At 43.6% G+C, this 269,261-nt stretch overlaps 8 protein-coding genes across 17 annotated transcripts; 4 read left to right on the forward strand and 4 right to left on the reverse strand.

The window, feature by feature from the left end:
- Nucleotides 1-45,962: 45,962 nt before the first annotated feature.
- Nucleotides 45,963-64,851, forward strand: TOM1L1 (target of myb1 like 1 membrane trafficking protein). Of its 3 annotated transcripts, none has more exons than XM_072351868.1 (15): nucleotides 45,963-46,712; nucleotides 46,791-46,875; nucleotides 48,748-48,826; nucleotides 53,898-54,047; nucleotides 54,310-54,429; nucleotides 54,987-55,091; nucleotides 55,760-55,876; nucleotides 58,565-58,698; nucleotides 59,934-59,994; nucleotides 60,942-61,062; nucleotides 61,623-61,719; nucleotides 62,199-62,259; nucleotides 62,538-62,625; nucleotides 62,894-62,966; nucleotides 63,620-64,851. In XM_072351868.1, the coding sequence occupies exons 1-15, from the start codon at nucleotides 46,655-46,657 to the stop codon at nucleotides 63,684-63,686; spliced, it is 1,416 nt and encodes a 471-aa protein (XP_072207969.1). In that variant the 5' UTR covers nucleotides 45,963-46,654; the 3' UTR covers nucleotides 63,687-64,851. The 3 variants fall into 3 exon arrangements, with proteins under 3 accessions (XP_072207969.1, XP_072207971.1, XP_072207972.1); XM_072351870.1 differs by having other exon boundaries at nucleotides 54,990-55,091; XM_072351871.1 differs by lacking the exon at nucleotides 46,791-46,875 and having other exon boundaries at nucleotides 46,610-46,712.
- A 700-nt stretch (nucleotides 64,852-65,551) lies between these two features.
- COX11 (cytochrome c oxidase copper chaperone COX11) lies at nucleotides 65,552-68,580 on the reverse strand. Its single transcript, XM_072351849.1, has 4 exons — nucleotides 68,146-68,580; nucleotides 67,919-68,074; nucleotides 67,527-67,652; nucleotides 65,552-67,151 (listed from the first exon to the last, which is right to left on the reverse strand). Exons 1-4 carry the CDS (start codon nucleotides 68,554-68,556, stop codon nucleotides 66,969-66,971), a joined length of 876 nt encoding a protein of 291 aa, XP_072207950.1. The 5' UTR covers nucleotides 68,557-68,580; the 3' UTR covers nucleotides 65,552-66,968.
- Nucleotides 68,449-114,646, forward strand: STXBP4 (syntaxin binding protein 4). Of its 6 annotated transcripts, XM_072351845.1 has the most exons (24): nucleotides 68,449-68,586; nucleotides 68,964-69,076; nucleotides 75,084-75,157; nucleotides 75,335-75,430; nucleotides 75,669-75,738; nucleotides 76,546-76,620; nucleotides 77,699-77,784; nucleotides 78,405-78,534; nucleotides 78,932-79,064; nucleotides 80,805-80,911; nucleotides 81,306-81,489; nucleotides 82,388-82,466; nucleotides 83,444-83,538; nucleotides 84,014-84,110; nucleotides 85,319-85,431; nucleotides 86,113-86,199; nucleotides 86,788-86,853; nucleotides 89,293-89,469; nucleotides 90,965-91,081; nucleotides 92,112-92,161; nucleotides 92,483-92,616; nucleotides 105,026-105,083; nucleotides 112,121-112,254; nucleotides 112,796-114,646. In XM_072351845.1, the coding sequence occupies exons 2-23, from the start codon at nucleotides 69,039-69,041 to the stop codon at nucleotides 112,233-112,235; spliced, it is 2,181 nt and encodes a 726-aa protein (XP_072207946.1). In that variant the 5' UTR covers nucleotides 68,449-68,586; nucleotides 68,964-69,038; the 3' UTR covers nucleotides 112,236-112,254; nucleotides 112,796-114,646. The 6 variants fall into 6 exon arrangements, with proteins under 6 accessions (XP_072207946.1, XP_072207945.1, XP_072207947.1 ...); XM_072351844.1 differs by having other exon boundaries at nucleotides 112,121-114,646; XM_072351843.1 differs by lacking the exons at nucleotides 68,449-68,586; nucleotides 68,964-69,076 and adding an exon at nucleotides 72,714-72,894 and having other exon boundaries at nucleotides 112,796-112,925.
- A 9,897-nt stretch (nucleotides 114,647-124,543) lies between these two features.
- Nucleotides 124,544-153,989, forward strand: HLF (HLF transcription factor, PAR bZIP family member). Its single transcript, XM_072351732.1, has 4 exons — nucleotides 124,544-124,889; nucleotides 125,811-126,146; nucleotides 149,974-150,194; nucleotides 153,251-153,989. Exons 1-4 carry the CDS (start codon nucleotides 124,574-124,576, stop codon nucleotides 153,464-153,466), a joined length of 1,089 nt encoding a protein of 362 aa, XP_072207833.1. The 5' UTR covers nucleotides 124,544-124,573; the 3' UTR covers nucleotides 153,467-153,989.
- Nucleotides 153,990-158,675: 4,686 nt separating this feature from the next.
- Nucleotides 158,676-171,882, reverse strand: MMD (monocyte to macrophage differentiation associated). 3 transcript variants are annotated; one of them, XM_072351920.1, is made up of 8 exons: nucleotides 171,711-171,882; nucleotides 169,994-170,145; nucleotides 166,559-166,640; nucleotides 162,933-163,093; nucleotides 162,369-162,443; nucleotides 162,068-162,169; nucleotides 161,261-161,330; nucleotides 158,676-160,928 (listed from the first exon to the last, which is right to left on the reverse strand). In XM_072351920.1, the coding sequence occupies exons 3-8, from the start codon at nucleotides 166,634-166,636 to the stop codon at nucleotides 160,728-160,730; spliced, it is 687 nt and encodes a 228-aa protein (XP_072208021.1). In that variant the 5' UTR covers nucleotides 166,637-166,640; nucleotides 169,994-170,145; nucleotides 171,711-171,882; the 3' UTR covers nucleotides 158,676-160,727. The 3 variants fall into 3 exon arrangements, with proteins under 3 accessions (XP_072208021.1, XP_072208022.1, XP_072208023.1); XM_072351921.1 differs by lacking the exon at nucleotides 171,711-171,882 and having other exon boundaries at nucleotides 169,994-170,232; XM_072351922.1 differs by lacking the exons at nucleotides 169,994-170,145; nucleotides 171,711-171,882 and adding an exon at nucleotides 169,579-169,786.
- An 11,108-nt stretch (nucleotides 171,883-182,990) lies between these two features.
- On the reverse strand, nucleotides 182,991-183,320 carry SMIM36 (small integral membrane protein 36). The gene has a single exon (XM_072351923.1). It carries the CDS (start codon nucleotides 183,318-183,320, stop codon nucleotides 182,991-182,993), a length of 330 nt encoding a protein of 109 aa, XP_072208024.1.
- Nucleotides 183,321-213,977: 30,657 nt separating this feature from the next.
- On the reverse strand, nucleotides 213,978-217,339 carry TMEM100 (transmembrane protein 100). The gene is made up of 2 exons (XM_072351971.1): nucleotides 217,199-217,339; nucleotides 213,978-215,226 (listed from the first exon to the last, which is right to left on the reverse strand). The coding sequence occupies exon 2, from the start codon at nucleotides 215,162-215,164 to the stop codon at nucleotides 214,760-214,762; it is 405 nt and encodes a 134-aa protein (XP_072208072.1). The 5' UTR covers nucleotides 215,165-215,226; nucleotides 217,199-217,339; the 3' UTR covers nucleotides 213,978-214,759.
- Nucleotides 217,340-226,317: 8,978 nt separating this feature from the next.
- On the forward strand, nucleotides 226,318-233,785 carry PCTP (phosphatidylcholine transfer protein). The gene is made up of 6 exons (XM_072351817.1): nucleotides 226,318-226,505; nucleotides 228,226-228,343; nucleotides 230,080-230,159; nucleotides 230,484-230,655; nucleotides 231,249-231,316; nucleotides 231,498-233,785. Exons 1-6 carry the CDS (start codon nucleotides 226,365-226,367, stop codon nucleotides 231,561-231,563), a joined length of 645 nt encoding a protein of 214 aa, XP_072207918.1. The 5' UTR covers nucleotides 226,318-226,364; the 3' UTR covers nucleotides 231,564-233,785.
- The last annotated feature ends 35,476 nt before the right edge of the window (nucleotides 233,786-269,261 follow it).

Below are 269,261 nucleotides of genomic sequence, written 5' to 3' on the forward strand. Positions count from 1 at the left end.
TTTCACACCAGTGGCTTCCTTAACAATTCAGCAGTATTAATTTCAATTAAGCCCACTGTGAATAAATGTACTTAAATAAAGGTTTTGTAGCATGTGTTTCAGAGCCTCAGATATGCTTCCATCTGCTTTTTCTAGATTCTGAAATGGCCCCAATCAAGTGATACCGTAAAAAAAACCTGTTTCGTCCATATGCCTTTAAATCAACAGAGAAGTTTGGACCAAGATTTCCATGGCAATATGGAGCAATGTCATTTTCTCATTATTTCAAACACAGCCTGCACTTCAGGTGTGTGCTCTGGTTCTAGTTCAGCAACAGCCCCAGCACTCAGGACACTGCTGCTCGTACCTAAGGGCTCGAGAGGGTAAAAGCAACACAGACTGCAAAGGGGCGCTATCTACTGAGGCATCTGTAGGGCTTCAGCAGGTTTTGAGTGCTGGAGTTTAAGGATATCTTCTCCAAACCAATGTGGAATTAAGTGGATTTCTTCCTACAACAGTAGCTACACCACTGTGACTGCCAGCCGGGCTCAGTTTACAAAAGCCTGGACAAGGCGTTGCTGTTTTTAACAGCCATTAATTTCAGTGTAACCCAAACCTGACTTGATGCTGAAAATAGCTCTGTTTCTCCAAGCTGCCAGCATGCCTCTGGAGTCTGCAGAGACTCTGTAGAGTTAAAAATAATGAACTGAGGTATCCAGACAATTATTTATTTTCAAATTGGTGAAGTGCCATTTTCTTCTCAGTTCAGGAAATTAACCTCCCCAAAAGCCAGCTTGCTCTACACAAAATTAATAAAGCTGAGCATGCTGGCAATAACTCGCACATGTTTATTTATGTGTGATGTCTCCAGTTAGAAAGGCTAAGATGAAAAATTGACTCGAAAGGCTGTACTCTGAGGGGATTTACTCCTGGGTTGGGCCCGTTTTCATGTTGTTTAAACTCAGAATTGATGGAACACGAATCTCCTCTGAAGCACAGAAAAATTAAGCTCTTTTATTATCACCTTTTTTTCTTTTTTTTTAATCATGCCTAACATTTTCTTTTAGAAGGTAAGGTAAAGGGATTGGCCATCCAGTGCTGAAGGGGAACAACAAGGGGAAAAGGTGCTGAATCGTATCATTTAGCATCAGGCATCGACAGGAAGGACAGCCTGTACAGAAAGTGTATTTCAGGGTGAAAACAGACAACACCACATAAGCATTCAGAGTGCCACTGTCCTTTCATCCTGCCTGCCCTGATTACCTCAAAGACTCGTTTTCCATCCAAAAGAGTCCCACCTGACCATCCTCTTCTAATGAATCCAGTTCATCCAAAATGGCCATCCTGATAAAGTTCCTGTGTGTCATAAAACTGTAAGGAATTCATAACCTCGGGAAGAGGGAGTACTGCGTGTTGTAGGTCTGACACATTTTGCCTTTGAAATGTGTTATTTTTAAAGCCTAATACATGTCACTGTAATTGTGTCAGAAGGATAGCTTCTGTGAAAATTCCTTCATCTGCTCTCATACAATCTAAATAGAAAGAAGCCATTTCTACCCCTTTTCCCAAAACAACGGACTGATGCATGGAGAGGGAGTTTTACCCAGGGTTATGTAAAAGCTGAGAGCTTCATGTTGGCAAGTCTGAGAGCAAAGCCATGTCAGGGGATAGTTTAGCTCAGAATAGAAGCCTATGGCTACTTAGTCATTAATGGTGTTTCCTTGACACCTCTGAATCCTGGATATGCAAAAACTACATGCTTATATGAGGATTTTCTTTTAATTAGTTTTATGCCAGAAATTCAGAGTACCTTTTGGGCAGGTGCTTTGATTTTGAATTGAATTCATGCTATTGCTAGGAAAGGCGATTCAGTTTCATTTTCATTGAAGTCAACAGAACTCCTGACTTCAAAAGCAAAAGCAGGCCCCACATTAACAGAAGTCATGCAGCTCATTTGCTACATCCCTGACCAAAATTACCATTGTTAATGTACCTCCATCGAGGGCTTGGACCACCATTATTGCTTAATTTCCAGGGTTCAGTCAAGTTAGGTGGATAACTTAACACCAATTACCTGATGGCAAGTGAAATAAAAGTCTAATTTTCAAAAATCATGACTAATTCCTGACACAGTTTTCAACTCTTCCCTCATTAGAAATACCGTCTTTCATGTAGTTTCCTTTAAATTTCTCTTCAGATTAAATCATTTTAATGTATTCTTTTTGATAACCCCCCCTGCAAGACTGTCAGAATGCTCTCACAAGCAAACTCAGACTTTAAAGTGTCAAAGACGCATTTCTTGCTTTGATACAGGTTACGGATCATTGACTTGTGACCTTCATGAGGTGTGCTTTATTTATTTATTTCTAATTTAAGTCATTACTGTTCTTGCGGTTCTAGTCCCAGAGTTCAAGTATTGCGGAGTCTTGAGGCCCCAGGGTTAAAGGAGTTACAGGGATTTTTGTTCTCTGAAGAGATGTGAACAGAAAGCTAGACTGAAATCAGAGGGGGCAGCACCATCTGAAAGGATGGCAAAGGAGACCCTGCATCTCTTACAGGGTGTGCAGATAGTTCCCTGTTAAAGCAGTGCATTTCACTCATGACTGATGCAAAACAATTTCAAGTCATGGAGAGGACAGTGGGGGAGGTGCTGATTCTCTCTTGTACTCCAGAGTCTGCTTTTCCCATAGGTGTTCTGGTTGATTCCCAGCAAGTGCTGAGAAGATAGTTGTAGGGTGTATTATTGGAGTGGATAAACTTTGGCAGTATTGTTTATGTGAGTGCTTCCTGATAGTTTACAAGGGATATTTTGGCAATTGCTGGAAGAATGTCAAGAAAAATATGTGAAAAACAACGTGTGATGGAAGAGCATCCAAGAAAGACTTCTGGTAGAAAATCTCAGTGGAGACACTGGAAATCCATATCCAGATTTGGCAGCTGTTACTGGTTTACATGTCCAGATAGAGGATCAGTAATTCCTCCAAGACCTAAGGAGATAGCATCTGATCGTTACACACATATGTAGCCTTAGAAATGCTTCTGTCATTCAAAATTTCAGATAGAAAGTATAATTTGTGGTTATTCGTGCACTGCACAGACAGATGGGAGCACAGCAGGTAGATAAATACTGACATTCTCTACTCTGAATGCTTTCAAGGGAAAGGTCAAAGGTAAGGCAGTGAGGAAAGTGAATGCAGATTAGGCAGAACATCTGTCAAAGGGGGATCATAGGGAAAATATTCATTGTTTTTCAAGCAGAAGTTCTGCTTTAAAAATGTTGATGGACATCTGCTTAATTATAAAGTCTCTGCCATCCTTAAAATCAGTCTTTCAATAAAGTTAAAAATAATAATAATAATAATAAAGAATAATACTATTAACCCCAGAGGATGATGAATTCCTGTTGACACTCTGTAATAGCTGAATTTGCTTGGACTAGAAATGTAAGAGCTCCTCGTACAACTGCTCTGATTTCTGCTTCTGATTCTGGAATATAGGCTTCTCTCCATAACTTTCTATGAACAAAAAATCCCACTAACTGAACTGAGCATGTATATGAAATACAATTTATCACTGCTCCCTCTTGAACTCTTCTTTGCTATGATAGGTCTCAGAATTGATTAAATATGGTCAAAATAATCATTTCACATTCTTTGCTTTGATGGTCCATTTTTCACTTGTCTCAGCTATTGATTTAGCATGTTCTCCATTCGGTATTTTTATTGGACCAATTGCTTGTAATGGGTGAGTAAACAGATGTCAACGCAATTTAAAGAGAATGGGAAGAGGCATGACTGGCACTTGAAAATCAATAGGAGAGAGGCAGAAAATAGCTATTTGTGTCAAGGAAATCCTCCCACAAGTCACTGCTGCAACGAGATCAGTTTGCTCCATCAGGAACATGGTTAGAACTAATGTCACCTTGGTCAAAAATGACCCGTGAATGAGAAGTATGTAAACTCCTTCAAAAATACATTTGTTACAGCAAGTTATTGAGGTGAATGAGTAACTCTGGTCCCCCAGTGAACTCGAGAGACAGAAAGGGAAACCCAAGTGAACTTTTAGGTAGATTGAACTCCAGGGAGTTGTTTGCTTATAATTTCACATGTGTATTTTGCACATGTTAAGCAGCATATAAAATCTTGAAAGAGGCTTCTAAGGTGTATCACTCACTTTTGTTGCTGCATACACATGCTCATGGCAGAGTAAGGCTGCCTTTGAATTGCTGTCTGTGCAAAGCTAATACAGGATTTCCTTACAGTGCTGATAATCAGCTTCAAGTCTGACCAGAGAAATGCAACCCTTTTCCTCCTGACCTTTTGGCCATAAAAATCCTGTTCAATATCAGTAAGAAAATGACTGTTAATATTATAATGACATACATTAATAAGGCGCCTGTCAACTTAGAGCAACCTTTATATCACTCCATGTTCAACTGCAGCTGTCTGAAGTTTAACAATAGCAAAGAGACTATCGTATGTTAAGAAGTAGGCAGATATCTTATTCTGTAACAGTGATGTCTTGCATTCTTTGCTCTTCTTCCTGAGCTGGAAAACTGAGAATGAAACAGAAAGGATTGTCCCTGCAAACACAGTGCTTTTTTAGTTTGGTTCTGAACTATGACCATTGCTTTCTGTGGTTTGTTGATTGAGACCCTCTTGATGATGCTGGACATTTATCTCCTATTTTCTTCACGTTACTAACCTACTAGCAAAGATTTCCCCAAACACTTAGGATTCTTAACACTACCTTTTTTGGGGTGGGGGAAGATGTACTTGGTTTTCCATGTGTCCTGCAATTGGTCATTTCGATCCAGGCCAGCAGCCAGGGATGTGGTGGGTCAGGGTCTGTCTGATGGTGTGCACTGCTCCCCTGGAACATGGAAAGCGATATCCAGGAAAATAAGCAAAACAAAGGCACTGACTGCAGAGAATCAATAATGTCCTCTTCCTTTTAGCTGCAGTTAATGCTTCAGCAGGGTTAGGTAGCTTTTACATAGCTTCCCTGCTTCATTTTCTACCTGCTTTTACTTTCAGACACATTCTCCCTTTTCCCCCAAAGATAAAATATCTAAGGCTTCTCCAAATTAAAGAGTTCTCTTTTCTGAATTACTGTCTCATATCAAGGACCTGATACCACTGGGGAAAAACCTTTACTCTTAAACACTTCACGTAGCTAAGCGTTCCTTGTTCAAAGAATTTCCACCAAGTGCCTTCCCTTTTAAAGGTCTTGGCTTTGCTGGAGGTGGTGTCCAGCTTCAAAGTCTCTGGTTCCTGTCCCAGGCAGGGGCTCTGCCTTCAAAGGGCTCCACTGGCTACGGCCAAAGGAATTTAATGCAGTAAATGGGGAGAAGTGCTTAGAAAACTGCTTTAAAATTTGATGCTGAGCTCACAGATTTTTTTCTTCTTCTTCTTTTAATCAAAGCTTCTCTCTGATAAACATGTCTAAAGAAAATCTGCTTCCAGACTATGCTAAAGAAAGTACACAGCAAGTTATTTTTATTTCTTTCACTCTAAATAATCCATTTCAAAACCCATGAGACACCTCTATTTGCCAGATCATGTGTACAAATATTTAACACTAACCATATGTTTCTGTGTTTTCTTGAAGGCTGAAATTATTCCTTAAATCATCCTTCCTTTTCAGCTTCTATGTTCAAGTGCCTTTTTGGCAGCCTAAATTGCTCGACGTTTAAGTGAAATTTCTTTCCTGAGAGAGACTTTCTATATATTTGCTGTTCATGCATTTGAGTTCATTACAAAATAGTGCAACATGCAGTGTGATGACTGAGAGAGTCTGGGAGCTTCTTTGCCATCCAAAAAGGCTCCGATTCAGCCAAGTATACTGGGTCAGCCAGGTATATCTCTTTAACTTCAGCTCAGGAGCATAAAAGGATGAACTATAAACTATAAATAAAGTTAGAGAGGGATGCTGGATTCTGTAGGAAGAAGAAAAAAAACCAAACGATGGAGGAGCAGCCTGCTGAAGGAGCAGGCAGGTTCACTTTATAGTTGTCATAAAAGTTGCTAGTAAAGAACCCCTTAGGGCAAAATCCAGGCAATAACCCATTGTGTAATGAGTGGGGTCAGGGCCTCACCTTTTAGCAATTACCTGCAAAGAGCACAGCCTTCTTGCCTTGAATAACATTCATAAATTCTGGCAGTCTCAAGCTGCGCTGGTAAGGAGCCAGGAGCTGTAGGGCTGAACCTGTTCTGCATAAACATTCGGCATTCGGAGATGAACCTGTACACCCAGAGGTGCACGGCCTTGTTTTGAAGCCATTTGGTAGCTTTGTTTTCAGGCAAATTGAGAAAGCTGCAAGACATGAAATGAGGACAAATTCTTGGAGAATTTTCTCCCCATCTTCTATTCACGTTGGTTTTATACTCCTGTTCTAGTTCTTATTTGCCTGGATTATTTTTTCTTCACTTTGAGCTTGACTGTGCAAAGATGATTCTTGTCTGAAGATATCAAATTTAGATACAGCCTTCCTGACATTATCAGCTCATGGGAGAATCCAAACTCTAAGCTTGCATGACTGTTGTAGCACCTTGCAAAATTTTCTTTCAGGCAATCACATTAGGATGCATAATGGGAGCCACAATGATATAAATATTTAATTCTTATAACTAGATTCTAAACAGTATAGAAATGCTGGCATAATTAATTTTCAGCTACTATCTTTTTTCTTTCCCTTTCTAATTAGTAGAGTACAGCTGAGATGGTAGTGCATAACTGATGAAAAGGGATGTTTCTAATTGTGTATATATGATCATTCTTACACAGTTACATCAAATGAATTAAATGTCATTGGTTCTTTAATGCAGCTCAAGGGTTGGGGAGGGTACAGCAGGAACTTTGTGCTGGCAATAGAGTTATATTAATGCTCACTGCACTTTATCTGAAGGCATCAAAGACCTTTGCAAAGCAAAATAGATTGTTCTCCTTCCATAGATTGGTAAAATGCAGACAGAAAGTTTAGAACATACTTTTTTAATCAAGAGATCAAAATAAGTGAATGATTTTAAAGTCCTCAAAGATTTGCATATAGGGAGCAAGTGGAGCCCTGAACTAAGCCCTGTACGATGTACATTAGAAAGTGGTTATTCACTGATCATGGAGGGTGTCTGAGCAGGTTACATAAATGACAGACTTGATGTTTACATAAATGTGGATAATAGCTTTGCTTTCTGGGGTTGCTCCTTGCCCAGCCAGGCCTCCCCTGCTCTTTGAAGCTGGGGTAGTCGCAGGCACCTTCAGCTGAACTGGAAAAGCAATCATGGCAACAGTGGGTGGGCATTGATCCAAATATACCAAAGAAGAAAATATTTTGAGAATTAGAAAACGTCATCGTTAGTCTTTTGGAGTCAAGAATTTCAGAATCCACTACAGCTTTTCTAACATGACTCGGAACACAAAAATAATAACTCCTTAATTTACCCACCAAGTTGAGATATCAATTCCTGCCCTTCTCAGCTCTGGTGAACGCTTTGTTCCTTAATGTAACAACAATTGTATTCCAAGCAAATTAAGTCCGGCACTACTGAAAATAAAATATTCATTAGAAAGGTTATTAGAAAAATAGATCAAATTATATTGAGGCAGTTTATCCTCCGTGTTCCTGCAAGGTGGTTGTAATACTGTGTTGTCTAATTTGGGGTAATGTCAGGGCCATCTTTTGCTGTTCTAGGGTAGAACGTTTCCTATCTCGTTTCTGGAGAGTGCTGTACTGAAGATGGAAGCATGCACAGCATCATTTATTCTGGGTGACTTTTGTTTCTGTAGAGTCCAAGGATTTAAGTGGGGCAGCGTAGCACCTGTGCCTGGGCTGTGTGTCATGAAGAGAGGACTGAACGTTGGGTTTGGTTCCTCCAAGCCGATCCTGCCCAAAAAGCAACACAGCTTGGTGCCCACATCTTTGTTTAGGTACTCCTGAAGGAGAATGTACGTGTGCTAAAATTCTGGGATCTTTTCCCATCTCTTTCTGAACGTGTGCTTGCCTTTAAATCTACATGGAAATCAAACCAGACTCATCATCTGAAAGTCAAGCCACAGTGAATCTCAGCTATAACCTCTTCGACTCAGAAATCAACTTTTTATTCACAGCACACTCCCAGACAATTTTCACTCATCCAAATAATCCTTTAGATTAATTTTAAAGCAGCGGTAGAGAGAAAATTCTTGGAAGTAAAACTGGACTCATTTGACAGACTTTAAAAAATAGCTATAATTATTCACTGTGATGTCTCTTAAAGTGCAGGTAGAAATAGAGGGAAAAAAACCAATTACCTTTATTTGTGTGCATGCTGATATACTGTGACTTCTTTCCTTCTTTACACGTGGGAATCTCTAATGCGGCTGACAGTGATTTAGGGTATTTTAAGTGTTGGAACTAATCTCTGCTTTCTTGGGAATTGTATGATATATATTGCCCTTGTGTTCACTGACCTAGCTAGCTAATGATAAAGAAAATATATTTTCTTTATTATTTTGAGTAATAATGGGCAGTGTCTGAACAACTTTTAATTACAGCGGAGAAGCTTAGTTCTTATGATGAATGTAAACATTGTCTTTGAATGTGAAATTGCATTTATCACAAAGCAGAGGGCCTGGATCTGACTCGATAATAAACATTTTTAGGTTAATTAGTGACCTACTTGCAGACACCCTGAGCAATTAGCCAGCTTTTAATTCTATTTGTAAGAGGTATTTTTAAGTGTGCTCCAATCCAGCAGCAGATCCTGCTGCAGTTTTGCTTTCTGATAGGAGAGAAAGGTACTAATTTGGGCTTTGGATAAACAGAACAGGTGGAACAAATTCTTTCTGGAGATTAGACAGCCCTTGATGTTAATGAAGTAGGCAGAATGGCTGTCTTTTGGTAATCTGGGACACATCCAAAGCCCCTCTCTGTGCAGGGTAGTATTAACAATAGGGTTATCCACTCCTGGCACCACTGGCAATAACCATCTTCACTTATGAGCTCCTTTTAGATGTGGTGAAGAGGCACGGAAGGGGCTGTAGCTCAACACTCCGTTCAGGGAAGCAGCCCTGTTAGGAAGGGTGCTTGAATGCATGCTAAAGTTTAAACACGTCTTTAAATGCTTTTCAGAGTGGTTTATAGTGCACAGTAACTGCTTTCCTGCCTCAGGGCCTTAATTGGGAAATAAGAGTGAGCATCTGTGCTTCCTGGCTGGTGGAGGAGACCAGAGAGAGGGTAGCAAAGCATCCTGCAATAACCTGACGTAGTTTGGCAGGTTGGTGCCTGCTCATTGGAAAGGGCTGAGAACTTCATCCCGCAAACGTGCCTCTGTCTCTTATTATGTAGCAATGTGCTGAGAATTTGTAAGCTTTCTGCTGAAAGCTTTCTGGTCTTAAATCCGAATTAAAGAAGCACTCACAGAAGGGAGGATGCTGCCAAGGGCCAGTGGCTTCACCAATCAGACAAGACAAAGCCTGGTTTGTGACTCCTGAAGGTGGCTGGGCCAACACGTAAGGTGGAGACAGGTCTGGTTTGTGTGGAAGCAGAACTGTTGTTTCCTGCCAGCGTGTGATTCTTTCCTAGTCTCCAAGCTCAAGCGTTTGAGATTGCACCCATACAAATTAAAATACTTCATGCATTTCTGCTTAAACTTGCATGGCATCTTTTTTCACATCATTGATAGACATGGATATTGCCCAGGCTGGGTGAACATCAGTGGTAAATGATATCGGTGACATTCTGATAGATCAGTCTGCAGCCTGTTTGCAAGAATAAGTGCTGTTCAGCAGAGAGGTGAAAGGAGCCGTGCTGCAAGCTCTATATCAAAAGAACTTTACCAACCTGGAATTACGAAAGAAGTCATTTCCCTACTTACGTAGTACATGGAGAGGTCTCCAAAAGAAATGGTCTAATATTTTCTTATTGACAGCATAAGCTCGTTTGTGCCCTCTTCAACAGGGTACAATGATGTGTCATTCTTCTTTCTTTCCTCCAGTCAATAAGGAGGAAAAAAGTTCAATACAATCAGTGCTGCAAAAATCTTCAGAGTCTAAATGTTGGATGTTTCTCCCCTGCACCCCCTAATATCAATTTGCTTTGTGTTGTTGCTCAGGATTCAAACAATGCTATTTGTGCTCCTGTGTTCTCAGCGGCAGCTTCGCCCTTCGCACCCCCAGTGTCAGGAGCAAGGCAAGGGAGGAATGCAGGAAATGTAGCTCTCTTCATCTGTCCTTTAGTTCTCACCCTTAGAAGAACAGTCTTAGAAACAAGGCTGAATGCTGGGCATAAGCTCCATGTTCTTCCATTCTTGGTATGATTTAGTACTGATAACACTGTAATGGTACGAACATTAAATCCTAAATGTTTGGAGAACTGTGAGGTTGTGGCCCATTGTTTGAGGCATTAAAAGGCAGTCTGTGTTGTAGAGAGTTTACAAGACTGCATGTCTGTCAAGTTTAAAACGTCTAAAGAGGTGTCATTTTTACAAAGAAGGAGAAAAGGGATTTATTAACAGAGATCAGTTTTGTACACTCAGAGCACTTTGATGGAGGAGTAATGGCAAGAGCTCCTGTAGAGCAGTGCAGAGAGCTGAATGCTGCCAGGGCTGGGCTGAATCCATCCTGAGCTACCTGGGCTCATACAGCCATGGGGAGGCAGGGACACAGCACAAAGCCACTGTGCAGTGGGCTTCATCAGCTAGATAGCTCGTGAATTTGCATTTACCTTTTTTACCCTGTTCCAGCAGCCACATCTGAAGCTACTGTTCCCTATTACTTTCCCTTATGAATCCGCTTACAATTCTCAGCTGACCAAATTATGTGTGACCTTACAGTTTTCTCTCTCCTCCTGTCTAACATGAAACATTTGGCCTTTTGTTCTGGACTGTTTCTCGTCTTCATTACTTCCTGCCATTAATCTATTTCAGTACTGTATTTCTGTCCCTTAAGTGCAATACTTTCACTTTCTTGAATGATTGGCTAGACCTTTGTTTTTAATGAATTGGTTTTTACAACATTGTGACTTTTCTGTTGTTTTCAGGGAACTCCCAAATCAGAAAAATGAGAATTTGGGGGAGTAAAAGAGCAAGCATCAGCCACCTCTGGGTTAAATGAGACTAAGGATGGGTGAAATAGTGCTGTGTGGGACTCGTAGCCCACATAGCTTTTGTTCAAAACAGACAGTGAAAGCAATGCTTAAAGGGAGGATTTCTCTTCTTGCTGGTTTCTCTCTTCAAGTTCCCTGTTCTGCTTTGTTTTCTGTCGCCTGCCGATTTGGAATGAAAGCATGATTGTGCACTGAACGATTTGTGTTCAGAATGGGGTGTTTAGCAGCAATGCTTTTCCTCTCACCTCACTGTAACAGTGAAAAGTTTCTTTCCATGACATCCCAAGTTTCTCCCATGGCATCCCAGATATTCTGCTTAAACAGAACTTAGTCCAGAGGTTGCAGTGTTCTGCACCGCAGTGTCTGCTCTGTTGAGCTCATCACCCATTTTTCAGGTGAGCCTTGGTTCAGACCCTGTCTTTTAATTGCGTCCCACCTACTTAGTTAAGCCTAAGAGATGTCCTTGGAGCCTTAGAAAAGAGGTGGATGTCAACATCTTGGCTCGACCCAGCAAAACAGAAGCCCTTGAGTTTCTAAAAGCCTGCCTGGAACGTATCATCTCTTAGAAGCAGCTGTTGCCAGTAGCTGTTACTGAAGATGTTGCTGAGGTTGCTTATGGCTTTATCAAGTAATTCCATCTGTAAATGCAGTGGCTACAAACTCTTCCCATCCTCCAGATGTGTTTGTACGAGGTTGTGCCAGATCTGTTGTGGAGGAGGGGGTCAGGTGAGGTTGGAGTGTGAAATCCCCCAAGATAGTTTGCCCACCCAGACAGGATCTGTGTGTTCCTGGAGGCAGGCAATGGGCATCTGCTCTGTGAGCTCTCTGCCTGCACGAAGAGCAGCCACTGCAACCTGTGGTATAATTGCCTTTTTGCAGGCAAGATTGATCCTAAAGAGTTATTATTGTTCTGGCTGAACGAGGAAATATAATAGCAGATCTGGGCTTTAACTTATTTGATTCTCCTGCTTCCTCAACCAAATTCTCAATGTTGTTTTTGTTACTTAATTGTCTATTCTTATTAGTACTAATGCCCATATGACTCTTGAAAGCTTCGTTGAGGTTGTTTGGTTTCAGCAGGATGGTAATGGCTTTCTGGAAGTAAATTTGTGCGCATGAAAGACATGTAGTTATATATCAGTAGGCTCCGCTCTGCTTCCAGCTCCCTGCAGCAGGAAGGCTGTTTGGGGCAGGCTGTTGGGGCTGAAGCATGCTGTGTTGCTTTTTCCATTCCCAGAGACCCTCAGGGGGAGGAGAAGAAGCACAGCATGAGCCAAGCCCAGGGAAATCAGGTAAGCTGCAAATGCCTGAAGCGCAGAGTTGTGAAGGAGCTTAATGCTTCCTTCCCTGCTCTTTCCTTATCACTCTCCCTAAGGGCAGTAACAGAAAAAAATTGGAATCAAGATTAACAACTTTAAAGGGCATACTTGGTGTGTGTGCCAGCTGGTGGAGTGAAATGAAAGTTGCTTTTAAGGTGCTCAACAAAGCAACTGTTTGAAACCTTAATAAGACAAATGAGTTCATGGAATAAGTTATCTACTGAGTAGGTGGGAGGTAGCTACCACCCCCAGAACTTTATGGCTCATACATCCATATGTTGGCATCCCCTGCAGTATGTGGGTTATCAGCTAAAGCTGATAAAAGGGAAAGGTGAAAACCTTTCCCTTACCTTGGTCAGTGTTTGGTATAGGTTGGACATGTTTAAATCTTTGTTGTGATTGATTTGTGTTCTAGTACTTCCACTCTCTTCTGAAATGCATGGGGTGATCCATGCCTGCCAATGCTGCGTGTAGTAGACTTGCCAGATATTTCTTTCCTTTCCTAGTGGTTATGTTCTATCCTTCTCAGCCTGCACTCCTTTTTGACATCTCAGTGATCATAAAAAAGCATATTCTTTATTCATCATTCAACAAAACAAATAAAGGGTGCCTTACCCAGAAAAACACACTAACTTTGAATAATAGAATTAACAGCAGATAGCTAATACTGAGTTTATTGCAGTCTCCCTTCCTCCACAGGGTTTGAATTCCTTTATCTGAGTCATTATTTTTATTCTTCCTGATCAGCTGCATGACTGACAGAACAGAATGTATATTCTAAATAGTTAAAAGCTGTTGTCATCTCATATATCCACAACACATTAATAATGGATGTCCAGAGCCATACCAGGCAGGATTGGGGCTTCCCTGTCTTGGAGCACTTGCCATGTTGGTGACAAAAGAGGGTAATGATGGCTGAAGTCTGCTGGCTGCTGTAGCCCAGCCCTGCATGCCACGTACTGCCCTATGTGGCACATGGAACATGGAGGGCTCCAATCCATCTGTCACCGCAGGTATTGCATCAATAAGGGTAAAGCACAAGATCACCTAGAGGGAAGAAAGAGGGCTGGGAACAAACAAGCAAAGACATGAAGGTTTAGAAGCCCTGTGGGTAAATGAATCGCCGTTTCTGAGGTGTGATTAGCAATCAAAAGAAGACACTCTGAGCAGTGGAATAGTCGTCCCTAACCGCATGGACTGTCACATCATTTACCTTGCTTCTTGCTAGCAGCAGGCACTCTGTCAGAGACTGCAGCCCAAAGAAACGAGAAAAGGGATAGAAATAGCAGATATCTGACAACTGAATGCTGTATTGCCATTGTCCCGATTTTGAAAGGCCAGCATCAAAATACTGCGACTCCTAAAATGTCATAATTAGAGTATCTCAACTCACACTTGTCTTCACTCTGTGCTTCAGACCTTGTTTAATCTCTTTAATGTACTCTAATTATGTTTTCAGCGTAGACCAATTATCTCAGAATAGGGAAACAAATTACCATCATTACCTCCCCTTATTCTTTACATTTACTTTTATCCTTTTTTGTTTTCTTTACTAGTGACAAAACCACAGTTCACATCCGTATTCCTTTGTTGTTTTGTGCCTAAACATATATTTGGCAGTAAATCAGTTGTCAGGTGGGGAGCTGGCCTTCGCTTTGCTGTTATTCCCCAGCTCACCTTGTTGAGTAACTCAGTACTTCCTGCATATTCAAATAGGTTTATTAGAAGTACAGCTCTCAAATAAGACAAAAGATCAGGAGCAGATTAGACTATAATTTCTTAGGTTCCTCACTAAAGTACTTACTTCAAATTAACATGCATTATTTCCACAAGAGTAACATTGGTATCTGCAGGAGTTGAGTTTATTGTGACGGTAATTCACAGGTCAAAGCTCACTTCATCTGCACTGATGTGACAGCTAATGGTTCCTATTACACCAGTGATCCATGAATTATAGAGTAACTTGTTACCATCCCACTACAACCATAAATAAATCTAATGAAATTAGCGCTTCGAAGAAGCACATTAAGCTACAATTGGAGTTAGAGTAGAATCCACTAACACTGAGAAACTGCTTTTGATTCTCAGCAGCGTGTTGTGATTTGATCATTGGAGAAAAGTCACTGGGATGCACGTACAGTGCTGCTGTGTTCTGCACTCCCAAAAGGAAAAACAGTTCCTAAAGCTCGATCATGGGAGCCCCTGTCACCCAAGTTATTGGCTTTGGTCTCCAGAGAAGTTCTCTGAATTAGATGAACTAGATTACATATGCTGTTTGGGGTACTGCAGAATGATTCTGTGTGTGATGCTGGTATTACTTGCTCGGGTCTCAGCTGGAAACTGCAGGTGAAGCCAAGGCCTCCCAGCCTTGCACAATTCTACATTAGGATTTTATGACTTTGCTGCAGGGATTATGTCTTATTTTCTTCTGAAATCAGCCAAGCTTGTTTCTGAAATGCTGGAAAGTCAGGATTCCTACAAAAGGAATTTCCACTTAGAAAGACTTATAGTGGTAACTCTCTTGTAAAGCAAATCTTATCTTCCTGCCCTCCTCTCCATTTTATGAGGTACCTTTTCTCCTCCAAGTGCTCTCCCTTCTGTTTGCCCACTGTCTCCTCTGCACACCAAGGCCACAGGCAGCTGAGCTGCGTAAGAAGGAGGCAAGCGCTTTGTTCCGAACTGCATCCCAACCTGGCAGCTGCCTGGAAGGAGTCATTGCTATCACCTGTATTTCAAATTACAGTGCTAAAACACTGAGAATCGGGGCGTGGAAATGCTTTGTTTGAGAGCAAATTGTACTGCTGGGTTGAGAAAAGGATGTCTTTTCAAAATGGCTCCCAGTGTTCAATGCTTACCTGTTTTAATTACCCAGGTGTGAGAAATAAAAACCTGGGCTTTGTTGGGAACATTTCAAGGACTGCTGATGTCAACAAACAGCGAGGCAGCAGTGAAAGCCCAGATGGTTAGCGGGAGGCTTTTCCTAGCAACTAACAGATTGACTCGCGCCCCTTACAGATCCAAAATTCAATACCAGGTTTACAGCTGTGCTTTCTCGTGCAGCCCTCTCTTAGCTCGTGTCACAAGGCATGTTTTTAAAGCTGAGGCAAAGGGGAAGATTTGGGGAAATTATTAACAGTGTTTCTGTTGTTCCTCTTTGCTGATCCGAGCTCCTCTGGGTAACATGGCTGAGAATTTGATATGCAAAATGACAACCAAGTGAAGATGAGCACACTGCCTGGGCTCAGACTGTAACATGGGTATCAAAAGCCACAGCAACGGGTCAGCTCTTCCCTTAGACAGTTTGCTCACCACTGCTGGCTTGACCTGCAGCAGAAGCCAAAGTCCGACCCAGAACCGGCACCACTGCAGCTGCACAGGAAAAGAAGGATGTCTTTCTCTTTTATAAAACTTCTAATCTATGGTGTAGAAAGTCCTTTAGTGAGTTATTTATTATGACAGGCAGAAACCTGACAGATCAGTGATTCTCTCTAATGTCCTCTCGTGCTGTTTTTCTGCCTGGGCACTTGGCTCTGCCTGCAGGGATTTGGCCATTCTGCGGTGTGTGCAGAGAAGATGCAATCACTGCACCTGGCTCAATGGGCAGCCACAGTGCTCCAGGGAATGAGGTTAGTTTGAGGATTGTCTGTGGGATGGGGAGTTGATTATCTGGGAGACTCAGGCTCCTCAGGTCTGGCCCCCACCTTAGCAGAGGCTCTGCAGGAGCTCAGCCAGCTCCCAGAAGCCTGTTCTCACCCAGCCCTGCTCCCAGCTGGAGGAAAGCACCCATAGGTGACACCCAGCCAACAACAGGGGTTTATACTGGGTGGTCACTGAGGTCACTTCCAATCCAGGCCATTCTGTCATCAGATGCTGTTTTTCCATTTCTTTCTCTTTGCACACAGGGATTCTTCTCTAATGCAAGTGCTGTACTGTGTGGTGGACTTTGGCTGTGTCGCCTGATTTCAGGGTGGTGTTACCGTGTCTTTACTGGTTGCTGCCATAACCAATCTTGAACACAATAGCGTGCTTATTGCAGTCTGTGTGACAGCTAAAAGAGATGAAATTCTGAGGCTTTCCTGGTATTTCCTGAAGATTTTGCCCTCACACAGCTGCAGTTGAGGTCACAGAAGCCTGAGATCAGTTTTGAGATGAGTAAGCAGCTCTTGCAGTGACCCCTATTGAAATGGGCAGCTCCAAGGGCTCTCCACCAGACATTGCTGGTGTGCCAGAAAGGAAATTGCTGGGATTGGATCTAAGGAACAGGAGCTGCTTCATGGCTCCAGAATCAGGGTTGAGCGGTGATGTTGTTTAATGTCTTTGGCATGCATAACACTTGCCAGTTGGAAGGGTGGTTACCAGCACTGGAAACCATGGTTGTGTATCAGGGCTAGGAGGAGCAATCACACAGAGAGAGAAACTGATGAAACCCAGGCTTCATCTGAGAAATCTCTCTGTCATTCAGGGGTTAATCTAGACATACACACTGATGTTAACGCAGGTTTTCACTAATAGCAAGTAAAATATGATCCAGAGATTATTACTATTAAATGCATACCTTAATGCATTGGAAGTGCCTTTGTTTTCTGGAGCCGTGCAGCAGGACTGCCAGCCGTTCTGAGCAGGCTGAGGGTTAAGTGTTTGTCTCAGGGAACTTTCCTGAGAGTAGTTTTCTAATAAACACTCTCTGCTGGAGGGGAAAACAAGTGATATACGTTGCAGTACAGCAATATAATGAATTAGTTAAAAGCAAACAATCCCCAAAACAGTAGATTGCCAGGGCAGGGCTGTGTCTGCCAAACAATATTTCTGTGCCAACCTCCCAAATGAAGCACAGCCAAAAATAGGAGTGCAATAACTCATTGTGAAGGGAGAAAGCTATTACAAGGGGGATGAAGCAGCAGCAGTCTCTTACCAGTGACCCCAGATTATGGGTCTGATTCTTTGTCCTGATGCTTGTGCAGTGACCTACCCCAGTCCTGCACACTGTCCAAGATGCTGTTGAGTCAGGGCAGTGTTGTGCCTCTCTGTGTAAGTAAAAGGTTGAGACAAGTGGTCAAGGAAGAGTTGAATGTGGTACTTGCTTGGCAGGCAGTACTGCTGCCATCAGTGGAGCCAGCAGAAGTAATGGGAATATCTCCCGTGTGCTCACAGGTTCAGTGCCTGTGCTCAGGGGTGATGCAGCACTGGCACTGCTCAGGTGGCAGAAGGAATACCTCATGGTTTTACACCAAGAAAGATAAAGTTGTCTGAGGCAAAATAGGGCAGCTGTAAAGGGTGGTGTCTGCAGCTTGTTTTCCTGTTATGTCTATAGTCACAGCTGGATCTAGCGTCAGCAAATTAAGGTGAATCAAGAGAAACACTGGCCAAACACAGCTCATTTTAGTCACCCTGCCAAAGCCAGATGTCTCCATTCACTTTTTAAAGCAGAAATGTCTGTCATGCCAAACAACTAAAATAAGGTTCATCAGCAAGATGAAGTTCAACTTATTACACGCCTGAGCAACCATTAGAAGAAGAGAAGGTGATGCATGATTGCTGCTTTCAGTGTGTGGTTAGTGAGGAAGAAACACTGGCACCTTGGTAGACGGCAATAACAGCAAACATCTGCTTCATTAGCCATTTCAGGGATGTGCAGGATCTGTCCTCTGACCTCTGCACTCAGAACCAGGTCATTCTTCTCATCAGACTCATCTGCGCCATCCAGATTTGCTGAGAAATGATTTTGCAAGAAACAAATGAGGGGAGGATTATTATTCAGCTGTGTGTGGTGTATATATACACCTGTATGTACACACTGAAGAGGCACAGGGGTGCAGTATCAGAGGCTTGATGCAACATGGTGCACGCAGCCAGGCTGCTTGGTCCTTGCCTGGAGTTTCATGGTTCTTGCTTACAATTTCTTACTGAAATTGAAATAGAAGTTACCTTGGGAATTTTAACTAATAATGGTATACTGAGGTTAAAACGAACTTTGAATGCATTTCCTTTCCCTTCCACTCTTTCCCTTTTTCATTGCCTTGCTCTCTCCTAGTCACCAAGCCACTGCTGCTGAGCAGTCTGCAGTTGTCCTCTCCTTCAGGAGTGAACTGCAAACACAGTGATCTCTCCTGTAGAGGAAGAAAGTCCTTAGCAGAGACAAAGAGGCATTCCTTAATTTGGGAAGCACTTGTAATGGTCTACAGAAAGTATGTCTCATGACCACAGATCCCTTAACAAGACCAAGAAGCACAGGACGGGAATATTAAGAGTCCATGTTTTACTCTGCAGCCATCCAAGAGAGGATGTACTTCTCTAAGCATCTCTCTGTGCTTTGGCTGCGTGGATGGGAGCTGTTCCCAGGACTTGGGCTCTTCCCCACTGCCCCATGGGTTTATTGACAGCAGCCGCGCAATTACAGGATGCGGAAAATCATACCCCTGAGCTGCCAGACTGCCAGGAAAAGTCAAACCACTGTGAGAGTAAAAGCCAATAGTAAGCAGCTTAGCCAAAACCACAGCAATTGGCATAGTGTGCTGTCACTCCAGAGCTTTACTGCTATTTCATTTTGAGGGGGGAGAAGACCAAGAGAAAAAGTAACAAGCTGCCATTTTTTCCCCATATTTCCTCAGGGAAAACTGCATTTCTAGAATAAGGTCTGCTCTCTGTACCCAGCAGCGTAGGAGGCACAGTAGGAACTGTGCTTTTTGCAGTAGCAAACTGGGATCTGTTCTGCTTGTGTTCACAAAGGGCAGCCCCAGCAAGTGCCAGTCTAGCCCCTGAGAATCCGTTCCATTGTATTTAATTGGAACACAGGACAGCTTGACTGGTTTTTTAATTTTGTTCCACGTCTGAGCACAGCAGGGAGAAAGGAGGGTAATCCATAAATTGCTAATAACTTATTAATAACTCTGGAGGAAAGCTCTCCAGATCTCTCCATGTGCTCATTGTGGCTTTCGCCTCCAGCGGGGAGCAGAGCAGAGCCTCACCGGGCAGGCAGGGCTCTGCTGCTGGGTCCCCTGTTACAAGGCTCATCCCTGCCCTGCATGGCCCTGACTCTGACTGCAGCCATTCATAGGGATGCTGCAAGTCTCATGGTTTGCAAAGTGAGCCAGGACACTTACATGTGAAAGATGTTTTAGCTGCTGTGATTTTCTTACACATTTTGCCTCGCAAACAGTAAGTTGTTTCCAAATAAATGGGAGAAACATGAGCAGAGTTAAAATCACATAAGAGATGGAACAAAAGTTGAGGTAAAGTCACTGCACTGGAGGAGAGGGGTTGTGTCATTGCCAGTCCCAAGGGACTTGGCTGCTGAATGGTGAGAAATCTTAAGGGCTTTCTAGATGGGCATTTTCTTCAGGATTACAGTCAGCTGACATGCCTGGCATTTACATCCGTGACATCTTTAACAGAACCTTTGTGAAGCCTTCATGCAAACGTATGTCCAGTGTGAGTTTATGCAGCAATGAGACATATTCAGCAGTCCAAACCAGGTGTCTTCAAATTATTCCTTTTGGCCTGGGCTTCTGTTGCTTAGCAAGAAACGCTTTCACCCCCATGAAATTACATCTGCTCTCACTTAGCAGTCTCGGAGATGCAGTATCCTTAGCTGTCTCTGAGATTCACCCAAGGTACTATGTAAACACTGCAAATGAGATGTAAATGGAATCAGAGAAACAGCTGTCACCTCTTTGCAAGCCGATTAATTTTTTTCCGCATCATAATAATTATATTTCATCATGCTGCCCCATCAGGCTCTTCAATCCCAACCGCAGCAGCTGCCACTCTGCCTGCTGAGGGCTGGGCCGATCCTTTGCAGGAACTCCCGCTGATGTCCAAGCCGTTCTGCAGCACACCCTCTCTTCAACATTGCTCTCCCCAAGCTTCCCCACTTGCATTCCTGTTCTGCACTGACGCCTGGAAGTGCGGGCGCTGAGTTTTCTGGAGCTGCTCTGCAGCCCCCGGACCGCTTCCAGCACCACCCTCGCCAGGCGTTTCTTAGCTTCCACTGTCCTCTAGTGGTGCTCCGTTTCCAGCCCTTCTGCCGGCTGTTGCTCGGGCTCCAGCCCCACCGGGCCGGGCTGCTGCACGAGGCTGTGCTCCGCCGTGCAACTGCTGCTCTGCAAGCAGTGGTTTGAAGCGTGATTTCCCAGCTTGAGGGAACGCGTGCGTCCTTAATGCAGATTCTACCAACACCCCAGTCTTCTTGGTTAACATTCATTCCAGTGAATATGGGCCTTTGGGGCCCAGGCTGCAGTGAGTAGATTGGCATGGATGTGAGCAGTGGCATGGAGGTGAAACCTTATGGATTCATTCTTTGCTGCTGGGCTGGGAGCTTTGAGGCTGGGATGCAGGAGAGGGGCTGCACTCAGGCTGCTGCCAGCAGGGGCCTTGCTGAGTACTCTGGGACTCTATGGGAAAGGAGTTTGCAAATATATAATAGTATCTTACCTTGGTTTTTAATTAACTTAATTTCGTTAGGGGAATGAATAATGTTTGTTGTAACTAAGTTTCTCCTATTTCCCAAATGCATTGTATCAATACCTGCCTTATCCCTCACCTGCGTAAGACAAACTGAGTATTTTATAAAATCACCATTTCAGCAGAATTCAAATTATTTGATCAGTATTCCTACAGATGATGCCATATATAACAAAATGAATAATTCTCTGACAGCTGTTTCTTCAACAAACCTAAGCCCAAATTCCACAGAGATTTGGGTGTACGCTCAACACGTCTCAGGGGAGTAATCCTACTGGATTCAGTGTCAATATTTGGCTGGGTGAATGTTAACACATTTAGGGCTGCCTCCTTTCCTAATACCCTGTCTACTTACAGAATAACTCAGCCTTGAATTAATTAGATGACTGATTCCTTGGCTTTCTTTTTTTTAACTTCCCTCCTCCATTGAGGGGATGTCAAGCCAAGCAGCAGCATGGCTTGGCTGCCCATGGAGCTCATGTATTGCCGTCATCTCTCTGTACATCCAGTGCTAAGTGAAGACTTTTGTTTTCTCAATTACTTATACTGACAGCGCTGCATTTCAAGGGGAGTTAAACATAAAATATATCTAATATATCTTATTATTTAGGCAACACCTTTGTTTGCCAGTTTTAACAACAAAATGTGGCTCAGGAAAGTGCTTGTCTGTCTGTGTGTACTTCTGCCCAACCTGTACAGTTGTTGAGACAGTTTAAGAGAAATAACAGTAATTTCCCTCATGGTTTCATTCTGTTTGTTTATGTCTCCAAGCGATGCCATAAGCTTCTTCAGGGGAATCTGAAGAGCTGGATTTATAAAGGGAATGGTTAATTTCATTGCAAAAAAAAAAACCAAAACAAAACTAGCATTATGCATGTTAAGTTAAGGGTAAACAAATCTCATGCTTCAGGGCACAAAATGATTTCCTATTGGGCTCAGGAAAGATGTTTTTCTCCATGTAAAGCATTGTATGGTTGGCTAGCCGTATTACTAAGGGCTTGTTTATACTTTTGCTGCCCTCTGAAGTATCAGTGTAGGAAGTTTCATCTTAGGTTATGCTGGAGGCAGGATGACAGGCATTGTTATAGTTGTACTTAGCATCGAGAGCATGCACTATAAACTTCCTGCTCCAGCAGACCTGTGATGCCTGCAGATGAATAATGAAGGAGTCCCTCAAAGCAGGCCAGACTCCAACGCTGTAATCCAGTATTGATGAGTCTGTGCTAGAATGGAGGTGCTAATCCCTTGTACTGGGGAAGAAAAATATATAGAATTGATCTAGCCCATTTTCATGGTGCAATACCAACTCTTACCTCCTGTTTCCAGGGTGCAAGCAGCTGGAGTGGCTGCAGATGGATAAGATTTGAAAGCTTTGAAAATTCCCACCAGAAATACCTTTGAGTTTGATGACCAGAGTCAGTTTCATTTAAAGGAAATAGAGAGGAAGAACCCTTAACAGCCTAGTTTTTGTTTGTGGTTGGACAGACTATAACTTGCTAGAAACAGAAGGAATCAGAATCTGTGAATGCAGTGAAAGCCACACGAATTAAAGTGGAAAACTGTGGGTAAAATGTTGGGAAATTCAGTGACGGGACAGGGAAGGCATTCTGTGAAAACATTCCCATGCAGCATCTGAGCTCTCATTCACTTCTGATGGTTGTCAGGCTCATTCTCTAGAAGTCATCTCTTCTCTCCGTGCCTGTATTTTGCATCTGAGAACTGAGGGTGACGCCACCGCCCCTGCCCAGTATAGGCTGCAAGCTGCTTAACACAGTATTGAGTACCAATTGCTTTCCAGGCAGGAATGATCTTAATGAGAAAAAGACTGAAACATTCTCTCCCTATCTAAAAAAATGTCATGTTTTTGTTATGATCTATCATCTCTCGCTAGCTGGGCTGTTACATATTTGAATCCTCTGACAGTTCCAAGAGTGATCACAACCATCAGCCTGGGTGCTGCTCTTTTGCAGTGATCAGTATTAATCTGCTGGGGGGAGGTCTGTGTGCGGATCCACGAGTGTTTTGTTTGGGTGACGGATGACGAATTTGACAGCTTTGTAACTCAGGTCTGTCATGGTGAGGATCAATTGTGTTGAGCTGTAATTGCAGCCTTTAAGATAAAAGCACCTTTCACAGCGGGGCTGGAGACGTGTCCATTACTGCAGTCTTGCCGGTGAGCTCAGGCTGCGCTCTGACAACTGGGGTGGGGAATGCAGCTCTTGGCTGAGCTCAAGGCTGAGCTTCTTCTGGTAAAATACATTTTGTGACAACTCAAGCTGCCAGTTTTCAGAGTTTGTGCAGGAATTGGAGTACTGAGGGAACATCAGCCCTTGTGGACGTGTTTGATGTGGCCAGGGGTGAAGAGGAAAGACACCGCTCTGGACCTTTAGCAGACAAGAGGATGTTTGAGGATGGTGTCCTTTGGCGTGAGGATGTGGGATGGTGAGGAAGATGCCTCCTCATGCAGATGGTGTCCGGGGGAGATAAGACTGCCCTGTGTTTGCCTTATAGTTATCTCTGTGCTCCACTTGCTGCACAGCAGCATTGGGATAAGCTGGACTTGGCTTGAGAATGGGAAATTCAGTTGTGTTGTAGCAGGATTAGCGTGTTGAGAAGGGAGGTGGCCATGAAATAAATCAACAGCTGTTTGATTGTGAGGCTGCTAGTGAGGAAAAGAAATGCCTTGTCTGAAAGTTAAGTGGGCAACTTCTTTGATTTGAAATACACATATTCTCTACTTTAGGCACTTGTTTTTATCATAAAACTACATCTGTTTGTTTTGTAGGGAAGGAAGAAAGCTATAATTTCCTGAAATTTAAAACTTCTGAGGAGCAGCAGATTGCAATTGCAGGGGCACCTTGTCCTTAATAGATATAAATGTTGTGTCTCCATTGGGAATTGCTCTTCAAATTAGCAATTCAACCCTTAGTCTTTCAATCAAACAGCTAAATAAAAACAGCATTACATTTTTGCTGTCACACTTGCTTGAAATAGAAGATAAAAAGGAGAAGCTGCTGCTGGAGCCTACTCCAGAAATTTCACATTCCTTTGTCAAAACCTTTTAATGTCCTAACCAGAGTTTCTGAACTGCAGATACCTGGGTGTAGAAGTAACCTACACCACTTCTGCCAAGGACCTCAATGCTGTGTACAAAAGGTACTTTAAAACAAGCTGCCAAAATAAAGAGGAAACTGAGGAACAGAAGCATGGGGTCGTCCTGGGGGGAGCTGTGTGAAGATGTGCAATGCAGGTCAGCACAGACCCCACTGAGCCTGATGCACCTGGAGCAGAAGGGGAATGAGTTCTGGCCTGGAGCTGCTTAATGCCACAGGGGAGAACCCGGCCAGACACGGAGGCAGGATTCACCGTGAGCCTCTCTGTGTTCAGCACAGTTTGGGCAGAGGAGAAAACTGCCTGAATACATTATTTATCATATCATGTCGAGCTGGATTTTTCCACGGCACTAGTTCAGAATAAAAGGAAAAAAGAGCTCTGATATTCAAACGTCTCCCAGTGTAAGGGTTTACCCAAAGGGGGAGGGAAGACATTCGGTCAGGAACAACAACTGTCTTTTTCCTCTGCCAAATCTTAATGATAAAGGATTCTTGCAGGAGATGTCAAACCAAATTTGTATTCAACCTCATTTGCAAACATATGGAGAATGCTTCGTGTGAGACAGGGGCTGACCAGGAGGAGCAGGAGGTGGTGAGCAGAGCTGCAGGCAGCACGTCCTGAGGTCAGCGATCCCTGGAGGAGCCCACCCTGGCAGGCAGCTGCTGCAGGCTGCAGTCCAGCACAGGGCTCTGTGTAGAGCTTGGGTTTGCAGGTGGTGTTTCCCTGTGTTTCCATCCTGTTAAAATGACTGAATAAACCGAGTGGTGTTGAAATTCCTGCCATGGGATCAGCTTTGTAAGAAGCAGTACAGGCAGCTTGTTACTAGTAGAGTGAGCAGAGCGTGTCTGGCACAGGTAAAGACTTGCTCCCAGAGTTCCCATCAAGGACAGTGTGAGCTCCCCAAACCCACACATGCAGTCAAAACAGCAAGCACTCAATTCTGATTTGTTTTTTAGGGTGCTGGAGGACTGAGATAAGCAAGAGGTGTCTGTGTCAAGCTCTCTGCAGACCTCAGTGCCTTTCTGCAGTCTGAATCCTTGGGCCTTGACCAGAGCCCACCTTAAAGCCCCCAGGGACAGGGCTGCTGTCAGCAGGGCCATCTCTTCTGACCTCCTGCTCCAGTTAGTGCATTTATTGACTTCTCCTTAGCATGATTCTTAAGACCCTTCAGAGAAACAGAGAATTCTCCCCAACTGAAGGAGCTCTTTCTTCTTGTTTCTAAACACCCACAGTAATAGCTCTTTCTTCTCAGCACCAAAAGAGTTTGAATTAGTGTGCTCTGGGTCCTTTTGGGGCTTGCACATCCTCAAAAACATTTCTTCCGTGCTCTAATTTTTTCTCTTTCAGTATCGGTACCAATAAGAGTCGGTGTAGCTGGGGGCCATGTAATGGGCTCTGTGGGCAGATATGTAACATCTTTCGTTTTGTTATTGGCAAGGAGAATCACATTGAGATTTGATTTCTGAAGTGGAAAAGTTGTTAGCTTGTCTGAAGATTTATGAAGCAAAATACCCCAAAGAAAAAATTAGACGGCTCCTTTGCTCTCTTCTGCCTGACTGCTCCTCCAGTTCACTCTCAGTGTCACAGTCCCCTTGGCAGCTGTCTGTCATCCCCATCAACATCTGCAGAGGGTCCTGGTGCTGCTCAATGGGACTCTGACAAACATCCCAAAAGGAATTTGCAAGATCAGGAGAAATCCTTTGTCCATCGGTGGTGATACATTCAGGAAAAACAGCCCCCCAAAGATCCTCTTTTCCAACCTTCCTCTTTCTTTGCTGGCTGGGGGAAACCAGAGCCTGGATGTTCTGACTGGAGGTGTGGAAATTGATTACATCTGCCATGCACTGGGAGGGCAATTTTCTGGGAGTCTGCTGCATGCTGAAAACAGCTCCATCTTGGTTTTGCTCCAAATGTATTGAAAGAAACCCACTGTGCTTTGTCATCGTACTTACTTCTGCATCTCACCATTTAAAAATAATTCAGGCTGAAAGGATATGAATGTTGTGTGTGCACAGAAAAAACATAATGGTTTCAACCAGTGATTTTAGCGGGGAAAAAAATATGACAATGACTTGCAAAGTCAAAATGTAACCCAGTCTGCCTGTGTTCTCTGTGGATTGAAGAAGCGTTTAAAGCAAGGAAATTCAAAGCCATTTTTCCCTTCCTTTGCACCTAAACAAGTTAAGTCAAAAGAGTTATAAATCAGTGCAGAATTGTTTGTAAGTAATGAAAGTACTGAAAGTAGTGCCTCCTGTTTATTTCCATGGAGACTACAGGAGATACAAGGAGCACAATAACACTATTTGATAGAGCAAATTCTGAGCTAGAAAAGACTATTTTTCCAATGGTCACCACCATTAGCTGTGCATTTACACAAGCCATGAACAAGAGCTGCATGACATGCTCCTAACAGTCTGTACCAGCCGAGGTGACCCATAGTTGCCACTGCTGAAACGCATCACCTGCCCCTTGCTGTGCTCACATCCACTGCTTGTCCTCCATCAACGTTTAGCAAGCAGCACTGAGTGTCAATGGGTGCCATTTCTTCAGTGTGGAGGATTTCAGTTCCAGCCCTTTGCTCCATCTGCACTCCCACACCAGCCATTCCATCAGCCTTCCCCTTTGCTACCATCACAACAAAATGGAACGGGATATTGGTGGGAAGGTTGAACCTCTGCTGCCACTGTGGGCCAACACAGTATAATATAGGACACAGGCCTTGTACCAAAGACAGTAGCTGAAGAAAACAGAAGAGACTGGCATTTGTCTCAGAAAGAAAATGGCTTTAGATTTAAATTCAGTAACAGCAGTGGATAGGAGTCATGGTGGAAAGTCTGTAGTTTTGTTTTATATCTCCATGGTTTTTTTCCTTTTTCTCTACCACTGTAGCAACTCCTTAGAAACCAATATATACTGTAGATGAAGCTTGCTTAACTGGAGAACAGAGTATTTCCCTGGTGTCTCTGAAACACTGTGGAACAAATTGGACTGGGTATGACAAGCTGCACAGTGTTATTTTAGTTGCTGTAGATAACTGAATTTCCGCTCCTAGGCATGAAGTGTCACCAGTTCATGTACTGAGCATTGGAACGTGGCCCCAGCAGTGCGTGGAGCAGTGGCTGCTGCTGGGGTTGGACCTGTGTGCACATGGGGCAGCTTGCAGCCAAGTATAAGCTTCATTTACCCTTCAGGACTGTGTGAATGCTCATCTGCTTGATGCAGAATAATTTATTTGAACAGGTCCGGCAAGGCAATTGAGTCACAGGAGCAGATTTGATGTTGTCCTGGACCAGAGCGGGCTGTTGGTGAAGTCTTCCTCTTGGGATCTGACTTCGTGTCTGCTGTACTTCCTCTGCATGTGTTAAGAGTTGTGCAGCTTCTCTAATACTTCATGTACTGGAAGAAGGATGTTGTGCTTGGGAATGAGAGGGCCCAGTGACTGAGCCAAGACTGATATTAAATACATTGGGGCTCTTCTCTTGTTGCTGCCATTGATTTCTGGCATGACCTTGAGCAAGTAATTCTGCACACTGGTCTGAGCAAGTGATCTGGTTCAAGCAACCCTATGGGGATGCTACAAGCCAGCTCCTGAATCAGCAGCAAGATCACCATGTGAGGGTGACAGTGCTAGTTAGCCCTGCTTTTTGGACTTGCTTGACATGGTGCTATGCAGCAGGCAGAAGTGCTTGTGGCAGCTATTAGACACAAGTGCAAATTCCCTAGTGCTTTTTTCAGTGTGATCCATTGCACAGCACAGACATGTCCTTAATCTCCTTGTAGCTCAGTCCCAGGTTGTTCTGCTCATCTTCTGGTTTGGTATGAGGGGGCAGTAAACATGTAGTTAAATGTCTCAGAAACAAAGGCGAGGTAATAGCAATACAGAGTGAGACAAAAGGCTCAGGGGCCATACAGGAAGCAAGTTGGGACATACGTGAGCAGTACATTGAAAATGAATGAAAGCAATTTACAAAAAGCCCCTTGCCCACATCTATAATCATGTCATTGATCTGTTGGAGCAGTGGCAGTGTTGAAGAGACAACACATGGTTACTTGTGTTTAATGGCTGCCTCCAGCAATTTACGTCGACTAATGCAAAAATGAATAAATTTGTCTCAAAGATACTGGTGACAAAAGCTGGCATCTTCTTTAGCACATAAACACATACAAGATATTGTGAATTGAGGGCAGTGTGTGCCTCTTCCAGACACAGGCTGCAGTAAGACTGCAGCCAAGTGTTTTCTTTATTGCACCTTGAAGTACTATTTCACTGGTGAAGAAAAGAACAAATTTGCTTTTGCTTTTTTATCTCTTTCCTCTGAATTAAATCATGTACTCTTAAATTATAGGCCTGAAATTACAAACACTTTGGACTTGTACAGCTTCCCATAAAATCTGCTAATACTGGTTGGCGTGGTTGGTATTGTTTCAGGTGGATTGAAATATCAAATCTGTATTCATTTGGTATCTGGGAGATTTATGTATTTTATGTGAAGTGTTGAGATGGCAACATTTTTTTGTTCTTTCACATACATTTGTATTGCTCAGAACCAGGCAGGTCAATAGAATTTACCCCCAGATCTCCCACTGTATAACAACAAAGTGCAAAAATAACTATTTGCTTCCAGAACTGCCACAGAACCCCATTCCATGCTCGGGGTGAGGATGGTTTTGCTCTGCTCCTGGATTTGTTTTAAAGTCGGGCTGCACTGATTGTTTTTGTCCAGTGGATTATGAGAGTTTGAGTTCCTGGTGAATAAGAGCACTTGTTCTCTACTGTTCAGGCTGGTTTTGCTTTTTGGGTTTTCCCAAACAACCCCCAGTATATGGGATGTTAATGCCAGAATCTGGGGAGCAACAAAACAGGAATAAGTTTTGCAGAGGTTTATACTTGGTTTGTCTTTATGAACTGCTGCTGTTAACACTTTTAACAGCTGCTTTGGAAGTTGGGTGGACAACAGGGAAAAGCAGCAAGGATCATAATCTTCTGAAGGACGCCATAAAAATGAAACTAAAACTCCCACTGAATTACCTTCCTCATATATGCACACATTATAATAGAATTAGTAATTCTCATGATTCACCAAAATGACAGTTTCTTGTCCGGTGTGATTTAATGGGGTGGTTGCTTTCTGCCAAGGGCTGCCAGCTGAAACACTGAATTTATGAGCTTAGCTCAGCAGCTAAAGCTCTGCACGTTGCATTTTTTTTTATCCAAGATCCTTGAATCATCGAGGCTGGCTCTCTCACATTTGGGAGGAGTGGCTGAGAGGTGAAAAAAGTTGGATGAAGTAGAGCTGCAGAAATGTTTCTGATGTGAATATTCTGATAAGCGGGACAGCCGTCGCTGCGGTGAAGCTGTGGTCTTTTCAGTAATGTCTTCATTTTCATTTTGCAGCAAATAATATTTCCTAGAAATTGCTCCAACTTTAAAGCAACGTTCTTTTATATTCCACATATCCACAGCTAGCATAAAACCTAATTGTGCTAACTCTGCGCCTCTTACGACCCAATAAATCCCTTATACTATCAGTTGCACTGGGATTTGTACGTGGCACGTGGCTGAACTCGGGGTTCAGTGAAATCATTGGCCATCAGAGAGAGGAAAAGGAGTGGAAGGTGTAGGCAGGATGGCAGGATGTTCCCAGCCCACTTCTCTGCACCATGGCATCCCCTTCAGGGAAACGTTGACATGAAGGCAGAACTTAGCAATAGTGTTGTCTGCAAGAGAGACTGTGGGTCCCTTGGGGTTTGGCCTCGAGCACTGTGATTTGTAGCTTACCATGTCTTATTGATGCTTTTGCCATTGATGAGTAGAATGAGACTGCAATGCATGGGGAAGCTGCATCTGTGTATTTCTTATAGGTTAAGTGGGATGACAAAATAATGCGTGTCCTGGTGCTCATGCTTTTGAGTGATGTCCCTCTTCTTAATGTAGAGAAACACACTTTGTTTGCAGTGTCTCCCAACTGAATCTGATACAAAGAGCGAGACCCATCCTGTCAGCAGGATGAGGTACATGGAAATCCCCCTTCTCCAGGATGAATTCAGTATAGCCACCTGAGATGTTACCACACACATGGTTCCATATGTGGAAAGCCACAGGTTTAAGGAACTTCAAAGCAAGGGTCTCACCTGTCAGTAACTCATATGAATCTGGAGATCCAGGACATCACTGTAGACTTTCTTCTCTCTCTGTAAGTATTGAATTATTTCCTAACATAATGTAACCAGATAAGGTAACGAAGAAATAGATCTTTCAGACTTTTGCCCTTATTCACTCTTACTGACTTTTATGCATTCTGTTCGTGTTGCTTCAAGGACGAGATTCATAATGCAGCTGATTTCAGTCCAGAGCTGTCTGCAAGTGATTGCGGATGTGCACAGTTGTAAGGAGCTTCAGTTCAACACTGCAGTTTTCAGGTCTCTTTGTTAGTTTGTGGCTTCATTTTGCTCTTCCTAAAGTGAACTGAGAATGTTTCGTATTCAAATTTCTCCCGTTTTTTTTCCTTCAAGATGATATTAACAGGGGGGAAAAAGGGCATGCAACCCAAATGGGTTCCATGTGGCATAAATTAAACTCCATTCCTCCCTCTGGTCATCTTCCAGACAGCTGCTGTCTGAAGTGCTCAGGGATGTGTCTCTAAACCAGGGAGCTGGAGCTGTGCAGGGAGCTGCGGGTAGATGAGATGTCCTGCTGCTGTTCTCTGGCTGAGTGTGTGGTGGCAGCCTGGTGCTGTTGGCATCAACATCCTGTGCACAGATGGCACCAGCAGGAGCAAGAGTGTGAAATCTTGGCATTACAGAAAAGGAACGGGGCTGCTGGGTGCTCTGTGGCAGAGCTGAAGTCGTTGGGACTGGGAACTCCAGCATCCAACTCTTCCTTGTGCTCCTTCAGCCCCTGTGCAGCTCTGCCCAGTCGCTGCATCTAGAGGGCACACACTGAGGGCACGCAGTGTCATGAATAGTAACAGCTGCCTTATTTCAGTATTCTGCTCTGTAGAGTGCCGCCTTCCTCCTTACTTACAGGTGTTGCAAGTCATTATTGATATTTATACATGTCTCTGTTGTTTTCTGATGGGGAGACCAAATTCCAGTGCCACAGCCACCTGCAGCTGCCTTCCCCCTGTGCTCCATATAACCAGCATTGCTGTGCTATTCCCCAGCCCTCCCCAGTGCCATGGCAACACTGCTTAATTGCAGTCAGCCAGTCTCTGCTTACAGACACCTCTGTGCTCCGTGCTGCAGTTCAGCTGCTGGGCTGATTCCGGTCTCCGTGCTATCAGGGCTAATTTCATGTTCTGTTCCAAGAATGGGAGAATCATAATTTCACATTAGCACACAGAAAGTACAGGGAAAGGAAAACAAGAATAAGTTACTTCTCATCAATGTCAGGGCTTTAAAGTGGGCTTTCAAATAGTAAGCAGTGGATTGCGATTCCTGGTGCCTTAAGAGATGTCACAGAGAGGTGCAACTCTAAGGAGACATACGTGCGAGAGGCCCTGGTGGGTTACTGCAGAAGTCCCATTCATTTCAACAGGAGAAAGAAAAAGCTGTCAGAATATTGCTAAATTAAAATTAAATGGTGTTAGAATGTTCCTTGTGTGTAGTGCTGACACTGGCTGGAGGTAAGGAGTTCTGCATTAGCATCAGGTCGTTTTCTCACCCTTCACACAGCTAGTTTTCTTCTTCTGGCAGGAGGGATGCCACAGTGAATATTGTAATGCTATTCTTCCTTGCCGGTGTTATGAAGTTGTTGGAGCAATTATTTTATAAGCTGCTTTTTCTTCCTCTGGATTAGAATCCACCATCCCAATCAGTCGTAAGTGTGCCTGCATGGATACGTGGCGGACAAACTCAACCTAAGACTTAGGTCAGAAAGGGCAATTTCAACCCAGCACTTTAAGTCTGCCAGTGTTATTAACAACAGAAAACAAGGTCTGCTAATGGGAAGTGTCAGGCAGTCTCACTCATAGATGCTGCTCCCTCACTGCCTGAAGGGGTATTTTACGTAACCAAATAAAAGCCACTGCTTTTCTTTTTACTCCCATTTATCAGTGCGCTGTTTCAGATCTGTAATGTGAATTGGCAGGATGTTTTTTCCTCAGCCTGCTCCAGATCTTCTGAAATGCCATTAACTCTCCAAAGGGATGAAAAGAGAAAGCTTTCCCCCCAGAATCTGTGGTATATTTAAAGGGTTATTTTCCTTTCTTCGGGTCTGTCTTGTATCCAGCTCTTCTGCCTCTCCTGATCTTCTGCCCAGAACACGCTGTTATTTCAGACAGACTGGGAGCCCTCCTAATTAAAATAGCTGTTTCATTGTAGCCTGCATCCGATTTGATCCCAAGTAATTTGGTCAGAGAAACTGGCATTGAAGGAAAGCACCCACGTTTCAGTTTTGAATGCCCCTCCCTTCCTTTCCGTAATATTTTAATCTGACCCTGATTTGACCCAGTGTAATTCAGCAGGAACATATGCAGCACCTTGTTCTGCGGTTCCCCATATGGCACAGTGAGGGAAGGAAAGCCTGAGCCAATTGCAGATCCAATTATAGCCAAGCAAGGTTCCTCCATTATTGCATTCGAAGCCATAATTAAATTTGCTAACTGTGAAGAGGTGCCAAACCTGCCATTTCTTTGGAATGTGGGACATCTGTTTAGCTCTAATGCTAACATGGGGTTTGAGAGGGAACATCAAAACTTCCATCAGGTTCTGCTGTTTCATTTCTTCATTAAAGAAAATCTTCCCTTTAGTAGCTCTTTGGTTTCGGTTTTACATTTCTGGAGGCATTTTTAAATTGATGGTTGTGAAAGCTCTGGCTCCTGCGTCAGCCAAATCCCTTCTGGACTCATGCAAAGCTGCACAAAGCGGTGCTGCTCTGGAGCTGGTGCAGCCCACAGCGCTTTGTGTGCATGCCCTGAGCTGATGCAGCTCAATAGCTCTTCTGCCAGCCCTGCACACAAGACTCAAGGGCTCTGCCTGTACTCACACTCCAGATCCTTCCTAATTGTGGGCCCTTAACAGCTTTTCTAAGTGCTTTTCTTCTGGGTAATAATGCCTTTAACCCCAAGCAAGGCCTGCACTCAGCACAGCCTCACACAGTTTGCTTTCCCATGCTCTGCAGCATTGCAAGGCTATGCACTCCTCTGCACACCTGCACTCTTAAAATGATGATACAATTTATAAATGCGATGTCAGAATATAGGGGGTGTTAAATGGATTCTGTCTGTTTTTCCACCAATGAGTTGATGTTTTTTATGAGTTAATGTCCTTATTTTTAATACACATCTGGGTAATAGAAAATGAAAATGTAGCAGTTCCATGTAGGAGTCTGAAGAAAGCAGCAGGGTTCAGGTAAGGAGCCTCTGGAGATTCAGCTGTAGACAGCATGATGGATTCAGCCATATGTAATGACTATAAGAACAGGCACTGAAATATTAGAAATTAAAACATGGATTTCCATTATTGCCTTCAAATGGCAGTTGAGAAATGCCTGAGGTTTAGGGGTGAGAGCGTGTATGTTATGATGTAGCCCACAAGAATTCCATTCGCTGCTGACATATCAAAACGCAAAGTAATTACACTTCTAATCAGACATGCGCATTTCATAATCATGTAACACTTTGAAATGCATTTTTCCTCTCGGAGTTTTGTAGTCAGCAATACAACTCCAGACCCAAGGGACTGCAGCTCAGGTGTATTTGTAAGTACTTCTAAGCATGCGTTTGGCTGGTAGCCTCAGGCCTGGAAGAAGCAGTGTCTTTTGGTTTGCAGCATCTGTCTGGGAAGCAAGATTCCTTGATTCTCTTCTGCTCTCCCTGCTGAACATTCAGGACTGCAGACAGACCTGAAAGATTTTGTGTATCAGATTCCTTCATGATCCCAAATGGTTTTATAGCATCTCATTTCTTAGAATACCTCGGGGCATTTTCCAAATCATCCGTGCCTCTTCAACATCTGCATACAAGCCCACCTTTCTGCAGCTCTTTGCACAGCCTCTGTGCAGTTGGGCATTGCACTGTCTAGCTCTTGCCTTTAGGTATTCCATACCCACTCTCCAGTATCCACTCTGAAAGACATTATGGTTCTTTCATGCGGATTAATAAGGCACTACTCAAACACAGTAAAATATCTATGGCCAATTCATTTCTAGAATATCAAAGGAATAAAAATAATGGTACAATAGCGGTATTTATATTATAATCCTTTGCAACTCAATTACTTCTCCTCACAGTGTGGCCTGCTGTGAGAATAGGAACTAATGGCACCATCTGTTACTTTTAGGGAGCTCCTTTCACTCCCATGTGCTTCAGCTGCCATGCACACAGCCCTGAGTGTCACTCCCAGAGACATGAAGCAACATTTTCAAGTTCAGAGTGCACTACAGAGCAGCAGGGCGGGCACTGAGGGCACTGAAGCTTGGATGAAACAGGCTGCCTGCAATGTTTATTTGTGTTAATGACCCTGCAGAGAAGATGACAACACATGGACATGCATGTCTTGTCTATAAGTTCAAGCTTTGAGCTCATCAGGCATTTGTGATCAGAATGTTTGTTTTATGAAACCTCACAAAGGCTGTGCCAGTGCCAGGGCAGAGCACTGTTAATGCTTTGGGGTTGTTTTATAGCATAGATTTACAGCATAAGATGAGCTTTTGGAGCCTTTTGTTTGCTCTGACAGCTTTCATGTTGTTTTGGGATGCTCAGGGGTTTGTAACTCCAGGGGTACACAGCTGAATGAAGTTAAGTTCCTGTGTATCTCCAGTTTTGGTATCTTTTATGGGATTTCCTACGGTTGCAGGCAAGTGGCTCTGTGACCTAAGGGATCCTTTCCTGTCACTAAGATGAATGCTTCTGTATCGAATCTATAATGTTCCAATTTCATGTAATGAATCACAGCTACTAGCTTGGCATAAAACAATATGAAAATATGCAAGATGACAAACTGGAAAATGATAAACCAAATAGGAGTTTTTCATATGCAGTTTTTTGTTTCCAGGACATTTGGGGGTTTCAGTCGTGTTCTTGTTTCAGCATAGGTCAGTACGTGTTTAGAAATAGTTTGCAGAACAGAAGTTCTGAGGTTTGACAAGCTCTGCAAAGTAGATAAAGGAGGTTTTAAACATGCATAATTTTCTGTGGTGAGATGGAGCCCAAGCAAGGTTTGGTGTGCGGGCCTAGTAAGAGAGATGAGGTATTTCATGTCTAATGTTCCAGCCCTCAGATCATTCATTCCAACAGACCCGTTTCTCTGATGAGGACTAAGTGAAAGCAGCAAATGATTACGCAGCTTCTTAGCAGGGCTAAGCTCCCTGTCACTGGGAATAAATCTGTTTTTCGTTAGTGTTAACTTATGAAATATCCGACATCACCTTTTCAAAAGGGTTTTTTGGTAAGCCCCATTCCTCATGTAATCTGTCCATAAGCTTGAGGCTGCTGTCACTGTACAGCTCTGCAACCACCGGAGGAGCCATGTGCAGTGCTGGGTCAACTTTCCCCTCTGAGCCGTGGTACAGCTTCAGACAAACAGCAAGGTCAGTAACACAGCTCATCACAGGGAATTTATTACATGAGAAGTAATATTGCAAATATGCTGGCTTCTTGCTGGTCTCCTGCCCATGGCATATTGTTTCTGAAAGTCATTTCTAGGAGACTCTTAGGGGCACTGAGGCATTAACCCACAAAGCTGATGAGTGTTCCCTGAGCAGTGTGGGCTGATACACCCAGGCTGGGCTGCCAGGGGTAGAGACCCATGGGGCATGGGTGGCATTATTGTTTCCACATCACTCTTCCACATTGCCTTGTTGTCTGCAGGTCCAGTCATAGCTGTGAGCGAGGGAATTCTAAGTGCTAACATTTCCAGAAAGTAGCTGCCTTCTCATCGTTTTATCTTCTTCATTTCTTTACGCTTTTCAAACAGACTGGCCTTAAAGCAGTGTCCAGGTCAGCAGATTAAAAGGGATTTTTGTCAACAGAATTTAGTGGGAGGAACTTCTCTGAAGTGAGCTGATCTGGGAGGAAGCCAAGTTAACAGCTTTTATCAGTGCTGTATAAGAAGGCAGTAGGAGTACTCTAATTACCTGTGCTTAATGAGCGTCCCAGCACTAAAGCAGGGATGATACCCTGGATCTTCTGGCCGTTAAAGATGTGATTTTAAAAAAAGGAAAAGGCTTTTGGCTTCCTGATGCCTCTCGCTTCCTGCCAAGCCAGCCCTGCCATAAAGCACCGCCTTCATTAGCACTGCAGCTCCCAGGCTAGAAGAAGAAATCCCTAAGAATGAAACCTCGGTGCTTCAAAAATAAACCACACACACACACAAAAAAAGGTATTTTTTAGTTAAAAAATAGCCTAAGTGGACCTGGAGATGGTTCAACCTGATCTTCAGCTGGTATGAAAAGACAGAGACTGTGGATGTGTGCGGTTGGAAAAAATCATCTGAAGCTTCATCCAAACAGGTTTCAAATAAATACGTAAGTCTTAAACAACAAAACCCAATATTTCCAGAATGCCAAACACCTTTCTCCTAAGGAGGATCTTTAATTTATTTCTGACTTTATATTAGGATTTTAGTGATGACGTCAACATTCACTGATGATGTAGTATTCAGTGAAGGAGCAGGAGGCTGGCAGAGCTCATCAGCTTCATTTCTGCACTCCTTGGGCTGTGGTTCATGCTTCAGGCAGACAGCCGTGTCTCTGGCATATGGGTTCTTGCAGGTTGCAGGTCGATGTATGGCCATGCTTCCCCAGAAATGGCTGCATCAGATTTGTGTAGCTGTTTTCTCTTGGAAGGCAGGGAATAGAAATACATTGATTTAGTGGACAGAGCTGCATGAGAAACAGAGAAATGTAGGGGGTTTTTAGCTTATATTTTCTGGATAGTGATAGGTATTGGGTAATATTATTGTTTCATCTATGAAACTTCACAAAATGGATCATCCAAGCTTTAGTTCAATTGCCTGACTTTGGAAAAAAAAATAATTCCTGAGAGCAAGTAATATCTCGTTATGTCAAGTCAGCTGTCATTAAATTGAAATGGATGTGATGAACAAAATCAAGAATCAATTATTACGTTTGAAATTCATTTGCTGAATAGGGAACCACTGAACATTGCTGTAATTAGCACATTCCTCAGAAGGCTATTTGCTCAGAGATGTGATTTAGAGGAGGGTTGTTAGTTAGGGTGGTACGGTTGGGTTGTGGTTGGACTTGATGATCTTTGAGGTCTTTTCCAAGTGATTCTGTTCTATTAATAATCTTTTTTCAAGGCTCAATTCCCCGGGTGGTTCATAGTTTCTGATAGTTCATCATCATCAGCCAGAATGTCAGGAGCACAGCTTTAGCACTGGTGCCAAGAATGGGGCCAGCGCATTTCTAGATCTACAAAGAAGCTCACTTAGTTACATTTCCAACTGATCCCCACTTCATTAAACTAAAGTGAGGTTACCTGTGGGTTGTTTTCTGGGCTTGTTGGGCTTCCCAGGACAGTAAACTAAGGTCTGAGACTAACGGGCTCAATCCTATCTGCAGAAATGGGAAAACCATGCATTTTCTCACAGGGAATTTAAGCGAGCTGCTCAAAGTGGACCATTGATTGTACATTCTGCCCCCATGCTGTCTTTGTCCGCAGGAGAGTTAGCATTCGTCGTGTCACTCAAAGTGAACTTTTACTGCCCACAACAACCTATTTCTGTAGCAAAGGTCAGATTTGTTATCTATCAGGATGTAGCAGCACAGTGGAGTAATGAGTTGCCTCAATGAACTGGCCTTTTTGCCTTCTGAATGGGCTTCTAAATCAAGCACAGGGAGCATTGACTGAAAATCATTGGGTCTGTCTACTCGAAAGGTCATAGTCTGAAATACTGCGAGATAATTTCACCCTGGTTTATACAGTGAAGCAGTCTCCAGTATAGAACCCACCACCCACACCAGGTGTTCAGCTTGCTAGCCTTCCTGGGATTTGAGATGGTGATGGAAACAAAGGAAGGCTGCCCAGGTCTTTTATCTTTTTCTTTCCTTTTCTTTTCCTCTACCTGAACGTGGCTTTGTTCAGGCAGAACACAGCTCCAGTCCACAGCTCTTCCTAAGGATACCCAAACCCTCCTGCCTTCTCTGCCAAGGTCCCAGCAGCTGCCCCGGGCTCTGCTGGATGCAGCACAGCACTGTGCCTGACTGCTCTGAGCTGGGTTTTGCATTGCACGCAGCCTGCTGTTATCTTCCATCACCTGGGGAGATTACAATATTTAACATAGCACAACATTAGGAGGAATAAAATATTAAACTGAATGTAATAAAGAGATAAAGGAACACGCACTGGGTAGAATGCAAACTTTAAATATTAAAAAAAAAAAAAAAAAAAAAAAAAAAAAAGAGGGAACTTTCGGTTCTCTGGTCTCAAGATCCATTTCACATTATTGTATTAACTTCAGGATTTAAATTTGGCTTTTGTTCCAAGTAAACTCCTAAGGGGTTGGGACTAATTTTCAACATATTTAAGAGTGTACTCTGAGCCCTCCCAGAAGAGTAATTTCATTAATTGCTTGGTACTGCTCCTACTTGGATGTATAATCCTTTTTTTAAATTGCAAAGTGTATTCAAGACAAGGCATCTTCCCTACATGCAGCACCATAAAAGATTACCTTCTGTGATTCTGCTGCTGGTCCTCTTCATGGTATTTCTGAAGAGAGATCTGTTTGTAACGATAGGAATGTACAGATGATTTCTACAGACCTTCACTTTAACCTCAAGTTAAATAGACCTTAAGTTAAATAGACAAGTTATTAAATAGTAATTCCTGGTGCTGGAAAGACATTGTCATCCCAAGAGACAAAACAGGAACAGGAAATATTTAAGCCGTTGGCATTCTAAAGCCAACCTAAGGAGGATTTACCACAATTAGAAAAAGACATAATGAAGGATGTGTGCAAATTTCTGGCTAGTGGACTGCATTCTACTCACCCCACCATGCTGGAGCACAAGCAGGAGTTTTTGTGCAGAAGGGGAGTGCTCCTTACATCTTACATCAGTACATCATTACATTTTTTCGGATGAAAAACTACAGCGTAGCATAGTAAGTGACTTTCTGTGTTCCCACCTGTGCAACCAGGTATAGATTTGCTAAGCAGTTAAATTAGGGGTAGGAAAGGATGTAGAAAAGAAGTTACGTGTCAGGAGCTGCTGCGTGAGAGGTTTTGCCTGTCTGGTTTTAAAGAAGAAAAACACCCAAACTAATTGGTGGTAAGTGCACGATGTCCTGCTGTCTGTGGGTGGTTGGAGCATTCCAAGTTGGAAGAGGCAAAGGTTATTTTTGCCTGATGGATGAAATGCTGACTGTATTTCAGTGTGTTTGTGTACAGCAATGCAAAGCAGTTTATCTGGGGTGTCATGAATGACATTGCTTTTCATTAACTTTAGATAATGATACGTGACTTGGCTTTATTACTGTGTAGGTATATGTACTTTTAGTTTCTGTGCATATATAGATATGCAATTAAGACCGTTGGGAATTTCCCAAACCTTGCTAGGAAAAGCTTTTCAAGAGTTCATAGCAGGTATTTATTTTTTGTTTTAAAAATCCAATGGACTGTTGTCAATCTGCCTTCTGTTAATCCACAGAGCGGTGAGTGAGCCAGACACTTAGCTGGCGTAATGTAGTGAAACTCTTCTGAAAACAACCATTAGGCTGCTGCTCTAAGAGGCTTAGGCTCAATTTCCTGATTTACTGCTGATCTCTTGCATAACCTTAAGCAAATTCCTTATTTCTAGATCCAATAAAAGGTTTACAGGCATCAAACAAAATTTGAGCCCTGACAACACACAGGTTTCCTGCACAGCGTGTAAGAACAGGGCCCATGAAGTGCAATGCAAAAACAGCAGCTGTCTGTCACTCAGCATCCTCATGTAACTTCTCCATGGCTTTAGGCAGCCGGTGGGATCACAGACAGGCACAACCCTGATGTGTTTCGGTGGGGATCCTTTGGTGCTGCGTATATTGACAGAAGGGAAGTGTGTTAGGGAATGTAAAGCGCTCAGCTTCTGTAGCCATGAGAACCACGTAAGCAGCGAAAATTAATAGGGAATGTTATAATTGTTTGAGCATGGCAGTGTTTTTTCATGGTAGAAACAGCAGTTTGTGGAGGCTGCTCCTCATGGCTGTGTTCACAACCAACAGTTCAATGAACATTCCAAGACTGCACAAAATATTTCAGGAAAGAATCCTGTGTTGGTGCCTTGTTACTCAGGGACAGCTGCAGTGACATTCCAGAAATGAGCTGGAATGTCCCATTTGCATGCAGGACACGTAGTGTCCATTAGGATGAGCATGCACTACATCCCGAATGTTCTGTGCTTTTGGAGGTACCGCCGGGATTCCTGCAGTGTGTGAAATGGCACCTCTTAGTCTTAACAAGAGTTGTCCCCCACAGCATTAAATAGCAGGTAGCTGCGTGGTCCTGCAGCACACTGGTGCTCCTGCTCCTTGGGTGAAATGCACTGCAGGTGAATGTGTGCTAAAAACATCCCTGTGGAGATGCAGCCAAGGCAGGAAGAATATGTTGAGATTTACAGCTGTTCTGAGCAGGCTTTGAGAGATCTTTACTGCAGAGTTCAGAAAAGCAAGCAGCAATAATTCCCTGTGCCCAGCACAGGGCCCATGGCTGCTCACTGTGCTACTGCTCAGTTACACGCAGTACAGAAAGCAGTGGGCTGTGATGCAGAGTATGGGTGTGAGCTCGGGGAGCAGCACGCGTGATCCCTCTGCTCCAAAGTACCCTGGGCTCAGCCTGACACACGTGGCAATGCCATAAATCTCCATTAATGCATTACTCTGCTAGCAGCAGCCATGCAGAAGCCCACGGGCCACAGGCACCAGGCTGCAGTTGCTAACAAGGCAGGAGGGAGGTGGAAGGAATTAAGTGTGAACGTGCTTCTCTTTAGAAGAGCGCCCAGCAGACAGCGTTTCTGTGTTCATGTTCTGAAACTGGTTGAAATGCTGCTTCTTGTAGCAACAGGGAAAGCTATTTTTGAGGCACGGCATTAAAGTCTGCATTTATTGGTTTCTTCTGTTATCTGGCAGAGGTACAGGTGGCTACAGCAGCCAGCTGTGCCAGTGGGCTACAGAGAGATGGTTTGGATAGAGCTTCCCAAGTAACGCATTTGGATGCGTCTTGTGGTAATAAAGCAAACTGGGTGAGTTTTGGTAGGCGATGGGAAGGAGGCACTGCTGGTTAACTCCCTCACAGCTCCAAGACATCTGCTACACGGCGTGACCTACAGCTGTGGGGAATTTTTCTGCCATCTGATCAAAGAATGCTGATTTTGACTAATGGAAACTGCTCCTACAGATCTATTAGCATGCAATTCTAGCTCTGAAGTTGTCCAAATATCTGGTTCTGCATTCTCCAAATCGAATCTAGTGATTTTTTGTCTTTGAGTAATCTTTGGATTGACTTGAACCAGAGGTGTAGTTTGAGCTGTACTTTAATACAAGGGTGGGGGGGAAACTATTCAGAAATTAGAATATTGGCAAAGCAATTGTCATTTTTATGATTCTAATGTGTGAAAAATACAACATGCCTCATTCAGAAGAGGATTGTACCATACACTGTGTACATGTGTTCAGTCAGACAAATAACACCATCACCAAGCCCTGAAACTCCTCCTTCACCTTCCCTTGCAGAAACACACCCGAGGAGATGCACTTAAAACCAGCCGATGTTTTTTAATAACCAGCCATCTTCTGAAAGGCAGTTTCTGCTCGTTTCGGCTGAGGCTGCGTGTGCCATCATGACAAATGGGGCCTGCTGAGACCTGACGGAACGGCTCTGTGAAGCAGCACGGGTGATGGAGAGCTGCAGCCCATGGCACTGCTGCTTCCTGCTTTCCTTTAACAGTACTGACCTTGGTAGCCTTTCGGGCTGTGTTTCCTGTAATGCGTTTGATTTGCACTAACGCTTCCATAAGCTTTGCCAAGCCCTTGAAGTTAGCAGCAGGATTACAGCAACTGCTGTTGTGCCCTGTAAGAGATGGAAAATAGTCCTCAACTTCATGTTGCATAGGCATGTTATAAATAGAGTAACGTGCGGCATATTGCTTAGTAATAACTGAAGAGGAACCAGATAGTTCCTTTTCTTCCCTTGGCATCGTCCAAACTCTTTTCTAAACTAAGCATCTGAGAAAATAGCAGGATTCCCTTTCTAAAGGGAAGGAGAGCAAAGCGAACCAAGAAAGAAACCTGCGAACCAAATGAAGAGCACACGTTTGAAAGCTTCCTTACATTTAGAAGTGAGATCGTGAAATCTGTTGCAGTTATTTTTATCCTGAGAAGTCACCCTGCCCTGCAGAACGCCGAGCAGTGCAGTGTGCGCTGTTTGCTGTGGAACAGCTGAACGTCCATGAGTCATTTGTTTAATCATTTCTGACTCTCGGTGCCAGGCACCTGCCTTTTAATTTGCTACGACCAACCTGAAACATCTGTCAGTTTTTTCCCCATGAATTAATAACTCTGTAATTAAAATCCAGCAGAGAGTTCAGCTGAGCCTGGTGGTTAATTAGGACAGGAGATAGCCCCGCAAGCAGCATGGCATTATGTTAGCTGGGGATGGTGGACTCAAACCAGGGCTGGGGGACACGGGGCTACCAGCAGGTGTGTGTTTTGGTAGCAGTACTTTTGTTGTGGGCAATTGGACAGTGCTGCAATTAGTAATTCAGGACTCTTGATTGAAAATCATTTGCTTTACATGCAGTTTTTTACAAAGGGTCTGGTTTTAGATACCGCTGTTGTTGAAGTACTAAGAAAACGAGAAGAAGCAGTGGAGGTGTATTTAATAGTTAATCTCATCCAGGAAAGTTGAGTCAAAACTTGCAAAATTGTGCTATGCAATAGTGATTTTTACCTTAGACATATAGAATCCATTGCAAGGGAATGCACTTAGGAGAGATGCTGGGGGAGCTGGGTAAGATGACCTTGAGTAAAGGGGAGCTCCCAACAGCACAGCAGGGTGTTTGTCTCCACCTCTGACCCAGAGAGAAAGGAGAGGGAAGGAAGTTTTGTATCAGTACCCCATCTTTACAGTGGAGTCCCCAAGGGAGCTAATGTGTAATAACTAACAAAGGGAATCACGCCATTCTGAAAGAATTGGTGTTCAGCCTTACACTAAACAAGGTAAAGTTTCATTTTAAAGTAATGTGTAGTTCTTAGAGCGTGTTACTGAAGTGGGATGGCTTCTGCTTGGAACTCTTGAGTGTTCTGGGAGCAGGAATGGGGCCGTACAGATTTGCCCAGCTTTGCCATGGTGGTGTGGTCTGGGAAACAGCACGGAGCTGGTGGGAAAAACCTGAGTGGTGCAATCCTCAGACCCCAAAATGAAAGTGGCTTCATCCCTGGATGTGCTTAAAAACCATTTGGATGTGGTGCTCAGGGCCATGATTTAGCAGAAGGTTGTTAGTTAGGGTAGTGTGGTTAGGTTGTGGTTGGACTCCATGATCTTTAACATCTATTCCAACCTGAGGGGTTCTGTGATTCAGAGAGCTTTGCATTACATGTACAGAGACAGTCTTTTCCCTAACGACAAGATAGCTCACACAGCTAAGAAGCTGTATTTTAAGCCACAGTGTGAGTAAGCTCCCCGTGGCCCATCCAGAAGTGCCTTTTCAGTGAAGCACCTTCACTGTGTGTACAGGGAGATTGGCTGGCCAAGCTTGCCCTCTGCAGGCTGCACACACCTCAGTCATTTGTTGCAATATTCTTTCCCTGTTCCTACATGGGCAAATTAAATGTGCTGCTAGCACAACCGAGGTTGTTTTTTTTACAGTAAAATAGTAATTACTTCAACGGATATTTGGGGACAGCTCTGCATTCTTAGTGAGGCTCGGTCCCAAATAAGACAAGCATTAATTTAATTTGCCCAAATGGCTCTTGATTAGGTTTGCTGTTATCTGAAGGCAGTGAGCTAATGGAGATTATGCAGAAGGGATTTGATGCAGCCCTCGAGCTGTTTGTTCAAGTTCAGCTCCCAGCACAGGCCAGAACCAGCATCTGGTCTAATGAGCTGCAGTGAGAATCCCGCTGATTGCAGCTCTGTTGTATGGGATAACAAGGAGGAATCAGCCTCAAACAGCTCGTCGGAAAGGCTGGGGAGGAAACACGGCTCTTGGGAGGCACGCAGGTACTGTGCGACTCCTCAGCAAACCTCTGCAGAAATAATGCTTTCCTAAAAATCTCTGTTCTTAAACCGTACCAAAAGTCATCACTGTAGTGTATACAGATACAACACATCACAGCAGGTACAAGTCAATATCATGGATCCGTTTATGAGTAGGAGAGCTGTTGAAGTGAGATACTCTGTTGTACGCGTACACAAATCCTTACAAATAAGACTCAAGTTTAAATAAGGTAGAGTCTGACTTTACAACTTGATGATATATAAAATATAAACTGTAAACCCAGCAAAACTAGAGGGGAAGAAATCTCTGGGTAGCTCTGACAATTAAAGACTTGTTTTTTGTCACAGCATCTGCAGTATCAGTAGTGCAAATCAATTTGCATTGAGAAGCCTGCTTCTGCTGGTATAAGACGTGCTGCCTGAAGGGGGAGGTGTAAGTGGTGCCACTGGACATGATTTTTTCCCCCAAAAAACGTTTTGCAAAGAGAAATTCTCTGTTATTGCCGGTGGGTTCACTGAGCAGTGCCTGCATCTCCCAAAGTCTGCAGATCTCCGCTACCAGAAAAAGGCCTCGGAAATCTAAAGTGCCTTCTTGGGATTTATTGAGATTTCTTTTTTAAAATGGCATAAAAAGTGAAGCCCCGCTTTGGTTCATAATTCCAACCTGGAGACGTTTGATGCATCTATTAAGGCAAAGCAGAACCTGAATTTACAGGGTCTTCAAAGAAGCTGAAAGTCATTTTTCATCACTTTCTCAGTGAGGCTGGATATGCCTGTGTGTGCTTGGGATTCTCTCCTGGTTTTGTTTAAGGCTTGTTTTCCTTTCTTTTTATAACACTCTTCTGCATACCACGTCCCTTAATAACAGTCATTAAGTGTAATACTACAGCCACAACAGCAGTGAGAGTGCCTGGGGTGCAGCGGGGCTCCCAAGGCTTTGTGATTGTTGGGCAGCTCACACTGAGAGCAGAGGGCTGTGTGCTCCTCCTGCAGGGCTGTGCCCCAAACCCAGGCTTCAGTCAGTGCCAGCAGCTGATCTCATTGAGTAACTGTAAGCAGTAAATTCCAATGGAAAAAAAAAAAAAAGGCTTCATTAATTTTTTTCCCCTGAGTAGCTCAATAAAATAATGCTCTCTGAAACAAGAGCTGACTCTCACACATTGCAGGTTTAACAAGGGCTCGTTTCAATGGGCCCTTATTGGAGTTCAGGCAGTAAAGAGTGAATGAGTTTAGAGGTTGTCTTTCAGTGCTCTGCAACCGAGGACAAGCAGTGCAAGGAAGCAGTTTGGTTTGTGAATACGCCGTAGACGTGACTGTAACTCAGAGGCAAGCTGCTCAGTGACTTGCACTGTAGGGATGTGTGGAGATGCTCCCCTCCGTCGTGCTGTGCTGTTCCTGCCCTGCAGGTGGGGCCGTGAGTGTACGCAAATGAGTGCGTTCCTGCTGGGAAGGGCTCTCATCAGTGCAAAGACAGCTTCGTTCGTTCATGATATTCTAATGCCACGCAAATGACTTATTTGGTTATACCGTGTTTTGACTGTGGCTGATTAAGCTGTACTCAGGTGAAGGTTAATGTGATTCCGTGTTTGTTTGACACTGCAATAATTACAACTCACAGTCAACAAAAACTGCAGTTGAGTTTTTAATTTTCATTCATGCCGCGTTTTGTTCCCCAGCATTGTCTGGGTCTGAGATAAAGTCAAACTTGCAATAGAGCGGCACAATGGGAGGAACCGCAGCAAGAAAGCCCCAGTGTGGGTTGCACAGGTGGCTCCAGCACAGCATGGATCCACTCCAGGTGACAGCAGGAACGGGATCTGTGTCAGCTCCTTTTCCACCTGTGTGCGTGCAAACGTGCGAGCGCTGCAGGAGTGTCAGCCCTGGTGCTCCAGCAGTGGTTGTACAGCATGCAGGCTGCAGCTCCTCGGCCTCACTGCTTACAGCACTCCTTTAGCACAAATGAACGCCGCCATCAACGCAGTCCAGGAATAGCTTCAGACACCAGTTTGAGAGCGTGTGTTCTATTTTGCTGCGTTTTGAAAATCCCGGTTTTCTGCGGGCTCCTACCTCCGGTCCTAACGCCTGGCTCCTACAGGAGAGCTTTACAGCGTTCAGCACAAACTTCTTTCTTCCTCAGAGCCGATCCGTGTGAGCGCTCCGAGGCAGCTCGTGGCGTTTCTTCCGTGGAAGTTCTCCTCCGAGTGCCGGCCGCCAACAGGCAGCTCCGGGCGGCTCCGAGCCGCGACTCCTTGCGCCGTGCCGGGCTTCCCGTGCTCCGCGCTGCTCGGTGCCGTTTAAGAGGTGGCCGAGGAGACCCGCGGCGGCGGGCGGGTCTCGTTCCGCAGCCAGACGGGCAGCTCCCCGGGCCGGGGCGGCGCTGAGGTTCTGCCCCGCGGGGCGGTGCTGCTCGGCCCGGCCCGCACGTGATCGCGGCCGCCCCGCTGCTGTACCTGCGGGCGGCTCCGCCCCGGCCCGGGAAGAGAAGGAGCGCCCGGCGGGACGGGGCCGCTCGGGAGGGGGCTGCCCCGTGGAGGCAGCGGCCATGGCCTTCGGGAAGGCGCCCAAGGACCCGTTCGGCACCGCCGTGGGGAGCCTGGTGGGTGAGTAGTAGGGAGGGGGAGCGGGGAGCGCGGTCCGGTCGAGTGCCGCCGGTGACCGCGGTGCCCCTGGACTTACAGACCGGGCGACGTTCGGATCACTGCAGACGGAGGAGTGGGGGCAATTCATGCACATCTGCGACGTGATCAACGCCACGGAGGAGGGGTGAGCGGGGCCGGGGTGTGTGTGTGTGTGTGTGTGTGTGTGTGTGTGTGTGTGTGTACCGACAGCCGAAGGGCAGCCCTGCTCGGGCGGAGTTCTGCCCATCTGCTGGGACTGCGGCTCAGAGCTGTTGGCTAAAGGTGGTAGTGTGGGTTCCGTGCCCGTTCCATACAGTCCATGCTGCTCGGCGGGCAGAGAAGCTCCATGCCCTGCTGAGCCTCACCTGGGAAAAGTCCGGGGGCCTCTGGCCGCTCAGGTTAAAGGTTAAAGCACATCTGCTGATGGAACCTGAGGCTGCCCAGCCCCAGCGGCAGTGTTAGCAGCATGGGCATGGGCAGGGACCCACTGGTACACGTTGCCAGCACTCGCAGGCAGTGGCACGTTTTAACGCTGCTGGAGAGCTTCCTCCAGGACAACAAGGTATGCCTCAGTATCTTCTTTTATAGCAAGTTTTGCCTCCTTTCGTTTTTCCTGCTGGCATCTCTCACCTGTGACTCCGAGAGCTCAGGGGATCAGTAGTAACTCCTTCCCATTCCCTGCCATGAGCTACAGCACATTCTGACCCCCTGTGGTAGTTCTATCTGGAGTTTCTATGCAACAGAGCTTTTTTTAATGAACTAGTTCCTCTTGTGCACAGCTTATGCTTACAGAGCAGCTCCTTAAAGCTTCCTCCTAGGCAACTACTGCTAGTCCCAGTCTGTAGCAGGATATTAGGAACAGCAGAACTGCTGTATCTAATTAGGCAAATCATTATTTTAATGTAATACCCAACTCCTGAGCAGAGCATTTCCAGATGCTTCAGACAGAAGCAGCAGTGGGGTAGCAGCATCGCTTTCTGCAGGGGGAGGTTGTCCTCTCCACTCCCATCCATCACTGACTCTGTGTTCTGCTGATCTAACTGAGCACGGCCATAGGATTGAAGCAACAAGAGAAAAGTTGCTGCTCTTTTTTTTTTGCATAAGGTAAAGCAGACCTTTCAAAATGAAAAACAAAAGAAGAAATGTGGTAATGGTAAATAGCCATTTAAGTTAATCAACTTGGTAATATTTCCAGCAAGGATTTCTTTAATTGACATGTTCAGTTTATGCATGTGAGTTCCATCTTAGATTCCACAGAGATCCTAAACAGACTGGAGGACGTCTTGTTTTTGTTGATGACGAGCACTGAGCTGGCCCTAATAGCTGTAATTTCTGGGTACACTATACATAGCCCGTATTAATCAGTCAGAATTGTTTCCCACATGTGATAAGCTTTGATACCATCTTCCACCCTTTTCCTCCTACATAGATAGTTAACAGATAGGGGGTGTATATATAGAAATGAGAAAGACTGTAGTGGAAGTGCCACTCTCTTGGGTGGAATGGGTTGTCTGCCTGTACATGGTAATTACTCAGATAAGTTAAAAACATCCAGCAATTAAAAGATTGGGGGTTAGCCAAGACACCCCAACTTCTTGCAGCACTCCCAGGAGAATATTTTTTGATCACATCATGTTTGGAAAAATAGGTGCGAGTCAAGTCTCGATACATTTGTCTGTTCCTGTTCCCTTTCATAGCAATGGATGCTGTCCATGCTAGATGAGAAAATCTACTGTACGACAGTGAAACGATACAGTTCTGAAGCAGGCCCTGCAAAGAATAACTTTATTGCTCTGCATAATCTCAGGAGGGATGCTCCTCATTCACTGCTTTGTTACTCTCATTGCTGAAGAAATATTACCAAAATCTGTGGGGAAATGACTCTGTTTATGAGTGGGTGTAAGTGCAGGGATGGCCCCAGAGTCAGGCCGGTATTTTGGGATTTTGGATGTAGTTATGAAGTGGAAAAACCATTTAGTTTCTCTGGTAACCTTTTCTATTTGATGTCTTGTCACAGGCCTAAGGATGCAGTCAAAGCGTTAAAGAAAAAGCTTTCAAAAAACTGTAACCATAAGGAGATCAGGCTCACCCTGTCTGTAAGTACAGCTCGAGTTATGTTAATTGGACACTAAGGCAGAAGGCATTTCAGATGATAAGGTGACGTGCAAATTGGCACTGATAGGACTCTCTGGGGCGTTTTTCATCTTTGTTGCTTGTGTGAATAACTCTACCAGTGTAGATGCGATGGCCCACTGGTGTTCAGTTTTCCTAAATGCATTGCTGCTTTGTTTTTTATTTAAGCCTGCAGCCTGTAGAAGCAGTTTGGTTCTTCTTTACTGCAATGCCTGTCGCTCTGTGAGCACCCCACCTGTCTCTGAAGGGCACAGAGATGAGGACATGACATAAAAGCTGCTTTGGCCCTTTTGTTACTCACCTCGTGGTGACCTTGGTTGAACTGAGTGCTTGAGGTTGCGTTGTAGAATGTGTGTTACATGTTTTGTAAATAAACAAGACTGGAATGAAGGGTTAACAGTGGTGAATTAAGAAAGGCAGAGGATAAGCCTTGCAGGATTCAGATGCTGTGACTGAAGGTTGGGGTGACCTGGAGTGTCCCCACTGGAGGAGATTACCTGGCCTTCAGAACACGATGCTGCTTTTGAGCTCTCCCAGAGTTTGGGGAAGAGTTACGATTCCAGTCGGTTTAAGACTTACAGGAGCATGCTGGTGCTCTCTGATCCCCACTGCGCTTGTAGGGTGAGCAGCAGCAAGAAGTTCCTGATGCTGTCATCAATCCAGAGGCCCCCACCTGAGTTTCTCTTGGCTGACAGCGGTGAAGCTGTGAGAAGCAGCAGTTTGTGTTATAAGCTGCTGCTGAGCTGCATTTAACAATTGACTTTTTTCAGGGTGCAGAGAGGTTCGTCTGCATTGCACCCTGAGTGCTATTAATCACAGGTTTGGTATTTGTTGTGCAAAATCATTATCTGTATCAATATATGAGAGGTGATTAAGGAAGATAGGTGATTGATAGCGTTGAATTGTAGGTCAGTTAGCAATTGCTTAAGTGTCACTTGACAAGTTCGAGAGGCAGATAAATGTGCTGAACATACCACTGTATACCTTCAGCTCATTCCACTTCCGCACTTCTTTCTCAGTTTCCTCCTCCACTGTCTCATGAGTCACCTTTTAGTGTGTTCCATGTGTTTGCCTAACAGAAACACTTGGTTTCCACTGTAACTGCAATCCCTATATCAGATCTGCTTGCTTTCTTCTGCAGTCCTTGTGCATCTCAGTCAGCTGGAGTTTGGAGGGCCCAGTACTTGTGTTTTGGAGTCCTTACCAGGATGTTTACCCTGCAGACATAGCCAAGGAGCTCTTATTTCAGTTGTGTCCAAGGAAAGGCTTTATCATGTTTGCTTGGAAGCTTATTCTATTTGCTTGCAGGTGGAATGCGTACCAGGTTTCAGTGGTACTTCTGGTTCACTGCTTTCTCACAGCCTCTTCACAGTTTCAGCCTCCTAATCCATGTGTGTCCTCACCCACTCACATTTAACCCTCTTCCTACCTTTGTTCCTATGTAAGATTTTCTGTCCTCACCTCTTCCTCTGCTCCAGGCTCCCTTACTTTTTCTCCTTTTCTGCCCTCAATACTATCAGTTCAGTGTGTGAAGCCTTCCCTTTGATGCCCTCACTGCTGACCATGGATGGCTTTTAACTCCTTTGCTCCCAGGCTGGTCCTTCTGTGGGCTCTTTTTCTATTTTATGATCTTGATAGCAATAATGGCATTGTTCCTGTTTCCTGTTTTGAAATACTTGGATCGATAAGTCATTGCAAATGGAAAGCAAGTAATTTTCACTTCCTAATAAACAAACCAGCTGAGGCCCCACCCTCAACCATTACCTTTTAAAAGTTCCTTGATTTCTCCCAGATTTCTACAGAAACAAGAGCACTTTCTTTTGACAAGCTATGCCTTATTGCCTGCCTTTCTTACAGTAGATGCTGTCTTCCTGCTTTTGGGACTCTCTCCAGCCTACATTTCTCCTGTATCTATCTGGATGTGGCTCTGGTTTACCCATGGCTGGGGAATTGAAACTAGGTGATCTTTGAGGTCCTTTTCAACCCAGGCCATTTTATGATTCTATCTAAGAAGACAACGAAGTCTTGAAACTACTTTTCCTTTGAAATGTACTTTGATCCACATTTGTGGAACCTTGAAATTCTGGAATTGTCTTCTTAATCAAACTACTTCTCGAGCTGATCCTCCCCAGAGGATGCACACAGACTGAAACGTGAAAGTCTGTCTGAAGTAACACCGCTGCATGGGTCAGCCCTGATTCTGTCATTGAGACATGCAAAATCTCAGCAGTGCTGTCTTCCTCCTCTGTCTTAGACATGTGTTTATTTGCTTGCAGGAGGAAGGGTGAGTGCCAGCTGTGTCATGTGTTGGCTGTGGCCTAACTGCTTGTACTCTGATCTAGGGAAGTTACCTGGTGGCTGTGAAGTCACATGGATCGAGGTGTGTGCATGCCAGGCCTTGAAGCCGCTTTGTGCTCTCCTTGATAAAGCCCAGAGATCAGGCTTGGCAGCACTGATTGCACAATCACAGAACGAAGAGGATTAGAACTTTCAGGCAGGAATCCAGCAGAGTCTGCGTGTGTTATCTGACTTGTTATTAATAAGCTTTGGTTGTGTAAAATGTGTTTATGTAGTGAATGCTGAGACACCTGTTCAGCGTCTCTGTAGACATCCCTTGTTGGGTTTTTTTAAGCATTTACTGCAGTGCCCCAGTTCTGGTAGTTTATTAAATGTGTCCCTCTGTGCACCTGCATTAACGCACATACATGCACTTAGAGCAGAAGTGCAAGGTCACGTTGCACTTTATGGTATATATGAACAGAGAGGAAAATAAAAAGATGCTGAGTGGGAGCAAAAGGAATACGTATTTCAGTGGCTGCCTGAGGTGAGCAGTTAGTCCTACAGAATTCTGAGCAAGGTCTCTGTTGGTAAGGAATGTAGCTGGGTTTTCTTTTATTATGCCCCGTAACTTCTCCCCTGTTTATTTCTGCCTTTCAGTTTTTAACAGTTTGCCCTCATGTCTGCTCAGGTGCTTCCTGTCACCTCAGTTTTGTGTTGGTGCTCCATGAACCCCAGGGCTCTGATTGTGCAATGCTCCCCCTTTCCCACTCAGTGCAGATCTCTTCTCTGTGGTTGTCTGGTATCAGCCTGCTTGGAACATTGCAGCGTGGTCTGTTCCAACAGTCCTCAGGTTCTGCCCCTCATTGAGAGAAAGGTTAATGGGTTGATTCAAGTTAATTTGCCAGTTCTGTTATTAGAACACATGCGTACTGAGATTCCATTGTGCTCTATGCTGCAGCACTTGGCTTGGCTGCCTTGGGGTCCATTCACTCCAGTGGATCTCAGGAAAATGAAGTCCTATTTACAGTGGTAAATAACCATATTGACATTCTAAGTGAAGGTGCTATTAGTATAAAAGTGCTTTGTTCATGAATGGGCTGGTCAGAAATCAAGTCAAATTCTTGATGTTTTTTTGCACCAGCTTGGTTTCATGAGAAGTAAGTGGGCTGAACTGGCCTAATTGAATGGAGGCTCTAATCCATTAGCTTCAGTACTTTCATTCAGAGGGCAAATACTCAGTCCCGTATACAAAAAACTAATGATAGAGAATAGCATACCAAATTTCTCATGCTCTGGGTTGGAAATGTTTTACGCCAGCCATCTTTGAAGTGCTGCACAGGCAGATGAGTTGGCTTATTAGCATTTGTTTCATGTGCTCATGAAAAATAATGATTCGAGCCAAGATTTTTTTTGTAATTATCTCTGTTTTTTGCACAGCAGTTTGCCAGCGTCTCTTTGTTCTACTCTCTTTTTATTTCAACAGTGTATTTTCTTTTGGTCTTACGCCACTTCTCCCGTAAGTTCTTGATAACGCTGGGAGAGAAATCCCCAGGTCCTGAGGCTGGAAAACTAGTTACTAAAATGACTTCAATGTAGCCAGATACAGTCTGCCCTGGGTAGGAGCGCTACTTACCTACTTTAATCGTGGTTATAGTAGCAGCCTTAGATTTGTTGTATCCTTTTGTGAATGGGTTCTGCCTGTTGCATGATTCTGGGGAGGTTTTGTGATTCTAAAACCACAAAACTCTGCAAACTTCTGTGAATTCTGCCCCTTTGCTTTCACCTTTCCATCTTCACTCTTAAACTGAGAGATTAAGTAAAGACAAGGTTCAAGAGTGAGAAGTGCAAGTGAGTGTTCTTTCTTTGTATGGAGCATCGTAGCACCTTAGTTGATCTCCAGTTATATGCCAGGCAAGATGAGTTCTGATTGTGATCAGCCCCAGCTCCCTAACAAAACCTGTACTGGCTTGACTCCGGGTGGTTGGGATGTACTGACAGCCTTTGATATCTCTTCTGTAAGAAGGGAATTGCAGCCAGCCATCTCCAGGTACAGGAAGGAGAGGTGTAATGTCACAATGACATACGCTGTGTTTGATAGGGCAGATGTGCTGCTTGCAGAGATCCCATTCTGAGCGTTCCAGGCAGTTTTGGAAGTAGACAGCTTTAGTGGAGATGAATCTGACAACTGGAACAATTCACCTGCTCTGTTTCAAAGCAGCGTGACCTTTAAAACACGTGGAGAAATTGTTCTCCGAGTTGTTGAATTTGTTCTTTTCTATTTTTTCATTAGTCTCTCACTTTAGAGGGCAGATTAGAAGAGAGGCACTTCGTAAGCTTGTTTTCTTCTCCTGCAGAGCTCTTCAGAATCTGTCAGGCCAGGGGACCTGTTTGCTAGGCATTGAATTAATTGTTTTAGCGAGTCTGTACGAGTCATTTTTTTTCAGGCTGTGGACAGGCTTCACACTGTTTAGGTATGGCATGTTCAGTAACTGCTGTGACATGGAAACAAGCTTGGCTGTGCTTCACTGTCAAAAGTAGTTTAATTCTGAGTAACCCGTTTCATTTTGTACATGCATAGGAATAGAAGTGCATGCAGTGAACTTCTGTTTCCTACCAGACAATACCATGAGACTACTGGCAACGATCTGTTCATATCCATTAGTACTTTTTCCCTGCAACACCTTGGAATAAATTAAAGGGGTAAAGGTTTTCTTTTCCTTGCATCTGTGTAACAGAAGCTTCTTGTGGTTGCAGCTGCTTGACATGTGTATGCAGAATTGTGGTCCAAGGTTCCAGTCTTTAATTGTGAAGAAGGACTTCTGCAAGGACAGGCTGGTGAAACTGCTGAATCCCAGATACAACCTGCCCATTGACTTGCAGGAGAAAATCCTGACCTTTATCATGGTGAGCCTAGAGTAAACACTGGCTGTTTGTCTCTCTGCTTTATATGCGTCTCGTTTCTCTCCTGCATTGCATTCATGGAAACCTTTTACGTGGGCTTTATTATTCTGCTTCGTGCTGGAGCAGCACAGGGTGGAAGAAGCTGGAGCAGATAGAGGCAGAAAATGTGCTGTTCACGTAGAGAAAATGCCTTTAGGATTGTGTGTCCTAGAGTTTGTCTGTTCACACTGACTGTCCATTTCTGTTACTGTTGTTTCAAAACCAGATCTGGGCCCGAGGGTTCCAGGGAATGGTGGATGTGACCGAAGTAAAAGAAGTTTATATTGAGTTGCTGAAGAAAGGAGTGGAGTTTCCATCATCTGATACCAGCAAAGGAAGGCCTAAGGTGGGGATACACAGGGATGCCTCGTTAATCCATTGTAAATCAGAAGCAGGATGTGTTAATTGTATGAGCTCTGTAGGCACAGAAGGTGTGTATGTTTTTGTTTTGTTTTCTAACTGCTCCAGGGCAGAGTATGACCAATCTACTTAAGCATGTGAGCAGAAATCGACTTCAATTATAGCAGCTAAGATAACAACAAAGACACCTGTCCTATATAGTAGTGTCTTTTATTTCAAACCACACAACAGTGGATATGTTCTCCAAGGGGAAGTTTCTGTCTCTTGAGACTTCCAAAGCATTTAAAAAAATTGGGCATCCAGTTTGCCTCAAAATGAATGAGAGCTGAGAGCTTGAAACTTGTCAGCTTTTGAAAGCCTTAGCTAAAGTGAGTAAGATTTGCATGAAAACACACATACCATTCAGGATATGAGCATTCCAAGAATTACAGAACGGTATGGGTTAGGAAGGGACCTTAAACATCTAATTCTATCCCCTCGCCATGGGTAGGGACACCCTACAGTTCTTCTGTTAAATGCAAGCTCTGCTCTTTTGTCTTCTAGCAGTCCTCATCTCCTGCAAAGTCATCACCATCTTCTGCTAATCCCCCAAAACGTTCTTTGCTGCCTCTTCCCACGGGCCCAACGTTACTGCTGACACCTGAACAGGTACAGTACCACCAGTACCACAGGTTTGGAGCGGAGGGACGTTCCTCTTGAAATATGTTGGTAACATGCAATTTCAGCACTGTAGGTCATAGATGGAACCATCATTTCAAGTCGTGTAGTTCTTTATTGGTGGTTTTACATTTGTTCTCATAAAGGTGTTTTATTACGGTGATTTGCCAAAGCAGAGCATGCAGAAATCACATGGGTAAATGCCAGGCTGTACCCAGCCAGGAAGTGGAATCGTTCACTTGAGCATAAGAATTTCTGCTGATCTGTTATGAGAGTGTTGTGCAAGTTGATAAAAGATACTTCAGAGATAAGAAGCCAAACTTATTTTGGGATAAGATTCATGTGAAGAGATTGTACTTAAAAGAGAAAGGAAGGGACAGTTTGCTTCTGATCCCACTTGGCCTGTAGTTAACTAATAAGTCTTCTCAGTATTAAGAGGGGCACTAAATGTATGGGAAACCAATAGTATTATTGGGCTTAGGTCTTAGTGTGATTGGATGTATAAAAACTGAGTTAATTTCCATAGAGTGTCATTGGAATAAAATAATGCTAATTAGACCCATATCATGCCTAATGGGGAAGAAAGTACATATTAGAGAGAAGAATTACTTTGCTCCCTCTTTTCACCTGCACAATCTTCTGTCTGTTGAACTGAACAGATTGGGAAACTGTACAGTGAACTAGATATGGCGAAAATGAATGTGAGAGTCATGTCATCGATATTAAGAGAAAATGTTCCTGGCTCTGAGAATCCGGATGATATGAATCTTTTACAGGTAGGAGGTAATTCACTGATGGGGCGTTTAATTTGAACAAAGTTGATTTTAGGATCTGTTGCATCCTTTCTTGTAACATCTGAGTTTAGATTGCAAAATCAAACCAACATCAAGTTTCTGCTTCACATTTTGCTCAACTTCTCATCTCCTTCACCTTCCCCAACGTCTAGATAGTCATGAAAGGACAATGCAGCTTGCAATGTAAATTTAAGCTCTAGGGACTTCCAAGGACAAAGGAATTTCATAATGGAGCATTCTCTGTTAACCATGTTCTCTCAAACAGCCCTGAGAAACATTCCAGGTGAACGCAGTTGCCTCCTGGGAAAACAGGTGATGACACAAAATCTCATATCCGTCCTGGAGTTTTCAGAGCTCTCTTTATTATTGCCGATACCTTAAAGGCAAACTGAAGGACAGCGAAGAAAATGAAGCATTTTGGGTTTGTGTACATGACCTCAAAGCCTGGGAGCTCGCTGTGCAATGGATGAAGCCACGTTCTCTTGAAGTGTAGCCTGAAGTCGTGCACTGCGATAGTCAAGTTTAGATTTGATAGCGAAGTTGCGTACGATCTATTTGCTCGTACTTCTTCTGTTTGAGAAACTTACAATGTAAGCACCTCCAGCACTGTCTGTGGCAGAGATCTGTAGAGCTGCAGGTCCAAGGAGGAAGGGCCGGTGAACCAGGGATATTTCAGCTGTAAAACAGGAAAGGTACCTTTCATTTCCTGGCTCCTACAGAGCAGCCCTTCTGCATGCAGGCGCACATACTAGGTTGTCCACAGTAAACCAGTGGATTCTTATTGACACTCCCAGCAATAAAATTGTTGGCAAAAGTTTGAGGACAGGGTGTGGAGTTCCCATTTGTGGGGGAGTGACTAAAAACTCATTCCTTCTATGTTAATTTCATTGTTGTTCTTTCTGTTCTTTTCCTCCATGCACCGAGTGGTACAGAACACTGAGCGTGGCCAGCCTGTTTCTTTAACCATGTTTAACATGCATGTTTGCTTGTGGCTTTACCTGGATTTCTTGTATTAGGCTTTTGTTGCTGGAGAACAAAGTCCTTTGTTACAAGAGCTCTTAGTTTAGGCTTTGAGTGAGTGGGAGAGATGAGTACCAGCCCTTCTGATTATCCAGGGTCTCTGAATAAAAACCTTTAAGGGGGTAAACTTCATTAGTGCAACCTACTTATGGTTCTGTAGTTTGGTGAGTGACTGCTTCCACCCTTTCCCCACCCTGTTCTAGACAAGGTTGATAGCAAATCCCACGTGAAATATTGTGCTTAGCAGTAACAGTTTTTGAAGAATACCAAAAGCCCAATATAAGCTGAAAGAGCCACAACTATTTGTGCTGGGTAGAGAACAGACGTGTCTGATGGATGTGCAGGAATTAAGGCCCAGGTTGCCAGGTGCTGAGCATTGGCACAAGTTAATTGGGATCACTGATGGCTTCATATCACAGCATTGCTGGGAATTCCAGTTTTCAGAACACTGGGCTTCATGGTGAGTCAGAGCAAAACCTACAAATTCATCCTGTAAATGAGCATCACGATTTACTGCTTCGTGGCTTATTCAGTTCTACAAAGAAAAAAGGCTGCCAGTAAAATGGATACATAAGAAATAGACATTTCTGAGGTGGGGATAAAGCTATAAGAGATGGAGCTGAAGAGGTTTAAAATTTAATTGTATGCATTGAACTGCATACATTTTTGTGCGTTCTGTCCTGGGCTGTGGAGGTACAACAGGGAGCAATAAGGTAACATGTCATCCACATGCAGATTTGGGAAGGGGGCAGAACATTTCTTTTTACATAATAAATTAAAGAATTACACACAGCTCATGTTTCTTGAGAAAAATGAGAACACTTTGAAAACAATCCCAGAGCCCTTCTGAATAGCTGTGTGCAAACAAGAGTTTTGCCCTCCCTTTTTTTTTTTGCCCTTAAGCAGAGCCAGCCGGAGTTTGCAAAAATACAGTGTGGGAAAAAGAATCTTGGCTGAGATGAAGCTCCTGATGCTAAAGAATTTGTTTCTTTGAACAGGCAAAACCTGCAGGAGGGAGAAATGTGAATAAGATAGCCAGCATTTCAGCTGGCAGTGATGCAGCGTTCTGCTCAGAAGGATCTCATAAATAGCACACCGGCTGGGTTTGTGCTGCTGCGTGGGGAAGTGCATCCAGACTTCCCCACTGAGAGGAGGAGTTGGAGCTACACATTGGTGGCACAGAGCACTTCATCCTTTAGACAACCATTGTCTTTCCTTCTAGCAGATGTTGAACCAGGATCACGTTCATTACATTCATGTGAAGTATCCTACTGAGTTTAATCAGCTTCAATCAGGCTCAAATCAAATTTACTCTACATCACCCAGAGGGGTCTTCTTTATTTTGCAATTTGTAATTTAGACTTTAGAGACAGCTGTATCCTCAGAAATGAAGGTAGGTCATGGGTAGGGGCTGGTAGGGGTAGGAGTGCTGGTTTGATGATAGGAGTTGTCAGCCTGGACTTGCAGAGATCAAAGACATGAAAATCAGACTATTTGCAATGCTCGGTATGTGTGTGGTTTGTATAAATGAAGGGACGTGACCTGCGAGTCTCCTGTGCTCAACTGTCTTATCATTCTTCTCCAAAACTGAAATGAGGAGAACGTGGTTGTGGCTTCTGATTTTATTTTGTCTTCCCCTTCTTTGGGCAGAAGCTGTACAAGACGTGTCGGATGATGCAGGAGCGGATCATGGAGCTGCTGGTGACGGTGGAGAATGAAGATGTGATAGTTGAATTAATACAAGTAAACGAAGATCTGAATAATGTTCTCCTGGGACATGAAAGGTAAGTGTTTGGTGTCCTACCTGGATAAGCACACCTGGTGGGTACAGTCAGCCTGTGAGATCAGTGCTGAATCTTCCCAAGGAGGTGGATTATTCCATACATCCAGAAAAGAGGTGTGATAACAACAGGAGCCGATCATCTGTTTGCCTTCCCCTGAGCTCATCAGGAGCAGCTAATAATGGTAGTTACAAAACCACCAGAATGTGGTAAAACAAGTTAACAGCACAGGCAGGAAGTGAGATGGAGGCACACCAGAATCATTTTGGAATCTGGTGTTCCTTTCTCGTCAAGCACACTGGATTTGCCATCAGCCTGCTACAAACCTTTTGGCTCTGATGATGGTCACTAGGTTTATATATACACGCTTCCAGGAAGGAATATTCACTGTCCTATCTGAACGACTTTGACAGCTTTACTGTAGAAACTGGCCATGGAATAGTGTTCTGCTTTATCATGTGCTGAAGGGAGTCACTTGCTTTTCTCAACTGAATCAAAACAAGCTGTTCTACCTGCCTTACAGCAGGAAATGTTTCTTCACACATGGAAGCGCTGCAGTGCTCGTGTTGACATCTCGTGTGTCTGCCTGTTATGGCAGCAGCAGCGTGATGAGGTGCTGGCAAAAATGAAATGAAACATAAACTCAAGATTCCACTGTTTTCCTCCAAAATAACATCGTGAGTGAATGTACTTGTGGAGAATGTTCTTGTTGAATGGGAACGAGCCTTTCATGTTTAGTAGCTTATGTCCTAAATCCACTTCAGTCAGAGATGGGCTTGCATATTTTGTGAAGCAAGCTGTCCTCATGGATGTAGTGATGGCTCCCTCTGGTGGCCGTAGCAACTGTTCTGTTCTTAATGTGTTTCAGACAAATACTTGTTCTGCTGATGGGAATTTCTTTCCTCCTGCTCCTCCTTGCATTGCTGTCACCCTTATGGGCCCCACCAGCGTGGTAGGCCTGAACACCAAGTGCAAATGTGTGCCAGTCTCATATCCAGGCCAGTTCAGACCTTTGCTTCTGTAGCAGATCAGCCTTAAGGTGCTGACATTCATTAACTCCTCCGGTCCCCCTGTAGCACCATTTTGGCTCTCAGTACATCAACATATTTTGCAGGGATTTGATTTCAAAGTCTACATTTTTTTCCCTCAATTAAAATGCCTTAAATAATGAAGGCAGCTTTGGTTAGAACTGCCAACAGACATGTCAGAACGAACATTTAGCTCTGCCATTTCAACAGGTTCTCTCGAAACAGAGTTCGATTTTTGGAGAACCAGAGAATACAGCGCGACCGTGAAGAGGTGAGTAGCGATGGATGAACTTGTGAGCTGCAGGACTGCAAACAGCCCATGTCCTCTTCATTGCAAAAAATACATCTCCTTATGTTCAGTGTTTCTCTCTCGAACCGAGAGATACAGCCTGCTGTCTCCAGCAGATGATGCTGTTCCCACCAATTCCAGGTTATAAATTGGAAGGGGTTTTTTTTCCCCCTCTGTAGTCGAATCCTTCTCTGAGTTCCGAAAATGGATTGTAGCAAATCTGACTGTCCGTTCTTGATTGATAATTATGGTTGCTAATTATATTGCCCAAAGTAGTTTTGCACATCTCAGTTTCTCTTCATCCACAATTGCAGTCATCCAGGACTCAGCAGGAAAATGACTGCTTTGTGAAAGCTGAAATACAGCTGATAGTTATTAAAGACAGGCAGAAGACAATGTTGTTTTCTTTGGAGAATCTGCTGTTGCTGCAGGCTGGTTACGCAGGGTGATGGTTTTGCTCAATAGATGCACTGTAGGATCACAGGATGGTCTGAACGGTGCACTGTGTGCATTTTGATTTGATCCAGGAATTTCCATGTTTAAAATGGAATTGTTTTGCTCAATCTGCTGCGGCCAAACCCATACACAATTCAGGCGTGTGATTTTGATTAAAAGCTTTGGCTACGTTTTCAGTTCTGTTTCCTACGTGGGGCTGTTTTCCTTCATCTTTGAAATGAGAACCTTGCTGCAATGTGTGTTATCTGGAAATCTTCTCTGGTCCATTAGCCAGCACTTCCACACCCCCCCACCCACTCCATAAAGAAATAAGTGTGATATTGCTGGCACTTATAGTAGCATTTAGTTAGTGACTGAGGGACAAATCCCATTTCAAACATTCACGTTCTGTACAAATGACAGTTAGCTTATTTAAAACTACCCGTTCCTTTCTTCCTGCTCTCTTCTTAATAGCTTTCTTTTTGAATGTTAAGCTGTACAGGAAACAGCCGTCTGCTCCCTCCAGTGATCTCCTTGACCTCTCTACAGATTCTCCATCTCCTATGGCTGCAGTGCTGGGGACTGACCCTGCAGCATCTCGGTTTCCAAGCCCCAGTAAGTGGTGGATGCACGTTTCCTTGGCAGTCTGATTTCCTAAAACAAAGCAATGTGAGATTAGTGGAAGGATCAAGAAGTTCCTTGAAAGAAAGGTGCTCCGTAAGCTGAAAAAACACCAGGATTGGGGTGTGCATGTTTAAAAAAACAAATACAAGATAAGGTTCTTTCTATATATTTTTTTAGAGTGAGAACAGTGATCTCAGTCTTGCATTTAAATGTGAATGAAAGATCATTCTTTATGAAACAGAGCGATGGTTGCTTGTTCTGTGGGTTGGAAGGAAGAAATGGAGATGTTCTTTTTCAAGGAGGCATTTGATGCTAACAGCAGTTCGTTTGAGAAGGACACTTCACCTCCTCTGAGTTCAGACTTCTGTCATACCACGTGGAGAGACTAAATCTCCTAACTTTGCTTATAATTTTGTCTTCGTCGCAATAAACGCCATTGGTTCTGTATTCCTTATGTGCCTTCCAAACAAAGCTTCATTGATCGCGGTACAAGTAAGGAACATTTGCTATATAACAATTAAGGGATCATTAAATATCGCTTTGAATTTCAGATTCCGTATCTGCACACCCTGAAGATACGACAAGGCCCCATCCATCCATTTATCCCCAGCTGGATTTAGCAGCTGCTGGGAAAGCTCAGCAATTCCCGTGAGTAATCTATCAAGACATGGTGGCAGACAGCAGCTAATCAGAGCGATGAGTCCACTGTAACCGACAAGGAAAGCTCAGAAGAAAAAGTTATTTAATGCTTCTGCAGATTAGTCCAGTAGAAAAGTGAAAGCTCCATGTGCGAGACATTGCTTAACATGCTTAAAATGTGCTAACCCTGAAGCACCTTCTAAATAGTCATAACCATGAACTTACCTCGAGATACTTGAGATATATATTGACTTTATGCTTGAGTCTTGTCTGTGCTGTAGTTAAATGGAGAAACAGATGAATTGTACAAAGAACAGTTTAAAAACAGGAAAAGAAATCCTTGCAGTTTTCCACCTATTACATAAATGGAACACTTGCTCACGCTGCTCTCAGTTGTGACTTAAGGTAAAGACAGCACAGCAGATAAAATAATGCAGTTACTTAGTTGTAATAATTTCTCAGCTACTTTCCATGTATTACTCTTCTAGATTTGCAACTGAAGCACAAAACAGTAGTGTAAGCACCCCAGCTGGACATACGTATAGCAACGTGAGTAGCGCTCCTCTTCAGAGTTACTGTTCTTTGCTGTCAAGAGTCAGAAGGGTTTACCCTGACTGCTGTCCACATGGGATACAGAGCTCTGTTCTGCATCAGTCATCAGGGAATGCTCTGTATTTTGTGGCCATGCCAACTTAATTCTTTGGGGAAGGGAGATTAATTAGAATTATGAATGTTGGTCTACCTTTAGAATGTACCTGTTTTAGTCTGAGAGTCTGAAGTCAGCAGTTTCTCATGGATTTATGCATTGTTTTGCTTGATTTCCTCAGCTGGCAACTCTTTTAAGCCCAGTGCCTCTGAGTCCAGTAAATCTGCAGGCTGGACATACTACATCATCAAATGGAACATCACCAGCAGGTAATATTACTGCAGACCACTTAACTTTTATGGAGATTTATTTCCTTGTTAGCACTTAATGCTTTATATAAGGCCTGTTAAAGACTGGAGCAGCACCAGACACTGACAAAAACTCATTTAGCTCATGGTTTCTCTGCCCAATTTTTGTATTTAAAGCAACTAGAAAATGTGCTTGTTTGTTTCAGAAGGAAATAAAAAAGTAACATTCATAAAACGTGCTTTTAGTTATGTTTAAATGTGGATTTATCTGTCTGTATTTACCCTTCAGCTGCATCGAAGAACAAATTTCAGTCACCTCATTACTACGAGATAATGGAATTTGATCCTTTGGCTCCTACAGAGTAAGTAGTTTTTAAAGTAATTTACAGTTCTCTTAGGTGCCAAAGGCAAAAATGTTTCTGAGATGGCTTTCTTCTGAGTGAGGAAACAGACCGTACTGTTTAGGTGGAGTTGAATGAACGATTGGATTGGAGCTTTTATTACTCCTTGCTTTGCTGATTAAGGAATAGACTCCTGTAGTGTGTTCAGTAATCAGCATCTGCAAAAATGGCCAAGTAGTGCTATGTCAAAAACTATTTAATAATGTCCTATTAAGTGATAGAAAAAGGTGAATACAACATGGTTGGGCTGTAGTGGAGGAAGCCAGTTGATGTTTCAACACAAGCAGTTCTGGAGCAAAGTAACTTGCGTGTGTAGAGGGCCATGAAAATGATCAGAGGGCTGGAACACCACTGCTATAAAGGCTGAGGGATGGGGTGGTTCAGCCTGAAGAAGAGGCTTTGGGGACTCTATGTTGTGGCATTTTAGTATATAAAGGGTCTCATAAGGAAAGTGGATGAGTTTTTACCAGGGCCTCTATTTGTGTGTGGAAATCTGAGCATCCTGTAACTGATGCTGTATTAAGTAAGCAACATAAACTTCCAGGCAGGATTTAATTGGTGCGTTTTAACAAAACAAAACTGACGTGACAGTTGCCCTGTTCCTCTTCTATCAGAGCCATTTATGAAGAAATTGATGCCGCTCTGCTGAAGCCAGAAGCTGAAAAGCATTCGGAATGCTGATGGTGAAGGTCTGAATACACAAGTTACTCTGGTGCTGCTCCCAGGCACTGCTTCGTGTAACGTACACGTGAACGACAGCAATGAGAAGTGGAGAAGTACTTGGATCCACACCTGGAGAATTTGTTTTACATGCTCAGCTGAATATTATTCAAGGTGACTTAACCTGGTTACTATTTTTGCACTGTGGCCTTCAAAATATGATTTCCAAAGTCACCTGTGTATGAAGTAGCACTTGACATTGGAAACAAGTAAATTTAGAGCACTCTCACAGCTATAGAAGAAAGCTTTTCTTCAGTCTTAATCAGTTCTTTCGTACTACATAACCCTATTTCTTATTTTGGCCATGTTGATGTCTTTGAAATTCTCTCCCTATAAACATATATATGTTTATTTTTGAAATGTAGGACTTACCGAAAATTGAGCCTCTTGAGAGATATAAAAGATACACAGTTACCACTTCTTTCTATTTGGAATATGGATTTTGTTTGCTTTGTAAAACCCCACAAATTAATAGGATTTTTGTCTTGCTAAGCACCTGAGCAGGGACATCCGGTGCTGTCATCTGTGATCGACAGAGCAGAGCAAAGCTGTGTGTTGCCACGTTGTGGTTACTAGTAAATAGCAGAAGAGGATCACTATTTTTTCCAATGTTCCTGCCCTGCAGAGCTTGTTCTGGTGAAGGAAAAATATCCATCTACAGTGCAAATAAGCATTAGTTATCCATTGATTTTAATCAAATAATTTAAAGCTGGTTTTAGTCTCTCAGTAGCTTAAGTGCCTTGTCTATTTTAATGCTGAATGTAAAATCTGCACTTTACAGATCTAGTTCTCTGAAGTTATAACTGCTAAAAAAAAAACTGAGGACATGGTTCATGTTCGTAGCTGATAAGCTAACTTCATCTTTAAGTGCTGCATTTTAAGTGTTCATTCTTACCTGTTTAAGTGACACAAACACTTAAAGCCTTAAGGAATTTCTGTAGCATAGAATCCCAAATAAAAGCAAATACTGAATAGTTAACCTCCATCACTTCTGAGTTTCTGTAGCTGACATGCATGTTCTAAATGCAGACAGTACTGGAAGAAGCTGAATGAATCCATGGGGTTTCAAGTATCTGGTTCTCAAGTTTGCAGCTGGCTATAGGACCAGTAGAATCTCTTGAGGAAGGTGGGGGGGGCTTGTAAGTAAAGGTGAAAAGGTAAGTCTCTTTGCTGTTATTTTTCTTGCATTATTTGCAGAATCTGGAAAGCAGCTCAAGAAGACTGTTAGAGTTTGAGATAGATGACTTTTCCAACAGCTTAGTTATGTTAAGACCATAGTGTAACAGAGCACAACAGGTCTAAACAGCCTATTTCAATAGGGCTTGTAATGAAATGGTTGCTAACTGAACTTGTCAATTTTTAAGGAAGGAAAATGATTACAGATAGATGAAGACTGTGAAGGGAACTGGCTAATTACGGAGGTGACAGAGCTTATTTCGTTGTTGGGATGTGTTCAGTATCTATGCAGGGTTGGGCTGCAAACTCAGGGGAAGGCAGACTTTTATGGAACTAGCATTTGTCGAGAGGATATTCATATTCTTCTAAACTACATGGCCAGAACAAAGGAAGGTGTAGAGAGAACTTCCAGGATCAGCTCACTTTCCTGAAAGACAGTGGAGTAAAGACAACCAAGGTAAGATTTTACTGTTCTTTTTCCTTGGCCTGGATTCTAAGATTTGTCTCAATGATGGTTTTTTTCCCCTGAAGCACAATTGGAATTATAGATTTATTATAAAGCTTGTTGGTCTGTTCATACAGAACACATTTCACTTGTGTGGGATCCACATTCTGCTGGATAAAACATATTAGAGATGCAACAGCTCTAATAGTAGTTTTAAGATTTAATAAATAGACAGTGAAAGCATGACATCATGTCATCCAGAATCTCATTGAACACATGAGGTATTTCGTACAAAAGTGCATCTTCAAGGTAACACCCATGTATTTTCAAAGGGCACCATTCTTATCATTACATGCAAACACAGCTGAGATTAAGGCAAGTTCCAGTATGCTCAGTACCTTTTTAGAGTCTGAAGAAACCAACATCAGTCTTACCTTTCTAGGTATCATCTGCTGAAAGAGGTAGAAAGAACTGGCCTAGTAGATGAGATACTCAACTGAGATTAATTTCCATCTGAAAATGACTACATCACTTAAACTTGCTCTGCAACTCAGTCCTTGTTTGCAGGGTTATGATAAAGTGTGATTATCCCTTCCCTCCCCCCAGATGGTGACAATAAGTCAGATAAGTACAGGGTTACATGTGCTGGTGGTAAGCAGTGGATACTCAGATGTCCTGCAATCACCTGGTGCATTTCTGGGCAGACTTTGTCAGACTTTAACTCTGAACGTGGCTGACATCCTTTTGGTTTTTGAGTTTTTGCCCCTGCTGGTACTTTAGCCTGTGATTCAGAGCAGTTGCTGTCTACTGTCCTTCCCTTCAGAACTTTCCTTACCCAAGTCTAGCTTCTCTCAGTGTAGAGGTACCCGCTGTATGGCCCTCACAGGAGTCAAAGAGGAATATGTAAAAGTGCTGATAATTTAAATGAGTTTCGTGCATGGAAGCTATGCAGGAAATCTATGTACACAAAAATAGAATTGCTTCCCTTCCAAGTCAGTCAGCAGTCCACCAATATGAAATGCTTATGCTTAAATTATTGTTCCTCGCTCAAACAATGATTCTAGAGCAGTCTGCTCCTACCAGATGAGCTACTGATTCAGTAATAATTCCAGCAGGAGCATCATCTTCAAATCATCCCATCTTCCTGTGCTGTGGGAAGGCTACGAAGCAACACAGTCAAGTTTTGAGAGTCCATGAACTGATTAAATTGCTCTATTGAGAAGTAAAAACCTTTCATGGAATAAAGGTTTTTTTTCAGAGAGAGCAATGCAATGTCAGGTTATTTAATAAACTGATTTGTTCCTTTAAATTTAAATAACTCAATTTACACTTAGATTTTAAAATTTGCCTCATGGAATTCATTGAGTATTTATCACCTGATACAAGGATGGCTTTGAGACAACCTTCTACTCCACAGAGATCCCTTCTGTTTTCTGCTCCTAAGAGGTGATGTTCCAGCTGTACAAGCTTAAACACATGCTTCCATAACACCAGCACGTGCCCACAGTAGTTTAATAACTTTATCGTGTCTCACGGTGCTCCTGCAGCTTTTCTTTCTGTAGAAGAGTGGTTTCACAAGCAGCAGTCAGGGAGCTGAAGTCAAAGTGGGTAGAGATCGCCCATTACTGATACCCAGGGAGCGGTAAGTGCTGTCCCTCCTTTGCTTCAAAAAAGGTGTATGAGAGGGTAATGGAATCAACTTTAGCCATTTTGGGGTCCTCTGCAAACTCTGGGTCAATGTAGAAGAAGACGGGCATATCCACTTCCTCGTGAGGGTTCAGCCACTGTTCTTCAAAACAAAAACACTGCAGGGGGAAGGAAAAAAAAGAGACAAAAGCTGTGAACTTTCTCTGCAAAAAAGAAAGAGAGAATGCTTCATCTTTGAGATAACTCTCATTCACTGTACAGCCCGACAGCCTGGGGAAGGATCAGCTGTACAAGCGAGAGGACAGCAGTTCTTGTTACAGAAAACCAGCTTTCATAAACGGCACAGAAGAGCCACAGCCAGGCCAGTGCCAGCCATAACTGCCTGCTGTCAGCTGTACCAAATGCCGGGGAACTGGGAACCGCTTTATGAAGAGGGTAAGAATAAAAGTGAGGAATTAAGGTATGAAAAACATCCAGGATTGAAATGAGGAGAAAGAATTCAGAAACAACGATTCATCTCTGCATTCACTTACTTGTATCTTGTTGAAGTACTGCCCTGCTTCGAAGGGCACCACGTTGTAAGTAGAGATCCCAATGATGGGTTTGTCTGTAGGGTTCTTTGCTTTATAGAAGGCCAGCGCCGTCTCTCCGGGTACCACCTGCAGGAGAACCACACGGTGCTGCTGCAGCGCTCCCTTCTGTGCCCCGTTGGGGTCAGCTGGAAGTTTCTCTGTGATTATGCCTTTGTTTTGCTTTGGGGCAGCTCACCCCCACAGCGAATTAAGACAGCCTATGTGTGGCTCTGCTGTCTCTCCCCGAGCTGTGCGTTAGCACACGGCGGTTAGCACAGAGCTCTGCAATCCCTACTATTGGCCCAAACCCGAGCCGGGTCAGCCCCGAGCGGGACGATCCCGGTCCAACTCACGTAGATTTCGCTCTGCTGGGGCCGGAAGTTCCATTGCAGCCCGGCGTGCACGTCCGCGTTGAACGTCACCTTGAGCACGCGTTCCCGCACGGGCCGCATCTCCTCCAGCCGCTCCGCGCCGCGCCCCGCGCCCGTGGTTCCGCCCAGCCCGGTCGCCTGCGGACACAGAGGCGGTAAGGCCGAGCTCGGCACCGCCCGGAGCGCCGCCGGGGAGGGCCGGGATCTACCTGGCAGTACAGGCGGTACAGCGGCACGGCCGCGTACGACATCCCCACCATGCCCACGGCGGCCGCCGCGATGTAGGCCAGCACCGTCCGGTTTCGCCGCCGCCACTCCTCCTCCTGCCGGCGGGTGAACGGGTTGGAGCTCCGCAGCCAGCGAACCTGCGGCCTCAGGGCCGCCCAGCCGCCGCTGTACGGTTGGGACGCGGCCCTGCACAGCGCCACGGCCCGCAGCGCCATGACGGCGGCACGCGGCAACGCGCGGCTCTCGCGAGAGGAGGCGGGAACGGCGCGGGACACGGCCCGCCTCAGCGCCGCCTTCCCCGGCCGGTCCCGCCGCGGGGTGCGATGCGGTGGGCGCCGCCCCGCTGAGGCGTGCGGGACTCTCGGCGGACTTCGCCGTTGTTTCCCGGCCATCCGACGCTCCGGCGGCGTCTGCGAAGCGAGGTAAGTATCGCAGCCCTTCGGGTCCATACTCTTTGTGTCCGGGGGCCGCGCGCCCGGTGGGCTTTGTCCGCGGTCTTTCAGCTGAGCCCGTTTAGCACCGCGTTGTTCGCAGCTGTTTTAATCCCGATGAGTTCATTCGCTTTTTGGAAGGTTTTAAGTCTCATATTCACTTCTTTTTGCTGTAAGGTAGATGATAGCACGGTGTGCGCTCAGCTCCAAAGCTGTTCTCGGCTTTTTTTTGACGCTTGGTTTGGTTTATCGCCGTTTCTTTCCCCCCCCCCGTGTTCCCGGTTGGGTCAGTGATGGAATGGTTGGCATGCAAGAAAAAAGACGTGGCCAGGTGCATTTTAAGAGCTTTTCTTCCCCTTGTCCCACAGCTGTGACTGTCTCCGTGATGAACCAACGTCTCCTGGCCCACAGTTCTTCAGTTTGAGCTTTTACTGAAAGAGGAGATGCCCGAAACAGAGCCGCTAACAGCTTGCAATGGAACGTGAGTACCTTGATATTGAAACAACCTGAAGCGGCTTCTTACAGAAGGTGACAGCAGCACCAGAGTCTGTGCAGATAAAACCCCATGGAAAAATTCCTTACTGCTCCCAAAGCCCTGGCAGCACATTTATGAGCTGTATGGCAAACAGGTTCCTTGTGCATATACAGGAACGACAGCAGCACAGCCAATTGGAGCTGATGTAATTATGATATCTTCAGAGTAATAAGAATTACTTTAATGTCATAAACTGCTCAGTAACCACGGCAACAGCATCGTCGGATCTGTAATTAAAAGCAGGTGCAAACAGCTCTTGCTGGACTGTATCATGTTCGCTGTGTTTGTGCAATAGGATCCAGCTTGTGGTACTGAGAAGCTTCGTTAAGTGATTTAGCATAGCTTCATTATGGCGCTTGGTGAATAACTTGGTTAAGTCGTGCAAGCAGGGAAAAAAAAGAACATAAAGCATTTAAAAAGTTAACTTTTTTACCGGGGTCTGAAGAGACAAATGGAAATCAAGGGTGGAAGGGTGTGCAATGCAAAAATACGCCTTTAAGTAGTTATGTTTGGCTTGGTGCGTGTGAAGTGTTTCAGATGAATGGTTAATGGGCCGCTGTCTTCCAAAGGCAGTTGTTGAGATAAGGAATAGATACGAAGTTTGTGCCTCTAAACCTGAGGCACGTCGTGGTGCCAGACTGTCGTTTCCTGGACTTGCTTTAAATTCTGGTAGGCAGCGTCAGTGCAGGGAGCTTCAAGAATGCCCATGGTTAGATGTTAATGGAGGTTTATCTAAGCTTAAATAACACATTCCTGCTGTATGCAGGGGTTGCCCTCAAACCATTCCTGCTTCTCCACAATTACGCTGTTTGTTGCTCCAAGCTTTTTTTCTCTCTGTGTTTGCTGATGGGCACGTAATTATATGTTTTCTTTGAATGTCTGTGATCTAATCAACAACATTTTTGAATAATTAATGCTTTGAGATAGATGAGAAGATAGAGCTCGTCTGCACTGTGTCATAAAGCGTTCTCTTGGCTGGGTCCTTGGGGTCACAATGAATTTTCACCTTTTAGTGTTAGGGAACCTAAAAAGGTTCTGTTGGCATCGTTTGCTTAAATGTGTTTTTTGTAAAAGTCCTTTTTAATTTGTGAAGATCTTGTGATTCTTGCTATCAGAGATGGAATGGGTCTTCTTATCATCTGCTGAATTATCCTGCAATCAGCTGTGGCTGCTAAAGCATTACTGAATTTCTTTGGGGAAAGCTGAGTCACAATTTAAATCATGACCACATGAGGATAGTTTGACTGTGAAAATGGAGCCTGTCTGCCTGCTGCACAGCTGTGCCTCGTCTCCCAGCCTGCCCTGCCCTTAGCAGGTGTAGCTTTTTAGGTGTCACGGTGTCCCTCACAGTTCCTGGAAGTAAAAGGGGATTTGTATTCTGCAGAGTACCTGCTTGAAAGGCAGAGAGCTGGCACCAGAAGTGATCCCAGCTTTGTGTTTGACTCTTTGGGAACAGCAGGAGCAGCACAGCAGGAGGATTTTAAGGTAAAGAGGGGCGGCAGCCTTGGGGAGGAGCTCAGGAAGCTGAACTGCAGGGTTTTCTCTTGAAGAAAGAATGGAAATACAAGTTTTTGAACAAGGAATGTATTTTTGATAACCAAACTAATAAGAATAGGTTGGAGCGATGAGGAGGTGATGCTGCTTTGCATCTGCAGATGTTGGGAAGTTTACTGTGCCTGGTTTAGTAAGGATCACTCTTTGCTTTTGTAACAATGGAAATGCGTAGCTTTGAAAGGTATTTGTGTGTGTGTGTTTCTGCTGCAGAAGGCACGATGCTGTGAGCACATTGTGTTGGTCTGACTGGTTTGTTTTGACAAATGCTCCGGGTAGTGATAGCACAAATTGAGCTGCACTGTGAAGAACACTGGAAAGATGGCTGTAGGAAGGCAGTGGGTATTTTATTTGCTATCATCTGTAACCTTGCCTGGAGCAAATCCAATTGATACAGTGCTGAAAATAACAGTGATTATTCCTCTTTTGGACTCACACCACTAACAGTAGCAGAGTTGAACTGATTAGAAAGGACTACAGAGCACACGTGTTCATCGCTGAATGTGTGTGAGCAATCTGGATGAGACTGATGGGAGTCCTTTGCTTTGTGACAATTGGGAAGGCTGCGTTCATATTTCTGCTTCCATCCTTGGACTCGTCTGTCTGCTGTGGGTCACTTTGGCTTTTAGCCTTCAGCTTTCAGCCTTGTGTGCTGGGTGTGCAGCCTGAGTGCTGATCTCAAAATCACCATGTAATAACTGCATGGCTTGTAAGCAAAAGGGCTGTTTTCCTGGAATGCCCCCGTGCTCATTAAGCACGGTTACTGTAACTTTAAGAGAAAAGAAAGCATATGGGTTCCTTGCATAGCCAAGCTGTCCCAATGTGCGGCTCCAGACGCTGACAGATGCTGTCTCATGGCAAGGTGACACCCTGCTGCAGGGATGATTCCTTGTAAAGCCTTCAGCCAACACATCTTTGCTTTTCATTTTACCTCCCAATTCTGTCAAGGTATTTTAAGAAGTGGAGGATTATAGGAGTGCATTGTGATGCAAATGTGGACAACGGTTGGTAAGCAAACTGATCTGAGAAGCTCAGAACTTCTGAAACTCAAGTGCAAGGACCAAGCCTTGGAGCAGGAGCGAGTCTAAGCTCTGCAAACTGTGGTGTGCTTTTACTGAACGAGATTATTCTCCACGTAGCAACAGAAAATGGTTCTGTTGGGTTTGTTGGGCCAAGCAGGTGCTGCAGAGCTGTGTGGCTCTTCTGGTAGCTCTGTGATAAAGCATTCCTGGAAGTGGGCATGGAAATGGAGGGGGGGGCAATTTTTGAGGCTCGTTTGGATTAAGAAGGGCAGTTCTGAGCATTCAGTGATAAGATGAAAGTCTTGGTTATTGTTTGAAGTCTCAGGAACAGAAGGGCCACAAATTGTTCACAGATTGTTTTGGTAGAATCTTACCTGCTTTGCACCACCTCGTGCTATAAAAGCCGTCAGGATATATTAACAAAATGAGATCATCTCTTTCACCAGTTCTGCTTGCCTTTAACTAAAACACATCAGCGTCCGTTCCTACTGAACACACGTAATCGAGTTCTGCTTAACTTGTGACTGCTGGATACTGAAAGGCTAAAAATCAGTTACAGCATGATGCGGATCAATGCTGTGATCGAGAATGCAGAGTAATAGCATAATGGCCTTTGTTTAATGCTTCCGTCTGTCTGCTCTGTGGGCTTTCCCTTTTGTGTGGGGTGGAAGCGACCCAGTTTGCTGGGCAGGCTGCATTACGGAGGTCAGGAGTTATTGCTGTGACCTTGTTTGTATGGAGCACGTAAATAAAGAACTGGAAGAACACGAGTGAAGAAGTTTAATTATTTCCCTTGGTTGCTGCTGCTAAATATAGATCTCATAATCGCAGCTTAAGTGAACGCCAGTGACTTTTCCCTCCCTTGCGTTTATCAGTCTCTTTAAAGTTGCTACAAATGCTTGTTTCAAAGGAGAAAAAGTAAACATTACCTCCATAGCTGAATTAGTCCATGTGACGCAGAGGGTTTCAAGCAGATTAAGCAGGCAGAGACACCACTCGTCTGGGGCTCTGTCTGAGTGGTTTTTTTTTGGTTAGTAGCAGAAATTGCCCTGCACGTAACCTCAGTCCAGTTGCACTGGGAAGCTGTGCTGTGCGTTGGGTGTTCGCTGCGCTGTGCTGCAGGATGTCCTTGCTCTCACCTGGGGACGAAGATGAACCGGAGCGCTTTGATGGTCTCTCCCTGCTGTATTGGTATGCTCAGCCGGTCGGGTCTGCTGGCGCTTCCTGCCTGCAGTCGGGGAAGCACCCTTCAGTCCTTTACAAGAGCTGTAGCTGCTTCCAGCTGCTGCTTTCTTTTTATAAGCAGTCAGAGGCGAACGTTTAGGTTTTGTTAAGTGCCGAGTGGTGGCTAATTGTGAGCGGTGCTGTTGTCCTTCAGTAAGTCCAGCCGGGTACTTGGTAGTTGGAAGTGACTGGTGATTCCTGAGGAATTCAGAGCTGTGTTTATTTCATCTCTTGCCCCTCATCCATCTCCCTCTGCCTGCTAGAATCTTGCTCACAGGTGTTTTTGAGTGAGCTCTACAGGAGGGAGCAGCATTAAATTGACTATTTAATTTGCATCTTTTCCTACAAAGAGTGCTGGGATAGTTTTCTGTTCTTGCTGCCAATTGATTCTTGTTCTTTGTATCCTCCCATAATGAATTTCATGCGAGTTGGATCCCTCCTTTTATATGATATACTATGTGCCCAAAGTTTATAATGCATTGTGAGCCTATAGCACGTATACTGCGAGCTCCATAGAAACAGTGAGGACTTAAAAGCTGGGATCTGATATTTTCAATCTTCACAAAAATAAAGAGCATGAAGTTGAAGCTCAACATTTGCTCATTTTTAGATTCTCTTTTGAAAGCTCTGGTTAAAGTTTGATATTTGTGCACGTGTTGAGAGGGCTTTGTTTGCTGCTATTCGCTCTTCACTAATGCTTGAGAAGATAAGGAGAAAGTGCGGTATTTTGGATGGACCAACACAGCAAACACAGCAATGGTGTGATGGAATGTAGGAATTGCGGTGTGACTGAGATCTCTGTTACTGGAACAAATATGTACTGAATAATGAATGCCAGTCTGCGGGTCTTTGCAGAGCGCCTGCGAGAGTCCAAGTGTGTGAGAAACAGAACGGCGGTAACAGAAGGCAAGATAGAAGGATGGGAAGGATGATTATGGGGCTGCTCCTTTCTGAAGCAAAGGCTGATGTGCAAATGCTTGGGAATCTGGGGTTCTGGAGCAGGCTGTTGTGTTTTTAAGTGCTTACCCATTGATAAAAGACTCACCTCGTTTTCTTGTGCGAAAATGAAAGAAGTTGGCACGTCCTTTAGGACATGAATTCCTCACCTGGTGCTGGAATTTAGCAACTTTTGGACCTTCTGCATTTTTTGGCACGTTTTAAGGACACGTTCTGCAGCTTTCACAGAAATGTGGGGTTTCAGGCTTGGAGCTGAAGCCCTGTGCTGGGTTTGGTTGCATGGGCGGCGGATTTGGGTCACTGTGTCCTCCACTTTGATCTTCTTTTCCCCGTTAATGAATTCTAGTTGTTCCATTTCACTTCAACATCATGCTCTAGAAAACACTGCCCATTATCTAATGCAGAACAAAATGTAGGTCAGGGCAGCAAAACCTGAGCAGTGCTTGTGCTTTCTTCTAGGAGGCATCTGGTGAGTCTGTTCCCAAAGTGGTACATGGGGAGACCAGAGCATCTGCAATGCACTGGGTTTATAGTTCTTACCCCTTCACATTCCCACGGCCCTGTGTTTCTGATGAGATTGTGAATGTAGGTTTCAGGGATCTAATTTTACGTCGTGTACTTCTTTCATTCTTTACCATGATCAGGAGCCCATTGAACACTCATTGCATGTGCCATCCTGCAGTGCTGGTCTGGGTGGGAGGTGTGCAGGGGAGCAGGCTGGGTTTGCCTTTTTAAATGGAACGGTGTTGAAGAAAAGATGAGAGACTGCAAGAAAAAGTTTACGTTAATGGATAACCACATTTAAATGGGAGATATCCTAGGAAATACTTTTGTATGTGCTGTTGTGGTTCTGTTCTAATATTCATTCCCTGAGCTGAGATGTTACGGTGTGTTCTTCTTGCCGAATGGGTAAGCTGGGTCTGGCTGTGGGATTTTCTGTCCTTTTCTTATAAGCAAAGTGGGATTCAGAATTTGGCCTGAAATGTTTTGGAGAAAAGGAAACAAAGTGTTCTTTATTTTACTGTTACCATCTCAGATTTTGATGAACAGATTGATTTCCTTTGGAGGGTTCAAATAATGTGAGATTGCAAAGAAGCTGCTTTGGGTTTGTGTTAGAGGTACAGACACCTTCACCATACTCCCTTCTGTATAATCCGTTGATTTACGAGGGATTTAATGATTCTTATTTTATTTCCTAGGACAATTATGGGCCCTCATGGAATCAATCGAGCTGTTCACCGCATTTCTTTTTCTGACTGTCAGAATGGATTAGGTAAGTAGATGGCACATCCTGTTCATTCAGAGGAAACCAGATCTAAAAGCACTTTGTGAGCTTTCCCAGCTCACACTGCAGTCAGTGGAAGTTTAATTTGTCTGCCTTTTAGGGACTGTAGATCAGTTTGGCGCAGTAGGTGGAATAGCCTTTTTCTTGCCTGTTTTTCTTGTGCAGGAGTTAAAATAATTGGGGGTTACCGGGCACAAACAGCAGAAGATTATGGGATTTTCATAAAGAGAATCCTGCCTGGAGGGGTTGCTGCTTCAGATAGTAAGTAACTTTTTAATGGCTGTTGTTATTGTTGCAGATTTGCTGTAAAGAAAAAGCTGTTGAAACAGTTCTTTGTTTTCCTGTGTGAATGGCATATCTGACATAGCGTGGGGCAGTCAGGGTTCCTGATATTGCAGCTTACTTTAAATTGAAAGAAGGTATCCTGTTTTATTACCATGATATAACATGTTCAGCGCTCTCCTGCTGATTGATGAATTGCTGTGGGTTTCTTTGCAAGGCCGTTTGCTCGCGGGAGATCTCATTTTGGATGTCAATGGAGAAAACTTAACTGGAGTAACCAATGAAAGGTATGTGTGTAGTGTTCATTAGATGCTTATTAGAGCTTGGGATTATTTGGACCATATTGACCGCTGATGAAAGACGGCTCCGCTGAGATGACTGGAATTGAACTAGCAATGAATTTATCCTATAAGCCTTATTACGCAAAACCATTGTAGAAAAGTGCCAGGCATTTCAATGCTTTTGTAGAGACAGAATAAGTCTGTTTTATAATGTTGTTGTTTATTGAATGTATGGGTAAATAGCATTATAGGACATTAAGCTGTTATGGTATTTTTATAACTGTGTATTGATTGAGTACTGGTGAGAGTAAATGATACGGCTAACAAGTGTCATTGTAATGGGACAATTAAAGAGATGTTGCTACAAAAAATAACAGAGAATGGTTTCTGTAGCTGGATCAGCAGAGATGGATGTGGAGCCTAATTTTGGAGTAAGGTGTAGATTTAAAATTCAAAGTAAAATTACAGTATATGTTGCTGAGTGAAATCCTGAGCAATGGAGCGTGTCTGAGCAGTGCTCTGCTGCTGATGTGGGCTGTCAGTTCTGAAGGAGATCCAGGAAGGCAGTAGGATGGACCAAGGAGAGATGGGGACAAAAGGGTTGGGAAAGAGAGAGCAATCCCAGGTTATTGCCATCACCTGGCACCAACTCATCACTCAGTTTTGGGTTATGGTACTGACAAGCTTTTTTTCCCTCCATATCTGGATGTTTAAAGTGATTAACTACATTAAGAATGTGTTTATTTTCCCACTACTTCAGCATCACCTACCTTGATTGAAGCTTCGATGTATTTAGTTGTTTTTCCCTCCTAGGGCTGTTGACATCTTGCGAACAGCTTCTGCATCTAATCACATGTCTCTGCTGGTTGCCAGAGATGAAGAAGCAAAGTAAGAGAAAAAGAAATCCTCAGTTTCAGCTCTGAAAAAAGGCAAATTTGGGTATCGATTCCCCTCAATTTCATTTCTCCCCTCTCTGGGGCAAATGGCTGTTACACAGCTGTATTTGACAGTCATAGGGAGGGAAACTGCTGTTATTTACTGTTTGTAGGATATTTCACTTAATCTCTCTAAAGGAATTTTCTCTAAATTCCTTTAATGTTTCGTCTGCCTCACCCTTCCTCTTTCTGCTCCTTTATCTTTCTGTTTGACAGACCTATAAATGACTTTCTGTTGCAGCCTCTGATCTCTCCTTTTTTCAGGCTGCCCAGATACATGAGGTGTACTCTTAATCTGCTTTTATCTAAAGCATACTGACCTAGTTCCTCTGAACTACCTCAATCATTAAAATCCATCGGTCCCTTTACCATTCTGGTGGTGTGCTCAGTGTCCTGATGCTGTACCACTCTGTGTAGTCCCCCACTCAGACACCTCTGAGTAAATGAATTGTGACGTTACATCCCTGTGATGACGTGTTCAATTTACATCTGCCTGGGTTCAACGTTAGTTCAATAAATGCTCTTTTTTTTTCTTTTAAGTAATACATCCAACAGATTTCAATAACTCTGCAGCTACTGCAGTGACAGGAACTGCGCTTACTGGGATCAGTTAATTTTGTCCTCTACCTTTAACTGCATAATATTAATTTGATGATGTTTCCAGCTTTCATCAGTCTCAATTTTTGTACGTTTATGTTTTCTATTACTGAGGTGCTCAGAGCTCAGATTATTAAAAGAATGTGCTTTTCTATTAGACTGCGTTCAGTATTTGATGAATAAGGAGTTGTTTTCTTTAATGCATGTACTTTATTCTCCATCTCTGCTGCTTCTTTGCTGGCTTGTTTTAGTAGGTTTGCAGAGAACACCATTTCTATTTTACTGATCATTATTTTTCAGTCATATACCTGACTGCGTTATCCTTTCTGGAGCAAAGTAACTGACCATGCAGCAGAGATGTTAGCAGAGTTCAGAGGGTGCGTTTAGCACTAATACCAAGTCCTGACCAAGGGGATCTTCCTTTATTTCCACAGGAAGGAATTCCTTGACCTGATGGATAAGTACGGCTCTCATGGTGACGCCCATTCTGCAAGAAGTTCTCCAACACAGCTATTAGCTGGTAAGAGATTGCTTCCTGCCCTGCCGTAATCCTCTGGGACAGAGTTTATACTTGTGTGCACTGGAAGCCAGCACTGAAAGGCTTTGTGGAAGGGTGCACTGGAGCAAGAGGAAGTCAGACAAACACGTTTACTCAGGACTTCAACTTTTCCTTTGTAGTGCGAACACATGAATTTACAGGTTTAAATGTCAGCTTCCCCAACTCTAACTTACATATCCTGCTGTCTGCTTTCATCAGTTTTAATTAGTTGTGTGAACGGTGTTTGACATTTGTAGATGAAAAGTACTACAAGATTATGAAGTACTAATGAAAATTTCAGCTAGAATAGCATATAGAATGTCTACACACAGCAATTACTGCACCGTTCTCTTTTGGAAAGTCAGTTGTGATGTCTTTTTGCACCAAATTTGGAAGTCATCCCTTGCTGTGTTGTAAAGAAATGTTCCTGGAATGCTGGCTGCAATTCTTAGCTGTGTAAACTTCAGCTTTATTCCAGTTGTCCAACTGCCTGTAGTTTTCTGCTTCCTAACATGGGGGCAATCCCACCAAACCACTTACGTGAGCTGACACTTTGTGCTTTTTCCCAAAGGTGTGTTTTACTTTTTTCATTGTTCTCTAAGGAAAACCTGTGGACAGCCTTTCTTCTGGATCATCCTCAAGGTCACAGAGTCCTCAGTTGCCTCCAGAGGACGTTATCACCACTGTCAGCAGAAAGAATTCTGTACCAGCAGCATCGCCAAAGATTGCAAAGTATAAGAAGTTATTTTACTCCTTTATTTCTTCTTCTTTTTTTATTTTATAGTTCAATTGGTAAAATTAGGTTAATCAGGTGACTGTTCTTCTTAGCATCTTGTAGTGAGTTCTTCTGGTTCGTGTGTACCTGGATGGTCCATTGGAGATATATATGTATATACACACACATTTATATTAGCAAAGCTTAGTGTTGCAAAACTATATAGTAGTTCCTTTTGTAATTCCCTGAAGTAACACCCAAAGTTATGCATTTTGTAGTAAGCAAGCTGTATAGACTCCATCCCCTGGTTATGTTTGTTACTGTGATGCTCATCTGTGAAATCAACAAGCTAGACGCTATCATTTGTGAGATGTAGACCTGTGAGCTGATTGTACATTTTCTTTCTCTTCTCAGGGATAGTGCATTTCAGATCATCTCTGTTTGCAAAGGAGCGAGCCTTGGTTTGGAAATCGTTGGAGGAATTGACAGAAATGAAGGGCCTTTGGTATACATCCAAGAAATTATCCCTGGTGGTGATTGTCATAAGGTAGATAAAGACCTTTCCTTCTCACACTGTTCAGTGCCCTGTATTTTTGCCTGCATTTTGTACTAATATACTTCATACACATGTACTGTCATTATGGAATTGGTTTTTGTTTCTCCCTGGACAGAAGTATCTCATTGCACCACAGTATGGTTACCTGGTAATGAACATTATTTGAGTTTGTGTGATGTAAATGAAGATCTTATTCCTTGTTCCACTTAGGAGAAACTTAAGAAAGTGATTTTTTTTTTTGTCAGAGGTTTTATGATGCAAGGAGGGGACAGACCTGCATTTTTCCATGCAGTTGAGAAGCATCATATGGGCAAACAGTAATTCCAACAAATAGTGCAGGCTTGTGAAATGTATGCATCAGTACTGCTTACTGTTTTTGTTTATGACAAGTGCAATATGTAAATCAGGAGAGCTTGGAAGCTGAGAAGAATAAACAACAGAACGGTCTGGTTCAGATACACAGAACTGTTTATCCAAGAGTCTCTTTGTCATCCCTGTGTTATTCCGATTATTTTGATGTGTAGATAAACCAGTGTTTGCCATCTGCCAAGCAAGAGGGTACAAGTTAATTTCACAGGCAGTGAGTTTTGCTTCAAAACAGTCTTAAATTCTGATTGAATATCTGTAGATTGAGGTTAATCCTAAAAAGCAGAGATTGACAGGAACAAAAGGCCATCTCTCTCCAAGACTTCTTTTAATAGGCAGATGGTAATCCTTCTTTTCTTTGGCTGTTTTGTTTTGGCTTTTGAAACGTTTTTTCTCATTTTAAGTGTGTCATTTAAAGTGCTTACAGTCAGTCGTGCTTGTAATTGATGGAGTGAGAGTGGGCCATGAGTGTGCAGTAGGTTCTCATGTTAGCAGTGCTAGAGGGAATTTCCTTCTTTTCCTTACCTTGTTTGAGAGACCTAAATGAGGAGTGCGCTTCAAATCTCTGCCACGGGAGGGCAGCATTGAAATTGCTATCTTTTAACAGGTTGCTTGCAGGAGAAATGGAAGACCTGAGCTTTTAGTGACGGAAAATGTAACAAAGTGCAATCGCATGCTGGAAGAGCATAACTAAATTTTAATGTGTGAGAGTATAATGTCAAATTATACTAGTCTTAAAAAAGCATTTTGCTTCCTATGAATCTTCTCTGCAGTTTGGTTTACGGGGTCAGATTGCTTCTGTGAGACGTGTCTTAAAATGAAGAACACAGACGTATTATTTTATGTGTATTACCTTGCACAATTGTCTTAACTAAGTCTGTAACCCTAACACGTGATGTGCAGTGTGTAGGTGAATGCCACGAGTTTTCAGTTAAATTGCTAAGGCTTGTATAAAAAATGAGTAAAGAAAGTTTGATATTAGTGAGAAATCTACACAAGCATATTGAAAGTGTTACTGTATTGACTGTATCACTTCTAGGATTATTTCTATGGTAATTCTGCCTGGCCAGTTCCTAGCAGGCAGGTCTGTTTGTGTTGTGAAGGTCCTTGACAAGTCCTGCTTATAGCCAAGCATATCTGTTTCTTGACATACAAATTAATCCAAGTCTTAACTGAGTTAATTAGTAGGAAGTTTCCTCTGGTCTTTTGGGTTGTTTCTTCTTGGTGCAGGAAATATCCGTGGCTTATCCTTTTCTAACAAAAATGTGTCCCACGGTCCAAATTTCTTTATACAACTTCACCCAAATCCAGTGTCAGTGGTTAATGCACAATCTGTGGTTTTGTTTTTATTTTGTTGTGGATTAGGATGGACGACTGCAGCCTGGAGATCAGCTTGTCTCCATCAACAAGGAGTCCATGATTGGCGTGTCCCATGAAGAGGCAAGAAGTATCATCGACAGAGCCAGGACGAGGTATCTGCTGCTGCCAGACAGCTAACTCCAAAATGAGCTACTAGACCACATTAAACAGTGGGTTACTGTGAAGTGCTGTGTGTGCTTAGAGGAAACACAAGGGATGTTCATGGTTTGAAATATGCAGCTGAAATACTGGGATCACAGAAGGAGACTCAATGTACCCCTAAGCTATTTTAAAACTCTGTTTTCATTCCTTCTAAAGGAGAAAAAGAAAACCAAAAAGCACTGCTTACCTAATGGTTCTGGTGGTAGAGAATAAAACATCTTTTTAGAAGAACAGAAGAGGAAATAATGTAGTGCTGGGGAAAACATGGTTTTTGCACTAGTAATACGTACTTGTATGAATGGGATAGTATCTGGTATGCTGAAAGCTTTTTGATTTTAATTTTAGGTTTGAAGGTTTTTGCGAGATAGCTTTTATAAGACAAAGAAGTGTTCCCAGTTACTCAGAGAATCTGCAGCGTCCCTCCAGTCTCGTACCACCTTCTGCAGTCTTTGTTGGACAGCAGGCTGCAGGCCCCAGGTCTGTGGCATCTCCTAGCACAAAGCTTGTTTCAGCTCTTCTTCCCAACATTGTGAGTATCCTTACTGCTCCTGGAAGAAGCAAATGGTTCTTTTCTGGATTTTATTGGATTTTCAGTGTAGGATCCTTTAAAGACTTGTGTTACAGCAAGGTAAACACTGATGAGAGCAATGAGGGTATTATTTGACTTGTAATATGAAAATAAATCTATTCAAATTAGCCCTATCTGCATTCATAGTTCCGAAGTTCTTTCTGTTGCTGTGGCAGTGAAGCTTCAGAACTTGATAACTGCAAATTATTCAGTTTTGTATCACAGAGTTGAAGTACTGAGTGGTTTCTGTGTGAGGACAGGACAATCCTACAGGTTGCACTTTTTCCACGATGAAAAAATTTTTGCTTAAAAATGGGCAAGCCAGGAAAATAGGAAGTTTTTTTTATTTTGGCTGAGTAAGAAGGATTTAGTTAGTGCAGCTCACCCTTAATGTAAAGAAGCAATGCTGAATGCAGGAAGTAACATTTTTTTTAGCTAGTGTATGATTTCTATTTAAAACAAACAATCTTTTGAAACAAAATGAAGCGTTTCCTTCGAATGAGGAAGAATAAAAGGTTCCCCATCCAACAGAGTCAGAATGTGATTCAGTTGTTTTCATGTTCATACTCCATTCTTGCCCACTTTTCTTTCCCATCATAGATGTAAGCATCGAAGCAAGTTGCATGAAAGCTGTGTGATTTTCATCTGTGAAAATACTCAAAACCCACGGAAGGTTTTGATAAGGCCCTGGTCTAAGTTCTGGTTATTGTACCTTCTCACTGTGCTTTGTGTTTTCTGCTGGAGTTGTCTTAGTCTGCTCAGGCCTATTTTTCCCTCTCTTGGTTTAACGTGTGCTTCTGGTCTGGCTTGTGACCTACTTACAAAATGGTGTTTCATGACTTTTGATTTCCTTTCACAGATGGAAACTAGAGTCAGAATGGAAGAGCAGTCTCCAATTACTTCTGCAGAGAGCAGTCCTGCTGATGGATCTGTTCATGGTAAATGCTGATTTAATTCCCTGTCACTCATTTTTTCTTTAGTATTTCACTTAACAGAAAATAATACGTGGTGAGATTCTGTATGCTTCTAAAAAAAAACAAAAGAGACTGTTGTTTTATAGTACAAAATGAACAAAGATCAATGGATTGTGCAGTAACTTCTGTCAGATATAACAACAAACATCTGAAACCAAACAAAAATGAGTGATCACAATGTTTGCTATATAGCAGTAATGATAACCGACTCAGTAGAAACCAGATAATGAGGACTCACATATAGATCAAGATTACGTTGCCATAGAAACTGTGCTTTCTTGCTTTAATGAAATCCTGTGGATGTATATTGCTTGCATGTTTTTTGAATCAAGGCTTTGGAAGTACAGAAATAACATGCAGACCTCTTTAGCACTATTTCAGTTGACAACAAATAGGATGCGTGTGTATATTTGAGAGCCAGGACGTTGCAAACTAAGACAGGTTTGTTTTCTTCCCTGAAGGGTGAGCTGACGGGATACGAACTTTTGCTACTGGAAGGGCTGTGGTGTTGAATACACCTGGAGTTTAATAATCACAGCTCCATCACACTAGTGATTAAAAACACTGTGATTAAATCAAAGGCACAAGACAAGCAGCTGGATATGTTCGGAACATGAGGCTCATTTAATACAATGCAATACACAGGAGCTTCGTGTTGCCTAAAGAGGACAAGAAGGCTGTATTTTGTGAGCCTCTCTGAAGAGCTCAGAGTAGCTCTTTAGAGTAGAAAGCAGAAAAGCTTGCAGCTCCAGCTTGAAGTTTATTGCAAAAATAAGCTGTGTGCTTCATGAATCACTTTGCGTTATTCTGCTTTCTCTCTACTAATTCACTGAATGTAATTTCTTGTAAAAGAAAAATTCAGATTAAAGTGTCGATACTTCAGTTTTTCAAAGCAAGAAGAGTTACAACTGAATCGTGGCTTTTCCTTTTTGTCTTCCTAGTCATTGCCCCCAGCCAGAGCAATGGTTACAGGCTGCCAGGAAGGAAGGCTTTCTTGAACTCTACTATTCGTCTCAAAGCAGAAAAGCTGGAGAAGGTAAAAAAGAATCTTGTGAATTCTCCTTCCTCCCTCCTTATAATGTAAAGCACTTGGAGGATGTTCCTAAGTTGACAGAACAGGAGGTGTGAGTTGAAGACATTAAAGTTCCTGTTTGAGTAGCTTCTTCCAGGTTGCGGGATGATGTTTCATTTTATATATTGGGCAAATTACTGTTTTTGTTAATCTAATTACTGATGAACTCTTCTGAGAATCTGAACGTCCCTCAGGATTTTTAAGAAAGTTATTAAGGACAAAAGGGTTTTGCTTATTATGCTCATCTGTATTCAAGGTTAAACAATATCTGAACATCTCGCAATTAGAATGAGGAGTCACAAAGAGTGTCTGGAATAAAAGTGTAGTCAGTGAGGGGGTACTCTGATACAGAAGCTCTTTGAAGTGTAGCTCTGTCCCTGCACTCATTATCCTTGGTCCTTTTGGTGTTTTTTCTCCAAAATAAGTTTTCCCCTTCCAGGCATTGAATTATCTCGGGATTCAGCCCTCAGCTGAACAGCAGCAAGCCCTAAGGCAGCAACTTCAGAAAGATTCTAAAGGAACAGTGTCTTTTGGAGGTAATCATTTCTTAATTACCCTGGAAAATAGAGAAATGTACGAATACAGAAATAGTGGATAATAACTGTTAATGTCTTTTCTGTCAGTGTCGGATTGCTACCACAAATAAAGCAGTAGTTTAGGGCAAAACCCTTCTATTTAATAAAAATAAGCTTAGAATTCTGAAACGAAGTGATTGTAAATGAGAAGAAGAGAAAAGAAACTAACCTGACAGATGGCTTCACTCGGTCAGTTGGTGATGAGCAAGAGCAGCCATTACATGGAGAGAGTCGTTTGTGTGGGGACCATCACAGTTCTTTTTCTAGGCTTTTTTCCTGTTGGCTGTGGCCGTGTTGGTTGGTGACACCAACAGTTCCAGAGTATTTATCTTAAACTGAGATACTGTATTTCCAATGCTAAAACTGATGGAAGTTTCCTGAAATTTATGAAAAACAGCATCAAGCTCTGGTATAAAAATGTTATATTATGTAGTTTTCACACTGTTACAAAAATACTTGTACTAAACCATCTAAAAATGACACCAGCTTTTCCAGTATTCTATCAGTAACGGTGGTGGATCTTCCGTCAGATTTTATGTGGTGTACACAAACTGACCTTCACATTTCCTCTCCTGTTATAGCGACATATTTTCTTTAATACATTCAAAATGAATAGCAAGTTCAGGCCACGCTGATGGAGATTGTTGCAGCGTTAGTAACATTTCCTTGCTCATCATCACATTTCCCAGGTCTCTATAAGAACTTTTAAAGGGTGGCAAAGATGTGGGTTTGCCTTGAGCTAGCACAGGATTGTCTCTCTTTCCTGCATACCATCCTCTAGGAAAATCAATCCACAGGGAAGGGCTGGGTGTAAAACAGATGTGCAGATCTCAGTTTTTCACAGGGGTCTGCCAAATGTACAGCATCTGTAAGCAGGTACTTGGAGGATGAACTCTGGGTTTCCTTTCTTCTCCACAACTTAAGAAGCATTTCATGCCAGGACCTGTTCTTATTTTGCCAGCTTGGCCAAATGGTTCTGTTCAGAGGGATGTGTCTGACAGAACTGTAAGATTTATACTTTCCTTGAAGAACATTGTGGAGAGCAGATGCTTCATTCTGAGAGCAGCCTTTTAATTGTGCTATGAGCAGTTGTCTTGCACCTATTGATATTGCTGCTAACATCAACCCGCAGACTACAGCAGCAAAACCTGAACCGTTTTATTTTGTAGATTTCATTGAAGTTTCAAGGAATCTGTTCTCTGTGCAGTCAGATGCAACAGATGGTGGCCAAAAACCTGTGATGTTTGGGATTGACGGCATTGCCAGTTTGTTAGATTCACAGGTACAGTGTGTGTGTGTGTGTGTGTGTGTGTGTGTGCGTGTGTGTGTGCGCAGTGTTTGGCTGTTGGGGGGTATTACTGGGGAGCTTAATGGGTGAGGCTATTCCAAATCTTGGGCAGGTTTTTCATGCAGCTCCGTATCACGCTGTGCTTTAAGATAACCCAGTTTCTGTGAAGCTTTTTAAAGCAACCTACTTTGCGGAAAGCAGTTCACATAATGATGATGTTGTGGGTACAGACAGTGGTGATTTGCCAAGGTTTCTTACATGGAATGCACACTGCTACCGCCTGGGTGAATAATAAACAGTTAAGGGGTCCAGCGATTCTGGAGGTATCTTAAGAGTGGATGCCAATGCAGCGTGTTTGTAGCATAGGAATATTTAAATCCAATAATGTATTATTTAAAACATTGAAGAAAATGGTGGCTGGTAGTGTAGCATCCTTGGCATTTTGTGATGGTTTTGTTAGTCCTTTGAAACAGGAAAAAAATCTCATTCCTTGATAAGTTGGTCAGAATTTTCTTAAGAATTCTTTGTATTTTCAGTAATATTTTCCAGAGCTTTAAATCATTCTAGAATTATTCACTCATTTTATTAATAAGACTTTTTAGGGTAGGCTGTTAAGAACTGTGGGAGATGCATGTAGGGCTGGTTTCTAATGGGGACTGTTTAAAATGTGCACAGTTGGTAACCTGGGATTCTCTGGAGGATGATGTGGAAAAGCTGAAGAAGGAAAGAAATGAAGCTTTAAAAGAAATGAGCAAATTAAAGGTAATAGTTAATTTTGATTTGTATTAATTTAATCAAAAGTTGAATTTTGGTGTACTTCACCACTTTCCTTTTGAATCCTACGTTCAATTTGTGATGAATAAATAAAAAGGCAAAGCAAGCTGCGTACTGCTGAAAGATGGTGTGCTCACAGCATGGAGAATGCGAGCTTCAGTACAAGGACCACAAAGACACTTTTAAATCTGATTCATAGGGAGAGGAGATGAAGAAGCCATTTCTCTGGTGTGTCTTTGAGAAGTGACTGATCTGCATAGCAGTTTTGCTTGGAAATGTGCGATCCTCATAGTGACAGCGTCTGAACAGATGCTGATGGTTTTGAAAGAAGCTGACTGGGAGATAAACGAATCCATTTGCAAAACGATTGCCAATGTGCAGTTTGGTTCTGTCCCAGATTTTATGAAAATGTTCTGATTTTATTATTTTTTTTTTCCACCAGGACTTTAAAACCCATGTGTTTATGTGCTTATTCGACATCATTTGTAGTGTGTGTCACTAACTGGAAAGGCAGCAGTTGGAATCTGGTTTGGGTGCAAGCTACTTGGTTTTTATTTATTTATTTATTTTTGACAGGAGGAATTGTCAGCATCTCTGAATGTCCAGAAGCAGTTAACAGAGGAGCTGCAAGCGGTCAAGCAGGTAAAGCACTTTCTTTAAAGCAAATCCATTCTTCCTCCATTAATACTGTGGTGTTACCCTCTCCACAGCAGACCCCGATGGAATAAACCAGATTCTTTGTTGGATAAATTTAACCAGAAGTACACTATGATGTTGCTCCATATCTTTCTGTTTGTTAATGGGCCCTCAGTCTGTCACTCCAGACTGGAGCTGGTGTCCATCAGTCCAAACTAACACCAAGAGAAAGTACAAATCTGAAAACACAGGCAATGTGGCAGCAGGTTCTCCTTGTGGAGCCGCAGCTCACACAGCTGCTCTTGTTGAGAAGGACTTGGAGTAGGACCGGTGGGTTCCAGTGGAGGCAGTGCTCCTTTTCTACCTCATGAGGTCCTCATACTTTTAGTTTTCTGTCCAGTCCGGTATGTGTGGTGAAGGTGGCTTTGCTGGGAGCAGAGCAGCCCACCAAGGGATAAATGCCAACATTTCCTATTGGGCGTTTTGAGTAACTGCTGCTGAAAGGGGCCCTAACAGTGAAACAGAAATAAGGTCGTTCCAGCAGCGTTGTTGTTTGAGCCCTACTTTGGAGGTACAGAGAAGGCTTTTTTGAAAAGTTGTGCTTTTTCAGGTGTGTTAAAAGAATGCCTTTGTTCGCTGTTTGTGGTGGCTGGATTCTTTCTCAGATAAAACCTGTAAACATTTGAATTCATTCAAGGGAGAAAAACCTGGTTTGTAAGAAATCTGCACCTCGCCTTCATTCCGTAAAGATTCCACTCCTGTTCTGCAGCCTGCAGTTCTGCAGTGGTGGTGCTTTTGTGCCACATTAGGACAAACGGTGCCATCGAGCATTGATTTGGGTAAAATGTTTGCAGCTGCAGATCCCATTTCTGTCATGTCTTCCTTTATGCCTGCAGTCAAAAGGGACAGGACAAAGTACTGCTGCAGCATGCTGTAGGTCCACCTGTTCTTCATGGGGATGCCCCTCAGCTCTGTGGCTTAGAACCGACCATGTTGCAGCGATGCTGACTTCATTAACTGTAGAGCTGGGAAAGCTGAAGGCGTCCATCCCTTTGTGCTCCCTGCAAACAGCTCTGGTTTGTCAGAAAGTTCTGCTAATTCAGTTCTGGTGTGGATAATCATTTCCTTGTAATAGAAGAGTCCATTGTTCGTTAATTACTCCTTTAGGTCTTTCATTGTTGAAATCTGGTCGTACTTAGTCTGCTGTTACAGAGGAATTAATATTCAACAATTGGGTTTCAGATAAAACAATGGAGGAGTGCAGGCAGTTACGGGTTATAAGAGATTAAACCTCTATCTCAAGGAAGTCTTATTTCAAAACAAAGACCTCCCTTTTCATTACAGCAATTCTCCCATGACTTATTTGATATCAGTTTATTTAAATAATTCCCACACATGCATTTTTAAGATGCTGCCCTTTGTCGGGGCCTTTGTGTTCATTTACGTTCAGCAAACTTAATATGGAAGTACCTTTTCACTTCCCTCTCCAAGAGCCTTTCCCTCACCACGGGCTCACTGCCGGTTCCTTTGCTACTTAAGACTGTGAAAACATCATTTGTCATCTGCAGGGCCCACCTTTTCTCGCTGATGAGTCACAGCAGCAGGGAAGTCCTGCAGAAGCAGCAGTAGGTTTGATCTCTGCAGGTACGGATTCAAACTTCTGAGAAATCCCCCAACTTATTTGAAGGAAGGGGAATTGCTGTGAGCCACGTGCGGGGGGGACGCGTTGGCTGCACTCTGCCTGTGAGCAGCAGTCGGTCCATCTGCCTGTTAGCACTGCACGCCTCCTGGTGCTGTGCTGGCAGCTGGCAGCAGGACCTGCTGCCCAACAGAGACCCTGCTTTTGGGTCACCTGTGTTCCAGGTGCAGATGACAGTCATGTAGAATGCATCAGCTTCACTTAATGCTGCTTGTGCTTCTAAAAGAAAAATACATATACTTGCTGACAAATTAAAGGGTATTTAAATGTATCTTTTATCAGTTATAATGGGAAGGTCTTTATATAAAACCTCTGTCTGGAACTGGGCAGGAAAATTAAGAACAGCACTTATTTGAAGAGCAGCTGGGACTGAATGCTTGCATCAAGAATCCACCTGTGTGATGTGCAAACTCAGGCAATAACAGTAAAGTGTGTAGCAACATCATTGGAAGGACTTCACCTCCTGCAGAAGAGATGGGAACAGATAACAGCTTTGGATGCGTGTCTATAAAGCCTCTCAATCCATTGGATTTAATTAATCGTGGAATTAATGATGTAATTTATTGGGAGTATCATCTCTCTATAAAAACCTGATGTAAAAATCAGGAAATGATCCACTGACTGGGAACCCTCACAGGTAGCCCTGACACAAACCACCATGATTTAAGCTAAATTTGCACTTGAAAAACAAACCTTTTGTGATTATCAGGAGTTGCAACTTTTCAATTGAGTTGTGTCATCTACAGGAAGCCAAGGCAGCTGTAGAGGAGACCAGAGCCCTGCGAAGCAGGATTCATCTTGCAGAAGCTGCACAGAGACAGGCGCGCGGGATGGAGATGGACTACGAAGAAGTGATTCGCCTATTAGAAGCTGAAATAGTGGAGCTGAAGGCTCAGCTCTCTGATCATTGTGGCCAAAATAAAGTAAGCAAAGCAGTCTCCTGTCATAGTTACCATGGTTTCCTTGCTGTTGTCATGTATCTTGTTTTCATTTTCTGTTCATCTGCTTTTCTAAAGTAGGTCACTGTTTGTCTTGTATTATTCAATAACTGGAATGATGTGTAGTGAAGGGGATAATGTGAAGTGCATGAGTCTTCCTTTATCCAGATATCTTTGGGCTGCAAAAACAGGAGCTGGAAGCACATGTGGGCCATAGGTCACCATGGCACATCTCAAGCGTTAGAGCAGGGATGGTTTCTGCTCTGTAGGCAGCAGCTGGGAGGATGATGCACACATTTGTGTCCATTTGTACGTATGTAAAAGTGACCTGAATGTTTTTTATGCTTCTGTTAGATTAATAAGGTTATAAATCCAATACTGCTCTTAAGTAATTGTGGATTTAATCAAGATAGTAACTTAAATGATGCTAACAGGAGTCTGCCAGTGACGTTTCCTATTATTTTTTAATCGAGCCTCATGTTTTAAAACAGTTTATTTCCAGTGAATCGTTCCAAAGTGTGCTGAGGAACAAAAATATTGGAGGCACTTTTTAATCTTCTACACATGGTTCAAACAAGTGCAAACAGGTTGACGTGTGTGTGCGTTTGCCTTCTTTTTCTCGTGCAAAATAGATGTGCACAAGAATTAATGGCGAAAGAGGCTTAGTGAAATGCTGCCGTTTCTCACGGTGAGAATTAATGCAATATTAAAAGGTTTTAATAAGATAAAACTGACCCCTGTGGTGTAGGAGCTTCTGGCCTCTCCAAACATCTGGGTGAAATACCTGCGTGCACAGCTGAAGGCGGTGAAAAACAATGTTTCTGAGCTGAGAATTTGCTCTATGAAACAACGTTACAGTGCTCTTTGTTACTGTTTCCATGTATGTAAACAGGAGGCATTACATTTGGAAGCTTTTCTCATGGTGTTGTCCTATGGGCAGTTCCAAGGACTCAGGAGAAAACCCTGAGCTAATGAGTGAGACTGGGCAGAGCTGGGCTCACACTGCAGCTGGAGGAAGGATGCATAACTCGGATCAATGGCTTATACAAGCACATGTAGAGAAATCCTGGGGGGTAATTTTCTTCATGATGTGCCATAATTACTCTGCTGGCCAAAGGCTGTACAGACGCAAACTGGAGGACCACATCTCTTCACACACTGGCTATTTATGGCACCCTGCTGACAGGTCCTGCCAGCGTCACTTCAGCTTTGTTCATCCGGTCGTGAATCAGAACAGACCATCCTAAGTTTCAGCCCATCATTGCTGTCAGCTGCCAGTCTGAATTTACCTTGATGTGATAGCTGGGAGCTTATTTACTAGCAGCTCAGGCACACTACCTGAGCAGGTATGGGTAGAAAACATAAGGTGTAAAACATTTCAGACGTCCATTTTAATTCATGCCTTTTACCTTTGTGAGCCATGGAAGAAAACGATGAAAATAAAAGCTTTAAACCAGCTTGTACCAAACATCTTTTCCAGGATAACATCCAAGATTTGAGGAAGAGGGTTACTGTTCTGGACTGTCAGCTGCGGAAATCGGAGTCGGCTAGGAAGAGCTTTGAGGTGGCTACTGAAAAACTGCTACAGTTCGTGGAGGTAACTGTGACTCTGCACTGTTCTGTTTGGAAAAGCTGTTTATGTTGATGTTGCTGAGGAGTAAAGCTGAATGTAATCTGTAGTTTGCAGAAACCATTCCCTAGATTGATAAACCATGCTGGTCTTGTAGGAATGCACTTCTCATGTTGCTGTACATGGAGTCAACTGGAACTGGTCACGTTTCTTAAATGTATTTTTCACCAACATACTGATTTCTGTGCAATTCCTTAGAAGGAGGCAGAAAAGTGTTATAATGTTTTGAAATGCCATGGAAAAACAAATAACATTACAGTATTTATTTCATGCAAATGAGTTTTATATATATATATATATATACATATACATACATATTTATATATATATATATTATATATATATATATATTTAAATTAACATACAGAACAGCTGAAACTGAGAGGGACCTTTGGAGGCCATCAGTCCTCTCTCTCATCACAGCATTGGCATTGCCCACTTGGGCTCTGAGTATCTTCACAAATGGGGACTCCACAGCTTCCATGGCAGCCTGCTCCAACATGTACTGGTGCATCCTGTCACTGTGTAAGAGAAGATGGTTGCAGTCATGAATTCCAGTCATTATTTTAATATAATTAATAATTATTTTTAAATGTGACCAGTCCATGTATCTTTTTGAAGATTAAAGTGTTTTGTGGCTGCATTGCCATGAATTAATGTGTTATGTACATTAAACGTGTCCCTTCGTAGACTGTTCTGGAAATACTGATGAAATCAATATTTGCAAGAATAAAAGGCAGCTGTAAATAATTCACTAGGTATGAAGTACTGGGAAAATGAGAATAGCCATGAAATTGGCTTTGTTACTATGTTCTGTAGGAACCCATTCCGTATCATTTTGTAACTTCTGATGATAGATTTTGTAGCTGTTACTTCTCTACATCTCACTGGAAGATTGTAGATTCTTTAAAGTACAGATCAGAGCCCTTGTGCCAAAGATATGACCTTCCTGATGGTGCTGATTTATGAGGTGTTAACTTCTCACTGTGGCCAACAGGTTGTGCACGAAATGCTCTCCGAAAACTCTCCTTCCTCAGCTGTTCTGAGGTAAGCAGATCTGAGCTGTTATTAACATGAATGTTGAAAACTTTTGTCCCTAAAAGTTGCCTTGTATGAATTTTTTTCCTATATTTTTCTGTTGTATGTTTCTGAATGTCATTATCCTCAATGTGGGGATGGGAATTTAAATATGCTGTTTTATTTGAAGCTTCCTAAAAGCCTTTGTTGTACAGACAGACAGAACAAATTCTGAGACAAACGTGTGCTTGATGATATTAATCACTTTTGTTCATAGAACGGCACTCAAGCTTTACAGCATTGAAAGGAACCTCATCTTACAAATGAATGCTTTTTCCCCTCTTCTTTTAGTGACAGAAGGACACCATTGTCTTCTAAAGCACTTCTTGCCCGGCTGGGGAGGATTGGACCAACTGTTACCACAGCTCTTGCAGCAGAAGCCAGAGACCTTGCCAAGTCTGTCCGTGCCATTCTGGAAGTGAACTGTGAGTAACAGTGCATGCCTGCGTCTGCGTACACTTGTATACGTGCCCATTACTTCATTTCTTTCATTAAATGCTGGGGCATGAAATAATTAAAATATTAAATAATTTAAATATTTTTCTAGGAAAACGCATGGGGCATTTCCTTGTATTATTTCTATTAGCACATGTGCTGTTTTGGTACTCTAGTAGTTTGATAGCAGTGGATCCAGTTTTTACATTTGTTCTCTTTCTTTCCTTTGCCTTTTGCACACTCTGTGCTTTTTTTTTTTTTGAGTTAATAACAGCAACCAGGAGGAGGGGAATTTGTTTTCCACCTGTGACAATGGAAATGTTCTGTCACATGAAGTTGTTTCTATCACGCTACACAGGAAATCATGTGAGGAAAACTTTTCGTCCTAAATGCAATTGAATTCTACCATGTGGTTGTCAAATAGAACAGGTCAGACATGTCAGAAAGCTCTAGAGCCACAGCAAGGATCCCTTCTATCAACCTGTAAGGTAAAAACAGCTCTGCAGAGAAAAGGATTTAAAGATTGAACGTCATCCTTCTGAGTTCATTCTCATTTGGAGAGCATTACAGATAGACTTGGGATGTGATGAGCTTTGGTATGAAATTAAAGCTTTAAAGCTTTCCTCTTTCTCAGGAGGAAAAAAACAAGACAACAAATAGTTAAAGCACAGTGTCTACTGGCATTCTCTCTGCAGTCCTCTAAGCCAGATTCTCACACCACACTCTCTTTGTGATCTTCTGATTTCTTGCAGATGTGCTGTCCTAAAAGGGGGCTCTCATGTATGTAGCATTTCATAAATATCAAACATTAAAGAGAACAGGACTGTAGACGTTACATAGACTTCCTTGCTAAGTGCCTCCAAATTAAAATTTGTTACTGAGTTCTTACAGCACTGGAGCGAACACTTCTGAGACTGCTACGTGGATAAAAATGGACTGCTGGACATTCAGCATTACACACTAATTTTTACTTTATTTACAACAGATGTGAAACACATCCAGGTGCAGAGCGTTCTTCTAATTAAAACTGATTTCCTTGTGAAAAGTCATCCTTGACATCCATGACAAAATGGTATATGCATCAGCTAACCACGCAGAGTGACCTCTGCTGCACAATAGCATCACATTTTGCCTGGGGGAAGAGGTTTAAAAGAAGTTCAGTGTATTCCTGAATCTCCAAGTACACGTAGCCTTGTCTGTAACGATGCCGCAGAGCAGTTTTCAGCCTGGTACGTTGAGTGACAGTTCTGTGATTTCAGTTTGGTGATTTAAGCCAGGATTCTCCATAAAACAAACAAAACCAAACCCCTCTGTTTTACAGTGCGTACTACTGCAGGATCCTCCAGATCCAGAAATGCAAATCAAAGTAATAAACAGAATAATCAAGCACATCTCCTGAAAGATTCATTCTTCATCTTCCTGAAAGGCTGTTAGCTATTTTTAGGCAGTAAGTCTTGGGAGGCCTTTCTGCTTTGCAGAATAATGCCATCTCCCTAAGACATAAAGAAAATTGCTTTCATCTTACAAAGGATCATAATGCCTCAGCAAAGGAACCGTAGCATTTAAAAGTAGTTGCTGGCTACACTTAGTCGTCCATATGGTGAATATCATGCTAAAAAAAAAAATAGAGAAAGCAGCTTCTTTTCTATTACAAAACTTAAAATATATTTGCTACTGATAATGGCAGAAATCTGATTAGCTCTGGAACGTACTCATCTCTTTGTACAATAGCAGGCAGTGAGCATTTGGAAATGTTCAGCAGAATAATGCAGCATTCAGGTATTCTGACTGCTAATTTCCTCACTTTGCTTCTGACTTTTCTATTAAAAAATACAGTCTTGCCCTTGTTGATATAATCCCAATCATCAGTATCTGTTAGGTGCTCAGATGCCTGCTTCTCTGATCACAGGCACTAACACAGCGTATCTTGAACTACTTCTTGACATCGTTTTCCTTTAATCTCTTTTCAGCCTGGGATCTGACAGTCATTGTGAAGTTCACTAAAAGTATCTCCAAAAACGTATCTTCCAAAAAATCCTGCTGCCCTGATTTATATTGATCTTCCTAGGTACCACAGTAGGCATTATGCATTTGCTGATGAAGATCTACAGGCAGAAGTTCAGTTGCCCACGTTTTGTATTCATTTTCCTTGTATGATGATTGCATGTAAGAAAAAGGTGATGGGAGGAGCTGGTGGCCAGCAGCTGTGGGTGTTTGTTCTCTTGGTAGTTAAGTTGCTGTTACTTTCTGGACCACAAAGTCTGACATCTTACATTAACAGCCAAAATGAGGAATCTCTCAATTTCTTCTCTTTATTTTTTAAACTACGTTATGGTAAGTTGCCAACATAGCTCCATGCTTAGCAAGTTGTTAGCTGTCCCTTCTCATTCCTTTGACACAGTTATAAGTTGGTGGCAGAGTTACAAGGAAGTCTTCTCAAACAGCAGTTGCTAATTAGAGAATAGTTAATACTGCTCAATATTCATGTTCCTTTTAATTATACATCACAGCCTTGGTATGTTTATTACAATAACAATAATGCCATCTACTTTATGAGTTTTGTTATAAAAATTAAAGATATGGCAGTGTTGTACAGCTTTCTGGCTGTGGCTCATTGGGAGAGCTCTGGAGAAGTTAGTAGGTAAGCATTGCATGTTTCCCCCTGCCTTTTTGGTTTACATGCATTGAAATCTAGATGTAATTGTAAGACGGGCACCCTCTAGCTAACTTGACTTTTATTACTTAGCATAGTGATATTAAACATATATTTCCAGAGACCAGGTATCAAAATAGCTCCCCTCCATTGGCCCCACAAATATTTTCAGATTGCTGTCACTTTGCACATGCTGCTGTGTTGTTTTTCAGTGTCAGAGCAAGGAAATGATTCCCTGTGAGATTTCATCCTAGGGACACTTCACCGTTAGGAGGGCAGCATAGCTTTAATAGACCTCGAGCTACTAAACTCAGAATGTACCTTTTCTTCCTGCCTGAAGGAGCAGCATAATAACAACTGAAGAGATAACTTGTATGTTCATTGTTCTGGTAAGGCCATAAATATTTCAGTGAGTTACTCAAATCAGAGATGGAGGAGACTGGTTAAATTATACAATATACATCCCTAAAGCATCTGTACAGCTCCCACCATTAACAGTTTTTGACTAGCAAAAGAAGTAATCTTAAAATCTGTGCTGTGTGCTTTAAAGATATAGAAACTATGTTTGTAAATTAAATATTTTCTGATAGAATATTTCTGCTAGGAAGTAATATTTTATAACACGTTTTAATTTTACTGTCTTTGAACTTTTCAACAATGACAAAGGAAGCGATTTTTCTCATGAAGGAACTGAACAATTCTTTTATCCAGCAGAGAACGTCAGAGTTTGCTTGTCCCTTAAGGTTGGAGATTTCTTCCCCAATCCCCACGTGTCTATGTAATAAGCCTAGTGAGGCCACACTGGGGTTTAATGGTTGATTAGAAGAAAGGCAGCAGACAGCAAAAGCTCTCAGTTTTACCTTTGGGTTTTCTGTTGTAGTGTGATTGATAGGGTGTGTGTTGAGGTGCTATCTTGCAAACCTAAAAAAAGCTGTAAAGCCTGTTTCTTTGGCCAGGATGGGTTTGATTTTACAGTAAATACTTGGAAGGAGACAAGTGAAGATTTGTTTGGTACATAACATAATGTACATGTATTGCTTCTGTGAATATGGGATATAAAAATGCCTTGCGAATGGGTAGCAGGAGAAATGTCTGTATATAATGTAAATCACACAGAAGCTTCCAAAGCTAGCACTGAGACAGTGCTTGGAACAGTACCAAGGAATCTGAAAGCTTATGGCTAGAAAGAATCTCCAGCAATTAGGTAGGTAGAAGCACCTGCCTTCAGTCTGAATTACATCTACATGAATCCAGACAGGTGTTGGTCTAACAAAATTCTGCTTTCTAGCTTTTCTAGACAAACAATTTCCATGCTTCATTATCTTTGCTATTAGGAGTCTTTTTCTTTGGCCTGAATCTTCCTCATTATGGTTTAAGTCCATTGCTGCTTTTCCTCATCCCAGTGGTTATTGAAAACATCCCACTATGTTCCTCTTTGTGGTAGCTTTTAATATATTAGAAGTTATCATCTCACCATTCAATTTTCTGTTCCCAAAATAAGCCTCTAATATCAGTTTGCTCATTTCTTTTGCTCACAAAGCTTGTCTTCTGGCTGTTCTATCATTCTTTTGTTTCTTTGGATTCTTTCCAGTTCATGAACATTACATTACGCTTACGTAGTTGGGACCTTCCTATGGGTAATACAATGGACTAATCGATTTGTTTGCTTTAAGAGCTTGTATGCTATATTTTAGACTGGTACACATGTTCTTCTTCCCAGATAGTTTCATGTTACTGACTGATATGTTGGTGCATTCCTGTACTTCCACAGCCTCTACTCCTGAACCAAGGATCAACCAGACCTACCCACATTCTCACACCAAGGGCAGCACTTTGTTTTCTTTCCTTACTGAGTTACACCCCAGTTTTTTCAAACTACTGATCCAGTCAGTTAAGACCTTACAAAATTCTAATCCTGTTTTTCAATGCCTTTTCAAAGGAATGTCTGTTCACGGGTGGTTTTCAAACCGCGAGTTACGCCTGTTCTTTCCTGACGTGGACTAAAACCACTTCTCGTTGTGAGGAATAACGCTTTCACCTAACTGGTCTTCCTTGTGGATATTCTTACAGGATCTAGAAATTAGACCTACAGGTTTAAATTCGTGTCCAAGAATCAGAACATTCCAAACTGTGTTTATGTACAAGCAGAGAAGCCAGATAAGAGATGGCTTAGAACTTAGAAGGACAGAATAATTTTATCATCTGATCACGTTTAAAAAGAAGTATTTAAAGTATCAATTGTGCACAAATTGCCAGCTAATTTACTGGTGATTGAACGTGTGTTTTATTCCCAGTGTTTCACAGCAATGAAAAAGACAATTTGATGTGTAAAGCCTGTATTTAAGAGTTCTTTAATGTGACCTAGATTTTAGAACTCAGTTGTTGCTGCTAGAAAAGCAATTTATTCTTTCTCCGTTCACTTACCTTTAATGAGAAAAGATGAATCAGCTTTTGAATAGGCACTGTCTGTACTGACTTTCTAATCAAAACATTTTAATAATGAACAACAAGTAAGTGATATTATTATGCCTTAAAATGCAGATGCTCTAACAAGATTAGGACAGACTTGTTAAGTAAATTTTCAGCATCTCTGATAAGAAGACTTCATTAAGGAACAGATCTTTAGAAGTCTTTCCACGTGCTCAGTTCATACTGTGACCCAGCTATGAAAAAATTAAATGACTTTGTGCCTCTTCCCATACTTGCTCTCAGTAACTATGGAAACTACAGTCAGAACTCTGTAGAATCAGCAACTGTGCTGGATGGTAGGTACTTCCTAAGTTCCCTTGTCTTAATTTCTGTCGACAAAATGCTTAGAATTGTGTTACATGTATTAATACTTAATGCAGTATGAAGCCCTTAACATGAGGGGGAGAAAAAAGACCAAAATACTTCTCAGTTTTGTGACATGAAGGTGCAAATTGCTCCCAGTCAGAGGAAATAAGTGACAGGAACTGAACCTGTATGTTCTCCGTTCCAGATAGTGTCTCAAACTCCAGGCTGTATTTGACCTGCTAGCACAGGTCAGCCCAGGATGCTGGTTGTCAGGAGAGGAGGGTGCCCAGATGTCTGCCGGTGTACACTGTGTCTGCACACCAGTCAGGGAGCAACTGTCTGTCATTTCAGGTACCAAAAAATTAGGTAACCGTTACAGCAGGAAGCTCAACCAAAGCTGTTTCTGCAGTTAATGCTGAGTTAATTTTCCATAGCTATGCAGTTAGGAGCACCCTGAGAGAGGATTAATGCTGGTGGCAGGGAGAGTGTCAGTGCATGCTGAAGCCATCAGTGCTCATCTTGTGCAGGAGGGGTGGTGTGCTGCTCTGTCAGTTCCTTCAGTTGACACATTTTTTTCACTGTTTTCAGTAGGGTAGGAGTGAGAAGCTGAGGGCTAGCAGAGTTACTTAGACATACGTGGTATATGTGGTGCACAAATGTGGTAATTGAAATGGAAAGAGGCACAGAGGAGGTTGATTGCCAAGAGTGGAATAGGAAGATTTCAAAAGTATATTTTGAGAATTTGCAAGAGCAAAATAAAAGCCTCCTTTTACTCAGGTGTAGTTGCAGTGGCTTTTGTGACAGGCTGGAAGGGTGTCGTTTTTATGTATTCTCACAATTCTTGCTTTAAAATAAGAAAAGTATTTCTTTACTACTTACTTTGGTCCATTGTTACTGTGGAGCTCGGTAGAAAGCAGCTGTGTCTCTCTCAAATTGTCAGTGGTACGTGGCAGCCCCTGCATGGTTTAATTTCATCATCAGTGCATGAAGGGTATTGCTTAGCAATAAAGGCATGTCATGTAATAGTATTACTTTTTAAGTCTCAGACAATTTCTGCCCAATTCTAATTTTAGACGGTCTTTTTCATTTGTTACCAGTGAGCGCTTTCTAATTAAACTTATATTTAACAAATGCGTCAGGGAACGGTGCGAGATGACAGTGATGGAAGTGGGTGGGTAGCACAATAGATGGTGACAAGAGGATTTGATCCAGTGAGGACAGGAGGAGACAGATGAATTCCAGAACAGAGGGAGTAGTAACCAGGGGAGCAAGAGAAAGGAGGCTGTGAAAAAAGAAATGATTCAGAGCAGGTCTGTGCAGTGAAGTGTTCCAGGCTGTTCCTACTTAATCCTGCATGCCTTGTGTGCAGAGGATTGGCTTTCTGAAGTCAGAACGTGTTATTCCATGTTAGTGAAATTAGCTGGAAGAGGACAGTGCTGATTCAGTACAAGAATGTGCTCAATAGAACACTTCTATGAATTTAGCTTTTGTAGCCTGGGAATGAACTTAGGAACCAGTATTAGAATATAATGTATGTAAGGCCTTGGTGCAGATTTCTTCTCCAGCTATGGACCATTTCTGTTTGTATAGTAAATAATGTCTGTTGTGAAAATAATTCTGTGTTCTTAACCAATCACAAACAGACAGTCATGTTAACAGTGAATATGAGAAATAGAAAGCTTATGGTTTTCAGTGTAAGTTATTAAATAATGCATGCTTTCTAGAAGGTTTTTATTACAAAAATAATGAGTATTATTTGAAATTCCTTTCATGTCAGAATTGCAGGGCATGCAGTCTCTCTTGGGCATTCTGCATGCTTAAGAGACATTCTCAGTTTCTTACCAGTAGTTGGTGCAGCTGCACAGGATCAGGCCAGTGCCTAGCTAATGGATGGATCATCGGTGTTCCCTCTGGGCTAAAAGGATTTATCCAAAGGTCAGTGGATTTCTGTCAGTTGATAATGGCTTATGTACCTAACTGTCTTCTACAGCATACCTTAAAAGAACAGCCTCCATGTGCTGAAGCAGACAGACTCAGCACAGCTCAGTTCTTTGCTGTATTCTTTCCGTTCCTTGAAAAGGAAGTCAGAATATTTTGTGAGGATGTTACTGTACAGTATGGTGACTTCTGCTGTTTCTGCATAATTGTTCTGTTGTATGCATTTGCCATCAGCTAAGCAGAAGAAAGCATTTTATTGCCCTCATTAAGTGTGGTGTGCTTATCTTGAACTTACACTACTAACCTCCTGCATGAAAACAGGCCTCAGCTAGACTGCTCACTTCTCATTTTAATTACAGTATTAATACTTGGAACCTACAGGACATAAAGCTGTATTTAAATGGAGGATATTAGTAGTTAGTTGTAAAGCATGCATTTTTTTGTTTTAATGGCATTTCTAAAATAATGTTTGAGGAAGGTGATTCTTTATCCATCCTGGAGACACCTATCAGTAACCTCAGTGCCTGGATGACTGCTGCTCTCACTTGAGTGCATTCTAGGAAGAATTTGTTCAAATTTGGATTTCCTGGTTCCTAAGCTAGGAATAAAAGTACACCTACATCATGTCTGATCCCAGGTACTGATCAGAGGTCAGGTCAGTCTTGTTTCCTGAAATAGGCCATCTGACTGATCATTGCTCATATCTGAACATTTCCATTGTATCCATGCTGTTTCCAATAACTCCACCAAGTTCTTCATGGGCAGTTATTAGAATAAAAATACTTTGAATGGTTCATAATTTCAAAATTACTCTCCTAATACTGAACTGCCACTCAGTGCCCTGTATTTGTCTTGGTAAGGGATGAATAAGTTTGCTGACATAGATGGGTCAGTATCGTATGATCAATAGGAAATGGAAGGTACGAGGTCATCTTTCACCATGCCCTGTGTAGCCAAAATAAGAACAGTCTTTTTCCTACAGCTTGGTTTCTAGGAACACTGCTGACTGGAGAGAAGCCACTCTGCCAACCATGCTCTAAATTAGCATCAATCGCAATTGCCAGTATTTCCCAGATGTCTCCACTTGAAAACTACTGACTCCATCCTTGTTTTATTAAATCACCACAAACAAAAGAAAAAATACTTTCTTTAGAATAGAATTTGATATGTGAAAAACAAGAATGGAATGTCCCCTTAGCAGAGTATTATTCATAAAATGGAGTCCATTTGTTTGTGGGGGGAAAAGCACTTGAAATGCTCTAAAGTGGCACACAAAGAAATGCCAGACATGCATATTCTCTTCTGGAAGCTGTTTTCCTGGACCTCTAACTGTTTTTACAGTTAACTTGCAAATAAGCACTAAAATGTAGTGTATATTATTGGCTGCCTCAAAAAACAAAGAGCCATTTTATGCCTGAGCCCCACTGACCACGCCTGACAAACAGGGATGAATTTTCCTCCACAGATTTTTGCATAACTCACACAGGAATTCCTCCACCACCTTGATTGATGATATAGTGTGCATCTTTTGCTCCAGGAGAGTTGTCCTGAGGCAAGAAGGATACATGGGCAAGATCTTTCAGCTCTTTTGCCCTGTACAAGTTTATACTTTGGCCTAATGTTTGTTGTTCTGTTCACTGCAATCAGACAAGTATCAATGCGTTTTCTTTGTCCTGTTGAACTAAAGAAGTGAACAAGATTGCTGAGATCCACACTTTATGTGGTAGCAGAAGAAAATTTGGTTAGCCCTGGGGATTCGTTCCCTCTCTGCCTTAAGCAGTGGGAACTTTATACAGTGGTTGCTGCAGCAGGCATCTTGCAGCTGAGAAGGCAAGCAGTCACCAGGGATACTGCCTTGCTGCTCTGTAGCAGCTGCAGCAGTACTGGCACATACAACAGCAAACAGTTTGTTGTTTTACTTCTTTGCATAAAATTATATACTTTTCCTTTGCATTAAACCTAATTAGATGCATATATTCTGAACAAAATAATACTAGGTTATAATATACTTTGGTTCATGTGCTCTCTAGGGAAATTATTTATTCTATTTGGGCAAATGGTGCTCTGGACGTATTCCTTTTGTTTTGCATACATCGTTACGTTTGCATTATTACCTTCTTACCTTGCAAAAGACAAATAATTGTACAGATCTGAATAGCTGGAAGCCTTGTATTTTTTTCTGCTGTAAGGAAATAATTTTTAAATACTGCAAATCTGACTTTTAAAAGATTATACATGCTGACAACTACAGCTAGGATCTATTATTTATGCAGTTTCATCAAAGCAATTCACAGAAGAAATTATAAACATGTAGGAAATCTAAGACTGCCACGGGTTATACAGGCTAAATGCTGTCTTCCGGACTAAGTTTCTGACTGTTTGAGCTCCTTTACCTCCCATTTACTCCAGGTGGAAGCTTAACAGTCTTCCAAAGCAAGTCCTAGGAAAGACAACAAATCTGACCCCAGAGGGTGTGAAAAAACACAGCAGTAGCGAGGAGACCAACTTATGAATGATTCATGGAGAAAGTGAGCTTGAAGTAAGTGAAGATGATGTCTGGGGAGATAGAAGGCAAAACATGAGAACCTCCTGGCTACCATGGGAAATACTAACAATGTAGAGAAATAACTATAAATCTCCTGGTGTGAGAAAGGCATGAAGAGAACAGTGGTCAAAGACTAAGAGTTAAAGAGAAAAAATGTGGGAAATGAAGGCATTAAAAAATATGAAGGTGGAGCTTTGAAGAACACGGAGATTGAGTAGGATATACAAACTAATGCATATTGAGTCAGAAAGGCAAATGAAGCTGTAGAGTTATCTTAAGAGTTTCATTTACAGCTGACGAATGTATTCACTATTTAGGAAAAGCAGTCTTTCAAGGTTGAGAAAAGAATACAGAGTGTCGGTTATCATTGCTACCTACGTGCCAGCCTTTATTTAGAAGGAAGAAAATGAAATAATTTTAGACAAATTACCAGCGTAAAAAGTGTAATTATCAGTGATGAATGAAGCAGGTGATGTATGGGATCAGAATGAGCACAGAGTAGATGCTGAAGTTTTATTCTTAATAAAGCAAGTGTGTTGTCACTTGTTTTGGATGTGTGTTTCATGCAGGAATGAGGAAAGTCTGGGAGAAGATGGTAGCAATTCAAGGATGAATCTTATTCCCATTTTTATCATTAGAAAATATCCAAGTTGAATAAAATTCCCACAATCTATGGGAGGAAAGGGAAGAACTAGTGGTGATGTCTAGTGTATTTATAACTTAAAAACATCCTTTGCTACTTTCCTCTGTAGGAATCAGAACCTGAAAACTGTTACACAGCAACTGCTTTGTGTTAAAGGGAAGTGGCTGTGGATTATTCCTTCTCAAAGGCAGTAGATGGAAAGTTCTGAGGGCCAGATTACATAGACTTATGCTGAATTGAAAACATGAAGCCATTTGAGATAATTGGGAAATATGAGGCAAAAGTGAGAGGAAAAATGCGATCAATGTGCTCTTTCTTTTTCAAGCTGTACAAAACTGATGGCACTGCTCTATGAGAACCAGTTCTCAGGTCACCCATCCGAGTTTAGGTAGATGTGCTTGTTATTTGTCACATGGTGTCTACATGCAGCTGTGATTACCTCTCAGCTGGTCTGTACCTGCTTCACTTGCCAGTGCTTCTGTAGCTGTGATGAACTTTGTTTCTCTTTGAGAACTGAAGCTGCTCCTTTCCCCATTTTGAAGACGAATGCACTAGAAACAAAGATGTGACAATTTGAGAAAAGGAAGTCAGTGCTTTGATGAAGAATTTTCCTCCCAGAAAATGTCTGCACTCAGGGCATGCTTTGGTATGAAGAAGATTTCAAAGATAATATGGTGTGTGCAAGCCAGCATGTTTTCCAAATACAAGTTTTAAATCTGAAGCAGGCTCACAGATGGTTCTAATGAGCTGGTCTTTGAGATAGGCTGTGACTTGAACAAAAATAGTGGAACTTATAAGACAGTAACATTTCCAGATGACTTTTAAGCTAAAGCTCTTTGCAGAATAATTTTCATGCATCTTTTAATGCATGTGTATTTCTAATCCACAAAGAAAAGAAAAAAGGGATTTTTAGGATTTTCTTTCTCTTATCTTTGTTACAGCACAGTAACACAAAAGCAAACGTCAGGAACATTTTTGCACACTGATGCTTTTTTCTCCAGCACTTTCCAAGCTCTATAGTTGGTTTTGAATATCTAATAACTTTAAAAAAATTCCTACAAGAACTGAATGTTTTGTGCCGTCGTGTTAGTGCCCTACTAAGAGTACTGCTCATCTTCTAACCTAACACCAGAATCTTAGACTGCATTTAGAAGATTAGCATGGCTGATAACTGCAGTTTTATAGTATGTGTGAAAATGTCAACCTTTCACAGGTATTCCTTAATTTATGCTAAGTTTTGCAGTATGAAACGCTCCTAGAAATGTTCGTCTAAGTCACAGAATTAAGCTCTTAGTAAGTTAACCTTTCTCAAGATATGTAGCTATAAACAAGTGTACATCCACATGTGTGCCTGCACTCATTTTTCCCTGAATGTCTTGGAGTCTAAATTTTCAATTAATTGTGTATAAACACAGAAGACAGTGATAAACCAGACAGCAGAGGATTTGATTCTATCCAGACTCCTACTTCATACAGCCATCTGAATGAAAAGCCATAAAAACAAATTAAAACAGACCTCAGTAAACCACAGGGTTCTTTTTGCTGACATTATAAAGGTGGGAATTACAAGAAAGGTTGAAAAGACTGAACTGCTGCATTTCAGTTTGACCAGACTGTCAGCTTCTGGAAGAGAAATGTTAGTAATAAAAGTATCATTGAGCGGTTCAAATCTTCTTAGTGCAGCAAATATTTATTAAAATGCATTGCTTATATTATCATCTATAACAAAAAGAGTAAGAATTTCTTTATAATCTTCTCATGAAATGCCTTGAACTTACACCCCTTTAAAGCCATGTGGTCCTTGTGTCACCTACATTTTGAGACATCTTATTTATTTCATTGTAGGTCTACCGTATGGATGGGAAGAAGCTTATACAGCAGATGGAATCAAGTACTTCATCAAGTGAGTATTTCTGAGAGGGAATGGATCAGAGCTAAAATAAAATCCCATCTAACTGCATTTTTAAACCTAGAATTAACAGGAGAAAAACAAGCAAATTATCAAAAGCTCTCATGTCTCTAATACACATCCTTATTACCAACGTCACTCCAGCAGTCCTACCAAATGTCTCATTTGCCCTAGAAGGTGGAGTTCTGTCTGCTCTCCTGGTTCTGCAGTACTCACAGCATGGTGTAACTAGAAAGATAGTTGTTTTCAGGTCACCTCCTGTCCTGAATGGTATCTCAGGGAGAGCTGCTTTAGGGATGAATTCAGCCTTTTCTCTGAGCTATCTGCAACTACAGATGACTTTTTTTTAATGTAATCACCTGTTCCCTTCTGTGGGAATCAGTTGTTCTGTTGCTGTAAAGCGCTGTGGGTTTTCTTCCAGAATATAGTGAGAACTAATTCATATAATAGTTCTGTTATTCTCTAGCAAATAGAAACAATTGCTGAGAAAATATAGTTCATTCTCCATTCCATATGCATCATTAATGATTGTTTAATAAATAGCGAATTATTCCAGCTACTGGAATTCACATACTGTTTAATTCTTACAGGTATCATGAAAACACTGTTTTGCAGGGCAATTTCCTTGGTCTCTTAAAAGACATAAAAGGCAGCAAATCTTTGCACTGAGATGCCACTTTTATCCCAAACTCTTGCAGAAGGCACAGAAATAACAATGAAGGTTATATATTAGCTGGTGAAGAAAAGCAGGAAGTTGGGTTTTTTTTGTTTTTTGGTTTGTTTTTTTTCCCAAACGCTGCTCTGTTGTCCTTGACTCATCCCATGGTGCCTGAGGCTGCGTGTATTAAAGCAGACATGATTTGTTGGGGCTTTTTGCAGAGGTTTTAAACACACCACATACAGCGGTGCATTCCAGCTCTATTCAAAGGGTGGCTTTTATTTTCAGACAAGTATAAGTTACTAAATGGGATTTGTTAAGAAATAAAATTGTAGGCAAATAATTTAGGAAATCAAAGTAAATCAGCAGCCATTTTCATAGCAGTAGAAATAAGTACAAGAGCAAGTATTAAGCAGAGCACTGTTCACTTGGTCTCCATCTGTTGATATGGGGAGACATTATGGCACAGTTGGATGCTTATGGGGGGTGCTGAGTTCTGTTCTGGGAAGAGCACTTGGAATACAGGCTTATACAGGCATAACTGGGAACTAAGCTTGAAGAATGAATTATACAAATAATAGACTAGCTACAGAATAAAAGAAATCTAACACATTTTTTTCCTGTTTTTTTACCAATGTTTTTCATTCAAGTGCTTATATGGGTTGCAAGTCTCTTGTTTCTAACGTAGTTCGATGGAGATTTCAAGATAAAATTCTACCTAATGTTGAAAGTATTATCGGAAAAATCCTTTTCGAGGAGGCAGTTGCTTGAGCTCCATCTTTGTCAGCTCATCCTTTTCAGATAATTAGACAATTCAGATAATTAATTTGTTTAAATGGGAATTAGCTGAATAGTTGACAGTTCACTGTCCTGGGACTGTAACCTTGTTCTCTTTGGCTGTGAATATCAACGCTTTTATTCTTTGGTGTTTAGAAGATCCAAAGCCAAGAGGAGCGTAAGAATTATTTAGTAGTTGCCTGAAGTTCCATTGTGCTTTATTGTGCCATCAACTAGCTGAGTCCATAAATCTATATGCTATAAATCTAATGTGGTAAACACCCCAGAATGGAATCTTAATAGCACATAAGCTTGAGACAGCTTGCTGTGAAATTCCCATAAATATCTCTGAAGGGGGTGTAGCAATATGAACTGCATGAGAAATCAGAGTTTAAAAGAAGCAAACCAGCTGGCTTGTGTTACACACTGAAGTGAAAACCCACTTATGTGAATAAATGACATGAATAAAACATTTACAGGGCTTTATTCCTAAGGCACTGAACTGCTCTCTGTCAACTGTGGAAAGCATCATCTTGTCCACCCGTACGTACCTTCAGACAACTTTTAAAATCACCTCTTTTACTCAAGAAATGATTTCAGGTTTCACAGTAAATTGTTATCGATCAATCAGGTTGCCAAGGATTGGTCACAAAGTGCAGGCAAGTGTGAGGAAATTAGTTTTAAGACTGCTAGTGTGTTATAAACTCACGTGCCTCTATGCTATGCTAGGCATTAAGGTCGTGCATATGGATTTACCATGAACTGTCAGGTAGCAGTGTAAGCCTATCTGAGTTCTGTTTCAGTATGCATTACAGAAAAAGCAAGTTTAGTGTTCTACAATGTAGTATAAAATAAGTTATACTTATTTTAACTGTGAAGTTATCAAAAGGACAAAAATTATGCTAGTAGGCTAAAAGGCAGTGATCAACTTCATTGCTAATGTAGCTCTGCTCTCCTGCTGAAGAGTGAAAGTTGAATTTGGCCCCAGATGTTTTGAAATAATCTGATATACTTTACAGTAACAGAGAGTGCAAGCATTATTTCATTTTGCCTGTCAGCAGTACAGTCCTTCATTCACATACAGCCCCAGATTCATGCCCCCTCACATGATGTCTAGTAGAAATACGTGCCTGCTTCTTCACTACTTTACCCTTAGTATTTCTATCCTTGTTTACAGCAGTGAATTTGTTTCAGAAGGGTTAGGATTTTGACCTTATTAACTTAAAGTGACGACTGAATGTAGCCCAGTGGGTTTTTCAGCAGTCCGCTGCAATTCCAATCAGAGGAGAAAATCCCAAGTCTAGATCAGAAGGAATCTCTGGATGTCGAGTCATCAAACCTTCTGTTGAAAAGTAAATGAGAGTCCTGTCAAACCAAGCCCTGGATGTTTCCAGTGAGGAAGTTGCCACCACCTATCCAGGCACCCTATTCCAATGTGGACCTGATGATGTTTGAAGGTCCCTTCCGACTGAACAGCATACCTGGGACACTATTATTCTTCCTCAGAAAACCCATCAAATTAATCTCTTCCATCTTCCCACTACATTCACCTTTAACATATGGCAGCTCTGTATCATGAGACTGGCACCTATAATTAGGTAGGGCCTTGCTATTCTCCCTCCCACTCCCACCCACTGCTTACATATGTATACGGTTTGTAAGGACCAGCTGTGAATTTTGCCCCTGTAAACACTTCTAACTTTTTAAGAGGACTAGGTTCCAGCTATTCCATATTAACTGTTATTTTTCTCAGGAACATTTGTCTTAAATTAAATTTGCCTGAAAGACACACAGAAGTTTCCAAAGACTTTAATGTTTTGGGATGCTTTCTGTTAGATGAATTAGGGCATCTGGAATTTCTATCTTATATTAAAAAGGAAATGGTAACGTTTGATTTAGGATTACTTTTCATTAATTTACCTAAAAATGAGAAGCTTCACATTGAAGCTCTGCATACTTCAGTGTGACAGAACAGGCACAGAAGGTGCTCTGACAGCATGTCAGTATAACTGAGAGTGGAAGATAAGCAATACTTGTAATACAGATTAATAAAAACACACAGTGTGTTCTGGTAGCTTTTGAAATCATACCTAAAAATTCACGCTTCTACAAAAGGAACTTCTTTAATCATATTCTAGTTCTTTTGGTTTTGTACGGAAAGGGGCCAACATTAATTCTGTGGAAAGCTGGGCATGCACAGAAACTGTTTATGGTTTTATGACTCAACTAAGAATAGCAAAGCATGTGTGATAAATGAACTTCTGTAGCGTAAACAGTGAAGCAGAGCTAAAGGTATCGTAAATGGAAAATAAATCACAGTTGATTTTACTCAATTGAAAAAACAAACCTGTTCCTTTTGTAAGTGCACTCTACGTATCTCTACTGCATTACAAAGGACCCAGAAATGTAGCACATTCATGTGTTTGGTTTTTCCTCTGCTATTCCATTCCAGTATGTACTATTATATTGCAAGATACTAGTTGATCATAGGCAACCTAGGAAGAAATCAAGTTCAATTAAGATCAAATTGTAGCAGAGGTGATCTAAAAGTAAACTTCTCTGATTCTGTGATTGGATCGCAGGGAATTCTGTTAGTCTGGGTTTCACTAGTTGCACAGTTATGAGAAAAATAGCTTCGGATGTGCAACCAGGAACCTTGGCTTTGGATTTTATGATAACATGAGCTCGTAATACAAGAATGTTAAGATCTTAAGCTGCTTTTGGTTGGGTATTTTTTTTCCTTGAGAGGCTGTTTGTTTTTTAATTTCAAGAACCAAAATGGAGAAGCATTCTTTCAGCTTCCACAAACATTGCTGCGTCCAGGTTCTGACATGTCCTACGAAGCAGCTGTTAACATTTCAGTAAGGAAATACTTAAAGCTGAAATTACTGTTTTGCTCAAGCCTTGTAAATTCCACAGAAATCAGTGCAGTGATTTCTGTTGCCTCTGCTGGGTAATTCTACTCTTAGCCTGGTGTGATCAAAGCTCTAGTTTCCACCTATTTAGCAACTTATATAAATAGAACTGGACACTGGAAAGTTCAGGCTCCCAGGAAGTTTTTCTCTTCTGGGGCATTTATGAGCTGAGTCAGTATTGGGATGCTGCGTTTGGGGAGAGCCATCGGGGGCAGAGCAGTGCACAGTAAGGGTTTTCTCAGGGTGTGTTTCTTGTGAGGCCTCGGGAGGCACTGGTTGACACAGCCCTGCAATGGTAACAACAGCTGGCTACAAGTGGTGCAAGGTGGAATTCAGGTCAGGCTTGTGAAACTGTGAGAAGTTTGTATATCCTGTCACTCAAACCTTTGGGCTTATTCAGCCTTGGCTCTGATCCTATTTTTATTACTGCTTTCATTTTCGATTGGCTCATTAGTTTGTTGTTGGTAATTTTTAATGATAGAGCATGCCACTTCGATGAGTAAATCTTCCTAGTGATAACAGCCTTCTGAGATTGCTCATACATTTTCCTTAGTAGACAACTGTTTTATCAAGGAATAAATAGTGAGTCTCTTCTTTCACTTTATATCCCTCAAGCTTTAATTACCATTAAGCCAAACCTTCAGTCCCTGAGGGACATTAAAGAAAACATAACATTTATGGCACCTTAGGACACAGTGACAAGTGCTCTCAATCTTCCTGCAGCCAAGGAAAGGTAATGTCAGTGCGGTCCTTCAAGACCGAGCAGCTCCCTGGGAACTTTCATACACTCTATGCCTTAAAAGAGAGTCCACTTTTAAACCAATTTTAACAAAGGAAGGAAAAAAGAAAAAAAAAATAAAAAATGAATGTTTAACTTAAATAATCTGATTTTCATAAATATAAGAAGCCTTCCTGAAATGCCTGCAGAAGTAGGTTTGTATTTCCTCTTGCTCATATTGATGGCCCTAACACACACAGTGAGGCTGTATTTCTAATACAGGAATGTTCTGCAAACCAGTAAATCTGGGATTATCTCTTCGGACTGATTATGTCAAAGCTTTTTAGCTACAGCACTTGTAGGAAGCTAAAAATAAATAGAAGAGGGTTTATACATTTATTCTTTACCTAAATCATCTGTGCATATTGTGTACATTTTCTTACAATGTCTGTCTTTTTACAACTGCTTTTTACATGCTATCTGAACTTAGCATTTATTTATAAGAGTTATTTCCTAGTAAGGACTTTAACAAAGGATTTAAAGCAAACTGTACTACTGGAAGCATGGGATAAAGTTTACTGCAAGTTTAAAAGAACTGAGTTCTAAGGTATGCAGCAGGTCAAGGCATGCTACGGGTAAATATCAAATGAGAAAAAAGAATTCAAAAATAATGAGGTTGTTATTTAAATTCAGTAATGGGTTGCTGAGGAATGGCTTGATAAAAGGCAATATAAACACTTAGAATGGTACTGCAGGCAATAAATCTTGCATTGGCAGTGAATAAATGAATAGAATCTAGTTCTTGCAGCTCCCATGATTCCTCAGGTACTGGAAGGAGTCCTGTCTTAATGCAGGTAGATGCAAAGCAGTCTCCATATGCATAAGGCAGTGTGATGGAACTCTGACCCACGAAATCCTACTTCAGCAAATCAGTTTCCATTATCAGATATTCTTTATAGTATTCTTGAAGATAAAAATGCAAACTTCTCACCTGAAAAGGTAAATCTAGAGTAGTTTCATTACAGCACTTCATGTTTAGCTAATCTTATGCACCAGAAATGTGAATAGAGGCATGAGCTTTAGGTACAGTCTGTTAGTAGTTGTGAGACTTATTGAGCAGAACTGTCTTTTACAGTTTATATTATATAGGCCATATTTTTCAGCCACTTTTTCTAATGAACTTGTATTAAAAAAATCATCTTTGCACTGGCTTGACTATAAAAACGGTGAATTTATTAGCAAGATTTTTTAAGTCAAAAGAAGCTATTTCCTTTACCAAGAACACATTATTCCAGAAGGGAGAAGAGGCTGTGTCTTGCCCACACACAGTATGGCTAGCATGCATGCTACCGATTGTAGGGTGTACAGTGTTCTCACCCTCAGACAGTAAGCCCATCCCATTTATCTGTCCTTACCAAGTTTAAGCAGGCTCTTTCCATTCATATGGAAGTTTAACAAAAATATCAAGCAGCTCAAACTGCTTTTCAGGTATAGGGTTTAAGCCTTTAACAAAACAATGCTCCCTTTTATTACTTGCATGTGTGTGAAGGCTGTGGGAGCGTCGACAGAATTTGTTGTACAAGACATGCAAAGTACACCCTTGTTTGGGTTTATTCTTCAACTTTTTTTCTGCAAGAAATATTAATGACGAGTATTCAGTCAACTGCCTCTTATCCACAACACCTTACTCGCTAACTGCTATGATGGCAACGTTAATACTCCAGTGTTAATCTAGAAAAGCACTCTCTAATTCATTTGGAAGTGAAATTTTCCAGATTGTAGCATCCAGCACTCCTCATTTTGTTTGTAAAACCTCCTAGTTAGAAAGACAAAGAGAATTCAATATTTGAAAGCATTGCATTGATAACACAGGGTCTGAAAATGGTGGATATCATCTGGCATTTCTTGTTCCAGAGATTGGTAAACCTTCTAGATTGCTAATAGCATTTCTTTCCTTTTTTAGCCACGTGACACAGACAACATCATGGATCCATCCTGTAACAAGCGCACTAAGCTTGCTCTGCTCTGAGGATGATGACAATGGAATAAGAGAGACTCCGGGATCCAAGAGCCACTGAGGGCATCTGCTGACTGAAAGTAATACGTCTGATTTCTGAACATTAGATAGAAGCAGCACACAATTTTTCTAATGTTCTCTAGTCTAACATAGTAGTACCCAATAACACTTCTCCCCATGAAGTCTGAGGGAGTTCTGCTCTTTATTTATGTGGCTTTATTCTTGGGTACCTCAAAAGATGCAGGCACTGCAGAAGTCTCTCTTAGTCTGTAACTTCCCTAGCTGTGTAGGGATCAGTTGTGTATCTTAGGACCCGATTCATGACTTCTGTAGCAGCAGAACTCCACTGACTGCAAGTGAAACTTTCCATATTGACCAGCATGACAGCCACTGGATACACTTCATGCAGTAAATTCCACCTATTGGTTTGCTGGAATATGCAAGGTCTGCTTTTTTTTTAAGACCAGCACTAGTGAGTGTAATGCAGATGGATGCCTTTTGTGTAACTACTGAATAATCTTATTTTTATAGAAGAAAATTGTGAATGAGTTTTGCTAACAGAAATTCGGCAGTTACAAATTACAAATTGCAGACCTGATTATTTTTATGGTTGGGTTTTAGGAAAATGAATCTTTGATAAGTTATCAAACAAAAAGAAGCAGTTTTGGTAGAGGACGCCATACTTGGTCAACAATATGTGGCAAGAAAGAAAATTATTCTCCTTCTGTACTCTGCTAAAACGATACATACGTGCATCAAATACTTCAGTAGAAGCTGTGAAGTTTCAAGTACAATGAAACCTGTGAAACCACCTCCAGGATCAGCAGAAATCAGTCATCTCCTCAAAATTGGTCTTCAAGTAGAACAAAATCATTTTGTAAACATTGGTGATGATTTAAAGAGGATAAAGAAAATAACAGGGTGCTACTGCGATCTAAATGAACAGGTTTCACTGCACCTCAGTAGCACAAGATATTTTACATCTCATTATTCACAACACGAGATATGATTCCAGCTTTACAAATATATGATTCAATGCTATATTTTTCTAGAGACTTTGTGTATGTATTTTATATATATATGTATATGGTAGGTGTTGACTAATGAATGAAAGAATGATCTGAAACTTTGCAGAAGCACTGATGGATCTCCCAAAAGACAACCCTATTACAAATCTTCAGGCCAAGGAGAACAGTACTGTAACTGAGTATTTGGGTAAGGGATGGTGCAGCTCAGAAAGATCTGAGGAGGAACGGCTTATCTGGGGCCTGGTTTGTGCTTACTAAGCTCTATATATAATTCTATTGTGGAGAGGGAGGGTTTCCAAAATGAGATTCAAACCAAAAGGGGAAACCTCCAAATCAAACCTGACCAATCACAGGAGGCACCAGTATCAGTGTCAGCTGCCCCTGTGGAAGGCCAGAAGTGGAAATGAGTGTCCTTACATCTAGAACAGAAAGAAGTGGAGGAAGAAGAGGAAGATCCAGGCAAGGGTCCCTCCTCAAAACCACTACCTCCGAGAAAGGCAACAGAGAAAAGTAAGAGACATGGAGAGTGATGAGGAGGGAGTAACTGCTACCAGTATTCACTGACCCCTGAAAATGACTGAAATCCAGGGCACAAAACTGTAGCCTTAGAAGTAATTTGGATGCTTTATGACAGGAGCTTTCACTTCATACTTCCATGATAGTCAGATTGCATACAGACTTCAGTTTTCCAGTTCTGCTCCAGAGAGGCTGAATCTCCACTTGACCCTCACAGTCTTGATTTATTCTGCGAGTGGCTTTCTGACAGCTAGCTGAGTGTTCTTCACAGGAGAAGCTATTTAGGGGCAGAGACTATGGATCAGGCAGACTTCATCTGAAGAGGCTTTATAGAGACCTAGCAGCAATTTAAAACTGTCCTCGTGTTGGATCAGCTAGAGGAGGACAGCAATGTACAAACTGCTTGCCCTTCCTGAAGAGCTGGTAATGATCTCTTGCTCTAAGAATGCAGCGCACAGCCTGCTGTGCACGAGAGGGGAAGAAATCAAGGCACGATGCCGGTGTTCTGCCAGCTCTGCTTACTCTCTCCACCCCCAGATGAGAACATTTCAGAAACATGAAGACTGTTTCTTTTCTCTTATAAATTTGCCTAGAAATTAAAGCCATTAGAAATAGATCTCTACATCTATCTAGCTTTCTCTCTGGTAAGCATTACCTCTTCAGATAATCCACTAGTTCAGCTGCTCTGCTGTTGAGGCTACATTTTCATACCTAAGATTTCCAAATGTTCTAATCTATTTTTGTATGCTGGCATGCTTGTTTCCTAGGATATTTCTCTGTATCTCCCCTTGTCTCTTCCTTTCTGTGAAGTATTTTGTGAAATTATTTTGATTAAACTGAACTATGTATATTGAGAAAATGGTTCTAGGATAACTTTAGAAGAATTTGTAAAGAACAGTTGTCAAAATAAACAGCACTGTAAACATTGGCTTCCCATTCTTATTGCAGAATTTAAAAAATGATGGGAAAAAAAAAAGTTCACTTTATACCCTTTCAAATAATGAACGTACAGCTTTAGGAAGGGATGGCCATAGGGCCATAAATAATCCCTTTATCTTTTGTTTACTTTCCACATAAAGGTGACAATGAAAAATACTCTTCTGGTACACACTGGTGTTAATCTTTACCTGAATATTTGCACCATTCTGCCCTTCAAATACTGCAAATACTGTCACATCAGTTTAAATAGAGGCACCTGTCAGCTCACACTGGTACCAGCTTTACAGTGATGTTTAGCAGCTTAAAGAAGTTGATGGAGTTAATGGGAATTAGGTACCTAACCTACTTAGATGCTGCTATAAATGCTGCTAGGCATGTTTAGGTACCTAAATATCTTAGTAAGTCCTTCTCCTCACAGCCTACAATGATAGTGTACCAAAAATCAGCTACTAATGAATAAAGCCTGCCCTTTGTCCTCTCTAACTGGCTTTGCCTTTCCCTGGGGATTGATTTCACATAACACTAAAAATACCAGCTGTCTCACAGGTAGTTCCATCCAGGTTCTTTTTGCATTTTTGGTAGCTTGACTATTCACTGTTCATTCCAGACTTTTTTTCCCCTAAATGTTGCCTAATGTTGCCATGGATCTGGTAGGTTGATATTTTTGTAACATTCTTTTGAGATAAATTAGGAGTTAGGATGGGAAGCTAAAATCCAATGACCAATACTGATTTTGTCACCATAGCACAGTACCCAAGTCAAATCCAAACTACTTGAAGCTGTTCATTCAAAAGGAATATATGGAAAACAAAAGTCCAGTGCACACCTTCTTCCCAATTATGCCCACTTAGGAAGTTATCTGGGAAGTTTGCATATCCCCTGCAGAGTTTGCCCCTGAGTCCATAAGGCCATCTCTGATTTTGGACTCTGCTTTCAAAGATATTCATCCCTTTTAAATAGCCTCAACAACAAGAGATGAAGTGAACTAACACAGAGTCGGTAGTCTGATTTTACCTGAAGATCTCTTGGGTAAAAGAAACCATGGAAAATCAGCAGTTTGGCCAGAGTTTGGATAAGTCATGATTTCACCCTGACTCCCAGAAGCCACAAATTCATCAGAAGTGCCCTTAATCTCTTTTAAAGTACCCTGCTCTCTACCTATTAAGCAGTCACCATTTCCCTATGGCCCAATTATTATTATCATTAAGAACATTCCTTGCTCTCATATGCGAATTCTTTAAAACATGATTAACATAGAAAAAGACTTAAAATGATGTTTGTGGTCTAAAATAAAAAAAGTAATAGCATCAATATGGGAAAGAGACAATCTTAGCATCGGGATTCCTTCTCATGTTTTCATTTGTACTCCAAGGAGGATGGTAAAACATCACCATTCCTTTCCAACTACAGTGGCCTCAAAAATCTCCAAGAGCCCTGAGCTCTCCAGGGATGTGAAGTTTTCAGTCCCCAGGCAGCAGGCTGAACTGCGTTTATTAATCTCTATCCTGTGCCACCAGGGACTCTAACATTAGGTACTGTAATTAGTCACCATGGGGGTTACAAATTCCAAGTCAAAGACAACTGTACATAATTGATGTCATGGCATGAAGAGGAGCTGATGAGCCCATTAAGAAAGCTGCCTGTCACTCTCAGAACATCCTGTTCCTTAAAATTAAATACAGAACGTGTTGTAAAGGATAAAGGTGCAGAAGAACAGGAAATAGGACTACCTGCAGAGTTAAAGACTGATGGTCTTTTTATTTGGCTATTTGGAAGATGCAACTGAAAGGAAGCGTTTTATCATTAAAGGAAAATGTTTAAATGCAATTAATGTTATCTCGTTCATTTCTCTGCCTGCTCATTTTGGCATGTAGTACAGTCACTTGAACTTAACTTCTCAAAAATACCTATGTGCTTAACTAGTTACAATTCTATGTGCTGAAGTAGCAGCTAATATGGGCTACGATGTTCCAAAAAATGTTCAGGTTCCTGCAGCACATCATGCTGCAGACAAATTGGAAAGGTAAGTTGAGGGGCATGACGCTGCTGGGGGTGCAAACAGTGGCATGTAGGAATGACTGACTTTAGTAGTTCGAGTTGCCAGTGCCATCACAACATCCACCTGCTGTTCTTCTCCTGCCCTTTTCACTGTCATCTACTGTGTTTCTGAGGGAAAGACTACAGCTCTAACACATCCCAAACAGGTAAACTGAGCCTGCAGTAATCCCAAATACCTGCGATAAGAAGCATGGCTCTGCAACTGAGGCTGAAGGCTTTGAGAGCATGGAAGGACAGTGAGTCAGCTGGATGTACGTGCATTACGCCATGTCCCTGCCAGGGATGGCACCTAATTGGATTGCTTAAATGCGACTTCTGTGTCTCTTGATCAGAAAGCCAAATTAAGCCTCAACAAGTTTCAAACAAATCCCTACCTGAAAGTTTCCCTGGAAAAGAAACTGCTGATCGCCAGTGCCATTTCAGCTTTGCCCTAGAACAGAAGTGACATGAAAACTCCAAAACCACTGCTTTAAAACAAATAAGAGAAGCAAAGCACAAGCAACAGATCTGCTGAATTCCTGGGTGCACTGAACAAAATCAGTCATGTGATAATGACAGGATTTTCTAGAAGACCTTTTAGGCATGCAATTTCTGTATTAATCTGTTCAGAAGTCCCTAGAACATCTGTTTCTTCTCTAAAATGGGAGTAACAGCCACTATAACAGCCACTTTTTACAGTGCAATGACAGCTACAGATGAAAGCATGGTAATTATCAGTAGTGACTACTGCTTGATGAAAGATATTCTTCAGAGCTTTTCTGTCAAGAATTTTTTTAATCTATGTGCAGACTCTGGATATGAACCTCAGCCACGACTACAGTTCATGCAATTCTGCGAGAGGAGAGAGGATTAAAATCATAGATTACAGCAGGACCCAGCTGGATTCAAGCCTTTTGAATCCAGGTCACAGGCAGGGTAGGAGCTGCCCCTGCAGCCCATCCTGACAAACACTGGGCAGGCAAGGCTTGGCTGCACAGCCTGCACTGCATTCCCTGCACTGTGCTCAGTGTCATGGCCTCCTGGCAGAGCTCAGCAGCTCCTCCCCTGCTGCATACACCTGCTGGAGAAGAGCTAAATCAACTGAATTTTGTGATTTTGAGAGGAACTCCTTTAAGTGTTGAAGAAAATCACAACTCCTGTTATCTAGCATAGAAATTGAAAGCTTTTTTTTTATTTTTTTTTTATTTTTTGCTGTCTCTGCTGATGCCTGATTATAAGGGGCCCTTTGAGTGCTGAAATGTGTTCTCTAAATGAATCAAAAGTGCAGTGTTTTGTGTCTATAGCTGCAATGTGTGTCAGAGCTACAAAATCCCATCCCAGGAACTTGTACCTATTTTAGTTTTTGTAGAAGTTTACCAACAACTTCAAGGACAGCAAACCTTACATTTATAGTAAATCCAGCGCTACCTTTTCTGAACAGACATTGGCACAACCACGATGGCTCCTTTTCAGACCTTTATGGCATAAACATAGTGTTCCCACATTTCTTTGATTTTAAAAACCAGTCAGTGTGGCATTGAGGTGCAGTACCAAGGGAATTTCAACAGCCCAGTGACAGTGAACTGTTTCAGCAGACACTACTCATGAGCCACTAATCCTACAGTAATAACACCTGACTGCCTTCCAAAGAACTTCAGCACAACTCCTAAGTAAACCAGGCTTATCTATGGGTAACCCAGAGCAAGCTGTGCTTTCTTGTAGGCAATATGCACAGAACTTCTGTTCAAGCCAGACTGATCCTGCAGCATAGGGAGAGCTTTCACCTCTGACAGAATGAAGACAGCTCAGCCTCACACAGCCTGGAAGGATCACGCCCTCAGGACCTAGAGAAGCTCTCAGCAGTTCAGGCTTCTTTAAGGAGCAGAAATCAGCCAGCTTGTATCCATGGTATCTAAGGAGGCAACTCATGTCACTGCTAAAAATACAAACCTGCTTGCAAAAAGTATATTCTAATAAGATCTGCATTTGTACTGCATTTGCACAACAAGCTTCTGCTGAGATTCCAATTCCAAATGCTAACATCACATAGGGATAGCTTAGAGAAGCAGGAGACACAGGTGTAACACAGCTGCAGCTCAAGGAAAATCTGTGCTCCTGGGGCTCTGCCTCTCCCTTTCTCTCCCACCTGGAAGCACTTGGGGTTGAGCACTGTGCAGTCTCCAGCTTAGCTGCACTGAGCAGGACACTGTGCTTCTAACAGCACTCAGCCCAAGGCTGGGTATTATCAGGCATTGCTGGGAGCTCAGCAAATCAGTGAGGAAGCTTCTCTGTGTATATCTTCAAGAGCTTAATGCAGTGGCAGCCAAAGTATTTGCTCCACATAGAAATGAGTAACTGAAACCTCTCTGACACTGCTAATGCTTTCAGCTATTAGGAAAATAGTAATGCCACCTGGAAAGAAATACAGCTGCAAATGGGATAACCATTAAATAGCTGCATGCCAGACTATGGGGCTCTTTCCTGGGAAGCAAGAACAGTACAGCAGAGAAGCTGAAAGTTCCTAGAAGCAGCAACCAGCGTCATAAGGTAAAGGTATAACTTTATCATCATGAGAACCTGCTTCTCTCTCATGGTTAAGAAACATCCCTTAACTGGCAGAGGATGGGGAAGAAAAGTCAGAAAAATGAGTTGGTTCAACACTAGGTAGCTTTGACAAATATTAAATTGATAGACAAGCACTTCTCCTCCATCTAGATTCACAGAACAGAAAATCTAACAGCTCTGGTAGTTCTTTGTATGTGCCATTGTAAGCCTTGTGATACTCATAAAATGGAAAAATAAATCATATTGGATTCCATGAGGAACTCCATTACCGTGTATCTTTCTTAAGCTCACTAACTTCACAGGATATCAAATTTCAGGTTAAACCAACCTAGGTTAGTTTAAATGTGTACCAGTGCTTTATTTAACAGTGAAGTATGGATAGACACTATTTCAGCATTGCTGTGAACATCTGTTCTGAGTTACCAAAATTCCAGCTGAAAAACAAATATTTCCACTATAAATCAACCAAAACATTATCCAGAGTGTTGTAACAGATGCGAAATGATTCTGGCTCGCTTCACCCTGTGGTTTGGCTCTTCTCTTAAAATTGCTGTGAATGTATTTATTTACACACTTCAAGAAATACACATCTGAAATGGCTATTTAAGCTTACTTAGAACATGTCTGATGTTAGTTCAAAGCTAATGGGCACTTGAGAGACTATTCTTATTAACTACAGATGCCGCCATTTGACATAAACTCTGCCTACAGCTTTCCACATAGACCTGCTCCAGAGCAATCCCTGAAGCATTATCCTGCTCAAGTATTCCGAATGCTTCAGTCCAGCAGCTCTTGAACTGGTGACTTGGAGTTGTGCAAGGGGGAGTACTTGGGGTTTTGATTCCTTCTATTTTGCTGTGCTTTGGTGACTTTGTTTGTTTTTCCCCCCATTTTTACACTGCTAATCATCTGTAGTTTCATGAGCTAAATGACTCAGAAGCGATATTGATTTAACAGGGATAAAAGAAATGAGATTTGTTTACTAAGCATTACATTTGGAAAAAGGCTTTGAAAGAGGCTTCCTGGTTAATGGTCTGTTTGTGAATAAAATGGTCTGTTTAAGCAGCTGTTGTAATTCCATTGTTTAATTGCAATAAGCTGCACCTGAGCAACTCTAATTAAAGGTGCTTCCCTTTCTAAAAAACTTGGTTATGTTAGAGAGATGTCAGCCCAGGAGAGAACAGTAAGTAGCGCACCAAAACCTTAAAAGCAGGAGAGAAAAATGTCTTAGGTTTTATTCCTCTTTCTTTTCATGCTATGCACTTTGGTGGTGAGTGGAAGAAGCAGTGCTGTGTTTTGAGGATAATGTTTTGTAGTTGTTAATGATTTTCTGTCCTAAATGCTTGGAGGAAAACTGTAGGCTAAATTTAACAGTGCCTTTTATGATGGTTGGGAAATGGGAGCTGCAGGCTAGTTATCCAGCCCACAAACAATAGGAACGCATGGTCTGTCCAAAGACACCATGGTGGCAAATGAAGTACTTGAGGGAAGTAAAAGGGAACAGCTTACCCTGCCATTGTGACTGTGCTGTATGTTGGACTGGAGTTTTCAGAGTCTGCGTTGATGTGAACAGAATTCATTGAGAGGGCTTCAGCCATAAGCACTGGTATTAATCCCTGTCAGAGATCTCCAGCTTATTATCAGAGTGTAGGACCACGTTCTCCAAAGGCAATCTGTTAATTAATGCATAACAGTAAAGAAATTCTGCCTAAATTTAAGCAGCATAAAGATGTATATTTAGCTTAACAATTCTATTTGTAAGGAGATTGAAATGCGTATTCTGTATAAAAGACTGCAGGCTGCATCTCTTGTACGGCATTATATATTTGCTTTATATATTGTTAATTAGACCTAATTTAGGCCTTCAAAGAAAAATCTCATTAAAATTCTGATTAGTGATGCTGGAAAGCCGCCATCTAAAAAACCTCTATTTCTTCCTTTGATAAGTTTGAAACAGCTATAGCAAACAGTAAAAATAAGATCACAGCCTTCTTTCTTATGTCAATCAAAGTGATGTATTCTCCAGGTCAAAGCCATTTAAGGGAAAATACAGAAGGACGTCCTTATTTCCTTGTATATATGCTGTTGCATGGCCATAAAATACTGGTTATGTTTATGCCCTTTGGCAATATAAAAATGAAACCCACCACTGCCTTTGGAAATGCTCCACTGCGAGGTAATTAAAGATATATGTTCTTAAAGGCTTAAAACAAATTGAATGGGAGTAAAATGAATGCAGATCTGTTTTAATGTGAAACCAGTTATGTCTGATGACTTCAGAATAGGTTGTTGCCCAAGGCTTTCAATATAACTCGTAGTCTAAATGCATAACCAGAAAAATACAGAGGCAAGAATTCTTTAGTCCAGATATAGATAATTATGCATCTACATTTCCACATATCAAGGGCTGATAACTTTAAAATACAGTATTAAAAAAAGGTAAAAGCAGAATAAAGCAACAAAAAGCAAACATTTTATGGTTTCTTGTGTCTGCACGAACATCAAAGGTTTGTATGATGCAACTGCCAGCTACCATTGTAACTTTCATATTTCATTTAAATGCACAAAAATAGTTTTACAGAACTGAACATGTTTGAAATGGCAACTGTTACATATCTCTCTTAATGCATATCTTTTTCCATACATGTCTGTCCTTATAGGAGATGCAATAATCTACTCAGAAGATGAAGCAGGCAGCAGAGCTTCTGCAGGGGGCTGCTGACCACAGCTGAGGGAGAGGCAGGACTTGCACTGCAGCTGCCCAGGATCTGCTCCTTGCACTCTGAGCACAATTCCCAATGTGCAGCTGCTCCATCCTGCATCACAGCAGGCAGCAGCACCGGAGACTGCTGAGGAAGAGCCAACAAATAGTTATGGGAAAATACCTCCACTTCCTTTTGGTAAACACTGAGCATACAACTGAAATCCAGATTTTGGATACTCAGGATTAGTAAAGCTTATTCAATATTTGGAAAACCATTTTAAAAATCCAAGGGTTTTTTGTTGTTGTTGTTTTCTTCCCACCAAGCCCTTTTAAACCATAATCTTTAGAGATCTAATCAGTTGCTGCATCAAGTAAAGGAAGGAGTTGTGTGCACAGAATGCAAGGTACATTTGCCTCTTAAAATGGTGGTCGCTGTTCATTTCTGTATTGCTTTTTGTTACTTACAAATGTAGGTTTCAAAGTACAGGAAAATCCTTGTAGACTGGTATTACACATATTCAGTGTATTTATTCTGATACTCAGATAAATGAGAGTGGAAGAACATTTTGGGGTGGGGAGGAGGGGTGGAATAAGGGGGGGAGAAATCTCACCTGCAAGCCTTAATGGATCCAGTTCTTTAGGATAAACTGCACACAGGTTAGTAACCAGCACTCCTGCACTGCTAGCTGTTCTTTTACAATGTGTGCTGCTATGATGATTCTTTCATAAAAAGACATAGCATGACTTCTAATGCCTTTGTTTGGAAGGTCGATTGTTGTCTGCAGGACTTGCCCCAGTTTTCCAGCAGGTCAGGCTTCCTTGAGAATGTAAAGAGGTTTATTGTATTTCTGCCTTCTTAATAAATACCACAAGATTAAAAACTGGTTTTCTGTAATTTTTTTTTTAAGAGTAAAGTCTGGGAATGAGGTGACTGTTACAGCATTGAGCCCAGAAGTACAAGAGATCCCAAGCTTTGGGTAGCTGCCTTGCAAGTCTGGAGTCCAGGGCACTGGTCAGAATTTAGTGGGTGTTTGGTATGAAGTTTTACAAATCCAGATCTGACAAGCCTGAACATGCAGAACACTTGAAGCTAAATTCTGCCTGACCTTCCCCAGCACCATGCCTCTGGCAAGCTCGCTGAAAGCAGCCATTTGAAGTCAGAGAAATCTGGGTCACTGACTTCACGAGAAACTCTGAATAAGGAAGAGATGCTCACCTTTCACTCCTTCCTCCTGTTGCAGCTCTGCCTGGGGATGGGATGTTTCATTCTCTGCTTGTGGGTGCTCTTCTATCTCTAGTAAAACCAGCGCCAAGATCCAAAATCAAACAGCCTAAGCACGTAAGAACAGCTATTTCTAACTGCCTTCCTGCTGCATGCGAGCCAAAAGTGAGAGAGGAACAGGAGCTGGGCACAGATAAAGGATCGAATTGTTTCTCCCACTGACACCAGCTGGGTGTTACCCTTGGTCAGATCAGTGTCCAACTGCAGGACAGGCCTTTGTGGCTCGTCTCAGCCCAGCTGTGTCATCTCATTTCACCAGCTCGTCACACCTGTGGGGTCTAAGCAATTCACCAAGAGCACCGGGTGCTTGAAACAGTCCTGAGAGGCTGGTTAATGCTTGATGACATTATGGCTGCTTTAAAAAATACAGCAACGTATTAATTCCAAAAACACAATCATCACTGAGAGTAACACTCACTGAGTTCAAACCAGGTCAGCTGTCCGTATGGGTACATGTATTTGATCTACCGGTCAGGACTGACTGTAGACGTTGGCAGCAGGGATTATCAATCTTTCAGCTCCCAGCACATAAGCAGTGACTAGTTATTGTTCTGAGAACTGGACCGCTCTTTATAAGACAGACTCTCCAGCCGCTGCCCACTCGCAGGGCCGAGGTCCCGTGAGGTGAGGTGAGGCGCGACGCAGGGGGCGGGCCGGGCCGAGTGGAGCGACCGTTGCGGCGGCTCCACGCTGTGGCGCTGCTGCGGGCGGCGCGCGGAGCTCCGCGTGCTGCGATTGGCTCAAAGTAGGTCAGCCCGCGCGCTCACGTGACGGCCCCGCGCTCCCTCCTCACTGCCCCCCCCCACCCCGGAACGGGTCTCGCGCCCCCAGCTGCGCTCCCGCCGGGCCGTGCCTTAAAAGCGACGGTGTGTTTGCAATTGTCTTTGTGAGGGAAGAACTGCAAAGAGAGAATAAACAAACAAACAAACAAACAAATCTTGGGAAGATTTGCACGTGCGCGGCTTGCTCCGAAAGTCATGCCTCCCGTTTATTTCCATGGAAACTGGAGCAGGTACGAAGAGGACGGCAACGCTGCTTGATAGAGCGCGGGGTCACGCGGTCACGCGCTGCCTCCCGGTTACTATGGAAACGGCGCCGGGCCCGGGGCAGGCTGGAGGAGCGCGACGCATAGACAGGACCCGCCGCCCGCCGCCATCCCGCTCCGCCCCGCCGCGGACACCGGCCGCCGCGCGTGCCGCTGAGGGGGCGCGGCCGCGGCGACCCCGCCCCGGGGCGGCGCTGAGGGCCGGAGCCGCCCGCCTTCCCCCCCCCCCGCGCCAATGGCGGGGCCGCGCCGCTCGTGACGTCAGCAGCGGCAGCGCCTGCACATGGGCGCGCGGCCGGGGCGCGCGGCGCACAGCGGGAGCGGCGGTGGCGGAGGAGCTGCGCGGCGGAGGCGCTTCTCCCGCTCCCTGTGCCCGGCGGCCCGCAGCCGTCCCTCGGCTCGGCATCGCGACCCTCGTTTCGCCGCGGCACCGCCAGAGGATAACGGTGAAGGAGCCGCTGCCGCGCAGCTTCGCCCCGAGGGAAAGCCCACCATGTCGCGGCCGCTCCCGCTGAACCCCACCTTCCTACCTCCCACCTACGGGGTGCTGAAGTCCCTGCTGGAAAACCCGCTCAAGCTGCCGCTCGCTCACGAAGACGGTGAGGCCTCCCGGGCGGCCGCAGCCCCCGCGCTCCCCCCCGCCGCCCCTCCGCGCCCCGAAATGGCGGCTCAGCGCTGCCCCCCCCCGCGCGGTTCGGTACCGGGACGGCTCCGGTGCGGTGCCGGGCGCTGCCGCCCTGACCCAGCGCTCGGGAGGGCTGCGAGCCCCGGTTCGGCCTCAGCCCCGCAGCGCTACGGGAGCAGAGAGCCGTGAGGGGCCGCGGGTCCCGCAGAGCCACGGGCGGTCCCGGGCCGATCGCAGGCTGCCGGCTGCGTCCCTTCGGGGGCTCCCAAACGTCTGAGGAAAGTCAGGTGTCTCCCTACAGCTCTTTTTTGGCATCGCTGCTGCTGTAGGGATGGATAGGAAACAGCGCTTGAACTCTTTTTTTTGCTTTGATTCTACCCTTGAACATCAGCGTAGGGCCAGTCAGACTTTGCCGCTCTGAGTTAAGAACTTGAAAGCATTGATAGCGCTATTTCTTTAAATGATATATTTTGTAAATATGCTGCGTATGAGGCAGCCTTGCCACCTTAAAGCAAACAAAGCAGTTATTCAATTCAAGGGGACCTTAATTTTTTTTAAGTGCTGCCTAAAAACAAACCCTTCAGGCTTAAGTCCATTCCTTTCCAGCAGGATACAGCAGTATCTCCCAGCTTGCTGTTACTCACACGCAGGCTTTAAATCCAAGCATGCAATGGGATCCTTAACTAAAAGGAGCAGAGAAAACCAAGTATGCTTCCATCCACCAAAGCTGCTCGGTTGCCACGACCCTTCTGTTGGGCACGTAACTGAGTGAGTGAATCGGGGGAACTGATTTTATAGAGCAAATATTTCCCCTGCACTCTCAGCTGTAAGAAATAAGGAGTGGTAACGTTTTAAATACTCAGCTCTTACATCTTTGTTATCTGTTTTGTTTAAGCATTCGGTAAAGAAAAAGACAAAGAGAAGAAGTTAGAGGATGACAGCACCAGTACCACAGTCCCTCAGTCTGCTTTCTTGGGCCCGACATTATGGGACAAGACGCTGCCATACGATGGAGACACTTTCCAGTTGGAATACATGGACCTGGAAGAGTTCCTCTCAGAAAATGGCATTCCACCCAGCCCAAACCAGCATGAGCATAGCCCACACCAGCCAGGTCTGCAGCAAGCTACCTCAGCATCCCCTTCTGTCATGGACCTCAGCAGCAGGGCTTCTACTTCAGTCCACCCAGGCATGGTGTCGCAGAACTGCATGCAGAGCCCGGTCAGACCAGGTAAATCAGCCCTCAGAGCTTCCTCTGGATTGTGGCGTGAGCCTTCTTCCCCACTGTACATCATTGCTCCTCACTGTACGGTTGACAGGCAGTTTAGAGAGGGCTGGTGTGATTCATAGCATTTGTACTCAGAGAAGGAAAGTAGCTCTAGGTATTGTTAAGCTGCTCTGTAGGGATTTTTGCTTAACTTATGTCAGGAAGCTGCAAGAATTCCAAGAAAACTTTCCTGTTGTCTTTTCTTCTCTGGTAGCCTGGCTAATAGCAGATGAAAAACAGGCAGATAAAATAGTTAACGTGTATATGCCGTGGTGTGAGAGAGAAGGAGCAGTAAAGTGAACGTTGTGGTTATGGTTTTCACCCATATTTGAGCTGTAGCCTTGGTAATTATTTTTAGGATAATCCTTAGACCGTGTTTCCTGTTTGAAATCTCGGAGCTGATCTTATTCCTTACTGAGCATAGAAACATTTACCACCCTATGTGGAAGGGACTCAATCTTGTAACTACATTATAACCTTTCTTAAAGTAGCATAGGCTGAGTACAACCCTGTCCTGAGTTAACATGTTACACCTTTAGTTACTTTTAGTTCGAGGCAAATGACAGAGAGCCAATTTCTGATCATAACATGTTTCAGACCTGCTTGGTGTCAGTGGAACTCCTCTGTTTGTTTATTAACACTTCAAACAGTCCCTTTAGAGACACCAGAGCACATCTAGAGTAACTGCTCTGGCTTGACACCAGCACGGCTGAGATCATGGCCTGGAGAATAGTGTCAACATTAAAGTTCAGAAAACATGGAGCTTTGTTGGTTTTTTTTCCCCCCTGCAAAAGAAGTCCAGGGGTGACTTATTGTGCTCCTCTGCTCTCACGAGGTTCGCTGGAGCAAAGCTTGCTCCTGGGAGCAGGAAACCGCTCCTCTCCATTCTGCTTGATTGCTTGCCACGCTCAGCGTGCGAAGTCATTGTCAGAGCCATCTGATAAGGAGGCACAGTAAATAAATAGAAGGATGAAAGTTGCAAAGCAGGATGAAGTAGGAAAGTCTTAAAAGTCTACAACGTGCCTTTCTCAATAGAAAGAAGTAAAGCACCCCCAGAGCACCCCAAAGCTGTCAACAGAGCCTTTGGCCGCAAGTCACATACGCGTGTTCGGTCCTGGATTTTGTTTATTCTCTGTGTGTGGATTTTACTTCGTTTCTGTATTTCAGTTTCAAGGCATTTTGTAGTTAACCAGTAACTTGTGAGCGCTTCCAATGTTAAAATATATCTGGTGTTGGCAGGAGTGGAACATAAAACAAAATCTTGCTTTTTCCCAAGTGAGTTTTTAAAAATAGTGCGGGTATGCTACCCCATTTTCTGTCACTTGTACGTTAAAGGCAGATCGTCTGTCCTCATTCTTCTCAGGAGAGCCTGGTTATGGGCCAGGCTTTTAATGATCACCTGTCAGAATTTATTTGTGATCAGCTGCCTGCGCGGTTTATTTTCATCTCATTGATTGTTGGGTTTTTCCCTGAGCTGGTTGCAGCTTGGGCTTACTAACTTCTCTCACTAGAAACTGTGTGCTCTTTTCTTGTTGTAAAAGGAGTCAGGTATCCTGAGGTAGGATAAAGCTTCTTAACTTGAAGGTGTTTTTTTCCCCATGCCATATTGTCTTCAGAATAGTACGAGTTTTTTATTAAACCTTTTGGGTTTTTTTTGTTGTTTTTCTTTAAGGGTAAGCTCCTTCATTTTCTAAGCAATAATGTTTTTTCCCCAGTTACAGATAGGTGCTTTGTCTTAACAGTAGTGTTGTTAGCTGTCCAGTTGTTGGAATATTTTTGTGCTGTCGTGGAAAAAGTCGTACCAATAATCTGTTTAAAGGAAGGGTAGTATTTGTCTATAAAGAAAAACCAGTAAAATAAAATCATCCATTTAAAGTTGTCATGAAAGCGCCGGGGTAAATATGGTGCTTTGGAATACAAAAGTTTGTCTGAAGGTGAATGCTGAAATCATTGCACTGGAACTTCTTAGTTTTTAGAAGTCCTACAGGACTTTTTTTTTTAACCATTTTTATAAGCTCACATGAATCGAGGTGTGGTTTTCATTTTAATTGATGTGAACTACTGTTTCCTTGTGCGTAGCTGCTTTAATTTGTATTATTGGAAAGAAAGCAACAGCAGAGTCTAAAATAGTTTCAATAAAATTAATTTCTCATGATCTTACTTTAAGAAAACTGATATTTTCTTTTTTTAGGTGGTAGCACTTAAACAGTTTTGTACTCTGGACTTTGTTTTAATTAATATTATAATGTAAGCCTATGTGGACTGGGACTGAAGGGAGGATCAAATGCTGTGCTTCTCACGTCCCTGCTTTACGTGACTCCGGGGCAGTTAGCATCAGTGTATCACAAATCTTACAGTGCATGTAGCGTGTGTGTGGAAGGCTGCGTATGGGAGTCTGGAACATCAGATATGGTTTACGTGCCTGTATGGCGCATTTCAGCCATAGAGGGGTCTGCAGAAAACTTGGCTTAAGATTTAATTTTGTGCGTGCGTTAAAATACACGGCTTACCCATCTGAGTGGCATCATTGGCTTCTACAGATAGGTGTTTTATACTATCTCTGGGAGAGATCTGAGAATTTGCCTTGGCTTCCAGTGAGGAGGGTGCTTAGGCCCACCAGAGCTGGTCCAACTGGCTATAAATGTAACATTACAAAACCCTCAGGGAGAGAGGAAAACCCACGAATAAACTAAAATGGAACAACAACAAATTCCTTATAAATAGAACTGATTTTTTTTTATTTCCAGCTTGTGCTGTCTGATGGTTAGAGCAATGTTCTGTCTCACCAGTTTATCATCTTTCTTTTTTCTGGATTAGAGTTAAAATAAACACCTACGTTGCCATCAATTCCTGGTTTGGGAATCTCTGTGTTGGAAAAGCTGGTTTGCTTTTGAATAGGAGGCATGCAGGGTAGTGGGTTTTGTAAGACTGGAATCAAACTCATCTCTTGTTCACAGCCCCTTTTACTAATAGACAATATTTCGATTTATTTTAGTATTGGAAACCATCATCTGTTAAAACATAGTATTTTCTCTCTGTATTGGATGCTGATTAGTTGGTTGAAAACTAAGCTCCTTCAGAAAAAGAGTTCTTGATAAAGATAGCTTTATTAACTGTACCTCCGTTTAACTGTGCAGTCCTTTAAGGAAACTGGGAGTACTCATAGCTGTCTGTACATAAAGGGAGGATCAGATTTTGCAGTTAATTGGTCAGTGGTTGCTTTTATCCGCCTGTTCTCTCTGCGTTGCCTTTACTTGGGTGAACTGGGGGGGGAAGTGTGAGGAGTTTGGGTTCAGAAACATTAGGTAAGTCTGGAGGAATGCTCTGCTTAGAAAATGTGTTCTTTGAGATTTAGATGTCAAGTTTGTTTGCCGCCAAAGCTTTGGGTATGGGGCTGTGTCACAGAAGGTACGAGCGCACTGATGTCCCATGTATTATTACAGCCCAGCTCCCCAGGGCAGACAGGGCCTTGGAAAGCTCCCAAAGCCCTCCCTGTCTTTGCATTTCCATGACAGTGGTTTTTGCTCTGTGAAGCTTGGATTGCTGGGTGCCCTGATCTACTTGAGCAGGATCCCCTGAAGATAAAGGGGAGAAAAAATAGAAAAACAAGCTTTGTAATCTGTTGCATATTACGCCAAATGTAAATTGTTGTTGTCAGTAACAAAGTGGAGATTCAGAAGCGCACTGATCAGAAAGCTGAAAACCATTTCTATTTGAATTGTGCTCTCCCAAATCTCTTCCTGCAAAATCATGAAGATTTTTATTCGATGCCATATTGTATGTGCTCAGTGGACAGATGTCATCTACAGCATGTTACTCATTACTTCTTTCTCACTGCATTGATACAGAGTTGTAATGATGGACAGTGGGCTGGACTGGGTGGGTTTTGGTGTTCTCTTCACTCCCCTCTGAGCTGGGCGTACCCTCCAGCTGGGGATGGCTGCCTCGACTGCATCCAGCCTTCCAGCTGCGCATTGGGAATGCCTTGGTGAGAGGGCAGCCCACAGAAGGGTGTGTGTGCAACACTCCCTGCATTGTAGTCTTCCTTCCCATGTGTTTCTTAACGTGACCTCCCCTTCTAGCCAGCCTCTGCAGCGCAAAGGGCAGTGCTTCCAGTAGACAACTTGGATGAGGAATCCTCTCTGAAGCTTTAATCTTTATTTGCAAGCAGTGGATAGGTGTTATGTGAGCCATAACCTGAGCCCTCCTTTCTTAGAAGCAGAGGATTCCACCTCCAGCACTGAGAAGGGCTGGGAATTTCCTGACCCTTGCTGTCCCACGTGATAACATGGGAATGACCGGCCAAGCCGCCAGGCAGGCTGGTACCAGAGCTGCTCTTCACATTGCCTCTCACGTGAGGCTCTGAATGGCTGCTGCCTGCGTGACCATGTGCTCAGGCACGTGGCAGTCCCCTGTGCAGCCTGCTCAGCGCTGCTTTTGCTGGAGCAGCAGGCATGCGTGCGTGGCTGTGTGCTCCTGCGCTACCGAAACCGCAGCGAAGTGGAAAAGAGCAGCTCTGTGGACTGCAGCAGCAAGGAGGGTGCAGTGTGCAGGCGAGCCTCACAAACTGCTTTCTGGATCAAAGGAAGATGCAAAATATATTCTGGCAAATATTATAAATAGCCTGTCACATGATAACAGGGGAAAAAGTGCTGAACGAACAAGCCTTGTTAAGGCTAGAAGCAAGAACACCGAGTCTCTGTCAGGAGATCTAATTTTAATATTTACTGCCAAAATTTGATTATTGGTTAAATAATTGCTCAGCTACATGAAAGAACTTGAAGTTTCTTAGGAGTTCAAACAGTAAACAGCAAGAAAGACCTCAGGTTTTGTACTGCTCTTTTAGAACATACCTGTCCTGTCTCAAAGTTCTTGTGTGGATCAGCACTTTCCACACCAACAGAGCCTCGTATGTGTGTCAGGGCTAGCTCAAATTAGGAGGAGGATACACAGAGGAGCCAGTGGGTGCTTTTTTCCCTGAGGAGGGTATTTGAAGGATGCCTGAGAGTCAAACTTGTTGCAGTACTGTTTTTGCAGTCTTTTTTGCAGTCTTTCTCGTGGCCCTGCTTTCCATCCCGGAAAGGTTGCCTGGTGCAGAGAATTGGTTTTGAAGAAACGAGCACACCCTGCAGTCCTTCATGGAACAGTATCTTGTAGTTAAAAGAGACAAGACGTCATCAGGAGATGTACGTGAAGAAGTCATTGATATTATGTGATTAAATGAAGCTACTAGGAAATATATTAAATTGCTGCAATCTCTCTGTTCTTATGTGACAGATTGGCAATGGTGGGAGCTAACCATGGCCAGATTCTGCCAATTAATCTCAGCGATGAGTGCTTTACTTCTCATAGAGTTAGTGATTTCAGTACAGCTTGTTGACGGCCCTCCCTCGTCAGCTCCTAGGTGGAGCAGGAGAACATCACCATCCATTCTCCTGTCATTTATCTTTGTGGATTTTTTTTTTCTCTGGCAGGAGAGGGTAGTTGGTTTCATTGTACCCATGGAGTTTTCTCAGACTGAAAGGACATATTTGTCATCAGTAAAGAGTACTTCAGAGTGTTATGAAATCAAAATCTCGGTTGGCATTTTGTTTTACATGCAACATAATTGTTAGTTTGCTTTTTTTTTGAAGGCTCACTTTCATAAAATATTGCAATATTTTGTTTAAATTTCACAGAAGGTGTTGAGAATCAGGGAAGTCTATTTCAACTGAGTTATATTAAGGAAGAAGCTGTGGTTTGATCTATTCCATGTGAAGAAGATGCTGGGGGGGAGAAAAGTTTACTTAAACCTCCAATCCTGGAGTAATTAGTGGAGCAAGTTATACATGGGGATTAAGTATAGAAAACAAATGTTGAAATACACATCAGTGTCAAAATGTGTACATGGTAAACAGATTCTGCAGCTTTTATGGCCTTTTTTTTTCTGTGAGCTGACAGTGTTGAAGGAGCTAGCAATTAGCATTGAAGAGGCTTTCTGTTGGGAAGCTGAACTTGGTCCCGAGAGCTTCAGATGTAATGTGGGGAAAGCTCACGCAGGTAGGTGAGGCAGCACGTGCTGCAGCATTTGTTTTTTTCTGTTTGGGCTCTTCAGAGCCATGCAGCTGAGGTGCCATCCATCACGTTTGAAATGGATACGAGTTACTGTTCAACCTCTCACATTTTCTGACACATGTGAAGGTGTTGTATAGCTATGCTTCCACGTTCCATTCTCTGGTTGAACTGAATCTTGCCAGGGCTGGAGTTGGCCCAGACTTCCACTTGCTTAGCTTCTCTGCTGTGGCACCCTTTGGTTTAAGGGTTCTCTGTTTGACTTCGAGAGAAGCAGCTTTAGCTCTTCACCTTAATTCTAGTGTTCCTTTGTTCACATTATTTGCCGTTTAATGAAAACAGGCACTAAGAATTTTGATGCTGTTTGCTCATATGTTTGTGTTTTGGTGCATGGATCCATGCAGGAGGAAGAAAAAAAGGGTCCTAGAAAACTCAGGTACTCATTAAGTGAAGCACAAATCTGGGTTATCCCTGGGCAGATACCTATAGATCAGTGTGTTAGCAGGCATGTACTACAAGCAGATGCCAGAGAGACCTGCATCAGTAGTCCATCTGCAGTGAAGTGTTATTTATTCGGGTGTAAAAGTGCAAAGGCAAAAGTGCACTTTTGGCAAAGATTGGTGGAGGATGGAGAATGGTTTAAAAAAGTCCTTCCAATTAGCCTTAGGGAGCTCAGCTTGCTATAAATTCTTTGTTCTGGAACGTGGTTGTGGACAATAGGTCAAAGATTAAGTAATTCATTACAGAGCTGGTTGGTACTCCTGAATGTAATAAACGAATGAACAGGGCTTTTCCATCCATAGCAAGATCCATTACCTTGGGTGGCAATGATTGGATCTTAGTTTTGTTTTTGAAATGCTTGCAAGGCTCCCCGCTCTCTTAGTCCTTGTATGCAGACATAGCTGTGTTTGAGGTGACCTGGTAAATGCAGTGATTTTGATAAAGGGGAACAAATTAAAAGTGATCTGACTGTAACAGCTTTTAACCTGAGATTCTAAGGAGATAAGGAAAGCAAGTGCAAGAACAACATTGTGACACTTCTAAACATAGAATGCTTCTGCAAAGCTCTGTTTTACCAGGCATCCAGTGCTTTACAACACAGGTTAATGAAATAGTAGTACTAAACCTTCTCGTAGGAGCCTCCTTTATGCAAGGCTGCAGAATATAAAGTGGACTCGGCATGTGAGGGACTGCATTGAAATTAAGGAGGTGATTTCAAACAGTTCAGACACATTCACAAACTCACTACTGCAAGATTCGGAAGTGAGTCTTACTTCAGCAGGAAGTCTGTTTCAAAAATAACTGTGTGCTTAGCTAAAGCTTAGCAAGTGGGAACCAGGCACTTGAGAGTGAATCCTGTTCCTCATCAAAACAGAGAGGGTTAAACTGACTTAGTTTGAAGGACCCTGCAGCAGTCAGACATACCACTGTTCCCTTTTGTGCTGCATAGTGGAAATACAGATGTTACTGACGTCTGCAATCCCTGCAGCTGTGGCCTCCCATTACAATGTAGGACATTTGGTCATTTTATGTATGTAAATCTTGCAGCTCCGTTGCTTACAGCCATGGCTGGATGGTGGCGTTTCTTATTTTTGCCTGATTTGCTGTGAAAGTGAATCTTATCTATTCATCCTAGGTTTGTGTGGCCTCTTGCATGTTCCTGATTACAGTTCTTGAATAATTGTCTGTTTTTAACCAAATGTGGCAAGCGAGGGGGAAATTTGGAAAGAACAATTATGTTGCTGAAATTTCCTGGAAGACTGGACAGGATAGGAGTACATCAGTGAGCAGGGGAGCTGTGGGGATGTAAATGGGTAAATGTTCTGTATCAGAGAATTTAAATAAGACCTTTAAAATGCTTGATGTGCTTGAAATGCTTCTGTTAGAGCTGACACCCTTATGGATACCATGAGGTATGAATTCACTTTGAGAAACCGATCTGCGAGAAGCTGGATTTTCTTGGGAAGGGGAGCAGTGGTCCCAAACGTCTTTCCACCATTGTTATTCCTTTCAAGTCCTTATCTCCTGGTGTCTTGCCGTTACATGGCTCTAAGGTTTCATTTAAAAATAGAAATTAGAAAACCAGCAGTAGTGTTTGTATGTAGAACCCTGACAGAACTAAACCCAGGTAATGGAATGATCTTGATCCTATCTGAAGTTGGACAGCTTTACATAAAGCCTGAACTCCTGTGCAGTCTCGCTATATCCTGTGCACCCCAGCTCCGCTGCCCAGCTTGAAGCTCCCTTGCAGTCAGCCAAGTTTAAATTTGAGGCGTGTTATCTTATCACAGTTATTGTAGTATCACATGTGGGCAGATGTCCAAGTGACCTTGTCTATGTGTCTTGCCATTCATTCTTCACAGCGCATTTCAGCTCGGGCGCTCTGCACAAAGCTCCCTTCTATGGCTTGAGCTAATCAGTGTAACTTTCCAGCAGGGTCAAAGACAGAGGTGGGTTAGGATTGAGTGAGAAACATGGGATGGTGAGAGTGGGCTAAAGATGTTCAGGGATCAAAGAGAAAAGTGGGTCATGGCAGGGTATGTGTGCTCAAGGAGGAAAGGGGGGAGCAGGAGCAAGGGGAAGACTTGTTTTCCTATTGGCTTTTCAAAGTTGTGCAATATAAGAATTGGATTAACCTGATATGACTTTGTTTTTCTGCCAGATTAGATATGTTGAGTTTCTTGGCATTGTGAATTGTACAGTACATTGTGTGCTGTAAATATGGGTGTGTCGGGATAAAGCTGTAATGACACAACATGCTTGCAGTATAATACAGCACTGCTGGGTGGACTCTCCTGCTCCCTTAGCACCCCATTCCCTCTACCCTGAGTGCACACACTTGTTGGGGCATTCTGACATCTGTTAGAACAGAGTCCTGTTCTCTGCTTCCAGCCCAGCATCAGGATGTTTCAGTCCTTTTTTGGCATGGTGACGCTTATCTAAGTCCTGAAACTCCATTTTGTCTGGAACTGGCATCACAAAGCAGTATATGCTGTATGAAGTGACTTTAAAAATAGTTCTTTATTTAAAGCTGCATGAAAAAGACACTATCTTGCTTACTGCAGATTAAGTTAAAGAAAGCTTGAAATAAAAAGAAATGGGAACGTGTTTCGGTAGTGTAAGTTGAAGGTATTGCCTTGAGCTTAACTTCGGATGAGTAAAAATTCAGATGCAGATCTGAAATAACTGCAAGCACTGAGCTCCCTGCTGCTTGAGGTTCATTGTTTTGGATGCATTAAGCAAAATTTTCACGGCTCTATGTATTTGCTCAATTATTTTCTTGTCTTCCTTACTTTGTGAGATAATTTAATTTGCTGTGTCCATTTTCTGCGCTGGGTTATTGCCATGGAGGAGCCAGATTCCCTTTGTTTAACCATAGGGTCAAGCAGTGAGCAGGTAGCTAAGGATGGGTGATCAGAATTGGAGCCCAGTCAGCTGGTGAGCATCACTTTGGAGTCTGGAAAGGAGTGGGCAGACTTTGGGGGGGTGAAGCTGAGGATACCTGAGGGATACCTTTGGTTCATTCCTATTCCATTTCTAGCCTTCCCCAGGGCTGCAGGCTGGTCACAGCAGCTGGTGGTTGGCACCCACTGTGTAAGGGCCTGCCCTCTGTATCAGCGTGAGTGCAGTGAAAAAGGAGAGATTAATTCCCCCCTGTAGTCAAGTCTGTTTTCTTTGGAGAAAAGAGCATAAATTAATAATAATAATAAAAATGGATTGAAGTCAGATCCCAAAGTTTTTGCCATGTCACTTAACTGCATTGTTACAGTGCCTTACTCTAATTCACATAGAGGAAAAAATGGGGTGTGCTGATGAGATGTAGGTTTTCCTGAAGTGGTATTAGGCTGTTCCTTATGGTGGTTGAGTCATTTGTTAATAGTAGTACAAACTGAGTAAACGGGAGCAGAAGGTTGACCTGAACACCTGCATGTCTGAGCTGTATCCTTAATTGGGAGAATTAGCAATGAGTGTAACACGTTAGAAGTTAACCCACATACCCACCTTTTGAGAAGGTTGAACCACACAGGCCTGTGGTTAGTTCCAGTTGTTGGACAGCTGTGGTTTGGATGTTTATGAAACCCCTTAGCTTAGCTGGTGCTTCAGCAGTGAGAAAATCAGAGGCCAGTGTTCAAACCCTGAGACTTGACATCCATCCATCCAAAATCACGTGGCTGCTGCAGAGCGGCTGATCTCCGTGGGACTGGACTTAGTGCCAGATTTAGGCACCGCTTTTCCAAACTCTCTTATCTGCTCAGTTTTCTCAGTGTGACATGGTTGAAATCATTGTTGAACGTCCTGGTAGTCTCTAGAAGCTAAGCCGTTTCAAACACGTGAAAAGAAATCATTAGCCAAATAGAGGGAAGGAGATGGAGGTATAATTGTCAACTCGTGTATGTCTCTGATTTCAGCAGCTGCTGCACGTGTCTAGGTTATCAATTTATTTCTGTTAGAAAGTAAACAAATCTCATTTTTCTTATGTACCCTCATGAGTGCTTCATCTAAGCTGCTCTTATCTGCAGCAGGGATGTACTTCTGAGGTCTTGTTTGGAGGCTTTTCTTTCTGCTTCCACATGCTACGTGCTCTTAAGAGTCACGTGCACCCCTGAAGCTGGCCAGGGATGCTGTTGATCTCTTCCAGAGTCAGTTATTTGAAAACAGTATTGTCACTACTATCTAAATACACTAGCTTATCACTGGGGCAGCTCTTAGCCCGTTATGCACTATATGTTTTGGGGTTTGATTCCCTTGGCCTAATTTTGTCTTTATTTCATGAACGTTTCTCTGTGTTCAGTGCTATTACCCAGTGGATGTTTAAGTACTGTCAGCAAAATCTTAGCCTTTGGTTTATGTCCTACCAACATATGCACACCTTTTCTTTACTAGGCCACATCCTGAGAGACCTAAGTACCTCTGACTCCTGAATGTGGGATTTGAAGTTGTTCAGCATTTCACTCTTGTGAGCTCCCACAAGAAGCTCTCCTAATCCTTTAACCGTACTGTTTCCTTCACAGTCGGCTCCTTTCAGGGGCTACGTGCCCAAGAAGCTGGTGATATTTAGCTCCCATGCAGTCTGTGTGCATGCATAGCACTCAGCATCTCTGCAGGGTGTGCTGTGCCCTGGGAGCCCAGGTAACATCTGCATCAAGGGCAGCTCTGCCAACACGTGTTGAAGCAAAATCCTTAAGTGATTCTTCTGCTGCCCACAGTTTATAACCCATGGCTTGTTGTTTCCCACTTTCTCACGTTTTCCCAAAGCTGCTGGTGTGTACAGTCTGAAGATCACATTTACCCAACACAAGGAAATCAGCTTGGCCTGACTGGCTTCTTCATCACGTGGCTGAGAATGTGTTCACTCTGTTCTGCCAGACTATGGCTAGCTGAGCAAAATACAGTGAAGCTCTGGGCTCCTGGCCAAGCTTTTATTTCACTTTGGAGCTTACAGCCACATATTTGCTGTTTGGCAGGACATCCACTGGGGTATATTTGGATAGTAATCTAGCATTGTTTTGCTGCCTTTTTCTTTCTTTTTTTTTTTTTTCTTTTTTTAATGCACAAGTAGTATAACCCCAGCACTCACTTTGGCCGCTCTGTGCACCATTTCTCAGTGTGCACCGTTATGTACGTGCACTCAAACTTGTAGTCGTGACCTTTGGTAAATACAAGTCAAAGCAATTAACTTTCTTTTATTGAAAAATTCTGGATGTCCTACTCTTTGCCCCCTGTGTGCCGATAACAGAGCTATGTTGTTACTCTTTCCAAGATCAAAAGCTTCACTAGGGTTTGATTGAAGTCCAGTTATGGAAGGAAGCAGCTTTGCTGGAGCTCTGAAAATAGCTAATTGTTAAAATAATAAAGCCTGTCCTTGTGCGTCTTTGTAATCTTTAAAACTATGTTTTGGGGGAAGAGGGTGGTTTTTAAAGTGAAAATAGTAGCAAAGATCTTGGAAATAGGAGTGTGCTCTTAGAAGAACAAGTATCCTGCTCTGAATGTCATACTTCAGTTCTGTTCTCCACCCCAAGCTTGCCTTCCTCTGATGCTGTTTGCATGCAGCCTGGCTCTGGAAGGAGAATAAAGCTGGATTTGATTTTTAACAGTATGGAAGGCTCTGGGTTTGGGGGATATAAAGGCTTTGTGATGCAAACTCATTTATTTCTCTGAAACAAAAATGGGCTTTTCAAAATACAGCATGTTTTGGAAAGTTGGCTCTGGGTTTGAAACCCCAGTGTCTCTGATGGCACCCTTGAATGAAAAAATGGTACAAAAACATAAGGCTTAGGAAAGGGTGCAAAGCAGCGCTGCCAGCAGCACCACTGGAGGGGCAGTTCCAGCTTTAGGAAGGGACATCCCTTGGAAGGTGTGGGGTTTTCGTTGGTTTGTTTCACATAGGCAGAACTCAGCATGGGAGTCTGGCTTTACAGTTACTTTGAGCCGATGATCACAAGCAAAAATTTAGATTTACTTTCCTAGACTTGTGTGTTGTTCTATAAGACATCTATTTACAGATGTCTTTTCTTAGTGACTCCTGCACCAAGAGAGAAGAGCTGGCAGGAAGGACCCCTGGCAGGAGGCTCAGCTGCTGTCAGCCTCCAGCACTCCAGACAGGGGAGCTTGCTTCGTGGGGTCAGAACCCAGCTCATGTAAATACCCATTTATCAGTGTGAGTGTTCAGTCAATTGAAACATCAAGATGAATAAACAGGAGTCAAGATGACAGTATGGAGGGTGCTAAATTAATCCTTTTCAGTATTTTGCACTGATTGCTATAGATGCTGCTTTGGTGCTAGCATATTCAAGGCTTAATGGAGTTTTGAACTTAAAGCATGATGTTACTAGGGTTTCTCTATTACTTTTTTAATGCTATGTGCATAGCTCCTCATCTTATATAGGACAGCTTAAATCCCTGTGTGAAAATCAACCCTCTTGTACTTTCTCTTTAGACAGCTGGACTCAAAAACGCTAATTGCTTGAGAAGAATCTTTGCATTATACATAAACGGTGTTGAGTATTAAGCTCAGAGGATTGCACAGATCCACTGAAGCTCTTTAGTTGGTCCCATGAACCTTTAGGACTGCAATTTTCTTAGCTCCTGGAGCTGTTACTTGTTAGAATCTTGTTTGTTTTTGTTTTTTTTTTTGCTCTCTCCATTTTATTTAGTCTTTATTCATTTTCCTGAACATTTTTGAAATCATTCGTTAATTCTGTCCATCAAACGGTTTTATGTCCATAAAATATCTTGCCTAAAATAGTTCAGTTCTGTCCTCAGTGTGCGAACTGCTTCACTGCCTTCTGAAAATCTTAGTTGTGAAAAAGCAGCCTTAGCGAGGGGTGCCCTGTTGGTCAGCTTAAAGCTGTTTATACAGCAGCAGCTTTAGCCTGCTCAGGAGCAGCCTTGCCTGATCTCTAGGAGCTGCTGAAACTCATCAAGCAGGTTCCTGTTAACCAATTAGCCAGTTAAGCAGAAAGAGCAGAAAGGTGTTTCTCCTGCTTGTTTTTTTTTAATCTCTTTGCAGAGTTTAACCTATTCTTCCCCAGGCTTCAGATTTTGTGGACATTTGTAACACTGAAATAAGCAAAGAGAGCCAGGAGAGGGTTAGGAAATGAGTCTCTGATCCTGCAAGGACTGAGCTGTGTCAGTGTATATCCCTCAAGTGTGCAGAGATGTGCAGTTTCCAGTGCAATCCAGAGTGCTGCCATTCTTAGCTGGAGTCCTGCCTAGTGCTCATCAGCTGCCTTTTTGTCCTGTATTTTAGTGAAACCTTCACTTAAAAAAAACTAACCAAAATATTCCCAATCCCAAATTCAATAACAGGTGTTCATCACTGTCAGGACAAATCTGTTGGTTCCCAAACTCTCCTGCTGTGTCTTGATTGGAAGACTTAAATTACTTGCTCACATAATAAATGGTACAGATAATATAACATACAAAGAAGCTCCTTCTAGAGAGCTTTTGAATACATGCTCAGGTGATACCAGACAGCTTGGGTGTGCACATCTGACCTTCTCCTAAACTGCTCGTTAAGATGGAACGTGCACCTGATTGTTTTAATGTCTGTCAGTGCTACGTGTGTCTGTGATGGATTGTCAAATAACAGTGCAGTCATCAAACAAATAATTTAGCTTGTGATTGCTGGAAATAGTAAATGGGTGGCTGGAATGTGGAGAAGGAATATTCTTCTTCTGGTGCTACAGAGCCAGGGAGCTGCAAGGCAGGGTGCCACCTCATGCCCAGCAGGCAGGACGTGTGTTCTGAACTGAGTGAAAATAGGGCCTCTGCTTCCACAGGTGCTTCTGCTAGGCCACAGGTTGAGTGGTTGATGTATGCAAGGTGAACCACATACTGTGTGCAGGGGGTGGGAAGTGCTGGGTGTGAGTGGTGTGGAATGTACGTACGTAAATGAGCCTGGGCACAAGGAGGCAAGGTGTTTCCACCTGTGAGTAGATTACTTACTTCTGGTAAAGTGCACCAGGATGCAGTTTGCTTCTGCAGGAAGAAAGTGTTAAAGGTGGCACAAAGCACCTTAATTGTGAGACCTGCTCTTAAGTTTTTTCCAAACCTCTGGAGTACCTTAGATCTCATCAGTGCTGGTTTCTTTTTCCCTTCTGGGTATGTAAAGGGAGAACAAATAAAACCATTACAGGCTTTGCTGCAGTTTAGAAGTATTATTTATATGGTGCAGCTCTGTTTTCTGTAGTTTTTTTTATATCCAAAATACAGAAGGCTTTAGAATAGAAGAACTGCATAGCTGAACTGTAGATAAAATAAGATGATCTCCCTGACAGAGACAGTAGAAATGATGTGATATGACAGTTGCTGTAGCAACACCACCTACTTCATGAAAATCAGAGTTAACAGGAGTGTAAAAGGTAAAGCCCACATAATTTTCCAAGCCTGTGAATCGCTTCTGCCCTCAGCTTGCAGTGCCTTCTGACTCTTCAGTGTTTCTCTTTTCACTTGGGCACAGATGTACCTTCTGTATGATCAATCCCAGATTCAACAGGGCTGCGTGGTGCACGACCCACTGAGAACAGAGGAGCAGAACAGGTGGGATTGAGGCCCATTCAAAAATCCCCTGGTGGGAAGGTTTGGACGACAAAGTACTCTAAGATGTGCTGTGCTGCAGGTATTCCAGGTAGAGAGTGCAACCACCATAGCAAAAGGGTACTTGGATCATCCAGCTGTGGGAGTCTGCTAACAGGAAAGCAGTGTTATACTTAATACAAACTGTAAGAATCGTTAAGACTGACGGTGCCAAAGATGGGTGCATTGTCCCTTCCCTCCTCCTCATGTAATACCAAAATAACAGTGTTGCACAGCAGTGTCATGATGCTAGTAGGAACAGAACGCATCCTCTTCTGATCAGTGTGGCACAGAGCTGCTCGTTTGGCTGTTGCCAGGTGCCCAGCACAGCACACAGAGGGTTTTGTTTGCTAGCAGGCAGAGAATTGTACAGAATTTACTATATTCAAAGGGGATAGAAGTGTTAAAGAAAGTCAGTGCCAAGACATTGTTTGAAAGTTGTTTGGTATGTCTGGATTGGCAACTAATTCTGTAAGTTGCAGCTATGGCTGCTGCAAGAAGAACACTGTATTAAAAATAAGCTTACTGTAATTAAGGTTACCATTGGCTTACAATTCTCTTAATGATAATTTTCAGAAAACAGAGTCCAGTTTGCTTACGTATGTTTTAGAAATGCAGACACGTTTGTGAATGTAAATTTGTAAGAGATTTGCCAGTTTGTGTTGTCTTCAGGTTTACATTCAAACAATTTCATAGTTTTATGAGGGCCAAGCTGTGTGTGACTGCAAAAAGTCAAATCCCAATTACTTGTGAGTTGGATCACAGTGGAATCAGGTATTTGATGTGCTACAAAAATGTATATTGTGCAGCAGCTATGGAGAAATACAGCCTCACCAGTAACATCTGTGTGCAACAGTCTGTTCTCCTGGAATTTTCCCTAAGCTTCTGTTGCATGTTCCCTTCCTGCTCTGACCCATTTTCAGACTACATGATGGCTGATGTATTCATCTACTTTATAATGGAAGTCATGTATCTGTCACCCAGTTCTGGTACCCGAGAAGGGGACATCCACACACCCTTTGCTTTCTTTGTTGTGCTTAGTGAGAATGACATTCGTATGTAAAAGCAAACTAAGCTCCTGAGCAAACTAAATGCAGGTTTTGAAATTTTGCTGTTCTTTTTTTCCAGCTAAAATTAAGTTGGAGAGAAAAGAAAATGTCTTACTTCGAAGGTTAGGGAAACAGCTTGTCCTCATTCTGACATCTCTGCTTCTTGAAATGTAATCATAAAGATCACTCTCTGTAAGGCACCTAAAGAGTGTACTTTGTTTTAGTGAACAAGAACTGTAAATAAAACCAAAAGCCAGTGAACAGCCAGTGCAAATTTGTGTTGTGTACAGAACAGGTCAAAAGAGAAGGCGAGATTTGCAAGTTGCTGTAACTCTGCCCGGTGACCCCTTTTTTATAAGGGATACATTCAGCCAGCGGCTGATAGCATCTGTTGTCTGTCTGTAAGGTCTGCCTTTGCCTACCGATGGGAGGAAATGTACCTGGTTCACGTGGCTTCTCCATGCCACTGCAAATCTCGCTCAGCTGTGTTTTGATAACACGCCCAAGCAAGATCGGCTTGGGTACTAGAACTGGGTAACAGATACATGACTCATGAGTGGCATACGCTGTAGGGATTATATGGTGGCTTTGCAAGACGACCTGTTTACTGACTTGGGAGCGTGCTGTCCTGGGTGTTCATTAGCCAAATAGATAGAGCAATATGAGAGGAACTTGGTCTAGAGTCTTGCAGAGGACATTGGCAGTGACATGAATGCAGAATTTGTTCTGAAAGTAGTATTCTACTTAAGGGGTGTTTATGGATGCCATATGAGGCTGATGCCTAAAGCAGTCTACTGTTGGTGGGCTGATTTATTAAAGCTGGGTCTAAGGAAGGAAAAGTGGACCTCTGTCTCCTTCAGAACAGGTTAACAGTTCTGATGCTTTTCTGGAAGTTTCTCTTTCAGAAGCAAATTGTACTTTTTTGATAACCTTACTGTATGTGAATAATATGCCAAGGGATGTCATGAAGCTCCAACACACCAGAGGACAACAGTGTCTTGAAGTGCAATGTGCTCCTAAGCCAAAATGAAATACCTGTATGAGCGTGCTTTCATACAGCTTCTTTTCTGGCTCTGTCATCTTGGCCTGTCTGTGTAAGGAAAGCAGAGTCCTACAGAAAATCAGAAAGTCATTTTAGAGGCTTTGAAAAGGGGAATCCCTGTGCATTGTCCCAGGATCAAAGTAAACCCCTTATTCTCTGTTTGTAGCAGCTGTGCAAGGGAGTTGTTGAGAATGGAAACAGCAGCATTTTTGGCATCCTGCAGTCTGGCTGTAGGGGCTGGTTTGGGAAGGAATAAAAGTCTGATTTCCTGGGAGCTGTCAGGAATAGGGCCTCATGGAACAAAGTGCTGTCTTCACACACTGCAAGTATGAAACTTGCAGAATAGCAGAGCTGTAAGTCCAGTAGGCATCGTGGAGAATTAAACCTGGTGATGCCTCAGTTACTTATTTATCCCTTTTGAAGGGCACAGGAGGCATAGTGTATTGCGTGCACACTGTGCTAACCACGTGCAGGAGTTGCAAATTCAAGCCCTCAGAAGCCTGCAGATGCTGAAACAAAGGCCACATGTGCAGCTCCAGATAGTGCAGCCCCCTCCTTTCTCTGCTCTGAGACACAGGCTTTAATTACATTATATCCTCTTCTTTTTATCCTTTCCCTTTTGAATGCAGAGGTCAGACCAGCTCTGGGTTGAATCAGAGCTGTATCAGGAAGGAAGCGGTTGTCTGTAGGATCTTGGATCTTGACCTCATTTGCTGCAGATGTGAGAGGACACAAGGAACTAAGAAGAAGGAAAAGTCTGGCAGCAAAGAGACCGATTATGTCTGGAGAAACTGGGTTTTGTTACTTCCCTCAGTTCAGTAGAACTCTGAGCGAGTCAGTGGCATGAACAGAGAGTGCTTTGAAAAGACAACCTGGATTTTCTCATGTGCCCCCCATCTGGTGTGCAGGCTGGCACTGAGCAGCTCTCAAGTTTGCAGCACCCCCGCACTAGCACTGAGCACAGGGCAGAGCTGCATGGAGCTGGGGCTGTGAGCACAGAGCTCTCCTGCTCCCTTTGTCTCTTCCAGGGCAGAGCATTAGCACTGTGCACGGAAAAGCTGGCCAGAAATTTGTAACAGGTTCAAAACAAAGTATTTTTGCTGAAAGTTTTTCAGGAAGCTGTGGAACCATTCTGGCAGAAACATAAATTGGCACATTCAAATCCAAACAGAATGGCTGAAATCTGGCAAAGGTCTGAGAAACTGAAGACAGCATCCTCTAATGGGAAGTGTCAGGCAGCCTTAGTAGGACTACCAGTCCTGCCTGTAATAACACTGCAGAGGCCCAGAGCGGGAGGCACGCAATGCAGAAGGGGGAAATGACAATTCCTTCATAATTAAATGCTCAAGATTTGTAAACAGTGCTGGTATCTTTGAAAAGTACGTGTTTTAAAAACACTTCTTAACACTTAGTGTGGGCTAGGAGCTGTGCGTGTGTTGTTGCCTTGGATTACAATGATTTTTTTCTGCAGGAAAGGTTTGCAGTTGTTCCCCATTCTGCAGAATCTAGATTGTGGAGGGCAAGAAATAGAAGAATATCTGTGCTGGGTTGGAGCAGTGGTTGAAATAGACTCGTCTCTTGCTTTGGAAGAAAATAAAGCTCCTATAGGAACTGTTTACTCAGGGTGAGCTGCCTTCTTCACCCCAGGCAGAGTGGCTGGGGTTAAGGCATTATGGCTGGTCCTTTTCTACCTGTTAGTGCAGATGATGGTCTTAATAGCCGTGCAGATGTTTCAGGGGCAGGAAGCCTCCAAAATCAGTTAGGAAATTAAAATGTAGCTGATGATGTTGTAAGTGAGGAACTGTGACCTGTGTTAGCCTCCAGATTACTATTCTTACTTTGCTATCTGGTTCTTTTGCATGTCTTGCTTCCTGAGCTCTACCTTGTGCTGTGCAATGAGACTTTGCCCAGAGGCAGAAAGAGTTAATGGAGAAATAGACACTTCCACGCTACATCACAGCACTGATGTACCCAAGGTGCTTTTAGTTTATATAAAGAAAAATGATTAGCAAACATGTATTTTTCTCTTAGGGCTGTTCGTAAATCGAATGAGAAGCTCCTCTTTTCTCTCCTTCCATCGTTGTACGTGTAAAAAATAGGGGAAAATATTTTTCTTAGAACATCTTCAATTCCCTTTCTTTTCTCAGCTGCTGTTTTCCAGCCAGCTGCGGAACTGATGAGAAGTGTGGAAGGGCTGTGAGAAGGGAGATTTTCTGAAAATCAGGCACATTTCAATGGGAGTTGAATGATTCAAAATTGAGTTCTCCATAATTCATCAGGGATCTCCTGCAATACAAGCAATAAGTCTGTCAAGTAGTGGTACAGTTGAAGAGGTTATTTCCATCTTAGCTCTCCTAGGCACAGCTGGAGGCAGGATGTTTAAAGAGGGGGAAATTACGAGTCAGGATTCCATGATCAAACTCCCCACAACACCTCCATGTTTTGGTTTTGTAGGTATACCAAAGCACTGTTGTATATGAAGGTATATAAAAAAGCTACTGGACTTTTGAATCGTTTATTTTAATTATTGCAAGCAATTAAAAGCTGGTCTTTTTTTTTTTTTACCAGCCGCTCAGTGACCTAGATGACATGAGTGAATGGCTCCAGTCCATTTCTCTTTGAACAAGGAACCACACTGAAAATATTACCATTACGTTCAGCTTCCTCGCTGGCAGTCTGTGCTGGGAGGAGAAGGACTGAAAGGGTTAGAACAGCCAACTTTCTTTCAAGTCCTTCCTTCTGGAAAATTTTCTGCTATTGCTTATATGAGCCAGAGCAACACCAAGAGCATTAGCGAAGGCAAGCTGCTGGGGCAGCCGTAGCTGCTGGGGTTGCCAAAACCTGCTGACTGCTCTGCCGGGAGCCACCTGGAGCTGTGTCTGTCCTGGCAGACAGTGCTGCTGGAGTGGAGCTCTGCGAGCGGGAAGGTTTCCAGACGAAAGGCCAGTGTTGACATAGTTGTGGTCTCTCCAGGCCACGGTTGAGACACATCACTGGGGTGGTATGAGGGGAAGTTTCCATTAACCATTGTTCCCAGCTTGCTTCCACCACCACTGTGGAGTTCTGCAGCTGGATTTCCAAAAGAGCTCAATGCTCAAGAACTCTTGTTTCAGCAGCTTAAATGGAGGGGCTAAGATCTTTCCAAAACACTTGGCAATCATCAGCCCCCATTGAGAACAAAGCTAAGCACATTAAACAGCCCAGCCACTTTGCTGTTGTGAAAATTTGGCCACTGTTGTGAGTACGGAGTGTTTAAATAATACAGAGACTGGCAGTGAAGGCATCTGGCCACTGATGCCGAGCAGCAGAGGCTTTACCTTCACCTGGCCTTGCAGCTGGCACTGGAGGCTTCCTCCCTGGCTGATTCCTTGCACATCGTGGCCTATGACCGGCCCTCTCTCGGGATGTTGTGACAGCTGTGAAGCTTGCTGATGTGAGGATTAGCCGGCTGCTAGGCACATGACGTTCAGATTGCTGTTCTTATTTGACCTACCTCTGATTGCGAGGAATTTAGTGCACAAAAATAACACCCTGAACAAATTTGGCAGAAGGATGCACAGCTAAAGTGCCATGCACACAGGGGGAGAGGAGGTTGAAAAGCAGTGTAACATGAGGCCACATACTGTACTTCTGCAGTAACAGCAGTGCCAAGTCCAGCGCAGCCCACGCTGTCGTTTTAGGTTACGACGAGTTCCAGCACCACATAGATGCAGTGGCCATTAGCCAGTAAACTAACGAAGACAGGTTCCTGGCTTGCATTATTGGCAAAACTTGATAGAATAAATATAAAGATAGAAAGTGCCAGGAGTTGCCTAATGTAAAAAATTGGACAAGGAAATACTGGTTTTTCTGCCTGGGATTTCATCCACCCTCATTAACTCTGTTGTGCTCAGTGGAGTTTCTGATCATCTGCAGAGTACGCCAGAGCAGGGAGCAAACGTGGACTGACAGAGGTGTGCAGGTGGTTGGGGAGCCTATGAGTCTCTTCCAGCATAATAGTCTTCAAGCTCCTAGGTGATAATGCTTAGCTGTGCACATAATATTTTCAGTCTCTGCATTAGTGAATAGCAGTCACCTTTGCTGAGCCTTGCCTTGAAGGTCCTTAAGGACTTTTAGTACTGGGAGCCTGGACTGGGCAAAGCAAAGTTTGTGCAGGTGGGTAAGAAGGCAGGATTGTGGCTACTGCATGTTCTTCTCCCATCTTCTTCTTTCCGTTACTTGGAAATGCAATGCTTTTTTGTTTTTTAGTGGTTTGTTGTTGTTTTTCTCCCTGGGCAAGATGCAATACCTCAATATCCCATGTTTAAAAGGAGCTTTTACGCCTTTTCCTTCCTTAGAAAGATCATGTAAAATTTCACTTACAAACCTCGTATAATTGTGTCATATGGCGCATTGTAGATAAATGATAACAAGTCAGCTGACAGCCTGTACCTAGAACTTTAGCAATACTTCAGTACCAGTGCTTCTGTTGAGGGCAATTAGAAAGCTGGGGCAAATTTCACAATCTTCATGACTTTTAGAAACACCCTGCATCCTCACTGCAAGTATTGTAAGGTACTCAGAGGTAGTGTCTTGCTTTATTTGTATCTGCATTACAGAAGTTGCAAGCTTTGTACGTGCGTATTTCTATATATCGCTCTGCATTAAAGAATATCTGGCTGCTGTGATACAAGCATAACTAACATCAAAGGAAGCTTTCCTGCATTTAATCCTTTAAATAAGCCTGCTTCTGCCAGCCCGTGTATCTGGAATGAGATTAGTCATCCATTTAAAGCAAGGTACAAAAATGTCTTGGTTTACTGAGCCTTCTGGGCTGGCTTTAAAACAGTTAATAGTTTGGATTTCCCCACCACCCCTTTTGAAGACAGTTTAGCTTAAACACCCGTTAACCAATGATATCCCCAGGTTTAGCCAAAAAGCCTTCCTGCCAAAGCTGCCCACAAGTGAAGTCCCATTGCCTGTGTCCTGCTTCCTGTGACCCTTGGGTTGGTCTGCATCTGCCAGGCCTCAGTGGGCCAAGGTGGGCTGAGGCATCACCATCCCATGGCTGCCTAAGCCCCAGAGCTTGAGCACGCAGTGCTGCTGGGCTCAGTGAGAAAGGCTTCCAGGAAGCCCCACGCTCAGCACCGAGGCCTTGGCAGCAGTGTGCTGTGTTGTGCAGCACAGGAGGAAACAGCGTTGGTGCAGCATGGGCAGATGAATTCTTTCCTCTTGCTCTCTCATACAGATATATATATATATTAATCAAATAACTTTGATCCTCCTTTTTTCTTCTCCCAGGCCCTTACTAACCTTTCCTGGAAGCTGATTTTATCAGTGCTATTTTAAAGTGGGAGTTACAAAAGGCAGGCTCCCTGTTAGTAAGCCCTGGTTTGCACAATGCAATTCCCCAGTGCGTTTTCTGCGCAGTTCCAATATTGTTGCTGCAATCTTTTAGATTAAAATAAAACTGCATTGTTAACAGTGACCTTGATTTGGAATTAGAAATGGCACTTAATGTTTACCATTTTACACCGTCCATATTACAGATGCAGGCACGAATAAGGAAATATTATGCAGTCACAGGATGTTTGTGTGGATATTATGAAAGCCATCATCTCTGAAGTCAAAGTGAATTAACTAGTAGCCAAAATTATTAAAGAATATCTACTTTGATCACAAGTTCTTGTGACGTCGGCGAGGCTGGTGCTTCTGAGGCATGTGAAAACTCCTGAAAATGCTGCCCATGGGGATAGGCAGCTGACCTTAGGATCCTATTTTGGGAACCTTGGGTTGAGATTTTAAATTGGAGTTGTGGTGGGAATGGTGCCTGTATCGGGGCTGTCGCATTGAAGTCTTGAAGGCTGTAGTGAAGGTTGAATAAAGAAAAGTGGGGATGATAATAGTTCTTTTCTTGCAGTGGGCTTCTTTTAAATGGTTCTTATATAGCATTAAAAGAACAATAAGTAGTGAAAATAAGAGTTCTTCCACTTTTGCAGAGCATCGTTGTAGCCTGCTCTGTTGCTCGTTTCCTTCACCATCTTTAAAACATTGCCAGTAAGATTTCTGAGAAAGTAGTTAGCACCTCCTTAGCAGAGAGCTGTAGCGCAGCTTGACAGTACACTTCCATGAGGCTTTTTTCCTATTGCAACTAATCCACTCTCAGATTCTAGAAATCTTTGTGTGAGAATAAGAGGAAAGATTGCAGCGTAATGGATAAATCAGGCCTAAATGACAGTACTTATGATTTGTTCCTGAGGCTGTGATCGTAAGGCACAGGTTGGAGCGGTAAGTTCTCTGCCTGCACTTGAGTACTGCTCTGTTGGGTTCATTGATCCTAAATGGGCATGTAAGATTAGCAGCCAGAATTAGGAACCAGTTTTGAAAAGAATGGCATGAGCATGTCTGGGCCTGAATATGCACCCGTCAGATGGGCAGTCTAATATTTGAGCAGAGTTGCTACCAAACTTACAGTGAAAGCTTTAAGAATTATCGGCTGTGAAGTATCTACAGAGCCTCTAAAATCCATGTTTGGTGGTGTTATTTACATAGTTTCTTCTAACGCAGCTGAATTCTTCCTTTATTTTTGTAGGTCAAATCTTGCCAACAAACCGAAACACACCAAGTCCCATTGATCCGGAGACCATCCAAGTTCCCGTTGGCTATGAACCTGACCCTGCAGATCTTGCTCTTTCCAGTATTCCTGGCCAGGAGATGTTTGACCCTCGTAAGCGCAAGTTCTCCGAAGAAGAGCTGAAACCACAGCCAATGATTAAGAAAGCTCGCAAAGTCTTCATTCCAGATGACCTGAAGGTAAATTGGAACTGGTGACGGGTTTGTTCATACGCAGACCTTAAGACTGTTTTTTCTCAGATACACATTAGGATCATGAATCTGTTTGCACACGTAGCGTAAATCTGCCAAACTGAAAATGACTTCTTTTGTAGAATAAACCTGTCAGTGGCTCTGAGGAGGATTGAGGGGAGGATGTCCCTTTTGTGTTAATCAACAGTCAAAATTCATATCAATATTAATTTCCTTTGTATGCCAGAAACTTCCTGTGTGACCTTGAACAAGTTTAATTTGTCCCATATTTCCCCCTTGCAAAACAGTCTGATCGTGTTTCCTTTTCCTCCACCCTGTCTGGCTCATTGGCGTAATCTGCAAAGTCTTCAAGGAAGAATCCCTCTCTCGCAGAGCGTAGTCTGTGGAGGCAGAATGAAGTATGTTTTGTCTTGTTAGGAAGTTCCTTTAGCTCTGTGTTTTAACAACAAAGGGGAACACTGCACTAAATGCTATTAATTTTAAGTGAAAGAATCTAAAACTGTTTAAGGAAAGTAGAAGAAAATAATTCTGCCAATAAGTGTATTTTAATGAAATATTTTATAAATATAATACAATAATAATGCAGTATTTAAAGGGAAGAAGCACACTGGTTTATGTCTCTCACCATTTCTGAGATGTGAAGAGCAAAAACTCCCCAGAAGAGAGCTGACCAGCTGATTCAGTTTATCAAATAACTGTGAAAATTGTCATTATTTTCAAAGTTCTGTTCCCAGCGTGTGTTTGCCAAGAGGAGCTTTCTATCAGAAGTAGTCAGTGCAGAGTTTCATCCTGCTGTTGCTCCCTGAGATACAGATTGAAAGCCTGTTGGAAGAAGGAATCTTTGGCTGTGTGTGCAAAGAGGCTGTGGTGCCACGTGTGTCCACCACGGTGATAGATTTAGGGAAAGAAGCTGATGCTGTTTGCTATTTTTATCCCTAAGGATAATGTTGTGCAAGCTAAAAGCACAGAAAGCACAGTCCCGGTGGTGCTCAGGTAATTATGTTGCTATCACTTTGTAATGTCCTCTGTTTTCATTCAGAAAGGCTTCTCTGCACCATGCCATTATTTTTTCAGGCAAATTTTGCTGGTTTTGATGTTCTGTTGGCATTGCAGTACACTGTGAGGTCTATCTAAGTAGAGAAGTTCGGTACAGGAATGGCTACATGGATGTAAGGAGAGGGAAATTTGTCTCTCTTTCGTATGTCATTTTGTTGTATCTCCAGGTATCCTGGCTAGCCAAAGTTAGCTTTTTGCCAAAAATGCCTCATAGAAGAGGCAGAAAATGTCATTGCTTTGCATACAGCAGTGGAGCACATATGATTTCAGTCAGAGACAACTAGAAATACAGGATTTCATTTCCTTGAGGTGCCCACATTGGACGCCCTTGGCTCATTTCAGAATGCTTGACCCAAGTGCTGCTTCTGCCCTGGCATGTGGAATGGCTGTTGAGTTCTCGGGGAGCGTAAGCAGATTAGACCAGTCAATCGTCTCTGGGCTGCATGTGATTTTGAAATGCCAGCCTTACCTCTTTTGGGCCTGGATTAAGGGATTTGCTGCAGCAATTTGTTAAAATAAAGATGGATGAAGCCTAGGTGGCACACTAATAAATTGCATAAAGCTGATTTTTTTTTGGAGTGGAATGAGATGGGAAATTATAAACAAGATTTGGGTCATAGCTTTTTGCTGCATGCTTGTTTTTAAGAGGATTTTGGGGGGTCCTATCTAAATGCAGGTGAAAAGCAATTTAGAGGTACGTTGGCTACAACTCATCATTGCTGGACACCTCGCTCAGCTAAAACGGTGTAAAGCAGTTGTCGAGTGCTTCTAGCTGTCATTTTGCTCTTGCTTTGCCTTGTGCAAGCAGAGGCAGAAGATGCAGAGCAGCTGTATTAGCCTTGGCATGTTTCCTGCAGAAAGACAGAGGAGTGGGTGGTGTTTCCCTGCTCAGTAAGGACAGATGGCTCTCAGCTCTCACCCGGGAGATGGGGCTTTGTTACCATGCTTGGTAGAGCAGGAGAGCTGCACTCAGATCATAAGCAAATGTAAGCGTATAAAAATGGAAGGATGGTGGAGGGAAGGGGAGCTGGAGCTGTATGGCTGAACCAGGCAGTCTGAGGGCTGTGTAGCTGTGTCACTCTTTATTCAGGGGAATGAATTTCACTTTTCATAAGAAATTCTGCCCGCTTTGTGTTTCCTGCGTTGTTCCTGAGCGTAATTCACTTTCATACCAAAAGTGATGCTACTGTTTCATTAGAAGAGTGGAGAAATCAGATGGCATTAAGTATAAAGTTAGAGCCTGAGTATATCTGTTAAAGGCAAGTATTTGGGGCAGTGCTTTGGGAATTTGGAAGTGCTGACCTGTGAAACTTTGGAGGTGAGCAGACCTATTTCTGGCAAATGCTTTATTCTTCACTGTTAAAGTCCATTGCATGAGTCTCTTTGTGGATGGCACCAAAGCAGCCGTCCTTGTTTTGCCACTCCCGAGTTGGCTGTGAAGCTGTGCCAAGGAATCCTCTTCCAGTGACTTGCTGTTCTGGTGTGCAGACACAAACCCTTTGGGGTGCTGTAGTGAAAGCTCTGAACAGAGAGAAGAGCCAAACAACAGAGGACGTGGATGGCTCCAACAAAGTGACCCAGGTGTTGGGTGGCAAGGAGGAGAAGGGCCATACAGGAATAAATCAGCACTGCTTGAGCAACCAGTTGGGAGTCATGGCACACGTAGGTGGATGTGCTAAGTAGGTCAGCATAGCTGTGAGATGGGTCGTACCGCTGAGTATCGCTTTGGTTTCCCTTGGAGGAATTCCTCCTCAGGAGGATGAGGGGATTTGTGCAAACATCTTGGCAGAAATACCAGCAGGTCTCCATGCTCACGGGATGGGCCGGGCCCTGCGGGTCTGTAACTCTCACCCTGTGGTCGGGGCTCAGTGGGACATTGACACAGAGTAGGCAAAACCCCGTGGGGCTGCACGCAGAGCACATCCTGCTGACCGCTCCCCGTCAGATGTCTAACAGCTCATTTGTGTCTCCCTGTGTTCACTGAGCAGGACGACAAGTACTGGGCAAGGCGCAGAAAGAACAACATGGCTGCCAAGCGGTCGCGGGACGCGCGTCGGCTGAAGGAGAACCAGATCGCCATCCGCGCCTCCTTCCTGGAGAAGGAGAACTCGGCGCTCCGGCAGGAGGTGGCCGACCTGAGGAAAGAGCTGGGCAAGTGCAAGAACGTCCTGGCCAAGTACGAGGCTCGGCACGGCCCCCTGTAAAGGCACGAGGGGGGGGGAGGGAGCGGGGTATTTTTTTTTTTCTTTTTTCTTTTTTTTGTTGTTGTTGTTGTTGTTTCGGTTGCGGGTTGGCATTTGAATAGATGGACAGCGTGTTTCCTGTTTGATAGCACCACGCCCAAACCAACCTTTTCTGTCTTCAGCACTTTACCAGAAGCAGAAACAAAACTGACTTAACGTCATTTCCTTTTTTCGTTTGCGTGTAGCGGCGTATCTGTGTGCACGTGTGTTCACACCTCTGTGTGCGCATGTGCTTGCGTGTGTGTGTGTGTGTGCGCGTGTGCACGCATCTCAGCACTTCCCATTTGTACAAAGCCCTCTTCGAAGGGTGCCACATTTTTACCTGGACTGTTGAGAACCGCCATCGTTAAGCTTTTTAATTAACGTTTTTTTTTTCAGTGCTGCTTCGGATTGGGGTTTTTATGTTCTTATAACTGGTTCCATCCTCCTGACTCACCTGGAAAGATCCCAGTATAAATTATGTTAAAAAATATATATATATATTTAAAAAAAAAAAAAAAAAAAAGGAAAAAAGAAAAAAAAAAAAAAGAAAAAAAAAAAGTAGGCCTCAGTTTTTGGAGAGTAAGAAGCTGTCGTTGAAGTTACGTCTAATCGGAAAAGTTAACATGCTAATAAAGTGCACAGATGATAATAATTTAGTACTACACTGCAGAGATATTAATTTATAGATTGCTTCTGTTGTATTTTAAGTTCTGGTGATAATTGTCTTCAGATTTAAAGTGCTGTTAGACTGAGTTAGCTCTACTCATTATAGATCCCATAATGGCTTCTCTGTAGCTATTAAGGTTCCTTTTATTTCCACGGACCCCAGGTAGGTAGGAGTACTTATGGATAGAGCACAGAGTGTGTACCTTGCACTGTCTGTACCTGAAGCAATAATCCTGTTGTACGCTAGCACGCATGCTGCCTGGATGTTCCTAGAGGACCTAGGATGGTTTCCCTTCCCAACAGGAGTTTTAATGTCTTTAACTAAAAAACAAAAGAAAAAAGACACGTTGATGTGAGCATGCTAATTGTGTCCCTGCCACGGGGAGCGCATGTGTAAGAAGCAGGATAATTAATTAGCTGAAACGACAAAATTAATAGCATCAAATCAGGTCTGCCGTTGGAATCAGAGGGGCTTTCCTGTTTTCAGTTAGTTCTGCATTTCTTCGAGCTCCATTTTGTGATTAAAAATTAAATACCCCGAATTCAGTTGTTTTTCTCCCATGTTGTGTAATATATTTTCCGTGGATTATATCTTGCTGTTATGAAAATCACTTTAATTCAGTTAGAAGTCACTGGTTTGCAGAGCTCGTTTCTCCTCGTGGTTGTTGTTCCGAGCGTGACATGAACTGATGGTTCTGAGTTCTGTTGTTTTAAACTCTCTCTTCGCTTTTGGACACTTATGTTCAAATCTAAAGTGGACTTCTGAGAAATGAATGTAAGAGACACTGGTGTATTTCAGAGGGGGATGGTGTTGTCGTATACTGTGGTTAATCCAATCGATCTAAGTGTTTACTATAGACCAAAAGAACAGATATTATAAAATGTATAAAGTTTATACAGAATAATTATAGTACGTTTGTTTTGTACAGTATTTTTCAAGTACAAATCCTGACAGTGTATTTTGAAAGACATATATTATATATAACAAAGAGAAAAAGCTATTCTGTGTTTAAAATATATAGCAAAGATATATATTCTCCATTATTGTACAGAAAGGAAATGCTTGGGAGGTAGCTGGTTGGTTTTAGCTTTTGTTTTGTGGCTCTCTCGTGTCTCCGGCCTCCCGCTGGCACAGCGACGTGTTCTGTGCTTTAAGTTAAACTGCTCTGGATGTGGTGTGGCTTCCCAGGCTGGTTGGTGGTACTGAAGAAGAGAGACTCGATTATTTTCCATTGGAAAAGCGTGGCGGATCTGTTTCGTAGGGACAAAGCGCAGTATGGATCGTAGGCAACTATTGATTGGACGATGCAATTTGTAAAGGCCAAAACCAGCACGCAAACCCCAAACTCAGTCACTTCTAATCTGCTGCTGCTGCTGCTCCAATCTGTTTCCAGGTGACCTTTCCTAATAAATAGCTCGGTTTCGTGCCCGCGGTTGTACGTAGTGCTCACGGTTATTCACATGGGAGCGAAACACGGTGCTACTCATCCTGCTCACGGCCTTCTGAGTGTTTTGGCTTTCTTTTCTGATAAAAAAAGGTCGCTCGTTCCATTAAGTAATGATTCACGCTTCAGGAGACGGCTACAAAGGACGCAGCATTTTGTCCAGCATTACAGATATCCACACACCACTGATGTTTTCCCAGTACTTTATCTCAGACAGACCCAGCGTGTCCCTTGCCGTGCACTACTTGCCTGTGGACCATTAACTCAGTGAGCTGAACTTGCACGTGCTGCAGCAAAGCTCGGAGTGCAGTAAGTTCTTTTCTAGAGGTCAGTGTAAGGCACTGAATGCACCAATAGAGAGGCAGGAGACGGCGGTCAGCTCAGCTGAGCCTTCATCATCCGCTCTGTGCTCTGGTAAGCAAACATTTGCTTTCCCTTTGGTGCTGCGTGGTAATGGTGGAGCTCCCCAAGCAGCCACTGCCATGGGTGCAGCATTAGCAGCAGCGCAGCAGTTGGCAGCAGTTTCTCATCAGCATCGCTGTGAGCATTCTTGGAGTGGTGCCTGCAAAGCGGATATGGTGGAAATGAAATCAGCTGATACGGAAATGGTGAGAGCCACGGAGTGCTCCTTAAAGGAGCCCGAGGGCCTCAGGTGCTCACCTGAGCTCTGGGAGTGCAGGACTTGTGGCCTAAAACCTGGGAATGACAACAGCTTTTCCAGCCAGGCTGTCTCCCCAGCGTGACATAAACCAACAGGAAATTCAGCTCCATTCAGCTCCTAGGCTCAGTTTAGCTCTGATGGCTTTGAAGGAGCTTGCAGGCATAAGAAACTCTCATTTTATAAAAGTAAAAATATATGAATTTGCAGAATAAATACCAGCTAAATAATTCAGTGACCTCTACTAAAAAGCATCAGTAAAATGCTTAATTCCTCTTTTTTGTGTTTCACTTTCCGGATCTTAGAAGTGAATTCTTTCCTTTTTGAGAAGGAAAATCCTCTCCAAACAAATGGGACTGGAGATGGATTTGTGAACGTGAGCAGCTGGGGGAGCTGCTTGGGAAGGTGCGTGGCACAGGGCAGGGGAGTCCTTTTCTTCCTTCCCACTGGTGCTTTGGGGTCACTGACTCCATGGCAGCGCCGCTCTGACTTGAACCCACAGAAGCAAAGTGCTCCGGGCAGCGCTGGAGGCTGCAGCACTGAAGGCTCCCAGCCGTGGAGCATTTTGCCTCCGTGGGTTTGTAATAACCCCAATTATTGCTTAAAGGCTATTTTTGCATGTGACATACAATAGAGATGTGCAGTTTTATTTTTATGGAGGGTTTTGTTTGTTTGTTTGTTTTCTATGTCAAGAAGGAAATATATATTATGTATTAAAAGAAGTGATCAACCATTGTATTTCTGGCAACACCACGAGACAGCATCTGTTTAAACACAGGTTTAATGAGATCAAATGAACTGTACGACAAGGAATGGATTGCATCCTGTGTGCTGTTCGGCCCAAATCTCATTTTATTTTTGTCTGTTATTCTCAATGTTTAATAAACTTTTCAATTTGTCTTCTCTCAGCCGTGTGCTTCGCTTTGTCGGGGCCCATCCAAATCCACACGCATATAAGCGAATATATACCCTAAGTGTGTGCATCGTGCTCACGTAGATATATACCCGCACCGCAGCGCTGTGCTCCCCGCGGTGCTGCCGCCCCCTGGCGGCCACCGGAGGAGCAGCAGCTCCGATCCCAGAAGCGGCCTCCAGGGGGCGCTGCCGCCGGCGGCCTCTGAAGGAGGCGCTGCTACGCCGTTAAAAAGCCTCATGGCGGTGTTGGAAATAAACAGCGCTGCGAGGTATAGAAATGTGACATGGAAAAAGATGAAGGAATTGAGTTGGTTTAAGGCTGGAGGAGTATAAGGGAAGGGAAGGAGTGACCGTCTGCACACACGTAAAGCCTGGCTTTAAGGGCTCTTCTCTGGGCACATTGCAGGCAGCACAGGGAGTAACGGGCTTAAATTGCAGCAAAGACAATGAATGCAAGTTAGAGAGCAGAAAGAAACGTTTAGGAGGGCAGAGGGTGAAATAAATACAGAAATAAACTGCCTGGGAGGATTGTGAAATCCCCGTTGTTAGAGGCTGATTGGAACAGGTTGGACGAGCCCATCAGGAACGACAGGCAGAGCTCAGCTGCCTGCAGGCAGAGGATGGGATAAAAATATCTGAGTCCCTTCCAGCTTTATTTGAAGTGATGTAGCAGAAGGTTGATGAAGCTGCTGGGCAACACCATCAGCTGGGAGACAAAGGGCATTTCCGTTCAGTCAGACACACACAGATGGAGTGCATTTAATAAGAAAACCTGTATTTTTCCCTTCCTAAACTCACCTTCAGCTTCCTTTCCAGTTTCAGAGCATGTTTTGAGCCCCCAGAGCGATGACTTCCAGTCCTTTCCTGTGTACCAACCATGCTACTGAATCGTGGCTGCTTGCAGCCCAAAGCACCACCTGAGTGATGTGGGCTGGGTGTCACAGCTGGTGTTAATCAGTCACTGGTGAAGCTGCTCACTAATTACCAGTGCTCTCCCTCCATGCAGCCCATGGGCTGGTCATGCATCCTATCAGGGATGAGGCTCAGTTGCTGGTCAGCCACACCAAGGGAGCTGCCTGCTGTGCCCATCAGCGCCTGCACGACAAACCTCTGCATCACACCTGGGGGCTGAACAGGACACAGAAAGCAAGAAGAGTTCTGCACAGCTGAGGGGATCCCGGAGGTCCCTGCTAATGGCTTTTCACATACCTGAAAATGTAAGAGAGGTTTTTCAAAGGCACCTGAAGGATTTGGGAGCACAAACCCACCGCCAGCACAGCTCCTGCTGCTAAGCAACAAAGACATCTGCAGCCATCCTTCTGAGAGCACCCAGCCTCATTAGAGGCAGTGATGTAACTTCTGTAATCAAACTGGTGTTGGCTTCACTGCCAGCCCTTCACCTGAGTGACAGAAAAGCTGGAGCCAGGACCCACCCCTGCCCAGCCCTCATTGAAGGGTTGTTGCCTGCACAAATAGGGGGGGTAGAAGCACCAGAGTCCAGGGGTTTCCAAATTGCACAAAATGTTTATTGTTAGTTGAGTACATTCAGTCTCACAGTGACTCGAATACGGACCATCCAAAATAAGTTTTGGCGAATTGAAACTATTAAAAACCATTTCCAACACTCCAAAAAAATAAAGCAAAGCGACGCCACGACAAAACAGCTCCAAATTCAAACACGCATCTTCGAGCCACGGTTTCACTTTGGACTACAGGAAACCTTGAGTTGTGTTTCAGTAGTTTTGACAGTGCTGCGTTTCAACAAAAGACATGAAATCACCAAGTGGAAAAATACTCAAATAGACACGACGTTAAAAACCTGAGGCATCCAAATGAGGCTGCTGTGCTGCAGGTTACCTGCCCCCCTGCTCTGCTCACACCCACAGCTGGTCACCTGCTCACACACATTGTGCAGCCCCTCATCAATGCCTCCAAGCTCAAGTTTGTCCCTCCTGTAAATTCTGTTTGTGAAAGTATCGAACCTAAAATATGCAAAACCCCCCTGGCAAATCTAGGTGCAGCATTAAGCGGTACCTTGAACGCCCCTACCTCGCTACTCGGCGTTGGAAGAGAGACAGGCAATGTTCAGAACGACATCTGAAAAAGGCAACGCGTTTGGGTTTTGTTCTCAAATACTGACATGAAAAATGGAGTAAATTAGAAAAAGGACAGAGTCAATCTTAATATAAGACATTCGTTAGATAGTGGGACAGAGAGCAATTCAATATCAGATACACAGTATTACACTGACTCCTCTACATCTGGTCATTTAACACACATTCCACAATCGTGACTTGCTACCACATTTTATTTTCCTGTACAGAAATACAAGTAAAGACCGATTTTACTCTGTGTTTTAAGTCCCAGGATGTCGAGTGACGCTGTATCAAGTTCTTTCACCTTTCCTCCCTAGAAGCCTGTGCTGGGGAGAACCAACAGCCACAGCCTCCCTGTGCTCAATCACTGCTGTCTGCTGCTCTGACCTGGATTTCCTCACACATCAGCCAAAGCCCCAGGGGAAGCTGCTGGGAACTGCTTTTGTCAGCCAATTTAGTATCCCTTTGAAAAACTGAAGCCTTACTTAATATTACAGCACCAATATACGTCCTCTGGAGAAATTACTAACTTTGTTTTGCATCGAGGCATATTAATTGGCTGCCCTCATTAGCGCTGCTGCGCTCCGCTAAGCTGGCTTCCTCAGACTGCTGCCCTATTTATTGCACAGCACCGAGGCAGACTGGCAATCCTGAAGAACCACTTACTGCCAATTGCTTCCAACACACTCCGTTTCCATCGCAGATAAAGCCAAATTAAGGTGCTGTTTCAGTGGTGTTATAGATAAGCGTAACGTTATTCACATCAAAACTCAGCAGAAGAGTATTTATGTGTTAGTTTGCAAAAGTGGTTATAATCACACCTATGCTACAACCCTTGGAAGAGGTACAATGTCTGCCTGTCGGTACAGTATGTGGAATGTAACCATTTCTTGCAAGACTCTGCAATATGAGTAACTGCATAGATGGCGGCTGTTTGATTTCAGTTCAACAAACGTACTCTGAAAGTTTACAAAAACCCCCGGAAAGTCTCTATAAAAGAAGTGACATCATATCAAGATGACAGGTGGTAAAAGTAGATCGCTCACCTGCGAGAAATGCTAGTGGAAAGGTGACAGAAACCCATCTCAAATGGAGAGTTCTATGTTCTCTATTGCACCGACCTGGTTGGAATCGTTAATTTAGAAAAATTCACGTCGTTTAAAAAAAAAAAAAGTCACAAAGTTGAACTAGAATACAAAATTTCTTTGTAAACATCAGGCAGCCGGTTCTGCTAACATGGAATGGACTCAGTACTGCAGCACAGCACCTCTGTTAGTTACAGCACTTGCCATCCGAAGGGCAATTCCGGGACACGCGCATCAGTTCACAGTCATTGTGTTCAGAGAACCACCAAAATCAGTGCAGTTTTCCTGTGCGATTTCCCCAAATTCCTTAAGTCAAATAATACTGTTACAGAGGCCAAGTGCAGTGCTCCCCACGCCCCCATATACACACCTATCTCATAAGTGACGAATGATGTCTGCGGGACTCCTGTAAAGGTACTTCCAAATAGCGTAGTAATGAACTGCAGCCGCTGTGGCCACGAAGACGTGCCAGATGGCATGGGCAAAAGGAATGACTCCATCGCTCTTGAAGAACACCACACCAAGGCAATAGATCAAACCTCCCCAGGCAACCTCCTCCAGTCCTTCCGTGTTGCTCTGGCAATTAACAAGGACATGTTAGGGATGGAGCACAAAGAAGCAAGGAATATCATCTACAAAATGTGGGTGTCTTCACAAAGCCTGGAACCCAAACCCTTTTTATCTCAACTCTGCAGCCCAGATTCATTAAAGGCAGGCAGCACTTCACAGAATGGAAGCTATAAATCTGAAATATAGTTGGCTACATTTGGCTCTTCTGCAGAGCACATTTATAATTACGGTAGACTAAAATCAAGATTATTTTCAGAAGAAACCAGAGCTGCACCAGAACTTGGACCAGTCATAAAAGGAAAGTCTGTATTTGTAACGTCAATAGTTGCATTCCTTACCATGGATGTCACTACCAGAGCAGGAGAAAATCCCATGGCCAAATAGAAGAAGAGTTCAACGATCTTATACCTAAAATGGAACAAAAGCGAATCGTTTCAGGTGATGTACAGGAATATGAACATTTATTTCAACACAAAAATGTACTCAATCTTTTGTTAGCATAATGAGGCCATTACACTTTTCAAAAAGCTTTCTGCACATTTTAGTCTAAAAATAAAGCCATATTTATCTCTGCATGCTAGAGCTGCAGGCAATATTTTATTCACTAAATACTGCCTAGATGCATTAATTTGCATTAAACGGTAGTGAGAGCAAAACATTCAGCAAACTTATATTCTTATTTGAGAAGAAACTCAGCAGCTCTTCATCAAAACAAAGAACAGTTGGTCTTGTCCACTGAAAATATACGTAATGAAATCAGGCTGCAGAACTCAGAGCTGAAGCTGATGCAAATACATCTCAAGGAAGAAATTCTCCTCCTCCTGCACACACAGTGTTATGTCACATGCACGATCTGTACATCATTTCATCTTTCTTTCTTCACCCATTCTCACTCCTGCTAAAGTCTTCTCACTTCCACTGAAGTCTTCATTCTGGATACCTCCCTCCCCCCACTTTAGGAGAAGACAATAAAATAGCCTAAAGACACATTAGGACAGAGCAGCTTTGAACAAGATACAACACCGCGTTGTTCTCATCACTTCTCTCTGCCATCTCGAAGGTCTGTCCTTTCACACAATGAAGAAAGATGACACTCAGAAAGCAAAAGCCTCAGTTTAAAGTTAAATGCAAATAGTAATTCTTACTTCTCATGGTAGAGAAATACATAAACAGTGCCTCCAGCAGCCATCAGCCAGATAAACCAACGCATGTGAGATGCCAGAGGTCCAAGCTCACGAAGATTTAACCTGAAAGCACAAAGATTTCAACAGACGGGATTAATGACTGAATGGAGCACACTAACAGAAGAATACTGAGGCTTAATATAAACAAACATCCAGAGCTGTAACTTAGACATGATGGAGGAGAAGACTGTGGGTACACATCAAGAGACAAGCACATGGAGTGCTTCAGGGTTAGAAGCTTTCTTCCCCCCAGACTTCTTACCACGGTGCATACGATGCCGCAATGAAGACGTAGATCATCATTCTGTCACACATGTGAAAGCAATGCTCCATTGTCCTTGGAATGGAGAGAACAAGAAGTCAGCAGGGCAGATTTGAGTAACACTGGATTTTCCTGACACATTTTGGGATTGCTTCAGGGAAATATAGTAGAATGTTCTACACACAAGGAGGCAGAAAGCTGTCACATGAACCCTGCTTCATCCAGAAATGGTTATCCAGTGACTGTGAGTTATGGCCCAGAATTATATAGGTGTCAAATAAATAACGCAGTTTAGTTTTGCTGTTGCTGCCTTTCTCCCAAGGCCATTGATCATGTATCCCATTTTACTTCTCTTGGCAAACTCTGCATTACCCCAGGTAATGGGAATGATGTATTCCCAAAGGGTGTTCTCATGTCTGAGAGGGGATTACATCCACCACACACATAGGTTATGTTCTTCCCACTCAGCTACTAGATTAAGAGCCACAAGGGTTTCATAGATTGGTATAAAGGCAGCAGACATACAATGAGAGTCGAACATCAATACCACGGCTACTGCCATACCTTAAGTGACTCTTTTTCCAGGAGACGATATGAAACACTGTGGAGACAATGAAGAGCGCGCAGAGCCCCATGCCATAGATCCATGCTGTTATTTTTTCCCATCGATCATCAGAAAGCCGGTGGAGAAGGGCACTGCCCACAATTGCAGGAACAATGAGGAACTAAAACAGAAACCAAAAAAAGGCCATTAACTCTACTCAGCGAATGTAGCTCCCACCCCTCTGTATTGCCACAGCAGGGCAGAAAATGCAGCAGCACGCCACAGAAAAGCATCTGTACACATCTGACGGAGCCTCCCAGCTGCAAGGAGTTTTCCTTCTAGTTGTATATCGACACACAAGGGTCAAGATTCTGACAGTGTCTCAGACAATGGAGTTATAGCTGCTTGTGACACATTCACTCTCATATGATTACAATATGCTTCTTGCTCCTCTTGGAATGGTACCATTTTTATTTTCATATTTTGCTTCCTATTCCTAAGAAGGTTTTGGTCTTACCCTAAGCTGAGCTCTAAAGCACCTCTTGTGCATAGAGGCTAAGCACAGGACAGACCAACAGAAACTAAAATAGCACATGAGTAAAAAAGGAATATTTTAACATAAGCAGTTAAATAGATGGCAACAGAATCAACCAAAGGCTTTGCAGAACTTGGGCTTCAGATACCAAATAACTGCAGACCAAGAACCACGGAATGGTTGGATGTGAAGGGACCTTTAACAACATCCAGTTCCAACCCCCTGCTACAGGCAGGGACACCTCCCAGCAGAACAGGTTGCTCACAGCCCCACCCAGCCCAGCCTGGCCTTGAATGTTTTCAGGGATGCTTCCATTCACAACCCCACTGGGCAACCCATTCCAGTGTCTCACCACCCTCACAGTAAAGAATTTCTTCCTATTATCTAGTCTAAATCTACCTTCTTCCAGTTTAGAAACTACTTCCCCTTATCCTGTAGCTACATGCTCATAAAAAGTCCCTCCCAGCTTTCTTGTAGGCCCCTTCAGGTACTGGAATGTCACTATAAAGTCCTTCCGAGCCTTCTCTTCTCCAGGCTGAAGAGCCCCACCTGTCTCAGCCTGTCCTCATAAGGGAGGTGCTCCAGCCCTCTGACCATCTTTGCGGCCCTCTTCTGGACCTGACGCATCCTTCCTTGAGCAGCTTTAACTCTGTGTTTCTCCAGCACAATGTGGAAATGCATTTAAAACGCCACTTCTTTTCCAGGTCAAGTTCTGTCATCTACCTTTGTCTCATTTAGAAAGAAAATACCAAACCAAAAAGTATGTAAAAGAAAGAAGCTGCTGACTCAGACATTCCTACCTTTCTCCTTTGACTACGAGGGAAAATCTTTGGTAGCCCTTCCATTAAAAATTCTGCATAAGTTCCTTTTCAGACACTTCACAGGTTAAATTCTTCATTGCTTAACATGCAAAACAAAGTCAGGAACCAGCAATGTTTAAACAAACGTGGCAATTCTGCTTTGCATTACAGGCTTGTCAGAGTGCAAAGTTCTGGTCTAGCCAGTACTATCTGTCCTTTATCTACTTGCAGACAAAAATTGAGACTCTCATCACGGCTACAGCTCAGAAGATGGAGAGTGTATTGAATCAATCTATAAAGCAGCTGAAGAAAAGAGCTATAAAAAGACAAAACAATACTTTTTCCTATGGATTTTGAAGCGTACTGATTGTAGCTTCTTTACCATTCTATTCTTTTTTGCAGAGCCTGCTACATTTAAGCTGAAAGCTGTACAGTCATACGATTGAGAAGTGTGGCATTCTTGTATCTACAGCATTTGGACCAGAGGTGAAAATACTTTGAGTTTTGCAATGAGTCTATGGAAACTGACCTCGTGCACTTTAAGGCCAAAAATAGTCTTTCAGCCTGGCTTCTCATTTGTCACAAACCATAAATTTCCATATACATATCCTGGGCTGCTCTCAAATTTAGGAAAGGTTAAAGCATTTCACTCCTCAGGAGATTAGTCACTCCTGTTTTCCACATATGGCACACAGTTTAAAGTGTGGCTAAAGCCCTTAAGACAGCAGGGAACTGATTAGATGTGACAGTTATTTCATTCCATGTTTGCAGGAGGCACTTAGATTAAAAACAAAATCTGTTCCAGTCAACTGGACAAAAGTTCTTTAGATTCTTGTGTCGTCAATGGACTTCATTATATCTAACATCTGTCTCAAAGAAAAAACGCCAACGAACAAAACAAGACAGATTTTAATTAGAAAACTCTCTAGTGCAAGAATGGTATTTTAATCCTAAGAGAGAAGCAATCGGCCCTTCAAACAGAGGGGTATTGAACAGAAAAGGCCAAAGAATCAGAACTGATAGAACTAGCATGGCTTTGCTGTGCCATTTAGGGGAATGACATGGAATGTCCAAGCTGCCAACATTCTGTCTCTACATACAACTGCTTACCTGCCCTTCCTGTCTCCTACTGACTAAAGACAGGTCAATGCTTTGTTTAAGCTAAAAAAATAAAGTTGTCAAGACATTTTGAATAGCTTTTCTAGTAAGAAATCTGAAGATGCCTTGTCATGCTCCACAAAGTTAGCTTCATTACCGTACCCCAAGGCTGTACGTACGACCCTGTATTCCCATTCATTAACTGATGTTTTCCAAGCAGCTGCCTAAACAGATTACCATGTACTGAAGTAGAAAACCAGAAGTGATACCTACCAGAGGAGCACAGTCATTAAATACAAGTTGATTACTTTGAGAAATAAAAGTACAACTGTGAAAGATCTATGTAGAACCATTACTAAACACTGTTAGACACTGATAGAAATCATGTATAACTGAAAACTATTGTAGGCTAGCAGCAATTGCTCAACGACTTGAGCTTCTAATGTTTAGTAAAACAATCGGTAAGAAGAGGACAAAAAGCTCACCCCCCCCCGGCTTTTTCCATTCTGCTTCCCTACTTTAGATTCCAATTTCAAGGCTTTACATTTTGATTTTAAAAATTATTTACTGTATGCAATTTTATTTACAGAGCAACAATCCCCTTAGTACACTCTATTTTCTCTAAAGTGGATGTTCACATATCCCCAAGTTACGAACGGTCCGTGGTATGCTGTAGCATATAGCCTGTCTGTTCAGAAAGTAATCAGACAAACTGACCATAAACAGCAGAGAACCACAAAATACTGATAGGACATCTCAGCTGTAACCTGCTGCTGTCAGACAGGAATATCTCATGCCTGCTTTTCAGCGAGATGATGCCTAGAATTGCTGAGGAATATGGCAACTTCTGCCAGGTATCTTCAAATCCAACTTCTTGGTCAGGATTTGTACAAGGATTAGGAGCTAAACCAGATATTTATGCTAACTAACAGAGCGTTGCTACATTTCTCTAGATATATTTACATAATGCTGTACACGAGACAAGCTTCAGTTGGCTTTTCTACATGTAAACCAAAGTAATTCTGTTTTTACCAGCAACAGTGACTGCTGGTAAACAAGCAGACGACTGGTGATCCCATTGACTGGGCTGCTATGGCTGAAGCGTGTGTAACAAGACCAGAGACTGTAAATACGCTCCCATTTGGGCTAAGGGAAGTATTTATCCATATGGGACACAAATTTATGTGAGAAAGGAAAAAGGAAACGCACTTACTGCGTGTGTGTAACAGTTAGCAGCATGTTCGTAGCAAGTGGGTTTGTAGCGGCTGTTGGCTGGAGCTGGATGGTTCATGAACCTGCGGAGTAATTAAGGAGTGTTTTTAATGAACCACCTTCAGAACGTCATGAAGGACCAACTCCCACCCGGTACCATTACAAATCTCAGTACAGATGTGCTTAAGGCAACTGTTATTAAGATTCCCAATTTGCTCAAATGCATTTCCTCACCAGAAATACAGCTCAAAACAGTCCCGTGCAGGGGATGGTTACCAGCAACCAAGACTTCCCTCATTTAATAGAAGATACATACAGAAGTCACACCTCCCTCTTCTCCAACTGTCTGGTCAAAGAAAGTATTATGTAATCAAAGTAGGAAGCAGTTAATTAAGACTTGTCTTTTTCTTGAATTATGGCCTTTGCCATCACTGCCCAGGGTTACTCCTTTGGAAGGAGACTCCTGGCTCTACAGCAATATCCAGTTCTGCAGCACCTCAGAATAAACCAACTCGAACCTCTGGGTTCAAGATTGCTGGGTTACGAACCACTTATCAATCTGTCAAGAAAACCACTGTTTGCTAAGCTGGTATGTGAAAATTGGTTAAGGCTGTTTGAGAGCCCTGATTAAGAAACACGGTACCACGATGTCCAAATTATGGCAATGAAAATAAATAGAAATAAAACCAAAAACCAACCATTACTAACAGCAGGGATTAAAACACAGTAATTTTCTTCACACACACACACAAAAAAAAAAGCAAGTGCAGAAGGTGGTTGCATCACCTGCATCACCTACAGACACAGTGCTCGGTTTTACATGGTTCTGCTTATAAGTTTGGAGGGCATTAAAAATAAAGGCATCTGTTGGCTCAGTGCAATGACCACAATCACTGCCCTGACTCTATAAATCCAAGTCACGGAAAGCCTCCCACGTGCAGAATGCTGTTCTGTGCCTCAAAGGGCCACAGGGGGAGCCTTACAAGAGGCTGAAACCCCCCAGAACACAAAGGAATAAGCTTATCCTTAGCTTGATTGTTTCTGTTGTTCAACGTTTCTGTGTATCATCACCTGAAGAAGCTATTAATAATTGAAGGCTGCCTGCTAATGGGGCCTCCTGTTATCCATTAGAGGGATTCTTAGAATTTTTTCCTCTTCATTTATATTTATTCAGGAGAAAAGGTGATGGATCGTTTTCACAGCAGGGCCTGGAGGAAGGGAAGGTTTGAGGAATACAAAGTCTCTTATTAGGATCTGGTATTCTTGCAAATTAAGACAGCGCTGTTAGCAGCAGAAGAGGACAAAGGCATTAACAAAGCTATCTGTTCCCTGTCATCTACACAAAGGGCCTTTTTCCCCCTTTGTTTGTGCCCTCACCAGAAATATTCATTTATCTGCGTGGTAACTTTACCCCAGCAAAACAAACACCGGATTTCAGACAGCTTCACACATGCACCTTTAATTCCAAGTAATTCCAAACATCTTCCTTAAATAATAAATAAAATCAGCCTTGAACATCTCATTTAAAACAATAAGGTTACTGTTGTGTCTATGGAACACAAAGCTTTACCAGGCTCCCACAACCACTGAAAAGCTCTTTTCTTCCATTTTGGATCCCATCTGCTGATGGAATTATCCTTGAATGCACGAAGCAAGGAAGGCATTGGGAAAAACAACCAGCAAACACCGATCGAGTCTCAAAGATCTAATTTGGGTTTTTTTGTCTAGTCAGGAAGCACGCTTCCTTTACTCGGCTCTAAAGGACTCACACTTCCTTCTAGCAGCTGCAAAGCACATTGTCCCTTTTTATATCACTTTTCCCTTGCGCTCTCCTGCAGCAGGAAAGGCCAGTCAGACCTGAGCCACACACAGCAGCACACCCCCAGAAACAGCAACAAGGCGGGCAGAACTCTGCAGACAGCAGCAGCAGCATCCAGTGGGCGTATAAATGTAGATACCAAAGCAATCTGTTACATTGCCGAGGCTCTGTGCTTTTGAGAGGAAAAACCACCACAAGCAGGTCAAGGCAGATCAGCGCTGCGTTTCAATGACACCCACATAGGTATGATTTTGAAGAGAAAGGATCAGCTTTTCGGTCAGGTTGACGATTATTCGTTTTTAAACCAAACCGGCAGACATCTCCTCTGTGTGAATTCGGCCCGTTCAGTTCCAACCACAGGCACATCCCGTAGCTACCGTCTACCTGTGGTTGGTACCTGCCCACATCATCTCCTCTATCACTGAACAACCGAGACACAGACGTAACTCACATCAACGCCGAAGCGGCCCGCTTTGGAAACATACAATGCATTCACACACGTGTGAGGCTTTCAGGACAGCTAAGAATCCACTGATATCGGCTCTGCTCTAAGAGCCAGGACTGGGTGAAGGCTCCCTCATCCCCGGCGGTTCCCTCCGGGCGCTCTCCATGCAGCGCAGCACAAAGGCGCGGGACACGCGTGTCCGTGAGCCTCGTGCACAAAGGTCCGATCACGTTCTCGCCTCCCTCTCCCTCCGCTCCCTTTCGGTTTTATTTCCCCTTTAACGCTCACTCTTCGGCTTCTCGAGCCAAGCCGAGAGGGGCGAGCAGCGCAGCCCCGTAGCGGTGCGTTTTACCTGCGGGGAGAAACCCGGCGCACGGCGGCCTGCCCGGGCAGCGGCTCTCGCTCCGAAGCAGCACCGGGAGCCGAGGAACCGAGTCGAGGTACCGAGAGCCACAGGTCGGGGCCCCGCGGCGGGTCCGCGGCACGCGGGCGGATGTGTGACCCTTCACCCATTTTAGAGGGGAAAACACACCGCTCGTAACTGAACCACCGCCCGCAACGCGACCACCGCCCGCCCCCCGCCCGGCCGGGACCCTCCGCCCGATGGAGCCGCGCTGCCCCGGGGGCATCACGGAGGGCGCGGACACCACCCACAGCCCGGCGCGGCCGCACGGACAGCCCCGACACCCCCAGCCCGGGACCCCGCGGGCAAACAGGAGAAAGGAGGGGAAGGGGAAAGGAGGGGAGGATCCCTCACCTCCGGAACCGCTCCTGGAGCCGCCGCATGGGTCCGGGCCGCCCGCCCCGGCCGGGCGCTGGGCGGGGGGTCGGGACGGGAGGCTGCGGGCGGCTCCTGAGGCTGCGAGGGCCGGAGTCCGGGCCCTCATTGGCGTGCGGGCCGCCGCGGCGCGGAGCGACGGCCAAAGCCCGTCCGTCGGCGAGGAGCGAGAGCCGGGCGGGCGGGCGGCCGCTTTAACCGCCCTCCGGGCTCCCCACAGCCCGCCCGGCCCGCGCCTCGGCCCGCCCCCAGCGCCCGGCCCGCCCCGAACCGAGCCCGGCTGAGGCGGGACCATGGCGGGGGGACATGGCGGCCGGCGGGGCGGAGCCGAGCAGCATCTCCGGCACTGCGTGGTCTGCGATTCACCCAAAGAAGATGGAAGCTCAGGGCTTACCAGTGCGGACGGGGCCCTTCTGTGAGGGAAGCGGGGCTCTGGTGCTGGGCTCCGGCGCTGCCGCTCCGTGCTCTGCCGGGGCTGCGGTGGTTGCTCTGCTGCTGCTGCTAACCCGGCTGCGCACCTCTGAGGTATCCGTATCTGCTCACACCCTACAGTTGTACAAGCAAGGGTTATGTTGTGTAAGCGAAGAAACGGTGCTGAGAATGTTTCCATAGATAAGTGTGGTGTTGCCTATACCACTATGGTACAAATCGGGGCATGAATGAGGAGAATATTAAGTTCTGTTCGAGCTTCTGTGTTGTAATCTAAGATCTTGTTTACAATAGGATTCGAACAGATCCAGCCCTCAACAAAAGCAATAGTGCAGGCATACCAAAGCAAACCACCGTTAGGCAAATAAACCATCCAGCAACCGCAGTGAGATCGGTAGGACGGGGGCAGATGGACCTGCAGCTGTTGCAGGAGTTACCCCAACTGAGCTTCACCTCTGCCTGCCAGGAGGAGTCAGCATTGTTGCTGGTTGGCAGTCAAACTAAATCCAGTCTCTCACGGCCCTGGGTCCCTTTTACTAAGTCTTCCTCCACGCCGTAAGTGAGCAAGCAAGTGAAGTGGTAAACCTGCAGCCAGAACGCTGCTCCAAGGCGAGGACAGAACTTGGGGCTGGAAAGGAGCATGGAAATCATGGCAGTCAGCTGAGATCCCCCATGACTGAAAATAAGGCAGTATAGCACCCATTTCTAAGGATAGAAAAGATGACCCAAGGAACTACCGACCCGTTAGCCTCACCTCAGTGCTGGGGAATATCATGGAACAGATCGTCCTGGAAGCTATACTAAGGCACGTGGAAGAGAAGGAGGTGGTATGGGACAACCAGCACGGCTTCACCAAGGGCAGGTCCTGCCCAACCAACCTTGTCATGTTTTATGATGGCGTAACCACATCAGTATACAACGATACTGGTGTCATTTATCTGAGCTTCATTAAGGCCTTTGGCACAACCCTCCATATTTGATTCTACCAGTAAATGTGTCACAGGGGCTTTTTCTCCTTGTTTCCAAAGCTGTTCTTTTCCACTTTTTTTCCACATTCATCACTTCACTTCTGAGACTGTCAATGACTACAGGAGCTGTATGGTTTGCCCTTATTATTTCTAGTTCAAATTTTACCCATGCAGAAGCTCCTGCAGAGCCTTTGGGGGAACTATCTGCTGTCTAGGGACAGAGGAGTTCATTCTCCTGGTTGTTTAAGCCAGCACTTTTATGAGCATTGAATTGGCACACATACATACGTCATTTACTGAATCAGAACCTGGGCAGCTTTTATAGGATTATGCAAACAGGGACACAAATGTGGGGTCTGTAATTACAGAATTTGCACTTTTCATCCTGTTACAAGATCATCCTGGCCTGCACAAACCTATGAAGCCAACAGGTGGGACTTGCTGGAAGTTTGCTTTTACCCAGCCAAGGTGACATTTTAAGGACCACATGAGAGGTCAGTAGTGAATCAGATTCTGTCAGGAGGTTACACTAAACATCTCACACAAAAGCTGAGTTTCTTACAGCTGTTTGGCACAGATAACCTGTTTATATATCAGCCCGCATAATGCCTGGAGTCTTGGTTTGTTGAACAGATAACAGACAAGCATACATTCGTGCTACCAAGTGGATCTACCAGTGATGTTGCTAAGTAATGTCCCCAGGTATGTACTTACTTTTCGGAGCTGCTGGGCTCTGTCGGAGCAGCAGAGAGGCACACTGTGGCTTGAGAAGCTCTGACTCGATGTAACACAGCAGAGAGGCAAGCTGAGCAGCGTCGGGCCTTAACAAGGCATGGGAAACGAGTCTGACAGGTGAAACTCCTCTCCACCCCCAGTCTATGCACTTCTGGCAAGGGAGGGGAAAAATGTCTTTTGCTTTCTTCATACTTCATAACAAATCTGAGACTTCCTCTCTTGAGAGTCTCTGTGCTAACTGAGGAGGGTGGTGGTTTCCCTGAGGTTCTATTTAGAAGCTTTAGAGGTAAAGCTCCTTCCCTTTCTCCAGTTTAGAGAATAAATTCTGAAAGAAGCGTGGTTGTCACTGACTGCTTCATACATGGTCATGGTAGAAATGCAGTCAGACAAAGACCTCCTTGGCTGGCAAAACCTAATTTACTGACATAATTCTGGAAGGAAAACATATTTTTCAAGTTTCTAGTGCAAAAATTGGCTTTGCAGTAACACAACCTGTAAGACCAGGACAACAACAGGTCCCAAGTGAGCCCAAGGCAAAGCTCAGTGTGCTGCCCTTGGCCTGTGTTTGGGCACACCCCTGCAGTGCTGCAAAGCAACTCATATTCCCCAGGGAGGCTTGGCATGTGTGGGGACACGTGGCTGCAGAGCACCCTGCACTGGGGCTTAGCTTGGCACAGGCTCCTTGGGCCAGGGCTCCTGCATACCACATGAACAGCTCTGTTCATCTGCTGCAAACTGGCTCAGATTGCTGCCTTTCCTGACCATCTTGGTGAAGGAGAAGAATCTTGTACTGAAATGCATGTCAATGGTCTTGTGAAACAAGCACCTCTCCCTCCCTCAGCCTTCCCCTAGCCTAATTAATAAGGTCATCCTGCTGAAGGCAGATTATAAATAGCTTTCCAAACACTAATGGAATTAGTTCTGCCCTGGACAACATCTCCAGGGTGACACCAGTGTCTAAGAGGGACTGGCTCCTTGGCACACGATGGAAATGATATTGAAGCACAAACATTTACCTGATGTCACAGCCCTCTTGCTGCCAGTATTAAACCTGAAATGAGATTACAGCGTTACTTAGTAATATCAGAAAAGATTTACCACAAGTAAAACAAGTGATGTTAGAGGGTTGTGCCTTGTAGCAGATTAGGTTATGCTAGATAATGAAAATCTACTGAAGGTTTCTTTTTATCAGCATTCATGATAAGAGTCTATTTTTCATGGCCACGAACCCTCAAGATTTTGCAGGGATTTATGTTGGGGAATAATATAAAGGTACTGCAGCTACCGCTTTAATATGAGGTCAATCAGTAGGAAATGAGGAGGGTAGCTATGAAGTCTCAGAAGAGAGCAGTGTCTTAAAACTACTCAGTTACTTAAATCATGTGTTGAGCCATTGAATCCCTCTGGAAGCGATGACTGAATGATTCAGACTTTAACGTTTTGGAATTTTCTATTAAAAAAAGAAAAAAAAAAAAGAAAACAACGAAATACGTAACAGAAAATGTAAACTTACACCAAAGCACAGAGAGAAAATGTGTCAGTTGTTCTCTGATGTAGAGACTTCAAACTGGTGAGAGTTAAGCTTCTAAACAAGATGCAGACGTTACTATGAAGTTATAATTTTGTTGTCTATTTGACTAATGAAGTTTAATTGTATCTTCAGGAAAATAATGCAGAAACTGTTACTTTGCAGCCCATTGGCCCGTGCACCAGCTGACAGCCCTGCCGTGTGCTGCATTTGAAGACGGGCCTATTTTAGCTAGTAAAATCACACAGATTTCAAAACACGGACCTAGAAAAATAAAGGTCAAATTTGATATAAATCTATCTTTTCCAATAATAGAAGTGGCTTTACAAACTATATCGCGTGACATTCTTGATTGTGAAAGCACAGTTTCTCATATTCCAGTTGTCAAGACTATTTGTAACACACTGAGATTTTTTCCTTACTGTGATTAGCGAAGGTGGTTTTGTTTGGATCCATGATGGACCTCACATGTACTTCAAGCAGCAACATCTTCCAGCAGGGCTGGGTGATTTATGGTACAAAGGAAACTTTCCGTAGGAGTGAAACATTCCTCCTTACGGATGTTATGTGCTTAGATGAAGAAACCCCAAGGCCTGGAGATGCTCTGTGTGACTGAAATGAGATTACAGCGACAGGGAAGGAGGGGAGGTCTGGCCCTGCCACAGCCAAGCACAGCTCTGAGTCATCAGCTGATGACGGCAAAGAACTTGGATTTCACAAAGTGAAGAAACATCCTGCCTTCAAGTATTGATTCTGTCGTGTTTCTTTGCAAAGTGTTAGTCACAGTGTGCCAGAATTTGAGGCTGGTTTAGAAATAACGAATATCTGCTTCTTTTGGCTTTCAGTAATTGGACTGAAGAAGAGATGATCGGGGATATTATCCTTTTTCTTCTTATGCGTGCAGAACAAATGATTTCTCTTTTATATTTTATACATATCCTCATTTTTGGTGTCTCAGAAATAAATGGATAACATTCACACTAGCACCAAATCCAGAATAAAAGAGATCTACCTTTAAGTCTCCGTTTCCTCGGGCAAAGCAGAGCATCTTTAATCAATCTTCATGGAATTTATGTGTGAAAATTTTATTCTCCTTCTTTCTTCCCACCATTGTGCTTTTCCCTGCAGACATGCCTGCCATCCGTAATGATGCTCAATACCTCATTTTTGACATCGCAATCAATGAAGTGAAATAAGCTGTTACTTAATGGGCCCGACATAAAATCCATTTAAGTTAAAGGAAAGGCTCTTATTGTTTCCTATCAGCTTTAGGTCAAGCCTAAAGAGAGCAGAGGGAGCGGAATTTACCCTGCCATTTGTCATTGGAGAGGAAATGGTTTCCATATCCCATCTGGACTACTTGGAGATTTTAAACGTGTTCAGCAAAAGCAAACAAATTGATTTCTTGCCAGTGGATAAATGCTTGAAACTTCAGTAGGATATTCTCTCATTTTCACATTTTTAAGATAAGTTTGCCTGAACTACATGACTTTTTTTTTTTTTTTCCCCTCAATATTTTAGAAGAATCAAACAGGAGTGAAAGCCAAAATGAACAGAAGCCAGCTCTCCTGACCAGGTGTCCAACTGACCCACATGACCATGAAACAGCAGCGTAGGAGCCAGCAGCCTCTGCCCTGTCATCCAACTGCTGGAAGGCTGAAAGCAAGAAGCCCCAGGAGGTGGGAGGGTGTTGGGTGCCTGATGGTCAGTGGGCAAGCAGCCACCCAGAAATGCACAGCACGCCTTGAGCTGTTTTTCAAGACTACACGTTCCTATTCCCATATTCCAAGGTCTGAAGCTCAGATAGCAACACGATCAAGGAGAAGATAATTTAGCTTAACAAAATCAAGAAAAAACAAGCAACGTTCCTGCTGAAGAACCCAAATGGGGTAACTGCACACACAGAGCACGGCTTTCAGAAACTCTTCCTTCTAACCAAACTGAGGAGAGACAAATTTTGCCAGGGCTCACCTTGTTCTGTATCACTGGACGTACAACATCTTTATCTACAGCTTGTGGATGTAAAATTGCAAGGCCGCATTTTTGGGAACGGAATGCAAAGCCTTGGAGGAAGGCCACGCTGCAAAATGCGTTTTCTCCATACTTCCCCAGCATCCAGGCTGCAGCACTGGCAGGTCATGGCCTGGGAATTCCCAATCTGCACTCAGACCATTCCTCCCAGCTGAGGTCACCCCACTCTCCATCTTTCTGTTTGCATTTAGCAGGATCAATTTGATAAACAGCAGGACCAGATACAGCCCTGGCATATGCCTGCAGGGTGTCCCAGCTAACACAGTGGCAGCACAAAATCTCTCCACCAACAGCAGAAAAGTAGCACGCTAAAGTTGCAAAATCAAATGCCTTGATATCAGGAAGTACCAGAATCAAAGTCACTCTAACCTGCTCCTTCTGTATGTGTCTAGTATGGAACAGTACGTGCTGCCATCATCAAACTGCAGTTTTCCTGCAGGGAAAATGACACACTGGGTAGACTATGTTCTCATTAGGAGCAGCTATTCAATATTTCATTTGCTCTTTACTTTTCATTTCATGGCCTGAGGTTTCATCCAGACTGAGAGGTCTCACAAAAAGCCTTCTTGACAATCCCATATCATCCTGGGAGAACAGAGCAGTCCTAACCCAACTTGGGCACAGGATGCGTTGTTGCTCGAATACTCATGGCATGCAGCTGTACTCGTGGCTGGGGATCTAAAGGTGACCTTTAGGCTCTCGCCTCTACCCAGTGCTACGCAAAGCTAGCTGAGCTGCATGTTACACAACCAAGCCAAAAGAGCTAGAGGTCTGTAACAGCAAGAGAATTGGATCAAGGCTTGTGTAACAAGAATGAGACCTTAAAAGGAGATGTTGTTTTAGGTATCCCTATGCTGCTAAGGAGCAGAGAACAAATATTTGTAGGACAGCCTTCACAAATCCCATTCGCATAACCCTTCCCCCAGCAATAACAGGCTGTCGAACAGCTCTCTGTTAAGTTTTGCTGCAGGTGATGAGCATTCCTGACTCAGAGAGCAGCCACACACTGAACCCAGCCGTGGCACGGCAGTACCAAGCTGGCAGATGATGACCCACAGCTGCGACTCAACACACCTTCATCCCAGCTGCTCAGCTGAGCAGCTTTTTGGCCCCAAAACAGTTTTTTTTGTAAGTCAAAAAGTAAAAAAAACTAAACCAAACTGCTTAGAGCATCTGCATCTGTCAGCATGTACTACTTGCAGCTTGACCTTGACAGAGGGGGGATGAAAAGGAACACCTGGGGGTACCAACTCTGCCCATCGGCCCTTCAGGGTCTGCATCGCAATCCAACCCCCAGCATGAGGTACCAAGGCCCAGCACTAAGCCATATCTCTCATGCCACATCCACACTCCTCGAACACCTCCAGGGATGGGGAATCCACCGCCTCCCCAGCAGCACAGCTACCTGCTGCCCAGAGCTCTGTGGAGCCGGGCTTCCTGCTCATAGTGCATCGGGCTGCCTAAAAAGAGCATGCCATGGCATGGGCCACAGTGTGTCTGCACCAACTGGGCACTTTCACATGCAGAAACAAGGTCCCAGCTTGGAGGGGACAACGGGATGGCAGCCATCCCTCACTGGATGCTCAGACAGATGAGGGCAGAGGCCGCCCTTTCCTGCCCACAGGGGCACAGTGCAGAGCCACGGCTGCACATCCCCGCAGGATGGCTGCCAGCTTGGCCCAGCCCTCACCTCACACAGCCCCACGGCTGCAGCTCCGAGGCCAGTCCTGAGCCACAGCTTTGTCCTCTGCCAGAAGGGTTTGTTGTGACGGCAGGGGAATTAATTAATGGGCCTCACCTCCCTGGCTGTGAAGTCCCTGGGGAGATGAGACATGCATCATTTTTACTGCGCCACAGCCAGGTGAGCGTAACGCAATATTTCCACTCGGGGATGGCCATGCTCTGCTACCTGACTACAAAACACAGCTGCTTTCCTCACTTAGCGGTGGCAAAGCTGGCATCCATTAACCATCCTGCTTTGAAAATCATACCCCTCAGAGCCTGCCAGCTGCAGCAGGCTGGCACCAGGCATGGCCAAGGCAACTGCCATCACTTTCCTTGTGCTGGGACCTCAGGAAGCACCAAAGGAACAAGCTCTGTTTATAATTTTTCACTTCACCATCTATTTTTACTAATAAAATCTGCAAATAAACACACGGAGCCAGCCCGTTTTGTATCCCTATTTGCTGCTGATAGAATAAATTGCCTTTCCTACAGATTTTCAATTATGTATCAGCTTCTATTATATGCTGCCCAACATCAGCAAAAGAAGAAAACATTTGCCATTACAACCCTTTGCAAACATGGTTCCCTTCCAATCTTTCTGCCTTGCTCCTAAATAAATGTGTACACAAGATAGTGTGCGTGTTACTACAAAAGACCATTATTTACACAACGTCCAAAGCTGTACAAACTCCAGTGTATACTTCAGGCTGTATTTCCTAAGTCACAGAGCCCACACGGCCACACTCACACCACCTCCAGAACCTGAACTGCACAGGGAGAACCCCAGCTCTGCTCCTCCTCTGAGCCCCAGAGCCCCAAGCTGCTGTCCCTCTGCACCATCTCAACATCCAAGTCACTGCATCACTTGTACAGAAGGAGCCTAGTTTGAAAACCTGAGGCTGTTCCTTGCTTTGCAGCCAGGCAGCAGAATCTTCTTGGCCATATGAGCACACTGTCAGCTCCTGGATGTATGTGTATGTGCACTGATAGGTGGCCCACTGATAGGTTTATCATCTAGATTTAACTGCAGAAGTGATAGAGAGAGGAGCAAAGGTCAGGGTGATTTGGAACAGCTGGAGATCTGGTCTGTATGCCGCAATATGCCTCACACACAGCACACGTGGCAGTGCATCATTCAGCAGGGGCTGGGCCAAGAGGCAGCTTGGCTGCAGAAGGCACATCAGGAGAGCACAAGCCCATTCAGGTAAGAGTCTTGTACCTGAAACGTGTCCTGACACACTCTCCAGAGGAGGTGAGGTATTTTTGAGGCTGACATTTTTTTTTCTTCCAACTCCCCAGTTCTCTGAGCTCATTAAAATGAAAGCACTAATTTCCAGGAGGGGCCAACACGGAAAGGTCAAGGAAGGACTTCATGTCAGTTCTCAAATTCCAGTGAGAAGAACAGTGGAGTTTCATTAGGCTGCTGTCAAACTACAAATTACTGCAATGTTGAAAGAAAGTAGGGCTGCTATTACCTTACACGCAAAGGGCAGTGGCAGAGACCTGATGACTTGCAGCTTGTGTACAAGCCTGCCTCCTGCCATGCATAGGTTGCTGTGCAAGCCCTCAGCAGCAGGAGCTCAGCTCTGCAGGGCACAGCCCAGGCCCTGTGTCACACATCCCGTTTGAACCAAAGCTGACAGCCATGCAGCCTTGTGCTGAGGGCACAGAACCACCCAGAGAACGAAGCGCTTGCCAAGAACTGAAGTCTTCCAAACAAACAAAGCAGCTGTTTGTGTTATTGCACCAAGCCCTAAGTAACGCAAGAGCGCTTTGGGAAGGCATTGCTATCTCTGCTAAAGGGGACATCGGCCTCTCGGGGGGGGAGAGGAGCAGCAGCCTGGAGCTGCTGCTTACCCCTTCATATTCTGTGTTTCCTGGACAGACGTCAGAAGAAGAGAGATTAGACAAATCCCAATTGGAACAAATCCTTGATTCTGTTCATTCCACTAGCTTATAAAAAAACACTGCCTGGTCCAACATTGCACCTAATGAGTAGGAAAAACAATTGCTTGAGACTCTGAAGCAGAACACAAAGTGAGTGCTGCCTCAGGGTGCTCCTAACCTTCACTGCCTTCCCTGCTCAGCAAAGCTGTCCTCAAACCTCAGCATAGAACATGAACACCAGCAGGAGGGGATATAAACCAAGGCTCAAACACGGGGCTCTGGATTCCAGAATGTGCTTTTTTGGAGCACAGTGCTCAGGATGGCAATTGCTTCACACAGCTGTCAGGACATCTGGGGAGAAGAAAGAAGGCAATCCCAAGGAGGGGGGAAGGATGGAAATCAAGCTGGGAGGACTCTGGAGTTAGATTCAAGACACCATGTAACTGAATTAAAATAGAAAGACCTGCAATCTTGATGTGACAACCTGTAATTATCTGCTCAAAGTAACACAACTCTTTTATTTGGAGATATGTATTACAACTGTTCCAAATTTTTAAATCCACGGTAAAAAAATTACAGCATTTTCTGACTTCCCCTCAATTGCAAGGCTGCTGAAGGCCACCCTTAGTGCTGAACACCCCATTTTATTGCTTCTGTTTTAAGGAATTGACTTGTTATGACATTGCCAGAGCACGGGGACAGCTGGAAGAACCTGTGCTGCTCCTGCAGCCCCAAGCATAGAGCTCAGTTCACCCTGGGTGCTGCCAGACTTAAGCCCGATTAATTTGAACTCAGTTTATCTGAACCCCCACTGCCCTCTGTTGGGTTATTCTGCACACCCAAGCTGGATGCAACCAGGCTGGTGGGGCTTTATCTGCTAAGACAGCAAAGCTGCAGCCTGCAGGTGTAGAGCCAATCTGTCAGGGTAGTGCCAAAACAGAGGATGAGACAATGCTCCCAGCACTGAGCAGGACACCCACTGGGCAGCACCGAGCAGAGCTGGGCCTGGTCTACCATGGCTAAGAGCAAGATTTTGCAAAGCGGATGGACACGGAGGTGTGCTGAGGGCACAGCCCAGCTTTCATCATTTTCCTGCATCCCTTCCATCCAACAAGCACGTCTGGCCTTCTGCACTGAAAATCAGCAGCCATCTGGCCTCCCTGGTTCCTGCCTCCTCAGAGGCAGCTGTTCCACTTCAGCAGTACAGGAAGCTGAGGCCCTATGCCACGCTGCTCTGCTCCTGAGGGACGCACACCCAGGCAGGAATGCATCGGTCCCTTTGATGCTGCCACTTGTTTTTGCCCTCATGCTCCAAACTCTGCTGTCCACCATCCCAGATGTGATGCACCTGGCTGGGGGATGCTCCCTCCCAACGTGCACCAACATTTAGGATCAGGTAGGCAGTGAAATAGAACCATGTCTTCACCTTCAGCAGAGGGAGCGGGCAAGGCATTTTCATTTGGCAAAACAGGGAGAGCTGAGCCCAGCCATAATAATACCTTGCAGCCTCCTAACAACATTTAACTGCTACCCACAGAAGCAGCTGGACCCCTATAATGCTGAGAACACAAAGTCCCAAGAAAAAGGAACTGCAGGGATGGGTCATGTTGCAAAGCTGGGGAGACAAAGTTAGCGAGAGAGAAAGGAAAAGGATCCCTTTGTCGCTCCAGCACGATAGGGATAACAGCAGATGTGCACGTGTCCTCTCAGGCCACCGACCTTGCCCAGACAGCCACACAAACAGGCTCAGCAGTGCTGAGCTGTGTCCTCAGTGCTGGCTGGAAGCTCCCACCCCGAGCAGCTCCCTGACCCCACTGCACAGAGCTGGTGGAGCTGCTGTTGTGCCAAGCAGTGCGCTGCCAACACGGTTCGTAAAGACACGGCCCAAGGACGTGGTGTTAACACTTCCCAATTATTTTCTGTGTGCCAGAATGAGTTAAGGTAGCGCTCTCTGCCCCGGCTTTGAATTTCCTGGCTTTCCCCCGTCTGCGTCACAACAGAACTCTTCCCAGCCAGCCTCTTCCTCAGCTGTTCGGAGTCAGTGCTGGGAGCGCAGCCAGCTCTGCTTCCCAAAACAAACACCCGGCCTCCTGATGCCAGACATTTGCCTTCTATTCAATACCCCAAGGACCAAACACTTGGCTTTACAAGAGCTGCCCCGATTTTCTATTCTGCAGAGGTATATAAATAAAAATGCAGCTTTTACAGAGTCCTGTCTGCACTGGAGAAGACTTGATGGCATGACCCTACAAGCTGCCTCCCTCCATCAGCTGTAAACAGAGCCTCAATTAATGAATGATGTTTTCTGCCAGGTTATTTCAGCAAGCAAAATAAGGTTTATTGCCAAATTACTTCTTTTCTGATGTAATCACATCTGCCCTGAAGTGGGTGCTAAGCCTGTATTCCTTGCTCAGACCAAACTCAGCATTAGTGCAGTGTATCTTTGGGGTAAGGAAGAGCCATCCTGTGATCCTTCAGTACTGAAGGAGCATGAAATGTGGGTACTTCAGGAGCATGGCTGTGTCTGTGTGCTCCAGAACAGACACAGATACTTAATCAGACTAATTCATAATTAACAGTATCTCCATAGCACTGCCCATGGAAGGATCTGAAGTTCCTTCATAAATGTTAATTAACTCAACCTGACACCCTGGCTGTGTAACAATAACTGCTGCCATTCACAGATGGAGAAACTGGGGCAGGGTTTGTGCCCATGGAGTACCCACAGCGTGGGGAGCAGTGACCCACAGAAGTGGGGAGTGGGTTCTGGTGCTGCCAGATGTGGATCTGCCCCCTGGGGCTCTCCTGCAGGCTGGGGGCTGCCTCTTGGGAAGCTTAATGCCAAATAGCATTGCTGTGAGAGAAGGGAGCTAACAAGCAGCGTCTCCAAGGAGACCAGCATGCGAGACAAAAAGAGGAGCTGGAATGGGAATCTGGGGATGGCAGCAGCTCTGATTTTCCCATTTCTGTATTCATGGTATGCTTCTCCTTGGTAACACTGGGTGGTTTTCCATGATGAGTGGCAGTCCTTTCAGCTTCCTAACCCTGCGTTGCAAAGCAGTGACTGCCATAGCCATACCCACCCTGGGAGCCCAACACCTTCATCCTGAGCAGCTCCTGGCACACACGTCCTTCAGTGTGCAGCCTCACAGCAGCCCTCACCCCCACCTGTATCTGCTTCCCCACCCACACCCTGTGCAGCAGGACAGAGGGATTTTGCCAACTGCACATACAAGCTATCAGGAGGGATACGTCATTTGTTGCTTTGAGCTCAACATTGCAGGGCAGAGTCCGCCAGCTCTGTCACAAGTGATAAGTCCCGTTAGCAGCAATAATGCTCCTGAAGCAGCTCCCCTGCTCACAGATCCCCTTCTCCCCACCTGATGCTTCATCAAGAAAACACAACCATGCCAAGTTCAGCAGTTTTGCCACTGACATCCAGGGAGCCAAGAACTTTGGGTTGGTGTGCAGCAGGCGTTTGCTGTCAGAGGAAATCATGCACCTGGAAGATTCCTGCTATCTGAAGTATTTATTAATAGAGCCTTGAGAGTCTCTCTGTCTGCAGAATGACATAAGCACACAGCGTCAGATACTGCATTATTTCCATGACCTTTGACAGAGAACTGTAGACCTTCCTGCCCTCATTGTGGCATTTCATACAGCATCTCACACCAACAAAGAAAACAGCCGTGAGCACCCGATCACAGAATCACAGGGATCCCTTATCACTGAGAAGACTCAATTCCTGCCAAGTTTTGCCCAAAGCAGCTGGAACTTCCAGTTAATTGCACATTTTTGGTGCTGAACAAACAGAACAAGGCGTTCAGCATCACTGTTTCAGCATGGTATGTGGCAGAGCATCACGCCACCAACCCCCAGTTTGTCACCTGCACGGCTGGGGTGCAGCACAGGTCCCAAACTGTGCTGGCTGCACAAAGCTCTGCTCGATAGCACAATAACTGAAGCCATCCGTCTGACCCCACAGCAAATAAATCAGCATCTTAGCTTACCTTGTGACTTGTTATCCTTTAGCAAACAGAGAGTAAACAGAGGTGCTGAAGCAGGCGGGTCAGCGGAGCACGAGGCCCTCACACCAGAGTAGTCCTTTTCCCCTGCAGGTCGGGAGAGGTCTCGTAGGCAGAGACGAGCCCCTTTGCCCAGCGGGTGCCTGGGGTGCCCTGCTGCATCACCACCAGCCGGATGGGGGGCTGGCTGCTGGCCGGGACCTCGGGAGCATACTCCTTGCTGGGATCCTTCCCCCTGCAGTCATAGAGCACACAGGAGATCAGGAAAACCAGGAGCAAAATCACGTAGCTAGCTACCAGAATGATGAGATTCAAGGTAACAGGGTCAATCTCCAAATAAAACTCCATTTGATCCCATACTATGGAGTGCAAACCCGGACAGTGAAGTTTCATATGCACGAGTGAGTGACCGCTAACTGATCAGAATAGATGTATTGGCTTTGCGGTAAAAATACATTAATCCTCAGGTCTCCTGTAGCAATGGATTTCCCCGAACTGGATGATTAAAGCAGCTCAGTTTAATAACTTAAGCTCCTTCGTTTAATGCCGCGTTGCCTGCAGTGGCAGAAGCTAAATTTGAATGCTATATTGACGGCAAAACATCTCTATTATTCAGGGACTCTCTTTCCACAGGTGGGCACCAAACTGGGTCTCCTCAAAGGGCGTTTTGTAGAACAGCCCTAAAGGTGGGTTTGGGCTCCAGATGTGCTCACTGCAGCTATGGGCTGGATAAAACCACTCTATTCACTACTAAACGAGTCCAGAGATAAATGAGGAGGAAAGCCACTTGCAAGGTAACTATCCTCAAAGTCTAATTGGCCTGATTCTGATTCCAGCACCTTTTTGCCCTGCCCTGTCTTATGGAAGCCCAGTCCCTCCTCCACAGCACAGTGTGCAGCAGCAAGGAAGGGTGTGGGGAAGGGCAGCAGGCAATGCTGCTGAGCACCCAGACCCCACGTCAGCACACTCACCTCACCACACAGAACCCGAAGGTTTTGAACAGCATTACAGCACAGGAGGGCTTTAGGGAAGGATTAGGCTGTCACCGTCTTAGCGCTGCTGGAGCTGTGGAAAAGGGCTTTACATGTCAGAGGGAATCGGATCCGGGGCGTCTAAGCTGTGAGTAAGAAATATGTCATGGGGCCACACAGCTGCCTCAGCCCCGGACACACGGCGCCCAACTCAAGGCCAACAGCAGCCCCACAGACCTGTTGGCATCCAGAAGAAATAAGCACAGCCCGGGCACTGCGGGAGACATCGAGAAGAGCCTACATGGTGAGGATGAGCACCTGGTGACGCCGAGTAGCACCAGCGTAACTTCACACTGCACGGAGAAGCAGAGCTTATCGCACCAACAGCGTCTCCGCGATCAGAGAACAGACATGAACGTGATAAGCCTTGGGAAAAGGAGCCCGTGGGACCCCACGAGCACTTTGCCTGGAGGAGCCCATAGCGCAGCCTCCAAGGGCAGCGGTGCTCCCAGGGACGGCCGGGCAGGCGGCACTGCCTCGTGCTGCGCATCGCGCCCGTCGGTGCGTCTCACAAAGTGCGGTGCGGAGCCGTCAGCGCCGGGCTGATTGGCTTAACCGCGGTGTCATTGCTAAAGATAGCCCCGGGAAATAAATCTCCTCGATGCTGAAGGGGAGCACGGCTGGCGGCAACACCGGCGAGCTTCGATCAGAACGACAGATGTGCCGAGATGGGGGTACCGGGGTGGGGGGACCTCCTGCATCCCAGCAGCCGGGCACACGGACGGCCGACGAGCGCCGGCCCCGAGCTGCTCGCACCCATCGGCTCCTCACGCTGGCAGTCACGGCTTCAGGAGCTGCGGGCGGTGGGGAGGAAAGAAGCAAAACGCGTTGGGAGCCAAACCCGGCAACTCCGGAGCCCAAACCCCGGAGCAAAGCCCCGACCGGCGCCCTGTTGCGCGCGGTGCCGCCAGGCGGCCGCAAGGGAGCGCTGCTGCCCCCCGCTCCCCGCTGAGCCCCGGAGCGACGTCGCTGTCTCTGCCGCCAGGGGGCAGCACATCGCGCGGACCGAGCGCTGAGACCCCCGGGCGCTGCGCCGACCCTCAGCTGTTGGGTTTTGCTGAGCTCTCTCCATCGGGGAGCGTTTAAGTAGAGAGATTAATCCATTCCCCGCTTTATGCACACGATTTGTAAACCTATTTGATCTTTACAGCTTTAGAAAACAGCCGCTGTAGTGCTCCTTCTGGTGGAGGAGCAGAAATTCGAGGAAAAACACACCATAGCTACAATGCACAGAACGACTCCATCATGCGGGCTGTGCTCTCCTTCGGGGACCCCAAAATCTCCCCACTGCCAGCCAAGCGCCCTGCTTTGGGACTCCCATCCGGCCAGGCACAGTCTGAGCGCTGCTGGTAGAAGCCAGAAGCTCAAAAACAAGGATTTCAGTCTCTCTGTGCTAAGCGTTGCTCAGAGCTGCTGCCTGCGTTTCCTCAGCTCCATCCCCAAAAGCTTCACTACCACCAAAACCGCGTCACAACCACTTTATGCTCACCAGGCCGACACGCTGACTTCAATCTAATTTCATTCACCTGCAAATAAACTTAGCAGGGAGCTGAAAAGGGATGGATCTCAGCAGCACGATCCGCCGGGAGGTGGCAGATGCAGCCCAGCAATCCACCACTGCCCAGCCCCCATATAGGGGCCGGTGCCCCCCACCCTCAGCTCCTGCTGCCGGGCTCCACTGGCATCAGCCCTGCTCTGCTTGGTGCCGCACGAAGCAAATCCCTGTGCACTGCTCCCCCTTTGTGCCATACAAAACACTTCAGCCAGGGACTCGTTTCCTTCACGTCCCCAGCCCTGCTCATGTGCTTTGCAGAACAGAGATGGATTTCAGAGCACGGTGTTCATCTCTAGTATCTCTGTTCAGTTGAACTGGGGCTGCTGGCTGTGCTGCCAGAGCAGAAGGCTCCAACTGTCAGCAGTGCTGTGCACCACTTGCCTTTGGAGAAAGTGCTGCTGAGCAGCCCCCCAGCTGGTCAGGGGCAAAACCTACACATCTTTCCATAGAGCAATGTGGGTGTTTACCTCTCTTTCTGTGTACCTCACATAAACCTCCACAGGGCAAGTTGTAAGAGATACATCACTACCCCAGAGCCATGTTGGAGCGATCATGTTACAAATCTGCAGGCAATAAATCAGTTTTGCTTCTGAATTCAGTCTGCTTTTCCTTGACTTGCTCTCAAGACTCCACTTACCCTGGGACAACCAGCAGCATGCAGCTACTTTCCAAGGAACTGGAGGACTTCAACCAGCTGGGAACTGGTAGAGCCCCTCTGCCCACGTGTGTTGCAGGCAGGATAGGCTCCTCCAGGCACAAACTGACAGAAAAAGAGATCCAAGCGGCAAGAGCTCTCAGTGCTCTTTGTAAGACCCAAATAAATGGGGAAATAAATCAAGCTTAGACATCAGCAGGAAATTGAAAAGTTACATCAATGGAAGGACAGGAGCACATACGTCAATCATTTGGCTGGAGATATTGCGGTACAAACAGATTTTTATCACTCATAGCTCTCTATTCAAACAATAACGCCCTAGATTTCTTCTGTAAAAGAGCACAGAGTACGATTTTGCCAAGTAACCACTGGGAATGAATATGAAAATTAGAGCAAGACTGGCTTTGCTGCCCCTGATTCCCTTTTAGTGGAGTGTTACGGTGTGAGCTTAATGCAGGAAAAGAGAAGGGGGTCAGGCACAGCCTTGTGCCAAGGCTTCAGGACTTGTTAGATGCCTACAGCTATGCACGTGCTGATGTGTTCTGCTGAGCAGGGATGACCTCCTTGGACTGTGCCACCCCACCATGTTCAGAACTCATCAGCATCATCTCCCCTTCACTGCAAACCTCTTTGAATGACTTCACATGCTCCAGTGTCCAGCTGAGCATGACAGCAACCCATTGCTACCTGAGCACCATGTGTTCCCATCACCCACCTCAAAGCCTGCACGGGGTCAGCCCAGCATCACCACCACCAAAGGGACACAGCCATGGGAACCCGGCTGCTGCCAGGCAGATAACAGCCCTGGCGGACAAAGCCTTCACCTTCCTCTTGAGATGTAAGATACGGAGATACAAACAGCAATAAATAACCAGTGTCGGCCTGATCTGAATCCCCTTCCCCTGCCTCACCCACTTCCACTCCATTTACCATCAGGATATTTTTTTCCTCTCTCTGCTTCTTCCACACCCATGTTTTTATTTTGTATTCCCTCGGATAAAAGCAGTCCAAAGCAAGTGGCCTTTCCATCTTCAACAAGGGAACCATGTCCTCTGTGCTGGAAGGTTTGGGCCTCTGGTCTCCTTCCAGCCTTGCTCCCAACCCTTGGGCTCTTCCTCCTCCTCAGACCATTGATATATATGGCCATCAGTGCTACCACGCTGTTTCTTTCTTGGCACCAGCCATGGTTTCTGCTGCCCCAGTCACTTTTGCATTGTGTTCCCCCAGGCGCTATCTTATCATGGCTGCATTGTTCCTCCTCAGCTTCCTCCGCGGTTCCTATCTGTCTTCTGGCTCTCTGTATATCGCATTAGACTTTGCTTCAGTCAACTTTTGATGTCATTCATCAGGGCTCGTTACCATTATTTCTCAACATCCCGGCTTCAGTCTGTTCCTGTCAATGTACGTCAGCTCTCCCACCCAAAAATTCAGCTGAACTCGCATCCAACATCTCCTTCCACTGAGCAACGAGCCCTGGGCAGAGGTGGAAGTCAGGGTTGTGTGAAGGAGACCACAGAAACGTTCACAAGCGCAACAAGAAATGACGACTTGTCCTGAGCTTCCCCAGCACTGCAGAGCAGAGCACAGCTGCCTGAAACCCCAAGGAAACTACAGATCCATTTGTGTGAACTTCTGCCCAAGGACAGCTCTGTTTTGAGGTCAGGCCCTGCTTAGAGTTTTACACAAGATTTGTTTAGAAGACGAACCAAAAAAGGTCTAATGGCCACAGTTCAGGTTGAGCTTCGCCCCAATACCTCATGTTGCTTTTCCCTAACAAATGGCAGCAGGAACACTTGAATACATTGATAGGACACCGATGGTGACAATCCTGCACCTCACCACAGACACTGCCCTGTGCTGAGCAACACCTCAATGAGCAGAGTGCAGCCAAGTGGGGTTTTCATTCTTATTCTGGCAGGTCAGCCAATTAAAGTACAAAATGAGAGTCTTAAGCTTGGCAAACCATTCTGACCTTGTAAAGATTGGCCTCTTTGTTGTTGTTGTTGTTCCAGCAACGTGGAGACCCAGTGCTAAACGACAAAAGAAATTAAATATCCAATTTCAAACAGTTGGTCTGGAAGCACTTCAGTTGATTGCAGTGATTCAAAGGGGAAAAAGTGTTTTCATTTTGAATATTGTAATGCTTTTTAAACTGCACATAGGCTGACCCGTCCTACACTGTGACCTCTAGAGCCTCACATACATGGCTTTGGAAAGCAGCTTTGTGCTTTGCCTCAGCAAACTGCTGCCTGAGCTCCACAGCAGGATGAAGGGCCCTGGTCAGATCCAAGGTGCAAACTTCAGGTGCCACCATTCCCACAGCCCAGGTGGCCGCCAGCAGCCATCCCCAGTCCTGCTGCTTCACAAAGTGCAGTGCTAAAGCAGCACTGTGTGGATTCTGGAAATCGTGGGACATTAGAGGATGTAAATGAGATCCCTGATCTTGGCAGGGAGATACAGGTGCTCAGAGACAAAGTAAGTTCCACAGGACCAACATGCTGGCTCCATAGGACCACCCCACTGCACAGCAAGGAACCCACTTTTCTTATAGTTTCTGCCATGGCTCCAGCAGACACCAAAGCTTTGAAGGCTCTCTTGTTTTCCCAGCTGGTCTGCATGATTGAAAGCAGGTCACCAAAAGCAAAGGGCTTGCTCAGAAGTTAAACAAAATCCCTTTTAAGTTTAAAAAGTAGGAGTCCACCTGCAGAGAGCCCCTTCCCAAAGAGGAAAGGTTCACCCCAAGGCACCCCAGGCTGAGCTCACCCATGACAAACACTGCCAATGTGATGGGGAGAGAGGTTGGGCCATCTCCTTAAGATGTGAGCATTTCAGGAAAATACACAACAGAAATACACACCCAGGATTTAAAACACAGGGTAAAACTCCCTTCTCATAAATAGATGGTAAGAAAACAGAGAGCTGGAAGGGAACGGCAAAGAGAATGATGCTCAAATGAAGAGACCCACACTGCAGGAGCTCCGTGCCCACACTTCATGCCTCAAATGCTTCTCTCAGCAGAGCAGCAAATGAGAAAGGTACACCCACCCCCTGATATTTGGGGCTGCTCTTTGCACATGTTGCCTTCATCTTATTTTCCTGGAGAACTACAAGAGTAGAAGCTTTGTTCCCATGGCAGCTATTTTCTATTGCATGCTTAAACCTTAATTCTTCCAAGTGTATTTTGGAGCACAGCCAGCCCATGCACGTGTTGTAGGAAGCTGCCTGTGAAATGGGAGAACCCAGAGCAGCTCAGCAGCACCCAAGGGTGCAAAGAGGGGAAGGGCCGTAGAGATGGGGGCAAATGGCACCTCAAGGGTAGGGACATGGCTGCTGTTACAGCAACAGGGTAGAGAAGCAGCACATGCATATATAACAAAAAGAAAAGCAGGAGCTACTTTGATAGCCTTCATGTCACAATCAAGAGAAACTTCCTGGACTCATATTTTCCATATAAACATTCTCCACTGGATAAAGTTAATGGTTCCCCGACTGCAACGCAGAAGGGCTCAATCGGTTCAATTGACGTCACAGATTGAGTATTTTAATGAAATGTGCTGTGCTCCCCCCATTTATATGCCTGACCCTAACCTTTCCCAGATGTTCAGTTCACACACAGACACAGCAGTGCTGGGTTTTAGAGGCGCTCAGAAACATGCAGTGCAATGAAGTGCTGTGCCATTGGTGCTCCCCACTGCAGCTGCAGCGAGTGCTGCTCTCCCAAATGCAGGAGCCTGCATGGCAGCAAGAGGATTCCCCTTCCACTGAATTGGGTTGAAGTCACCACTGTCCTCAGGGTGGGATCCCAAAGACTTGCTCACACCCCCAGGACAGATCAGAGCTCTTCCTTGAGCATCAACATCTCCCATCTGAGCTCTGGGCACCCTTTAGAAGTTGCTGCTGATGGAGCATCCCTGCTATTGTGGAGAAGTGTGGGGGGGGTCAAAGGGGAATCCCAAAACCCCTCTGCAATTTCAGTATTTCACCAGCAGTTTTCTGGTATTTGATGCTCATTGAAAGAAAAAAAGAAACCTTTTGTCATTCTTTTGGCAAAGGGAAGATCAGTGATGGAATAAGAGAGCTTTAATAGAAGGTCTATATTCTCACAAAGCCCCCAGCTTCAGTTTTAGATCATCTCATTTAAGTTAATTTGGAAGTCAGATCCGAGCCACCATTAGTTCTGGGTTTGGATTAGCAAAGTGGAAGTCACAGAACGAAGCCCATATCGTTGCTGGCCTGCTCTGAGCTGCAATGGAGTTAGCCCTGAGCAAAAACACATGAATCACTCCTCCAAAAACACTCACCAAAATGCTGAACTCAACAACCACAAACACATGGGATCCTGCGCAACGTACCCAGTCTCTTTAACCCAGGAAAGGCCGAATTTGCAGTACTGCCACTTTGCAATAGATTGGACAGCAGGAAAGTCTGCAAATATTTAATAATTAAAAAATAATGTTTTTAGAGTGGTTCCATAACTCCATGCATACTTATAAAAACAACATCTGCAGCCAAACCATGTGCACTTGTCCCCATGTAGATGACAGCAGCTGTTTGTGCATTTTGCTTTAATGTCAGCTCTGCGAACACACTGACACTGGGGTAAAAGTGACCATGGAAAGAGCTGGACAGAGCTGCCCCAACCCACAGCAGGAAGGACACATCCAGGTTCCCACTGACACACAGTGAGGATGCAGAGATGCCCACAAAGGACGAGTCCTCCCCTGGCTGCCACCAGATGCTACATGGAATGGGCACAGCTGTGAATGGCCATGCAGAAATCCTGGGGCCAAGCATGCGGGCTGCCACCACAGCACTGCCCACAGCAGCACTAGCAATGGCTCTTCCCAGAAACTGCACAATGTGGGAATTTGACAGTGACTCAAAGCAGATGGCACAGCACAGCTGCTCTGCCTGCAGAGGTGTGGGGTTTGCTGCTTGGCACGCATGGGCACAGGCTCACCTCACTGCATCCTGGTCACACCTCTGTCCTGGTTAGCCAGACATCTACATCCAACCATCAGGATATCAGCACCACTGTAAGTCAATAACAACAGCAGGTAGGGCCCCTTGCAACCCTGAGGGCCCACTCTCTGGGATTCCAGATCCACAACAAACCCACCTGCAGCACCCTTGGTTAGCATGTTTAACTGGTAGCAATGGGAGAGAGCTGAGCAGAGAAGGAAATAACATGTGTGTGTATCAGGGCTGCAAACTCAAGCAGGATGCCTTCCCTCCCCTCATTTACACAGCCCCACAGATGTACCCATAGGGAGCAATCTCTGCAGGCACTGGGGACAACACACAACTCACATGCTCACCCCAAACACCTCCACCCCGCTGGCAGGAGAGCAGAGGGTTGTTTTTCTGCTCTCCAGCAAAGCTTCAGTCTATTTGGTTTTGTTTTCCTTTGCTTACTGGCAGCAAGTCTTCACACTTCTCTTTCTCAGCAAACACTTTTCTTTATATTGGTTCAACTTTTGTTTGCCCATCTGTTGCAACAGGAGTGATGAAAGAACCCTCTCTAGGTTCACCAGGTCATGCACCAAAGGTGATGGAAGAACACTTAATAGGCCCAGGATGTGCAGAAAAAGGATATTCCCTTTTGGTTGAGCTCATCAATGACTGCACGCTCCGCAGCAGCACTCAGCCCCCACAGCATTTGCCCCATCAAGATGCAGCCCTGAAGCACTGTAACTTCTCTGCCCAACTCCACAAGATATTTATAGGGGTTTTTGTGATCAGCATCACCATGCTATTTGCAACAGTCAGTGCCCTTTGGAAACTCCTGGCTGACAAAGCAGAGCTCAGCATGTCCTGCCAGAAATGGGTTTAAATGCTCAGAGCTGGAGTTTGCTTTTCCTGCTAATTGGGTCTTTGAGCTCCAATGATGCTTTTCCTTTGATTTAATTAAGGAAAGCAGTTTCCAAGGAATCAGACATACAGCTCACATCAAAGGCTTCAAGAGCAGAAATGCATCCCGAGATGCAGCGGATGTGATTCAGGGTGACTCATGGGCTGCATCCATCTGCCAAGTGAGTCAGTATTGCAGTAACCTCATCACAACCCATGGGCCAACATCAAGAACTTGCGGCACCGCATCCACGCCAGGTGGAGGGAGATGGGCTCCAGCTGTCCCCATAGCTCCTTGGATCTAAGTCACAGCATCATTCCATCCCCAGGATAAGGTCTCACAGGTTCTGCACCATTACAGACAACCTCCCCAGGGAGAAATTAGGCTTCTTGCCTCAGTCATGTTTCTGCTTCCCTCATATGAAACACACACACACACACACACACACAAAATAAAGCTGAATTTCTGGTGAATGTTAAGCCTGGGCACAAAAGACCTCAAGTCTTCTCAGCTCATTAAAAGCCAGACTGGAGCCAGCTCCAAAGGAGCTTGTAGCCAAATGAAGTGCTGAAACGAGTTATTTGTGCTACAACTTCTGCAGGAGCCACAGTCCTGGCGCTGCAGCCCAAGGGGAGGCTCTGTGCCCTGGACTGGGTGCCCACTCCTCTCCAGCATCTGCCAAACAGCAGCAACTAACAGATATTTTTCTCCCCTCCGCAGGAAGTGGAATCCAAATTCTGGTCACATCTTGTACAATTCAAAAGCTGAGCACGGCTGGATTTCCCACACACCCTCAGGAGCACACACCCATGTAATTCATGGTGCATCCCAAAGATGCAGGGGGAGGACGACAACCATCTGTTTTTCCTGACAGCAGAGGGAAGGAGCTGGGAGCTGAGCCGGCTCAGTGTAGGGCTGTGATTTATAGCTGCTAATACAACAAATCCTCTCCAACTGCCCTGGCGCTGCTCAAGAACCAGCATCCAGCCAACAGAGCCAGCTGAGTTCAGGAGAGTTGAATGAGGATCAATTAGACCAGGAAAGCAAGGGAAAGGCCAGGCATCTCATTGCTCCCAGCCCCACTGAGCAGCAAAGTCTGGGGATACCCAACCCCTTCCACAATGACAGGGACCTGTGGGCATCCACCAGCCCCAAACATCCCCACCAGAGCCCCCTTCTCTTCCCCAGGTCCCCTTAGCTCTGATTAAAGCACTGTGGACTTCCCCTCTTCTCCTTCTTTCAATTACAGGTAACAAAGGGGATTCTTGAGAAGCACTAAGGTTTCATTTTTGGTTTCTTTTCCATGTCCCACAGGAAGGCAGTTTAATACAAAACCATGATTTGCCATTTACACCCAAAGGGAGCACTTTCATGTTCCTGCTACTAATGAAATACATGGCAGCCACTTGAAATAAATGAACAGCATTATCACTTTCATATGAAAGCCTATAAGAATCCTGGAGGTTAATGAATGAGCTGAAAACTCATTTTCTCTTCATGAAGAGATAGAACCACATGCACACAACCAGCCCTGTCACCTCAGCTTGTCCCTGCCCTGTCACTGCTTGGAGGTGAGAAAAAAAACCTGAGAATCCAAACAAAAGCTTCAGCAAACATTACATGGGCTCAGAAAACATCTCAGTATCACCAAAACTGCACTATTCAGTGAGAAAAGCTGTTTGAGAACCATTTGGCCTGTGTCTGCTGAGAGCTGATGGGAACAGACCAGGTGCTGCTGCCCCAGCAGGGCCCTTCAGGCTGGGGACACCCATGTCTGCAACACCCATCCTTGCTGGCACCAAGCAGCTGCAGTTATGCCCTGGGGAATGGAACCAAATGGAATCCCAGGCAGTCCCCATGCCCTGCAGATGAGCCCTGCTTTGGCATTATTCTTTGAGTGCCCAGCCCCATGGGGCAGACAGGCACAGGGTAATCTCAGACAGGATATCCTCCAGGGATAAGCCTCCTTACAGCCTACAAACAATAGAGCAGGGCAGGCTGTCTCCCACATCTGTGCCTTGGGAAGGCTGCAGGGTTCACGTGACGTTTAGCATCTCTCCATGAGAGATCTTCATACCATAGAGAAACCCATGCTGTGTTTTACAGAAAGGCTTTGAGGGTCCAGGTTGGTCACAAACCAGCAAATGTGCAAGTGGTTGGTCACAGCCTCCCTGCTTTGGTCACATTATGTTGAGTGAATTCAATTGCTGCACCCTGCTCCACTCCCAGTGATGTCAGTGCAAGTTTGGGAACTCCTCCATTGCCTTCACAGCATAACCTCATTCAGCAGAGAGCAGGGCTTGGTGTGCCTTCTGGATCCACGTGGTGTAATATGGAACAGACCCACACTTTCCTACCCATTAGTGAGGGAACACTGCAGTGAAGGCAGCAGGCAGTGTGCTGCACACAGCCATGGCTGTTAGGAGAGCTCTCAGCACACAGCAGGCTCTGAAATCCCCACAACCATACAAGTAATGTGAGCGTGTGCTCCTCAGCCCCTGCCCAGCCCCCCGGTGCTGCGTGCTGCAGACCACAGCCATCCCGACCTGCAGTTTCTTTACTGGGTGCTTTTCTTTCATTTCTCATCCCTGAGCCACTGCTGGATTTGCAAATGCTTAAGAATTCCAAGAAGAGATGCATTGATGTCTGTGAGCAAGGGGAAAGCCCTTTTCCTGCCAAGGAGGCACATAATTGTCAATACCCCATTGTTGTGCTCCAGCTCGCCACCCCTTAAAGCCATTAATGGAGAAATCAGGGGTTTTTCTTTGGCATTTCTGTGGGTGGAGTTTATTCCCATCCTTATCTGAGCGGCGGATCTTTCCCACCACTAACCTGGTGCCAGGGTGTCCCACAGCCCAGCCGCCCAGCGCACAGCAGAACAAACAAACCCAATGGAGGGAGGATATTTACAATTGCTGACCAAACTCTCAGTTTCCTCGGCGAGCTCCTCCAGACAATATGCTCCAGGCGCTGGCCTCCAATTGTACTGTCAGAAATTGATGCGGGCCCAAGAATGAGAAAATATTGTGTTTAGATGTGTGATAGGCAAGCAAAACAAGCCCATGACGTTACTGCAGGGCTTCTCCCCAGCTCTGTGTTTGTTTGTTCCTTTAGGGCTGAGCAGGGCACACCCTGCCCTCCCAACTGCAGTGCAGCTCTGCCTTCCCCCAGACTGCTTACAGATGCTCTGATGCAGGTGAGCTCCTCCTGCCCAGCCTTTAGCTCTGCCCAGCAGAAGCACTCAGGCTTGCAGCTGCACATACCCAACAATGGAGGCAAACACCACACAGGTCAATGGTTCAGTCTTTGGACCAGTTCTCTTCCTATTATGCCAAGGGCAAATCCTGAGTGACAGCACTGGAGGTAACATCTTCCAGATTCACACCACTTTAATGAGAGCCAGAATTTGGCTCCACATCTTAAGAGATAACACTCTCTGTACTCATGGCCAATATATTAATGCCTTTGAGCATTATGCCTTTCCCTAAAGCCTGTGAGCCCTCCCTTGCCGGTTATCCAACAGTCAAGGCCTAAAGACATATAAAGCAGAGCAGCTGCACAGCCTTCACATTTAGCACAGAGTTTCTTATCACTACATTCATCTGACAGATAACATCCATTTGTTATTGAGGGGATTGGGAACACTCAACAGGAACAGCTCTGCTAGCAGCAGGACTTCAGTCAGAAAAGAAATTAGGGGTATTTATCTAGATTTATACCACACTACCACCAAACTCCAGGCCAGAGAAGGAACATTAATTAATCAATGAGAATGGGATTCCAATCAGCTGCTCTGCTATCCCCTCTTATCCATGTATTCCACTTCTCTCCCCTTGCTCCATTAATCAACTGCAGACCACCCAGGGTAAGAAAGACGTACAACAGAAATAGAGTGTATATTTATGTTGGCTCTTCTTGCTGTAACCTCCTTCGGGGTATGACCCAGCTTTAATAAGTCAGACTTACCCTATCACTTTCCGGCTTATTTTCTTGTGGATTTATAACATAAACTGAAAAGCACTGTATATTCTTTTGGTACATTTTAGTGGGAGGAGAGGAAATGGAGGAGAAGAGATTCATTACAATCAGTTTGAGGCTCACTGCTTAAGGGCTTCTCCAGATACTTCTTAGCACAGATCACCTCCTGACACCATTTCCCCATGGCCAGGAACAGCAGCTTCAGAGAACCACCAGGCACTGTGAGCGTTCCAGCTCCATGCTCTGAGAAGCACATACTTCTTCAGGGTGGGTAACTCATCACTTTGATCATTACAGAAGATCATACAAGAAGGCAGCAGTTGAAGTAAAATCAGGTTATACAGTGGGAGGAAATCCAATTGTAAAGTCATACAAAGATATGTTCAAATAGACCAGCTTTTCTAACAGAACACACATCCAGTTCCCTGCAGCAGAGGCTGTTTGAACCAAATTATAGCTGCTTATTCACAGTTGTTTCCATATTTGAAATACTATGAGTGTATACTATGCGTGAGGCAGTGCTGTTACAATCATACTGCTTGAGTAGGCTCCACATTTAGCAGTAATTTCCATTTTGCTATGAGGGTTAAGGAGGAAGGAAGCCATCTGACAGGAGATATTGAGGAGCTGAAAAGCAGACTGGAGCAGGTGGGTTATTGGGGTTGACGCCCAGAATCTTGGACTTTAGGTTAAGGCTCCTGCGGCATTAAACCAGGCAGTTCCTGGAGTAAGACTGGAATTGGCAAGCGTATGAAGGTAACTTGGGGCTAACAGGGAGGCTGATCCCAGCTAAAAGGAGAACAGCCAAGCAAAGGAGAAAATGCAGCTGTGGGCAGGCTGAAGGGTGACACATAGGCACCACTGTGCCTCTAGGATACAGTGGATCCTAAGGAGACAAACACCTTGAGAGATACAACAAAATAATTGGCCTCATGTGAGCTTCAGCTTTGGCCAGAAATTCCACCCTGGTTCTAAGAATTACAGTGAAAGCTTTGTGGGTAACAACATTTTCACAAGCAAAAGCTCAGCTTCAGCAAGTTGGAAACCTTCCCCCCCGTGGAAAGCAAGTTCTATTGAACACCTGGTCCTGTTCTAGCTTAAGTTCAGCAAAAAGACACACAGAAAAGCCAAGCACAGGAGCCCAGCACATACACAGAATAAGAGAGGGAGCACTGAGCAGAAGGGACATCCTTCTTTCAAATAGGAATACAGCTCAGGAAGGGATGTGCAGAACAGCAGTTGTGCCAATTGCCAACACACTCACAAAGCTTCATTTTAGTAAGATTGAAACAAACACCAGTTTCTTTCCCACACTCCTTTGACCAAAAGAAATTCTCTCATCTGATGGAGGGAGATCTTCAAGACTCAACCCAAGTGTATTTATGGCCAGCTTACTCTCATCTGTTCTTGTGCCAACATTGTCCTGTTTAAATAGCTCTTCTTCCTCCCTGGTGCTTACCCCTCTGATGTATTCATTATCCTCATGATATAGTTAAATGAAGATTGTTTATATTCAGAAAGATTTTGTATCTTCCCACTGCTTACTTACCAACAGAAGCTCCAAGTGCTTGCTTTGAGCCACACAACCAGAAATAAGAGGCCAACACCATACTCACCACACCTGGTGGCTCTCCCAGTCAACAGTACAGCAATAACTGCTATTCAGCATTAACTGAAACAGCCCATAGTCAGCAACAGGTGCTACTCAATTGCAGTCAACATCTCTGCAATGTAGACATTGTAGCATAACACAATGTAGCACAATAAGACAGCAGAGCTGCAAGATCCCAGACCACAGCAAGTAAGGATCTGCACAGACACAACTGCAACAGGCACAGAAATAAGACAAAGAAACTTCTTACCTTCAGAAGACCCACAAGAACCTCAGGAACACAGGGATCTCCAGTAGAGATGTTTCCACCTCTGCTGCCAACCCTTAAATGAGGGCCAGGAGGGGGTGGATCCTGTCTCCACACCTTCTGGTCACTCAGGTTCATTACATACACCTGAGCTCCCCTGGGTTGGCCCTGCCTTCCACCAGGTGCTCCATCACACAGATTTATGATTAAAACTCAGTCTCCTTGTAGTGGAAATGCTATCACAAGGTCATTCAAACCCCAGCATTTGTTATAAGCACAGGTAGTAGACATCAGCACTTCCTTGACAACTGTGCCATCTTAGAAAGAAGTCCATAGAGATGTAAGCAAATGTTAATGAGGCTTGGATAGAGACATGGATTCTTACACATTCAAACTTCAACCACCACTGGAGATAAGACATGGAATCAGCATCCTCACACACATGGACCTTTCTGAGTGCTGCAGGCATTGAGTGCTCGCAGTGCTTGACCTCCAGCACAACTCATGGCACTGCAAGAGAGCAGAAATGCAACATGCAAACCTTGCAAGAATTAGGGCACAAGTGTACTGGTAGGCCAGTAAGGGCCACACCACACAGGTGTGAGCACTGATTTTGACCACCACAAGACATGAGGATGTTGGTTCCTGAGCGGTTTTGCTCAGGCTGCGACTGGAAAGGAATCAGCTTGGCACGATCACACTTGGTGTCTTTCTTCTGCATCAGTCCTATTGTTCCAAAACATAATAGGACAGAGCTTTCTATAGTCCCAGTGGGACTGTATCAAAACTGACATCAGCAATGAAAAGCATGCCGTGTAATGCTGCCTCCTGCTCTTTGCACCACAGCTTCAGCCAAGAAACAGCAAGTTATTCACAGAGACTCGCAGTGAAATGGAAAGCCTTTTAGTCAGGCTCTGCACTAAGTTTCAGCTGCCCCAAATGGTCTCGTTCAGGTCAGCACTTTTGACTCCAGGCTCACAGAGTTCCCAGGGCAGCTCAGCCTGCAGCAGCTCTGAGCTCTATTCTCTGTGCTGTTGCTACCCGATAGTGTGGTTATTTAAGGCATTGGTAATCTGGACTCCTTCAATCCATATCCAGTAGAGGAGCAAGGTAAGCAAGCAGTCAGATGCATTTTTCCCCAAATTCTGAACACTTGTCCACATTTTCACCTCTGTAGCTCTGTACACTACGTTAGAGCTGCTTTGAAAATGGAGTTCATGCCCTCATCCCGACACTAAAACTCTGATGTAGGGCTGAGGTGAGCCTTGCAGGAAGCCAAAGAGCTGTGCAGACCGATAAAGACAACCTGCACGTTGTCAAGCATGAGCCTCCTGATGGAGCCTAACTGTGCAGATTAACCTTTAGAAAAGCCACCAAAGAACTTGTTCCTGCCCTCTCTTTCAGTAACAGCTGCAATGAGCTCCAATGGAGCTGAGGCTGTGAGCTTGGGGGCCAGCAGGGAGGCACTGCTCTGGGGGAGTGATGGCACTGGGACTGTGGCTCTGCAGGAGCACAAGGATGGGCTCTGGGAGGGCAGTGCAAGGCAGGGAGCAGCGGGGAGGAGGTGGGCGAATCCTTCTAGCTTGGCCAGGAAGAGCTGTCAGACCAGGGCAGACACATCTCTGTGTACCACAGAGCTGCACACCTGATTGCTCCACTCTCCACTCCCCAGGTTTGGAAGCTTCAAACCCCCAGATAAAGGCATAGGAGAATTCTAGGGTCTGGGGACGTGTCAGCACCTGTTGGTAAATGCAGCGAATCCAAAATTAGCCAGGAGAAGTGGAAGAATCATTTGTCAGCTCCTGGTCTCCTCAGCCATCTTTAAAAAAATGTCACAGATACACTGACACTTCTGCTGTCGATTTAAATAGCAGCCCCCAGCCAGGGTCGGCTGCAGGGCCAGGGGCAACGCACCTCCCGTCCCGGCTCCTCCTGGATCGGGTGACTCAACAACGCGCCTCAGAAACTCCCTTCGGCCACAGCCTCCAGTAGCAACCCCACAACAAACACTTGGATGTGGCTCGCGGGCATCCTGCAGGGTCTGGGACGTGACCCGGCTGCACTCAGCAGGGCTGTGGGGTGCAAAGCTCCGGGGCTCACTGCTCTCAGCCACGCTGGGGTGCTAACCCTCATTTTGCCATAGTGTTCTCTGCCCCCCCAGTAAACCTTTCAGGGATTCGGTGCTGGTTGTTTGCAAGTCAGACAGCAAAAGCAAAACACACTCCGTGCTTTTTCAATGGGCTCCTTGAAGGAGGGGAGGAGAAGCGCATGTCCCATAGAGCTGAGCATGGTGTCCTATCCTGGGCAGTGTGTGCTGCTCTCTCTGGACCACAGCAGTTTTTGCTAAGCCCTTCTGGAGCACCTTGAAGCACAGGTGCATCCTCAAAACACCCAGTTCCTTCACAAGAAGCCATACCTTCTATCAGCAAAACACAGAGGAGTTTTTGCTCCAGCCAACACCGCTACACTGCCTTTTTCACATGAAAACAGAGCTCCTAGGAGAGACTTGGGAAATCATTTCCCCTCCACCTCTCCTATCAAGTGCAGGGCTGGAGTTGTGATTGCAATGCTCCCAGCCCTACCCCAGGAGAATTACAGATTGCATTTTGGAGGTAGAGCTGAGCGTATGACCGCACTGCTGCCCAGCTCTGGGAGGACACTCCTACACAAACACTGCTCTCATCTGGACCCGGAGAAGCTGCAGAGCTTCCTCTGACCTCACTGAGCCCCACACCGGGACCCCGTGCAGCTGCAGCAGGCACCTTCAGCTCCGGGGCTCACACGGAGCTCCTGCAGCCTGGCAGTGCTGTGCTGGGGTCAGCAGGGCTGCACCTGAGCACAGGGACCACTCATTGCTGGGCTCTGCAGGAACAGGCACTTTGTTACCAGAGCTCTCACAGCACACCGAGTATTTCTCCACATCTGTCAGGAGGAGCTGAGCAGCATCCAGGGATCTCTCAGCAGCACTGAGAAAAAGCTGAGCTGTGGATGATGGAGAATTTTCAGCCTGACAATGAGACCATTACACAAATGGCTCCAGAGCCAACAAAAATCGATGATGAGGTTTTCATACCTCTTCCAAATGAGATTTTGCTCAGTCCATGCGAGTATTTCTTCCACTCACTAGCTGCAGTGAGAGAGTACCTGTGTTCTAATGAGAAACAAATACTTGCAATAGAAAGCCAACTGCAGGAATAAACATTGGCAGCTTCTAGAGCATAACCAATAGGCTATGTATTTCATAAGGAGAAAAGCTTATCACATATAGGCACCTTTTGTTCTGTATGTCTTTCTATTCCAGAGCTCCACTGAGCCATCCCTCCTGCTCATCATTCCTGCAGTTCCCAACTCAAGTTAATAAAGTTAGAATCTTAACTCTGTAGAAGTTCTTAATACCTTAAAGAAAGGTGATGTGTTTATAGCTAAAGTTCCCTTTTCATTTGAAATCCAAGTCTTCAAGCACTTAATTACATGAATAGTCCTTGCTCTGGGAAGGGTGGCCTTCAGGACCTGTAAGCTGCAAGCCAAGGTCCCTAGTCTGCCAGAGCCTATGTCCTCACTGCTGTGGGTCCCAGCTGGTGCCACCAGCCTCATCCCAGGGAGCCAACCCCGCTGCTCAGAGCATTGTTCTCACACACCCACCAGAGCCCAGGGGCTGCGTGTACATTCAGATGGAACCACAACCCTTCCCCATCGCTATCTAGCACACAGTGTTTATCAGGGCCTACAGACCACTTCCTTTGAAAAGACCTTATTGAAATTTGCACAATAAACAATTTACCCAATTTGTTGTAGGAAGCCCTCAGCCCTTTTCCTCTCAAGGGGAAAACAAAACAGACGTATTTATTATATAGAAGTAGTCTGGGAGGCAAGCAAGGATGCGAGCATGGATGCTCAGATGGAGGGATGTACTGCTCTGTGAGGAGCATGCATGGGAGGCAACAGGAGAGAAAAGGAGACTCCTTCTGAACAGAGGTTCATCTTCAACATTCCTACTGAAAAGAGGGTGAAAGGAGCAAGCTGGCAGGGCCCATTCACAATTGGGTTTCAGAAAGCCATGCAGCTGAGAGAGGGACTCAGGCACGGTGGTTTCAGGTGCAAGGGATCCCCAGTGCATGGCCAAGGGAAGAGTGAACATTAGCAAGCACAACTTCCAAAAGAGAAGCAGGAGAGGTCTGAGAGGATGAAGCCCAGAACTTCATGGGCTCAGTGCCTCTGTGGGAAGCCAGCAGGGATGTAAGTAGGGACCAGAAATAAAGGGCACAGAGGGAAAAAGCAACCATCACCCAAGAAGAATGCTGTAACAGCAAGATAGAGCCAATCTTTCTGCAGACAGCAGCTCATGGCAATGCCTCCAACATGAAAAACGCAGCAACAGTTTGGTAAGAGATGACATTAATGATATACTCATCATCAACAATTTCTTGTTCAGTTGCTCCACACATTCTTTTAAGTGAACTTCACACTTGCAGATCTTGCATGAAACGCAGCCACAGCTGGAGGTGAAGGAGTTAAGCAGCCCATACCAGACACACTGCAGACAGAAGGGGAGAAGCCAGGGACAGACAAAGAGGCAACAGGCAACCATCAAACACAAACTCATTAGTGCTTTCAGAAAGAGCTTGCAGAGAGAGGGCAGAGGATGGATTTTTGCTGGAGTGTTTGGGGTAGGAAGCATCACAGCTGGAGCTGGGAGAGTTCAGTCTTGCAAAATGCTGTTTGTATTATCTCAAGGCAATGAATACTTGCTGGGCAAGCCAAATACAATTAATTCATGGTGGGAGTTGGCAAGTATAACTCCATCCCCAGATTTCCACCCTTCCCCTCCATCCTGACACACATGTTCTGCCTCCAAAAAATATACACTCATCCGGAAGGAAAGTAAGGAGGAGTAAAGTAAGGAGGAGTGCTGTGTGCTGGGCTGCAGCACCGCCTACAACATTTGCACTTTCCCAGGGCCAGTCATTTGTTCTCTTTGACTGCGGTCAGCTTCTCTCTGGGAAGGGGTAGCAATTAAATTCACAATTAATCAGTCTTAAAGCATCTTTGTAGAGTGGAGATCTTACGTATGGGGAAGCGTTAGAAGTGAGCAGAACCCTGTGACTGAGTACCTGAAGATCAAAGGAGTCCTCTGCATGGAGGACAATCTTCTTCCCCCCCAGTCCTTCTTGATAGCACAAACTGAAAACAAAGCCAGCTGTTCTGTCTGGAGCGCCTTTGGTCTAAGCCTTCGCCTTGCTCAATAGCCCTTTCATTATGAGCTTCCTGCTGGGAACACTCAGGAGCCAAAGTGTGCTACTGGGCTCACAACACGCTGCCTGCAGGGATGGGCACACAGCAACCTTCATCCCTCCACAGCCCCATGGAATCGTTACCATTTCTGCAGCTGATGGGGCAAATCAGAGGGTATTGCTTTAAAAAAGTTAAAAAACAAAACACTAAATCAAGCTACACTCTGTGAGAAACCGATGTATCATGTGCCGAAGGGTCTCCAGCAGCCTGCAGAGGAGGCAAGAGTAAAAGGAAGCAGCTCATCTATTTGTGTATGACAGGACAGAGCTGCTCCTTCTCTGCTTGGGTTGTGTCTACATTCAGAGTAAGGATTTCTTCACCTCTGAGCTGGCTTCCAAGTCCTGCTGGGTCTGCAGGAAATTCCCAAGATCCTAGATGGGCTTTTTCCTCAAGTTCTCCCATTGCTTGCATGGAGGGAAGATATGAATATTGCCATGAACCCAGCAATTTGGAGGGCCTGGACAAGCACTTGTGGAGGATGGAGAGAAATTGAACACAGTCAGAGAGCCGGCTTGGTCCCCTGGTGTTCAACTGCTTTATGGCTCTAAGCCTGGGATCTTTAAGCCCCCTGTAGCTGGCCTGTAAATTGCAAAACCCAGCAGCATGCCATGATGCCTCTAACTTTGTGCTTCAGAGAAGGTGTTTATCAGTCTCTCACTCAGGGGTGGGTGATGTGACACAACATGGTGCATGCATGGCAAACTGTGCTGTTCGGTGCTGTCTGCTCATCTCCAGAGTCCCTGAGGCATCTGTGGCATACAGAGCCCACACAGAGCCTTGCAGACTGTGATCAGAAGGATGTGTGCTGAAGCCCACAGTACCAGCAGGCCGGGAACACGGAGCTCTGCTCCTTTCAGGCATCTCAAGCTCAGTTTTCACTTCTGCTGAACCGCAATTAAGTCAGTGACCTCCAGTAAACTTCAGAGCAGTCCACGCAAGCCGTGTTTATACAGACTTGTCAGCAGCTTCAGAAACGGTACTTAATTGGGCTGACTACACCCCAGTGAGAACACAGGGCTCATTCTTTTCTCTTCCAACACTCCCAACCCAATGCGCTGCAGGAACCTGAGAGCTCCGCCAGCCCTCCCCAGCACTGAGGGTCACAATCCCACTGCAGCCCCAGAGCTCTCACTGCCCCCCACTGCTGTGCACAGCAGGGCACTGGGAGCTGTTGGCAGCAGCACCCCCTGGCTCAGCACAGCCAGACCTCCCAGGCAGCTGGTCACCGTGCTCTCTACCACCCATCCATCTTTCAGAGCGCGGCTGACAGGCTCTTTTTAACACAAGGGTCTCAACAAAACAACCCTACTGCTCTCGTGCTGCAAGAGCAGAGGGAGAGTTTTCTTCTTCTGCAGTGAAACATGAAGCCAAGGGCTGTTTCAAATGATAGAGAACGTAAATGTTATGATTTCAGAATTTAGTATTCAAGTGGAAGAGGATATTGCCTTCTACCTCAGTAAGATTCCATCTGCAGCTACAAAAACACACTGGGAAGGTCCAGCTGATGCCAAGCCCTAATGACTTTCAGCAGCTCTGCAGCACAGAGCTCATTCAGGGGAATATCTTTTTATTTCACGAGGCTAACAGTGCAGAACAGCATCACTGAAAACCACCACAAAAACCATCCAGTTGTCTCCCAAGTTCAGCAGCGCCCATGAGGACATTCCTGCCCTGAGACCACGGCTGTGATGGCCTCGTGCGGCTCCCTCAGATGGAAGTCAGAGCTCTCACAGCAGCTGTGTTTTTTGGAAGTGACTTCATGTATTTGGACGTTGCCTACCACATGGAATCTAACATCTTCGGCAGCATATAAAGCTCTTCCTTTCATCCCATGCCACGTTTCCTCCATGTAATAAAGGTGGTAGATGACTGTTTAACTCTACGATGACTTTTTGCTGTTTTCCCTTAAAACACAGTAACTGTGCCTCTGTAAGTGCCCTTTCAGTTTCTTAAGCTTCCAACTCAGTTGAAGCAGAATTTTTATATAGGACTGGAAGGAATTTTTCCTCCCACTTGCCCCTCATCTGCAGATATGGACACACTGACTCATACTAAAACAGTCACTCCTGCAAAGGATGCACAGGGGCTGCAGCTCCAGATCTCCATTGAATGCATTTGCATTGCAATTTCCATGATACAAAAAACCAGACCAATGGAAAGCCATCTAAATTATGAAGGTTTCCATACAACAAGTGTGATTTAGACAAAAAACACCTAGCTTTAAATCCCAGACAGCAGAAAACTTCTCTTAAGGAGGTAAGAAACTCAGCAAGTTACATATGAGCGCCCAACTGAGGTGACTTTAAGATATATTTTCCTCTTCCTCCTGACTCTGCAGCCTGATGGAGGTTCCCATTACAACACAGAGAGCAGCTCTGCTCTGCATTCCTGATGGCCCATGCTGCCCACATCCTCAGCAAATTAGACCGTGCAGCCCCAGCAATAGCCATTGCTTAAGAGATCACATTAAAAACACACTGCTACCCTTCCCATATCTACAGGGAGTTTATAATATTCACAACAGAAATTACTAGAAGCATGACTGGAGCAGTAAGGAAACATTCTGAACGAGATTGTCTCTATTTACATAGAAGGGTGTGTCAGATCTGCAGAAATTTGCTCTTACTCTTTCCATTTCTTTATTACGGTTCAACAAGCTGCAGAAAAGCCCAAGCAAAGCAGCTTTTTGTGATGTCCAGATGACCTCTGTGAGTCAGCAAGTCCAGTCAGCAGGAATGGGGCTGTTATGGCTTCTCACCTCTGTCTGCAGTGGCCAGTGTCAATAACAGGATCAGCAGTCTTGGCCAAGCAGCTACATTTCCCATGGGGAGAGCCCCAGAAGCATCATGAGAAGCTCAGACAAAAAGGGGCTCACCAGGTGAGCCAACAGAAAGCCCAAAACCTGGGATGCTGTCCTCCACCCAAACACCACATCCTGAAGGACCCTGCAGACAAGGAGCAGAAATCCAAGCAGCGATCCAGGATGGAAGAAAGAGACACTGCCCCTGTTTGCATGAAGGCTTCTCTAACAGTAAGACCCCAGCCTTACAGAGCACAGCATTCAGCAGAGAAGAACCTCTTGCTTTGGGGATGCACACTACAGTCAGGCAAAAAGCTCACTGTGGTCTCACACCTCTCTTGCTGATCCACCCCCAGCCCACACACCACTGGGTGCTCCATAGGGCAGAACACAGGGAATATTCTGGGGGTGGACAGATGGAGGCTTCAGCCCTGCCATGAATCCAACCCCACTGTGCCTTTGAGAGATACCCAAATTGTCCTGTTTTCTTGGGTAGTACTCTGCTGTCAGTATTTCAGGGAAAAGCAATTACCAGAGGCAAATCGTAAGGTCAATTGATGATGTTCTTGGAATGTTCCTCAATAAGGAGATTAAAGCAATTGAGTTGTGTTACTTTTGTTTTGGAAAGAGAGACATGAAACGTTATTCTGGAGGTCCAAGATGAACAAGAGATCCGTTCCCTCCCTTTGTTGTAAAAAACCACATCTTGCAAAATCTGTTTCAATGGCTTATTTCTGGTCCAGCAATTTCAAAATGCACGTGGCTGCCCTCCAAACCTTCCTTGAAAGACACAGAATATTCCTGTGCTATGCTTTGACGTAGAAAAAATGTTCTCATTGTATGCAAATTCCTCCCCTGGTCTATGGGAAAAATGCATGGTGGTAACGTAGCACAGCAGTAGTGGCTGCGGGTTGCACAGCCCTCATTGCAGAGCCACACTGTGCAATTTGGGCTCATCTCACCTTTCTGCTCGTCCACACAAGCATGGAGCATCAGCGTCCTGGTTTAGCATTAAGCACCTCTGCCTTGTTTGCTGAGTTTGTAACGAAAGCAGAAAATCACCCAAAGTGCATCTTCCCAACAGCTTTCACCTGAACAAAACATATTCAGAGTTTTCCTGAGAAAACACATAGAAGTGGGACCAGGGGGACCCTATATTGCTGTCACTTCCATTGCAACTCTCTGTATGCATTTGGGTAACAGTGGCTTTGGAGAGGTTGCTTTCTCAGCTCCTTGTGGTACCACCAAGAATCTCTGGCACCTGAACAAACAAAAGGAGGGCTGAGGAGCAGTGAGATGGTTTTGTGATACAGCAAATAATGGACTTTGAGTGACCAAAGCTCTGCTCTGTGCTGTTCTGCTGGCAGTTGTGGCAGAGGAAGTTTGTTTAGGACCCAGGCCCAAGGTTCCCTGTAAACAGGGTGGAAGTTGACTTTCCTGTTGGTGAGAGAAAGACTGACAGCTCACCGCGGCCCTTTGTGCAGCCACGACAGCTGGGATCACTTGGCAGTGCGGTTAGGTTGTAATTAGATTGTGGCTCCACTGCCTTTTTGGATTGCTAAATTGATGGCTCCAAACCAAATTACTTTCCCTATGTGAAAAAAAAAAAAAAGAACACCACACTCTGAAACATGGATTCCATCTGCTGGATTGGTTTAACGCATTCAAGTGCGGTTTCCCTTGGAGCAAAGGAACCTTCCTTCCTTGCGTGCTGCAGGTGGAACCTGCAGTAAGGAGGGGAGGACCTCCTGTTGGGGGTGGGTTGGATGCTGGGCAGCTCTGCCAGAGGCCCCAGGAGAAAGTTCCTTGTTTATTCCTCATATATCAAACCAGGGGATGGAAACATGCAGTATTAAGAAAGAGTGTAAAAAGTAGAGACTTTCAGACCTCCATCAGAGCTGAGCACAGCAGCTGAGTTCTGCTCTCAGGCCCATCACCAAAGCCTCCCTTCTAAAAGCACCCGGCTGTTTGATTCTTGTCTCAGGCAGAAGGTGTGCTCACTGATTACACGGAAGAGGCTGCTTTGGAGATGTGCCCATTGATAACTGCTATTAAACAACACAGTGCTTCAGGAGAGGTTCTCCCTTCATGAGGAGCCCTGATGTGCCCCTGCAGTGCAGCCAGCTCTGCTCAGCCCAGCTCCCATCACTCACCCCATCATCCAGTGGGATACTGGAAGCACTGCTCAGAGCTTTGACCCAAAACTTCCCAGGGCAGTTGTCAGATGGCCGTGAGGTCTGGCCATGGTATAACTCACATGTTGAGGAACACAATTTCACGCTATGGGTGTTGCTGAACTGCAAGCTTTTAGTTTTGACTTCACGGTACTTAGTGCCTTTCGCGCCAAAAATTGCATCAATAGCATCTTTTATGTTCAGCTGAACTGCTGCACCAGCCCAGGGGAAAACTTTGTTTCAAGGTGGATTTAATTTTTGCTGGAAAAAGCAATAATCAGAGCAGTTCAGTTTCAGCACTGCTCCTTCTGCCCACAATGTGCCAGGGCTGCAGAGCTCGCTGCCCCCCTCTCCTCTCCCATGGGCTCTGCTGGAAGCCAGGATGCTTCCCCCTCCCCTCCATGGCACCATTTCTGTGTCTCATCCACTGCAAAACACTGCTCTCGTTGGTGTCAGCAGGGCTGGCTGCCCAAGCTCATGACGTCCAGGGCACGATGCAGGGGAGGGCTGAGCAGCTTCACCCCTTTCAATTGGCGGATCTGTGCAAACAACTGCAAGCGCTCTGCAGAGCTGATGCCAGTCACATTCACAGAGTTCCAGTGTCGAACAAAGGCTTCACTCTGGGGACAGAGCATTGTCCAGCAAAGGAGATGACAGAGACATGAAATCTATATGCCAGATGTCCATGTTGTAACTTGTCCTGAGACTCCTTTCTCTTTGTGCTTTTGGCCCCACCGCCCGCAGCGTGCATTTCCCAGCTGGAAAGGCCTAACACTGGGAAAAAGAAAATTGCCCAAAGGGAAAAAGTACAAAAGCTTTGCCTCTGCTACAGGAAACCAAACCTGCCAACAATCCGCTGTGCTGAGCTGAGTATGTTGGCAGAGCCAGCACAGGGAGAGGTATCAGCAGGGTGTGCAGGGGCAGGCAGAGAAAGCAAGGATCCCCCAAGTCAGGTTGTTTTCTCTCAAAACAACAGGGAAAATGAACAGAGAAACAAAGCTTCGGGATTCAGAGCTCTCTGCTGCCTGGAGCCTCACTGCAGGAGGAGTTCGTCCTTCATCCTGTTGCCTTCCCAAAATGGGAGCACAAATGTTGGACTCAGAAGTTTATCTGTGCTTACATTTAGGTGCACAGCCTTCACCTGCATGCACAATGATCCAGCAAGATGTGTTTCATGCCATTCCAAAGGCTCCAGCCTTTGGAAATGGTTCAGCTCGGGAAATGAAAGAAAAGAAATCAACATGAAAACCTCAGAGTGAGGCAAAGTGGTTGTTGGGGCAGCGAGGGCTGCCTGCCAGCCCTGGGGCACCGGTGGGATGAAGTCTCACTTCTGCGTTTTTCTCACTTTGGGATCCTTCATCCCTCTCACCGGGGTAGTTTTCATGTACACAACGTGTGCAAACAAATAGAAAACAGACAGAGCTCCAGTAGATGGCGCTCAGAAATACCCGAAATAAGTGTCCCGGTGTGGATCTGCCAGGAGGACCCGGGGCAGCCCTACAGCCCGCAGAGCCCGGCCATGCCATAGGGACACACGGCCCCACACGGCCTGGTTTCCCCCACCCCGTGCACTGCCATCAGTGGGACCTACTGGGCACCGTCCTGGAGTAAAGCTAAAAGAAAGGATGCAGAAAGGTGATGGATGAAAAGATCTTGGAGTCTGTTGGTGCTGTTATATGTAATCCCTCGTTTTGCAAGAGCTGCTATGTAAGCAGTAGCCCAACTGCCCCGCTGATCTCTGCACAGCAATGACGTTGTTCAAAACTTTTTGCCTTTGGGCAAAAAGGGAGCAGGGTGACGGAATGGTTCGCTTCTAGCCTGAATTTCACTTCATTTCAGCTGTACCCGTTTTGTTCCCAGGTCAGGAGACAATTGATCTAGTCATTGGGTTTTCCTATGGAAGTGTTTTAATTATCGGGAAGTGGCTATGGGTGAAAAGCCCTTTGGTTGCGTCACAGGGGAGGTCATCCCCAAAGCACCGTCAGTCAGTGGGCAAAGAACGGCAATTCCCTCGTCTCAGTCTGCATAGAAAGAGGAACAGAGCAGCAGCGGCTCACAGACGGTCATACGCAACACTCAGCTCGTTTTCCCTCGACGGAGTAATTACCCGGAGTGACAACAGCCGCTCAGAGAATCTCTTGTGCTCTCTGGGGGGATCTCAGCTAATTCACAACGACGGGCGGCCGCTGTTCTGCACCGCCGGCGGCACCGCGAGAGAGCGAGCACGGGAACAAAGAGCAGCAGCGGCCGCGGTAGAGCAGCGCCGGCCCTTCCCGTGCAGTTCGGCCGCCTGGATGTTATTGCAGCGGCTGTGCACCCACCCAAGCGTTTCTGCGGGCCCAGGAGCCGCGCGGCTGTGACGCCGTGTGAGCTCGGAGCTTATTCATGTTCAGGAATGGGAGGGTCAGGGCCATCGGCACACACCAGCATCCTGCTGCCTATTATTTCCTGCCCACACTGGCGTCGCACCAAGCCCTAACATGACAGGTGGATGGAGTTCACAAGGAAATAATGTCATGGGCCAGTTTTCCAGGAAAGCTGTTAACTCTATTCACAAAGTCGGGCCCTCAGATTGAAGGGGAGTGGGGCTGAGGAGAGGCGGTGGAGGGCTGCTCCACTCCTATTTGCTTCGATAGATTATTCACTGACACCTCTCCTTGCAGCCCTGAAGTTTTCACCTCTCTATAGAGCCCACTGCTTTGAGACTGTGGCTGAATGCTGAGAGCAGACAGGGGGAAGAAGGGCGAGGTGACACCCAGGGCTGATGTTAATGTGGAGACTTCAGGCATGAAGGATGTATCAGCAAGAAGAGCTGCATGGTTAGGAGCAGACCGTGCCTTTCAGCAAGGCGCTCAGGGGAACTGCTGTGCTCCCTACAGCACTGTATGCACCATCCTACATTTGCTGTCATGGATTCTCCTCCTTCTTTCCTCTTTTCCTCTCTGTTTTTGAAGTTTAATACTATTTTCTCTCCATGTAGAGAGCACAGATAAGTTAGGAAGATAAAATGATTAATCCAAACAAAGTGTTTTCCAAAGATGCTGTGTTTGTCATGAATGCAAACCTTTGGGTGCACAGTTGAAACAATAGGACTCCAACTGCTGCTGTGGGAGGAAGGATCAGGTCCTCCACCAAACTCAATGACAGCCAGCAATTAAGTCAGTTCTGCAGTTGGAGACCATTGTTCTCCATGTATTTTAGCCTTCAACATTTAATCTACTGCAGAGTTTTACCAGGATCCCCATTGCATTTCACATCATTCTTTGTTTGTTAAGGTATTTCACCTAGGAAGGCCCTTTGTAACTGACAGAGGCTCACAACCCCTGCAGTCCGACAGCATCAGAGTGGTAGATGCACAGAACGGTGGCTGGCAGCGCTGCTGTGCTCCTCTTTTGGAGCCCATTATAAGAGATGTGGTGGATGCCTCATCCCCTGGAGAATGTCAAGAAGAAATCAGGTGAAACTGACAGCCGCCTCTGGGCTCAGGCAGACTTGGGCTCCAGACAAGCAAAGCTGAGGCAGGAACATGGGGCAAACACCAAGCCTTATTACACTGAACCAGTTCAAAACTGTCCCAGGCTGTGAGCAGCGCTGTGTACAATAGCAATACAGGGTGTAGTTACAGACACAATTTCCTGTGCTTAAGTTTGGAAATTATTTTTTAAGATCCCCGTAACATTTGCCCAGCGCACCGCCGCAATTCCCCTATTAGATAATTTTCTATCCTTGTGAGGGCAGTTTTTCTTACGCAATGCTGCCAGAGCTTTCAGGAAGGGAGCGACAAGCAATTGTGGCCATAAACTTTGCATCAGCTCCCACCCAACCTCTCCCAGAACCAAAATACCATTTGTCGCACTCAAAGCCTTTTCACACCAGAAGGGAATGCGTTTCGGAGCCGGAAAGTCATTGTGATCACTGCAGGGCTGCGTCCTCCCGGCTGACTTCTGCCTTTTGGGTTCCCACCAGGCAGCAGTGCTTGTGGAGATCCAAAGGGCTCTGCATCACAGAGCTGCACAGCCCCCGTCCACCATGAATGCCCCAATCTGGGTGATGGAGCTCCACGTCTGGAGCAGAACCTTTCTGCTTGTAGGGAAGCTGTTTGGAGGAGTTGGCCCTTGTGAAAGCATTTTTTTTTCCCCCTTTGAAAACATTTCAGAACAAAGGGTATCACTGCTCCCTGGTAAGAGGAAGGTGCTGTGTCTGACACACGGTGTTTGTGGAGCAAAGTGGTCAGTAAGTGCTCAAAGGAATGTGCCTTGCTGTGTAGCAACCTGGACAAAGGGTGCAGGGAAAGAGATGATGAGAATGAAAAAGCCTGTAACACATAGATACGTGGGAAGAGAAAACAGAACCTGTGGGACTCGTCTTGGATGTCACCATTGGCCGTCAAGGGAAGATGTCACTACTTCAAATTGTCCCCAGTTGTCAGCGCTCCCTTTCTTTTGACCTGTACCTTGCACCACTACTTCCCTTCTACATGCTGCACGTGGGCAAGCACACAGCATCGCAGTAATGGAGAAGGGAAGGGCTGCTGAAGGGGACTGCTCTGCTCCAGCCCAACCTGGGGGCTGAGCATGCGTCGGGGGTCACTGCGTCCCTGTAGACCTGGCAGCTCACAGCTCTGCAGACTACAGCATTCCAAGGGGGAAAAGAAATGGGGAGGGGGAAGGAGAAGTCAGAAACTATTGTGTTCCTAGGGGAAAAAATAAATGGCCCCATTTAGCTTATCCAGCTTTGCTAATGTCAATCATTTGTCTCATTTTAAACAGGAAAGACACCGCTTTAGTCCACCTGTTCCATTATTTATCACGCTGTGCATTTCCTATGAATTGTCACTCATGCAAAACCTGTACATCGTAAGGAGACACCCTAATATTTTTAATGACCTTAAGCAAAGTGATTGACATCAGACACCGGTGTCAGATGTTCTGGTGACGCAACATGTTCTCCCAGCAGCAGGAGAGCTTCCTGCCGCGATTAAGATAGAGCTCTGGAAGTGCTAAAATGTGTTGTCAGCTTTCCTCTGATGCAAGTGATTTTATTATAGCGTCTGGTAACCACGGAGTGTGGCAACGCAAATACTGACTCCAAACATCCCCTCCTGTACGTATAGCTTGCTCTATTTAAAACACAAAGTGCACTTTGCAAACGCGGGGTTAAGTTATGGATGTAACAAGCTCAAACCATGCGGGGCAGAGGACAAGGTGCCACCTCACCCAGCCAGCTTGGGTGGCTGCAGCAGAAGCGTAGGGCTTAGGGCTGGCCTGTAGGAGGCAATGGGATGGATGCGGAGCTGCTCAGCAGCTGAGGTGGCAGAAACTGCTCCCAGCCCTTCTGAGCTGGGGGAACAGTGAGAAAAAGAAGAGTCCATGCAGCCTCTCTGCCGCCTGGCATCCCATTTGTACCACGGTTCGGCTCAGCGCTGCTGGTTCTTTGTGATATGGAAATGGAACTAATGTTCTGTTTGGCTTCAGTTTGAGGCCAGCCAAGAAATCCAAGGGCTTCCTGGGTCACTGACCAAGAAATGTTGGAAGGCCTCTGGAACACAACATTTACAGAACAAAACACTTAGTGTATGTACGGGCAGCTGAGAGCTGCACTTTCTTACAGACGTGTGACCCCTCAGCCCACCCTGCACACAGCACAGGACGGCATTTCTTCCACCACTGACTGCTGAGGGCTGGAGTGATGTGAGCTGTGCTGATCCCGTTCTGCAGAACAGACCGTGCAGCTCCTCAGCGACTGTAAGCTCAGTTACTGCCAAAGGTGATGCTCCACAAACACCAACAAGGGTCGTGAAGCACTCGAAGCAGAAGACACGAGCTATATTGTAATAATACGAAAATCTTAATATCTAGCAGCACTGAATATTATTTTAATGAAATTTACTTTTTAATTTTATAGCAAAATAACCAAAAGTGCTAAACCTGACCACTTTAATTTACAAAAACAAAGAGTTTTGTGTTTTAAGCGATAACCATACCTCGTTACTCAGGTTAGACAATATAATGACACGTTTCTACCTATTTGTATTCATTAAGGGGACAAAATTAATATTAGTTGGTTTAAAAAGGCTGGGGGGGGGGAGGGAAGTACCACGGATATTGAGGGGGAAGAGTTACATAAAAGATACGAATCAGCTTATTGAGCAATCTGCAGTTTGCTTGGTTGCTATTGCTTTTGTTTTTTGCTTTTTGTTGAGTATCAGTGTCAGCTGCAGAATCTGGCCGTAACCCACTGCAAATGCTACAAGTTCTCCCTTGGTCAGATGTCACAGTGTGGATTTGAGGAGACCTCCAGCATTTCCAGTCAGTTCAAATCATGGTCTTCAGTCTCAGAGTCCCCTTTCCAACACGAGCAGCACTTCGGAGAATGAACTTCTGGCAACTGCAGTTATGGAAACAGTTTTCTGTGCAGGAAAATTGGTTTTTTTCCTCCGTCTTGGAAAGGATCACTATTACATCTGCGGTGAGGAAAATAATAAGAGCATCTGCAGACTTGTTAAGAGCCTTTGTTAATCCATTCCGTTTCCGTGTCAGCTCATTCCCAAAGTTAAATTAAAAGCTGCAGTCTGTCCCATGGCAAACAGGAGGGCTGGCGGTGAGGCTCTGCTGCTGCCCACGCCTGGCAGCTGCCTTCAGCCAAACAGGGTTCGCTGGTTTGCCACAAGCGCCGTCTGGCTCTCGCGCCTCTTTGCTTTCTTATTTTGCTGTCTGATCTTCCAGCACACGGCACTGGAGGCCAGCAGGAGGAGTCCTGATGACAAGACGACCAATCCGAACACGGAGATGATCGATCCATGGGAATTGAAGCTGTACGCCACAGCAGTGACCACGATGCCGGCGATGAGGATAACCACTCCGAAGGGAACGGTGCAGCGGTAACAGGAGAGCTCTGCCCCCCCCGTGGCAGCCGTCAGCTGGCATTCGCTGACCAGGGGGATGGTGGTTATCACACAGTCATTGTTATTACTCTTCTCTGTGGTTGTGGGGTCAGCGTGCTTTGGGGTGCCCAGGATCTCTTTGATGGGTTCGGTTGTCATCTTGATTCCCTGCAGACTGTCTGTTCTCAGGCTAGAGCAGGCAGTGCTCAACACGCATTGCACTGCAGAGAGAAGAGCCCGAGTTCAACAACAACATGGCAAATGGGGACAGAGAGGCACCTGCCTGGGGCAGCAGACAAGCAGGGACCCTGAACCCACAGGGATAAATGCATAGACTCATTTGTCACTGATCGCAGTGGGTCTGAATCAGCTCTCACATCACTTTAACACAGTGCTGTACAGAAGGGACTGACAGACACAGAGCAACACCGACTGCAAAGTGCTGTGGGATGACCCGACTGTAAGCTACTCACTGCAGTCAGAGTTCTGGATGCAGCTCACTGCCATAGGCTCACAGTGTGCTAAACGTGTGTAATGTAACGTAATGTGGGGTGCAGATGGCACCACTTCTTGTCAGCACTTGCTCCCTCCCTCCCAAAGGGCTTAACCATCCCAACAGAAAGGTTTCAAGCTTCCCATGCAATGATTATTTTTTTTAAATTAAATGATATTCAAATTACTTTCTTATTGATCTGTTGATGCCAGTATCAAGGACAGCGGAAACTACTCCCTTGAGCACAGATATTGATTCCTGTATGAAAGTTTGCTTGCCCAGGGACTCATAACCATTGATCTGAGTTTTCCAAAGAGCTGAAGGAGATGGCACATGGGAGAGCTCAGCCCTGGGGCACTGCACAGTGCTCCTTCACAACAGCACAGCATGCAGCCCAGGGAGCAAGGAAGAGTGCTGGCAGTGCTGTAACACTTTTATCACTTTATCACCTTCACATCTGTGGCTAGGAAGTTAATTGCCAGACACTTGTGTTCTCCTTTTCCTTTCCCACCACTCCCACCCTTGTTGCTAAGATATATCCCTCCATAGTGGAGAGCCCTTGGTTTGGATCCCTGTACTTTGTGTGAGTGACCGTGTGTTTTGTGAGAAAGGATTTCATTATTTTTAACACACCCACACCCAGGCTGTGCCCAGAACTCACCAGAGAGTTTGTCATTGAGTTTCCTTGAACTCTAACGAGAAAGTTCAGATCTGGTTGGACAAAGCTTTTATTCTACAGCGCTAAGGCAGAGTGCTCCACTGGACGTTCTGCTGTACACAGCTGCAATGGGGCTCAGCCCCACGAGACACCCCACAGCTCCCAACCAGGCAGTGCTCTCTTCCCCATGGCACCACTGGAGCCCTTTGGTGTCTCCAGGGCTATCAGGGGATCCGAGCAACGCCCAACAAAGCAAATACATCATTCTGGCACTGTATGCATCCAAGGTCCTCCTGGCCACTGGACTTTGTCCTCTGAAGCACAACATACAACTCTAGAACCCCTCATACCCATGGGGAGAGAGCACTCAAGATTTGTGCTAAAATGCCACTGATGTCCCCAGATGGATCTAGGTCTAAGTTCTGCATTCTCTGTGATAACTTACACAACAGACTTACCCTGGTGCCATTACACTGCTGCACTTCTTGTCCACAGAGGATTACAGAAGTTCAGCACAGTGACACAAGGCAGACCCCCAAACACTAAGCAAGAATCAATTTGTTCAACAGCTTAATCCTACATCTGAGGGGGACCTCCTTGCAGCATCCCTGTCTGTTTGCTTCAGACACATCCTCAGTGAGCTCTGTCTTTTTCTACATCTTGTACGGAGATTTATGAGTCAAATAAACAACAGAACCCATCAGAAGTAAGAGTGAAGGTATTCATCCCAGAAAACAGCATGAGATCCTCATTGCCAGCAGCGTCAATTCTGACTTACGCCAACAGGTGACTTGGTTCGGGTTTCAGGGTAAGAGATTTCGGCAAAGATCCCCAGCAGCACAGCATCCCCTGGCTGGCCATGCCAGAATACTTGCTTAAGGAGCTATTTTGACTTCCAGCAAGAATGCACTGATGTGGCAATCTGTGGCTAACGCTGGATGAGGGGGAGAGGAATCTCTGACCCTGGAGCACACACTGTCTGCTAATAGGTATAAGCTGAGATGTGGGCAAAGGCACAAAGCACAGCAACATGCACACCTACCAGGGCCATGAGAAATCCATCACTGCACACTCGGTGAGCGGAGGGCAACTGCTTGGGATGTCCTCAGTGCTTGATGTCCCAGATGCAGGCAAAGCCAGGCAGTGGGAAGAACGTGCCAGGCTTTGAAGCGTCAGATGTCGCAGTGTGATAAACAGGACAGGACAAAGTTCTAGCATGAAGGTTTCCTACAAGGAAAGTGGTTGGATATTTATCGGCTTCTATGAACTCAACTCCCAAACAGAAAAGTTCCCAGTGTGTGCAGTGTTTGTAGCCATGGGGAGTGGGGGGTGTTTTCCCCCCACCTCTTTCCTTGTACCCACTGCTGTGCAAAACTCAGTGTGCTGATGCAATGGGAGCTGCAGCCCAGGCAAGCTGCCTGAACAGAGGTATGGGCAGGAAAGGGGGATGCAGACAAGTTACTGCAGCTAACATCTGTAACTCCATTTCTATTGCTGCCATCACCTGTGTGAACCAAAGAACCCAATCACAGCCCAGAACATTTGGGCATTTGTCCCTTTTGTGTCTCCCATCGCTGAGCAAAGCCCTCCATCTCCTCTCCTGGTGCCTCATGGTTCCTAGCTGCAAGCTGCCCATGACATCTTCTGCCAGAGTTGCCTTTTAAATCTATCCTGTTATACACATAACTAATAGAATCCCCCAAACTCCTCTTGTATAAACACAATAAAACGCAAACCGAGCCCAAGAACGCAGTGTGATAAATGTAATTTCCTTGTATTTAATATCCTTCACTTCTATTATCTGACCATTCAGAACAGGGCAGGGGTTGCAGCAATGCCATGCAACAACTCTGCAGAAAGCAGTGATGGAAACTGTTCTCAGCTGCAGAAGATGCAGTGAATCCACCAAGCAATGGAGCAAAACTCAAAGCAGCAGAGAGTTCTGTTGCTAATCTTAGTCAGCATTCCCTTCCTACATGAGAGTGGTCATTTTAACACCAAGGGTCATCTCAACGCTCAAGTAGGAGCTCCTTTGTGGGGATGAGAATAAATGCATGAGACCATATGGTGGTTTTATTTTCTTTGCTTTTTCTCTTTTTAATTCCTACAGGCCATGGTAGCACTTCACAAACATGGGAATTTATGGTCACAGATGGCTTCTGTTCTTCTCCAAATGCTACTAAGGAATAAATCTCCCAGCAACCCATGCTGATACCTGTGTGACCGCACGGCAATGCTGTTCTGCAGCCACTGCAACTCCTTCCCTTTCTGCCTTTGACTCCAAACCTATGGGACACATTCAAATGTTCACATCTTCGGGCACAGTCCTGACTCCCCATACCCAGCATATTTCAGACCCCTTTTGTGCTTAAAGTTCCAGTCAGACACGATGCCCGCGGGTCACAGTGGACTTTGCATTAGAGTGACTACAGAAAACTGCAACAAAGATGCATTCGTACTGAGAGCTGGAACTGGGGTCCAACACACCAAAGTGATCCTAAACACAACCTCACAGCAGCTCCTCACAGGAATGGTGCTGGGAATACACAATGAGAAATCAGACCCAGGGGCTGCAGGCCCTCAATGACAAGGCAGGAGAAAAGCACGCTGCGCCCTCGCCAGCTGCGTGAGCCTCGGGATGCACGGCGGCTCCTCACCAAGCTCGTTAGGAAAATCACTGCCGGACCAGAGTGTCTTTCAGGCGTGGTTGGGGCTCGGGGAGGAACAGCCGAATCCTCTCGCACGCAGACTTTGCTCTCTGCGAGTCGCAAAACTTTCGCACACGTCGGTAAAACGCCACAAACGCAGCGCGAGTCCCGCACCGCGCGTCCCGTCTATTGCCACGGAAAGCACGGCACGGCACGGCACGGCAGCAGGTCCGCCTGCGGAGCCCCGAAGGCTTCGAGTGGCGGTTCTGTCCCCGGTGTCCCCGCACACACAGCCCCGCGCGGAGCCGGGATCCGCCGCAGCCGCACCGGAGAGCCGCGAGCAGCGAGAGGGGTCCGGCGCTGCGCTGCGAGCCGAGCCGTGCCGTGCGTTGCTATTGCATGCTTCGCCGTGCCATGCTGTGCTACAGCAAGCCGTGCTGTGCCGTGTTGTGCCGTGTTGTGCCTTGTTGTGCCCTGCTACAACATGCCGTACCGTACCGTGCCACAGTGCCATGCCACGCTGTACTACCCGACGCTATACCGCACGCTCCGCACCGCAGTACCCCGCTCCGAGCCGTACCTTACCTCCCGACTGCCCGGGCGCGACTGCGGCGACCACGAGCCCGCAGCAGAGTAAGAAGGGGATGCAGTTCGCGGCACAAGGGACTGTAAACAAAGTTCTCAGAGAGAGCGAACCAACCAAGGGACCGGAGCAAATTAGCTGCGGGAGCTGCCGGGGAGGGGCGGCCGCTCTCACCGGGCAGGTCCGCTCGGCGCTGGGCAGGAGGAGGGCTGGCTCCGGGGGCAGGGCTGGCCTTGGGGGCCGGGCTGGGCCGGGCCGGGCGAGCGGCGGGGCCGGGCTACGCTGTGCGGGGTGCGAGGCCGGGACGCGGAGTCGGGCGCCAGAGCCGGGTCCCAGGAAGGCTCGTGTCGGGCAAACCCCTCGGGCCACAGGCACGGTTACGCGCAGGCCGTCACGAAGCGCAGATTCGTGGGGGCTGGAAGGGACCCGCAGAGGTCCTGGGGCAGGAGGAGCTGCAGCTCCTGCACCGCGTCTGACCGGGCTGACTTCCCTGGGGAGGGAGGGTACTTGGGATGACATCCGTAGAGGATGGAGTGTCAGGTGTCACCTAGAAACATTTTAATAGGGTTTTTTACGCTTTAATTGCTCGTTGAAGTGGAACGTCAAATGCTACAGAGGTTTGGAGTGGAGGAGTGTGAGTGCGGTGCATTTTGTGCTGCCATTTCCTTTGTTTTTAGACAAAAAACAAAGATATTTTGCTTTTAAAGCTTGTAAACTGGCATGTTTGCATTTTGTGGTTTAGTTTACCAGAAGTTTATGTTTTAAAAGCCTCATTTTATCAACGATCGATAAAAGAGCAGGGCACCAGATGTATTCAATCAGCCGCCCTGTCTCTGAAAGCACGCAAGAACTCCTGACTCCCTTTCCAGGGTGAAGTCCTGGCCCCAGTGAAGCTGGTGGCAGTTTTGCTGCTCACTTCTGCAGGGCTAGAATTTCACCTCTGTGTGTTACGAAGGTCTTTGCACTGATAGAGATCCTGCCAGGGCATCTGTCGAGCATTCTGGCACATCTCTGTACAACAAACTGGCAGCTTGTCCCCATTTGCTGCGTTCCCTCTAAATGCACATTTCGCAGACATAAGAAGCAACCAGGCCTGAGGGGGACTATTAGTACAGAGCATCTCCTGGGCCGCCACCTTTGGTCCTTCCTACACAAACAGCCATACCAGGTATTAGCTTTATTAAACTTGCCAGGTCCCACCTCCAATCAGCAGAGTTTCCTGTTTCTCCCGTTGGAAGCCTATGAGCATTATTCTGCTGATACACAGGAGCCTTTCTGTTGTTTGTAGCTGAATATTCTCAATTATGCGTGGATGAACAAGCCTTTGGCTGAAATTGATCTTCTGACATTTGTTAATTATCCCTCTAATGTATTAAGAGATAGAAATCAATTTCAGTCTTATTTGCAATCATCAGTTTTCCATATGAGCCTTCATCTGTGTTTTGCATGGAAGCGCAAGAGTTCTGTCTCTACTAGAAACACCAACATTGCACAATCATCCCATGGTAGCTCTCAGTGTATTTGGATTTCTGTCCACTGTTGGCTCCATTTGTCATCTTGTATCAGAAATTATTGCTGTTAGCACACGTGTGCATGACCTGCATTTCACCCCATTCCTATTACATCAATTCCTCTCTAGTCTTTCCAGTGTGATGCTTGGTCCTCCTGTGTTGATATTAGGCCTCCCTCCCATGCTTACTCCACCAATGGTTTCATTATTACATTTTCACTTTTCCATGCCAAGTTTATTGCTGAAAGCGTTACATAAAAATACTGAAAGCTTTACACCAAAGAACTCCCAATAGTGATTGTTGAGGAACCAATCTGAAGCACACATAAGCCTTTAGGATTTCCATGTCTCTGTATGAAGGACAGCAGTAACACTGGGCTAGAAATCCTCTTCTGTGCTTGGGGCAATTGTCTCCTTTCTGTAGAGCAGAAAAGCTGTGATGGAAAGCAGTAAGAAGGATCCCCTCCGTGGAGGAGGGATAGTGGGCTCATCCCCAGAGGAGTGGCTTTGTAGCTGTGGTGCACAGAAGGGCAGCAGACAAGAGGGCATACACTTCTCTGTTAAAAAATGAATGACTGCTTCTGCTTCTTAAGGTTCTGCTGTCCTCAGCATGGCTCTCCAAGCATACAGGGACACAGGGACAGAAGAACCAAACATGCCCGAAGCAGCACAGTTGGCACCTGAAAGGAATCCACTGCAAATAGTTGAGGAAGCTTCAGGACTAAGAAACAGCTGCAGCGAGGGCTCACAGGTTCACAGCTTTGGCCAGCCATGTCTAACTGCTGCATGGCTCCCCTTTAGGACCTGCCCCAAATGACAAAATCTCCTCTCTGGCTTCCACACAGCTGCTTTGTAGGAGGCTCAGCTCAGACAATAGGAAGAAGTGCGTGTGATTCTGGAACACCGACAGCTTGTTCAGATGGCAGAGCTTTACTCCTACATTGAGCAATGCTCTGCCTACTGAGACACACTTGCAGTGCTTCATGGCTTCCGTTGAGTTTCCAGCAGTCTCCTGGGCCTTAGCAGCCCAGCAAACAGTGACTCATTCCTTTGGCGAACTGCAACCATTGTGGGCTCCCTGTTCCATGTGTTCTTCTTGCCTTTTCCCTAACCCTCCACTGAGTTTTTCTTTATTTCAACCCTAAGCCCACAGACGGACACAACTCACCGGTTGAGATCACTCCCTGGAACTTTAAGAAAGCAACCTTTCAACATGTTTAATGCGTTGGAAAAATCGTCCTTATCAAGTCGTGTGGTTCAAGATGGGGAAAAGAGTCCTTAACAAAGCCAGTGTGGCCAGAGAACCAAACGTCCAGCTCACACAGAGCGCGTTAGCTCTCCTCTTCCTAAAAGATTCCAGAACCTCAGCAGGGCTCAGCACTGCTGGCTGGTAGCTGTGCACACCACCTCTCTGTGCAGTCAGGCTTGGATGTGCCACTGCTGTTGGTCTCTGGTGATCAGGAATATAGAAAGGAATGCTCTCTGAATTTCATTAGATCCTACCAGTGCTTTGGTTAACATCACTTATCTTGCAGAGCACTGGAGCTCTGTGATTGCCCTGCTTGACTTGAATCTTCCTGCAGAGCCGAAGAAGGCAGACATCCGGGACTGAAAACAATTATTCTCCTCTCCTACTGATTTCATAATTACACAAAGCTCACAGCTGAAGAGCTGCATTCCTTGTGTGGAAGATGTGCCTTTCATTAATGGAGGGCTGTGCCACACACCAGAAGCCAAATCCTGAATTTGCAGTCAGTTACAGAACCTCTGGATCCTCAGCCAAGATGCAGCTTTCTGGCTGAGCTGGGAGGAAGCATCATAGCAAACATGAGACAATGCAGCATCACCATCGCTGCTGTTAGAGAACACTGCAGTGGGATCCTGCAGATTCAGTTGGGATCTAAGTAGGTGCGATCTCTTCCCACAGCTCTGCAGCAGGCTTTTCTTCTTTACTTTTTCTTCTTTTTTCCTGAGCACCACTTGCCATCTATTGGCTCCTACCAAGCTCCATTAACAGCCTTCTGGCAGCAAATTCATTAACTCCCCCAACTCAATTCAGTGTAGATGAGCACACACACAACCACACAGGGCTGCCCCAATTCACACAGGTGACATTTCTCTGCATATCAAACACTTTACTGTCCTGAGGCCACATCTGTCTTCAGACACAAAATGTATTGTGTGCATACATAGCTTCCATTTTGGCAGCATGCTTCCTTCCATTAAACTCTATGTAAACTATTTGAAGCCCTCTGTGCTCACAATGGATGGCCAGCCCAGAGTAGGAGGAATGGGAACAGTCTCTCTGACAGAGGGTAACAGCCTATGATTTAGCCTCCACATGGGCTCTTCATCTTTAAAAGCACTTCATAACTGTTAAGTGATTAAACAGAATCTGTTTTAGCAAAAAGTGCTTAAGGAAAGACAAAGACTATCACATACCAAGGTGTTTGTCCAGGTGCAGCTGGGTATAAGCAGATATGTCTGGGCACTGCTCTGAGAGCTGCAGCCCTTCCTTGCCTCCTCCAAGCTCACTGTGCTACTGCTGTGAGCTAGCAGCTGTCCTCCAAAGTTGTAGAAGCAGCAATGGATATTGCGTGGGAAGGAAACATGCCTTTGGCTCCTCTACTGTTACATCCATGGCCACGGCTTAATGCGGAAGTTCAGACCTGAATCCTATTGCCACCCTTCTATCCATATTATTTGACTTTGCATCTTGTGCTAAAGGAAACAATTAGAAATGTTTTCTACATCCATGCAAACAGGTTAGGAGCGTGGAGGGTGTGGTAGAAGGAAGCATGTGCCAAATCAAGATCTAAATTGCCTTGTTTATCTTTTGAGTAAGTCATTTCAGGTCATGCAGATAACAGTGCAATCCCTTCTTTCCTTCAGCTGTATTTTAAACTTACTCCTCTTTACTCAAGGACAGACACATAAGTTGCATCTCACTATCTCCAGTTTATGTGCACTGGAAGAGCATTACTTTCTTTTCTCTAGAGGTATTCAAGATCCACTGGGATACTTTCCTGTGTACCTACTCTGGGGAGCTGCTTTAGAACGGGATGCACTGGGGGATCTCCAGGGGTCCCTCCAGCCCCCATGGTTCTGCACCTCTCTGAAAAGCTGTGGCTGAAAATCCTAAGCAAACACAACAAAATGAAAGAGATGGATTTGAACATCAGAGGCAAAAATAGATTGCCTAACTCATGTATGTCTGTGGTGGGAGATGCTGATGTTACTTTGCAGCTTCTTGGGTGAGGAACATGCTTAGCACAGCTGTAAGAAAGGCGTTTTCACAGTGCAGTCAATAAAACAGCAGCAGCAGAAGAATGTAATTGGTTTGGCTGCGTATAACAGGAAGCTGGACGTGCATGCTGTATAAATGGTGTGGCAGGACAACTCAACACTTTTGCAGAGTATCTGAATGCACTGAATAAAACGAAATGACAGTGGTACATAAATGTCTGCACAGCAGTCGAGTCCATCAAAATCCCACATCTTTACTCCATTTCTGTGGATGTCTTGAAGTGCACCAGTGCCACACTGAGACAGATGCAGGAAAGCACAGTATGTATGGCTGGTAGCACTCCCTCACATATGGATACTCAGATCCAAAACAAACACTGAAATCCATCTGGGGCCTGAAAGCATCAATGCAGCATTCACTGCTGTCGTACTTGACTCTGTATGATTTCCTGGTGGAGGGAGGAGTTCTCCAGTTTACTGGTGAGATTCCACACAGTCCGGTTCGATGGATTACTCAATGCTGATTTTGGTAGCAGAGAGTTAGGTGCTAGGGTGGAATTAACACAGATTACCCTCATCGTAAAAAGCAGATGGGCATTCTGTGTGCACTAATCCCACCGACAGTCCAGACTGACAATCTTCCTTCAATATGTTGTTTCCCCTTGGAAGCAGCAGCAGCTACAGACCTAAGGAACACTAAGGATGTGGGTCAGGTCATCTGTGCACTCTCCAAACTCTCCCTCATTGCCCTAGGACAGTACCCCTCTATTTCCATTCTGTTAGCACCCAGGTTCCTGGCTCCTATGTGGGCCAGGACTGTACTCTCCCCAGCCTACAGCCACTCTCTCTAGCAGTGCGGATATCAGAGGGTTTGGGATCACATTTTAGCTTCCGTCCCTAGGCTAAGGGCAAATACATGGCCACACAAGCAATAAAGAATAACACATAAACAAACATGAAAATGGAAAATAAAGTCTCTTTTCAGAACGGTTTGTGCTTTCTTAGTAAGCACCACTCCTTATTTACCAAGAAAAAAGGTCATGCATTTGTTCCTTTTTCAAAACTTCAGTCCCTAGAGCAGCCCTATGAGATAAATCTCTTTTTCCACAAGGACTGGGGGAGGCGGGAGCTCCAGTGCCATGCAGGGTTATCTCATGCAGAACGTTCATTGCATGACAACAATAATGTGGAGCTGTGGTCAGTTCTGTTGCACAAAACTCCTTAAGAAATACATGCAATTTCTCATATTCCTTTGCAGATACTTAAAGAAATATTTCTGAAAGGTAAAGTAAATCAGTGCCATCATCCCCTGTTCCAGTACAAAGACCAGAGCCCCTGCTGGGCAAGCAGTGCTCAGGCAACTCAGTACTCACAGGGGTTGCACCATAAGGAACATATTGTCACTGTGTTCTGGAGAGCCATCCTGGCTGGCTGACAGTGCCTCACTGTAACTCACAGGGAACAAGTGAAAATATTTTATATGTATTGTACGTATGTTTATAATAAAAGGCCATAATACATGTAACTGCATTACAGGACTGGAATGTTCATTGAGGAGGTGAGAGCAGGTACAGAGATACATGGACTGCCAATGCTAGTGCCGTTATTTCAGGAAGAAGGCCAAATTGTGGCACCCAGCTTGGGGGGGCTCGCAGTGAGGACCATCCTGCCCTCTGCCACCAGCCCTTCTCAAGCAGCTCTCTGGAGCTCCCAGGGTGCAGCCATGTGATGCTCAGCTCAGGCCGGCAGCCAGGAATCCCCACGCTCTGCTTGCAAACCAATTGAGCGGAACTGGAAGGGACAGCTGACAGAAGTGGAGTCTTTGTCAAAAGAAGGCAGTTCCTTGGCAGGAGCTGGAAAAAGCGACACGTTGCCAGGTGCACAGGAGTTAGCAGCACGGGGCTCCTGCAGCAGGCAGGCTATTCCTAAGTTTGCTGAAGCCCCATAGCTCAGAGCTGCAAACGCATTTACAGCTCCGGGGAGATGTGCCCGCCGCCAGCAGCCTCACTCCGTACCCGGGGAGATAAGCCCCGACTACGAGACCGCGGGGCAGAACGCCCGAACATCACCGCCGCCCCCCGCTCTATCATGGCGGCCTGGGGTGGGGGGCGGGCGGCCTGGCGGGAGGGGCGGCGGCCATCAGCGGCCATTGGCTGGGCTCGAGCCGCCGCAGCGCCCCGCACAGGGCCGGGGCTGCCTCCTCCTCCTCCCGGAGCGCAGAATGGAGGCGCCGCCGCCGCGGGGTTTCTCCGAGGAGCAGTTTCGGGCCGCCTGCAGCGAGCTCGGCCAGACGGCGCCGGGGCCGCCCTGGCAGCTCCTGGTGGAGAGCATGGGCGTCAGCATCTACCGGCTGTACGACGAGGTGGGCGGGCAGCGCGGCTCCTCGGGGCCGAGCCCTGCGGGTCCGGGTTGCGGTCAGGCCGAGTTCCGCCGCTGCCGCCCCGGCTCGGTTTCTCCCGGCTCTCAGAAAGCGGCTTGCAGCGTAATGCTATTAACTGCTGATGGAGAAAGCCGCTCTGCTGTTGCTGTAAACACCGCTCTTCCGAACGGCGGCGGGCAGCGGAGATGCGCGTGAAGCTCAGAGCGCCCCACGCACGGCCGCGCGCCTCGGGCTGCTGTCCCCGTGGCTTTGGGTGGGCATCGCTTCCCCAGCTCCCTGAAACGGCTGACTCGTTCCAGTTTTCTTATTGTAAACGGCTCTCTTTACTTGCTGCGAGATGTGCTGCTTTGCTTTTCAGAGCACGAATTGTTATTTCATACTCCATCAAAATGCTACTACTAAAGCCAAAACGCTTTTAGTAAAAGTTATTTAATGATGTAGGCTGCGATTTGTCCAGCAATGGAACAGATACGTTGGTAGAGAAGCATGGCATCGTTTCTACAACAGCTTGATCCTTCCGGAGCTGTGGTTCTAGAACTTGAAGGCTAAAGGCAGCAAAGGGACTGTCTGAGCCCGTGAGCTGTCCCGTGGCTGCCTTCAATTGTAAGGTATCAATCTGTGTGTTAAGTGAGGAGGTCAGGTCGTGGAGCAGTTGTGCTTTGTAGCAGCTCCTGAGCTCTGCTACAGTAAATTACATTGCTACCAGCTCAGTGATGAACAGTTCAACACTGAAGCAAAGGATTGATGCTTCACTGGTGCTACAGCAAAGATGAACAGCTTCTTGGCCCCGTTGCTATCTTCCGCTACATTAAAACTTCACTTTCTACAGTTGAATTGTAGAGCATGAAGAGGGAAAGAGAAGAAAGATCAACCATTCACTAAAAGAATGCTGTACAATTCTTCCTTCCCCTTCCCAAAAGATTGCTTGAATTTGACTCCTACACTGTATTCTTAAAATACTCTCATTGTTTGAATGTAGTTGTGAGCTGGTACTAACAATAGTGCAACACTGCCCTACAGGCACAGATGTCATTTCCATATGTTAGGAGAAACATCAGTTAGCGTTGGAGATATCCTGCACCCCACCCCTTCAGTGCGGGCAGCCTTCACAAAGAAAACAGCTAACAAATAGTACTCAAGGCAGATATATGTACATGTTATGTATAAGCATGAATACTGTAAAGCCTTCTTGTGACCCAGCCTCCAATACGCGCATAACCAACTTGCTGGAAGGCTTCTTCCAGGTCATGTACTACTTGGTAACCTCCTGGAAGTGAAAGATCCTTGTGCTCATTACATAGGGCCCAGAGACTCTGCCATAACGATTAAATGCTCATCTTCTGATATGCCTCAGTGTTGTCAGGAGTTAGTCTGGCTGCCCTGGCTACTGGATGCGAGAAGGGGCGAGTGTGTGAAGAAATGTCCCTTTGGAGCTACTTATGAATTAAAAGAGTACTGCGTAAGGGAAGGAACAACCATTGTGCTAGTCAGGCCAGCCTGTCTAGATTTATACTTTCATGTATAGATCAAAATGTCGAGAGGTTAAAGACTGAATCTTGCATTGTTTTTTCAACACTTGCTTTCATGGCTCCTGAGTATATCTGTAGTATGTGCCCCACCTAATTTCCTTCAGCTGTTCTCTCTGCTGCAGAATACTTCCCTTTCCTGTGTGACTTTTCCTCTCTCTATTCTGTTTCCACAGCAATCAGGACTTTATGAGTATAAAATCTTTGGTGGTCTTGCTGACTGTCCCCCAAAACTCTGTGCAGAAGTCTATATGGATTTAGAGTTCAGGAAACAGTGGGATCAGTATGTTAAAGGTAAGCTGACTTAGGTGGTATAAAAAACAGCTTTGTGTCCACGCTGACTCTTCCCACTAAAACATTCTTCAAAGGTATTTTAAATCTGTATTGTCAAAAGACTTCAGGACTGACATGAATGTTTTGGGATAAGGTTTTGTACACAAGTAAACACTCACATGAAACAGGTAACATGTCACTGCCACACAGCTTCCTTTTGGAACAAATTCTTTCCATGTTGATTAAAGCACATAATTGGCATCATTTACTATGCTGGAGCTCCTAGCAGCTTCTACTGCTGTGACTGTTATAATTCCTTAGTCCAATTGTAGCAGGTGTTCCGTACCTTCTGTGCATTTTTGCATATTGTATCAGGGGCTGTAAGGGTGCAATGGGTTTAATTCCATTTCTTTTTCCAGAAAGCACTGGTTGTTTTTGGCACCTTTTACAATCAGAAGTGTGTAAACCCAGAGAATAGCAGTCTAGTGCTTTTTCAGAGAACAGAATAACTAACTTAGTTTTTTCTGTTTAATGTTTTTGAAAGAAGGGAGTTGTGGCTGGATATCCCTACAGGGTTAAAGCATTCATTTGGTAGGGATAGGGCAATGATTTAACTGATGCAGGTATCCAGTAAATTTATTTTAAAGATATTCCATTTTAATTCTGTGCTAAAGTGGGCTCAGGCCAATAAAACTGCAACACGTGTCTTGCCAAACAAAGAATAGTGTTACCAAGTAAATGTTAATTGTTATATGCGCTAAGCCTATGGCAGCTCTATTGGAATGGTTACCCTAATGGATTTGGCTGTACTTGTACAGAAGAACACTTATGTGGCTCTTGTCAGTATGTGGGCACAATTCAGAAGCTGCCTCTAAATGAGTAAAGGTGTGATTTGTCTAAATGGGGAATAGCTCTCTTGTAGCAAAGGCTGATTTTCCACTAATGAAACAAAATGATATGGAGTTGGGCTCCAAATGCACAAATGCCATTAAATTGGATATCAGACATGTTAGCTAGAGTCACTTCAGAAGTCTTTAAGTGCATTTGGTAACGCCTTCTTTGAGAAAAGAAAGGAAGCAGTTGGGGGAAGCTACACCCTTGAAATAAAAACTAGATAAAGTTTGCAAAGCTGGCATTTTTATCCCTGCTGCCCTTGATATGTTCGTCTGCAAATTCAGACTTGCGTTGGTACTTCCAAGTACGTTGCACAGCAGTTAACCCTGTAAGGGCATAGACATTATGTTTGTAAAATGAAAGCTCTGCAGTTAAAAATGAAAGAAAAGCTAATAAGCCAATACTCCAGTGACCTCTGCTGGAAAGATAACATTGTGGCTTATTACAGCATTGGGATTTTTAAGCAGCTGCTATTGCTCCACTCTGGAGAAGAGGAGATGCTGGTTTTGTGGATGACAGCTGACTTGCAGAATATACTAATGGAAGTCTAGTTGGGAGCATGTTGTTTAGGGAAGGAATTTGCCACTTGTACACTCTTCTTGCCTTAGCAGTGAGGTTGATGGAAAGGCTTTGAATGAGATAACTGTCCGAACAGGAATTTGGTTGTGTCCTCCTCCAGAATTATTATGTTCTTATTTATTTTTGCTTTTAGCAGCAATGAATTTGAGTAGAAGCAGAAAACTGTGTTTGGTTCCTTGAACAATCCTGCTACAGATTTATTTTGTTAAGTCTTCTACAATTTTACATTCATGTCAATTTTGCACTGGAAGTGAAAAATATCTAACAATCTTTTTCAACTCTAGAACTGTATGAGAAAACGTATGATGGTGAAAAAATAATCTACTGGGAAGTGAAGTACCCTTTTCCTCTCTCAAACAGAGATGTATCCTTTCAAACTTCTTGCTTTTTGTGACTTTTATCACTCTGTCATTCAGGAATCCTGACAGTGTACTGAGTACTGCTCTTCTGCACTTGATCTAACACCATAAATGTGTCCTCATGCCTTATCAATATGTATAGCATGAAGAAGAGTGTAGGTTCTTCTTCCCACATGCAACTAAATCTCACATAGTCGAATTATTACTCTGTGGGATTGAATCATGCAGAAGGGTGAGAAATAGCTGGTATTTGTAATGGAATTCACCTGTCAATTCATCACACGTCGAACTGACACTATTTTGACATGCCTCCTCAACTTGGAATACAGTATGTCTATATTCGTGAATGTCAAGAGATGGATGTTGATGGGAGGAAGATCTGGGTTGTGTTAGCTCAAAGTGTGTCTGTTCCTCAGTGCCCTGAAAAGCCTGGTATTATCAGAGTTAAAAGTTATAAACAAAGTCTGGCAATTGAAAGCGATGGCAAGACTGGATCTAAAGGTAAGAGGTTATAAAAGTGTGACCGTGTTGCCTAAGAATGTTTGCATTAACAAAAAATATATGAAGAGGGAGAGTGGAGATTTTAAGCTAAAAGCAGTTACCAAAATTTGTATGTACTGAGCATTCAGGGTATTAAAATGAATGAACTACCCAACAAATACCTGTTTTCCTACTAGCCAGATCAGTTGAGTAGAGTTTGATGCTGGTTGGAAACTGCTTAATTCAGCAATGATTTGAGTATCACATTTGACAGATCTACAGAAGAAAGGGCTTTCCTAGAGAGTGGCTTCTGACTGAGATTAGCCCTTTAAAGACAAACTTAGAAAATAAAACAGGCTGCCTAAACTATTTTAGAATAATATAAATTAATATTATCACTCTCTGAGCTCCCCAAAGATTAACTAGGAAATGTTATACACATTTCAAGTTCCAGTTCAATACAAGTTTGAGGTTTTTTTGGTAAAGGACATGGATCAAAACTGTTGAATGCAGTGCTTCAGCCATGTGCTCTGGCAGTCTCTATCACATGGTGTTAGAGCTAATGCTCAAACTGTGTTTGGATAACTTTCTGATGACTTCTCTCTCATCTCTAGTCTATATGTACTATTTTGATAATCCCGGTGGCATGATTCCATCGTGGCTGGTCAACTGGGCTGCCAAGGTAAGTAAAGCTTGATGGTGTAATTACCTTTGGAACAATTTATTTGCTGCATCCAAACCAGTCTTCTGCATGCTGAATAGAATATATGTATGTAAATATGTGTATGTATACATATACATGTGTATATATATATCTTTAATTCCATTATACAAGAGTGACTTATCTGCTTCTCTCTTTACAGAGTGGTGTGCCTGCTTTCTTGAAGGATATGCAAAAAGCTTGTTGTAACTATTCTAAAAGAGCATAGGTCACATTTGATCCGAATTATTTAATTCCCAAAGTTCTGCACTTACAGAATGGCTATGACGTAACACACTGGATAAAATCTACCTCTAATACTGGAAAGAATTTTTGTTGTTGGTTTATGCCTTGAATCTTACTAGACCTTTGTTTCCTTCTCCAAGGGAAGTTAGTCACCAACATGGTAATACCATCATCAGCTGCCTCCTTTTCATAGCACTTATATTCTGTTACATCACCCATGCTTTGTTTGTGCTGACTGCCATAGGCAAGTTAGAGTTTTATCAATTAAAGCATTACATCTTTGGGCAAGAGATAATAGTTTTTACTAGGAATAATGTCTGAAATTATACTGAAAATTCTCTGTTTGTGTTATGTCTGGGTCTCTCTTTGTGGCCTTGCAGGGTGACTTCTTACTGAAACTGAATAATACAGCTTGCATTGCTTAGGAGGAAATGCTTTTGCTACATGAATTTATCATACTTAAAATGGTCTTCTCTACTAAAAAATAAAAATAAAAAATAACACATACAGGTAAATTACATGAAGCCTGCAGTAGGGACTGCCATGCTTACTAAGCTTCCTTGTGATGGTTTTAAGTCCAGATATAAAAGGATGTGTATGTAAAGCCTTGCATTCACATTTCAGTATGGCTATGTGGAATGTATAAAGCATTAGCTGTGTCTAGCTAGCAAAAAAAGAAGTTTGCTTCCACGGCTAACTTAATGGGAACAAGTTACATCTTTAGAGTCCGTTCCCTTACTGACTGCTTGGAAAGCAGCTTGGACACCAGCTCTAAATTAGTAATAATTTCAATCTGGATGCCTGCAACTGCTTTAGGGATGCTTGTTTCCCTGCTTGTGAATTAACTGGATATGAAAGTTGTGGTGGTTTTACATTTCTAATGCTGAAATAAAGAATAAAAGTTTTCATTTTGGATGGCAATCCACTAGAAGCACAACCAAGCAGGAAATCACATTTGCAGCACCTTTGCAGGGGAAGGACAGAGTTCAGCAAGGTTGAGAGAGAGCCTCAGTCTCAGGGATTGAAAATATTTTGCATCTTTACTAAACCTAATCTTGTTGCTGGACAAATCTGGTGATGGAGTAAGTTTACATTGCTAAAGAAGAAATGGTTGAAGTCACTGCCTTTATACTTCGTGGTTTCCAATAAATCATTACTTTAACTGTACTGTTTTCTTTTTTTCTTTTTCTTTTCAGTTTCTCATGTTTTAGACTCGCCATGCTGGGCAGGTCACAATGACAGGCTGATGTCATGAGCTGTTTTATTTCTAAAGCACTTATTCTTCAAAAGTTGGATTCATGAGAATTCACTAGGATTCCATGTGTTCTGACAGCAAACTTCTTAGCAGTTCAGGCTTCTTTTAAAAGTCTGACTTGGAGACTGTAACTGAATTGGATATTATGGTACAAGACAACATACTCCAAAAACATTTTTTTAGCTTTATTCATAATTGATTAAGTTTTGATCTTGTGTAAATTATACCTACACCATGAACTTTTCTGGATAGCTTGAACAGAAATGTATCTGCTGTAAAAGTTGTGCACAAATGCTATGTGCAGAGGTCAAAGAATGGCACCTCCTTCCCATGCAGCTTGTTCACAGCTCATGAAGATTAGCTTGCTATTGCCACCAGCTTGTCTACAAATGGAGTTCAAAGTTTGTGCTCTCAGAATGAACAGTGATGAATGTAGCATTGTTTGCGGGAAAAAAAATGAAAATTTTCCATTAGATGATGACTGAGCCTCTCATTTAACATATCCTATTCCAGTGAACAGAGCAGTGGGAACCAATGAAATTTTCATGATAGTCAAGTAGAACTTGAAAGCTAATGTTGTTTCTAGCAGTATACTGACATCTGATCTCAAGCTCAAGGATCTGATCCAAAGCTCATCAAGGATCTGATCCAAAGCTCACTATGAGTTGCAGAAAGTCTGTTCTCCTACATGAATTTTGTTTTAAAATTACCATCTCTTCTTAAAACCTATTTGTATGATATTGGTCTTCAAAAGAAGCTCATTTTTGACATTACTGCTCATCCACCTCCTGTTTCCATGAGAACTGATACTGGGCAACATGCAGCACTCTGTCCTGCCAAAATGTGTATGAGAAAATGGATAGGCCTCCACCCTTCAAGTTATTATTTCATGACTGTGACAGCAAATGGCTTTGTTGTAGCAGAGTGAATATAAACCATTCTTCCACATCATATTCTAGTCATTCAAATCCATTCTTTCCATATGATCTCTGTAAACTATTGTATTTGAGTTGGAAGGTTAAGTAAAGGAAAGATTCTGAGTAACCCAAAGTCAACACAGTGAGTGATGTCAGATGTGCAGTCACTAGTTCTGCCTCTCAGAAGATGATGCGTAAAGGGAAACACAAGTTGTCTTTGCTCAGGAAACATCTGGTTGATATTTTATTTCTCAAGCAATCATTGGCTTTTTATAATTGAGTGGAACAGAAAAATGTGGGAAGACGGGGGGAAGATGTAGACCTCTGGTATTAATGCTCACCAGTAGGCCACTTACCTTCCCACCAGCAATTTCACTTTCTATTGTTAGTCTTCTGTGTATAAAGAACAGTTTCAAATGAGATCTAATTGTATTTAGATTTCAATTAGCTGACAGTAATGTCTTCTTACAGACAGATTTGCCTTCCTCTAGACAGGAGAATAATTTATAACTATAACTATATTTACTGCCCCACTGTAGTATTCTGATCAGAGGAGAGTACCAGACTTCCAGACAGCATTTCTTCCTTTTTCACTCATTTCCTCAAGCTTAAAGGGCACTGGAGAACTCCATACAAAAACAGAAAGGAAGGCTTATGACAGGAGGTAAGTTATTATTAGTCTAGATGAACTACATTGAAGATAAATGTTATTTGAGGAGGAATAAGAACAACAAATCTCTGTAACAAGATGAGTCACGTTTAAATGATTTCATACCACTATGGCTCTTAATTGCAGACATAGGAGGAATCCTGACCAAAATGGTAAATCTAGTTATTGTTTAAACACTTCTAATATTTTTCTTCATCTGCCCATTAACATACTAATTAGGACTGCATATGAACACATACACTCTCATAAGATGGAACATCATATTTTCCCTACTGATTTAGGTATTTTCTGTTCTTTAAGAACTTGATTGTAACCCATTATTCTCTAGATTACAGAAGTAGCCTCTAGTAAGACAGGAACATGTTAAAGGGAACGGCTCTTCACTGGAAACCTTAATTTCCAACATAGGGAGAACTGCATACTATGAGTAAGTGTTTCACAGAACATGCCACGATAAATAAGGAATTATGTTGAATGGCCTTGAGCATAGCTATTAATATTATCCAGCATATAAATTGCCTGTATCCCAGCTGTGCAACTCGCTGAACTGTAAGATGTTCCTACAGTTTAAACACAAGTAACCATAACATAATGATTTAAGTAATTTTGTTTCTATCCCTTTGTCTGTCTTCCTTAGATAAACAATGTGATGCCGGAAGATATAGTTTTTCCCCCAGACTTAATTTTCTTACAGAGTTTCTCTATAGAGAAACCTTGAGAACGAATCATTTTCATAGACTGTGTTGTTCCAGTTTTGGATTGTAGCAGTTCTTCCAAGAGATTCTATAATACATAAAGCCAAAGGTTACTCCTACGTGCTGTACATAAATCAAACAGATACCTGCTGTTAAGTTACAAGGCTCACTGCATTTCTGTCTAAGCGTATCTTGAAAGGTTTTAAGCCTTCCCATTCTTCACCTAAAGCTGTAGGGGTTTTGATTTTTAATATCCCTAGTGCACATACATATCTTCCAAAGCATGGCAGAAATTATACATAATTGTTTGTAAGAGAATGTTTCATGTTCAGCTACAACTTGGAGTTATGGTTTAAGAGTGGGCTTTAAACATTTTTATTAAGACCAGACTACTGCTGTGCATTTTAAAAGTTAAAGTATTTTCTCAGTATGGAAGTCGTATAATTGAGCTGTATATTTGAATGGAGAGCATGATCCCAGAAGAAGCCAAAATTGCTTGTCCAACCCACTTATACTGTGAATGGCTCATATGATGTTGTTCGCCTACTGAAATAAAAACAAACAGTAGGAACATTTCTTCAGTAGGAAATTACATCGGCACTGAAAGGGCCCATTGTCTGAGAGTACGAGGTGGGCATGTGAGAAAGTACATTGCCTTCCAATGTTTTGTTGGGTTTCTTTGTAACGCAAGGATAAACTGACCCTTGATAACACAGAAGATTCAGTTCTAGGAACCATGAAGCGGACAGCATTGTCACTGGAAAATGAGCTTGATGAGTGCAATATAGTGACAGACAGACATGTCAGTAATTTATAAAAAGGACTTTGAAAACCACTTGGAGCGAGGTAGAGAATAAGAGTTAAAAAGTATTCTGAGGACCCTTAGAAGTCTTTCAAGAAAAACAAGCCTAGGAATACCTGCCAGACCACCAAATGCAATTACAGGCATCACAGAATACAAATAATTCTTTTTCCATGTACATTTCATATGCACGTGTCTTTAACTTATTTTTTCCAGACTAGTATTTTTTTTTTTTTAAACACTGAGTTTCTTTATTTTGAAAATACGATTTGAGCAGAGGACTAGCACTTTCCTCTGAATCTTTTTATGATGGGTATATATCAGTTGGTTTTTTTTTCAGATGGGAACATATACAGCATCATATTTAATTAAAATTAAATTAATATTAAGGGTATATTTTTAGGGTTGGTGAGTGGAGTCCTCATTAGATCCATTTCTCATTACCAGCCTAATTCAATACTTAGCAACATAAAGATAAAGAAATGCTGTATGGATTCCATAGTGGAGTTTCCAAGACTGGTCAAATGGTTGATATTTCCAGTCAATGTTTTCTGGTTAATATGACATCTTTTATTCTTACATGCTTTTTCCTTTCCCTTCCCCCTCTAGTATTGTGTCAATGCTTGGGATGAGCCCAAATCCTAATGTGTGATCTGACCTTCTGACATCTTAGCCAGTGAGTTACCAACTTAGACTTGCTTCCCACTCTGAAATTAAAGCATAAACATAATACTTAAGGATCTTAGTCTGCTTACCTATTATTTTTGAGCCTGTCAATTCTAGTGCATTTTACTGTATTATAAAACTCCTGGATGCATTTCCATTCTGCGCAATAGGATTTTACTTAATAGACTTTAGAGAGCAGATACTGATTACATGAGGACACTGAGAAACAAAACCCATGTGTTCTGACCCAGTATATGATACTGCTAAATTGGCATCCTCATTGTCTTACACAATGACCTTGCACATGCAGCCTGGTCAGCTGGCAGAGACTGCAAGGATTACAGAGTCTGAAATGTAGAAGAAGGGTAGTAAATCAAAAATACCTACACTTAGAAAAGTATGCATGTGAAGTAAATGAAAAAGCAGCACCTGGAAAAGGGCAATAAATACAGCTTGGTAGTGAGGAAAGACTACAGGAAACTGAGTACCCAAACACAGTAGAACCAGGAAGGCATATCAAAGCATTAGGAAAGGGTCACAGGTACAGCATAACAAAGGGCACAACTGGGCACACACAGCTTACTGATCTGTGCAGACTACAATAGCAGGGATCTGGGGAAATAGATGCAATGTGGATGCAGTATCTTTTTTTTTTTTTTTTTTAATCTGAGAAGTCACATCAGCATTTTATTTCCTTTTCCTGATACTTTCCTGATGTTTCACTGGAGGTTGGAAAATGACCAGAAAAACTGAAAAAAAGTGATTTGGTTTAAAAAGTATTTTGCTAATTCATGCTATTCAGTGGCTAAAATACAGTTCTAATAAAAAGCAGCACGTAACCATTCTCCTCTAGACTTGGAAGTGAGGCATGTACTGAGTTGGGTGTGTTAGTGCCTAGGAAGGACAGACTAGGAAGACTTCCTCAGGTCTACAAGAGGATTCAGACACTCACATACAGAGGCAAATTCTTGTGTGGGTATTATTTGGAAATTTAACCAACAATTTCACTGAATTCAATGAATCAGAGACCTCAGTGCAGTACCTTCAGAACTATATCAGTAGTGCTGCACCTGACAGCTCTGAAAAGAGGACAGACATTTGAGTATTTGACCAATAGGAACCTTTTGAAGTTTAACAGGCAAATGCGGAGTCCCACACCTGGGGAGGAATAACCACACACATCAGTACAGGTTAAGAGCTGACCTGCTGGAAATGAGCTCTGCAGAGAAGGACCTAAGTGTCATGGTGGCCAACAGGCTGGCCATGAGCCAGCAGAAGGTTCTCATGGCCAGGAAGGCCAATGGTATCCAAGGGTGCATTAAAACGAGAGTAGCCAGTAGGTTGAGGGAGGCGATTATCCCCCTCTACTCTCTCTCTCAAATACATATATGTAAGTCATTTCATACATCACCACATTGTTCATGGTAAAAATGTAAAGAAGTTCGCCTTTAAGGAGATTTATATTGTAAGGACTCTTTTAAAGAAAAAAAAATAAAGTATAAAAGTAATGTGACTTACAGGTTCTGTTCATAAAGTATCTGTTCTGCCTGAAGGATCATGGAGTAGAAACAGGATGGAATCCGCATTAATGCTGAAATGAAACAAGTGGATATGACTTAACATTCAGTAGTAATCAATTGCATGGTGTCAGATTGGGCTAAATGTGATATTCATATTGCTGCTTGATTTTGCCGATGTCTGAACTAACAATATCTACAGTTTTCTTGGCAGATACACAAAGAGCACAAAAGGCTTACCCTTGCAGGAAAGTATGCTGTATTCAGCACACAAAATGTGCTTGTGGTCATCTTAGATCAATTCAGACTGTAAACCAAAACAGACTCAGAAAAAAATCTAGTTCTATTTTGTGCTTGGTTTACATTTCCCAACAAAGATAACTAATGACATGGTGAATTCATGATTTCTCTGGGAAGTGTAATAGGTTACTGCCATCTAGCGCCATGCTGTAGGCTCAGCCTCTGTCAGACAACTTAAAACAATATTTAAATACGACATGTGGGAACATTAGGTAAAAGGGTTATGTTTCTATCAGCTCACCTGTGAAGCCAAGGATACAGTTTAGTTCAAGGTGACTTTTGGTCTGTCCCTGAGTTCAGCCGTTGGTTTATATGGAGTAAGATTGTAACAATGGAGTGATATTGTAACAATTGAGTAAGATTGTAACAATGGTGTAAGATTGTAACAATGCTCCGAAATCAGAAGCAAAGCAGAGTGGAAATAGTTTTGAGAATGTCGAGGATTATTAGTTTCAGAGACAAGATTAGAAGAGCAGTGCGGCTCAGTAAGCCAATAATCTCTAGCCAGGATCAGGCTGTCTTTGTCTTTTATTGAATAAAAAATAGCAAGGCTCTCAGATGGCCTACAGATGGTTTGCTATTAAGATCCTAAGACCATATGGTAGAAATTTGTCAAGGTTTGAGACTACGGCAATTTCTACATTGAAGTTCAGAACTTTGACTTACAATGAAAAGAATGTAATTAAAATTGTTGTGTTTGCTCAATGAGACAAGCTTCTGGATCCTGATAAGATGCTTGGGTGGAAACAATGCATTGTCAAGGAAAGGCTGCCAAAGGGAAAACATATTGAAACTATGGACTCTGAGTTGTCAGCACTGAATACCTCATATTCACTGCAAACTGTAATTTTAATTTGTGCAGTAGTAGGAAAGTTAAAACAAAGGAAAAAAAAATAGTTTAAGATTTAGTTTAATAAATTTTATAGCATATCAAAACATATCTTAAAATCCCTTTCTTCCATTGAAAATGGATGAAATCTCACAGAATCACAGAATGACCCGGGTTGGAAGGGACCTAAAGGATCATGAAGCTCCAACCCCCAGATCTCATGCCAGGTTGCTACAAACAAGACTATGACGGCCTCTTAGTATAAGCAATTTTACATTTTTTACATGGCTGTTTTGATTTCTCTATTGGGTGAAATTCTTTCATAAGAAGTCATTTGTTCCTAGTTAGTAGAACCACATAACTTGCAACTAGAGTAATTTCAGAAGGGTATATAGAGAAGCAGCTCATTGAGATTCTTTTGTGGTAGTTCAAAGATAATCTTTTTCTATTTCTAGCCACTTCTACTTGCAATGTGCAATAACCCCACAATCACAACAAGCAAGATACACTTCAGTCCAACTCCATCCTGTAGTGAATAGAATGCTAGAAACAGTAAGATCCAAGTCAAATTTGTAACATTTGTTTCTTGAGTTTAATAAAAATACCAAACAGGGGTGCTGGTGAGATCTGCAATAGCCCTCTGGCATTATAAGAAGCAGATTACAGATGAAATGTTCATTTCCTTTCACCTTGCATTGGAGAACCCTCTTATATCCTTTATAAAACAACAAAAAAAGTGGAATGCTGTGGGCCATTTTGCACTGCTGACTGTGAGAACAACACAAAACGAGTTCCAGAGTGGCATGCTTTGTAAAAATGGAAATGGATTGCTGTCTGGGACATGTTTTAGTCTTTCCCTGACTATGCCTTCATCATCCAGCTTGCAAGTCATCTTTACTGTTTGTATGATTTCAGGAGCTAATCATTACTTCTTCAATTTATTATCAAAGGGCATAGCAATGATGTATCTATAAGCGATCCTCTTGTAATAAGAAATGCAAGATAGGTCTCTTCCTCCATTTTCGGGTCCCTCTCCCATCTTTAAGTACATTCAAGACATCATTGATGCTCATCAGAGACAAAGCTTACCCCTTTCTAGGATCAGTAGCCACTCTAGTATCTGCCAAAGATGTACAACCAACAGCGTAGGCTAGGAACAAGGTTTATTACTGGAATTCTTTCTGCAGTACAAGCCCACACAGTCAGTAACTCAAAGCAGGATTACAAATCTCCTGGTACTGTGAAAAATACATCTCACCCCAGGCTACCAAAGAGTGAAGAAAGTACTGAAAAGCTGCCCATTAGCTTTTTATTTTCTTTGCTACATACACAACCACTTCCCCAAATAAAGTGAAATGTAGATATTTCCCACTGAAGAGAAACTATTTATTTTTCCTAAGATATGATCAAAACAGGCTTGATGTGCATTCATAGAAGGGTACTGCTTTCAAGTCAAACAGTTTCCTTTCATTGCAACCACAGCAATAGAATAAGAAACTGAGTAACTAAAGCAGCAAAGTTGGGAGCTGTTAATGATGAATCTGAAACTGCCTTTGTTCTGTGACATTAATGTAATGACAGGTATGATCCAAAGAGAGGCTGCTGTAGCATGCAGGAAACAGCACTCTTCATAGCTCAGACTTAGTTACTAAATCAGCTTCAAGAAGGGAATGACAGCTTCACAAGAGATTAAAGGAAAGTCCATTCCATCAAGGAAACAGAAAACAAGTTGTTTATTCCTGAAGAAACAGCAACACTGTATGTATCCATAGGACCTTTTTCTACTTCCTTTTTGCGAAGATGGACACCTTTCTCCTACAGTGTGAATGACGTGGTATAAGCAAGGAACATGATGGTAACTGGAAAAGCTGATCCAAAAGAAGACACGAGCATGAACAGAATAAGCTTGAGAAGACAGTTAAGCAAGGATCTATCTACAAAAATGAAATTGCTGGCCTAAAGTCTGAAAAAGCAAGCAGAAAATCATAACCGCTGGCTCCAAACTCTGTAAATGCTTCCAACCAAGTATGAAGAAATATCCCTATCTGAAACTGCAAAGATGGGGCACATTACAATGGTAGGATGGTTTTCCTTCAGATTATATCAAAATAATTGATGGGAATGATTTGTAGCATGGGAAAGTTTGCTCTTGTCACAAGGGAAAGAACTACTAAAAAGGCAGCCTTGGATTGTCTCAGGGGTAAAGGTTTTCCTGATTGAGATTATTTATAGAGAATTAGTTTTTATGGTGGGCGTTTTTGGTTTGTTTTTTTTTTCTTTCTCTTGAAAATTCCATCAGTTCCCTGTTATTCATTTCAGATGTTCCACATGAATGAAGCATAAGAAGGTGTCCTTCACAGGAAAAATCCAGCAGGAACTCAGTAAACTCACCATCACTGTAAGTAAATTCAGTATTTAGAAAACTACAGAAATTTATCAATAATATTTTGTCTTCTTCCTACCAATGACCTAAGGCACTGGACGGAATGGCGTCTGTTAAAGCAAATCCTCTGCAGCACAGAATGCATGTGTAATATGTATGGTGCAATGAATTTATCTCCAACCAGATCAGAACTCTTGAAAGCAGTCTGCAGGTTTAAAATATTTCCCGAGTTGCATCTGCCAGGACATTCTGCACAGGAAGCAGATTGCTACTGACTTCTTATTGCATTTGCAGAACCAGATTTTTGCAGCAGCTGATTAACATTATTATATTTTACCAAGATTATTATACCACACTGTCTTCTACTCTTATTAACAGCTCCATTATGTTCAGCATGATTATAATAACAGTTTAATTCTCTGGAGTTTTTTATGCTTTTATGTTTCTTGTTAGCGATTCTAAGGAAAATAACCTTTTCCTTGTTTAATAAGACATCCTTTTTTTATACTTTCTTGGACAGCAAAAGATGTTTTAAATCAACATTTAAAACCATATTAATGTAAGAAAGCCTATATTTATAAAAAGATAAAGTATCTGAGGATGCTGACTGAAGACACAAAAAGATACATTCACATTTTAACAGCCTAGTGTGCCATTAAAACAGAGGGCAATACTGGCAGATTATGTCCTTGTCCATCTTCCAAACTGTTGCTCAGATCATGCTGCATCTCTGACACTTTTCTCCCCAGAAAGACTGCAGGTAACTGGTAAAATGGCACACCAGAATGTGCTTTCTGTTTCCAGTGTCACGTTGTCCTGTGCCTATTTGTGCACTCAGAGGCTTCTACATGTAACACACCCAAGTTATTAGCTCCATCTGAGAGCTATGGGCAGTGTTTTTTGTATGCAGATCATCTGGATGCATGTTCTATTACAGTGGTAGTTTCCTTCAATCTCTCCCTTCCCATAGGAAAAAAAGGGGAGGGAATTTAAAGGTAATTTCTGTTCTTCTTTTTGATCGGAAGACAATTTTCATTTTCCACCAAAATGCCCCCAATAATTGAAGATGGAACTCTCACTAGAGAAAATATAATTTGAAAGCAATTTCTTCCATGAGTGTTGATTCAATAATAATAAAAAGAAAAAAAACTTACACTTCTCAAATAGTAGCTACTAATGCTATATGAGCAGGAGTTCAAAGAATCCACTTGCCCCATAAAAGACTTCTATGTTTGGCATTCTGTTTTAAAAGTGGAAACTCAGTTTGTTTTGTGTCAAAAAGTCTCCTACACTGAAAGATTCCCAGACTTCACCAAGGCTACAAACAGCTAATGTGGCTCTAGCTGCTAAGTTTAACAGCTAACATATGAGGGCACTACTGTTACAGATACCAGATTCTCAGTACCTTTCTCCTGATGTCACTTCAGACAGATACTTAAAGATCTTGGTTTCTTGTCTGTGAAATGAAAATATTCTTCTCTTGTTTCCTGGAATGGGAGATGCTGTATGAGCCAGCAAGCTCATACTCTATTAAAGCACTACCAGCACTAAATAATTCAACAGTTGTTCTGCAAGAGGAACAGTTTGTCTGTGTCACAGGCAGCTGGGAAGCTACTCACCTTGTCTTTGTTAACACTATTGGTTCATTGTTTCAGAAGGTTTAGAAATGGATTCTGGTCTGCTCTCTGCCCCATAAACTGTAAAAGTTAGGGCTGGCAGAAACAAAAGGCTGAAGATACAATGCACTGTGAGACTGTGGGAGCCCCACGTCGCTGGACACTTATCAGAGTTCACCAGTGAAAGGCTTTTTTTGTGTGCAGTAAGTTTAAGTGAGTAGGAAAAACTAATGGCTTTGACTTCAGGAGGCCAGAAAGTCTGTAGACAAGCACTGTGCAGACCTTCAGACCGGCCTGCAAAGGCTCCTCCGTTCTTGCCCTCAACACTCCTATTATTGCCTTGCAATTGCTGCCAGTTGGCTTGGTAACCATGGGCATATTTGAACAGCTGAATTCTTCCCTCAGTTACACTTGGCACCACTACCAACTACAGGGGAGCTACAGGGTGTAAGTGAGGGCAGAACCAGCATCCACTACAAACCAGGTCAAGGCCACCAAATGAATTTTTATCTTTATGTTTTAATCCATACCATTAGCAGGAGGAACCCACGGCACTACCTGTACCATCTTGCTTGAGAAAACCACGCTGCTGCACAGAATTATGTTATGCACCGAGCTCTGTCAGCATGCCAGCTGGGTGGAAGCAGTGCATTTCTTGCAGCCAAAGTGCAGCCCTGGTGTCACTCCCATCACTGCCACCCACCCATCACACCAAGCTAAGCCAGCTCTGCAGCTGCAGTTGAAGCAGCGCTTTGTTTTTACCACATATTTTCATTTCATAAAACAGAGCTAAGTACCCTGAAACTAAAGGAGTACTTATTCATTCTGCTATAACTTGTGAAATAATGAGACATTTTGGTCTGTTAATTCCTCTGAAGTCTCACTGCAACATTATGCTTTCTCTTCATTTGTGGTTGTGAAATATTTACTTTTCTATTTAGCAGATTATATGAAGCTGTATATTTTGTCTTGGGAGATACATATCTACATATCTATATATGTTAGGGGTTATGATATCCTTTAAAAAAATAAATTGGCATCTATTCATAATTGTCTCCCCTCATCCCTCCGGTGAGAATTCAAATATAATTCCCTTACTGTCTGAGAATGCCCCTCTGTCATTTTTTTCTCATTTTTAATCAGAGTCCATCTTAACTACCACCCTTCTCCCTTCATTCCCTCTCAGCTAAATACTTGATGTCTTCACTGCTGTCAGTTATCTTAGGGACCTGAATCCAGTAGCTACTGAGACTTTAAGTTGGCATTAAGGGATAAAGGAATGTACAAAGGAATTCACTGCTACTGAAGATACTAGCACTGCGTCATTCCCACAAGCTAAAGGAGCTTCTAGCAATCATTTTAACCATTCCTGAGGCAATAATGTAAGTCTGAGCAGACTCTCAGCAAATTTTAAGATGAATGGCTCTTGAACCTGGCTGAGATTTCCATAGCCGTATCACCAGAGCCAAACACAATGACAATATAATCCCTCTACATTTATTAAGCATTTCCTTTTCCTAATCACAAGGATTTGCATTCACTATGTCGGCCAAGGGATTCTAGAAGAGAAAACTCACATTTCATTGAGCTTTCTGTAGAACTACATGTACACATAGTTAGGACACGTACAGTCACTAAGAATATTTCTGAAGTTGGAAAATTTGCTTTTCATTTGTGCAGCGTTTCACAGAAAGGACCGACAAATGAACATTAATTATGAACACTTCAGAAGTTTCTTTGTATTCAGGAATAGGATGAAGGGTTGGCTTGTCATACTTCATACTTGTGGGCATGTGCTGTCTTTTTTCCATGCATCCAGTTATGTGCAATCTGCATCTGGGAGTCTTTGTGCTAAGTATATTAAGTGTAAGATTAACAAATATATATCATAGTTACTCAAACTGGCCATAACTGCATTTTTTTTCCCCCAGTTTCAAAACTTTACGAGAACAAAATCCTGGCCATTGGTTTCATTCCTGTATGGTATTGAAGAATTTGGCGAGGGAGATAGGAGAAAAAGGGAGTGAAGGGGACTTCTAATTTTTCCATAAGACAAATCCTGTTAAAAGATGAATTAATTTAAGAGACAACAGATGCATATGGCTTTGAAATATTTCAAGTCTTTCAAATTTTGTGAGGAAAAATTATGTGTTTTGTTGTCTTTGATACCCAGCACAGACCTACTTCTCACAGTATAGCCCCAGGATTTCTGAGGCTTGAGTTACAGAGAAGCCACAAAAGCCTGATTGACAGAGAGAGGCTGACATTGGTCTTGGAGCCCAGAACAACAAGATTCAGTTTTCCCAAGAAATCTCAAGCTGCTGTTTCTAAAGCAAACAGTAAAAGCTACACTAAAGAATTTCAAAACAAGCACTGAGGTGGTATTACAACAATCACATATATCTTAATCTCAGAGGCACTTTTGTGTCGAGTCAGGGATGAAAGCCTTCTCAGTAACACGCAGCTAGTGAGGAGAGGAGACATCCCAAAAAAAACCCTGGGCTAAGTGAAGTGAAACACTGCACGTTCATTCCCCCTTTCAAAGAGCTTAGCCAAGGCTTTACCCTGTCCAATGCTGATTTTCCTGGATGCAAACACTTAATGAACCTTCAGTCATGTGCATGTTTTGTCACTGCACTCCAGAGGGCAGTATGGCAATACCTATGAGATTTGTCTATCAACTCATGCAAGAATCCTCCAAATGTACATACTAAATAAGTATTAAATTATTTACAAATAGTTTGTTTGTTGTTTGTTTGTTTGTTTTGCAGAAGACATTGCATATATGAAATCAACATCTGAGGAAATACTAAGCAACATGCCTGCGTAGAAACCTATATTAAAGCAGTTTATAAGGAGATAAGGATTAAATTGAATATATCAATCTCTGTATACATTTTTATTAGTTTTCTAAAACGATTTCACAGTCCCAAGCTACATTCAAAAACAGAAAACAAAAGCAATTTCCATTGTTTAAAATAAAAATAATAAATTTTTTGTGACTCCTGTGCTAAACCTTAATTTTGGGTGAGAAAAGTATTAACATATTAACTGCAAGTTCAACATATCCTGAATGGGATAAAAGCAGTCACTTTTGCAAACATCAGTTATATAGAAACAAGCCGCTCATTTTCATAATTTTCATAACTTTTAATGCAAAAGTGCTAAAGAGAAGGAAAAAAAGTCAAACATAAATCCTTCTGGAAACATTAGCTGCTTCTCTGTAATTCTTTTTGTGCAACCTAAGAAATAACTTGCATGTATAACTTGTATTTAAGACAGATCTCCACAAAACTCTGGGCAACCAAAAACTTCTGGATTTAAAATGTGCACCCATAAGTTTGAATCAGTTTTCTTTTCTGCAGAGTAGTGAGCTCTTTCCTGGTTGTAAGGGCAGTGCAAAACTGAATAGCAGAAATAGTGGTCAGATCAGGTTATCCAGGTTTGACAATAAGGAAAATATTTACCACCATGTAATAAATGTCTGCAAAGTGAAAATTTGAATCTCTTGTTTGAGAAGCTAATACTGCAGAACAAAGGGAGAAAGGAAATAATACATTAATTTACAAGTTTGAAATTAGAGAAACTAGATAAAATGACAAGAATTACAGTATTTGAAACTCTGCAGCAAATACCTAACTCTGAACTCACCTCTGCCTCTGCCACACACACAGAAATAGTGGCAGCACTTTGGGCAGAAGGCTTTATTTAATTCCATAATCTATACCAGCAATCAAAGTATTTCACTGTCCTGAGAAATACTGGGTTGAACTTTCTACAGAGGTTTCAAGACTGCCTACTGGTGACGTGAGCAATGGCTTAAGGTGCTTCCCAAAGGCCTGAGGTCAAAGGGTTGATTATAATATTTGACTGGATTACACTGTAGGAGTAAAATTTACCCCTATTATCATAATCCTTAGTATACTAAGCTGACAAGTAGCTAGACCCAAATTAAAAGTGTGCATATGTATATATGTAAGTATATATGCCAGAATGCCAAGCAATGGGAATCAATAGCCACCCTCACAGGAACAGCAAAACGCTGTTCCTCAAGTTCTTTATATAAAATTACAGTGGGATTATATTCCAATTGTTTTAATAAAACAACTACAGTATGGAGCATTGTTTAGTCAGGGGAGGCCATAAAATTCAGAAATTAAGCCCTAACCTGTATGTAGCTGAAGGTTTCATATAAATAATGCCAGCAAGACAAATGGGAATCCCTATATACTGCAACAATAAAAAAGCTTATGGAGTGTTGCTTTGCTTATTATGGGTTTTATCGGGGTTTTGTTGAGTGAAGCAGCAATTAAACTAAATACACTGTCCCAGAAAACATTTATGACTCTTCTGTCTACACAGAGCAAACTATACCGAAAGATACTATGGCTTACACTCAAAACATGCTTAAGCTTTCTTTTCACTGGTTGAAAAGAACCTTGTGTTGGTCTCTTCACAAGGGATCTGATGAAATCAAAAATCCATGGAGTCAAATATTTTTAATCCTCATTCCTATAGCACTCGCTTAACCCAACCGGCACCTTTTCCAAACAAACCTTAGGTTATTTATGATGAAATAAGGACTTAGATTACTTATGAATTCAATAATCTGGTAGAGTGTTTTAAAGGCAAGAAATGTAATCCTGCATTTGATGAGCTTTGGAACAAGTCTTGTGGCCCACAGACATTTTCAGTTCTGGTACGTTTTTCTGGAGCTGTTCAGACTGAAGAAGCCTTACCAAAGAATTCTGCCAAAACTCCTAAGAAAGTTTCGACAAATCACTTTTCCATCAAGGCCTGTACAATACTGGAGCTGTACTAATACTGTCATTAAAGATGCTGAAAGCCCACCCTCCCCTCTCAGAAGAAGGATCTGTATAAGAAGGGATCAGTATGGGGAAATCAGTAATTAGAATCTGTAGACGGTTAAGTTTTGAGAGACGTTCGCTAAAAACAGTATATTTCAAAGGAAAATGCATTTTCTTTGCTCTCAAAAGACATAGATGCTGCCACAGAATGATTTTGACAGTTCATTAACTTTATCTGACAGAGAAATGGGGATTTTGGCTGAGTTCTGCTTCACTGTTTATCTGTTTCTTGCAAGTCAGGCAAACCTGCTTTCATTTCCGTTTGTCCACTCGCTTTTTATGAAAATAGATTTTAATAGTTCAGCTAGGAATTTTAATATATGAAACTCAAACTGTGTACAACATTTGCTGTCCAGGTTCAAACATGCCCCAGTTTAGTTAGCAACACCATTGTTTAGTCCTGTGACAAACAAGTGTAATTTTACTGTTGACATACAATTATGGCAGTGGCCTCATAGACAAAAATGGATAGAGACAAATTGTGAAAAAAAATAAAAAACAAAATAAATGTTTATTTAACTGAACTCTTCAGTGAAACTAATTTCTATTATACAATAAAAGTAACAATATGGATTGTCACAAAAGCGATAAGGAAAAGTGCCTACCTGAAGTATACCCATCAGACTTGAAATTTCTATTCAAATCTTCTCCCATAGACACTTCGTTTTATGAGGGCAAAATTACTTTCTCTATGCTATATTTCTCAATGTGTAAAACTCACCTCCCTGTTGCACTAAAACAGTGAGATGTTAGGGAAAGAAGCTATGTAATTATGCTTTTTGTACAACCTTGTAGCAGTACTGGCTGATCTCAGCCAGGGCTGCTAAGTGCTGTTTTTAAAACAAACATTCTTGTATATAGCTTTATTTCACTGCCAACAACTTATGTCAGCCCCTAAGCTGCTCTAATATTTAATTAAAATACATCAATATTATGCTTTGAATGCCAGTATCTTGTTGCTTCCAACCACACACTAATTATGCTGGCCTCATTCACACAGCATTTAATTGTCTGGCTGTTATCTGGAGATAATCCATAGTATTTTTCAGAGCTGTGGGTATGTTGGCTTTTTCCAAAAGACACCTGTGCTGTGTATAGGAAGTTTTTATGAAGGAAAATCAGACTCTGTCACCTTCTTTGTCACCTCATTCCCCCCATGATTTCCACATGGCAAGAGTATCAACCATGACCTGTAAGGTTACTACTGCTTGAACAGGACTGGCTGTGTGAGGAACTAAAACTGATAGAAAATGAAGACTGAAGCAGATACCTGAATGCATGCATCACTTAGCCACAGTACAACTATAATTCTGGCTCTACAGAAGTTATGATCCAAGGCCCTGACTCTGCAAGCCTTGAGCAAGAGCTTCAGTGACTCAAAACCAGATACTGAGAATCTTAAAATGCATGACATCTGCCTAAAACCCCATTTCTAAAAGTCACAAACCTGCAGGAGAATTCATTTTGGGGGGAAAAAAGGGTTTCTAGTGCTGTCATTGCACAAAAAGAGACTGGAAAACATGACACAGACGTTTCCTCAAGGCTCGGTAAACAGAAAGCAAATTTAAAAATACCCTTTTTTAAAAAAGAAAACTTTCTCTGGTAAAGACCACATCTTTTAAGTCCTACAGACCAGCCTGATGATGTTTTAAAACCTCCGGCTGACAGAATGATCACTGCGACTATTCACAGAGCATAAAGATAAAAATGTGCAAAAGATCTTTGTCAGATCTGGGCCTGCAGCCAGCCCCACTCCCCAGGAGCATGTCATATGGCACTACTTCTAAATTTGGCTCAGACTTGTTTTGGTGAGTGCAAAACTTGCCTAGATCCAACGCTGGTTCTGCTTCTGCCATTTAAAGCTTTTCCATCACATATATAAACCTCTAAATAAAACTTACAAGGAAGCTTTTATCTGGATGTTTGTAAGAAAGTAAGAGGGGTGAAAGAAAACCACACTGGGGATGGAATCAGAGGCTGATTTGTGAGCCATTAATTATCACTGATTACAGTATTTAGTACATTCATTAAAAGCCTCTTCCTCAGTTTCCCTGCCTGCAGCCAGATGTCCACCTGCCTCTTCTTGCCCAGTGCATTTGTCCCTGTGAAGCCCCAGGAAATGAGCTTAAAAGCAGTGACAGAAAAAACCTAAACATGGTGATTTCCTTCATCTCCAGCACTGTCCCATATGATGTTGGCAATTAAATCTGCAATGCAACAGCTCGGCTACGGAAATCTTGGGCAATGACTGCAACTCTCCCACCACAGCCCCTTTCTCCCCACTTGGAGTGGTGTACATGGAATCACTTTGACTTGCTGTATGGAGAAGGCCCATATACAAAACGAGGACTCACTGTATATGCAGCTTCCTCTGTAACCCCACCTGAACTACAAAAATGTCAGTAAAACGTGTAGAGTTTGCTCTTCTCCCATTAAAAGCATAAATGGCGCTGCCGTAGGGCACCAAGCCTGCTGCAGACATGGCCCACTCAGCCAGGCTGCCCGAGGTGGGGCTGCCCGAGCTGTTCTGAGAAGCTAAGGAAAAAAAGAGTCCATTACAACCATCCCAGCTTGCCCTCAGCACAACAGCAGGAGGTGCTGAGCCTGGCGTGCGCAGGGCTGTCCCTGCAAAAGCCCAGCAAAAGCTTCTGTCCCCATTACCTGAGGGAAAGCTCCTCTCACCCGAAGGAAGGCTTCTCTTTCCTCAGCTGAAGGAAGGCCTCCGTGCTGCCCAGCTCTGCCCCAGAACTGCGTACACCTCCAGGCACCCCGATGGCCCTAAAGCACCTTCCAGAAGCTTCCCGCCTGCCCGGCTCTCCTCAGCACCTCGCGGCTGCTTTCCTGGAGCCGAACCGCGGCCCTACCGGCGGGGCAGGGAAACAGCAAGTCCTCGTCCGGACTTCTTTCTGGCCTTAAAGCAGAGGACTTCTGGGCTCACAGGCAGAGGGAATGCAGCAGGAAGAGTGCAGTCGGTAGGGTTCTGCAGGGGGTGGGACGTGGCAGCATGGTATCCTTGGGGCACCCCTCAGAGGGAGGAAGGGGATGAAATCCCAGAAATGAAGCAGTGTTGGGAAGGCACAAACCTACAGTGCAGGCCTGAAATTGTGATCCTGCTTATAAGGGGGTCCAGGCTTCACCTCGGACTTGGGACATTTTCTGGCTTCAAGATGCAAAACGTCCACTTTAGACTCTGTGTAAGAAGTGACTTATTGAGCATACGCCCCTTCCTATCCACTTAGGGCATTAAGTAATGAAACTACGTCTGTATCTAATCTCCATCTGATGAATTTGACTTCACTGTGTCTTAGAACATCAAAAAAAAAAGCATCCCTTGGTGAGGTTTAATGGTAATTAAAGTGCTTGATGATTATGAGTAAAATAACAGACATCCAAGCTTTAATGTGTCTGAGGTGATGCCTGGTTTAAAGCAAGCAAGCAATGACTTTTAGAGCAGTGTGGTACCACACAGGTGAATTTGCAGAAGGCTTCTGGGCAACAAGGGTCTCATGAAAATTCACAATGATCTATGAAATGAAACACTCAAAGGGAAACTAAGAGCTAATTTGGGCTGTTTCAGAAGCTGCTTTTTGCAACCTGGAATGATACAAAGCCTGCTCCTTAATCTTTTTCTGTTTGGCTCCTTGTGTATGTGAAATGCTGAGCTGTTTATTGTTCATTCCTAATTTTGAATCTGTTTGAAACTACTCAATAAAACCTAAAATGACCTAGCTTTGCTTTGGCCACCAGGAGTTTCATATGGTTCTAGTAGTTGCTCATGTTGAAAAAATGAACAACAAAAAAAGTCATGCTGCATTTATTACCAATCTTTGTTTTCCTTTTTCATTCCTTTTTCTCTCTTTCCTCATCCTTCAGTGTGGCTGTGGCATTGAATACAACTGAGGCAGAGTGGGTTCCAAGTTCTGGTACTTATTCTTGGCTCATTAATTTTTGGCAAAGAGGAGACATTTAAAAGGTCTGATGTTCTTGGATAGGTGGTGATTGATCAAAAGTCAGCACAGTCAGTGTTTCTCTTTTTTTTTTTTTCGGACTCATGGTAATGTTATTCCCTAAAAGCCCACAAAAACAAAGCAATTAGGCTGGCTTAATCCAAGGAATGGTGGTGGCTGAACCATCCTCGGCACTGAAGACAGCAGATTTTCATGAGACTAACTTTTTTCTACTTATTTCTTAAGTCTGCCAAAGTCTATTTTATAAAAAGACAAGGTAATGCTGTTGTGCTTAAACTGTGTTATCTGGATTATGCCAACTGTGCTCTTCAGGAATGTGACATTGTGAAATGAGATTTCCACACACCCACAGGAATGAGCAGACACTGTATTTATTAGCCTAGTAAAAATACAATCTTATATCAATAACACCCAGACTCTCTCTCCATTTCTTCCTGTTTGTGTTGTGTGTCTGAGTTAGTCTTGTTCTAAGCCAGTGTTGCCAGGTGTACTCACCAGAGTCTACTCATTGGAGCTGTGAATAGCAGCCAAAAATAGCTAGCCCTGTTTGGATGCTCCTGCAGAGGTAATAACTGAGAGCCAGTGAGAGTGTATGCAAAGGATACACACAGCTGTTGGCTGCTGGAGCTTTTAACTTGTCAGCTGAAGATGAAGATGCAACATCACGATGTGGGGGACTATTAGCTGTCTGAACAGGATGGTTAGGAAGACACTGAGTGCTAACTTCAGGAATTTCAGTTCCGTTTGTGCCTTAAAACATGTGGCTTTGGGTACGTTTGCTTAGCCAGTACCTTTCTTGTGACTTTCCCTGTCTTGGAGCAGAACCATTTTGTTCATGAAACTGAAAGGTTAGAAATTTTGAAAATGGAACACTTCATTTTGGTTAGGAATATAGCTGGATGTTGAAGGCACAAAAGAGAGAAATGAAGAATTTCTGTCAGACTCTTCCTAGAAAATAAAGATTGCAGAAGAAAATTGATTTCTTTGAGTGTCAGTGTTTAATTCATTCTTGTCTGCAACCCAGTAAAGCTACATTGTTGGTACTTTAGGAGAGCCAGACAGCTGTAAAGAGTCTGCTGAGGAGCCTGAAAGAAGTGAAAGACTGTCTGTGTAATTTGAACTTTAGGAAGGAATGAAGAAAATGTTATCTAACTACAGTGCTGAGTCATTTTAGCCTTAGGAGCTGCTTAGGTCAGCTGAAAGACTGAGAATACCGAATCAAGTATTTTATTGTGTCAGCAGAGGGTCCCTGCTGCAGTGTGGGCTGAAACTTGGGAGTGGAGAACTAAAAGGAAACATTATAAGCAGCAGCTACTTGAAAAGTAGTGCAATTCGTTTGTTTCTAAGGATTATCTAAAGTTTAGGAAATCCTGCTGTATCTAAAACATCTAATATTTTCATAAGGAATGCTCGTATCTTGCTAATTATACTGTAGCATAATTATATTAGTGCTTGCTTAAGAGAAGCTTGGTTATACAATCTTTCCACATATTAGCCTTACCTTGAGCAAAATTCTCAGGTGCATCCATGGGAGTTTAGAAGCCCAATCTTACAGAGCTTGAGTCACTCTTTAAAGTGACATCTGATATTTATGAGAGTGTTACGGTGTTACCTGTGCCCTATTGCCAAAACATATAATGCAATCTTTTTCTTTAAACCCTTCCGGCTGAAGGTCTCAATCTCCTTGTGAACTTAAAAAGGAATATTTCCATTCTATCTATTTGCAAAATATTTATTGACCCTCTCCCCATATGATGATGCCTGTATGATTTGCCCTTGATAACTGGATCAGTTTGAGAATTTCCTGACAACATGGTATGTTGCTGACAAATACTACAGCTGGGGCTTCCAGGGTTTCTTTTATTTATAAGAATTCTACTGTAATTCCTATGAGCTTCAGTGAACAACACCTTCACTCTGAGCTTTGACCACTTCTGAGTGTGCCTCAAAACCTTGTTTCATTTTGCATTCTGAAAAGGTCTCCAAATATTAGTAATAACATCTCCAACTTTTTCTAGTAGTTGAACACAATTTTTGGAGAAGGTCTTTGAAAGAATATTTTCTTCAAAATATAATAGTATTGTCAGACTCATATCCTGTGTTTTCAGTCTTTAAATGATTATTTCATCCCTATAATGAGTATGCTTTGAATATCAAGATTCAGTTCCCATGCATTCTGCAGAGGGGTGCAAGTAGAAATTTCAGATTATCGATTATAATTCAAAACATCATTGCTGCTTTATTAAAGCTGTGACATCTCAAGTATTAGAATAAAATTTGCATTTGGCAGAATGGATCAAAGCACTGAAACTTTTCTTCCACTACAGTCTGACATTTTTTTCTTTTTTCACTTAGTGTCAGGAAGTGGTGCTGTGTTGGCAGCACTGTAACCATCCCTGAGGAGGCTGGATGTGTTAAAAGTGTTTGGGCCTGTATTAAAAAATGAATTTTACTGAACTCTAAAAAAAGACAATAATGGAACTGCCTCTTTCATCTGTTTTTTATGTATTAATGGGTGTTGATGAATTGATTTTTTTCTAATGGGTATTTAAATCCTTATCTGAAGTAATAGATATAATACCATTTTAAAGGAATGTGTAACTTTTGAATGCCATGATATTCATGTTACTGATTGATCAAAAATCCTTTTACAGTGCAGGTATGCCCTCACGAGCTTCCTAGCAGTATTTGGTAGTTTTCTGGGGGTTCAAAATGCCACTGGAGGACAGATGACATGTGATAGGATATCATTACAGTCTAATGTGTTACTTCATGGTCTCAGGTTGCTTTTCTTTGAGTAGCTGGATACTATCATCTGTCTGTTTCTCATCTATTGTTTCTTTTCCTCAGCAGCTGAGTAAGTGGGAGATGACAGAGCCAACGCACTGCCTGTGTTAGGGGAGCAACAAAACTCCAATAGCGATATAAATTATTGGAACAGTGCTCATCTGGGGAATTGCAGACAGACAAAGCAGCTCTGAGGAAATGCATCCCTGTCAACAAACGTTTGTTTCAGCTGAGGCTTGAATAACAGCAGAAATGAAAAGCAGAGTAATCTGGTGAGGGGAAAATGAACTGCAGCCACTGTAAGTATTTTGGAATAATTTGTTACAAAGTTCATGGATCTGATGAGCAGATTACTATATGCATTTCTGGACATAAGCTTTTCTCTTTAAAGAACAAAAATTGCTTTTCCTTTTATGTGATGTGTGGGCAGATTATTTCTTTTCTGTTCTCAAAATATGTGGAATGGATATTTTATATGAAGAAAGGAATTTCAAATATTTGTAGGGGAGAAAACTCTTTTATTTTGCCTTCCAAATATATACTGACTTTTTGATGTAAGTATATACTGATACTTTAGCTGTGTGGTCAATGTCTTTCAATGGAATGTTCTTATAAGTAGCTAATTGGAGTATTTAAGACTGACAGTTTCATTTCAGTTTATGAAATTAGTTACATTTCTGCTGTTTTCTTCAAGAGTCAATTTATGGGACTATGTTGATATTAGTTACGTACCTGCATTCATGCATGAGCGAACTCAGTGCTAAAACTGGCAGCCTGTAATGAGTGTACATACATTTTTATGACAGTCTGCAACAAACTTTTTTATGAACAGTTTTTCTTTAGTTTGATTCTCAACAAGAAGGTGGTGGTGTGTGTTTCTGACAGCCAATAAGTAAATTTTGCCATTAACATACACTTCACAGAACCAGTTTTGAAGGAGGCAAATTAACTCCAGCCTATTGAAGACTGAGGAGCTCTGAATTGTGCAACCAACCTCAGGCTGCCATGACAAATAAGTTAAGAAAGGTCCATTTGGATTTTCTGAAATTAGTCTGCCATGATTGCTCACTATGTTTTCCAAACAATACACTTCAACAATGAAAAGCTCCCAGCCCGCTAAAACAATGGTTTGTAGGACTGTTTTCAGAATCTCTGTGGGGAACTGCAGCACTGCACCAGCCTAGAATACTGCGCGTTTCATTAACTTATTAAGAAACCTTTCTGAAGTGAAAAACGATGGTGTAACTTAGCATGAATGTATCTCCTCTGAGAGATTTTGATTTGACTGCATCTTGTCAGAGGCTCTACATAAATTCTGGTTAATATGCGCGAATGGTCTGATGGAAGCAGAAAAAGCTTTCTCTGCATCTGTGTGTTTCAGTTTGATTGCCTGTCATGGAAGTAGCATGATGTTCTTGTCAGTGGTCTTTTGACATACTCAGTAACGTGGTACTGTTTTCTGTTATTAAAAAATGTTTAATGTATATATGTGCACTGCTAAGAGAATCTCCAAAGAATGTACCTAAAACTTTGTTCTGAGTTCAATACAAGCTATGGCAGAAGAGAAGCCAGCAGTTCACCTAGGGATTAATATTTGCTTCCTTTGTTTCCAGTGGGATGTCATATTCAGTTACACCGCATCTTAACTGAAGCTTTGCTGATTTGGTATAAGACTTCACTGCTGGTCTCCACAGGAGATGTCTTGCAATTCTTGTCTTTTTTAATCACAGAGCTTCCCTAGTTAGTTCATCATTATTTAAAATTCTTTCTTTTTGTTGTTTTTTTTCTTTAAGGTTGACGGTAACCTGAAGCAACTGCTTTATGCAGTGAAAAAATCAGGTTGTCCAGTAGAACAAAGAAAATATCAGATTAGATGTCTGTACCAAAAATCTTTTGTGGAATATTTTTAGGGGAAGATCAGTTTACTCTAAAAATTACATAGCTAATTAACGTATCTGTTTTAATATTATAAAGTATGAACCTGGTATATGATGGCTTACTCAAAGAAACAGAGACTTGGGTTTCAGTTTCTTACAAAACATGAAAATCCCATCACTTTTTAATAAAAATATGAAGCTATCTATAACCTAAAGCATTAAATTCCCCATGGAATCTTTTTTAAAAGACCATTAAACATCTATGAGGTAATTTCAGTTCCTTTGTATCTGTAGTACATTAAGACTTTCCAAAGTAACAGCAGATTACTCTTGATTCCTCACCTTGACTTGCAGGACAGGAAAAATGACCAGAACTCTGCTTTTTTTTTGCTTGGATAATGGGGGGTTCTACATAACTGTTTGGCAAGGCTATTGATGTGAAAGATGAGCTAAAATGAATTCTGCTGCTTCTGAGGCCTAAGGTAGTTTATAGGCAGTATATTTGCACTGCCCTGGAGTAGAAATTTACCTTAAGTGAGGCAATTACACTCAAAACATGGATTGCGCAGAGTAGTAGATGTGGCATATGACTCCTACACCTGACTGCATGTCAGAGGGGCTTAGCACTTTGCTTTCTTTGGCATTTTTTAAAATCTCACATTATTTAAACTTCATAAAGTTACGATCAGCCTAAAATGGATGGCTAACATGAGCTGACTAAGTAATGTTGTTTGAATGACAGAAGAGCCAAGAGTCCTTGGTCAGGATTATGGCCCATGTTTCAGTTGCTACTCACTCCAGCAACTTCTGTCAGGAGAAATTTACTGTGCTTCAACTTATCAGTATTAGTTCAGTTAGAGCTGTAAAGAGCACAGTGCAGACTACTTTGTTTTCTGGCTCAGTATTCAATTGCAGAACCCAGCTATACAGAAACATACTTTTCTGGATTCGGCTCACTGGTCACTAGTTTCCCCAGCATCTTCACCTTCTCACCCATCACCTGGTTATTGCCATCTTACTGGTAAAATCACACAATATGTAAGCTATGTATTTTGTATCTTGTGGTACAATGACAGCTAAGAATACACCAAATATCTAGGTACATTCATTGCTTTTGCAGCCTCAGATATTTCACACTTTTCATGTAAAGCTTCCAAAAACTGTTGTGGGATGCTCCCAATTAGAGAGACAACACAGTCCTGCAACTGCAGGCTGCTCAGATGTTCTCTAGTGCAGATGTGAGAGCAGTTGGCTATTCTCCAGTGTCCTTCATTAAAGGTAAAGAGGTAAAATAAAAGCACAGAACTGAATGGAGAGATTCAGAGCACTGGTTCATGCTCTTTATATGTACAAAAGTATGCCCTATAAAGTTCAGATTGAAATTTTCTGAAAGGATTCATGACATTTCTCCTGCTCTTTTCCTCATATGCCATTTTCAGTGACTATAAAATAAAACCTGTGGTTATTAAATATAGAATGTATATTTTGCTGTGGTATTCCTCTTCCATATATAGCTATCAAGATAGCTACAGATTATTTAAAGACAACCTTTTGGTGCAATTAATATGTCAGTAAAGCAAACCAAGTGGTTCTCTTTATAAAATGTCTTTCAAGCATCCTCGAGGACACATTAAATAAGTCATATTTAGTAAGCTAATTAGCATGATCAGAGCATGCATTCCTTCCTTATGATTAACTCTGTAGCACTGAAAGGAAAATTCTAGGTAGAACTCGTATAGTGACACTAAATACATAGATTCTTATATTCTGTACTGGAATGCATGACACACTGGCTACAGTTTAAGTAACTGTTTAAAGCAGCAAAGACATAATTCACCTAAAAGTCTGACTTTTCCTCAACAGAAATACACAAGACCTTAAACAACTTGGACAAACAGTCTGGAAAGTTACATTATGGCCCATCTTGTTACACTTTGTTCTATTTCTGTAACTGCGAATTTCACTCCAAGTTCTGCTCTGTAATGCTGGGCCTTCCGCTTTTTTTTTTAATGAAAACAACAATTTACATGAAGTAAAGATAATTCATACATAGCTTAGAATCACTTCCATCACTTTCTTTATGTTAAATATTTAAGAGAGAAATATTACAAAAATATTAGTAATGGCTATTTTTGATAGTATCAATAAGAACTTTGTTCTGCAGCATTGTGCTCAAGGAATAAGATCAGTACTGATGCTATTTCATAAAACTGGTGTTACTATACAATCTCACACATAGATAAGTAAGAAATACTACTCTCATGCTTCCAAAGTCATGTGAAACAAGCTCTGAACTGAAGCAAGTTCAGATTATCTTTCAGTTTTGAAACAAAGTAGGAATGTGCCGTATAGTGTAACTTGAAAATACTAACTTTCTAAAATTAGATGCCACGAGAAGATACTGCTCAAGGAGCAGATTAATGATGTTTCATTATTAAAACATCTCTGATTAGTAAGTACTTATAAGGAATAAATTGCACTGCTTTCAGTAATAAATTCTAATTGGTATATTTGGCACTATAGCACTGTAAAAAAAAAAGAGTTATGAAAATACAGATTTCAGTCCAGCCTGCTGATTACTGTGTGTTTTCTGATTTTCCAATACAATCTTCCTACAGAAGAGAGAAAGGGAGAACTAAGTCATATGTTCTGTCTTTACTACTACATTCCTTAGAGGGTTCCATATGTTTACCTTTAGCTGACTTTAGATTCTGTGCTTTTGTGGTTGCTGGCAGGAACTGTTGAATTCTTTCATGCCTATTGATTTAATAAGGAATGTAAAGCCACATAAAGAATACCACTGGAACACAACAGTATGAAGCACAAATAATCTCTGATGAGATTCATATCTTGAATACAGCTTAAGAATGCTTTGCACCCAATTCCTTATTTGGGCTGCTAGATTTAAAAATTCCAAAAGGGGGCAATCTTGCCCTCTGCCTGAAAACATATAAATATAATTAAATTGAATTAAATTGAGGAAGTCCAGCATAGTACTTTTAAGGTTCTTGTTTATGTTCCAAAGCTAAAGGGCAGCGCGTAAATGATAAGAACAATTCTTAGGCATTTGGCTTTTTTTTTTGAATTAATTTTCAAATGCATTACTAGACTTTAAACTTTATTAACTGCAATACTATGAATACATGTGATCACCCTCAAAGTTGAATTATTAAAATTATCTGATGCATTTATCTGATATATTTAACTGTAGAGATCAATCCTGCTGTTGAGTGAGAGAACCACCAAAAAAACCCACCCCAAACCTAAAAAGAAATTATATTGTTCTTGGACATAAACAAATCTGTGATTGAGATTTAGGCAACAAATGGAATCTCTTTTAGTAGAAGCTCATCTCTTTCTCCAGCTGATTGCACCTTACGAATTTATGACAAGAAATGTGTTCTCTCCTGGATAAATGACAGTTGAATTGGTGCAAGGGGAATCCTACAAGTTTTATCATCCCATTGTATAAGTGAGAGAAATCATTTTTTGAAAAAAAAAAAAAAAAAAAAAAAAAAAAAAAAACAACTTTGGGGAAATGTGTTTGCCATTCATTTTTAGTAACTTTTTTATTATGTGTATTTTTTCAATAAGAACTGTACAAATTTCCTTTCTATATGCTTTCTAAATAACATGCTGGAGACTTATCCTTTATAATTTGATGGCAACAATAATTCAGCTATAAGAAAATGAAACGTTTCAGGTACATGATATATGTACATGTGCAAGCTGCCAAAAATATTACTTCTGTAGGTATCTGAAAGCCAATACCAAGCAATGTGGAAATGTCTTAGGAGGAAAAAGCCATGAACATAAAGTGAGGATTAGTTGCAGAAAGGCATCTGCAAGAGTTTGGGAAAAGTGCTGTGATACTGGGAAGAAGTGGAAAGCAGCACACGTGAAATGGAGGGAGCAGACATGTCCTGGTCAGTGGGGGAAAGTGGATAGTTGGCAGGCAGGATGCCATCCACATTCCTTCCCTTTCCAGTCTGTGCCCCTGAAGTAATGCAGTAAAGTCCATTGTGTAGCCAAGTCTGTATCCCTGTCTATCCCTGTAATGCCATGTCATTTGAAGGAAAAGATGGGATGTTTGATTAGACCAACAGATACAGTTTGAGCAGAAGAAGTAAGACAAATGTTCAGTTATAAAAAAACATTTGTTGCATCTGAAATGGCGATTTTCAAGATGAAAAAGAATTGACAGTGTTTATTCTGAATGAAACTTAATGTTGCTGATTACATAAACAGACCATGAGAGAAGAGGGACTGGCAGCTGTGCAGCAGAGGAAGATTCAGGCACTGAGAAAACTTACTGTTGGTAGTTCCTGTGGGATAATTGATGTAGGTAATGATGTAGGCTGTGTAAAGTTAAATTACAGTTAACTGATGAGTTAAGGGGAAAGTTGTGAAGTGTCATAAAATCAGAGTTTCTGTGAAGCCCATTCATTTTGGATATTAGTGTTTTAATTTCCAGAATTAAATGCTGGAAATATTTTGTAGGTTATTTTGAAGATAAATACTAAATCTCAGATAAGTTTGGGAGAGAGAGGATATAATGCAAAGAACATTTCAGATTCCTTTGACTGAATCAAACTGGCATTGAAAAAAAAGTCTGCAAGGAACTAATGAGAAGCATTCTTGCTCTTGGCTGCATATCCCAGCATGCTAGAATCATACCCTTTCAGTTTTCTCCAAATAACACCTTTCTGAATATCCTGTCCTGCTTTAAGACTGAATGTCTGCTACACAGTGATAATTGTGGCATCTTGCAGATAACCTCCTACCTCAGAAACCAGTACCTCAACTTAAATAGTCCCAGCATGCTGAAATGAAAGGTCTGGAACCTTAGATGTGCTTATTCCTATAGGGCAGATGAGATCCGTGCTGCTTGGAAAAAAACAGGGAGATAAAACTGAGAGGTTTGTTCTGGTTGTGGCACAGTCTTAGATTGAGTGAGAGAACACTTCCAATGTTGAAAAGGTTTTAAAGTTTTCAGAGTCTTTTGAATGCTGATAATTATGAATTAAAACAGAATTGGTCAGTAATTTCTCTTCTTGCTGTTCAATCCCAGTAATTGTGGAGTGGCATATTTTCCCATGATAAGGGCAAACCCTACAATTAGTCATTACTACATGGAATTGGGTTAAAGCTGATAGATTACTTGTAGTAAGAAGAGCTGCAGCTTGTGATGTTTGCATGCTTGAGCTGCAGTCCATCCAGCATGCATAAAGAGGCACAGATTGCCCAGTTGTATATGCTGAAGTTGCTCTGACCCCTGATTCACAGCCAAGAATATGCTGGTATGGTAACAGTTCAATAAAGCACTATGGTTAAGTATGTTTTCATAAAATGTAAATGAAACTAAAATAAATTATAGTACCACTTTATTTTTATTGTGATAAGCACTATACCTAAGAAATTAATACGATTTTATTTATTTATTTATTTATTTATTGCCTTGCTTTGCAATCATATGATGTAGACTATTTTAAACCTAGCTGTACTTTTTCCCCTCTAGAGAAGATGACCATCCCCATTGCCTCACTATCTATTTACATTCTGGAAAGAGTCATTTGGGATTTTGTCTTTCTGAAATAAACATTTGCTTATGGATTTTTTTTTTTTATTGTCACATCCATGGCATTTTTAAAGTAAATAGGAGTACAAGGTTTATATTATTTTAAATGTATATTGTATTTGTCTTCCCAACACTGTGGTTTCTAGTACTGTGAATAACATAGTATGGAGCCAGCCTATTAAACAGCCTGTTTTTGTAAGGAAACTGTTAGTCCACCTACAATATTCTATTGCTTACTGTGTTCTTCCAATATGCTTAGCATTCCACAACCTAAATGATCATTTGTTGAACAAATTCATGCTTTTATTAGTCAAAATACAGAGAAAACAGAGCCCCCCTGTTTCTAGATATTTGCTAATGCACGGTTAATTATCACATATAGCTTACTATAATTCATTTTACAGGGAGACCTCCTGCAGGTAACATACTAGCAGTTTATGAAGCAAAATAACCTCACTATAGATTAGAACTGTTTCACTACTGGTCAGACAGTTGCTGCTTCTAGGCCTTCTCACTTCACATTGCTAATTTGAACAAGGCTTTATTTTTATATTTGTCAGCAGCAAGACTGTAGCATGGTTGTTAAACCTCTCCCAGGCCTAATTAGAGTAGCAATGCTAGCATTCATAATGAATCTCGTGTCCTGGGTTGGAGGAGGTAGCCGTGGTGCTACAGTAGCTTCCTGGCAGACAGTTGCTGGCAGGTTTAAGGTAGCTTGTGGCTTGCAATATTAAGTGACTGTTGAAATTCATTGACTCCACTGCGGCTTATGTGTCTAGATGACAACAAGTTTACACGGTTCTTTTATAGTTACAGCAAATGGGTCCATTTAAATATTTATTAGGTGATTATGGTGATGTGAAATGGAAAAAAATTGCAAAGTACAGTATTGCATGTATAACTGTCTTAACCGTATTTTTAACAAAATACGCCTGTGGTATCATTTGAAATTACAGCATCTTTTTTTTTTTTTTTTTTTTTTTTTTTTTTTCCCTCATAAATATTTATAGTGTATCAGTAGCTAGGAATGCTAATTTATTTGCATTTTGTTTCTTATTTAATTTGACAGGCATTTGGGTAGCCATTAAAGGCACTCACTCTGATTTGAATGAGGGATATTTCAATCAGCAGCTGAGTGACATTTTGATGGGTGTGGATGAAGTTCAGTTTTAGGAGTTCTTGCCTTTGCGAGACACAGGGAGGAGGAGTATTCCCTGTGTGTTCTCACTGATGGGAGCACCCAATTTTTCCTTCTCTAAAGCTTTTACATTTGAAGAGTGTGTCATAGTTTTTGGATGACGTGTAGTCAACTTGTTTCATTTTATTCTTTACCTGGCTTAATGAAGAGAACACAAAACCAGGTATAGCATTTTGTAAAAATGTAACTACTGTTAACTTTATCGTATCAACAAAAGAGATTGTAGCAAGTCAGTCTCATCCAAAGGATTAGGAGAATGTGACAATGATATCCAGAGATGTCAGAGCAAATATGTACATTGATGGAAAATAGGCATAGTGAGGAGAAATCTTGCATGATAGAGTATATCTTCTCCAAATATAACTTTGAGTTTATACAAAACTTAAAGATAATATTAAATATTTCCTCCTTGTAAAAGGAATAGTTAGAATAGAACCATTTCATTCATAGTGTTATCATTTATCTTTGCTGTTATTTATGCATATAAAGTTGCTACAAGTGGCTGAAGTAATTCAAGTGCATTTTCAGACATCGTTTAATATGTATCCACAGGTCTGATCTGTGCCTTTGCAATTCAGTGTACATACTTTTTTTGTAGATTTTCATCAGTTTCAGCAGTCTTGTAATACATTTCTTTTTCTTGTATTAAAACCAAGTGGAAATTAATTTAGTTAAACTGGGCCTTCCCTCCTTGGGTGTTCCATTTGTTTTGTATTTTATGCATCTCTTTCAGTTTTGCCATAGTGCCTCCCATGGCCACCTCTGCTCTCTAAGAGACTGCAAACCATTCTGCATTAAATATTATATCAGAACACAGCCACAATTTCCATTTATTTTTCATTTGAGCTGTCACTATAGCGGGGAAAGTTACTTATGCCATTGCAGAGTTGCAAGAGTAAGAAAGATTATGCCAGAGTGTATACTTATTTCAGGACACCTTCCAGCACCACAATACACAGCTCAGCACTGCTGTGGGTATTGTTCTGCACCTTGTGAGCATTAACAGAGAGCTTATACAATGTGAAGTTGAAGGCTGTCCTTCTAGCCCATTTCTCTGGTGATTTCATGAAGTCTCTGTTAAATGTTTCCCATGTACACCTAACTTGGATGTACTTGTTGCACCTAACATAGCCAAATTGCAAATCCAATTCAGAACCCCATAGAAGGTTGTTATCAAACATGATTTCCTGCAATTCATTGGTTTTTCTCAGCTATCTATTTGCAGCTTTCTGTTCTGAGTCTAGTTTTTTTGTTGATTTTTGTACAAGGAAATTAGACACCAGGCACAGGAGTCTAATCACATCCTGGAGTACCTATCACTGCTTCAGACTCCCTACAGTCTATATGATAAGCAGTCCACAATTTCTTACCTACAGGCCTCAGAATTCCTATTGGTAAGTTTAAATTACCAACTACCAAGACAGTAAGTTAAACTTTCAATACAGGGTAAATATACATAAGTGTCAGGACACTGAAAATGGCTGGGTTCTTGTGCATGCACAGCAACCCTCAGTCTTTAGGGTTGTCGATCTGATTCACAAGCACTAAATCCATTTAGAAGAAGACGAAAGGGGAAAAAAGAATATTCTTTAGTTTTTTGAGTCAGAAAGTCGTGTACTGCTGTTTGCTCAGATTTTCCAGCGAGATCACTTCCTGAATGGGACTTAATATGAATAAATGTTCTGAGAAACAGGTTCAAAAGCTAAGCATGCAGAGACTGTATAGTCTTGCTGTATCCAACCAGTGACAAGGCTGAATTTGGTTCTAGTTTTCCAGTAAGTTCAGAAAATTTCACACTTGTGACTCAGAACAAGTTTTTTGATATCTTACTTGATAATTTTGATTAAATCTTTAATTCTAACATTTCTATTCAGGTTTAAAAGGACCTTATTGTATTTATCCCCCTTGTGATTTCTGTAGAATAATTTGATTTGAAGAGAAAAAGGTCAGAATTTCATTCTAAAAGTATCTGTCAGATTACATGGCTTTATCTGTTTGCAAAACATCTAAACCAGTGTGATTATCATCAGTTATTTTAATAGAAGAATTATGTTCTCATGAAAGACTGAATTCTGTCCAAACAGTACAAAAGGTGTTCTCTTCCCCATAAAAACCTCAATGCAAACCTAACTGGGTAAAGAAAGGTCAGATAAAATATAAAGTTCTAGTCAGCTGGTGGTTTGTCCTAGGGCAAAACATTGCGTTGCTTGTCTGGCCTTCCCCAAGTTTAAGAATCTTGATCAATATCTGGCTGTGTTTAGGGCATACATAGAAGCATACATAGAAGCACTTACTGATCTAAAGAACTGGCTTACTTTTCAATATCGGGACAAATAATTGTAGACAACCAGTAGCACAATAAACTATATTCTATCTCTATGTTTGACATTGGAAAGTAGAAATATACATTTTTTTCAACTGCATTAAAAAAAAAAATAGGAGGTCCAAGTGTCAAGACCTCGGTACTATAACGTTAAAGTTGGATAGTTTCCAGTGGAACATTTTTCTCTCAGCTAATGCCAGTTCACCAAAACCTAACACGTTGTATGAAAATGTCTATTCCAATGAAATTTTTGATGGAAATGTGCTTGGTTTGCTGCCAGCTCACCCGTTTTCCCAGCTCTCAGCTCCCCGGCATCTCACCTGGAATGGAGCCAGAAAGTCAAGTTTCTTCACGTTCCTGGCCTGTTTGGCAGTCTGCCACAAAGGATGGGAGTCTGGGCTCCCGAAAGTGGACAAGAAACCCTATACATGCACATACAACCATACACATACTCTCACAGGTCATTTAAATCCATGTCAGTTCATTCAAAGTAAAGATTTTTTTTCTTTTACATAGAGGTTCTTTTAAATATGACTGTCCTATGGAAAATTCTTCATGTTGGAATTTTCATTCCAAGTTGTAACTGAAAAAATTGAGGAATATGAAAAATTTTCCTTACAAGGGAAATACTGGTTCCTATGAATCTGCATGTTACGCTGTCGACACTGAGACTATCAGCAGCTTCATCTGCAACTCTTTCTCACTGCATACCAAGATGTATGTTTGTAACAGGTGAGGTGTCCACATACTGAACGAAACAAGATGATACTTTTAGAGTTTTGTGAATAGTTGTTTTTGTTTGTTTGTTTGTTTTGTTTTTTAAATGTCCTCTTCAGTCACATTACATGAGGAATGCAATCTTGTCTTGGTCACTTAGTTTGTGACCAAGAGTGCAATGAGTTTCATAGTCATTTGTGGAATAATAAACTGAAAATAAGCATATATACTGAAATTCCGAGTGGCTGCTGAAGCAGGAGCGCTGTAGTGTACTTTTCCATAGCCTCATTTCATGCACTGCAAACTGTTCAGTTGCTTGTTATACATAAGTACATAAATAAACTTCAGTCACACTGTGTTAGCTAATTTTTGACTGGGGGGATGTGTTCATGTTTGAGACAAAACACAGTTGATTCAAATAGCCATTAATGAATTCCTCTTCTGATTGTTCTTAATACCTTGGATTAGCATAACAAAGTCAGACTCTTTACAACATCAGTACTTGAAGCAGCTAATTTTTCAATTGAGCTTTTGAGAATCTGGGATTTGTAGTAATAGATAAAGTTCTTCCTACTTCATTAAAGAAAGGTCCCTGAGTGGAACTCTAGTTCTGCAAAAGGTGACGCTGTGGTTATCAAGTCTGAGATGCGCTACCAGTCCACCAAAAAACTGCTGCTTCTGTAATAAAAGAAAATGTTCATTATTCTTAAAAGCAGGAAAATATCTTTCCTGTATAAGATACTAAATTTGCTATTAAACAGATAATCTATTTCTGTGCCAAAGGAAGGGGATGTTGTGTAGCAAAGTTGGACTGATGCTCTCCTTGGCTCTCTCATAACACTTCAGTGTGATATTTCCTCCAGTGCCATTTTATTCTGAAAGTGGGAATGATCAGCAAAATATTCAAGTATTAATAGTAGTATTATGTACATAAGTATTTGTAAATCGATTAGATAAAATATACTTTAGGATCACTAAGGATTAATTTGGGATATTGAAGGTGTTTATAATGCTTTGAGTTAAATTCAGTTGTTCTAAATGTGCCCTTTTTTGCCCTTGTCATTGTAATAATGTTCATAAAGGCTCTATGGGTTGCAACCAGCAGAAGAAAGTGGGCGCAGAGTGTGTTGGCAGATACTTTAGTCCAGTCCTAAAAACTGTCATTTCCCTAACCGGCTGCTCCGAATTCCAATACCCTTTGCTTGCATTAGCCTTGGCATTGGCCTCGCAATAAGGAGATAGGGAAACTGGATATGTGTATATACATATAGGACTGAGCAATTCAAATTAATACCCTGAAATTTTAAGATGAATAAAATCATAAACTTTTTACCTGGTTTCACTTTAACTGCTAGGAATGATGTAAGAGAAACCTGTGTACTCATTGGTGTTTTCTGGTGTCCCTAAATTGAACTCTTAGTTGCCCTCTCTAATCTCCTAATCTTTTTGCAAAGGAGAACAGAAAGGCCCCTCTACAAAGAAATCTTGACTGCTGTATTTGACCCATTGGGGTGAGAGGAAAAAGGGAGGGGGGAAGCAACACATATCATGCTTTAAATACAATTCAACATGTGCAATGAAGTGACAGCTGAATTCTTCTGGCCTTTATGTCAAAGAATTGCTGCTGGAGTGCAATGTATAAGCAAAGTTGTCTCATACTGTTATCTGACTGGTGTTCTGTAAGAGCAATAGTCTGGCTGGGGTAAAAAATCAGCTCAGCTCTTCTGAAAATAGAAGAACACTGGCACTGATATTCCTCAACTACCTTTCATAAAGTGAAGCTCAACTCTTTACAATAAGACTGAACTAGTTCTGACCTCTCTCCACTGTCACAAGCACTCACAACTCTCTGGCAGAATGAGAAAAATTTGATTTCCATACAGAAGTGCATTATTTATGATTCTGAACTTTAGTCTACTCATTCAGACACAATCTTACAATTTTTTCTGCTTGTTCTCTGGACACATTATGAGCTGAGAGATAAGTCCATGCTTGAAATTTTGGATCTGGATTCAGGCCTTTGACCATTTCTACCCTGTAATGTTAAGGCAGAGACAAGTAATTTTACAGAAAAAAGTAAATCATAGAATTTTGGGATATTGTTTTTCATGTCACCTCAAAGAGAGAGGGAGATACCATTGTTTTGTGCAATGCGTGTTTTACCATATATCTTCCTAAAGAAGCTGATGTTCTTATTACAAACAGGAAGTTTGAGGTTAGAATCAAGGTGTTACTGTCCTTGATGTACTAACCTTCACAACAGTTACTATTAGCTCTTAATGTTATATGACAACAAACTCACACATAAATCACCTTTATCCAGGTGGATACAGGTGACACATCCCATTATATTTCTTAAAACCAGGGATGGACACAGATGTGAAGTGGGGGTTCCTAGCTTCACATGCTATATTGGACTGATAGATATGGGCCAGTACAAAATGTAGATTCTCAAATATTTGGGGTTGAGGAACAAAGCTGTTGCAGTGCTGGTGCTGAGGCAGCAGAGAACAGTCACTGAGAACAGCATTAAGGATTTTGGCTTGGGTTTTTATAGGAGCCAATGGCAGCAATGGCTTAGCAGAGATGCAATAGCCTAGTCTGTACTTACTACAGATTGAAAGCTCGTATTTGATGCTATTGAACTCTCTCCATTTGCAGTAATAAACTGAATCTGGTTTCTTGATATATCTTGCTGTAATCAGCTACTCTAAT

The sequence above is a fragment of the Excalfactoria chinensis genome, chromosome 17 (assembly GCF_039878825.1).
Source record: "Excalfactoria chinensis isolate bCotChi1 chromosome 17, bCotChi1.hap2, whole genome shotgun sequence".
Classification (NCBI taxonomy): Eukaryota; Metazoa; Chordata; class Aves; order Galliformes; family Phasianidae; genus Excalfactoria; species Excalfactoria chinensis.

What these genes read in the sequence shown, in the direction of transcription:
- TOM1L1 (XM_072351868.1), top strand. Translation starts at nt 46,655, where the DNA reads ATGGCCTTCGGGAAGGCGCCCAAGGACCCGTTCGGCACCGCCGTGGGG. An exon ending in ATCAACGCCACGGAGGAGGG is followed by an intron (nt 46,876 to 48,747) that starts GTGAGCGGGGCC and finishes GTCTTGTCACAG; the next exon opens with GCCTAAGGATGCAGTCAAAG. An exon ending in CCAGCAAAGGAAGGCCTAAG is followed by an intron (nt 54,430 to 54,986) that starts GTGGGGATACAC and finishes TTTGTCTTCTAG; the next exon opens with CAGTCCTCATCTCCTGCAAA.
- HLF (XM_072351732.1), top strand. Translation starts at nt 124,574, where the DNA reads ATGGGCGCGCGGCCGGGGCGCGCGGCGCACAGCGGGAGCGGCGGTGGC. An exon ending in GCCGCTCGCTCACGAAGACG is followed by an intron (nt 124,890 to 125,810) that starts GTGAGGCCTCCC and finishes GTTTTGTTTAAG; the next exon opens with CATTCGGTAAAGAAAAAGAC. An exon ending in GCAGAGCCCGGTCAGACCAG is followed by an intron (nt 126,147 to 149,973) that starts GTAAATCAGCCC and finishes TTATTTTTGTAG; the next exon opens with GTCAAATCTTGCCAACAAAC.
- MMD (XM_072351922.1), bottom strand. Translation starts at nt 169,607, where the DNA reads ATGCGGCGGCTCCAGGAGCGGTTCCGGAG. An exon ending in TGGAAAAAGAGTCACTTAAG is followed by an intron (nt 162,444 to 162,932) that starts GTATGGCAGTAG and finishes CTCCATTCCAAG; the next exon opens with GACAATGGAGCATTGCTTTC. An exon ending in CTCTGGTAGTGACATCCATG is followed by an intron (nt 160,929 to 161,260) that starts GTAAGGAATGCA and finishes GTTAATTGCCAG; the next exon opens with AGCAACACGGAAGGACTGGA.
- PCTP (XM_072351817.1), top strand. Translation starts at nt 226,365, where the DNA reads ATGGAGGCGCCGCCGCCGCGGGGTTTCTCCGAGGAGCAGTTTCGGGCC. An exon ending in GTGGGATCAGTATGTTAAAG is followed by an intron (nt 228,344 to 230,079) that starts GTAAGCTGACTT and finishes TTTCAACTCTAG; the next exon opens with AACTGTATGAGAAAACGTAT. An exon ending in TGGCAAGACTGGATCTAAAG is followed by an intron (nt 230,656 to 231,248) that starts GTAAGAGGTTAT and finishes TCTCATCTCTAG; the next exon opens with TCTATATGTACTATTTTGAT.
- STXBP4 (XM_072351842.1), top strand. Translation starts at nt 72,827, where the DNA reads ATGTCCTTGCTCTCACCTGGGGACGAAGATGAACCGGAGCGCTTTGAT. An exon ending in TGCTGATGGATCTGTTCATG is followed by an intron (nt 82,467 to 83,443) that starts GTAAATGCTGAT and finishes TTGTCTTCCTAG; the next exon opens with TCATTGCCCCCAGCCAGAGC. An exon ending in AAGCAGAAAAGCTGGAGAAG is followed by an intron (nt 83,539 to 84,013) that starts GTAAAAAAGAAT and finishes TTCCCCTTCCAG; the next exon opens with GCATTGAATTATCTCGGGAT.
- COX11 (XM_072351849.1), bottom strand. Translation starts at nt 68,556, where the DNA reads ATGGCCGGGAAACAACGGCGAAGTCCGCCGAGAGTCCCGCACGCCTCA. An exon ending in TGTACCGCCTGTACTGCCAG is followed by an intron (nt 68,075 to 68,145) that starts GTAGATCCCGGC and finishes CTGTGTCCGCAG; the next exon opens with GCGACCGGGCTGGGCGGAAC. An exon ending in CCCAGCAGAGCGAAATCTAC is followed by an intron (nt 67,653 to 67,918) that starts GTGAGTTGGACC and finishes GTTCTCCTGCAG; the next exon opens with GTGGTACCCGGAGAGACGGC.
- TMEM100 (XM_072351971.1), bottom strand. Translation starts at nt 215,164, where the DNA reads ATGACAACCGAACCCATCAAAGAGATCCTGGGCACCCCAAAGCACGCT.
- SMIM36 (XM_072351923.1), bottom strand. Translation starts at nt 183,320, where the DNA reads ATGAAACTTCACTGTCCGGGTTTGCACTCCATAGTATGGGATCAAATG.